The sequence below is a fragment of the Hyperolius riggenbachi genome, chromosome 4 (assembly GCF_040937935.1).
Source record: "Hyperolius riggenbachi isolate aHypRig1 chromosome 4, aHypRig1.pri, whole genome shotgun sequence".
Taxonomy (NCBI): Eukaryota; Metazoa; Chordata; class Amphibia; order Anura; family Hyperoliidae; genus Hyperolius; species Hyperolius riggenbachi.
The window spans coordinates 444,893,154-445,181,511 of NC_090649.1; the positions used below are offsets into that span (position 1 = coordinate 444,893,154).

At 47.2% G+C, this 288,358-nt stretch overlaps 3 protein-coding genes, 1 long non-coding RNA gene and 2 other non-coding genes across 6 annotated transcripts in view; 3 read left to right on the top strand and 3 right to left on the bottom strand.

The window, feature by feature from the left end:
• CMTR1 (cap methyltransferase 1) overlaps positions 1 to 35,288 on the top strand; it is a 96,220-nt gene extending 60,932 nt beyond the window's left edge. The window contains exons 17-25 of the mRNA XM_068232681.1: positions 1,495 to 1,563; positions 2,877 to 3,008; positions 4,628 to 4,750; positions 4,839 to 4,930; positions 10,621 to 10,689; positions 12,110 to 12,157; positions 15,114 to 15,226; positions 16,886 to 16,994; positions 33,878 to 35,288. Coding sequence (XP_068088782.1) covers positions 1,495 to 1,563; positions 2,877 to 3,008; positions 4,628 to 4,750; positions 4,839 to 4,930; positions 10,621 to 10,689; positions 12,110 to 12,157; positions 15,114 to 15,226; positions 16,886 to 16,994; positions 33,878 to 34,040 — 918 coding nt within the window. The 3' untranslated portion in view covers positions 34,041 to 35,288. The remainder of the gene's footprint in view (positions 1 to 1,494; positions 1,564 to 2,876; positions 3,009 to 4,627; positions 4,751 to 4,838; positions 4,931 to 10,620; positions 10,690 to 12,109; positions 12,158 to 15,113; positions 15,227 to 16,885; positions 16,995 to 33,877) is intronic.
• Positions 35,289 to 63,833: 28,545 nt separating this feature from the next.
• On the bottom strand, positions 63,834 to 69,478 carry LOC137504366 (alpha-1,6-mannosyl-glycoprotein 2-beta-N-acetylglucosaminyltransferase-like). The gene has a single exon (XM_068232691.1). The coding sequence runs from the start codon at positions 68,900 to 68,902 to the stop codon at positions 67,625 to 67,627; it is 1,278 nt and encodes a 425-aa protein (XP_068088792.1). The 5' UTR covers positions 68,903 to 69,478; the 3' UTR covers positions 63,834 to 67,624.
• Positions 69,479 to 69,634: 156 nt separating this feature from the next.
• CCDC167 (coiled-coil domain containing 167) lies at positions 69,635 to 83,572 on the top strand. The gene is made up of 4 exons (XM_068279641.1): positions 69,635 to 69,902; positions 80,416 to 80,510; positions 81,481 to 81,533; positions 81,805 to 83,572. Exons 1-4 carry the CDS (start codon positions 69,861 to 69,863, stop codon positions 81,906 to 81,908), a joined length of 294 nt encoding a protein of 97 aa, XP_068135742.1. The 5' UTR covers positions 69,635 to 69,860; the 3' UTR covers positions 81,909 to 83,572.
• Positions 83,573 to 97,807: 14,235 nt separating this feature from the next.
• On the bottom strand, positions 97,808 to 97,879 carry TRNAH-GUG (transfer RNA histidin (anticodon GUG)). Its single transcript has one exon. It is a non-coding gene; the product is annotated as a tRNA-His (tRNA).
• Positions 97,880 to 107,539: 9,660 nt separating this feature from the next.
• TRNAH-GUG (transfer RNA histidin (anticodon GUG)) lies at positions 107,540 to 107,611 on the bottom strand. Its single transcript has one exon. It is a non-coding gene; the product is annotated as a tRNA-His (tRNA).
• A 3,240-nt stretch (positions 107,612 to 110,851) lies between these two features.
• Positions 110,852 to 234,396, top strand: LOC137570954 (uncharacterized). The gene is made up of 4 exons (XR_011031253.1): positions 110,852 to 111,013; positions 125,354 to 125,449; positions 215,356 to 215,474; positions 234,216 to 234,396. It is a non-coding gene; the product is annotated as an uncharacterized lncRNA (long non-coding RNA).
• The last annotated feature ends 53,962 nt before the right edge of the window (positions 234,397 to 288,358 follow it).

Below are 288,358 nucleotides of genomic sequence, written 5' to 3' on the forward strand. Positions count from 1 at the left end.
ATATTTTACTGTTGTTATGATGTTCTTTTGCTGAAATGCTGTGTTACTTCTACGCCAGATGTAACGGGACACGCACCTTCCAAAAAGTTCAACTTTTGTCTCATCGGTCCACAAGGTGTTTTCCCAAAAGTCTTGGCAATCATTGAGATGTTTTTTTAGCAAAATTGAGACGAGCCTTAATGTTCTTTTTGCTTAACCTTCCTGGCGGTAACCCCGAACATAGTTCGGGGTAAGCCGCGCAGGACGTTTTCTCAGGCCCTGCTGGGCCGATTTGTGCAAATTTTTTTTTTTTTTGCTGCACACAGCTAGCACTTTGCTAGCTGCGTGAGCACACCGATCGCCGCCGCCCCGCGCCGATTCGCCGCTACCCGTGTTCTCATTTGTTCCTGAATTTCTTTGGATCTTGGCATGATGTCTAGCTTTTGAGGTGCTTTTGGTCTACTTCTCTGTGTCAGATAGCTCCTATTTAAGTGATTTCTTGATTGAAACAGTTGTGGCAGTAATCAGGCCTGGGGGTGACTACAGACATTGAACTCAGGTGTGATAAACCACAGTTAAGTTATTTTTTAACAAGGGGGGCAATCACTTTTTTTTTACACAGGGCCATGTAGATTTTTAGTTTTTTTTTTCTCACTAAATAATAAAAACCATCATTTAAAACTGCATTTTATGTTCAATTATGTTATATTTGACTAATAGTTAACGGTTTTTGATGAGCAGAAACATTTAAGTGTGACAAACATGCAAAAGAATAAGAAATCAGGAAGGGGGCAAATAGTTTTTCACATCACTGTATCTGTACGCCATATCAACTAGTGTATGGCCAACGTTAGAGTTCAGTCAGAAGCACCTGATCTGCATGTTGTTTTCAGGGTCTATGGCTAAAAGCAGGGCTTTGGAGTCAGTACAAAAATCATCCAACTCCTCAGTTTATGAACTCCAGGTACCCTGCATTGCTCCGTCTAATTCTTATCAGGGCTGTGGAATTAGAACACAAATCATCCAACTCTGACTCCTCACCACTGACTCTTGGTACCCAAAATTGCTTTGTCTCTTCGACTCCACAGCCCTGGCTAAAAGTATTGGAGGCAGAGGATCAGCAGGACACCCAGACAACTGGTTTTATTTAAATGTTAATAAATATAGCAGCCTCCGTATCCCTCTCAGCTGTCCTTTAAATTTTTTCTGTACAGCTCAAAGTGTTGCTAAATTATCTTCTAACAGCAATGCTAACTTGGTAATAGAGCAGGAGAGGCAGCTGCAGACCTGTCTGCCCTGGTCTCTTGCTTTACCCCTCTCAGATATCCCACCCTATCACAGAGCAGAAGCTGAATGGGGGGGGGTGTCTGGGACTGAGATCCTGCAAGCCCTGGACCCTGTCTAATGACACAAGACTGGTGGACATCACTTCCTTTATTATTCATGTGATAAACAATCGTGGTTGATGTGTGGCAGATGCTTTTATTTCTGTAACCGATTTTGTTGTTGTTGCAGATTCCTGACCAGGCTCGAGTGGCTCCAACGAATACGGACCCAAAGTTCAAGTTCTCCCAGCTCACCCAGGTACCGGCCTATAGTGCCCACTGTGTCTTCTATGTCTCTGCATTGTCAGGTGATTCTGGTTCTGAGCTCAGTCCAGTCGCTGGCTTCTTACTGATGCGGACACAGAACAAGACAAGACCCTCGTCAGAGGTAGAATGGCCGACACTTCCTCAATTGGGAGATTGGATGGATAGCCATCACTGCCAGTGCTGCCTCCTAGTGTCAATTCTACCTCCAGATTGTATCACTCTGATTTAATCTGTAGCTGTGCCTGGAACAAATGTGCAGCCAGCAGAGTCTGATCTGTAGAATTTTTCCAGGTCAGTAATTAGGAAAAGAATGTTGTGTACACACCGCCAGACAAAATCGTGTAAAACGGCCAATGATCGGTCTTTCCACTATGAATTACAGACGATATTAAGCGATTTTATGTAAACGATAGCTGAAGACTGCAAATGATTGTTAACCAACAGGATCGTTATTCGATGCAGGATCTAGGTGAGGTGCCGTAGATTTTGTGGACACATTGTTTAAAAATTGTTTGTAGCTCTGTACACAGCGCTGAGAATAAGCGATTATCTGCCGAAGTGATCCGTCATGTCGGTGGTTCAGAATGCCCGATCACCAACGTGGGTCATTCTTTTATCGTTTTTTTTAAGCTGTTGTTTGTGCTATACATGTTAAAACTGCATTTGAACGATGAGTCATTCATCATTGTATCAAATGATTTTTTTTCTCCCTGTGTGTACAAAGCTTATTAGAGACAGAGGATTAGCGCAGTAGGTAGGTGTTTTGAAATGGTAATCAGTAATAGCAGTCTACATGTTCAGTTGTACTTCAAACGTACTCTGTAATTATTTCTCCAAAAGTCTACCTGAGACGAAAGAAGTCTCAGGTTTTATACTTACCTGGGGCTTCCTTCAGCCCCTTTGAGGCTGCTTGGTCCCTTGCCATCTCCCCGAGCTGCTCCTGTCCCATGCTAGACGGCTTGGTGGTGACCGAATCGCACTCTGTCATGCATGCACAGCCCAGCTGTTCTGCACCTGCACAGTAGTTATGGGAGCTCGGCTAGGGCGTGCGTGCATCTGGGCTGCTTATAAGACGAAGCGCACCTCGTGCAGAGTACTGGACCATCCAGAGGCGGACAGGAGTGGCCCGAGAAGATGGAAAGGGACCAGGCTGCCTCAAGAGGTCTGGAGGAAGCCCCAGGTTAAGTATAAAGCCTGGGGCTTCTTTTGTCTCATGTTCTCTTTAAGTTTGGTTTGCCTGAAGCCAGACTGAGCTGCTGAATGTATTCCCTGCTGACATTTCTCATTCTCCACTGATCTGCACAGAGCCGAGACGCTGAGGTGTACAACTACAAGCCGACACCCCTGACAGCGAAGACCCTGGAGAAGATTAGCCGGGTGTTGGACTACCGCTGCATGGTGTCTGGGAGCGAGCACAAGTTCCTCCTCGGCATGGGGGTGAGTGAGACTCCCTGCACTCGATCTATCGGTATCTGTGAGTTTATGGCTGCGTTCTAGATAGAAAATAAATATTACGTGCAGAGAGAAAATAGTATGTTCAACTCGCTCATAAAGCCAAGCTATCACCACCACTTATACGGTGTCTAAAATGAGCACCCTGCACTCCCTCGAGTAAAATGCATAGCGCTGGAAAGTTATGTTTGGTTTGAAGTTCAACGGCATTCCTTTTGTCCAAGGCTGTGGTCACGTAATTATGCCTGTGTTAGATGCATGCTGGAAGAGAACTGCACCATCTGACAATAGTGAAAATGTCTCCCAGCATGCATCAGAGGCAGTAGCTTCCTGTAGGCATAGTCATGTGACCACAGCTTAGAGAAAGCTTCAAAACTAAAATGCCCTTAGCAGTGTATTATGGTACAGAATGTGCAGGGTAAAGACACAGCACGTATGGCGATTGTAGTTGCACGCTGAATCGCTCGACAGTCTCTGATCCTCCTCTTCTGTTATCTGTGCCGGAGGCAGCTATGGAGGTAAAAGTGTAGCCATCCTGTGATTAAAAGCTGCTCTTATTACAATTGGTATTGTAATACTTATACAGTAAAGGATTAAAAACACTTTCTTCCCCTCCGGATTGGGGGGACTTTTTGGATCTGAGATTACTTGCAAGAGTGGATACCCGGTGGGATCTCTACCTCCACGCACTCGTGTAAGAAGGCGACCTGGCCATCAATGGGGGAGGGGGCTTTATCTCTAACCCCCATTGCATGTGCACAAGTGCAGTCGTGCAGTGTTGTGCCAAACAGGATCAAAGTTTCTGCACGATAGCAGTAAAGCATTTAGCGTTGTCTAAACGAGTCGCTGAGCAGAAGCCCGTGAGAACTGGTACTTAAGGATGACGGATCTACAGCTTGTTCTGTGGGCAGGACAGGGGCCAGGCACCCAATAGCAGCAGACGTTCGTGTCAGATGTTTGCGGGACGCATTGCCAGGGAACATCAGGGAATCTCTGTACTGATGGCAGATTTCCACCGCAAAGGAATAAGGAAAGTGCAAAGACTGAGTTTTTCTGGTTGGCGTTTGGGAATACAGCTGTAAGCTGCAGATGATTTAAAGGATCCCTGACGTTAAAGGCATGTGGAGGCTGCCATTTTTATTACCTTTTTAAAAAATACCAGTTGCCTGGCAGCCCTACTGATCTCTTTGACTACAATAGTATCTAAAACACATGCCTGAAACGAGCATGCTGCTAATCCAGTCAGACTTCAGTCAGAGCACCTGATCTGCATGCCTGTTCTATGGCTAAATGTATAATGCAGAGGATCAGCAGGAGAGCCAGGCCATGTGCATTGTTTAAAAAAAAAAAAAAAAGAAATATGGCAGCCTCCATCTCCCTCTCACCTTAGGTGTGTCTAAACTGATCTACAAAGGAATGTATTTCTAGAGAAGTGAGACTGTAACCATGGCATTTCCATCAGACAGAGGGAGTCACTCGCTAGGGTTGGAGCATTACCATAAATTCATGTGGATGAGGTTTAGACTCCAGCAGTCTTGTAAACACATTCATCTGTTATATAGTCAGGTGGTGGCTGATATCAGTATAATGTTCTGTTCCCCCAGAGATCGCAGATCTACACGTGGGGGGGACGCCCCGCAGACCGCTGGATGAAACTAGATCTGAAGACTGAGCTCCCGCGAGACACCCTCCTGTCTGTGGAGCTTGTGAATGAGCTGAAGGGAGAGGTAGGTGCCTCTGAGATCCATGACTGACCATTGGTGGTTCAGCTTCCATATCTCTGTAATCTGTGTCCTCAATGTCCATGTTCACCAGGGCAAGGCTCAGAGGAAGAACATCGCCATCCACATCCTTGACGCCTTATTCCTCAACGGCATGGATGTCCGGTCACACCACTTCAACCAGAGGCACGTGACTTTTCTGCCATTTCTCTTTCCTCCACCATTGTCTTCTGAGGGATATGAAATTCACTGCAGGAATGCGGGGTGATTGAAGCATCTCCGCCTTAACGTGGTCATACAATGGTCGATTATTTTTTTATTTTTTTTTATATCTGGCCGATTCGATCATTTAATTAAATCTGCTAGAAATGGGTGCCAAAAACAATACCCGATCAATCTTTGGTTGAAATCAAATCAGTCAGTGGCAGGTTGGGATTGCGTTGCTCGATTTTGGACCAACGCAGCAACAGAGTTACTTTCACCTGTCCGCCAGCACTTTCTCCTATGTCTTCTCTACACTCAAGTAGAGGCCTCTAGTGGTCACGTAAGGTATGTGCCACTAGTATTTTGCCTCTAGTGTTCAGTTACCTGACGCGGGCTCCCTGGGAGCGAAGAAACAGGAAGAAGCCCAGGTGGCGAGAGGACAGGTGAGTGCAAGCTCTGCTGCCCCTACAGTCTGCATGGTCTACAGTCTTTTTGTTAGTCGATGCGTTTAGAGGTTTGGAGAGGTGGTGGTGGTCTGCAGAGGGATTAACATTCATTATTAGTCAGAGCATGTTATGGACAGCATGCTTTACTGAGGAGGGGGGGGGGGGGGGGTTGACAGTGTATGTGTGGTGGCGATTAGTGACATGTCAATAGTCCAATTTAAGGGGAATCTTAAGTCAAAATTTTAACTTTCCTGAGGCTTTTTCCAGCAGTATGTGTAATTCGTTACTGTGCATGTGCAGAACGCTCCCAGTGCCAGGAACCCGCGACCAGGGTGTGCACAGCTTGGCCCTGTGCATGCGCATTAGCTGCCGACCGGCATTGACAGCCCAGCTTTGTGGGGGTCGCCGCTGCTGCCCAGAGGGGATCAGGAGGACGTTGTGCGCAAAGGAATCCAGAGGGCTGGAAGAAGCCCCAAGTAAGTTAAAATCTTTTTTTAATTTGACTTAAAGGACAACTGAAGCAAGAGTGATATTGAGGCTGCCATATTTATTTCCATTTAAGCAATACCACTGCCTGGCTAGCCTGCTGATTCTCTGCCTCTAATACATTTAGCCACAGACCCTGAACAAGCATGCATTAGATCAGGTGTTTCTGACATTATTGGCAGATCTGACCAGATTAGCTGCATGCTTGTTCCTGGTGTTATTCAGACACTACTGCAGCAAAATAGATCAGCAGGGCTGCCAGGCAACTGGTATTGTTTAAAGGGAAATAAATATGGCAGCCTCCGCATACCTCTCACTACAGTTGTCCTTTTAAAGAGAACCCGAAGTGGGTTTTAAGAATGCTATTAGGACACAGAGGCTGGTTCTGCATACTATCCCCAGCCTCTGTGTCTGTACTGTGCCCCCCCTCCCCCCCTGTGCTCTGCTGTCCCCCCCTACGTCCCTTCCCTCCCCGCCTCCGTAAGCTGATTGGATGGATGGGACGCAGGCAGGGAGTGGCAATATGCAGGAGGCGGGGGAGCGGCGGTGACAGGCAGCACAAAGGTAAACAGCCTGCTAGTGACAAGGTGCATGTCGCTAGCACAGCGTTTTTCTTTTCTGGGGGACAGCAGAGCGCAGGGGGAAGGGGACACAGTACAGACACAGGCTGATGATAGTATGCAGAACCAGCCTCTGTGTCCTAATAGCATTCTTAAAACCCACCTCGGGTTCTCTTTAAGGTTCCCTTTAAAGTGTACCCGAGGTGAACCTTGGGTCAAAGAACTCATACTTGCTTAAGAAGAGGGAAGCCTCTGGATCCATATAGGCTTCATATGCTGTCTTCCAGACCTCCGTGGCTGCACACAGATTGAAGATGTGGGCCATGTACCTCTTCATGCACGAGCATACACCTCCACGCTTATGACTGCACTCGTGTGCGTGAAGAGGAACAAGGCCCAGATCTCCTGGAGGGTCCAGGCAAAGAGGACACAGGAAGCCTCTAAAGGATACAGAGGCTTCCGTCTTTTTGGGCAAGTATTTTTATTAACCCAAGGTTTACCTCGGGTTCACTGTTAAAGCAAGCCTAGGCGGATGCTAACACAAAAGATACTTACCTATGAAGAGTAAAGCCTCTGGATCCTCCAGCTGCTTACCGTGGCCTCCTCAAAACCGCCGTCGCTGTCCAGAACCCTCTGGAAGTTTGTGCCCGTGCTCCTCTACGCATGAGCTGGGCCACCCTGTACCTGCATGAGTATGGCTGCACCTGCGCAGTAGCACTGAGCCACTCGTGGCCTCATGCCACCATAATATATCTGGCAGGCTCCTGCTCTGATGTTGTCGCACGACTCTGGAGGATCCATCTTCCTTCTTCGTAGTTAAAGGATACCCGAAGTGAACATAATGAGATAGACATGGATATGTACAGTGCCGCCTAGCACACAAATAACTATGCTGTGTTCCTTTTTTTTCTTTCTCTGCCTGAAAGAGTTAAATATCAGGTATGTAAGTGGCTGACTCAGTCACAACTCAGAAAGAAAGTGACTACAGTGTGACCCTCACTGATAAGAAATTCCAACTATAAAACACTTTCCTAGCAGAAAATGGATTCTGAGAGCAGGAAAGAGATAAAAAGGGTCAATAGTTCATAGATTTTTAGCTCTTGTATACTTCATGGAATGTATCATTGAGCAAAAACAATAAAACAGTTAAAACTTAAAAAGTAGATTTAAACATAAAACTGGAATATTTTAAAATTAATTTTTTAGGAGACGGAAAATAGATACAATCGTTCGTTTCATTTATTTTCGCCTCGGGTGTCCTTTAAGTATGTTTCTTGGCTCAATACGCTTCAGGTACAAATTGTATACAGCTTGAAATGGAGCCAGTCAGATTGGCCAGAGTTGCAATTTCATTAGCCCAATTTCTAACTTTATAACACTTGGATGCTGGCCAGAATTTTTAACATCACATTTACAATCTGATGATCCGCAGAAAATCTGACTAATCTTAAATAGGAGCAGATCACAGCTTCTGACAGCTGATCCAGGTAAGCAGCTGCTGATTGGAGTCAGTTTCCCCAACCGAGGTGACGCTAATCTCATCTACATGGTACAATTTTCCGTCAGATCGGATCTATTAGACGGATCTATTAGATAATTTTCAACCGGTCCAATCGGATTGCGTTAGATTTTGCAATAGATTTTGGGTACTTATCAAATCAAAATCTATCGCAAAATTGATCTGAAACAATTTGGACATCTACAAACGATTCAATTTCTTATTGGCTCTATCTAATAGATCCATCTATTTGATGGAAAATGGTACAGAGTAGATGAGGCTTTACACAGATGTAACCAAATGACCGCATGCAATTTTAAAAAAATTAATAAGATGCATTTTTTATGTAAATTACCTTAATTGGTATTCACAAAAAATCCCACTGCGAATTTTCTCATACAATCGCTTAAAAAAATCGCAAAAAACGAGCACAAACGTTAATTCAAAAGAGAATACAAAACTCGCAAATGCAGACTCAGGCATGCAGGAAATCGCATGTGAAAATAGCTCGGACAGGTTTGACTGGCCCCTCAGGTCTGGGTACACAGCACAATATAATCCTATCAGAATCTGATAATTCCCAAAGCTCCCAACTTAACGAGTACCTAAAGTAAAATAGACAGAACCTGTTATATTGATACACGACTTGAAGGGTTATGCTGGGAAAACACAATGAGATTTTTCAGTCTATTTACTTTTCTGATCGATCCCCTTATCTTTTCTTATCAATTTCAATCCACTTCTATAAGAAATCGATCGGAAAAAAACGATCGAAAATAGGATCGGACATGTCAGAAATTATCTATGGAACCGTCTATCTGCTGAAAAAACGTATGATGTATTCCCAGCATTAGGGTTGAATTCTTACCAGATTAGCCCTAAATCATCCAGGCAGATGATTGCTCTGCCTTCCTTGGAATTATGGCAGTGGCGTGTTTTTTTTTTTTTTTTCCCCCCTTCTAATCTCTGTGGCCTAATTGGTGGCTGCCAAGCTGGGGGCGGAGCTCAGCAATGCAGATGGAGGTTTCTGAAAAGCCTCAGCAGACTTCATAAACATATTGACCAGTGTATGACCCCGCCACCCAATCCTGTATCATTAAGACAGAACCTGACAGCCAGGCTCTCTCTTATTATACGGGAGGTTCTCTTTAAAGATTGTTGAGGGTGACGGTGATCTATATCTTCAGCTTCCTGCTAGGGCCACGTCTGGTCATTTGGTGCCCTGAGGAAGATGCCCATTTTTCAGCCCCCTCACTTCCTGTAACAACAGTGCACAAATATGCTGCAATAATCTGTCACGAGGAGAGAGAGTTGTCTGGATTTTGGAAAGCGATGGGCGGGGGAGGTTTAGGGACACGTTGGTTTGGACTTTGTGTTCTTGTACTGTGTGCTCTGTGCATGTTTGCTGGACACGTCAGATAAGAGTAAGCCTAAACCCATTATGTAACAGACGCCACCACACCATTGTTCTGTGACTAAGGTCACTATTGTCAGATGTCCACAGGTCACTGGGCTGGCTTCAGGCCATCCCTGCCCCAATGTCACCATCTGCTGCCTATAATAACTCCAGGTACAGTGGTGTGCTTGGCATGGCTGTTCGGGGGCCACACAACCAGCCTTTTCCAGCAGGTGCTGCCTTGGTTGCTATTCTCTAAATTGACCCTGGTTACTGCTGTCTGTCACGGTGTCCTGAGTGGTCCATTACTAGTTGGTACACCCCATTCCCTCTATCCCCAATCTTCGTCTTACCTGTCTGCCCAGCAGATGTGAGAGAGGCACTTTAGTGACAGATAGTAGAATGCAGCAAGTTATGCAGGATACCAACTTTATGGTCATTTTCCTCATTTTAGCAACAGAAACGTTTCCTATATCTATATACTGGTGTGTAGCCCCGCCCTCCCACTGAGGTTTAGCCTAGGCTGTTTATTATGTGGAATTCTCCCTCCACCCAAAGTATTCTGGGAGCCCAGCTATATTTTCTACTGACCTTAGAACTCTCAGTAAAGGAACATTCTGCAGTGATCACCTGCCAGTACTAAAGATGACGTCACCTGTGATACATTTCAGAATCTGTTTCAGGGAGAGGAAAGAGTTTTACAATGGGCAAACACTGGCTAATTTATTAATATTGTAAAAAAAAAACCAAAAACGCTTTATTCATTACGTTAATTTCAGTGCAGCTTCTTTAATGAAAAAGAAAGGATTCCTGTTATACTCTCCGCTGTCTGGATCTTGTCATGTGACGCTGCAGGGAAAGAACCTTCTCAACTGCTCATTACAATGTCTTCCCAGAAAGCATATACTTTGCTTATTTGGCTCTTTTTGTTCTATCGCGCTTCATAGTCATAGTCAGGTGTCACAGTAATGTAGTATTTGAATGCAGAATATCCATGTTTCAGCAGCAATCCAGCCAGAACTGATATGTCTCCACCATGAGATCTCTGCATACCTGAGCTCCCAGCTCTGCACACTCGTTACCCCTTTTACCAGTTACCCCGCTCCCCCTGCTGGGGTTATCTGACAGTCAGTATGTAGTAGGAGTAACGCCCCAGGGTAGGCTGGGTACCCAAGAAACTCCATGGAACTTTGCAGAGGAGGTGCTAAGAATGAAATCCTCATGTATGAAGCCTGCGCCAGTCTCCCCTCATAACGGACATATGACAGCTGTTTCTTGTTTCTCAGGATACAGCTGGCAGAGAAGTTTGTCAAGGCCGTTTCTAAGCCAAGTCGCCCTGATATGAGCCCCATACGGTAAGTCTACATATTATTAATGTATAAAGCGCCAACGTATCAGACTGTGGCTGCCAGACTTCTATGCAAGCAGCTGAGGCAATGACAGGATAGGTTGGTTGCCATGGGTAAACCATTAATAAAATCCTAATTGTTATTAGAATCCAGCCTAAAGGGAATGTAAGTGAAGTGAAATAAGTGAAAAAAAAATCATTGCCTGTTACTTACCTGGGGCTTCTTTCAGAGCCCCCTGGTCCCTCGCCATCACTTCACGCTGCTCTGATCCCCAGGTGGCGTCTCCCCATAACCCCCACCCCCATTTGTGGCATAGCTGGGTAAATTGATGAGTCCCAAACCCCATCCCGCCCCCCCCTGCGGATGCAATGATCCGGCCATGCAACCTCTTCGATTCGATCACGGCCCTTTGGACGGGAGCATTCAGTAGCACAGAACGTTCCCAGCAACCACCTTCACATGTGTCTTGCCGTAACCTTTCCAATCCTCCTGACCTGTATAACCCCACTAAATCCAACCGATCTGCTAGCGCAGTGTTCAAACCTGCAGTGTCCAAGGTCACTTGCCTATTCAATCACATAAAGCACACGTTAAAAGAAACGCATCATAGTGCAAACTGTGTGTATCACTTTAAATCTCCGCCTGTGTATTTTCAACATGCACCCAAAACATCCACGGGCAGGCCCGGATTTACATCACATTAGCCTATAGGCACAGATGTCCTGGCACCCTACACTTTGCCCTCCATGAACTTACAAACACCCACCGAACTGCTCCCCAAGTGTGCTGGCTGCCCCAGCTGTCACTTCTCCCTTACTTACCTTACTCGTCATAGGTAGTTACAGGAGCCCCTAAGTATTAGGTAGCCAGAGCTATCCCCAGCATTAAGTAGCTAGAGGTGCCCCTGACTGAAGGGAGATTTGTGGAATGCCGATAGCTGGATGAGTAACCTCTCATTACACTCTGCTCAGGCCTCTACATGGGTAAGGAGGGAGGGAGGCACTCAGGGAGAGGGTAGTGAGCAGCCTTTCCATCATCAGGCACTTGTAGGCATGTGCCTTATGGTAAATCTGATCCTGTCCACGGGTCGTGATAACCATCACCAGGGTATCGGGGTCACGCCCCCCCCCCCTTCAAGTCCCTGCTCACCAGAGCGTTTCTTGTATGATAGCAGATCAATTGCTGTTGCTCCCTTTGAATGAAATCCAGTAACACCTCAGGATAAGTAGCATGTGAGCTGATCTTGGAGCCAGAGTGGATGTTATATAAGGGGTTCCGTTCCCAGACTCTCCCCCTATGGTTCTGTCCTTTCTATTCCCCACTGAATGGCTAGAATGCCCTGTGTACATCAGAGCTGGAATGTGTATTGTATTTGTGTGTGTCATTATTATTGTCACTGGTATATTATGACGTGTTTTCCCTGCAGGGTGAAGGAGGTTTACAGACTAGAGGAAATACAGAAGATCTTTTTGAGGTGAGTGTTGTGAAGTATTCAATACTTCAACCTTTAACCTAAATCTACAGCCTGCTTCTGCTATAGTTTCATGAGGTTATTTATTTTATTTTTATGTATAATTCATTAATGATGCTGATCAACAATGAACATCAATCTGAATTTGGGAATGATTCTTTTAGTCTGATCGTATTGCTTATCATTTTTCCTTCTATTAGTGGGCCTGAACTATAGTTTCCTACCGATCTTACCGATCATTCCCTCCATGCAGTGTGAGAGCTTTACCTGCACATTCTATTCATTGTATTCAAAGCCTGTTAACCCCCCTCCTACAAGGAGGTGGTAAAAATTGGCCAATTAAGATTGGATGTGTGTACCAGAGTTTAGACTAAAGCCTTGTGCAGACTGCAGTCTGTGGACTGTTGTGAGCTGGGCAGTAGTGGTTCTGTGCGCTCATAGTTAAAATCCCCAGTACAAGCAGTGCTCTTGAGAAAAAGCCCTGTGCCAATCAGATTCTCCTGCACTGAGGTTTGTTACAGAAACAGGCCATTCTATTGCAGGAAAGGCTGGCTTTATTTAAAGTGAAACCGAGACGAAGCACCCTCATGTATTTCACCATATACAGTATATCAGTGGCAACATTAGAGAAAACACCTACCTTGCTCTTTGTTTCACCCTTCACTGCTCAGCCTGCTTGTTAACAGCCCTGATAAAATCCCTGACTGAGCATTGTCTGGCTTTGCTCAGGAATCGTTATAGCGGAGTCTGTCTTCTCTTCTTTTCAAGCCCAATCCTGCCCCCTTCTGGCTCTGCTTTCCTGTTCTGTATACTTGCAGCATCACAGAGAGCTGTGGTGAGATGGGAGGAGCTGCTAATGTAAGGGTATATTGGAAAAATGTTTTTTTTTTTTAATCTATATTTGTTAGTCATAAGAGGTTTTTAGAAATGGTGATTTCATTTTGCACACAGCTACCTAAATAATATGCTTTTCTGATGAACTGTGTTTTGCATGGAGTTTTAAGGGGCCCATACACTCAGCCGATTTTTGGCCGATCGATCGATTGGTAGATTGCAAACCGGTTGACCAATCGACCGATTTGCAGCCGATTTTGATCGATTTCAATCGATCTGGCAGGCTGGAAAATCTAGGTCGATCTGTTGAGATTGCTTATCATTTTGCATTGGCCCTAATGGAAATCTGATGGCAAAAAAATGCCATCAGATCGATTTTCAATAGATTTCATACTGAAATCTGCTCCTTGTAAAAAAATGTTCCTAAACACATTAGATAGATCAGAGATCTATCTGATGATCTATCTGCTGCTAATCTAATGAGTGTATGGCCACCTTTAATAATTAAAAAATGGCACACCAGAGCGGGCGAAAATACCAGGTATAGTATTTATTTTGTAAAATCTATCGGGATATGTTTATTTTGTGCCAAAGCGTTCATCTCTGGTTTCCTTTAACAAAAACACTGGGATCTAGTTGGGTGCCAAGGTGTGAGCAAACAGTTAGGCCCAGTGCACACCAAACACCTTTAGCAGATCTGCAAAACGCTGGAAGTTATTGAAGCAGATTTCAGAGCGATTCTAGGCATGTATAGAGAGGTTTTCTAAACATGCCTAGCGTTTTCTGGAGCGTTTTTGTGTAGCACATTTTAAATATTTTTACAGTAAAAGCTGTTACTGAACAGCTTCTGTAACAATAACGCGTGGAAAACAGCTCTGATCTAGCGTCTTTCAGAGCGGTTTTCCACTTTCCTATACTTGAACATTAAGGCAGAAACGCCTTAGAGATCTAAAAAATGCTGCAGCCCCTGAGTTTGCGTTTGTGAAAAACGCCCCGCTCTGGTGTACACCATCCCATTCACTTTCATTAGCCAAGCGGTTTCCCCCCTGCAAGGGTTTTAAAAACCGCTCCAGAACTGCTCCGGTGTGCACCAGCCCTATGATGCCATCACCTCACTTGGAGGAAACTTAAAGTGAACTCAAGGGAAGAGACATATGGAGGCTGACATATTTAATTCCTTTTAAACAATACCAGTTGCATGGCTGTCCAGCTGATCTTTGGCTGTAGTAGTGCCTGAATCACCCACCTGAAACAAGCATGCAGCTAATCCAGTCAGACTTCAGTCAGAGCACCTGATTTACATAGGCTTATTTAGGGTCTATGGCTAAAAGTATTAAGGTGGGTACACACGTCAGATAAAAGTCTTTGGAAAATGAAAGATCACAGACCAATTTTACCCCCTTTTTATGTAGTATGAGAGCCATACCTACACAGTCTATTCTATGGAGCTGAACTCCCCATCAGATAAAAATCTTTGCAAGATGCTGCACACACAGATGCTGTACACATGCAACAGATCAGTATCTGCAAAAGATCAGTTCCTGCAAAAGATCCATTCCTGCAAAACGCATTCATAGTCTATGATATCTGCAGATCTCATACACACCTTGTTTAACGGACAATTATCTGTAGATCAGATCCACCAGGTTGGATCTTCAGATCGGCAGTTAATTGTCTGATCTGCAGATGAATGTCCATTAAACAAGGTGTGTATGGGATCTGCAGATATCATAGACTATGAATGCATTTTGCAGGAATGGATCTTTTGCAGGAACAGATCTTTTGCAGATACTGATCTGTTGCATGTGTACAGTATCTTTGTGTGCAGCATCTTGCAATGATTTTTATCTGATGGGGAGTTCAGCTCCATAGAATAGACTGTGTAGAGTATGGCTCTCATACTACAGGGAAGAGTGGTAAAATTGGTCTGTGATCTTTCATTTTCCAAAGACTTTTATCTGACGTGTGTACGCACCTTTAAAGGTTGAGGATTAGCAGGATTTCCAGGCAATCTGCATTGTTTAAAATGAAAATAAACATGTCGGCCTCCATAACCCTTTTTTTTACGTCAGATGCCAAATAACACCCAATCTCTGCGGAGGTGTAATTTCTGCTGTTGTTTCAGGTTAGAGATGAAAATCATTAAGAGTTCAGGCGGGATCCCGCGGCTGTCCTACACCGGCAGAGATGACCGCCACTTTGTGCCCTCCGGCCTCTACCTAGTGAAGACTGTGAATGGTGAGTGGCGCGCCTCAGCCCCCTGCAGCTGGTCACTCAGGTCCTCATAGACTAGGGGGCTTCTCCTGTCATTTCCGGGGGTCTCCAGGCATCGTATTCAGGATAATCCCGTTTAACGGCTAACTTAAAAAAAGAGTAAAAAAGCTGTAGTGAAAATTAGTGATGCTCAGTAAGATGCAAATAATTTTGAGTTAATGCAGCATTATGCAAATGTATGCAGTTTTAAGTGTACCAGAGACGAAGAATAATACAAGTTTCCTTAATAGGTTTGCTTTGAGCATAAATATGCATTGAGAACTTTGTGTTCTTAATCATTTCCTGCAGCTGTCACAGCCAAGCAAAAGCCCTTTGAAAATGTAATTTAGGCAATTATGGCTACAGCACTGATCCCATACTGCGATGCGTAAAGGGCCAGCTCTGTAGACGGAAGTATGTATAGCAGTATGTTAAAAGAATTGCAGCAGAGTAGTGTAAATACTGTACAGCCCTGTTTAGGAAGCCAAGGCTGTGGAGTCGGAGCCATTTTGGGTACCTGGAGTCGGTGATCTCATAAACTGAGGAGTCGGGAGTGGGAGTCCGATGATTTTTGTACAAAATCCACAGCCCTGGTAAGTATTAGACTAAGGAGTCTGAGTCGAGGAGTTGGAGTCTGAGCTAATTTGGGTACCTGGAGTCGGTGGTTTCATAAACTGAGGAGATGGAGTCGGAAGATTTTTGTACCGACTTCACAGCCCTGTAGGAAGCATCTGTCATTCTTGTGTATAGCACAGTATATGCAACGCTGTATGCCGTATGTGAATATGGTACATGAATAAGCCCTCCCTGCTTAGTTGTTGTACTGGCTGCAGCCAGCAGGAGTTCCTGACAGAGCTGTGACCTCATCAGAGCACTATGTCAATGGCCATGTAACCTGAGCGCTATGCAGAAGTAGGGAAATGTCTCCATAAATAGAACCAGTCACCGGCTAGGGTAATAAAATGATTTGCATGCACACATTTGTTAATAAGCACCATAATAAAAAAGTTCAGTTGAATTTGTCCCGTGGTGGGGTGTCACTAGTGGGAGAAGATTTCTCCAGACTGGAGGACTGGTAGCGATAGGAATGTGGGGTGTGTAATGTCATTGGGGGTTGGAGCACTGGTCGCTATGGGAATGTGTGGGGTGTGATTCTACTGGTGGGAGGAGATTTCTCCTAACCGGAGCACTGGTAGCTATGGGGATGTGTGTGGTCTGATGTCACTGGTGGGAGGAGATTTCTCTGGCCGGAAGCACTGGTCGCTATGGGAATGTGTGGGGTGTGATGTCACTAATGGGAGGAGATTCCTCCAGACCAGAGCACTGGTAGCTATGGGAATGTGTGGGGTGTGATGTCACTGATGGGAGGAGATTTCTCCAGACCAGAGCACTGGTAGCTATGGGAATGTGTGGGGTGTAATGTCACTGATGGGAGGAGATTTCTCCAAACCAGAGCACTGGTAGGCATGGGAATGTGTGGGGTGTGATGTCACTGATGGGAGATTTCTCCAGACCAGAGCACTGGTAGCTATGGGAATGTGTGGGGTGTAATGTCACTGATGGGAGGAGATTTCTCCAAACCAGAGCACTGGTAGCTATGGGAATGTGTGGGGTGTGATATAACTTTCTGTCACATGTCCTCAGATCCCTGGACAATGGCCTTCAGCAAGAGTCACAATCGCAAATATTTCTTCAACATGAAGACGCACGCAGCCATCTATGAGGTCCCACCAGAATCCATTTCCTCGTTCCAGTAAGTTTGTGTGTTCAGGTGTCATGCTCATGTGATGAGTGTGCAGGCGGGTCGTGCCATGTTGAGACAGCATGTGCCGTATGTGCAGGTGGGTCATATTACGTATAGGGGCATCATGTGACGTGCAGGTGGGTCATGTGACATAGGGGGAACCATGTGGAATGTGCAGGTGAGTTATATGACGTATGGGGTATAAATTGTACAGAGCCGCTAAAAGGACAAAATATACTAAAAATCTTAAAATTGCTACAGAGGCAGTGGTGGACTTAACTCCCAGAAGCAGACACAAAAACTGTCAATTTCAAAACAGTCGTAAATTTACCATACTCCAAAAAACAGTTGCAACGCGTTTCGCAGATTTAACCCTGCTTCATCAGGCAATAAACAAGGAGTATATGGCTAAAAATCACACAGACCAGGCTAAATAAGACCTGTGCATTCACAAAGGGTATACAAGACATATATAAAAAAAATTGGTATTGATAACTATGGTATAAGCAAAAAATGCTTTGGTGGTGTATTACTATGATAATAGGTATAGACCCTGTGACGCCGGGCGACGCCCAGTCGGCCAAAACGCGATTGCGGTCGCTTTGCGACACAAATCGTTAAACCAAGATCTGATGTGCAGTATCCCTCTGCTTAGGAACAGCTGGGAAATCTGTCTTAGCTGAAATGACAGCCTGGGGGGAAGGGGTTAATTGGCTTGGACATATTCCCTGTGGAAGGCACAATTTCCCTTTTGGCTCTGGGAACCAGGTGACACTTAGCTGATCTCATGGAGATGTTAATTAACAAACCAGGAGTCTTTTCAGAGCCAAGGAAGCTAATCCCAGCAGGGGGCAGACTTAGCGGAACCATTCAGCCAGGATAGGGAAACATAGAGTTATGATCTTTATGCATGTTTTAGAAGTACCATACATCGGAGAAATGTGAAAGTTATATCATTCTGCTGGTCCGGAGCTTGTGAGTGTTTTGATATTAAATTTGGGCCCCTAGCCTAACCAGAACGCTGGGAATTCCACCGTTTTGTAACCGGGCATGCAAACATGCCCAAGTTTGATATCATATTAATCGGTAGGTTCTGGGGATCGAGAATATGTAATTATTATCTGTGTGCCGGCCGCGCAGGTCGGCCTAGGGAACCTGTCAGGATTATGAGTTTGCTAAAGCCCCTGCCCAGGTGTGATTACCATAGTCCGGCCTAGGGGGCCGACTCTGGAAGCCCGCCTCTGAGCTCATCTCCATTAAAAGTGAATGAGCTGCCTGAGAAGATCTTCCTCCCTTTACCATCTTCATGACAATCTGCTGCCAGCCAGAGGACATAGGGCTGGTGGCCATTTTGCTGACCCATCTGAACAAAGAACTCTAAGAACTTGAAACCGTTTGCTTGAACTTGATTGGAAACCAGAACTCTGATTTTTCCCACAAACAGGACATCTTTCCAGGAACTAAGTATTTTTCTCCCTTCTTTTATTTTTCATACTGGCTATTACTGTTTTCATAATTGTTGATTTTCATAATTGTCTGTGTATATTAATTATTTATATTGCGTGAATAAACGACTTTCCCCAAGTCATTCACTGTTTCGCTACCCTGCTTATCAGCACACACAGAACTGATCCCGGGTCTCTGAAGATACGCTACTGTTTGTTTGTTGTTGGCTAGACAGAATATCGTGTGTTTAACCGTTTTATTCGCAGGATTAGTCAGTCAGTTAGTGGGCCCCACGGTCCCATAGTAACCGCGGTGGTGGCAGTTTACTCTGAACCAGTAGGTGACGTTGTAATTACCCGTGTCTCACAGGCTCCCTTCTGAGTTGTCTGCGGCTAATTCTTAACGGTTCCTGCGCATTGACTGCGGCCAGAGTTCGCACGATCTGTGCGCTGGCACCGTTTAGAAGGCTAAGTGCGGTCAGCCACTAGGGCTCCTGTGACAGTGGTGGCAGCGGTGGGATCTGTGTTGTGCTGAAAGTATTTGCGATAGCGCTAGCGCTATCGAGAAACTAACTAATTCGTTGGTGTAGCTGGAAGGCAATATATTTTTTATATATACAGAGAGACTGTGTAGCCAGTACCCCTCCCTAAAAGTTTTATTTGGCATGGAAATGTCCGGGAACTACCAGAACATGTGCCTAGCAGACCTGGAAAATCTTTGCGAAGAGAGGGGCATTGGCATCCTCCGCAAGACAAAACGGGACCTGATAGCCGACTTGTCCAGATGGGATACCCAGCAACTGCGGGAGCCGGGAGTGTCCGCTGAGGTGGATACCAGCCCATCTGACAATCGAGGGGAACCAGAGACTGAGACTCCTGACCGTACAGAGGTTGTGCATCCTGAGGGCCCTGCATCAACAGTTACGCCGGAGAATGTCAGTGTGGACCCCAATCCCAGAGTTTCTGACAGTACTCGCCCGGAACTGGCCAGTACTGGACTGTCCATGGGTGCTGACCCGGTAATGCAGCAGGCATTACAAAAGCTGATGGAGACTGACCTGGACAAGTACATGCAGTACATGGAAGCACGAGAGGAACGGGAGCGCCAATCTGCAGAACGCAAAGCTGCTGCTGCTGCTGCTGCTGCTGAACGCCACGCGGAGAGGGATGCCGCAGAGGCGCGGGAGAGACGACAGCATGAGCTCAACATGGCAAAGGTGCAACAGGCCAGCCGGAGTTCACCGCCCAGCCTCCCTGCTGAAGGAGCTGCAGCACCCGTAAGTGCAAAATTTAAATTTGCTAATATTGAAAAAGACACTGACATTGACTTGTTTTTGCGGTCTTTTGAAAAAGCATGCCGTCAGTATCGTCTGTCCCAAGACCAGTGGGCCAGACATCTGACACCTTTGCTGCGCTACAAAGCGCTTGATGCTTTCGCAGAATTGCCTGCGGAAAAGGATAATGATTATGATGCTATAAAAGACGCTATCATTACTAAGTACCAGCTGACGCCAGAAGCCTATCGCAAAAAGTTCAGGGCCTGGCAGAAAAAGTCTTCTGATTCGTACCGAGATGTGGTCAGCAGCTTGCTCACCACACTCCGCCAGTGGACACTCGGCCTCACCAAAGGGTCTTATGGCGTCCTGGAGGACTTGATAGTCCTGGAACAATTTCTGAACATTTGCCCTGCTGATGTACGACAATTTGTGCTAGAACGCAAGCCGGCTTCAGCAACTGTCGCTGCCGACCTTGCTGAGACTTTTGCAACTACCCGGGTGGCTGATACCCGCAGGACTGTCCCATCCAGCTGGAGGGGAGGTCAGCCCAATACCTCGGCAGACTCTCCTGCCCCTGTGAGCCGTCCGCCACAGAGGCCACCCAGAACAGCTTCTGCACCCAGGCCTGCAGCGCCTGGAGAGGTCACCTGTCACTACTGCCACAAGACGGGACACATGAAGTTCACCTGTCCGGAGCGGAGGCAGGCCACCCCAGCACCTGGACCACCCGCACCTCGCCCGCGGCAGACACCACCCGCCAGCGTACCCCAACCAGGAGCCGCATCCAACCTGATGTTTGCAAAGGGGACAGGGAACTCCCCCATCACAAGCAATCACCAGCTGGTTACTGTGAATGACCAGCTTGTCACTGGTTTCCGTGACACCGGAGCAGATGTCACTCTGGTGCGTGCACACCTTGTCCCCGCAGAGGCCATCATCCCTGACCAGTACCTCACCCTCACTGGAGTGGGGGGCACTCTTTCTCACATTCCCCAAGCCCGGGTGTCCATCGACTGGGGGGTGGGGGTCCACGAGAAGGTTGTTGGGATCCTGGACCAACTGCCGGTCCCTGTTTTGCTGGGGACCGACTTGGGCACGCTGGTGTCGTACTATGAACCTGCACCAAGCCCTGTGGAATGCCAGAACGGAGACGGACTCTCTGCCCACACCCAGGTACTTTGCACCCAGGGGCAAGAACAGGGGGGAGGTGGGTTGAACGTGCCCAGTTCAAGGGAACCTGTGGTTGATGTACAAACTGTCTGTGATGAAAATGTTCCTGTTACTGTTATTAATGCTTGTAACAATGATGTAGGTGATGCCAATATGTGCCATTCTGAAGGTATACCTGTGCTAGCAGTAACACGCAGCCGTACTGCTCAGAACCTGGGCTCAGAACAGGTGGAGGAGGTTCCGGCCTCCTCCCCCTCCTCTGACCACAGGGATGGTACCCTTCAGCCACTAACCTCATATGCCACGGGCCAGCTGGCTGAGAGTGAGAGTGCTGCATTTGTGCAAGCACTCCAGACTGACCCTAGCCTCGAGGCCCTCAGAAAACAGGCTTCTGAGCCCCTCACAGACGAGGCTACCTTCAAGGTATACTGGGAAGGTGGGAAGTTGTACAGTGAGCCTGTACACCCCACCGAAGGTGAAATGGGGATGGGTACCAAGTTGCTTGTGGTACCTAGTGCCTTCCGGGGGCATGTGCTGAAGTCCGCACATGACATTCCCCTGGCCGGGCACTTGGGGATCCACAGGACACTTGATCGTATCCGGGGACATTTCTACTGGCCTCAAATGCGGATAGATGTGACGAACTACTGCCGCTCATGTACCATTTGCCAAAAGGTAAAAAGGGCTGGGAATCCCCGCAAAGCTCCCTTGTGTCCACTGCCAATCATAGGTGAGCCCTTTCACAGAGTGGCGGTCGACATAATTGGACCATTGCCCACTCCCAGCAGCAGTGGCAAAAGGTACATCCTGACGGTGGTGGATTACGCCACCCGCTATCCTGAGGCCATGGCACTTTCCTCCCTGAGGGCGGACAAGGTAGCCGATGCGCTACTTAACATTTTCTCCCGAGTCGGGTTCCCTGCGGAGATGCTCTCTGATCAGGGAACCCAGTTTATGTCCGGACTCATGGAGGCCCTGTGCAAAAAGATACAGATGACGCACATTGTCTCCAGTCCCTACCACCCGCAGACCAATGGACTGTGTGAAAGGTTCAACAGGTCGCTGAAGCAAATGCTGACCACGTTTGTCGAGTCGCAAGGTGGGGACTGGGAACGATACCTGCCTCATCTGTTGTTTGCATACAGGGAGGTGCCGCAGGAATCTACCGGGTTCTCCCCGTTCGAGCTCCTGTATGGTAGGAATGTCCGAGGACCACTACAATTGATGCGGGAGACGTGGGAGGGCAAGGGGGACCCCACAGATGTCTCTGTAGTTGATTACGTCCTCAGGTTCAGGGACAAGATGGAGTCCCTCACAGAAATGGTAACGGAAAACATGGCCCAGGCTCAGGCCAAACAAAAACTCTGGTATGACCGCACTGCTGGAGAGAGGTCATTTGAAGTAGGTGACAAAGTGTATGCCCTTCTTCCAGTGAGGTAGAACAAGCTGCAAGCGGCCTGGGAGGGACCCTACACTATAGTGCAACGGTTAAACCCTCTGACATATCTGGTGAACATGGGAGGCAGGAAACAGAAAAGCTTTCATGTCAACATGCTGAAGGCCCACCATGACAGGACCAAGTATGTGCTGCCAGTGTGCAGCCGGTTAGAGCAGGGAGAGGCAGACCCCCTGTTAGACCTGCTGGCTGACATACGAGATGTGGACAGCGACCTAAGCGTCAACCCACAACTCTCCTCGTCCCAGCAAGAGCAGTTGCAGGAGGTGCTGGGTCCGTACCAGCACACCTTCTCCGGTGTCCCGGGGCGGACCAGTCTGGCAGTGCATAGGGTAGATACGGGCACCCATCCCCCCATCAGGCAATCCGCTTACCGCGTCTCCCCTGAGGTGCAAGCGGACATGCAGAAAGAGGTGAGGGAGATGCTGGAGCTAGGGGTGGTTCAAAAGTCCTGTAGTGCCTGGGCAGCCCCTGTTGTCCTGGTCCCCAAGAAGGACCAGACAACTCGGTTCTGCGTGGACTACAGGAAGTTGAACGCCATCACCACTACAGACGCCTACCCCATGCCTCGCATCGATGAGTTGTTGGATACGCTGGCGTCCGCCAGGTACCTATCAATCATGGATCTGAGCCGGGGGTACTGGCAGATACCACTTGCACCTGACGCGAGGCAGAAGTCGGCCTTCATCACCCCTTTTGGCCTCTTCGAGTTCACGATGATGCCCTTTGGGATGAAGAACGCTCCTGCCACGTTTCAGCGGGCCGTAAACGACCTGCTGGAGGGACTGCAAGGGTTCGCTGTAGCGTACTTGGATGACATTGCGGTGTTCAGCCCCACCTGGGAGGAACACCTCAAACACCTGTCCCAGGTACTAGAGAGGCTGGCTGCAGCCAATCTGACAGTTAAGCCGAGTAAGTGTCAGATTGGTATGACCGAGGTGCAGTACTTAGGTCACCGGGTGGGGGGTAGCACCCTGAAACCTGACACGGGAAAGGTTGACGCCATCCTGGCATGGCCTCGGCCTATCACGAAAAAGCAGGTCCAGGCGTTCCTCGGGACCGCCGGTTACTATAGGAAATTTGTTCCAGCCTATAGTACCCTGGCGAAGCCCCTGACCGATGCCACTAGCAAGAAACACCCCAAGGTTGTTAGCTGGACCCCCGCTTGCGAGAACGCCGTCCAAGCGTTGAAGCAGGCACTCGCGAGTGCCCCTGTGCTTCAAGCCCCGGATTTCAGTCGTCGGTTTGTTGTGCAAACCGATGCCTCTGACTACGGTCTCGGCGCAGTCCTCAGCCAGGTGGATGGAAGGGGAGATGAACACCCTATCCTCTACCTGAGCCGGAAGCTCCTGCCCCGAGAGGTAGCCTACTCCACCACTGAAAAGGAGTGCCTAGCGATCGTGTGGGCCCTACAGAAACTACAATCGTATCTGTATGGCCGCTCTTTCACGATCGTTACCGACCATAACCCCCTCAGTTGGCTAAACCGTACTGCTGGGACCAATGGCAAGCTCCTACGGTGGAGCCTGTCATTGCAACAGTACGACTTTACGATCCAACACAAAGCGGGCAGCCGGCACCAAAACGCCGATGGGCTGTCCCGGTGTCAGGGGGAACTAGAACAGCAGCGCCAATGGCTGCTACGGCGGATGTCTTGCTGACAACCCCCTACACAGCGTCAGGAAGGGGAGGTGTGACGCCGGGCGACGCCCAGTCGGCCAAAACGCGATTGCGGTCGCTTTGCGACACAAATCGTTAAACCAAGATCTGATGTGCAGTATCCCTCTGCTTAGGAACAGCTGGGAAATCTGTCTTAGCTGAAATGACATATACTAAACAATTGAATTGGTCACACAGCCTCATAAAGTATACCAAGTACGTTTATTATATCAAAATCATTAAAAGACACCAATCCTCAGACATGTTAGCCATAGGTCAGTATATCCCCCAAATAATCCCCATAAAAACATTTGTTGCGGATGACATATGCAACGCTGACTGCGTATTAATGATTTATCAAGTATTTTAAGTATAAAGGCAAAGCTGTGTCTGGCCAAAGACAACAAACCTGCTGCACTTAAACACGTCCGCGCACTCACTCACCACACATACATGTGCCTTAATATTTGATATGGGGGGCCCCCTTAGGATTGACTTGGATCCCAGCAAAATGGTTCAGTTCACCAAAGTTCCATCAGAACTTGAATATTCACCACTTGGTCAAAGCAAGAAGGGGTAGATCTCACCCATGTCAGATGTAGGTGTCGCATCCTGGAAGCTTCCGTTGGTTCGTCAGGCAGAGTCCTATCAAATGGCCTGGGAGCGTCATACCGCTGGCTCCACCATGCCGCAACTCTCCTCTACGGAAGACGCCAGCCCGGAGTTCCGTGCCTCACGTGTGTGGATGATGCTGCGGTGTACGCAGTCGCGTCAACTCCGCCCACCGACGCGTTTCACGTCCCAATTGGACGTTTCATCAGGGTGTGGTTTGTCTAGCAAGCGTCACCACCTATGTAGTGGCTCAGGCTCCGCCCACCGCATCTCCGTTGTCATGCTTACCATTTGTTTGTATACTGCATAGCGTGTATGCGGTGCGGCCTGTATATAGGATGTTCAGTAAGTCAGCTTCTATAAGCCTGTAAGTCAGCTTTGTCCTGCTAACTAACATGCAAAACATGGCTATGTTTGATCTTATGGTCCATGCGTGTACCACTCTTGAAAACTTTTCACATATACCGGTTGAATTTAGTGGAGATACCACAGCAGCACATCAAATGTCCACTTCAAGTAGGATCCCAAACAAGGAAAGTCCATCAATAGACCATAACACACATCATAATCCAGAGAGGTTGTTCTTTAACAGATAGATCATCCCACGCTGCATATTTACATGGCAATTCCCGCCTAATTACTTATTATTAAGGCACATATTGTCTTAAAGGCACAGTTTGTCATTCATTGCGGATCCATTCATACACATACTTTACCCATTTTTCCTTAGAGTTATTCAAAGCGTGTACATGCCGATCACAAAAACATCTGCAATGAGCGCTGATTTTACTCCCAATAACATTATTAGATCAATATCAATATCTATTAGCTCTAAGAAAGGGAGATAGATCTAGTTCAGCATTTAACCCCTCAGGTACTACCGTGCCAAGTTTAAAAATCCACATTGCCTCCTTGCAATAGAGTATGTTATCAAAGTCACCGCGTCTATTTGATATCTTTAAATTATAGATCCCTTTCACTGTAGTTCCCCTCAGATTATTCTGATGGCATTCCTTATAGTGGTCATAAATGACCCCTGTCGATTTCCCTTTGGTTATCTTTCCAAAATGCTCAAGGACCCTCTCTTTTAGTGCCCTTTTGGTCTTGCCAATGTACTTTAATCCACACGGACACTGTATCATATATACTACCTTTTTAGTGTCACAATTTATAAATGATCTGATGGCAAACTCTTTGTTGCCACTACTGTCAAAAAATACATTGGCGTGATCAACATAGGGACAAAGCTTACACTTGGAACATTTAAACATCCCTGTAGGCTTCCTACTATCAAGCCATGTCAAGGGGTTCTTTAGCAATTCACTATGTACCAATCTGTCTTTCAAATTTGGCGCTCTTCTAGCAGTCAAAAGTGGTCTTGGACCAACTATTCTCTCGATTTCTTTATCAGAGGTAAGTATTGGCCAAAATCTACTCAGTAGCTCCCGTAAATTGTTCCAGTGGGCCCCAAAGCCGGTTACAAGGCGCATATGTCCATCTCCCTCCGTACTATGCGGCATCCCCCTGGGGGCCAGCAATTTTTGCCGATCCAGATCCCAAGCCCGCCGCAGAGCATTACGCAATACCGAATGCGGGTATCCGCGCTCGCGAAATCGCCGGTACATACTGCGTGCTTCATTTCTGAAGTCTTCATCCTTGCAACAATTCCTCCTCAAACGGAGGAACTGCCCATATGGGATTCCCTTCTTTAAAGAGGACGGGTGGTGACTGGTTGCATGTAATACCGTATTGCCGGCCGTAGGCTTGCGATACGATGTTGTTACAATCGCCTGACCCTCCACCTTCAACAAAAGGTCCAGAAATGGAATTTCCCTTCCAGAGGAGAAGGTCAAACGAATGTTCTTAGTATTGATATTCAATTTGCATATAAATTGTTCCAGTTCATCAGTAGTACCTCTCCATACCATTAACACATCGTCTATAAATCTAATCCAGAGGGCGACGTGTGCACCAAACTCCGGACTGGGATACACCTGTTCCCGTTCCCAGAGTCCCAAGTGCAGACACGCATAGGCTGGTGCACACGACGCCCCCATCGATGTTCCGCGTAATTGTTGATAGAATTGGCCTTCAAACGTGAAACAATTCCTGGTCAGAACTAGCTTCATAGCCTCTACGATAAACGCATTGTGGGCCACTGCAGAGGGATGCCGCTCACGGAGAAAGAAGGACATTGCCCGGAGCCCCTCCTCGTGCGGGATCGACGTGTAGAGAGACTCCACGTCGATCCCAACAAGGACGGACCCCGGGGGTGCCTCGAAACCGGCCAAAACACTCAGGACATCACGTGTGTCCTGTATATAAGAAGGTAGCGCCTGGACCAGCGAACAGACCTTTCTGTCTATGTACTGTCCCAGACGCTGTGTGGGACTTCCAATCGCGGACACGATTGGTCGTCCTGGAGGATTTTCCATGGATTTATGCACCTTGGGGATAATATATATAGTTGGCACATTGAAAGTAGTCACAGTCAGATAGTCAAATTCTTTTTTGGTCAATATTTCTTCACATAAACCTTCATCAATAAGGCTATTGACCTGTTCCTTAATTAACGGAAAGGGATTTTCACGCAGTTTCCGATATGTATTCGTGTCATTTAATTGTCTCTGGATCTCCTGCACATATCTTTCCTCGTCCATGAGGACAACATTTCCCCCTTTGTCACTGGGTTTAATCACTAAATGGGGGGCCTTTTGGAGTTCCTCCAAGGCTAATTGTTCTTGTGATGTTAGATTCTTTTCATTTTTAGCGGGAAATAACTTTAAATTCCATAATTCTTGTTCAATCGTGTTCAAAAATACTTGGACACTTTTGTTTTGGGATAGGGGGGGCATAAAAATAGATTTAAGTCGTAGGGCAGTTGTGGGTGGTGGGGTCAGGGGTGTGATGGGGGAGTTAGAAATCAGCTCAGGGGAAATATTGTCTATGTCAGAGGACCCAAAGACATCATGGATATCCTGTTCATCAAGGAGGGAATGTAGTGCCACAATGGCTTCCCTTTCATCTTGTGCCAAACACACATAACCTGGAGCTACATCATCATTTGATTGTGGGTTTTGTCCCATTGTGAGTTTCAGAATTACTTTTCTTAAGAACAAATAGATATCTTTATATATCTGGAATATATCACCTGGTATAGTTGGTGAAAAAGATAAGCCTTTTTTGAGCAGTGAAATGTGTCTTTCCTCCAATTTAAAATTTGACAAGTTTATAACATTCCTACTGGCTTCTCCATTGTCTAAGTTCCCATTTGTGTCTAGTTCTTCTGGCTCACACTTCTCGTTACCCTGCCTGGGTTGTCTGTCCCTTCTGGTTCTCTCAGAGTCCTTCCTTCTCTTTGCTCTTTTCCCCTGCCTCTGCCTCTTCCCCTCCCCCTCCCCCCTCCCCTCCTGCCCCTGCCTCGCCCCCTGCGTTGTGGTATTTCGTCCTCTAAAAAAGTGACAGATCTTCTACTATTACCTGACATATCAGTATCTATACTCGAAGGTTCCAGACTTTCCAGTCCCGCGGATCCCTTTCTTCCCTTCTTTTTAGTTTTCTTTTGATCAATTCTATTAATGGGATTTAGGGCCTCATCAGAGTCCCATCTAGTTAGATCCTTTTGAAATTTTTGTTGCTTCTGTTTTTTAATTGCTGCCTGAGTTTTCTCAATCTGTTTCTTAAGATTATCATTAAAGGAGTTAAACTCAGCATGAGAGCTATATGCATTCAACTCCTCTACACTCTCAGCTATTTCCTCTGTGATCTCATTAAGTTGTTCTCTTTCCTCATCTGCCATCATTTTTAATATTTCCAGTCCTCGTTCTAGTGCCTTTTCTTTCCATTTTTCTACAAATCGTGTTGTTAATAGATTACCAGCAGGAATAATTCGTTCAAGAAGGCCATCAGGTATGACACCTGCCTTCACATATGATTCGAGTAATGACGCATTCCACTTGCGTTTAAGTTGCTTAATAAGCAGACTTTTATGTGCAAAAAATAATTGTTTCAATTCCGATATATCATTTTCACCTTCAACCATATCAGTTGAGAAACTAGCGGCTATTTCACCATCCAGTTCATCGCTGATCGTATAGGCCATTTCAGACAATATAATGCCCACCACCAAGGGGTTTAGAGATTTGCTAGACACTTAAAAATAATCACTAAGGAGGGCTATATAAACCTGTTCCTATGGTTAAAAAATTGAGGTTTTGCCAAGATTGGCAATGGCTTATATGTTTATCTAAACATTCTTGAACTAAACTAATAAATTTGTGCATAAGCAGTGTCATTAATTACTTGGGACTTGTCACTCCGTCAGGTATGGAGATGAGGCCAACCTGGGCTATAAACATATACTAAACAATTGAATTGGTCACACAGCCTCATAAAGTATACCAAGTACGTTTATTATATCAAAATCATTAAAAGACACCAATCCTCAGACATGTTAGCCATAGGTCAGTATATCCCCCAAATAATCCCCATAAAAACATTTGTTGCGGATGACATATGCAACGCTGACTGCGTATTAATGATTTATCAAGTATTTTAAGTATAAAGGCAAAGCTGTGTCTGGCCAAAGACAACAAACCTGCTGCACTTAAACACGTCCGCGCACTCACTCACCACACATACATGTGCCTTAATATTTGATATGGGGGGCCCCCTTAGGATTGACTTGGATCCCAGCAAAATGGTTCAGTTCACCAAAGTTCCATCAGAACTTGAATATTCACCACTTGGTCAAAGCAAGAAGGGGTAGATCTCACCCATGTCAGATGTAGGTGTCGCATCCTGGAAGCTTCCGTTGGTTCGTCAGGCAGAGTCCTATCAAATGGCCTGGGAGCGTCATACCGCTGGCTCCACCATGCCGCAACTCTCCTCTACGGAAGACGCCAGCCCGGAGTTCCGTGCCTCACGTGTGTGGATGATGCTGCGGTGTACGCAGTCGCGTCAACTCCGCCCACCGACGCGTTTCACGTCCCAATTGGACGTTTCATCAGGGTGTGGTTTGTCTAGCAAGCGTCACCACCTATGTAGTGGCTCAGGCTCCGCCCACCGCATCTCCGTTGTCATGCTTACCATTTGTTTGTATACTGCATAGCGTGTATGCGGTGCGGCCTGTATATAGGATGTTCAGTAAGTCAGCTTCTATAAGCCTGTAAGTCAGCTTTGTCCTGCTAACTAACATGCAAAACATGGCTATGTTTGATCTTATGGTCCATGCGTGTACCACTCTTGAAAACTTTTCACATATACCGGTTGAATTTAGTGGAGATACCACAGCAGCACATCAAATGTCCACTTCAAGTAGGATCCCAAACAAGGAAAGTCCATCAATAGACCATAACACACATCATAATCCAGAGAGGTTGTTCTTTAACAGATAGATCATCCCACGCTGCATATTTACATGGCAATTCCCGCCTAATTACTTATTATTAAGGCACATATTGTCTTAAAGGCACAGTTTGTCATTCATTGCGGATCCATTCATACACATACTTTACCCATTTTTCCTTAGAGTTATTCAAAGCGTGTACATGCCGATCACAAAAACATCTGCAATGAGCGCTGATTTTACTCCCAATAACATTATTAGATCAATATCAATATCTATTAGCTCTAAGAAAGGGAGATAGATCTAGTTCAGCATTTAACCCCTCAGGTACTACCGTGCCAAGTTTAAAAATCCACATTGCCTCCTTGCAATAGAGTATGTTATCAAAGTCACCGCGTCTATTTGATATCTTTAAATTATAGATCCCTTTCACTGTAGTTCCCCTCAGATTATTCTGATGGCATTCCTTATAGTGGTCATAAATGACCCCTGTCGATTTCCCTTTGGTTATCTTTCCAAAATGCTCAAGGACCCTCTCTTTTAGTGCCCTTTTGGTCTTGCCAATGTACTTTAATCCACACGGACACTGTATCATATATACTACCTTTTTAGTGTCACAATTTATAAATGATCTGATGGCAAACTCTTTGTTGCCACTACTGTCAAAAAATACATTGGCGTGATCAACATAGGGACAAAGCTTACACTTGGAACATTTAAACATCCCTGTAGGCTTCCTACTATCAAGCCATGTCAAGGGGTTCTTTAGCAATTCACTATGTACCAATCTGTCTTAGCTGAAATGACAGCCTGGGGGGAAGGGGTTAATTGGCTTGGACATATTCCCTGTGGAAGGCACAATATCCCTTTTGGCTCTGGGAACCAGGTGACACTTAGCTGATCTCATGGAGATGTTAATTAACAAACCAGGAGTCTTTTCAGAGCCAAGGAAGCTAATCCCAGCAGGGGGCAGACTTAGCGGAACCATTCAGCCAGGATAGGGAAACATAGAGTTATGATCTTTATGCATGTTTTAGAAGTACCATACATCGGAGAAATGTGAAAGTTATATCATTCTGCTGGTCCGGAGCTTGTGAGTGTTTTGATATTAAATTTGGGCCCCTAGCCTAACCAGAACGCTGGGAATTCCACCGTTTTGTAACCGGGCATGCAAACATGCCCAAGTTTGATATCATATTAATCGGTAGGTTCTGGGGATCGAGAATATGTAATTATTATCTGTGTGCCGGCCGCGCAGGTCGGCCTAGGGAACCTGTCAGGATTATGAGTTTGCTAAAGCCCCTGCCCAGGTGTGATTACCATAGTCCGGCCTAGGGGGCCGACTCTGGAAGCCCGCCTCTGAGCTCATCTCCATTAAAAGTGAATGAGCTGCCTGAGAAGATCTTCCTCCCTTTACCATCTTCATGACAATCTGCTGCCAGCCAGAGGACATAGGGCTGGTGGCCATTTTGCTGACCCATCTGAACAAAGAACTCTAAGAACTTGAAACCGTTTGCTTGAACTTGATTGGAAACCAGAACTCTGATTTTTCCCACAAACAGGACATCTTTCCAGGAACTAAGTATTTTTCTCCCTTCTTTTATTTTTCATACTGGCTATTACTGTTTTCATAATTGTTGATTTTCATAATTGTCTGTGTATATTAATTATTTATATTGCGTGAATAAACGACTTTCCCCAAGTCATTCACTGTTTCGCTACCCTGCTTATCAGCACACACAGAACTGATCCCGGGTCTCTGAAGATACGCTACTGTTTGTTTGTTGTTGGCTAGACAGAATATCGTGTGTTTAACCGTTTTATTCGCAGGATTAGTCAGTCAGTTAGTGGGCCCCACGGTCCCATAGTAACCGCGGTGGTGGCAGTTTACTCTGAACCAGTAGGTGACGTTGTAATTACCCGTGTCTCACAGGCTCCCTTCTGAGTTGTCTGCGGCTAATTCTTAACGGTTCCTGCGCATTGACTGCGGCCAGAGTTCGCACGATCTGTGCGCTGGCACCGTTTAGAAGGCTAAGTGCGGTCAGCCACTAGGGCTCCTGTGACAGACCCGTGTGTAGGGAGATGCTGGTGAATAGGGCTGGGTATTTGACCAATAGGTGGGCAGAAATATAATGATATACAGTATAGTGATTAATAGGCACAGTTATAGGTGTTGGAGTTAAAAAGATAAGGTGACCAAATGCTAAACATATAAAAATGGCTGAAAATATCAACTGATCCTCAACCACTCTTGTTTTCTGTCATTTTTATATGTCTAGCACTTGGTCACCTTATCTTTTTAACTCCCAACACCTATAACTGTGCCTATTAGTCACTATACTGTATATCGTTATTTCTGCCCACCTATTGATTAAATACCCAGCCCTATTCACCAGCATCTCCCTACACACGGGTCTATACCTATTACCATAGTAATACACCCCCACAGAATGTTTTGCTTATACCATAGTTATCAATACCAATTTTCTATATATGTCTCGTGTATACCCTTTGTGAATGCACAGGTCTGATTTAGATTTTCAGCCATATACCGTATATACTCGCAAGCAAGCCGAATTTTTCACCCCCCAAAAGTGGCCCAAAAGTTGGGGGGTCGGCTTGCTTGCGAGTCATGTGCCAGTATGGGTAGGTGGGTGGGTAGGTAGTGCCCCTCCCCGCTCCCCCCGCGGCCGCCGCTGCTGCTATTACCTTAGGCGGTGCCGCGTCCTCTATCCCCGTCCTGCTCCGGTAACTAATTCACAGCAGCGCGCCCCTCGGCGGCTGCTGTGATGACGGAGGAAACCATAGAGAGCGGTTCCCATAGTAACGGCGATACACATCGCCACTACAGGAAGCCGCTCTCTATGGTTTCCTCCGTCATCACAGCAGCCGCCGAGGGGCGCGCTGCTGTGAATTAGTTACCGGAGCAGGACGGGGATAGAGGACGCGGCACCGCCTAAGGTGATAGGAGCGGCGGCCATGGGGGGAGCGGGGAGGGGCACTACCTACCCACCCACCTACCAATACTGGGACTATGCTAGCCATACTGGGACACTATACTAGCTATACTGGGCACTTTACTAGCTATACTGGGGGACTACCTACCCATACTGGGCACTTTACTAGCTATACTGGGCACTATACTGGGTTGCTACCTACCCATACTGTGCACTATACTAGCTATACTGGGATACTATACTGGCTATACTGGGCACTATACTAGCTATACTGGGACACACTGGGGGAGATCATGCGGCCAGCATTTCCTACCCCCGGCTTATATGGGGGTCAATCATTTTTTCCTGGTTTTTCAGGTAAAAGTTGGGGGGTCGGCTTACATGCGGGCCGGCTTGCTTGCGAGTATATACGGTACTCCTTGTTTATTGCCTGATGATGCAGGGTTAAACCTGCGAAATGCGTTGCAACTTTGTTTTTGGAGTTTGTCAAATTTACAACTGTTATGAAATTGACAGTTTTGTGTCTGCTTCTGGGAGTTAAATCCACCACTACCTCTGTAGCAATTTTAAGATTTTTTAGTATATTTTATCCTTTTGGCACCTCTGTTTACTTTATACCTCAATTGAGTCCACCCCTGGTGGAGGGGTGACCTACTACCTTCTTTCTCCGATCTACAGAGAGCGACTTCTTAATCCTGAGTGGGGACAGGTCTAATCTCCCCACCTGCATTTACAATGGTTACCTTGGAGGTAACCCCGGTTTGTGAGTATATTTCTACTTACTTTCAGAATTCCCTTTACCAATACATATTACACTATATTGGGCTCTCTGTGTCCCTCTATATATGACGTATGGGGGCATCATGTGACATGTAGAGGTGGGTCATGTGATTTATGGAGACATAGGGATCTCTATCCTCTTACAAGAAATCCAGAGGAGCATCCTCTCACTTGTCTGTTTCATTTCAGAGTTTGCTTCTCGGAACGGCTCTTCTGGGAGTGGGGGGACGGCGTCCAGATCCACGACTCCCAGAAACAAGACCCCAACACTGACAAGCTCTCCCGAGACACCGTCCTGCACTTCATCCGCTCCCACCAGCCGGGCTCCTCGACAAGCAGAGAGGAGAGGTAGTCCTGACTCAGGGCTGTCTGTCTCTCTCCTGGACTCAGAAATCCTCATCATTGTAAGAGACTTGAAGCGCGAGCCAGGAGACTGCGGAGCGCTCGCCCCTCCATAGCGAGCACCGCCCCGCAGAGAGGGATCTGTTTTATGTTTTCCTCCCTCTCCTGATTTGTTTCTATTCTAGTTTTGAAGATATTTTGCTTTATTTTTGGCTCATTAAGAGTTTCCTTTCCTCATCTCGCGCTCTGGGTGTCTGTTGGTAGCGGTGATGTTTGGACTCGTGTACGTTTCTGGTGTATTTCCAGAGATTCGAGGGGAGGACAGCAGCCTGCAGAACCCACAGAAACGTCACAAACCGCTGGAACAACTGCGTGCTAATCCAGAACGAAGTTATGTGGATAGGGCAAATCTGCGGATTACAAATAGTTAATGAGATGCTCATAATCATGCAAATTGTATGCTACTTGGCACTGGGCCAATTTAGTGCATTTCTTGTTTATCTGAATTGGGCAATTCCAAGCTGCGTGCAAACAGGAATCATTGGCATCTCGCTGAACCACCTCTACTGCGGATGTGTGTGGGGACAATCGGCAACGGCTGCTGATAGAGATATTGGGGAATATGATGTGGCACCACAACAAGAACAGCAGAGTGATTGGCACCGACACTCGCTCGGACAGAAACTGGGGGATCCAGTGTGTGGCTGTGTCTCTGACAGTTCACAGACCTTTTAATCGGGTAAAAAAAGAAAGGTCCAGCTACCAGACCAGCTTCAAAAACAAAACACCACTTAATTATTCCCCAGTACTTTAGACAGAGAGGTCAGTAGACTGACGGCCGTTTTGCTGGCATGGCCTCTGACGAAGCAGTTGTTGCCTGTGAAACGTCTGTCAGGCTGTCCACACTGACCTGGTACTGGGGAAGGATTGAAGAGGTGTTTTGCTTTTGAAGCTGCTCTGGTGCTGGAACCTTTTCTTTACCTGATTCTATTGGAATATGGGTGACCTACAGTGGGTGTCCCATGGAACTGAAAACTCACCAGCTCATGGGAGGTGGGGGAGCGCTTTTTATCCAGGAATATTTCATCGGAGAACATCGGTCGATGGATCCAAATGTTGGCAATGCTTTGTGGGAGGAATTTTAATCTCTGAAATGGAATCTTAGCTCAGAGGAGAATCATAAGAGCTATTATCTTGTCCCCCACCCTGTAGGCATTCATGCAATGTATTCAAAAATAAAGAATTGCCTCCCCTACTGCCATCACAACAAAGTTCATTGCTGGCGGACTGATCCCCATCCTTGCCAGATCTCTCAGATGTTGTAGGGGGAGGTCATGTTTGCAGGTATGCATCTCTCTAAGGGTGCCAATCAACAGTACAATCTCCTGATATGCAATCCAATCAGTCTTAAAATTGATCTGAAATTTGGATCGACAGCATGATCGATAGAACGGTGTCGTTTGGCACCATAAATAGTACCCAATTGATTGTTTTTAAAGTCGTACGGTTAATGGCCACCTGTAAATCTACCTGCAGATAAATAAATCCCAGGCATTTGCCATCACAGGTTTGGCCACCGCATATATGGATGACCCGTTTCCTTGCCTCAGCGCCTCTGAAAGGTGTGGGAAGGGGGGTGATGCCTCTACACAACTCGCAGACTTATGTGTTGGGTGAGTGGGGAATAAAGCCTACTGAGCCCAGCTAAACCCAAAACTGAACACAGAAATTCCCATAACAATCCTATTGATTAGTGTGACCTATATAAGCATTACCTTTCGGAAGAGAACTTTTCAAATTGAACATTCCATAGTGTAGATGTGCTTGACTGCAGCTATGCACCTATCCATACAGGCTTAAAGGACACCTGAAGTGAGAGGGATGTGGAGGCTGCCATATTTATTTTCTTTCAAACAATATGAGTTGCCTGGCTAGCCTGCTGATCCTCTGCTTCTAAAGCCTGGTACAAACCATGCAATTTCCCATTAGATGGATGGGTCAAATAGATAATTTCCGACTGGTCCAATCTGATTTCTGATAATTTTTTTAATCAATTTGCATAGGAGTGATCAGAAAAACGATTGGATCTGTCAGAAATTATTGACCCATCTATCTGATGGGGAATTGCATGGTGTGTACCAGGCATAATACTTTTAGCCCCAGACCCAGAACAATCATGCAGATCAGATGTTTTTGATTGAAGTGTGACTAGATTGGCCCCATGCTTGTTTCAGGTGCATGATGCCAGAAAGAGCATCAGGATGCCAGGCAACTGGTATTGTTCAAGAAGAAAAACAATACACATCCTTCTCACTTTAGGTGTCCTTTAAACCACAACTGAAGCGAGAAGTATATGGAGGCTGCCATATTTATTTCTTTTTAAAGAGAGTCTGAAGCCTCTTAAAATTCATTTTTTTATTTAACAATCCCCTTCTTCACTATCACCTCATCTAAAACGCAGCTATTCCGTGGCAGGACGCTGTGTTTACCCCAACCGGGGCAATGTTGGGGGAGCGCTTCCTGTTAGAGCCAGAGCTTTGGGCTGTAGTTCTGCCTCTACTCCTGTCAATTGGCGCTGATCGCCGCCTCTCCCCCGGCCATTTGTCTTTTTTTTTTTTCACAGAGTGGGGCGTGGGAGAGGCGGAGATACGTGTGGATTGATGTAGATGGAGGCAGAGCAACAGCTCCAAGCTCCGCCTCCCCGGGCAGCAAAATCCACGACCAAGAAAGTCGTGGAATTTTGTCCCAGTGTTTGGGGGTTAAACACAGCTTTCTGACACGGGATAGTGTCTTTTTAGATGGAGTGATAGTGTAGAAGGGGATTGTTAAATATAAAAATGAATTTTAAGAGGCTTCAAAGTCTCTTTAAGCAATGCCAGTTGCCTGGTAGACCTGCTGATCTGTTTGGCTGCAGTAGTGTCTGAATCACACCAGAAACCAACATGCAGCTAATTTTGTCAGATCTGACAATTTCAGAAATACCTGATCTGCTGCATGCTTGTTCAGGGTCTATGGCTAAAAGTGTGAGGCAGAGGATCATCATGACTGCCAAGCAACTGGTATAGCTTAAAAGGAAATAAATGTGGCAGCCTCCATGTACCTCTCACTTCAGTTGTCCTTTAAGACCTATATTGCCTGGGTAAGTTTTTTTCGGAGGTCTTAGAATTACTCACCATCTACTTCTTGTTTACTACAGGCCCTGCCTCCTCATGTACACACATGGTTTCTATGGTAATACAGGGAGGCTGGGAATTGAAGTTTGATACCGGTTCTTCCTACTTTGTATGGCACATGGTCACACCTGACTGACCTACCCACCAGCTGAATTCAGAGAGGAGAGGAAACAATCTGTAATGCAGTGACCAAGTGCGTCTGACCCATGAAATGTGAATTATGTTCAGCACTTCATTTTTAAAAAGACACTGAAGCGGAAAAAAATTATGATATAATGAATTGGTTGTGTAGTATGGATAATTACTAGAACATCAGCAGCAAAGAAAATATTCTCATATTTTTATTTTCAGTTATATCAGGGTTTTTTTTTTATAACATTGCATAATTCTATATTTGCAGTTTACACACTACACTCAGCATTCTAAATGATTTCACAGAGCAGGCTCGTAAACTTTTGAACTTTCCTCTGCAGGAAAAAAAAATACACTAACTGACACTTGAGATAATAAGCTTCAGAAGACGGAGCTCTGACTTTGAAAGTTGTAGAGATCAGTACCTCTTTTGCATAGATAACGACTGGAGTCTTCCTGTACTGGAAACAAAATTAGACTCCTATCTCTGCTGCTAATGTTTTATTTATGAGATGTACTACACATACAGTACAAATCATTATATCATAAATTTATTCTCACTTCAGATTTCCTTTAACCTCTTGAGGACTGCAGGGCTAAACACCCCTAGTGACCAGGACATTTTTTAGTAAAAAAAGGCCACTGTAGCTTTAAGGCCAAGCTGCAGGGCTGCACAACATAGCACACAAGTGATTCCCCCCCCCCCTTTTCTCCCCACCAACAGAGCTCTCTGTTGGTGGGGTCTGATCGCTCCCCCCGTATATTTTTTTTTTTATAAATATTTTTGTTCGTGTTTAAAAAAAAAAAAAAAAAACTGTTCCTTTAAACCCCTTCCCTCCCTCCCCCCAGCCAGCCAATCATGGCGATCAGCTCTCATAGGCATCACCCTATGAGAGCCGATCGCTCTCTTGTCCCCAGTGCAGCGCTGCTGCTGATCGCAGCGCTGCACCATGTAAATAGACGGCGATCACGCCATCTAACAATCTCCCGAACGGCAATAGCAGCCTGCGTGCGATCTCCTGCAAAACAGAGCCCCAGGACTTTACGCCAATCGGCGTTAGGCGGTCCTGGGGCTGCGGCCACGCCCATCGGCGTGATGCGGTCGGCAAGAGGTTAAGAAAAAATTGTTCTCTTGACTCTTAGTAAAATTCGCCTTTTTCATTTTTAGATTCAGTTGTGCTTTAAAAGACTACCGCACTTATAAAGTACAGTTATCCAAAATATTATAAGTGTTTTGTTCCTTGGCTGGCTGGCTGGGCAGGTCTTTTAGGGCTCGTTTCCACTATTGCGGTGCGGAATCGCCTGGATTCCACCGCTTAAGAAATCGCATGCGGATGCGATTCCCCATGCGGTTTTTGCCGCGAATTCGCATAGGTGAGAGTATATGCGATTTTAACATGTCATTGCCTGTGTGAATTTACATTGGTACCTATGCGAATTCGCGGCAAAAAACGCATGGGGAAACCGCATGCGATTTCCCTATTAAATACATTGCATGCGATTCGCATGCATTCTACTCGCAGGCGAATTCTGCGGCTCTTTTGTGCGTTTTTTCACCGCTGAAAAAAACACACCTCAACAACGCTACAGTGGAAACAGGCCCATCCACCTGCATTACATGTGCGAATCCGCATACGTTGGACGCATGTGGATTCGCGATAGTGGAAACTAGCCCTTATACAATTCACATAAGTGGGATTGGCCTGAACTAGACAGGCCCAACTGTACTCCAAAAAAAAAAGATAATTGATTTCAGTAATTTAATTCAGAAAGTGAAACTCACATATTCACTAAACTTTCATTACACACAGTGTTATATTTCAGATATGCCTTTTCTCATTTTGCTTATTATGGTATACAGATATTGAAAACCCATAACTCAATATCTCGAAAAATTAGAACTTTACACAAGACCAATTTTTAAAAAAATCCCTTTTAATGCAACCTAAAAAATACTAGAGCCTTCCAGACCCCCTCTCCATTACCTCGTTCCACCGCTGGCCTGGGCCCCCATTTAAATTCGCCACCTTCGGGACTCCTTGGAAGACTTCAGATTTATATGCACCCTCGAGTGCTTTCGAAGAAAGGATGGATCCAAAGTCGACCGTGTGCAGTAGGGAAGTACTTGTGGACATGAGTTAAAGGGACCCCGAGCAGTAAAAATAAATGGAATCTCTACTTACCTGGGGCTTTCTCCAGCCCACTGTAGGTTGGGAGGTCCCCCGGCGTCCTCCACCGCATAAAGCACCGGCGACACCCGGGACGGGTGTTGGGCTGCCGCTTCCGTATATCGGTCGCTTTGCGTCATCACGGCGGCCGGCGTGACAGCACTGCGCATGCGTGGTGAAACTGCGCATGTGCAGTACTGCCACGCTGGCTGCCGTGATGACGCGGGGTGACCGAGATAAGGAAGTGACAGCCTGACACCCGTCCCGGGTGTCGCCGGTGCTTTATGCGGTGGAGGGACTGGGAGAGGAGCCAGGAGGACACCGGGGGACCTCCCGACCTACAGTGGGCTGGAGAAAGCCCCAGGTAAGTAGCGATTTCATTTATTTTTACTGCTCGGGGTCCCTTAACCACTTGCCGACCGCACACTCATAACGTGCGTCGGCAAAGTGGCAGCTGCAGGACCAGCGACGCAGTACTGCGTCGCCAGCTGCAGCCTAATTAATCAGGAAGCAGCCGCTCGTACGAGCGGCTGCTTCCTGTCAAATCACGGCGGGGGGCTCCGTGAATAGCCTGCGGGCCGCCGATGGCGTCCTGTGCAGCCCGGATCTCAGGGGGGGGAGCAGGTAGGAGAGGGAGGGGGGAATTTCGCCGCGGAGGGGGGCTTTGAGGTGCCCCCCCCCCCCCCCGCCACCCACAGCAGGCAGGAGAGATCAGACCCCCCCAGCACATCATCCCCATAGGGGGGAAAAAGGGGGGCAATCTGATCTCCCTGCCTGCACCCTGATCTGTGCTGGGGGCTGCAGAGCCCACCCAGCACAGATCAATCAAACCAGCGCTGGTCCTTAAGGGGGGGTAAAGGGTGGGTCCTCAAGTGGTTACTTCTGAGAAAGGTGAAGATGTATTTGATATGCAGGTAAAAAAAACTAATGGGATACAGTGGTGGGATGGAGAGAAGACCGGGAAGGCTTAATGGGATCCAGAGCCTTCACTTTACATAGGTATGTTTTTTTTTTTTTTTTGCTATGTTGCATGGATGTGACCAGCATGAGGCAATGCTGAGGTGTTATGGAAGCCCAGAATGTGTGGTGTGGCATGGATGTGACCAGCCTGTGGCAATGCTGAGGTGTTATGGAAGCCCAGAATGTGTGGTGTGGCATGGATGTGACCAGCCTGTGGCAATGCTGAGGTGTTATGGAAGCCCAGAATGTGTGGCATGGATGTTGGATGGATGGTATGTTCACATTGGCATTTGTGTAGTGGGTTCCATTGGAATATGTTCTGTTAGCTGATGATGTGAGTGTTTACAGTAGCAGTGAAACCTACATTCCATGTACTTGGATACATCACAATGCACCTTAGAACTGCTATGCTACATGCATAATGTGAAAGTAGCCTGAGTGCTTTAGGTCAGGTGAGCAGGAGTTCCGCATGGTGGCTTGATGAGAGACAGGTCTCTCACCAGTATGGGAGCCAGAGTTCATGTGGGCAGTGGCCAAGTGGGGGGAGGGGGGGCTTAGGGAGGAAGTTCAGGGGAAAAATGTGGGGGGAAGAAATGAAAGCTGGAGTAATGTGACTGTGGCTGCCATTATGGCCCCATCTTTACAAAGTGGACCAACACCAGCAGATGACACAGCTCCTCAAATCATCACTGTCTGGAAACCACAATGGACCTATAGCAACTTGTATTATTTGCCTGTCCAAACTTCCTGTAGACTCTGGCACCAAATGAAATGCTAAGTTTACTGTTCCTTGAAAAGGGGACTTCGGACCACTGAGCAGAAGTCCAGTCCATTCTCTCCTTAGCCCAGGTAAGACGCTTCTGGCATTGTCTCTGCTTCTGGAGTGGCACAAGGAGTGTGACAAATGTAGCCCATGTCCAGAATATGTCTGTGTGGTGGCTCTTGAAGCACTGACTCCAGCCACTGTCCACTCGTGAATCTCCAAATGGCTTGTGCTTCACAATCATCTCAATTTAATTGTTTTTCCTATTGCACCTGTGTGATATTTTCCATTCAACCTTCCATTAATATGCTTGAATACAACACTTCTCGTGCTGTCAAGGTGGTAATCTCCCCCATTACTGAGACCTCATCTCCCTGTGCGCTGCTATAGCTGTAATTCCTATTACGGCCTATGGTGGCGCTGGCTGTGCCCTAGTCTCCTGCGCTGGATTAACTGTTTGATTTTAGGTTAATAAGGCTGAGAGGAAAGAGACTTCATGTATCTAAAATATTGAAGTTTCTCACAATATTACATTTTCTGAGATACTGAATTTTGGGTTTTCATTAGCTACTGTATGAGCCATAATCAGCAAATAGAAGAGAAACACTTGAAATACATAACTGTGTGTAATTATTCGGAGTGTCACTTTTTGAATTGAGTTACTGAAATAAATCAATGCATTGAAATTCCACCTGTGGTTAGTAGGGATGATCAATAGGATGCAACTTGTTCTGAAATTATGCAAATATATGCAGTTTGTAAATAGATCAATTAATTTAAACCCAAGTTTAAATTAATTGGTCCATTTTCAAGCTGCATATATTTGCATCAACTTGGAACAATTTGCATATCTGATCAACCCTAGTGGTTAGCAAATACTACCATCAGGCGTTGATCCAGCCCCTGGGAAGACTAACAAGGCAGACTCCTCCCCCTGGTCTGTAGAGCCTGTAATGCACAATATAAAGTGAGGCCTGGTGCACACCAGAGGAGTTTGTCTGAGCGTTTTGAGTTTTTGAAACCTGCTAATGTTATCCTATGTGTCTATGCACACTGGAGCAATGAGGTTTTGTAAAAAAAAACGCATAGCATTACATTGAGAAGAGCTATTGAAACCTCTAGTGTTTGGGGAGCTTTTTTGGTGTGTCTCAGCCCTGACTGCTGGGTGATTTAGGCTGCTTTCAGAGTGGGAGGTTACAGGCGCACGTTAGAGCAGCCTGTAACGCAGCCCAACTCTCAGTAATGAAAAATAAATGGGCTGTTCACAGTGCCCACGTTGCGTTACAGTGTAACGCTGGACGTTATTGTAAAGTGCAGCATGCTGTTGCGTTAGACTGCACATGCTCAGTAATTTGTTTTTTTTTAATATTTTTGTCGAGGAGGGCAGAGTCTGTTATTGTCGGCAGCCACATGGCTAATTAATATTCACTGCACTGCAGTGTTTTCGTCCTGGCGCGGCCGCTTATTGGCTGGCGGGACCACGTAATGCGGAGTGTTCCGATCACGTGGTCTCCGCAGTCTATACTGTGCACCAAGAGCTGCATAACGCGGTTCACTCTGGCGTCCTCCTTCAACACCACCAAGCGTTGCGTTAGCGGTACGTTAATTCGACCTTAACGTCCCCTAAAACGCAACGTCTTGGTGTGAAAGAGGCCTAAAAAAGTGCATAAATCTATTACATGTTTATATACACCATTGTCTTCTACTGCTTTTATCTCCATATCATGGCCCTGTGATGCTTGCTGAGGTCTTCTCATAAGAGGCTTCATTTAATTTACCTGTCTTTCTGATCCTGACTGCGCCTGTAAGGCCTCTTTTCCATGGATTGTTGAGCTGTGTGCTCAGCAAGCAGTTACCAGGCAGCAGTGAGCAGTTATGAGTTTAAGAGGCATTTCACTGCCTAGCAACAGTCTGTGGAAAAGCGGCCTAAATGAGCAGGTCAGGTGGACATGCCTCTACAACGAGTACATTTGAAATCGGCGCCAGTAGACTTGGGCGCAGGATCCAGCTGTTATACGGCTGATCCTGCTTCTGCACAAGTCTGGGCCGTTTTAATTACTATTCCCCCTCCAGGCCGCCATGAATAGTGGGGGAATGAAGTAATTCGGCTTCCAGCGATTGCTGGAGGCTGAATTATTGTGTTTTTAAGCAACCTCGGCTCCGTCTTTTGATGGAGCCGACGTTACTCACTGAGCGCTGCAATAGGAATGATTCCTATTGTAGCCTATGGAAGCGCCGGCTGCGCCCAAATCTAGCAGCGCTGAAAAGCACTGCTCCGTCTACAACCGCTGGCAAAAAAAAAAAAATGGAATCAGCTCTTGCACACTCTTAAGTTACAGTACTTGCTTTCCTGCTTTGTAGTAGAAAAAAAATCAAATCATAGATATGCACAAAACTAATTTATCTAACAGCTAAACATTCTGACTTTGTAAATTATACCTTAAAAAAAATCAAATCCCTTTTTTTTTCCAGATTAAGTAGAGGAAACATTTTTAGAATTGTCGGTAATTTGTTTTCTGTTTCGGAAAGACTGTAAAGGGGAAACATACAGGTAAACGGAGGAAGACATCAGAGCATCAGGACAGAAAAATCAAAGAAATAAGTCTTGAAAATGGAAAATGCACATCAACAGCAATGAAAGGCAAATAGGCAAAACCAGGAATCCATGTTTGTGTTCGTAGTGAAAGGCCCATACAGATGCCTATGGCGGCCAATAATGACCATCTCAGCCAATAGGTGTGTGTACAGCAGCCCTCAACCCGAAAGCCCCATCTACACGATACGATTCTTTATACGATTCAATTACGATTCTATTTATGATCCGATTAAATCCAACATGTCCGATCGGGATTCGATTCAATTCGATTTACCATTGCAAAACAATGGCAAATCAAATTGAATCTAATCGAATTCCAATCGGACATGTTGGATTTAATCGGATCGTAATTGAACCGTATAAAGAATCGTATCGTGTAGATGGGGCTGAAAGCTATCTACCTGGTGGATCAACTCAACCCTGTGATGGGCGATCGCATTGTTTGTGACGGTCATGCATGCGCTGTTCTGTCATCTCTCCAACCCCCGCATAGCTACCGAATGCATTCTCAGCTACACAGTTAACATGCATCCGTACAGGGTGACCAGCGATGTTACCCAAGGGGATTGGGTTCTGATCCCAGACGGGCTACATAAGTCAAGAGGTATGAAGGAAATGGAATTTAGCTTCAGAAAAAACTAACATTATGACCAAAATGGAAGAAAGCAAGCAGTCATGGAATGTAAATGATTAAATTACGTGATATAAAGTGTACCTTAGATAAGCACTGAATCTTACCTGGGGCTTCCTCGACGCTCCCAGGGCCACTCTGCTCTACAACTAGTGGGCCCTGTAACTTTGTCCTGTCCCGCATGCGCGGTCAGGCCAGCTGCAGAACACAACAGGGACGCACACATGGCTAGGGATGCATAACTTGATACAGTTACTGGGCCGAGTAGCAGAGAATCGGAGTTACCCGGGGGAATGGTGAGGAAGTGACGTCCATGGCCTGAAGAGGGCTGGATGAAGTCCCTGGCCCATCCAGCTGTTCCAGTGCTGTCCCCTTTGAAATTGTGCAACCGGCTGTGTTTTCGGCACTCTGCAGCCTACGGAAGTACTCGCGTCCTCCTTGCAGTATTGATGCATTTGTCTTCAGAAGTACTCAGGGATGCGAGTATTTCCGAAGATTGTCCGAGGAGTGCAGAAGACACAGATGGACACATAACGTCAGTTAAGGATGGCGCTGGAACTACATAGGTAAATATTTTGGATGAGCAAAAATGATTTCATGAAAAACAGTCGTTCCAGCTGTGTACACAAGAATTAAACTCATCTTGGCCACCTCCTCCCTTCTGATGCATTCCACGCTGCTGTCCAGCTTCTCATACTTCTGCCTTCACAGTGGAAGCTCTGGTTTAGAGGGCAGAGATGTAAGAAGCTGGAGAGCAGCGTGGAACGCATTGGAAGGGTGGCGGCAGCCAAGGTGATTTAAAGTGACTCTGTAACAAAAATTACAACGTTTTTTTCTACCATCCTACAAGTTCCTAAACCTATTCTAATCTGTTCTGGCTCACTGCAGCACTTTGTACTATCACGGTCTCTGTAATAAATCAATGTATCTTTCCCCTGTCAGACTTGTCGGCCTGTGTCTGGAAGGCTGCCAACTCTTCTGTGCTGGTCTGTTCCTCTATGCACACTCCAGTGTGTGTTTTATTTACATAAGCCAGCAGCTTCTCTGCTATCTTATCAGTGATAGAAGAGAGCTGGATAAAAATCCTCCTCTGTTAGGCTGTGAAAGTAGCTGGCTGACACATACTGAGGAATTACAAACACAGGCAGAGCTGTCTGCAGGAAGCCTGTAATGTTCAGTGCATGAGAGAAGAAGGGGACAGAAGGTAAACACACAAATGATCTTTTGAGATTCAAAAGGAAAGCTGTATACAGCCTGCTTGTGTATGGATGTATTTTCTATGTGTGGACATATTGTACATCAATCTACTTCCTGTTTTGGTGGCCATTTTGTTTGTTTATAAACAAACTTTTTAAAACTGTTTTTGACTACTTTTAATGCGGCGGGGAGCGGCGAAATTGTGACAGAGGGTAATAGGAGATGTCCCCTAACACACTGGTATGTTTACTTTTGTGCGATTTTAACAATACAGATTCTCTTTAACCCTTGTTTACACAGCCTGAACCTTCACACACTCTGGGACGACTTTGCCTTTCATGAAATAGTTTATTCAGAATACTTACCAATACAGACAGAACATTTTGGATACTATAGCCTTCCCTGTCATCAGTCCATCCTGTCGTACCAGCCCAAACCCCACACACTCTAGGATGATTCTACTTCTCACTCATCCCTAGTAAGTTAGTAAAGGCATATGGAATGGTTGCGGTCAACGCAATACCATGGCCAGCAAAAATTCCAGATCTTAACCCAACTGAAAATTTATGGTGTAAATTGAAAGAAATGGTGTGAATGACAGGAATGCAGCCTGCAATGCCGATCTGTTACCTGCCCTATGGGAACGTCAGAACTTGATTGATGAAGAAATTGTTTTTCATCAGTGAAGGCCACACCTCAAGAATTCATGCTGTTATAAAAGGCAAAGGAGATGCAACAAAATTGCATTTTGGGGGGTTCTTGATTCCATACTTTTCCCCTCTGCTTGATCCATAACAAGATGTGCCAATCAGAGCCGGGACAAGGTCCTCCAGCACCCAAGGCTGAGACACCAAAGTGCGCCCCTCCATCCCTCCCACCCCAGCTGTCACACACTGATTGCTATTAGACTAAGAGGTGCCTCAGAGCCCCCAACACCTTAATCTCTAGTGTGGCTTGCAAGCACTGCCATGTATCCCCTTTTCTGATTTCTCTCTCCTTCAAAAACAATAGGGGACTGATAGCTGAGTGAGTTGTGCACCCCCCCCCCTACACTGCGCCCTGAGGCTGGAGCCTCTCTCGCCTCTGCCTCGGCCCTGATGCCATTAATTACAATAATTTCATTACATTTTTTGGAGATTGTATGGCTTACAAAACCAAAGCTGATTTTTTCCCCCTAAAGTCTTCTGAAGCTGTGGCCGCTCCCACCTGCTTGCTGCAGCCCGTCCCTAGATTGGCAGACATAGCCTAATTGGTGGCTGCTGAGCTGTGGTGGGTGCCGCAGCAACGCAGGTAGGGGTGGCTACAGAGCTTCAGTGAAATGGCCACGGCTGTCTTGCGGGATGGGGCGGGGATGTGGCATTTCTGACATTAATGAATTACAGGCGAGCGGATGAGTTATTAACCTCATCACCCACCGATCCCGGCAGCAGTAATCGAGAGCGTGGCTACATGGGTGCAGAATGAACATATGGACATGCTGTACATACTGTCACAGTATATCCGGATCTTAGGTTATGTGAGTCGCCCGGGTTGGCCTGTCAGAACGGGGCTTCAATCTAGACAACGGCGAGTGACGGAGGGGATCAGAAGGCGTGGTATCTTCTACTAATACCGCACATGTGACATATGGCCATTTCACCAGAATCCTCGAGCTCTGGTATCCTTTAACCAGTTATTGTATTATGTTTAGTATATCTATGCCCCCGGAGATTTCATCTTAGCTCCAGGGGAGTAGATATACGTATCTCGCTGCATCCGTCACTGAGCACTACCACTTGCTCGTGCATGTGCTCCTGCGATCCTTCTCATCACCACCCATTATTAGGGAGATCAGTGAATGGGAACACTGTTCCCATTCATTGATCTAAGTTCCGTGTCAGTGATCGCCGGCATCAATGGGATGCCTGCCGTCATTGTAATAACGAAAGCAATACATACACACATTACTTCCACTTAGCGTACTAATAGTATGCTCAGGAAGCTAAGTGAAGACATCTTGTGGCCTAATAGTAAGAATACATCTACATACATTTTTTTCAATAAAAAGACCAACACATACCGTACTATTAAAAGTAACCTCTTACCTCCACACTCTCCCATAGCTACCTACATAAAACATTTGCATAAAAAATAAAAATTGACAATTAAAAAAAAACAAAAAACATAGTTACCTTAGGGACTGGACTTTTTTTTAATATGTATGTCAAGAGGGTTTATTACGGTTATTTGTGCCCTATACTGGTTTGTAATTAGTGAAGAACGCAAAACTGAAAAAATGCACCTTTATTTCCAAATAAAATATTGGCTCCATACATTGTACTAGGAAACTATTTTAAACGTTTCAATAACTGGGACAAATGGGCAAATACAATATGTGAGTTTTATGCACAGTAAAACGTTTTATTTTTAAACTAAATTGGCTGAAAACTGAGAAATAATAATGCGGCGAAAAAAACTAATATATAGATAATTTTGTTGTGATAAATAGTGATAAAGTTCTTGGCAAATGAAAGGGAGGAGCTCTGAAAGGTGAAAATTGCTCTTGTCCATAAGGGGAAAGCCCCTCAGTGGTGAACTTGTTAAACAACCTGCTTATCTCCTCTGATTGTGTTTACCTCTTCTGTAGGTAACCTCTCAGGACAGCTGTGGGGAACTCTGGTCTACAATTCCATGCTACGGTTAAAGTGACATTGAACAGAAAGTGTTAACGCTTTTCTCAGGCATCTGTAAATATTTCATTTACATTTACAGTAGAATCCCTTTATACATTAAAACCCCCATTATCCAGAACTGAGGCATCCAGCAATCTCAACTAACCAGAGTGGGAAAACGGGGCAGAACTTCGGTGCTTGCAGTTTTTGCATTTTTCTGCATTGGGTCACATGCACACTTTGGGAGCCATAGCTGTTAAGTGTTAATTTAGCACCAGTTGCTTGATTTCTCAAGTAACCGGCAAGCCCACATATCTGGCATCAGGCAATCTCTGGATACTGGGGGTCTTACTATAGTAAACTTGAAGGGACCTGGCATGGTCGGGACCTGGGACTGGGTTTACTATTGCCAGAGGTTCACTAGATCATAATCTAATAACAATGTTGCTGTGGTAGGGCTTGATTCATGAAAAGTTAACGCGCTCATCAACGCAGGGTAATGAGGATCGAGGGTTAAAACTTACGTGCACACACTACACGCTGTCCTCTCTGTGTAGCGTGCGCTGTTAAGGTACACTGGTTTATTGTCATTTACTCGCTATAGTGCAATACCACAACCTCAATACTTGACTAGTGCAGCCATTAAAGCGGAATATAACCCTGCATTTCACCTTTGCTCTAAAACATTTACAGCATATATGCAAAAAGCATTTTTTTTACTAGACCAGCATTGGAAGGGTTAAACACAGAGGTTTAAAGTTCTGTGGAGAGATATGCAAAAGTTCAGATTGTTACATTCTATTTAGTTATATGTATCTATTGAGAAATGTTACACACTCTTTGGCTGTCCTCCAACTCCTTCTCAGTCAGAGAGATGAGTCACATTCAACACTTAACCTTCCTGGCGGTAAGCCCGAACTGAGTTCGGGCTATGCCGCCGGAAGGCACCGCTCAGGCCCCGCTGGGCCGATTTGCATAATTTTTTTTTTGCTGCACGCAGCTAGCACTTTGCTAGCTGCGTGCAGTGCCCGATCGCCGCCGCTACCCGCCGATCCGCCGCAATTCCTCTCGCCGCGGCCGCCCCCCCCCCCCAGACCCCGTGCGCTGCCTGGCCAATCAGTGCCAGGCAGCGCTATGGGGCAGATCGGAGTCCCCTCTGACGTCACGACGTCGATGACGTCGGTGACGTCATCCCGCCCGTCGCCATGGCGACGGGGGAAGCCCTCCAGGAGATCCCGTTCTTTGAACGGGATCTCCGGATCTCCGATCGCCGGCGGCGATCGGAGGGGCTGGGGGGATGCCGCTGAGCAGCGGCTATCATGTAGCGAGACTTTGTCTCGCTACATGAAAAAAAAAAAAAAAAAATTTTAAAAAAAAGATTTGCTGCCCCCTGGCGATTTTTTTGCAAACCGCCAGGAGGGTTAAGGTGGGTACACACGTCAGATAAAAGTGAAAGATCACAGACCAATCTTACCCCCTTCCATGTAGTATGAGAGCCATACCTACACAGTCTATTCTATGGAGCTGAACTCCCCATTAGAGTTGGGCCGAACCTCCGATTTTAGGTTCGCGAACCGGGTTCGCGAACTTTCGCGGAAGGTTCGGTTCGCGTTAAAGTTCGCGAACCGCAATAGACTTCAATGGGGATGCGAACTTTGAAAAAAAAAAAAAATTATGCTGGCCACAAAAGTGATGGAAAAGATGTTTCAAGGGGTCTAACACCTGGAGGGGGGCATGGCGGAGTGGGATACACGCCAAAAGTCACCGGGAAAAATCTGGATTTGACGCAAAGCAGCGTTTTAAGGGCAGAAATCACATTGAATGCTAAATGACAGGCCTAAAGTGCTTTAAAACATCTTGCATGTGTATACATCAATCAGGGAGTGTAATTAAGGTACTGCTTCACACTGACACACCAAACTCCACTGAACAGAACAGGTATGCAGTGGCGGGTTCACTGAACAGAACAGGTATGCAGTGGCGGGTCCACTGAACAGGTATACAGTGGCGGGTCCACTGAACAGAACAGGTATGCAGTGGCGGGTTCACTAAACAGGTATACAGTGGCGGGTCCACTGAACAGAACAGGTATGCAGTGGTGGGTTCACAGAACAGGTATGCAGTGGCAGGATCAATGAACAGGTATGCAGTGGCAGGATCACTGAACAGGTATGCAGTGGCAGGATCAATGAACAGGTATGCAGTGGCAGGATCAATGAACAGGTATGCAGTGGCAGGATCAATGAACAGGTATGCAGTGGCAGGATCAATGAACAGGTATGCAGTGGCAGGATCAATGAACAGGTATGCAGCCAGGGACAAGCTAAGGCTAACTAATCTTTCCCTATGAGAGACTGCAGTAGCTCGCCCTACTCTAACTAATGCAGGCACACGAGTGGCCACGGCCGCCGCTGCCTGCCTATATAAGGGGGGGTGGGGCTCCAGGGGCTAGTGTAGCCTAATTGGCTACACTGGGCCTGCTGACTGTGATGTAGAGGGTCAAAGTTGACCCTCAGTGCATTATGGGGCGAACCGCAATGGGGCGAACTTTTCCGCAATAAAGTTCGCGTGCGGTACCCGCACGCGAACCACCTAGGTTCGCGCGAACCAGGTTCGCCGGCGAACCGTTCGGCCCAACTCTACTCCCCATCAGATAAAAATCTTTGCAAGATGCTGCACACAAAGATGCTGTAGACATTCAACAGATCAGTATCTGCAAAAGATCAGTTCCTGCAAAAGATCAGTTCCTGCAAAATTCATTCATAGTCTATGAGATCTGTAGATCTCATACACACCTTGTTTAACGGACCATCATCTGCAGATCAGACAATTATCTGCAGTTCTGAAGATCCAACCTGGTGGATCTGATCTGCAGATAATTGTCCGTTAAACAAGGTGTGTATGAGATCTACAGATATCATAGACTTTGAATGCATTTTGCAGGAACTGATCTTTTGCAGATACTGATCTGTTGAATGTGTACAGCATCTTTGTGTGCAGCATCTTGCAAAGATTTTTATCTGATGGGGAGTTCAGCTCCATAGAATAGACTGTGTAGGTATGGCTCTCATACTACACGGAAGGGGGTAAAATTGGTCTGTGATCTTTCACTTTTATCTGACGTGTGTACGCACCTTTAGATACATTTATGTAAACAAAATGTATCTATGTCAGCTTCCGATGTGTCTGCAGAAATCTCCAGGAACTTTAAAGCACTGTGTAACCCTTCCAATGCTGGTCTAGTAAAAAAAAAAATGCTGGTTGCATATAATATACTGTAAATAATGTTTTCGAGCAAAGTTGAAATGCAGGGGTTATATTCCGCTTTAAGGTAGTAGAGGCTGCACTAATTAAGTATCGTGGTCCTGGTATTGCACTCTCGAATTGACAACTAATGCACGTACCTTACAAGCACATGCTAAGCAGAGAGGACCCCGCATAGCGTGCGCATGTAAGTTTTAACCCACGATCCTCTTATCTTGCGTTGATGGGCACGTTAACTTTTCATGAATTAAGCCCATAATTCCATCCTCTAGGCCCAATTCAGCTCAATTGTCCTGTGGGTCACCAATCCACCACTTAATGTAACAAATAAATTAGAAGGAGGCTCTCAATTGGCCAATAAACTTGCATTGATCAAATCTCAGCAGTTACACTACATGATTCAGCATCTCACCTGAGGAAGGGGGTAACCCTGAAACATGTAGTGTAACTGCTGAGAGTTCACAAACACAAGTTTAAATCAGCGGTACTGGGCTCCAGGAGCATAACAATCCTGTGTGAGCCTCGCGCAGGCGCAGTAGCGGCTCAGGCAGAAATAGCCGAGCCCAATTGGATCTGCTGTACTGCGCAGAGTCTGCGCCTGCGCATATGATTGGGCTTGGCTATTTCTGCATACTACTGCGTGAGACTCGCACAGGATTGTTATGATCTTGGCGCCCAGCACTCATCGGCGGATTTTCGGCAGCTGACAGGGTTGGGACGGAGGAGGAGGCTTCCCCCCTCCTGAGGCCTCGTTCACATCAGGGCCGTTTCTGTGCGCTTTTTACAGCGCACTGCCCTGTGCGATCAGCAAGGTATTTACTTTCCCATGTAACTAAATGTAGCTGGTTCACATCTATGCGCTGCGCTGAGCAGCGTTACAGAAACGTAGGGTTGCATGCATTTCTGTGCGTTGAGCTGGAAAGCGCACATCAATGCAAGTGAATGGGTGCGCTTTTTTAGCGCATAGAAGCGCATGCGTTTTTTACCCCTAATTGGAGAAAAAAATACATTTACATAGAAAACCAAAGTTTTATTGACAACTGCTGCTGGTACAACAAGCAAAACGTGCTTTAAAGAAGCGCAGCGCAATGCACAGAAACGCACACTAAAGCGCGCAAAAGCGCATGCGTTTTTACCACGCGCTTCTACACGTTTTTCAGCGCAGCAGATGTGAACGAGGCCTGAGGTAAGTACCCCCAGGGGCTCTTTTTTATTCTTCCAAATCCTCTTTAAATTGAATGGCACACAAGGAGGTCTAAAGCTGGCCATACACAATACAATATTTTTGCCCAATTAGACATTTGATTAAAAAAAACAAAACATCTGACTGGTCAAGAATTGTGGTTAACCACAGCACTGTGATCATCCCATGGATCAGTGTTTTCCAACTCTGTCCTCAAGGCCCACCAACACTACGGTATGTTTTGTATAAATCCACAGAGGTAGTAATCGGCTCTGCTGCAACTCTAATTAAAACACCTGCGATTGTGTGGTTTCCTGTGAAACATGCACTGTTGGTGGGTGGAGGAACTCTGCCATGGATGACATTATGGGATCGGAAATGGAGGTTCTTTGCCGATGTCGTGGGACGGTCAGTGGTGCAGTTGTACTGAGTAATGTATGGCTAGCCTTACACTCAGCCAGTTCTGTCTGTAGGTTCTACAGCTTTCCTGTAGCTGAGAGAGTTGGCACGCTAGTGACTGATCACACTGCCTTAGAAACATGGCCAAGATGGCCATCTAGACTTCTCCAATCTGACCACTTCTGTACAGTGTGAGAACTGACATATCTAATATACATTTTCACTGCATCTGCTCCAAGGGTGTGTTACCACCATGACTTCAATTCACTAAAGGCCCTGGGGAGGGGGGGGGGTTGGTTTGTGCTGTTTCCAGCCGGTCACAAGCAGCAATTCCTGCCTGTGCTGGATACAGGGGGGACTTTGCTTTGCTGTATTGTGAAATGAGGGAATTTTTTATCAACTTTCTTATTTTCCTGAATAGTTTGAAAGAGGATCTGTAAGAAAAATAACCCTTCCTGGGGGATACTTACCTCAGGACCGAGGGGAAGCCGCTAGCTCCCCCAAAACCACAACCCACAAGGCTGTGGCACAGTAGTAGTGCCTGCAATATTTACCTTTCCCGACTCCAGCGCAGGCGCAGTACTATAGAGCAGGCCCGATCGAAATTAGTTTTCCCCTTTGCTGTTTTCTCTCTTCTATAACCTTCTGAATGGCTATTTGTTAGTTACCAACAGCTCCAGGCTGGAGATACTAACTGAACTTGTTTTACCTCATGCTCTAGTGTTTGTGAATTGACATTTATTGAGGTATTTAAAGAGGAACTCCAGTGAAAATAATGTAATAAAAGTGCGTAATTTTTACAATAATTATGTATAAATGATTGTCAGTGTTTGCTCATTGTAAAATCTTTCCTCTCCCTGATTTATATTCTGACATTTATCACATGGTGACATTTTTACTGCTGGTAGGTGATGTCACTGGAAGGAGATGCTGCTTGCTTTTTTTTGGCAGTTGGAAACAGCTGTTATTTCCCACAATGCAAAAAGGTTCCCACAGTGCCGATGTCAGGACCTCCGGGCTGTGAGGCACTGACATCACACTGTGGAAGGGCTTTCACCACAAAATCAGCCATACAGAGCCCCCTGATGATTCGTTTGTGAAACGGAATATATTTCTCATGGGAAAGGGGGCATCAGCTACTGATTGGGATGAAGTTCAATACTTGGTTACGTTTTTTCTTTAACTCACAACAAGTCAGTCATTTCAGTTTTCCATGTGGTAACAGCCTTAGTGAATCGGCATTTTACAAAATGTTTGGTAAAATCAGCTGTTTTCTGCTTTACCTCCTGCCGTAATGGTTTGTGAAATTAAGTATATGTGCGTTGCTGCATCTCATACAATTTTGTAGTAATGTTCACATCTCTGCGTTGTAAAGGCTCCAGTTATCCTAATGCACTTTCTACAGAGCGTTTCTGGATAACGTGTGAAAAGTGCACATTACATAGCAATTGTTCATACTACGAAAATAGCGTGGATGACACAACACACACTGGGGTTGATTCACTAAACAGCACGGGTTAATAAATGTAAGTGCACGTTAGGCGCGGTCCTGTTAGCGTAGCTTTGCGCTCTTAGCACACAATTGGTCCAACTTCTCCGCAATGTGATGAAGCGCGATCAGGATACTTCACTGGCGCGACCACTACCACGTTAATGTAGTACTGGCTGCACTAGTGAAGTATTGCGGATCCGCTACATCACATTGCGCGGAAGTAGGAACATCTACTAGACCAGTGTTTCTCAACATTTTATTGCTAAGTACCCCTTTTAAAACCTTGTGCTCACCAAGTACCCCCTAGCATAGTACACATTATTACAAGTACCCCTTGACAAATATATATTTAATCGTAGTACATGATAATTGGTTGTAAACTATTTCCAAGCATTTATTATTGCTTTTAATTAGCTAAAATACTAATTTGGTGCAGTTTAAATAAGATTTATCATTTTCTAAAACTCTAAATTTGTTATTCTTGGTTAAGTATATCAAGTCAGAGTACCCCCAGGAACCATCAGAAGTACCCCCTGGGGTACGTGTACCGCACGTTGAGAACCTAGGTACTAGACGAATGCAACTGCACCTGCACGGCTATTGCAGTGCACGTCTTAGCTCCCACTCGTGTCTCCGGGAGCTTCCTGCGCAGGCGCAGTAAGAGAAAACTTTGTACTGAGCAGGAAGCTCCAGAGATGCAAGTGGGAGTGAGGACGTGCGAAGACGCAGTTGCATTCTAGTTAGACAAATAATTGACGGTGACCAGCAGTGGGGAATGTAGGACTGTAGAGGATGGCGCGGGACAGGACAGCTGCAGGGGGCCGGTGGAAGCCCCATGTAAGTGTATGTTTTTAAAATACCATACCGAACCCCCTTAAATACTGCTTCCGAGTACCTACGTACTCAAAGCTACTCTGTATGCACAAACCTACACACGATCTCTTTAATCTGTGAGTGAAAAATTTTTTGGGGCCAACCACAGCAGCACCAATACAGATGCAATAAATACTGTGGATCCTAAGCAACCTCTCCCTACCTTCAGACTCCTGTTCCTCCACACCCCCCCCCCCTCCCACCCACACACATACAGTCTGAAGTCCCACCTCCTTATTTGAGACTGGCAGCCATAGGAAGGAGGGGCTTCAGCTGACAAAGCAGTAACTCCCACCCCCCTCTCCATGAAACCGGGACTGTGGAGTCGGAATTGAGGAGTCGGAGTAATTTTAGAAAGTATTAGACTAAAGAGTCAGAACAATTTTGGGTACCTTGAGTCGGAGGTTTTATAAACTGAGTAGTCAAAGTTGGAAGATTTTTGTACCGACTCCACAGCCCAGCATGAAACTAAAGTGGGAGTATCAAGGACACCCACTCCGCCGTCAGATACTTGCCCAATATAATAGAATGGCAACTTTGGGACAAGATTTAGAATGTGGGTTTTGTGTCTGAAACATTGTGCATTTCCTGTATGTAGGGGGGAGCAGCAGTGGTGGACAAATTCTGTGTAATTGCATAAATTAATAACACAAATCAACACATGGTCTTTAGAATTTTCTTTTAATTTAAAATTTTACAGTTTCATAATAAAATATAACTTTTGTAAACTGGATAAATTCTTGGTTGCGTAAGAAGGCACTTCTGGTATGAGGGACACTTTTCAGAAGAAGACAAGGACAATGACACAGCAAAGATAGCATATTTTTAGAAGCATTTCTGCTCACACACAAGTTGTGGGTGCGACCGGCCTCTTCTGGGATTGTGTGTCAGCTAATAACTCGAGGCGTGACACCCAAGATGAAGGGACGGTAATGGAGCTTAAAGAGACACTGAAGCGAAAAAAAAATTATGATATTATGATTTGTATGTGTAGCACAGCTAAGAAATAAAACATTAAGATCAGATACATCAGTGTAATTGTTTCCAGTACAGGAAGAGTTAAGAAACTCCAGTTGTTATCTCTATGCAAAAAAGCCATTAATCTCTACGACTTTCAAAGTCGTGGAGAGGGCTGTCTTCTGACTTTTATTATCTCAACTGTAAGTGAACAGTTTTCTTTTTATCTGCCAGAGGAGAGGTCATTAGTTCACAGACTGCTCTGAAAGAATCATTTTGAATGCAGAGTGTTGTGTAATCTGCAGATATTAGAGAATGATGCAATGTTAGAAAACACACTATATACCTGAAAATAAAAATATGAGAATATTTTCTTTGCTGCTAATCGTCTAGTAATTATTCATAGTACACAACCAATTCATTATATCATATTTTTTTTCGCTTCAGTGTCTCCTTAACAATACCCAAGATGCACATTATATATCCATCCTGGGAGGAGAGATCAGGCTGTCTATTGCGGACAATTACACCAGGCCTATATCGTGGTTTCACCTGCCTCGATTTACTTGTTAAACTCCTTCCACTCTACGTCTGCTGCGTTGCAGCGCAATGGACAATATAAATCACAGCCCAATGCAAATATATTTCAATGGAGGCTTTCACACTATAACTATTGTGGTGCAGTATAAGGATTTCCAATGGGATGATGGTGCTTGCAAGTTTATGCAGCGATGCAACTTTACATCACCGCTGCATTCCTATTTTTCCTGATGCACAATGCAACATATACAGGAGTTGAGGCACAACATCGCGGTAATACTGCCATGCACAGACAGAGCATGGCAATATTACCCTTATTTCCAGCACTAAGTATTGCAAGTTATGCTATTAGCTCGAGGCACGGTACCTGAGTAGCACGATTGCTGCTACGGTAACGCGCTTTACTAACGAGTTTTACTATGACAACGGTCGGAATACTTAAGTACAGCTGGTCGTGCTGTCTGTGCACGGTAGTATTACTACGATATTGTGTATCAACCCCCCCCCCCCATGTGAAAAGTGTAACAAAACGGAGCTTGTCTAGTTGAGGGGACCCAGCGGGAAACCTCATAGACAACAGCGGCCACCTGCTTGTGGCAAACTCACTAATTTGTTTGTGACCACTAATTTGTAAGATATAAGCTGTAGAATTTCACGAAACGACCCTTGTCTGCCGTCTTCGGGCACGGTGCTTGCTTCAGCTGCTGAGCAACATTTCTACATCAATTCGATTGGTGGCGTGGATAGTGTTTCCTGCCAGGCCCTCCCATTTCTTAAAATTAGTGATCGTGACCATTTGTTTATGAGGTTTCCCGCTGGGTCCCTCAGCTAGACTAGCTCCCAGACAAAGTTGTGCGATAGCCTGTTAACTGTCACAGAAAAAGTGGCATCAGGCTAGGTGGCACGCCCGGTAGGTCCAGGACACACACTTCCCATTAAACACAAGAAAGGTGTGTCCTTCACTCTGGACAAAGGGCCCTCCTGCTACGAGATGGGCGGAGGGGAGAGAAAAGCCGTCATAATCTCTTTCTGTGAGGATGAACAGCTATTTATACACATTTTCTATGAATAAAAAGGTTACCGTTTGCGGTACGGGTGGGGAAGTTTCAAAGTACGTTCTTCAAGTTCCAGGAAATCAGCATTGTGTCTACATCACAGCAACAGATGTGCTAACAGATTACATCCCACAGATGGCTCAAAAGCAAATTACCCTTATTATTCATCTCGGGATGGCCACAGAACCGATTCCACAAATGATCAGGTCTTCACGTCAGCCTGGGTTCACTGCAAAAATTCAGATTAAAGGACAACTGAAGGTATATGAAGGCTGCCATATGTATTTATTTTTAAGCAATACCAGTTGCCTGGCTGTCCTGCTGATCTTCTGCCTCTAATAATTTTAGCCATAGACCGTGAACAGGAATATGCAGATCAGGTGTTTCTGACATTGTCAGATCTGACAAGATTAGCTGCATGCTTGTTTCTGGTGTTATTCAGCAACTACTGCAGCCAAATAGATCAGCAGGACTGCCAGGCAACTGGTATTGTTTAGAAGGAAATAAATATGGCAGCCTCCATATCCCTCTCACTTCAGGTTTCCTCTAAAAGAGTAATTATAAAATGAATACAGGCCAGAACGAAAACTACTCAACTAAAATACCTCAAAATCATGTCCACTGTTTTTTTTTCAGTTTTGGATAGTGTGAGGGAAGGAATCCAGCCTTTGACAGGTTATTATTGCTGTCTGTCTCTATTTACTTCCTGTGGCAAGACAGGAAGTCTGCATGAGGTAAAGAGGAAATCAGATATCTGCCAGTATCTCAAGAACCCAATGTTCAGATTTCTCCCCAGTTCCTGTTCCACTGACAGCTGTAAACTGATTTCTGCTTTCTTCCTCTCCTGGTACAGTCTATGGCTCGGACAGGATGTCCACTTTTACAGGGTCACAATAATAAATACTTCGCAGAGGTTTTATCACGTCACAAAATCCCCTCATCCATACAGAGCGTGTAAAACATGGACCGATCATACAAACTGGCCAGGCCTGTCGCAGCCAACACTGCTTTATTGGCACAAACAACCATCTAATAACAATGACATTAACATACTGAGCTGGACCAACACGTGTGGTCTATCAGAGGGGCGGAGCCAACAAACATCACAAACCTATCTGACATCCAACTCTCTGGCCAGAGGAAGACCTCCAACCTCTTATGGTGACCTTACTGTACATTTGTCAACAGTTTATCCATTCTAATGTACATAAACCTGACAAATGGGGAATATAGTTCAATTAGTAGTAAAATAATAATAAAAATTATTTAGCCTCATGGCTCCATCAGACAGATTTGCCTTCATTTTAAAGAAGGCTGAAGGACAGGAAGTTCCATAAAGGTGACCATAAACTGGCACATGGCTAGCAGATTTGAACATCCGTTAGATCCCTCTCTGAGCAGAGAAGGTTCTATTTCTGGCAGTGCAGTGCGCACAGTTTTCCAATAGAGTTCAGCATAAAATCTGTGCAGCCTCCTCCTTGTGAACCTCCCTCGTGTACCACACTGGGCCTGTGGTGAGTGTTGCAGAGCTCGCCTGTCCGCTGACGCACCTCCTCCTGTGTCTTCTCTCCATTGCAACCAGGACACCTGTACCTGTTACATGTACTGATGTCACATGGTACAGTGGCTACCAGCAGCCATGGAGAAAGACTCGGGACACAGGAGGGTGGCGCTGGTGGACAAGTGAGCCTTTGGTGGTGGGGGTGGGGGGAATAGACCGGCCAAAGGTCAGCCGGTCGTCAATCTTTGCCAGATTCAATCATTGAACCATGATCAAATTGACCAGATATCGATGTTGCAAAATGCGTAATGTGTGGGCCCCTTTAGACACTCAAATTGCTCACAAGTCAGGACACATCTATATTTGGAAAATATAAATATATAATTTGGGCTGTTTGCCCTTCGTCATGGCGATGATGTCTACCTATCGCCTGAAGCTCAAACTATAATAACCCATGTAGCCAAGTGATGTAGCTACGCAATCTTCCTGTAAACATTGGGTTGCCCACAGACAGGCAGATCCCCAAATGTATTATGCGCACCACTCGCTAGCGGCGTGGTTCCCGGAGATTAGAGGTAGTGCGCAGCTTGGGATTGGCGAATAAAAAAAAATAGCAGGAAGTGCGTTTGACCAGCCCGATTCTAAGCAGCCTACAGCCTGCATGCCAGCCGGAAAAATCTCACGAATGATCTCTAGAGATGATCAGCGAGGTGCAGTTTCTGAATTTGCACGCGTGTACTTTGCAGCTTGAAATGGAGACAAGCATAGTAGCTGCTGAGTATACTTGGCTCAGTGTCAGGTTAAAATTGCTTGGAAAATGTGCAGCTAATGGATCCCCACCATATCTGGCTCTCATAACACAAATCTCATGGATCTTACGCCTGCACAACGTAAATTAGATGTATTTATTCTAGTGAGGAAAGCGGCAGGTGTACTGTATAGTGCCTGTGCTGCGATCGTTTATAACGGGCGGAGACTCTGCTGGTAAATGTCGCCCATAAACGCTCCCCTTAATAGGTCAGCAGCACTTATTATAATCATACAGCAATAAAGCATAAGATAATTGACGATCGTTACGGCGATGAGCAGCAGGTTAGGTGGAGACTTGAGTCAGTGAGAAGCCGACCTACTCTTTATGTCCGCTGTGTCATCAGAATAAAAAGTAATGAATGTATCTTTATAGTGGCTCTACAGGTGATTCACCATGAAAGCCGAATATTACCCGGCCAAACCCAGCCGTAAAGCTGAGGTGCGATGGTACGGGGTGCCTCATATCGTAGCGTGCGATTACGTCACGTGTGTCCTGCTGATCATCTCCCTCTACTACGTTCAGCCACAGCCCCTGAACAAGCATGCAGATCAGATGTTCTGACTGAAGTCAAACCGGATTGGCTGCATGCTTGTTTCAGGTGAGTGATTCAGACACTACTGATGCTAAAAAGATCAGCAGGACTGCCAGGCAACTGGTGTTGTTTAAAAGGAAATAAATATGGCAGCCTCCGTATCCCTCTCACTTCAGGTGCCCTTTTAATGCTCTTACAGAGCCCCACTACATCCAAAAATGTTTCAAGACAAAGTCAACCAGGAATCAAGCTGATAAATAGTGTATAGAAAGAAAATGCTGGATTATCATCTGCTACTTAAAGGACCACTATCGCGAAAAAAGTAGGCAGTTACAAATTGTGACAGATGACAGGTTTTGGGCCAGTCCATCTTTTTAAGGGGGATTCTCAGGTCTTTCTTTGTTTTCAACAGCATTTCCTGAACAACAGTTGCAAAATCTAACTGACATAATAGTGTGCAAGTGATTAGGGAGGCCGGCTGGTATCTTGCTATTTTGGCAGTTAAACTGCTGTTCAGGAAATGCTGTTGAAAACTAAAGCTGGCCACTAACGGTCCAATTTCTAGCGAAAAATCGTTCGAGCAATCAGAAATTCTGATCGGATTGGTTGTAAATAATCTCCATTGGTGGACACAATCGATTATGAATGAGTGAAAAAAATGTCGCCCGAATGAATTTTCGCCGGACGAAAATTTGGATTTTCTTGGTGGTCGTGATAGATAGGAAGCAATGATTGGTTAGTTGATGGTGTAGTGAACGATTTTTCGTACAATCAGAATTTCTGATCGCTCGAACGATTTTTTGCTAGAAATTGGACCATTAGTGGCCAGCTTTAGAAAGAACCTGAGAATCCCCCTTAAAAAGATGGACTGGCCCAAAACCTGTCATCTGTCACATTTTTTAACTGCCTACTTTTTTCGCGATAGTGGTCCTTTAAAGAGCAACTCCAGTGAACATTTTAGTGTTGGCAGGTGATGTAGCTGCTGCATGGTTTTTGGCAGTTGGAAACAGCTGTAACAGATATTTTCCACAATGCAACAAGGTTCACAGACAAGAAACTGCCCAAAAAAAAGTATGTACTTTTATTGTGGGAGGGGTTTCTTGTGGGAGGGGTTTCACCACAATATCAGTCATACAGCGCCCCCTGATGGTCTGTTTGGACTGCTGACATTCAAATCCCTGCACAATCTGGGCCCTGGATACATGAAGGACTTGCTGAAGCTGCACCACACCTCTCACAACCTCAGATCAGCAAGTTCTATAAACTTGGTCACTCCCAGAGTGCACCTCAAAAAATCTGGAGACAGAGCCTTCTGTCATGCTGCCCCTACTCTTTGGAACTCCCTACCACACCCAGTAAAGACAGCACCATCCCTGGAGCTATTCAAATCCAGACTGAAAAGCCACCTGTTTAGCCTGGCATTTCCAGATTTATAAAATTCTTCCTCTGTACCACGATGGTCGGAGCCATGCTTATGCGCTTTGAGTCCCACGGGAGAAAAGCGCTTTACAAATGTTATTTGTTGTTGTTGTTGTTGTTTGGGAAAAGGAATAGATTTCTCATGTAAAAGGGGGTATCAGCTACTGATTGGGATAAAAGTTACATTTTTGGTCGGAGTTTCTCTTTAAGGTGCCTATACACTGAGCCGATTAACAGCTGCAGGCGGAAGAGGTGTAAGCCTGTATGGAGAGGTGGACAGCTGCAGGCAAGCACAGCTAACAAGGGAATGTTAGAACTTGCGTCAGTCACTTTACACTAATCAAGTCGATTCTGTGAGAATGTGCCTTGTTCACTTCTGGGTTTAGCTGGGCGTTACACACTAACTGTTCCGCTTGCTAGCCGTGTTATGCAAGCGTTTCGCTTGGTGGTACACCTGCTCGACAGGAAATGAAACCATAGAAGAGTCAGGTCTGCAGGAGCAGAAATTAGCATCACAAACCAGCTGGAACCACAAGTGAAGAGATCATTATCCAAGCAAAGAAAACCAAAATCAAAACCCTCTCTTTGTCCTCTCCTGAGTGCTGCTCTTCATTACACAGATAATAGAGGAGACACAGGATAGACCTGCCGACCCCCCCCCCCCCCCACCACAATAACAGGAAGTGGTCTACCAGCCAGGATCCTGCTCTTATCTCATCGGAGCCACTGAACTCTTCCACCCAGTCCTCTACAGAATCCCTTTCCTGCACCAGCTAACCCAGCCCCACTGAACAAAGGCCATTTCTACCAAAACTAAAAAAAGTTGACAACTTTTCTCACCACATTTTTAGTTATTTTCTGCTTGCACTGTACTCTGCAGCTCTCGAGCTGTGCAGCCAGGGGGTGTTAGGGCACTCGAGTACAGCATGCTTGTTCCAGGTCTGTGACCCGCTAACCCCTTGTACACATGCTCAACAAAAGTCGTTTGAAACATCCGAACAACAGTTTGTGCCGTATCAGACAACAATTATGTAAAAAAAATGTATCCAACCACTATTGACCAAAATCAGGCATTTTGCCCAATCTGTCTGGCGGATCAACTCGACGAATGTCGGGCAGATATCTTGCAGTTGGCCACGTGGGCTACTGAATGCGCACAGGTCGTGCGTAGTGTCATTACCACTTGCATACATGGTATTTAAATAAGTTGTTCGTTTGCAATATTGGTGTGCGGAAAGTAAAAAAAGACAAGTCTTTGTAAAGTCAATTTTAACTATCTGGTTTCAGCGACTTTTGTTGAGCTTGTGTATGGACCTGAAGTCGTAAATTAAATAGCCTGTGATCCCAGAACTGGTATCTTTGCAAACAAATAAAACACATTAGCTTTCACGTGTCCACCCTGACAGTTTCCTGTTGCGTCATATCATGCCAGAAACTCACAGATGTTGACGTTTATATAACGGCCCCCCCACCCACCTGCTCAGACTGTCACTGGTGCCCCCATAAACCCCCCCAAGCCGGCTGAATCCAGATTTCATACACACAGGCACTAATATGAAGCACTGAACTCATAACTCGGGAGCCAAGCACGTAAGAAGGCAATTATCGGTGACAACATCAATGTGAGGAGCTCCGAGCGGCGTCTGAGATATCATACACAGGAGCTAACGGGAACACCTGATGGACATTACATCCATCTGAACCTCGGGTGTGAAGGGTTATAACTTCTGTCAGATTGTTACTTCTGTTTGTGCCCCCCAAGACCTCCCTGGCTTCCATTAGACTTCTAGGGGCCTCAGTGACAGGAAATGACAGCAGGACAAACCTGACAAAAGACGGGACTCTTCACTACTCAATAAAATAATAGTTTCTCTAGTTGTTGCCTTTGACCCCAAAGGTGAGATCTACCCAATTCCTTTTCATTACAGGAAGTGAGGGGAAATGCCAGATGGGGACACAGACATCAATAATAAAATCCAATCCCTTTTCCACACCACCAAAACTAAAGCAAATATTTCTGGCAGGAGCTGATCTTTAGGTCTTTCACTCCTGAAAGATTTTTTTTTTAAACTATCATAGAAGTTTTGAAGGGGTTTGTCTCCTGTTATAAACTTTTTCCGGCGACACACAGCTCCTCCCCCTCAGATGAGGTGTTCCAGACACTGATCAGCCTTCGCTGGAGAATCTTCCCAACATGCAAATCTCCGCTCATCAGGAAGAGGAAGCTGCGGTAATGAATGCCACCAATGAATAATATAGCAGTGGGCTCACTTACACCACTGATCGCTGGAAGACCCTGTGTGCACCTGCCGCAGCTTCCACTGCCTACTGAGATTTGCATATAAGGGTAATGCTTTACACTTCTATTGATTAGCCGCAGCTTCCTCATCCTGCTGAGCTGAGGTTTGCATATAAGGGTAATTCTCTAAACTATAAAAAATTAGCAAGTTCCATCTCTGGGGCCTCAATAATCATTCCCCAACACATTTCTTGTGCTCTGTAAATGCTTAAAGGACAACTGAAGTGAGAGGTATATGGAGGTTGACATATTTATTTCCTTTAAACAACACAGATTGCTTGGCTGTCCTGCTGATCCTCTGCCTCTAATACTTTCAGCCATAGACCCGGAACAAGCATGCAGCAGATCAGGTGTTCCTGACAGTATTGTCAGATCTGACATTATTAGCTGCATGCTTGTTTCTGGCTGGTGTTATTCAAACACTACTGCAGCCAAACAGATTAGCAGGGCTGCCAGGCAACTGGTATTGTTTAAAAGGAAATAAATATGGTAGCCTCCATATCCCTCTCACTTCAGTTGTCCTTTAAAACACACCTGAACTGAGAGGGATATGAAGGCGGACATATGCATTTCCTTTTAAACCATACAGATTGCCCGTCTGTCCTGCTGCTTGCTCCTCGGTCTCTAATACTTTTAGCCATACACACTGAACAAGCATTCAGATCAGGAGTTTCTGACTGAAATCTGACTGTATTAGTTGCACGCTTGTTTCAGGGTTGGGATTTAGACACTATTGATGACTGAAAGATCAGCAAGACTGTCGGGCAACTGGTGTTGTTTACAAGGAAATAAATATGGCAGCCTCCATATCGCTCTCACCTCAGGTGAATCCTTACTTGCTGGCCGGTCGGATAAAAATTGGTGACGGTTTGATAAAATGACACCCAAATTGGTTAAAGTTACACCCCAATTAGTGACAGTTTGGAAAGTTACAGTTAAATTAGTGACAGGTTGCTAAAAGTTACACCCAATTTAGTGACAGTTTGGTAAAGTTACACTCAGTGCATAGAAACCGCAGAAAACTGACTGCAGGGATGATAAAAATAACATTTGTATAATGAAGTCACTATTGCACAAAACAAACATGACTGAGAGGTACTCAGTGTCCTCCAGTGACATTATACTGGCAGCTGGCTGTTATAAGTCCTCTCTGTACACATGAGTGACTAGGATACACTCTGATTTGGCTAGCTAAACAATTGCTATGGGTCGGCTCAGGTGTAGAAACGCCCTGACTCCAGGCACAAACTGTACCTTGTCACAGCTATAACATCCACAGAACTCATTCAATGACTGGTACAGCAGCTATAGGAGACCTTATTACAGAACAAGAATGACCAGTCTCTTTATCCCTCAGGGTCCTTTCGTACTGTATCCATTGCATTCCGTCACAACAGACAATACCATGGCGACGCAATGCAGTGATATTCACATTGAGTGTGGTGCGACAGGACACGTGTGCGTTTACAGTGGCGACACCTACTTTCATTGTACGCCTCACTGTGTGGTCGCACTGCACCTCGAGCGCAATGGTCGCAACCTGCATAATGCGAAAGGACCCCAAATCTGTCACAGATATGCGCAGACACAATTTTCAAACGTTATAAGGCACAGACGGCAATTGTCAAAAACAATTCAAAGCATGAAATAACACAAGGGGGTATATTCAACAAGGCAGCTAAGAGAGTCTAAAGGCTTATACGCACCATGCAATTTTCCCGCCAGATCGAATGATAGTTTCGAGCATGTCCAATTTGCTTTCGATCTAAGGCATGGATCGATTTTGAGATCAGGACTGCAAAAAAAAAAAAAAAAAGACCCCTTTCTCGATTGGACATGCCAGAAATTATCGACCGATCTGTCAGGAAAAGCGCATGGTGTGTACAAGCCTTAAAATGTGGCCATTCACCATACAAACGTGATTGTACAATCCTATCCACAATAATAGCGATCAAACGATTACTCTCAACAGATTTCTGGAATAAGCTCCTTCGCTACCTGGAATGGTAAGATTGACTGTACAATATTGTAAAGTGTAGGACCAGTTCAAAGTGCGCTGAACCCACAGCAGACAAATTTCACCTTTGGTCATAGAGAAAAAAAAAATCGAGCACCGATAGGCTGCTGAGGATTACACCGCTCCCTACGTCAAAAACTGCCCACAATTCCCACAAGGCTACATTATAAAATGTTTTTACATATCATGGGGCCATGTAACTACTAAAGTGCGCCCCAGCATGTCAACTTTAAAAAATATGACATCCTATTTGCATAGATCCCCAACAAATAGCATAGATTGCAGCAGCGCCATGGTAAAGATTGGCAATAAGTGCCAGTAGAGGCCTCCCGAGCAGAAGGCACAGATTACAGACACAGTTACATGTGCGAGAACGGGAAATAACGTGAAAAAAACTCTTTGGTTGAGCAAAGGAGGATACTTGACAGCGGGTTGTCATAAAGTCACGTCAAAAATCTTCAATGAGTAACTCCATGAATCACTCAGCAAAAGACTTTGAACTTATAACTGTACTTTCCTCGCAGCAATTGGCAAGCAGAAAACCTGGTATTTCCAGAAATAATGAAGCTCTTGAAAACAAAAATAAAAAAACAAACAAAACAAAAAACACTTGTCTCTGTGTTGCAGGCACCTTGTGAGGGTAAATAGCTGTATCTGCAAAGGGCACCTTGGTTTGGGTAGATAAGTATTGGCAGAAGGCTCCTTGGTGATAGTAAATAGTATTGGCGGAAGGCTCCTCTGTGACAGTAAACAGTCATATTGGCAGAAGGCACCTTGGTGAAGGTATCGACAAAAGGCCCCAGGTGACAGTAAATTGAATTGACTGATGGCACCAGGGGAAGAGCAGCACTTTGGCAGAGTCTGTTGGGTTTCTTCTTTCAGAACATGTAAAACGAACGTCATAAAAATTCCTGAGTAATTTTTTTTCTAGCTTTGGTCGAAGTTTTAGTTATTTGGTCACCAGAAAAGGGAAGTTGGCACTCACAGCCTGGCATAATTCTGGCACAGAGCGTGGTCTCTGATGTCCCCCCAGCCTCCGTTTTTCATAGGTGGAGGGTTCCGCACATCCTGCACCCGAGAAGACACGGTGAGAGTTTTCGGGAAGAGGCGGCCGCTCAGCTCCCTCACCTTCTCCCGGAGGGCTTGTGAGGCTGCGTCGATGTCGGGGCAGGGTCCGGTGCGTGCACACATGCCTCGATCGTTCCCCTGGGCGGGGAGGTTGATGATCCGGGGGAGGCGGGTGGACAGAACTTTTAATGGGTGAGCCAAGCATGTGGCGGAGATGTACTGGAGGCTCCAGTCCCAGTTATAGTCATCATAGCTGCAGAATTCCTCCAAGCAGCCCATCAGCTGGAAATACACTGCCCTTGGCATGGCTATGGCAGAACGATGCCTAGGTGCTACAAACCCACCCTCCTCCAGCTGCTGGGGGTCCGCCGTTTGGTCGGGATCTGATGTACCACCCAGACTGAGCAAGTGGCACCCATCTTCTTTGCATTGCTTTTGCATCAGTCTTAGAACATGGAGCCAGTCTGGCAGCAGGTAGCTTCCTTCATCCAAAAACAGGACATGCCCAGTGAACCCGATCACTTCTCGCAGAGTCTGCCACGTATAATGCAGCTTCCACCACCAATGGTGTTTCTCCTGAGTGAAGGCTGCCTCACGGTAGTGCCCATGGCTGTCGGGGTATTCTGCATTGTTGCACCCTTTCAATATGGCAGATTCCTTGGGATAGTCCCTTGGGCAGTCAGCTGGGTCAGAGCCAGGAAACTCACCCGGGTAGAAGCTCAGGCTGTATGGGAAGTAGACTGGCATGACCTGGCAGAAGTCTATGTCTTGCATGGCTTTGGCAGCTTCAGGGCATGGGTTCTCCATGCTCAGCACCAGCAGTAAACGTCCTGTGGCCCCTGGTCCAGCGGTCTGCAGGGACTCCGCCAGCAGCCTCAGCCGGGAGCCGCTTCCTAGACCCCCACGCACTTGTACCACCACCACCAGCTCTGGGCGATCTGGGAAACGATCAGTGTTGAAGATGGGCTGCCGGAAGTTATTGCGGTAGGCGTGCAGCCTCATCTGCAAAGGTGAGCCGCGGGGCAGCTGGAAGCCGGAGGGGTGTTTGACCTCGATGGGCAGTGATGGCCCTGGGAAGGGCTCAGACGACCCTCCATCTCTGCTGGGGGAGGCAAGCATCAGCCAGGCGAAGCCCATTCCCAGGAGTAGGAGCAAGGTGGCGATCTTCTTCTTGTGCAACGTCAGCCGCATGGTGAGGAGGAGGCCGGGGGAGGTGGGGGGATTCCTTAATACCCTCTGCTAACACCTGACCCAACTCACTCCATGTTACCCCCTCATGTCTAGAATGCCCCTCTGACCTCCAACCTGCCCCATCTCCATACTAATTATCCCCAATTCTGACACCTTATCCCAAATGTCCCAGCTAATGCTGAATATACTAACAACTCAGGGACCCCCACCTGAGACTATTGCCCTTCTTTGACCCTAGATATCCCCCGCCTCAGGTGGCTTGCCTTCCTATCTGCTATATACCCCAGCCTAAGATTATTGTGCCTCTTGAACTCTAAATACCTCCTTTCTCACTTCACCTGAACTATCCCTCTACTATAATATATATCCCCTGAGGTTATTGCCTCTCCTGTACTCCAGCTACCCCCTGTTTCACCTGACCTACCCCTGTATTATATATCCCCCTGCCTGAGCTTACCACTCCTCCTGCACACTGTTGCTGGACCCCCGCGCCTCCCCCGTTGCCAAGCAGCCCACAGAGTCGCCCGTCTCGCGCTCCTCTCAGCAGCTCTGACTGAACTTCAGCCAGCCACGGACTCCGTGACGTCATACATTCCCCTTGCCAATGGCTGAGCGCTGACGGGGCAGACAAACAACAGAACCCGCCCACCGGGGGCGTGTCCGCTGTAGACTACGCCAATATCGAGGCGAGGCATATTCCGCCATCTTTAATGTGGGCAGATGTGCCAGTAAGCGGCGCTTGCGAAACCTCGGTGCCCGTTAAAGCACGCCCGGAGTCCTTCCGTAGATGCCCCCTTGCTATCGGCAGGAGTTGAATGTCGGAGCCGCCCGCTGGTGTAATCAGGCGCGACTAGTTCTGCCCACAGCAAAGATGGCGGGCCGGGCCTCAGCCGCCCATGTGCAGGAAGGAGACGTGTCTGTCTATCTCTGACAGCCCGGTCCGGGATAGGAGCGGAGGATGGCGAGGAAGAAGCGGGAGAAGATCAGTGTGGCCAGAGAGGTAACCCCCCCCCCCCCCACCTTCCTCTGCTCACATGACAGGAGGAATCTGGTTGGCTGGTCAGGATTTAGCCACACTTAATAGAGGTTAACGGAAAGCTGTGCTGTTGCCCGTAGCAACCCTTTTATTTCCAGGTCCCCAAAGATGAAAATCGAGCCCTGGTTGGCTAGTGTGGGTGGCATGGAGAATCCTCCCGCTATGCCTGCATTGTGGGAATGGGCATTAGAGGGTGGTCATTGGATTAATGTTGTGTGCCCATGCCCAAACGGTTGGTCATACACCCACCAATCCTATCACTTCATGGAAAGGTCAGTAGATTGGTCATACACTGGCCAGTCTGGTCACTCAATTAGCTATCAGTGGCTGGCCATACACCAACCTGTCAGTTGCTGGCCATACATCTTCCAATCCAGTTGTTCCATGAAGCGATCATTTCAGTCTAAATCTGGCCATACACCGACCAACCCGCACATTCCATGAAGCGATCAGTTCAGTCATAGGCCATACTCAACCAATTTGGTCATTCCATGGAGCGATCAGTAAGTTGCCCATACACCAACCGATCTAGTCATTCCATGAGGCTATCAGCTATATATGACCACTGTAGTCATTCCATGGAGCGATCAGTATGCTGGCCATATGTAGAGTGACCATATTTTTGTGGGTCCAACCTGGGACGGGGGGGGGGGGGGGGGGGGGCGGCGCGCGCAGCGCGCCGCGGCGAAAAGTGGGAAGGAGTGAGGAGCACGCAGCGGCGAAGACTGGGGGAGGGGCCCGAAAAAATGGGCGTGGTCATGACATTGTATGGGCGGAGCTAACGTAATGATGTAACAGCGAGGCATAAGAAAGCAGTGTTTACGCCATGATGTGGACAAACGAGACTTTGTATCATGGGTGTGCAGAAACTGTGTGATGCTAATAGTATACCGTAACCACAAAGCAGCAAACATAGCCATCTATGACCATTAAATAATAAATGCAGTAACAGTTACCCCGGACACCAGAAAATAAACGCAATAGGCAACATGTCAGTATAAAATAAATGCAATGCGGGCAAACATGTCAGTACAAAATAAACGCAATGCGGGCAACATGTTAGTACAAAATAAACGCAATGCGGGCAAACATTTCACCAGACAATAAACGCAATGCGGGCAAACATGTCAGTACAAAATAAACGCAATGCGGGCAACATGTCAGTACAAAATAAACGCACTGCGGGCAAACATTTCACCAGAAAAGAAACGCACTGCGGGCAAACATTTCACCAGAAAAGAAACGCACTGCGGCCAAACATTTCACCAGAAAAGAAACGCACTGCGGGCAAACATTTCACCAGAAAAGAAACGCACTGCGGCCAAACATTTCACCAGAAAAGAAACGCAATGCGGGCAAACATTTCACCAGAAAAGAAACGCAATGCGGGCAAACATTTCGCCAGAAAAGAAACGCACTGCGGGCAAACATTTCACCAGAAAAGAAACGCACTGCGGGCAAACATTTCACCAGAAAAGAAACGCACTGCGGCCAAACATTTCACCAGAAAAGAAACGCAATGCGGCAAACATTTCGCCAGAAAAGAAACGCACTGCGGGCAAACATTTCGCCAGAAAAGAAACGCACTGCAGGCAAACATTTCGCCAGAAAAGAAACAATGCGGGCAAACAATAACATTTCACTAGAAAAGAAACAATGCGGGCAAACATTTCACCAGAAAAGAAACAATGCGGGCAAACATTTCACCAGAAAAGAAACAATGCGGGCAAACATTTCACCGGAAAAGAAACAATGCGGGCAAACATTTCACCTGGAAAAGAAACAATGCGGGCAAACATTTCACCTGGAAAAGAAACAATGCGGGCAAACATTTCACCTGGAAAAGAAACAATGCGGGCAAACATTTCACCTGGAAAAGAAACAATGCGGGCAAACATTTCACCAGAAAAGAAAACAATGCGGGCAAACATTTCACCTGGAAAAGAAACAATGCGGGCAAACATTTCACCTGGAAAAGAAACAATGCGGGCAAACATTTCACCTGGAAAAGAAACAATGCGGGCAAACATTTCACCTGGAAAAAAAACAATGCGGGCAAACATTTCACCAGAAAAGAAACAATGCGGGCAAACATTTCACCTGGAAAAGAAAGCATTTACTCACCTGGCAGAAGTGTCCGGCCTCTGGCGCGCTGCTCCGTCCCGGGACCGTCTTGTTCCTCCTGCTCTGGTCTCCCGCGCTGACAGGGCTACGGCAAGATGGCGCCCGAAGCCCTGTACTAGTGACACAAATAGGTCTCCAGTACAGGGCTCCGGCTAGGGTTGCCACCCAGCCGGTATCTGGGCGGCCCTACCGGAAATTTCACTAAAAAGCCGGGGGCCGGAATAAAAGTTTCACCGGCACGTTATCTGCCGGAAAATTAGCCCAGGCTCCTTGCTGCTGAGCAACTTGGAGCCAGCTCTCCCTCCTCTGTTGTTGGATTGGCTGGCCAGGCACTGCCAGCCAATCACCAGTGAGGATTCTCGGGGAAGGAGGAGCCGAGCAGACAGTCTGTGTGAGCCTTCCCTGAGCAGCGTGCAATGTGTCCTGTGATGTGTGATTTGTCCTCCTGGTCGGATTGTTTGCAGTGAGCTGCTCAGCTAGTCACCGGCTCACAGTCTGTGTGGAGGGAAAGAAATGACAGAGGTACAGAGACGTGTGTCTTCAGCAGAGCCAGGCCAGCACATAATTACTGTGCTTCTGTGTGAGCTGGAATGTGTCTGCCATTATTTCTGTGTGATACGTGCAGTGCAATGAGCCAGCCCAGCCCCCCAGGCAGCAGAATCAGAACAGTCTGTGGTCACATTGGAAACATCAAGCATGCTGTCAGCCATTGGATTTGAATAAGTCCAGTGAATGATTAACCCTGATAAGCAGCAGTGATAAGAGTGGAGAGAGGTCCCCCAGTCCACTTGTCACAGCTGAAGTGCTGTGTTACAGCAAGGAAGCAGGTACCAGAGTCACAGTGACACAGCTTCACACACAGTGTGCCTCTCTCTCCCCCCCCCCCCCCTCTCTCTCCCAACCCCATCCCCCCAACCCTCCATCAGCCCATATCCTTCCTTCCAGACTCTTAAGGTGGCCATACTTCAGGCGACTTGGTGGCCAATTGACAAATCCAATTCGATTATTATAATTGAATTGAATGAAAATCTGTCCCAACAAGTGCATGCCTGACCGACAAATCGACCAATTTGGGGGCTAAAATTGGTCGTATCGATGATCGCGCAAGATGTCGGGCCGAAATTGGTTTGTCAAGTGTGCAGTGGTATGGCGGCTGATTTCAGAATGAACGACGAAACCCCCGCCGCTGCCAGCGTAATGTAGTGTGTGCATTTATACAATCCTGTAGCAACCTTCCGCGTGGTGTCCGTCCATCTCTCCGGGTTCTAACAGCTACATACACACTGGCGGTGCATAGCGTCTGACATCACACGCCATGCACTGCCAGTGTGTATGCGGCTGATAGACTCCAGAGAGATGGACAGAGGCTGCTACAGGATAGGTAATATAAATACACACACTCACACTCACATTTATACACTGGGGGAGGGGGGGGGCGCAGGGCAGACTCGGCAGCTCAGCCGATTCCCTGATGATTTCATGCGGAAATCAGACGGGAATCGGCCTGTAGTGTATGGGCAGCTACAACTAGAGAGAAAGTTATCTCTAATCACATTCGAATAGAGATACATTTGTCTGTCGAATCTGCCCATAATCTGCTGATGTATAGCTACCTTTAAGGTGCCCATTAATGATACAATTCTGCGACTGATCATTTCTGTGTTAATCAGGCAGAAACGATCAGTCATACCGATTAATGGCCCAATTCCTGCTAGCCAATTTGATGGGATTGATACGAAATATAGGTCAATTCCGGTAATCTGATCGACTTGGCTACCAGTTATTCGGTCATTAATGGGGCAGGATCGTTTGCATCCGATCGATTACCGCAGTGATTGGAAATTATCGATCGTGGAATTGTATCATTAATGAATAATAGGAAAGAAGTGCCCCTAGGGGGAACTTACCTTGGGAGGGAAAAGCCTCTGGATGTTAAAGAGACTCCCCCCCCCCCCCATCTTCAGCAGTAGAGGGGATCCAGCACTGGGACCCCCCAATATCTCCTTGTGGCTGCTTGTTGGCATGTGCACTAGTGGCTTCCTGCTCAGGTTCTGCCAGAAATAGCTGTGCCCGATTGGGTCTGACCTACTTTGCAGGCGCCTGCGCAGTAGAGCAGACCTGATCGGGCTCGGCTATTTTCGCCAGAAAGTGGAAAGCTGCTACTGCGCGCAGCGACAACGGGGGTCCCAGCATAGTATCGGGCTTACCAAGAGGATGGAGGAAGCCTCATTAGGAGTCAGAGGCTTCCCCTTCCCCAGGTAAGTACCAACCAGGGGCGATTTTTTTTCCTTAACGGTGTTCTTTAAACTATTTAGCATTAATGTTTATTTTTGTAATTTTCTGGTTTACTTTTTAAAAAAGGGCCGTAACAAATCCCTCCCACTTTTAAGCCACACCCTCCAGGCCACACCCCAAAGCCGGTATTTTCTCATTCAAAAGGTGGCAACCCTAGCTCCGGCAGCCATCTTGCCGTAGCCCTGCTCGCCTGCTGGTGTCGGAAACAGACACCGGAAGAGGAGGCTGGAGCGGGGCTGCGGGCAATGAACTGGCACGGCGTCTATAGACGCCGCTGCCAGTTCATTGAGGAGAGAGTGGCCAGAGTCCCGAGGCCGGGACGTCCCGCTGCTGAAAGCGGGACGTTTCCCGGGACCTCATTAAGCCTGGGACAGCGGACCCCGAATCCGGGATGTGTCCCGGGCAATCCGGGACGTCTGGTCACTCTAGCCATATGCCAACCAATATGGTAATTCTGTGTAGAGCAATCAGTTCAGTCATAGTATAAACAGTGGCATAGCTTAGAAGCTGTGGGCCCCGATGCAAGTTTTACATGGGGCCCCCCAAGCACTCTGTACATAACAAATGATATGGCGCGCCAAAACCTGCCAATGGCAACTACAGTGTCAGAGGTGCAATAAGGGGATGGGGAACAGTTTGTTAATGATTACCATTATTCGAAGTATCTATAGAACTGATTATTATGAGCACAGGACCAATAGAGAGCTAATGCTGAAGTTCAGGGAGGGCCCTACGGGGCCCCTCTGGCCCAAGGGCCCCGATGCGGTCGCTACCTCTGCACCCCCTATTGCTACGCAACTGAGTATAAAGTCCATCATAAAACTGAAACTAACCGGCAGTCTAAACCAACTAGCACAAATTGCCGGTAGCATTCACAGTGGTGGAAGCCAACTTCTTAGAATGTTTGCGGGTTCGGACTGGGACACCAAGGGCCCACCAAGAAAGTTTCAGCCTGCCTATCCCCCGATCACCCCAACCCCTTCATTTTGGGCTCACATACACATGTACTCTAGAAATTTTGTATGATTATGGTAGGGAATAGATTGTGAGCACTTCTGAGGACAGTCTCCAATAAGGACATGTCCACAGGGGTCGAGTCCTGCGTGGACGCGGGTGAACGGCGTCCACCCACTTTTTCTTCAGAGTGAACGCCGTTCACCCTGGCTTGTGTGGAGGGGAGCAGCGCAGAGAAGGCGAGCTATGGGGACAGTGGGGATGGGCGGACATCTCCCCCATCCCTCACCTTTGTGCTCCCCTTCCTGCCTCTACCCTCCAGCGTTGTTAAGTGTCGGGCCTGGCGGCGAAAGTGGGCGGAGACTTTCCGCCTTCTTCCAGCCGCAAGGGACGCTCCGCTCTGTGTGCGGCTAGAAGACCAGACTAGCCGCACACAGAGCGGAGCGTCCCTTGCGGCTGGAACGAGGTAAGTCTCCGCCCACTTTCGCCGCCGGGCCCGACACTTAACAACGCTGGAGGGGAGAGGCAGGAAGGGGAGCACAAAGTTGAGGGATGGGGGGGGGGGGGGGGAGATGTCCGCCCATCCCCACTGTCCCCATAGCTCGCCTTCTCTGCTCTGCTCCCTCCGGGTGGGGGCACACCTGGGTAACCTGGGCACATATATCCCTGCCTACATATACTGGGGACATATACCCCTGCCTACATATACTGGGGACATATATCCCTGCCTACATATACTGGGGACATATACCCCTGCCTACATATACTGGGGACATATACCCCTGCCTAAGTATACTGGGGACATATACCCCTGCCTACATATACTGGGGACATATACCCCTGCCTACATATACTGGGGACATATACCCCTGCCTACATATACTGGGGACATATACCCCTGCCTACATATACTGGGGACATATACCCCTGCCTACATATACTGGGGACATATACCCCTGCCTACATATACTGGGGACATATACCCCTGCCTACATATACTGGGGACATATACCCCTGCCTACATATACTGGGGACATATACCCCTGCCTACATATACTGGGGACATATACCCCTGCCTACATATACTGGGGACATATACCCCTGCCTACATATACTGGGGACATATACCCCTGCCTACATATACTGGGGACATATACCCCTGCCTACATATACTGGGGACATATACCCCTGCCTACATATACTGGGGACATATACCCCTGCCTACATATACTGGGGACATATACCCCTGCCTACATATACTGGGGACATATACACCTGCCTACATATACTGGGGACATATACACCTGCCTACATATACTGTGGACATATACACCTGCCTACATATACTGGGGACATATACCCCTGCCTACATATACTGGGGACATATACCCCTGCCTACATATACTGGGGACATATACACCTGCCTACATATACTGGGGACATATACACCTGCCTACATATACTGTGGACATATACACCTGCCTACATATACTGGGGACATATACCCCTGGCTACCTGGGCACATATACCCCTGCCTACATATACTGGGCATATATACCCCTGGTGACATATACTGGGCACATATACCCCTGCCTACATATACTGTGCATATATACGCCTGGCTACATATACTGGGCACATATACCCCTGACTACATATACTGGGGACATATCCCACTGGCTCATATACTGGGCACATATACCCCTGGCTACATATACTAGGCAACTATACCTCTGGCTACATATACTGGGGACTACTATACTCATGGCTACTTATACTGGGGACACCTATAGACCTGGCTACCTTGGGGTACCTATTTTGGGGGAACTGCTGTCAGATTATCTGCATTTTTGTGGAACCGCTGTTATGTATTTTGGGGAACAGCTGCCAAATTATGTGTATGTTAGGGGACCGGCTGCTGCCAGATTACGTGTATTTTGGGGAACTGCTGCCAGATTGTGTATGTTTGGGGGACCACTACTGCCAGATTATATGTCCTTTGGGTGTTACGTGTATTTTGGGTGATCCGCTGCCAGGTTTCGCGTATTTTGGGGAACTGCTTCCAAATTATGTGTATGTTGGTGGAACTGCTGCTGCCACATTGTCTATTTTGGGTGAACCACTTCCATATTATCTGTATTTTGGAGGAACTTCTACCAGATTATGTGTCTTTTTGGTGAAATGCTGTCAGATTACATCTATTTTTGGGGGATACACTATGGCAGAGCTCAAACTTCCTCGGCAGACCTTTTACATCACTGCTAAGGTCATGTATATTTGGCCCCACCCATGACCACGCCCACGGTGTGCTTGACCACGCCCATGTTTGGCGCTACGCGCGGCACAGGAATTTTCCGAGTGAGTCCACTCACTTCTTTTCCCAGGACTAGACCCCTGCATGTCCACATGGCACACCGTGGCAAAAACAGATGGGTGTCATCACGTACTGGAACATGGGCGTAGTCATGATGGGTCATGGGCAGTAGCTGTGTTATTCACAGAGATTAGGTCTGACCAGACACATTTTAGATAAAATGCCTCATGATAATTCATCAAGTAGTCAAATGGCAGCAGATTTCCCGACAAAATGCAATCAGATTGGCGGCAGATTTCCCAACAAAATACAATCAGATTGGCGGCAGATATCCCCACAAAATGCAATCAGATTGGCGGCAGATTTTCCAACAAAATACAATCAGATTGGCGGCAGATTTCCCAACAAAATACAATCAGATTGGCGGCAGATATCCCCACAAAATACTATCAGATTGGCGGCAGATATCCCCACAAAATGCTATCAGATTGGCGGCAGATATCCCCACAAACGCAGGTCCCCAGTTAGTGGGGGCCCCCATGCTGGAAGGAGGGCAGTGGGCACAGAGCATCAAGGAGGGGGGGAAGCCTCCCCCCCCCTCACCTAGAGCCCCCCTTCCGCGCTCCCCCCCCAATTAGGTAGGCTAGGCAGGTCTCAGTGCCCCCATGCTGGAAGGGGGGGGGGGCAGTGGGCACAGAGTGGCGTGGAGGGGGGGAAGCCTCCCCCCTCCCTCACCTAGGGCCCCCCTTTCTGCGCTCCCCCCCGTTAGGTAGGCATGTCAAAGATGCCCCCATGCTGTAAGGGGGGCAGGGCAGTGGGCACAGAGCGGCAGGGAGGGGGGGAAGCCTCCCCCCCTTCCATGCTTCCCCCTCCAAAATTGCAGCCAGCAGTGGCAGCGAACGGGAATCACTTACCGAGAGAAGAGCTCTGCGTGCCGCTGCTGGTCTGGTCTCCTGCACTGCACTGTCCAATCACGCTCTCACTGGAAGTAATGCGAGAGCGTGTTTGGACAGTGTCAGTGCAGAAGACCAGACCAGCTGCACGCTGCAAGCCGTTCCGCTGGCTGGCTGCAATTCTAGAAGGGTGGGGAGCGCGTAAGGGGGGCCCTAGGTGAGGGAGGGGGGGAGGCTCCCCCCCCCCCCTCCCCGCCACTCTGTGCCCACTTCCCCCCTTCCTGCGCTGTGCCCCCCTCCTCAGCTCTGGGGCCCACAAGAGGCGGGGCGGTCGGGGCCCACCGATGGAAAAATCGGCAGTTCGGTGGCTCAGTCCGAGCCTGCTGGGTTTCACAACTCCCCCAAGGTTAATATACTTTACATTACTGTATTAACATTTAATAGAGTTCATGGTATGTACATGAACATTTCCATTATCTGGAAACTCAGACACCCGGAAGCCTCAGCTAACCATCATGTCTGAGGAGGGCAACAGGGGCAGTACTTCTGTAATGTGCAGAGTTGCGGAAGGAACTTACAGATCCCCCAGGGCAGGTGCCGTCTTTTACACTTCTGCAGCTCCCAGCCGCGTCTCTGCATCCATATACGGGTCATGGCATGTCAAACGACCCAACATGCCGGGACCCGTACTCAGAGGACACAGGAAAGAAGCTGGGAGCTACAGGAAGTGTAGAGGACGGTGCCCGGATAATTAGTAAGCTGCTTCTGCTGCACAGGGGAGAGGTTAGTGCTATTTTCTTGCTCAAGCAACCGACAAGCACACATATCCAGCATCAGGCAGTCCTCACCTGTGCAGGATATTGGGGGTCTTGCTGTGGGGTATAGTACTGTATTAGTGAGGCCTATTTTTAATATTGAGTCCCAAGCAACCAGAAAGCACAATTATCTGGTAATAGCCCATCTCCATCGGTGCCGGATAACCGAGACTGTATTGTAGAAGAAAATTCTTCACAAACACCTTGAAAGAGAATCTGAACTGAAAATAAAAAGTCAAAATAACCATACACAGATCATACTTGCCTCCTGTGTAGTCTACTCCTCAATCTCTTTCTCCTCTCATTTGTCCACTGTGATCAATGGATTTCTCCGTCCTCCATTTTAAAAATGTCCATTACCCCATAGCAGCTTCCTGGTCAGCACACTGTTAAACTGTAACATCACCCACTTGAGCCATAGGGAAACATGGACATTACCTTGTAAAAAGTAAACAAACAAATTCACCAAACAATCATAGTATTGGAGATTCTGGAGATCAACATTGGGCCGGCAAGACAACGTCACAAGGCCAATTCTGGATCGATTTCAGCATGAAATTGATCAGGATTCGATCTGCAGTGTATGGGCAGCTGATAGATCCCTTTCTAATCAGATTTCATTAGGGAGAGATTTGTCTCTTGGTCGAATCTGCCCATCATCGCTAGATGTATGGCTACCTTCAAGTACAGTACACAGAATCATTACATCCAAAAAACATTACCACCCAGTGTGTTCAGCAGGAGAGACCTCTGGCATAGCAGGAACTGCAGACCCTCTATGGATGGGGATCGCTGTATGTTGATTGTGTGGCCTCGATTTAAGCCACTTATTTCTCTAACAGGACATCCAATTGTTTGGCGAATTCAGTTCCTGTCTATAGTCATATATTCTAGTGAGGTATAGTGGGTAGATATAAGGGCTGTTCCTGCAGTTTGTGGAGTATAACTCATGTGTTTCCCATACAAGTATAATAAATAAATGTACCATCTGAGGCACATGATTCGGCCTCCTTACCCCAGAGGGCGGAGCTAGTCACAGCTGTGATGTTTGTTCTGTGAGTAATTGTGGTTTGTCTCCACAGATTGATGGGCTGGAGGAGAGGCTAGCTTCCTGCAGGAGCAGCGTGGAGGATATAGACTACAAGCTACGCAAGCTGGAGATGACTAATGAGGGGAGGTAAGTGATTGTGAGTGAAGGGGAGGGGTAAAGTAAGTGATGGTTGGGAGTGGAGGAAGGGACGTCAGTAAATGTTGGAAGGAGGGGGGTAAGTGATGGGTGAATCGGGAGGGGAAGTAAGTGATGGTTGGGAGTGGAGGAAGGGACTTCAGTGATGGTTGGGAGGAGAGGGGGTAAGTGATGGATAAAGGGGGAGGGGCAGGTTAGTGATGTTTGGGAGTGGAAGAGGGAAGGTAAGTGATGGTTGGGATCAGAGGGGGACGGGGGAGGCAAGTGATATTTGGGAGCGGCGGTTAGAGGCGTTTGGGAGCGGAGGTGATGTTTGAGAGTGAAGGTAGGAAGGTGACTGATGGTTGGGATCGGAGGGGGGCAGGGAAGGTAAGTGAAGATTTGAAATGGAAGGAGGGATGATTGGGAGTGGTGGAGGGGAGTAAGCAATGGTTGAGAGTGAAGGTAGTGAGGTAAGTAATGGATGGGAGTAGAGGAAGGACGGTAAGTGCTGGATGGGGGGGTGGTTGTGTAAGTGATGGATGGGGGGGGGGGGGGTAATTTATGGTTGGGAACAGTGGGGAAGAAAGTGGTGGTGAGGAGGGGAGGTAAGAGATTGTTTGGAGCGGAGGGAAGGAGGTAAGTGATGTTTGGGAGCAGACGTAAGTGATGGATGGGAGTGGAGGAATGGAGGTAAGTGATAAAAGGATAGTTGGGAACAGAGGTATGGGGGGGGGGGGTGCAAATAAAGGCTGGGGGTGCAAATAAAATAAGTGGTTGGGAGTGGAGTGGAGGGGGAGGAAAGTGATAGTTGGGAGCGGAGGGCAGTGGGGAAGGTAAGTGATGGTTGGGAGCGGAGGGCGGTGGGGAGTGGGGAAGGTAAGTGATGGTTGGGAGGGGAGGAAATTGATGGTTGTTCATGCTCCATTGTAAAACTGCTTTGCTGGAGTAATAAAAACTCTGGATTCTGTTTCATCTGCAGGAAATCTTTAGAGAAAGAGAAGAATTCTCTGACCAACAAGATGTCTCATTACGGTGAGTCTGACTAAAAGGAAATTAATATGGCAGCCTCCATATCCCTCTCACTTTAGTGTGCTTTAATACAAGGAAAATAGTTTATTTATATTTTTATAGACCTTTACGGTAGGGGAAAATGTTTATAAAAGAGAGATTTTACAGATGAGGAAACTGCGGTGACTGTAGCTGCAGTTTCCCCATCTAGACTGTGGATCTGATCTGATATTCGCCTGTGTATAGACAGGCCTCTGTGTTTTCTCTGTCTAACCACTATTCTGGTAATTCACAGAGAGAGAGCTGAAGACTCTGCGCCACGAGAACCGCAAAAATATGCTGGTGTCTGTTGCCATTTTCCTGCTCCTAGCAATGGTGTATTACTGCTGGACCATGTGATCGGGGAACACCAATCTACAGAGGACACACCTCCCCTGCATCTTCCTCCTCAAAACCTCATTACATTACTGCTGGACCATGTGACTGGGCAAGACCAATCCACAGAGGACACACCTCCCCACTATCTTCCTGCTCATCACCCTGTTATATTACTGCTGGACCATGTGATCGGGGAACACCAATCTACCTAGGACACACCACCCCTCCATCTTTCTCCTCAAAACCCCAATATATAACTGCTCGGCCATGTGATTGGGGAAAGACCAATCAACAGAGGAAACCCTCCTCATCACCACATTATATAACTGCTGGACCATGTGACTGGGCAACAACAATCCACTGAGGACACACCTCCCCGCTATCTTCCTGTTTATCACCCTATTATATTACTGCTGGACCATGTGATCGGGGAACACCAATATACAGAGGACACACCACCCCTCCATCTTCCTCCTCAAAACCCCATTATATACCTGCTCGGCCATGTGATTGGGGGAAGACCAATCCACAGAGGACACGCCTCCCCACTATCTTCCTGCTCATCACCCTGTTATATTACTGCTGGACCATGTGACTGGGCAACACTGATCCGCAGAGGACACGCCTCCCCACTATCTTCCTGCTCATCACCCTGTTATATTACTGCTGGACCATGTGACTGGGCAACACTGATCCGCAGAGGACACGCCTCCCCACTATCTTCCTGCTCATCACCCTGTTATATTACTGCTGGACCATGTGCCTGGGCAACACCATTCCACAGAGGACACACCTCCATACTTGTCACCCTGTTATACTACTGCTGGACCGATCAGGGAACACCAATCCACACAGGACACATCTCCCGCCATCTACCTTATTACCCCGTAATATTACTGCTGGACAACATTTTTTTTTCCTGGGAGATAATGTTTTATCTTCTCGTTAAAATAACTTTTGCACTCTGGCATTGAAAAGTACCAAAAAGTAGGCGAAAAAGTACTGTGAAAATTATCAATAGTATTTTCTTGCTTGCTGGTGGCCTGAGAAGCATTTTATAGATAAGGTGTGACAGTATCACCTAGGAGAAATCTTAGGAGAAAAAGTGAATTGAATAAGGGTCTAGGAGCTCTGGCAAGATCTACCATGTTCCAGCAGCACATACAGCTTAGCCATGGCCAGTGGTGACTGGTGTGCGTGGTATTTCTTCAGAGCTATCGAGAGTGAGTTCCAGGGGTAGCGGGATTAGCGTCCCATTGCGGGTCAATGGATCTGCATTCCTGTTGTGTTTTTTCACTAAAAGCCTAGTGTAACAGAAAGCGATGTCTCCTCTGCAACCATGCCTACCATAGCATAAGGTTAGGTTGCACTAACTTTCTAATGTGCTATATAAGCCAATGAGGTTCTGCCTGAGGACCAGTCGGAGATAAGAGGTCTCACGCCCACTGCTGGGGGGAGAATCAAACATACCTTTGTAAACACTACTGTGTGTGTGTGCATGGGGGGAGGGGAGGAGTCTCAGAGTGCTGAACTAGTCGGCACTCGGCCAGCTGGGTGCTTTTAGCTTTATCAATGGAGATGGTGATATCCAGTCAATACTTGACCACCAGTAACGATTTTTAGGATTTTGTTAATTTAAGGAGATATTGTAACTTTTTACTTGATAAGAATTAATTTTGTGTTGGGATTGTCTTGAAATGTACGCGAGGCGAACCTCTGGTCAAAAAATGGATACTTACCTAAGAAGAAAACCTCTGGATCCTGTAGTGCCTCCCCACGCCATCCTCCCGAGCACCGTTGCAGACCCCCTGAAAGAAATCCAACAAGAGTTTTGTTGGATTTCAGATTTGCGCCGCTCCCCTCTTCACACATGAGTGCAGCTCGGATCTTCCAGAGGGTCCCAGCGAGCAGCGATGTGGGCGAGGAGGATACGGGAAGACTCCAGAGGACTTCCAATTCTTAGGTAAGTATCTGATTTTCAAACCCAATGTTAGCCGCGGGTTCACTTTTAAAGAGAGTCTGAAGCCAATTTTTTTTACCTGCTATTTATCTTAAGCAATATGAGTAGTGCTAAAACGCTGCATTCCCGCGGCAGAACAAGGTCTTTATTACCCCCAAATCCCCAGGGCAAAAACCAGGGATCACTTCCTGGTAGAGGCAGAGCTTTGCGTTGTAGCTCTGCCTCCCCCGGGCAGCACAATCCATGACCTGGAAAGTAGTGGATTTTTGCCCCGGGGATTTGGGTGGTATACAGACCTCATTTTGCCGCAGGAATGCAGCGTTTCAGCACTGCTCATATTGCTTAAAGAGGAACTCCAGTGAAAATAATGTAATACAAAAAGTGCTTGATTTTTGCAATAATTATTTATAAATGAATTAGTCAGTGTTTGCCCATTATAACATTTTTTAAATCCCTGATTTACATTCTGACATGTATCACATGGTGACATTTTTACTGCTGGCAGGTGATGTAGCTGCTGCTTGCTTTTTTGGCAGTTGGAAACAGCTGTAAACAGCTATTTCCCACAATGCAACAAGGTTCACAGACAGAAAACTGCCAGGAGTACCACGGTCCACAGAGTTTCTTGTGGGAGGGGTTTCACCACAATATCAGTCATACAGCGCCCCCTGATGATCAGTTTGTGAAAAGGAGTAGATTTCTCATGTAAAAGGGGGTATCAGCTACTGATTGGGATGAAGTTCAATTCTCGGTCACGGTTTCTCTTTAAGATAATTAGCAGGTACAAAGAAGTATTTAATTTGGCTTCAGACTCTCTTAAAAAATATACTGTTTATCCTATTTTATATACCAATAATATTTCATATGGTTTGTAGACAAAAAAAAGTGCGTTATTTTTGAAAATATAAAATCATGTAGTTCATATTTTTAAACCAAACATAAACTGATGATTGCATATGATGTCACTTTATTTTACTGGACTTGTTTATTTAACTCCTTTGGGAGGTAAATTTGTAAAATATTTTGTCTCTCTAAATATCTTTTTTTTCTATTCTTTGATGTCTTTATGGTTCATGTTGTTGTTTTTTTTTTTTTAAATAATAAATATCACAAATGAGACTGTGACGTGTACTTAGAGTGCCACCTGCTGACCTGACTGGCAAATTGTAAGCACAAGGCAGCAGTGCAGTAAATAGACAACACACATTTATATTGTGCTTTTATCCTGGCGGATTCATAGCACTTCAAGGCTGCAGCCACTTAAAAGGGATCTGAACTCAGAACTTCCTCTCTGCTCTAAAAGATAAGTAACAGCATAATAAAGGTTAAAGAAACAGCAGACTTATTGTTAACCTCCTGTGTTTAACAATTAGCTCTCTGCCATGGCAACCAGCTGACACAGCTGAGGGATCAAATTACAACTTGTGCTTAGTCACAGATGAAGGGGAATTCTACAGGCTAAGCTCTCTAAACACATACAGGGTGCATTTCTCTATGGTTTCCTTTTGTCCTGTGCAAGAGTTCAGGTGCACTTTAATGTTTTTAACCTTAAAGGGGTTCTGTGGGGGTTTCTAAAGAGAAAAACTGCCACTTACCTTGGGCTTCTATGAGCCCCATGCAGCGGTAATGTCCCACGACGTCCTGCTCCCATCCGCCGTTCCCCGCAGCCGGCACCGGGCTATTATTCGTCTGACATACAGACGAATAATGCGCGTTGCCGTGCCTCCGCTCGCGTCATCTGAGGCTTACTGCGCAGACGCAGTACAACGGAGCCTTGTACTGCGCTTGCGCAGTAAGCTTCCGATGACGCAGGCGGAAGCGAGCGGGTGCGCGGCCACTCTAGCGCAGCCGCAGTTGGATCCCATGCCGCTTAGGCCGGGGCTGGCGGCGGAGAACGGCAGATGGGAGGAGGACGGCGTAGGACATTACCGCTGCACCGGGCTGATAGAAGCCCAAGGTAAGTGTCCACTTTTCTCTTCCACAACCCCCCACAGAACCCCTTTAACTGATAGGTACTGTATGCGGATGTTTCCTTTTAAACAATACTAGCTGCTTGACAGTCCTGCTGATCTCTTTGGCTGCAGCAGTGGCTGAATTATACACCTGAAGCAGGCATACAGCTAATCCAGTCTGACTTCAGTCAGAGCACCTGATCTGCATGCTTGTTCAGGGGCTGTGGCTAAAACTGAGAGACAGGATCAGCAGGAGAGGCAGGCAACTGGAATTATTTTAAAAGGAAAAATCCAGATCTTTCTCAGTTTCGGTTCCCTTTAAGCACCTGAACCAAAAATAAAAAGTCAAAATAACCATACACACGTCATACTTACCTCCTGTGTAGTCTACTCTTCAATCTCTTTCTCCTCTCCCGCATTCCGTTTGTCCACTGTGATCGATGGAATTCTCCGTTCTCCATGTTAAAAATGGTCATTACCCCATAACCGCTTCCTGGTCAGCACACTGCTAAACTGTAACTTTGCTCACTTGAGCCATAGGAAAACATGGACATTACCTTGCACATCAGTTGTCCTTTCAGTTATAACTGACAGCAACTGATATATTCCGGTTCTGATAAAATCTTGTCAGAACTGGAAGGGATGGTGAGCTTCTAAGAGGAACTGATGGCGAGGTAAGTATGTAATATTCTTTTGCAGGAACATCATGTGTTTATTTTAAATAACTTTACTGGGTTCTGATCCCTGCCTCACACTTGTTTACTATAGTGACATATAGCGGCATGCAGTAAATTATTCAGAATACCCACTTTTATGATAATTATAACGCTATCTGCATTAGAAACACTTCCTATATCTAGATATTGCTGTATATTAGTATTTAGCCCCGCCCTCCCAGTGATGCTTAACCCAGGCTGTTTAGCTATGTGTAATTCTCCTACCAGAGCATTCTGGGAGACCAGGTATATTTTGTACTGGCTACTGAATTCTCATAAACAAACATTCCGCAGAAATCACCTGACAGGACTAAAGATGTCACCACCAGTGATACATTTCAGAATGTAAATCAGGAAGAGCAAAGATTATACAATGGGCAAACACTGACTAATGTATAAATTAATATTGTGAAAGCATAAGTAATTTTATTTAGGAATGGAGGGTTGTGTGTTTAACCCATTGCTGACCTCGGTGCCGGGATACCCACAACCTCAAACACGACTCAGAGTAGTACATAAAAGTAGATCAAAAAGAAGTCACTCGTGGTAAATAAGTTTAAAAACCTTTAGGGCCCGTTTCCATTTGTGCAGTGGGAATTGCCACGGAAAAAATTTGCATGCGGATGTGAATTTCGCATGCGGTTGTATGCAAATTCGCATAGATGACTGTATGCTATGCTATGGATGACTATGTATGCGAATTTAACCACGGCAATGCCTGTGTGCTTTTCCATTGTTTCTATGCGAAATCGTATGCGAATTTGCATGAAGATTCGCATACCAAAACTGCATGCGAATTTCCTATTAAATTGTATGCGAATCGCATAGCGGTATGCGAATTCTGATGGCTCTTCCATGCAGATTTCGTCTGCACAGAAAAACGCTCAGAAATCCTGACAAGTGGAAACAGTCCCATCCACTTTTATTGTCTATGCGTATCTGCATGCAGTAAACGCATGCAGATTCGCTCTAGTGGAAACGGGCCCTTAAAGAGAGTCTGAAGCGAGAATAGATCTCGCTTCAGACCTCATAGCTAGCAGGGGCATGCGTGCCCCTGCTAAAATGCCGCTATCCCGCGGCTTAACGGGGGTCCCTGTCCCCCCAAATCCCCTCCGTAATGCGGGGGAGCGCTTCCGCATTGGGGCAGGGCTAACCGCCGCAGCCCTGTCAGACGCTAATCTCCGCCTCTCCCCCGCCCCTCTCAGTCTTCCTTCACTGAGAGGGGCGGGGGAGAGGCGGCGATGCGCGTCTGATAGACGCGCTGTGAGGCAGGGCTGCACCCGTTAGCCCTGCCTCTAGGAAGGGCTAATCTGCGACCAAGAAGACGACTAAGGTTTGCGGGGGGTGGGTTGGGGCGTCAGGGACCCTCGTTCAGCCGCGAGATAGCGGCGTTTTAGCAGGGGCACACATGCCCCTGCTATATATGAGAGCTGAAGCGAGATTTAGTCTCGCTTCAGTGTCTCTTTAATGTCTCGATGAATAGATGATAAAAATAAGAATAGATCAATCATTCAATATATAATGCTGACAGTATTAGCTGGTTTAGATCAAGTACTGGTATCACGTGTGCACCAGTAGGACCTAATAGTGAACATCACTAAACCACTGTTGTCACTGGCTTGTTAAAACAAATGCAAAACTAGCAGTATATAAGTACATACCATGAGGACTCAGGTAGGCGGTTTCGTTCTTTTTTTTTTACACGCACGTTTTTTTTAAAATCGCCCACCAAACTCTTGTGCAATGAATGTCTATGAGAAGGTTCATATCAGCGCGGGTCGTGCGCTGTCCGTTCAGTAAAGCGGAGTGTGGACCATTTTTGAGGAGATTCCGCCTTAATGGAAAGCATAGGAGAAACGCAAAACGCTCACAAAATCGCTTTGTGCAGTGATTGCGTTCGCGTTTTTAAGAGTAAATACATTGTATTTATTATTTTCCAGGTCAAAGAGTTCACCTCCTGACTTGCGTCAGGGAGTGAATTACAAAACCGTTCAGAAAAAACACTTAAAAAACCGCTAAGCACAAAAACGAGTCGCCCACCCAAGCGCCGGGAATCGGAAAGAAAAAGATGCCTCAAAAACAGCCCAATGCGGACGGACACGCGAGCTGAACGCAATGTGAACAAGGCCTGAGAGCTTTTATGAGCTGATTGATTTTAAAAGCTCCTGCTAAAGTATTCCTATGTGTGTGTTTTTGATCTATAAGTAATTTTTTATTAATTACCTTATTTTTACTACAGTTCCTTGTTAACTGATGCAGCATTGAGGTACTAACTGTTCTGTGCTCTTCTAGGGGTTAAATCGGCTGACTCTGCAGTTATTACACTGCTGCACAGTTCTGGGAGGTGGACGGGTGTTATCAGCACAGACCAGAGCTCTGGTGGGTGGATGTGGAATGTGCTGATGCCAATCTGCAGTGCTCTCTTCTGTCCTGCTGGGGGGATAAAAGATGCTGGGTCTGCTTTACCTGCTGAGGATTCCTGGGGAGATGCCCTGAAAAAAGGGGGCGTTCAATACTAGTGATTGTCAATGAGATGCAAACAATTCTGAGTTGATGCAGGATCATGCAAATTCTATAAATACGTTTATGTGGCTTGAAAATGGACCAATCAAATAAACCTTGGTGGGATTTGATTGGTCCGTTTTACTGCAAACTAAGTCATGACGCTCCCTTCCTTTTCAGATTCAGCCCTACCTATCAGAACACACTCCGGTATGTAACTACGGATCTGTGAAGAGGTCAAAAACTCCCTATTCCTCATCTTATACCCATTACCACATCTAACCATCCACAGAAGCACCCAAAAAATGACTAGGTATCCCAACTGATAAACCTATCCTTCAACCAACACCCCAGGTAAAAATGGTTATGTAACTTATATTTTAGGAGTAGTCTGCAAATCCTCAGCAAGGCCAACATCCAGGGCTGGTTCAAGTAACAATTGGGCCCTAGGGCAAAATTAGCCTGAGGGCCCCCAACAGACACCCCCGACCAAAAAGCGTCATTAGAGGCCCTTTGTTGCAGCCAAATTTTCCTCCTGGGCCCCTGAGCTGGCTGCTGACCCTCCCCCAATCACCTCCCAACCTAACAGACTCTGCAGAGTCCCTGGGGAGCAACACCTTGGGGGCCCCTTCAGGCTCTGGGGCAATTGCCCATTTTTTCCTATGGTAGCTCCGGCCCTGCCAACATCCCACTAATGATGTCCATACATCATACAATCAAAACGTTTGATTTTCCAGTTTTTTCTATCTAAATGATCGAATCGAATGAATATTTTTTTTTGCGACCAAGAAATTCGAACGATTATCCAGTTTTTTTGAGAAAAATCTAATTGGATATGCTGGAAAAATCTTTATATTCGATCTAACGGAATAATGGAACTACATTATCTAATGGAACAAAAATGAATAATTGTACCATGTATGGGCACCTTTAGATCCTTTGCGACTCCCATGAATCTTGTCCTCCAGCCTAGTCCCCTCCTCTCACATTCAGGACAAGTGTCACCTCTTCTGTGGAACATCGTCCCACAGACTGTCAGTCATGCTTCAAGCCTGGAAACATTCAAATGTACCGTTACAACACAGCTCTTGTATACAAATGTAAGGTTTTTTGCATATCCTGCAATGTTACTTTGGTGTATGTATGCCAGCTTTATTTGTATACTGTTTACATACTGTCTCTCAAATTTGTATACGGTCTTTTTTTTCTGGTACAAATCTAAATAAAATGTATTTGTTTAAAAAAAAAAACAAAAAAAAAAAAAACACCACAGCTCTTCAGTCCAGACTCACTACCTCATCCACTATTCCCCTTCATCTCCAGCTCACTGCCCTCTTGATGGTAAGGTCACAGGGGCAGGCTCCTCCCCTAATGTCTCCACCCACCCCGCTCTAGATTGTAAGCTCACAAGGCCAGGGTCCTCCCCCTAGTGTTTCTAATTTATGCTGTACTTAAAGGACTTACGAGCCCAAATCCTAAAAAAAGGCCAGTACCTGTATGCCGTTTGATGGCACGGAGGACGCCATCCGCGCCCTCCGTGCAGCTCCGTCGGGTCCCCGCTGCCTGTCCTCCCCCCGGCCGGACCCCGACCCCCCAGCCCGGGTCGGGCTCTGCTGCCTCCTCAAATATGGCCGCCGGAGGAGGCCGCGGCTGCACAGTCCGCACCGACGCGAGTGCGGCTGCGCAGCTCTAGGGCCTCCCTCCCCGATCCACGCTACGTAGCCAATGAACATGTATCTGTATGGCTGGATGTTCTTATGCCACGCATGCACTACATATGTAGTTTTGTACACGTAGCTGGATGAACTATGTGCGTATCTATGGCACCCGCTATTGTCTGTTTTGCACAGTATGGTGCCGTGGAAGATGTGAATAAAATTTAAATAAGCAGTTCAGAATTGATATTGATTGGTCCACTCGGATGCACTTCCAGGGCTGGATTTAGGCCAATGCCACCTAGGCCATTGCCTAGGGCACCAAAGCAGCTGGCTGAACTTATGCAGCATTTGCAAACTTGCAAATGCTGCAATGCAGGGAGATCAGGCAAGCGCCTGACCACGGTACTCTGCTTCTAGCCACCTTGCGCTCTGTGCATGTTTGCATTGTGGGGGGCGGCTATGGACTTGGGCAGTATTGGAGACAGAGGGGAAGAGAGGAGAAATGAGTGACACTATCTGGCTACCTATACTGAAAGGGGGGAAGTGGGGAAAGGGATTAAGGGAGTTATCTGGCTAGTGGCTACAAAAACTGGGGGAAAGGAGGGAGGGGTCATCAGGCTACCTATACTGGAGGAAAGGGGGAAGGGTCATCTCGCTACCTATACTGAAGGGGGCGGCTGGTGACAGTAACCTTGGGTGATAAAGAGTACAAATTCGGCTCTGTGCACTTCCTGTCATAAAGGTAGCCAGGTTCAGGTGGGGTCCTCAGTATAGGTAGTGAGCTATACGTGCTGCAGTATATAGGTAGCCAGGTACAGGTGGGGCCCTCAGTATAGGTAGTGAGCTATAGGTGCTGCATATAGGTAGCCAGGTACAGGTGGGGCCCTCAGTATAGGTAGTGAGCTATAGGTACTGCATATAGGTAGTCAGGTACAGGTGGGGCCCTCAGTATAGGTAGTGAGCTATAGGTGCTGCATATATGTAGCCAGGTACAGGTGGGGCCCTCAGTATAGGTAGTGAGCTATAGGTGCTGCATATAGTAGCCAGATAGAGGTGGTGCCCAGCCTCTCAGTGCGCTCTCCCAGCACTCTCCTCCTGCCGCTATCTCGCTGCATCCTATGCCATGGTTACTTCCGGCGGCACCTCTGACGTCATTAGATGCGCCGCTGGGTAACCATGGAAACAGGACGCCAGTGGCGGCAACAGGAGAGAGCGGGTGTCTCGTTGACTTGAGAGTGCGGCGAGAGGAGTATGCGCAGGAGCGAGGTTGCTTAAGTTTCACTGCCCCCAGGGCCACACAGAGCAGGTCGCTAGCAACAGAGTGGGGCCCCCGCCACAGTGAGGCCCAAAGCTGTGGCTTGCCTCGCTTGTACACTGGCGGCACCCCTGCTCAGAAATATGCCACGGTATCAAAGTCTCATTCATAACCACAGGGTCACTCTGACAGGGCATTTCTAGAGCCAAATGAAATAAATTATTAACTGAAGAAAAAAAAGAGATAGAAATATAACTGTTCCAGAAAGAGTATATTAAATTCATTTTAAATGTGCTGTCAGCGTTCATTATGCCTTCACATAATGATCACACCAAGAAGCAGTGGATTCCATATTCCACCCCATTAGTGTTAATGTGAATTCTTCAGTTAATGAAAAAGTTCTCCATTTATCACCTGTGTGTGTTTGTCCGTCTTTGTAAGATGTGTTAAAGGGGCTCTGAGCACCTCTCATGGGCATGCCTTTAAGCCAGACGACTTCCAACAAAGTCGTGCTATGACCTCTCTGGAGAAGCCTCTTGCAATGGCCATGCGTGTCACTTCCTCTTCCTGCTCTATTCAGTGATGCACTTCTCTAACAGAGAAGACAGGGGTGACTTGGAAATTATAACATAGCCAAGATGCCAGCCATGGGCGGGATTGCAGGAAGTCACAGCGAGCAGAGGAAGTAAGGTAAACTTCCCCTCTCGCTCGTTCGCTACACTTTTGTCACAAATAGCTGGAGGGGGGAGCGGGGACCCAGGTGAGGGAGGGGGGGCCACCCCCCTCCCCACCGCTGTGCCCGCTACCCCACATCCTGGCTGCTACCCCCTCAGGCTACCTGGGGTACACCTATTGGGGTCCTGGCTGCAGCCATCCGTTTTTGGGGGAGGGGAAAAAAAACCACAAACGGATCAAAATGTTTGCTACAAAAGGGCAGCACGGATCTGTTGGTGTTCAGGTTTAGCAGAATCACAGGCCTAGTGTGAACCTAACCTAAGGCCACATCTGGAATATGGAATCTTGTTCTGACACCGCATTACAGGAAAGATATTGCAGTTTTAGAGCAGGTGCAGAGACGAGCAACAAAATTGATACGAGGGATGGAAGGTCTCACTTACCAGGAAAGGTTAAATAAACTGGGTTTATTTAGTTTGGAGAAAAGACGCCTAATGCTGGGTACACACGATGAGACTTCCCACTCGATTATTTCTGACATGTCCGATTGGGTCTCGATCGATACAGCCGTCGATTTTCTAATGCCAAGTGTGCAAAATCGACCGCAGTATCGATCGAGACCCAATCGGACATGTCAGAAATAATCGATCGATCCTGCCGATCGAGCGGGAAATCACATCGTGTGTACCCAGCATTAGAGGGGATTTAATTAACATGTATAAATACGTCAGAGGGCAATATAATAGCTTGGCGGATGAGCTTTTTGTCCCTAGGCCTTCTCAAAGGACTAGAGGACATGATCTGCGCATGGAGGAAAAATGCCATTTATTTAGTAAGGGCCCATTTCCACTTGTGCGGTGGGAATGGCCGCGGTAAAAATTTGCATGCGGATGCGAAATTTCATGCGAATTCGCATATGATTTCTTATGGATGACGATGTATGCGAATTTAACCATGGCAGTGCCTGTTTGCTTTTCCATTGATTCCATGCGAAATCGTATGCGAATTTTCATGAAAATTCGCATACCAATACCGCATGCGAATTCCCTATTAAATACATTGGCCTCAATTCACTAAGCTTTATCAAACACTTTATCAAACCTTTGATAATTTATCTCCTGGGTAAAATCTAATTTTGAATTCACTAAAGTGTTATAGATTTATTGAACGTTTTATCAATAAAACATTCGATAAATATATAACACCTTAGTGAATTCAAAATTAGATTTTACCCATGAGGTAAATTATCAAACGTTTGATAAAGTGTTTGATAAAGCTTAGTGAGTTGAGGCCATGTATGCGATTCGCATAGCGGGATGTGGTATGCGAATTCTGATGGCGCTGCCGTGCAGGTTTTTTCTGCACAGAAAAACGCAAAGGAATCCTAACAAGTGGAAACAGTCCCAATCACTTGAATTGGCTATGCGAATTCGCATGCAGCAAACGCATGTGAATTCGTGATAGTGGAAACGGGCCCTAACGGTGATTAAAATGTGGAATTTATCACACAGAAACTAGTTTTGGCAAATTCTATATCTGCGTTTAAGGGGGGCTTAGATGCATTTCCTTGCATTGAAAGAGATCCATGGCTATAATTACTAGGTCATTCCCGGTCGTCTTGATGCAGGGATTTTATCTGATTGCCATCTGGAGTCATGAAGGATTTTTTGCCCCTATTGGGGCTAACTGGACCATGTAAGGGGGTTTTCAGTAGCCCATTATTATTATTATTATGATGTATGATTTAAATACAAACCTGCAGACGTACCTCACAAACCAATGTCTAAATGGCACAATGTTGAAGTGAACCTCAACTCTTCCATAGGACAGAAGGAAAACCTAGAGAAATGCACTCTGAATGCATTTAGAGTTTAGCCTGTCTAATTCCCCCTCATCTGTGACTAATCACAACTGTAATTTGATATATCAGCTGTCAGCCTCGGTAGAGCAGCTCATTTTTAAACACGGGATGTTAATCCTATGTCTACTTCCATGAAAGCAGGAAGTAGGCACACTGCAGATTTATTGCAGGATTTGTATAAGCTGTAACAAGAACTAAATAAATGTTTTTCTTTAAAAAGGGACCCTGAACAGGGTATAAAATAAGAATTTACACTTATCTGGGGCTTCCTTTAGCCCAATGTAGCCCGCGAGGTCCCCCGGCGTCTTCCTGGCTCCTTCCCTGGTCCCGGCTCCGTTACATGGTAACTTCGGCCCGAAGTCGTCAGGGCCGCTTCCCACCTAGGACGATACGTGTCATCAAGCCGGCCAGTGTGAGAGTCCTGTGCATGCGTGGTTTAATCAAACCACGCATGTGCACGACTGTCGCCGGCCGGCGAAATGACACGTATCGTCTGCAACGGGAAGCAGCCCTGACCACTTAAGTGCGCTCCTGGCGAGGGGAACACAAACGCATGTGGCCAGGGGCAGTGGATTGTGACTAGCGGTAATGAAACTGAGCTGCAGCGGGGGACTGGAGGATCGTTCAGAGATGCTAAAGGGCACATGGAGGCTGCAGGAGGCAGCAGAAGCCCCAGGTAAGAGTAACTCTTTTTTTTGGGGGGGGGGACATTACAGGCTTCCTTTAACCACTTAAAGGACTTACGAGCCCAAATTTAAAAAAAAAGTTGTGTACCTGTATGATGTTTGAAGGCACAGAGGACGCCATCCGCGCCCTCCATGCAGTTCCGCCAGGTCCCCGCTGCTTAATTCCCCCCCCCCCCCCCCCCGGATCCCAACCCCACAGCCTGGGCTCTCTTGCCGCCTCAAAAATGGCCGCCGGAGTCTGCACAGACGCGAGTGCAGCCTCCTGTAGAGTGGATCAGGGGGGGGGGGATCCTAGAGCTGCGCAGCCACACTCAAGTCTGTGCGGACTGCGCAGCCGCGGCCTCCTCCAGCGGCCATTTTTGAGGAGGCACAACAGCCCGACCCGGGCTGTGGGGTGGGGATCCGGCCGGGGGGGGGGGGGGGGGGAGATTAAGCAGCGGGGACCCGGCGGAACTGCACGCGGGGCACGGATGGCGTCCTCCGTGCCTTCAAAAATCATACAGGTACACAACTTTTTTTTTTTTTTTCAATTTGGGCTCGTAAGTCCCTTAACCACTTTTTCCTCTGCTACAGTATATCTACGTCATCTGTGGCACCCTCCAAGCCACCATGACGTAGATATACTGACTTGCTTGCTTCAAAGAGCACCCCCGGCACTGTCAGCTGCCTTACTAATTGGTGAAAGGGAACATGTAGCTAATTAGTGCCCTCCCCCCCCCCCCCCCCCCCGCAGATGAACGATCACCACTCTAGCAAACAGCGGTGATCCTTCATCTAAATGCATAGAATTTTTTTTTTCTTGGGTCAAAATACTCTCCCTATGAAAGTCCAGTATGTCCTTAAAAAAAACGATACCTAGATCATTTAGGTGTCATGAGTAGGGATAAAGTTATGACTGTTTAAATAGGGACATGGCTAATGCGTCAAAACTGCTCTGGTCCATAAGGGAAAAGAAGGTCTGGATGCGAAGTGGTTAAGGAGCACGGGCTTAAACCCCCCTGAAGACCAGGCCATTTTTTACAAAGGCACTGCAGCTTTAAGGCCTTGCTGCAGGGCTGCACAACTCAGCACACAAGTGACCCCCCCCCCTTTTTTTTGTCACTCCCAGGATGTTTATATTTATTTTTTTAATATTTATATCTTTATTTTTACAATAAAAACACTTTTTTTGTTTTTAATAAATATATATATACCCCCCTCCCCCCAATCACTGTGATCGGGTGTCATAGCTTCAGCCTATGACAGCGGATCACCCCTGAGCCTGCCAGGGGGACAGCCGTGTCACAGTGGAGCTCCGTCATTCAAGCAGGGGTGCACGCGCATCTGCCTGCGCTATCCCCTGCAATCTCCGCCCCCAGGACTGCACATCGATCTGTGTTAGGGCTCTTTTCCACTATAAAATGTGAATTCCGATCGCAATCGCGTTTCAATTTCCACCATGCGATTGAGCTACTATACTCATAGTCCAGCTCAATCGCATACAAAACGCGGCAGGACAGCGATTGCGCTTTGACCAAAATCGCATCGCAATCGGGTTGCACAAATGGAAATTGCTGCTGCAGTTTCCATTAGTTTAATGTACCTTGCGATTTGCGATCAGAAGCAAATCGCAAATCGCAGGCTAGTGGAAAAAGGCCCTAAGGCGGTCCTGGGGCTGCCGCGGCGTCCATGCCAATTGGCGTGGAGCGGACATAAGGAGGTTAAGTCCCGTAGTGCAGGAGTGTCTCATGACAGGGTGCCCTGCCCTGTGTTATTACTAGATGTGGTGGGGTGGAAAGGGGTGGGAGCGGCAGCTGCCCCTGTGTTGGGGCTTGCTATACTTCAAGTATAGCAAGTCCAAAGCATCTTTAACCCTGTGTCTCTTATTGGTTCTTTAGCAGACCAATGGGATTTTCTCAAAAACTACAGTCTTTTTGAAAAACAAATTGTTCTCTGTTCTCCTTAACATACCCTGCAAATTTGATAATTCTAGCATGTACAAAGGCTTTGCTATAAACTGCAAATTATAGTCAATGGCCATTAACTTCAATGATAAACACGAGTGCAAACTTTTGGGCGCAAAAATTTACAGTAAAATACAGTTTTAAGCATAGAAAAATTAAAAGAAAAAAATAAAGAAATATAACAATAAACACTGATGATTTTAATAAATGAATGAAATGACTGTCATGTAATAACTTTAGACAAAGGTAACATATTATTGGGAAAAAAGGCAAATGTAATCTATATAAAATGTAAGGATTATATTTGAGCCCACATGCCATGTCATTGCTTTTACACCCATTTTACAAGTTTCTAAATAATAATAATAAATAGTTTTGAAAATATAGTTTTAGAAAACAGATTTTACTGTAATACAGTACTGGTAAAATACAGTTTTAAGCATATAAAAAGAAATTAAAGAAAACAAACACTTATGATTTAAATAAATAAATGAAATGACTGTCATGTAATGACACAATAATCCAACATGCATACTGGTTTCTGATTGGTTAATCCTCATCAGTGCATGGCATGGATAATCATGTAATGACTAAAGACAAAGTTAACATTTTACTGGGGGAAAAAAAAGGTAAAAAGACAAAATGTAATGGATATAAAATTTAAGGATTCAAAAACTTTGAGCCCACATGCCGTGCCATTGCTTTTCCGCAATGCCGTGACTCGGATTCGAACCGAGGTTGCTGCGGCCACAACGCAGAGTACTAACCACTATACGATCACGGCGAGCTACTCGGGCTCTTGCATGCAGCAGCTGCTTCTACTGGTCTTCAGTGTGCTGCCTATTGTGATGTCACCATCACTCTAACTGAGCATGTGCGTAGCTTTGCTTAATGAGGGTGTGTCATGGGGGAGGGGAGTGTACTGTAGGGCTGTACTGCTTGTAAGCTGTAGGAAGGATTCCTTCCTCAGTAGGTTAACTCTGTCATGGCCACAGGTTCTCTAGCATTTTTACGATGCCAGCAATTAAACCAGCACTGCAAATGTAAAAGTTCACAAAACACTCCCATATACAGTCAAATCTTGTTATAGTAAACTCAGTCCTCAGCATATGCATCGTATAAATATACAATGTATGAGCAATTCTGATACAGTAAACTTCCGATGTAGGCTGGGAACACACTTCCGGAAAAGCTAGCGTTGCGGAAAACACAGCGTTTTTGCCTGCAATGCTAGTCAATGGGCTGCATCAAAAAACGCATGTAAAAAAAACGCTTATGAGTTTTATAATATGCGCTTTTAAAAACAATGGTTTTGTTGCATATTTTTCAAAAACGCACATAATGAAAGTCAATGGTGACGTAATGTAGTGCATTTTGTATACGTTTTTACAAGCGTTTTTCATTAAAAAAATGTTTTCTGATGTATTTCCGCTTCCTGTTGTCTTCCATGTGATTTGCATAAAACGCAATAGAAAAAAAAGCATGGAAAACACATACGCGTTTCATATATGTGAACCACAAACGCGTTAAACCGCACTGCAAATGCAAAACCACACATGACCTCTCACGCAATGACAAGTGTGCACCCAGCCATAGTGAACTACTAAACTAGCATTGGCACAGATGCTCATATTCTCCACATATTGTTACTTTTAGCCAGAGCCGGGACAAGGTCCTCCAGCACCCAAGGCTGAGACACCAAAGTGCGCCCCTCCATCCCTCCCACCCCAGCTGTCACACACTGATTGCTATTAGACTAAGAGGCGCCACAGGGCCCACAACCTCCCCAACACCTTAATATCTAGTTATCTGGCTTGCAGTCACTGCTATGTATCCCTTTTTCTTATTTCTTTCTGCTTCATACACAATTAGGAATGACAGCTGAATGAATTGTGCGCCCCCTCCTACACTGCGCCCTGAGGCTGGAGCCTCTCCAGCCTATGCCTCGGCCCGGCCCTGCTTTTAGCAGGTAGATCATTGATATTTTTGTATGCTTTTAAAAAAAAACACAAAAAAATTAACTTAGAAAAATGAACACATCTAGACTTAGAATTGTGGATTTTTAGCAATTGAGAAAGCCAGAGATGCACAGAAATATATGTAAGCAGCTGAGCCTTTATGGCTTTTCCACTGAGAGCTTAAATATAGTAATAATAACAAAAATATATATTTGAAAAAAAATTGATGTAAAATTGTGTAAGTCTAGAAACTGTGAAAGTCGCAGAAATATAACTTAGCGGCTGATCCTTTATGACTTTCTCTAAAACTATTCTGAAATAGATCACATTTGTGTTCATCTCTAATAATGTTTTATGTTAGTTCAGATGTCTTAATTGACTCCAGGCCCTTATTCCATTCACTTTTCCCCCTGAGTTTTCTCCGAGGAGATAATTTCTATCTTCTGTTTAAAACAACTTTTCAGCAATTGAAAAAGTACCTAACAGTAAGTGAAAAAGCAATGTCAAAATTATTCGGAGTATTTTCTTGCTTGCTAATGGCTTAAAGGACAACTGTAGTGAGAGGTATACGGAGATTGCCAAATGTATTTCCTTTTAAGCAGTACCAGTTCCCTGGCAGCCCTGCTGGTCTATTTGGCTGCAGTAGTGTCTGAATCACAACAGAAATAAGCATGTAGCTAATCTTGTCAGTTCTGACAATGTCAGAAAACACCTGATCTGCTGCATTCAGGGTCTATAGCCAGGGACGGATCAAGACCAAGTTGCACCTGGGGCAAGGTCAGGTTTTGGCGCCTAAAGGTCAGGTTTCGGCGCCTAAACTGCCATTCATTTTGCCGCCTTTTTAAGAATTCAACAAACTGCGCCTGGGGCAAGATACCCGCTTGCCCCCCCCCCCCCCCCTCTAGATCCGTCCCTGTCTATAGCTAAAAGTATTAGAGGTAGAGGATCAGCAGGACTACCAGGCAACTAGTATTGCTTAAAGGGAAATAAATATACCAGCCTCCATATCCCTCTCACTACAGTTGTCCTTTAAAAAGCATTTTATTGATGAGATGTGCAAATATTACCTAGGAGAATATTGGGGGGGGGGGGTGGGGGGTAGTAGTAATTTGAAGTGGTGAAAATAGTCAATGATTGGCCAACCAAAGCTGGATGTGTATACCAGGCTTAAGAAGGGACCCTACCCATCATTAGGAATTGGAATATGAGGAACATGAGGGCGGTTTTTTAGGGGAAGCTATACAGGATAAAGATAAATCACAGTTCACGCCGAACCAGAGTGTCTTCTGCCATGCCCCAGGCATTGTACAGGTGAGGTAACAACCAGAGCTGCAGCCACCTGATGAGAAGGGCAACACTTTTATGAGGATATATTTTATGTCTGTTCACATGTTGCATCCACAGAGACCCCAATATTTGCGGCATCAAAAAGCAAGATGCCTATTGGCTGGCCAACCTCCACTACAAAGTCCTGTAGTCCTGTGCATGTGCGGTTCTCTAAAGACTGAAGCACGCATGTGCAGGATGGGTGTGAAGCGGTGAACATCTGTGTATGTATTTACCCAAACCTCAATCTATAGAGGGATGTCAGGCAGTCAACACCTCCTCTTCTAACAGCTCTACTAGCCAGGGCTTGGAGTTGGAGTCATTTTGGATACCTGGAGTCGGTGATTTTATAAGCTGAGGAGTCGGATGATTTTTGTACCAAATCCATCGCCCTGGTAAGTATTAGACTAAGGAGTCGGAGTCGAGGAGTCTGAGCCATTTTGGGTACCTGGAGTCGGAGGTTTCATAAACTGAGGAGTCGGAGTCGGATGATTTTTGTACCAACTCCACAGCCCTGCTACTAGCACCAGGTCATGCACATTTATTTATTTATTTATTGTATTTATAAAGCGCCAAAATATTACGCAGCGCTGGACAATAAATAGGGATACATACAATACTTAGGGGTGACATACAGCAAAATGACAATACCTGAATACAAGAAAGATCAGATCATGCAGCACAGTATGAGTACAAGGTAATGCTTAGTCAGTCAGTGGATGGGAGCATGGAGATTAGGCAAGTTAGGTTCACTCAAGAGGCCTAGCATGGGTTCACAGTAACGGAGGTGCATGATCAGGTTGGACACAAAAGGAGGAGGGACCCTGCCCAAAGGCTTACAATCTAAAGGGAGAGGTAGGGACACGAGAGGTAGGAGACCAGAGTTCAGCTGTGGGTTTAGAGCACTTGTGAGGGGTGGTAGGCCAGAGTGAAAAGGTGAGTTTTGAGGGCTTTATTGAAGATGTTGAAGGAGGAATCTGCCCTAATGGGTGGAGGTAGGGAGTTCCATAGTGTTGGAGCAGCTCTTGAGAAGTCCTGGAGGCGTGCATGGGACTGGGTGATGCGGGGGGCGTTTAGGCGAAGTTCATTGGAAGAGCGGAGTGAGCGGCTAGGTGTGTACCTCTGAGTAAGATCGGAAATGTAGGTTGGACAGGTTTTGTGGACAGATTTGTAGGTCAGACACAGTATCTTGAATCTGATTCTGGACTGGATAGGAAGCCAGTGGAGGGATTCAAGGAGGGGATCCGCCATGGTGGAGCGATGGGAGCAGTGGATAATTCTGGCTGCTGCATTCATGATGGACTGCAGTGGGGCTGTTCGGGTCATAGGGAGACCAGACAGCAGGGCATTGCAGTAGTCAAGGTGGGAAATTATGAGGGCATGGATGAGGAGTTTGGTGGTGGCAGAGGTCAGGAAAGGGCGAATCTTACAGATGTTACGAAGGTGGAAGTTGCAGGACTTTGTGAGGTTTTGGATGTGGGGAGTGAAGGAGAGTGCGGAGTCCAGGGTGACACCCAGACAGCGGGCTTGAGAGGTAGGGTGAATGGTAGTGTGGTTAACAGTGACATGCACATCTGGGAGGTTTATGGATGTCCGGGGTGGGAAGATCATAAATTCCGTTTTGTCTAGGTTTAGTTTCAGGAACCTATCGGACATCCAGGAGGAGATGGCTGATAGACAGGAGGAGACCTTGTCCATGGTAGTGGTGGATATGTCAGGTGTGTGGAGGTAGATCTGGGTGTCATCTGCATACAGATGATAGTTAAAACCCATGGAGGAGATAACCTTGCCAATGGAGGATGTGTATAGGGTGAACAGTAGGGGGCCAAGGACCAAACCTTGGGGGACTCCCACTGAGAGGTGGTTGGGGGTGGATGAGGACTCATTGAAGGCAGTCGTGAAGGAGCGGTTGGAGAGGTAGGATGAAAGCCAGGACAGGGCAAGATCGTGAATGCCCAGGGACTGGAGGAGTAGGGGAGGACCTACTGTGTCAAAAGCTGCTGAAAGGTCAAGAAGGAGGAGAATGGAGTATTTACCTTCAGCTTTAGCTAAGGCAAGGTCATTGACCACTTTGGTGAGAGCATTTTCGGTTGAGTGGGCAGGCCGAAATCCAGATTGCAGTGGGTCTAGCAGTGAGTTGGCATTGAGGAACTGGGTCAGGCGTTTGTGAACCAGACGCTCAAGGAGTTTTGAGGCAAAGGGGAGGAGGGAGATAGGACGGTAGTTGGAGGGTAGCGAGGGGTCAAGGGAGGGTTTCTTGAGCAGGGGTAGTACAGTGGCCTGCTTGAAGTCTTAGGGGAAGGTGCCTGTGGATAGGGAGAGGTTGAACAGGGTAGTAAGGACTGGGGCCAATTCCGTGAAGTGAGGCTGGAGTAAATCAGAAGGGATGGGGTCAAGGGGGGGAAGTAGTGGTATGGGAAGTCTGCAGTAGGTGGATGACTTCCTCGGTGGTAGTAGGAGTGAAGGATGTGAGGGGAGGATAGGGTGGAGGAGGAGCTGGTTGGGAGGGGGTGGGAGGTGAAGATTTGAGATTGGATATTTCCTGGCAGATGGAGACAATTTTGTTGGTGAAGTCTGACGAAGGCATGGAACGCCGAAACGCGTCATGACGTAACAGGCGTAAGGCAGCTGCCATTAGCGTCTCCGTGTTCCCTGATCCGCCGCTGCTAGAAACCGATCGGTTCCCCCGCTACTGGCCATAGTGAGGAGAAGCATTGGACGGATGCAACATCCAGAGGACGTGGGGATGTGCTCCTTAGTGTGATAAGTGCACTTTTTAACTTTAACATTGTACGTGTGATTTTACTTGCTTATAGGAAGCATATTAAAAAGGTAATGCACCAGAGAGCGCTTCTTTTGTCCTCCCCTTTTTTCATTGTTGGTGAAGTGGGTGGCTAAATCTGTGGCAGAGAGGGAGGAAACGGAGGGTGGGTTTAAGCAGGGAGTTGAAAGTGGCAAAGAGACGCCGGGGGTTGGAAGCTTGTACTCCGATGCAGGGATGAGCAGAAACTACGCCAGTGCGAATTTACGCATCGTAGTTCGCATCTACGCATCGTAGGCAAAGTCTCAAAACTACGCGTACGATTTTACGCGTAGCGAAGTACCGTTACGCGTAGTTTACGCCCATACGTGTAGTTCTCATGTGTATTGCGAAGTAAACTACAAATGCGTTATTTGCATCGATTTTTCCGCATACGATTGTATGCATACAAAATTACGCATTGGAAAGGGGAATGTACGCATAGAAGAGTTACTGGAACATGCATTTTGAGGAGGAATACATGCGTACATTTTTATGCATAATGGCATAAGCGTCCGCATGTACTACGCACTACGCGTAAAATGCATACGAAGCAATTATTTGGTTTTGGAGCCGTAGTTTGGCGAAGCGTAATTGCGTAAAACTACGCGTAGTTCCAGCGTAGCGAAGTTGGCTGACTACGACCATCCCTGCTCCGATGAGCTTGGTAAAGTATTCCTGCTTCGCATGAGCAAGGGCAGTGTGGAACTGCAGCAGGTTGGTCTTGTACTGTAGGAAATCCTGGTTAAGTCTAGTTTTCCTCCATTTCCGTTCAGTGGCGCGTGTTTCCCTCTGGAGGTTGCGAGTATGGGTAGTGCGCCAGGGCTGGGGGTTAGGGGGTCGGTTGCGGCGAAATATTGGTGGAGCAGCTTTCTCTAGGGCTGATGAGAGAGTTTGGCGATACTGAGCTGCAGCAAGATTAGGACAGGTTAGGGTGGGGAGAGTGAAGGAGAGGGCATAGAGGGGGTCAGCAAGGATGCTAGGGTTGAGCTTGCGTAGGTCTCGCTGCCATCGGCCAGGTGGGTGGGCGGGTAGTTTGGAGGTGCCTTCCGTGAGGAGGTTGAAGGTGAGAAGGTGATGGTCTGAGGGTGGAAAGGGTGCGATGTCAAGGTCTGCAATAGCGGTGGATTTAGTGAATATAAGGTCGAGAGTGTGACGTGCAGTGTGAGTGGGGGCGTTGGTGTGTTGTACTAGTCCAAGTGAGTTGGCAATGGTGAGTAGCCGGGTCACAGTGGAGTTCTGGGCTTCATCGATGGGAATATTGAAATCCCCAAGGATGATGGTGGGGAGGTCAGAGGTGTGGGGGATTTTATGCATATCTGGATCGATCTATGGCGACAAACTCAATCCCAGAGCTATAGCCACTAACAATGGCTGAAAAGAACGGCACACGATTCTGCAGGTTCATTTGTTGGTGGTCATGAGGATGAGGCCTGTCTGGACAGTGGTGATTTTATAGAGTTTTGGGTGAACTAGTTATGGTCAGAATTTTTGGTATCATCCAAGTCATCGTGCTAGAAACTAGCAATCACATGTAAAGGTTTATATTATTTGGAAGCGTGGAAAATCAAAGCTCTGCTCCTTGGACACAGTCCGCATGGAGTTTGTATGTTTGTGTTAGTTTCCTCTGGTAGCAAGCTTAACGCTCTGTGCTTGGAGTAGGGGAAAAGCAGCAGGCCTGATGCATGTTTACCTGGACCAGGTGGAGAATGAGAACAAGATCAGCTTACAGTGGATGGATTGATTATTACAGACTAGCCCATGTTTATCTATTCTTCTTTACCTAATAAGCAGATATGAGCTGCACAGCAACCCAAAACGGGGGATCTCTGGCTACAAAAACGGTGGTGGTGGGGGGGATTGCTCTCTGGCTACCTATACTGGAGGGAGCTGCATGTGGCTACCTATACTGGGGCTCTTCTGGCTACCTACACAGGGGTCTATGTCTGGCTGACTAATACTGGGGTCCTCTGGCTAGCTATACTGGGGTCTAATACAGGAAGGCACCTCTGGCTATTGCATCATTATAGTGTGCCATAGTCTATTGGTAAGGGTGGGGGGCACAATTTATACACCCTTGACCTGGCAGCTCTTCCTCTATGACCCTAGAAACTGCCCAAGCCCCACATACCATAAACATACACGAATAGGTTAATTGTCGGTTGCGCCCCCCCCCCCCCCCCGCAAAATAGCCTTGGACTACAATAGGAACACTACATACATGTATATACATTATGTAAAAGTACTGCACAGGATGTGAGTGCTATATAACACAATAATAAGAATAAAGTTATTTTACACACAGCACACTCAGCTAGCACTACTCAAACAATGTAAATGCATTGGAGCCATGCCCTCGTGACATAACTTTTCAAATGAAGTAAGGGCTCTGAAAGTGTCCATACTTCGGGCGACTTGGCAGCCGATCGACCATCCGATTCAATAATCATAGTCGGATGAAAACTGGTGCCGCCAAGTGCAAGCCCGGCCAACAACGCAACCAATTTCGGGCCAAAATTGGTTGCATTAATCGGTCGGACATGCTGCAAGATGTAAGGTTGACTTGGTCAATTGGGTGCGCGATGGTAACAGCGAGCGATATCGGACAGACAACAAACATGACAAAACCCCCGATGCTGTTCCCCCTAATATTTAAAGTGCCCCATTGTCCAGTGCACTCTATACATTACCTGTCTGGAGCCGCCGCTTGCTCTGGGTTCCCTCCGCTGTCCATACACGTGGTTGCCCAGTAACGTGCTCATACTTGGCATCCACATGGGGCGCGTGTATGGAAAGCGGAGGAAGCCCGGAGCAAGCGGCTGCGGACAGGTAATGTATAGAGTGCACTGGGCACATTAAATATAGAAAAAAATAAAGAAATATTGTAATAAACACTTATGATTTTAAGAAAATATTGTAATGACTTTGTCCTGTAATGTCTAAAGACAGATTATTGGTAAAAAAATACAAATTTAGGCTGGTTTCACAGTGGGACGTTACAGGCGCAGAGTTAGTTAGAGAAGCCTGTAACGCACCCCAACGCACAGCAATGAAAAATCAATGGGCTGTTCACAGTGCCCACGTTGTGTTACATTGTAACGCAGCACGTCTACATACCGTACTGCATGCAGTACTATACACGCGGCTAAGCCGCGTTAGACTGTTTGCACATGCTCAGTAGGGTTTTTTTTTTTCATTTTATGGGCGGGGAGAGGCCGCTACGTAGCCAGGCACATGGCTACTTGTTATTCACTGCACTTGCAGTGTTTACATCCTGGAGCGGCCGCGGATTGGCTGGCGGGACCACGTGATGCGGAGAGCTCCGCTCACGTGGTCTCCGCAGTGCCTCCGACAGAGCAGGCGCACCAAGAGCTGCTTGTAACGCCGCTCTTGGTAGCGTCCTGCTCCAACACCACCAGGCGTTGCGTTAGGGGCACGCTATGTGCCCTATAACGTCCCCTAAACGCAACGTCCTGGTGTGTAAGTAGCCTTAAAGGAATACTTAAGCCAAAAAAAAGATATTTACTCACCCGTGGCATCCCTCAGCCCCCTGAAGCTGGATGGTGCCCTCGCAGCCCCACTCCGATCGTCCTGTCCCCGCCGGCGGCTACTTCCAGGTTCGACGACAGCCGCCGACAGGCTGGGAACGTGGCTGATTCTCCCCGTTCCCAGCCGCTATATCACCCTCTATGCTGCTATAGCGTATATATATAGCAGCATAGAGGGTGATATAGCGGCTGGGAACGCGGAGAATCAGCCGCGTTCCCAGCCTGTCAGCGACTGTTGCCGAACCCGGAAGTAGCCGCCGGCGGGGACAGGACGATCAGAGCAGGGCTGCGAGGGCACCATCCAGCTTCAGGGGGCTAAGGGATGCCCCGGGTGAGTAAATATCTTTTTTTTTTTTGGCTTAAGTATTCCTTTAATGTACTGGTATATAAAATTTAAGGATTCAAAATATTTGAGCCCACATGCCAGATCATTGTTTTTACACTCCATTTTACAAGTTTTTAATAATAATAGTTTTGAAAATGTGAAAATATATTTAAAAAAAATGATTTTACTGTAATACAGTACTGGTAAAATACAGTTTTAAGCATAGAAAAATAAAATAAAGAAAAGAAGTATAACAATAAACACTTATGAATTTTATAAATTATTGAAATGACCATACTGCATACTGGTTTCTGATTGGTGAATCCTCATCAGTGCATGGCATGGATAATCCATGCCATGTAATGACTAAAGACAAAGTTAACATTTTATTGGGGGAAAAAAAAAGGTAAAAGACAAATGTAATTGATATAAAATTGAAGGATTCAAAAACTTTGAGCCCACATGCCGTGTCATTGCTTTTCCGCAATGCCGTGACTCGGATTCGAACCGAGGTTGCTGCGGCCACAACGCAGAGTACTAACCACTATACGATCACGGCGAGCTACTCGGGCTCTTGCATGCAGCTGCTGCTCCTACTGGTCTTCAGTGTGCTGCCTATTGTGATGTCACCATCACTCTAACTGAGCATGTGCGTAGCTTTGCTTAATGGGGGTGTGTCATGGAGGAGGGGAGTGTACTAGAGGGCTGTGCTGCTTGTAAAGTAGGAAGGATTCCTTCCTCAGTTAACTCTGTCATGGCCACAGGTTCTCTAGCATTTTTACACAATTACAGCAATTAAACCTGCATTGCAAATGTGAAAGCTCGCAAAACACACCAATATATTATATTTTTACACAAGAAGTTCTATACAATTAAAATTTTGCATTAGGGATTTCATGTGTGTCTCAGTATTTGCATAGATGCTCATAAAAATTATAGTTAGTAAAAATATCATACAATTGTTATTAATACACATAAATACAGCATAATCATTAAAAAAAAAAAAAAACAGAAAAAAAAAGGAAAAACAACACGGGGCAAACCAAGGATTTTCAAGGGGGATTCCTGAAAAGTCTCTCGGCAAGTTGGGCACTACTGTGCTTGCGCTGCAGCACGCATCCTCTTGCTTCCAATGCTCTGTGCATGTGCACTATGTTACTACTCGTAGCCACACATGCACAGAACCCTCCCAGCTATGGGAACACAATAAATGATGCATGCTGCTGGGCCAGTGCATGCGCAGTACTGCATGACTTGAATTCTTTTTCTTTTTCAATATTTTTTATTGGAATTTCCAAAAAATTTTAACAATATGCCAAGACATATTAAAACAATATAAAAATAAACTTACTTTTTACATTACAGCAGTCCAATGAGAAATATACTGTTGATTTTTCAAATATACATTCAGTTTCAGTTATACATAAACAGTGTATAATAACTTTCCCTTATAAATCAATGGCTAGTATCTCTTAAGATGATTGCTGAGTTTAGTATACTTGTTGCTATTCTTAAAAGGTTAAATATGTGCATCTCTACACGCAAGAATACGCATAAAAATACACATGAGTGCAACCCAATGAGGTTTTACGCATAATAATGACTTGGATTCTGTGCTCGGGGACATTAGTGCTTCTGAGGGCTTGAATACAGGAATTGGAATGGGGGACAGTGCAGGAACAATTCCACCCGAGGACAGTGAAGGTTCTACAGGGGGACAGCATTTGAAGGCATCACTAGGCCGATTCCAGATCGATTTTAGCATGAAATTGATCAGGAATCAGCCTACGGTGTAATGCTGGGGATACACGGTACGTTTCTGTACCGTGTATCGAGCTGCTGATGCTCCCAGCTGATAATTTCCGACAGGTCCGATGACCCACCAGGTCGATACCCTACTTGATCCCTGCGGGCGGACAATAGCGGGGAGTCGAGTGGAAGATGAGGGAGCAGAAATCAATCCGGACGGCGGCGGGAGTCGATCCGGCGGCTAATCGAGCCGCCGGGTCGACCAATGTATGCCCAGCATAAGAGTTTAAGGTACTTATCCGTTAGCCGGGCGCATCCTCTAGGTGGCGCTAATTACTATTCCTCCTCCAGGCCGACATGGATAGTAGGGAAAGATGTAACTCTGGTGGAGTTTTGTCGCCACCTAGAGGATGCGCCCGGCTAACGGATAAGTACCGAGTTTAACTTACCCGGGGCTTCTACTGGCCCCTTGCAGACGTTCTGTAGCCGTGTCTGCTCCCCCAGCTCACTTTTGTTACCGCAGACTTACACTGCGCGTCGTTGCTTTCATCGCAGCGAGCATCCTGCACAGGTGCAAGTGAGGAAAACCTCATACTGCGCCTGCGCTGGACGCTCCTGGCAACATAAGCTGGGACCCGCAGGCACCACCGACAGGGACACGAATAAGCTACGGCGAGGGAGCAGAGGATCATTTTGTCCTGGCACAGGATGTTTGCAGGGGGCTGCTAGAAGCCCCAGGTAAGTTAAACTTTTTAGGTACACACTGAGGTTTTCTGGCAGATTTACTGTCAGATCAATTATTTCCAACATGTCCCATCTGATTTCTGACTGTTTTCTGTTCACTTCTATCAGAAATCGATCAAAAATCAGATCAGACATGTTGGAAATAATCGATCTGACAGTAAATCTTTCAGATAATCTCGTAGTGTGTACCCAGAATTATTAGACTGACTGACTCATTTGCTGACTGTGAGACTAGCATGCACCGCCCAGTGGTGTAGCAATAAGGGGTGCAGAGGTAGCCACCGCATCGGGGCCCCGAAGAGTCCACCCTCTATCACAGTATTAGCTCTGTATTGGTCCTGTGCTTGTAATAATCACTTCTATAGATGCTTTGAATAGTAGTAATCCATTCCTTAACACTGTTTCCCATCCCTTTCTGCAGGTTTTGGTGCGCCCTATCAATTGTTATGTATAGAGTGCTTTGGGGGCCCCAATGTAAAACTTGCACCGGGGCCCACAGCTCCTTAGCTACGCCACTGGCACTACCTGTGTGTGGTCTCACTGCTGCAGAGCAGTCTGTGTCCACCTTCCTGCAGTACGAGACTGCCTAAAAGATGAGGAAGGAGAGCTGGTCTGCCGAAGAAATGTTCACTCGTCCTGCTGCTGCTGCTGCTGGGGCCAGAGCACTCCTGGCTGGCTGTGATCTGCTGAATGCAGACGGAGCTGCACAGTCAGTGCTGCCTTTCTCACTAGTGGCAGAAGAGTCTCGCTCATTGTACAGTAGGAAGACGCTGGAGCACGGCGATTAGCACCATAATGCACAAGCTCCTGCAGCAGCGCCAGCCTACCTGAGGCTTGTACTACCGCGCTGCCGTCACTTAGCGGGTATAAAGTCGCGTGTTACGGGAGTGCACGTTTACAGAAAGCATCCTGAACACGGAGTATATTATTCAGTTATGTATGGGCGTGACCTTAGTCTAGAAGGCGGAGCTTGCAGGAAGGAGGCGTGTCTGTGCCCAGCCCCGTGCTGACAGCGGCCGGGGAGGAGGGGGTTGTATACAGAGGAGTGTGTTAGCTAAGCTCAGCCCTGTGTGTTAGTGATGGGAATTCCGGCTCTTCTCGGAGAATCGGCTCTTCTGAATCGGCTCCCATTAAAGAGCCGGCTCTTACGGCTCTGAATCGGCTCTTCATTAAATCTCACTAGACACCACTCAGAATCGGAGTAAAAGCCCCGCCCCCATCTCCATGACAACTCCAGACGGCTTCTCTGACTGGGCCAATCCCTCCTGCTACTGCTCTGTTCCGCCCCATACACTCCTACAAGCTGCAAGAGGAGGACTACATCTCCCAGCATGCCTCAGCGCCCTTTATTACACAGCAAATCAGAGCTGTGTGGGGCGGCTAAGGCATCTGCTCTTTCAAAACTGGGAACCGGCTCTTGTCGTTCGCAGTAAAGAGCCGGCTCGTTCGCCAACGACCCATCACTACTGTGTGTAGACAGAAGCAATAATAGTTGATGATGGTGCTTATTATTATTATACAAAAACTGCAAGTCACCAATTGTGATATTTGGTGTACAACACTAGTGTTCTGTGTTTTGGGGCGACATCTGCCTAATTGTTGTGTGATGTGTCTGCCTGCTTGGTGGCTAGCGGTTCATCCTTGCACCGCTTGAGCACAGAACGCTCCGGAGACGTGAGAACTGTTCAGATTGCAGGTGTAATGCACTTTGCCATTGTAAGAACCAGAGGGGGCTCAGGATGCTTAGAGACCCCAAGGGCTGGAAGAAGCCCCAGGTAATAAAAGGCAGCCAATTTTCACTATGTTCAGTTAACTATCAAAGTTAACTAAAATGTCACATATTTCCAGAGTTACAGACTACCCAGCAAGCTCATGGTGAACCAGAACTCCTTGGAGTGTGTAAGGGGCAGCGGTGCTCTCACGAGTACTTGTGATTCAAATAAGCTGTAATTGCCGTGGCTGGAAGCAGCGGGACTATTTAACCATAATGCTGCTGTCCACCCTGCGTTTCAAAGAGCTTGCACGCGTCCTATTGGCCGCGTTGCAAGCCTTGCTATGGTGCACTTCCTTTAAGCCGGAAGGAGGAAGTGCGCCATAGCGAGGCTTGAAGCGCGACCAATACGACGCGTGCAAGCTCTTTGAAACGCAGGGCGGACGGCGGCATTATGGGCAATTAACCCCGGCGCATCCAGCCACGCAGCTGCGGCAATTACAGCTCATTTGAATCACAAGTAATCACTCGTGATTACTCGTCGTGAGAGCACCGCTGGTAAGGGGCTACAAAGGACCAAAAAGTACTCTTACTAAAATGAAAAGTTTGCCCTCTTAAAATGTAACTGTCGGGCATAAAATCAAAAATCAATTCTTTATTTTTATCTGGTAAACAAGTAATAAGGATGCTATCCAGGTGTGACGAATGAGTGCCACACCTCAGATGTCTGATTATTGGTGATCTACGGAATCACCAAGAATGCAGAGGCTATACCCGATTATGTGTGATCCGCAGAATCACCAATAATGCCAGTATAGCAAGACTGAGAGCAGAGTGTGTAGAGATTGGTGTAACCGTCACTATAATACTTTAATGAGATCTCACCAGAGGGGCTGGTGAGGTACAAACAGTACACTGAATATGCACTGACGTACTACCTCCAGCAGGCTGGAGAAATATTACTGAAGAGGCTGAATCTCCCGAGGAGCGGGTGATTCAGAATATACTGCAGGCAAATGAACACCCGAGGGGCGGATGAGTCAGACTGACTGCAGCCTACGAAATACAGAAATACCAAAATGACAGGTACCTAAAGAGCAGGTAATTAAGGCTAAACTATAGCCTAGCAAGCTGCTTCACCAGCGGAGCTGGCGTAGTAACACCTCACCAGTGGCGAAGGCCCACCGGTGAGTAGAATGGTCAGGCAGAGAAAGGTTCGGCAACAGAGAGGTAAGTATGAGTACAGAATCGTGAAGCAAGAGAATAAACGGTATTCAGGCAGAGGTTCAATAACCGGTAGGCAGATAGGTGAAAGTACAAAATCAGAAGACAGGATCAGGGTCAGAGTAATAGCTAAGAGTCATACACAGGAGATCAATACAGAAGCAATAACCTAGTCTGGGTGTGAAATCCATAGCGTCAACTCCCGGGAACTAGTCTAAACCAATAGCAATAACAGAGTAGCAATATCCTAAACCTGGGGGTGAGGTCCCCGGTCTCAACCCCCTGGGAACTGATCTAAAGTGTAACAGAGCAATGGCACAACAATCCTGAACTTGGGGGTGAGGTCCTTGGTCTCAACCCCCTGGGAACTGATCTAAAGAGTAACAGAGCAATGGCACAACAATCCTGAACTTGGGGGTGAGGTCCTTGGTCTCAACCCCCTGGGAACTGATCTAAAGAGTAACAGAGCAATGGCACAACAATCCTGAACTTGGGGGTGAGGTCCTTGGTCTCAACCCCCTGGGAACTGATCGAAAGTGTAACAGAGCAATGGCACAACAATCCTGAACCTGGGGTGAGGTCCTTGGTCTCAACCCCCTGGGAACTGATCTAAAGTGTAACAGAGCAATGATACAGAATAGCAATATCCTAATCTAGGTGCGACATCCTTGCGTCACACCTGGGATCTAAGCTAAGAGGTGTGAGCGCTGACACACGCATTCACGACAACAGACAGCGCTACAATGGAGCCCGCAGGCTTAAAGGGAAGGTTCAGGAAGAGTGGGTAAAAAATAAAAATCAATTTCCACTTACCTGGGGCTTCCTCCAGCCCGTGGCAGGCAGGAGGTGCCCTCGCCGCCGCTCCGCAGGCTCCCGGTGGTCTCCGGTGGCCGACCCGACCTGGCCAGGCCGGCTGCCAGGTCTGGCTCTTCTGCGCTCCAAGGCCCGGAACTTCTGCGTCCCACGCCGGCGCTCTGACGTCATCGGACGTCCTCCGGGCTCTACTGCGCAGGCGCAGAACTACTGCGCATGCGCAGTAGAGCCCGAGGACGTCCGATGATGTCAGCGCGCCGGCGTGGGACGCAGAAGTTCCGGGCCTTGGAGCGCAGAAGAGCCCGACCTGGCAGCCGGCCTGGCCAGGTCGGGTCGGCCACCGAAGACCACCGGGAGCCTGCGGAGCGGCGGCGAGGGCACCTCCTGCCTGCCACGGGCTGGAGGAAGCCCCAGGTAAGTGGAAATTGATTTTTATTTTTTACCCACCCTCCCTGAACCTTTCCTTTAAGAAGCAGAGGAGACCTCACCGGCACACCCCCTGCTGCAGCCAATCTGGGGCGCCGTGAGTCTCCTCTGATGTCAGCTGACCAGCAGGTCAGCTGACTAGCCACGTCCCCGAATAAAGACAACTCCGTCCCTGGCGTCCAAGATGTCGGAGAGGTGGAGAGGCGCTCAGAGGCAGCCGTGGTGGTGATGCAGTCTGCCGCGGCTGCGCCTGTCACAGTGAACTCCGTCCCCGGTGTCCTAGACGCCGGAGAGGTGGAGAGGGGCGCAGAGGCAGCCGCGGTGGCGATGCAGTCTGCCGCGGCTGCGCTTATTACACCAGGCAATCCAAAAGTTAAAATCTCTATTACTTTTCTTGTTGATAAATGATCATTCCCCAGTTTACCTGACTCCTATTGGGTACACGTGACCGGAGCTGTGCGGGAAGGCTGCGCCGATCGCTGGATAAAGGCTGGGTAATGTATAAATGGCTGGATCGGAGGAAATCGGGGGTGCTGGAAACCTATACTAGCTAGCCTAGTGCTAGCTAAACCTTGTGGAAACATTAAATCTATTAGATTTAAACTGGGGACTTTGAGGCTGCAAAACCTCCAGAGCGGCGTAACGCTCAGGACGTTAAAGAGGAACTGTAACGGCAAAACGTCCCCTGGGGGGTACTACTACTCACCTCGGGTGGGGGAAGCCTCAGGATCCTGATGAGGCTTCCCACGCCGTCCTCTGTCCCACGAGGGTCTCGCTGCAGCCCGTGGCGTAGCCAGGGGCGGCGCCAGGGGGGTGCAAGGGGGTGCTCGAGCACCCCCTAGAATTGTCCAAGCACCCCCAAAGCACCCCCTGGAGTGAACTGACTTCAGGCGTCTAAAAGACGCCAAGTCAGTTCACAGCGGCAGCCCGAAGCAGCAGAGCAGGGCTACGGTAAGATGGCCGCCCGGAGCCCTGTTCTGCAGACTTCGAGTCTGCAGTGCATGGCTTCGGGCGGCCATTTTCCCGTAGCCCTGCTCTCTGCATGCAGGCAGGAAGTCTCGTCGTGACGTCGGGAAGGAAGAGGATCGTGGGCGCGCGGGCGCTGCGCGCCACAATGAGGTCGGGACTCGGGACAGGAGGTCGGGAAAGAAGGTCTTCTGGCTGTAGGTGAGTAAATGGGTTTTTCTTTTCTTTTTCAGGTGATGCTGATTGTGCATATTGGGGTCATATCTGCTACGGATTGTGCATATTGGGGTCATATCTGCTACGGATTGTGCATATTGGGGTCATATCTGCTACGGATTGTGCATATTGGGGTCATATCTGCTACGGATTGTGCATATTGGGGTCATATCTGCTACGGATTGTGCATATTGGGGTCATATCTGCTACGGATTGTGCATATTGGGGTCATTTCTGCTACCGATTGTGCATATTGGGGTCATTTCTGCTACCGATTGTGCATATTGGGGTCATTTCTGCTACCGATTGTGCATATTGGGGTCATTTCTGCTACCGATTGTGCATATTGGGGTCATTTCTGCTACCGATTGTGCATATTGGGGTCATATCTGCTACCGATTGTGCATATTGGGGTCATATCTGCTACCGATTGTGCATATTGGGGTCATATCTGCTACCGATTGTGCATATTGGGGTCATATCTGCTACCGATTGTGCATATTGGGGTCATATCTGCTACCGATTGTGCATATTGGGGTCATATCTGCTACCGATTGTGCATATTGGGGTCATATCTGCTACCGATTGTGCATATTGGGGTCATATCTGCTACCGATTGTGCATATTGGGGTCATATCTGCTACCGATTGTGCATATTGGGGTCATATCTGCTACCGATTGTGCATATTGGGGTCATATCTGATAACGATTGTGCATATTGGGGTCATATCTGCTACCGATTGTGCATATTGGAGCCATATCTGATAACGATTGTGCATATTGGGGTCATATCTGCTACCGATTGTGCATATTGGAGCCATATCTGATAACGATTGTGCATATTGGGGTCATTGGACGTGTTTTTTGTTAAAATCTGCTCACATTACGTGTATTTTCTTGAGAAAACCTGCACAATTATGTGAATTTTCTGGGAAAAGGGTCACCAAAACTTGGGCCCTCTGTCTTTGCGTTGCACTTTTAAAGGGAACCCGAGGTGAGAATAATATTGAGGCTGCCATATTTATCTCCCTTTAAGCAATACCAGTTGCCTGGCTGCCGTGCTGGTCCTCTGCCTCTTATTCTTTCAACCATAGACCCTGAACAAGCATGCAGCAGGTCAGGGGTTTCTGACAATATTGTCAGAACTGACAAGATTAGCTGCATGGCTTGTTTCTGGTGTAATTCAGTTCACTACTACAGCCAAATAGATCAGCAGGGCTGCCAGGCAACTAGTATTGTTTAAAAGGAAATAAATATGGCAGCCACCATATCACTCTCACCCTGGGTTCACTTTAAATTACAGTTAGCCCCGCCCTCATCCGGTCATGACCACGCCCTCCGGCGCCTGCGCAGTAGAGCGGACCCGACGGAGATCGGGTATTTCCATCTATTTCCGAGCCTAAAGCAGCCACAGCGCCGCCGCTGGAGCCAGCAAAGGTAAATATTGAAATTACAGTCGGGCCTGTCGCCTGCTGTTCAGAGGGCTGCAGCGAGACCCCCGTGGGACGCAGGACGGCGTGGGAAGCCTCATTAGGATCCGGAGGCTTCCCCCACCCGAGGTGAGTACCCCCCAGGGGATCTTTTCAAAGTTACAGAGTCTCTTTAAGGCCGTTGAGCTGGGTGGTCCTTGGTCCTCTCTCTTGCCCATTAGAGGTGTACCGAACGGTTCGCCGGCGAACGGTTCCAGGCGAACATTGGGGGTTTGCGTTCGCCTGCGCCAGGCGAACTTTTCCGGAAGTTCGATTCGCCCCATAATGCACTATGAGGGTCAACTTTGACCCTCTGCATCACAGTCAGCAGGCACATTGTAGCCATTCAGGCTACAGTAAGCCCTGGAGCCCCACCCCCCCTTATATAAGGCAGCCTCCGGCGGCCATTACAGTCACTCGTGTGCCTGCTAGAGAGAGGAAAGGGACAGCTGCTGCAGACTTTTTCTCTTAGGGACAGATTAGTTAGGTTCTAGGCTGCTTTGCTTGTTCCTGACTGATTAATATTGCTTTTAAAGCACCCAGCAACAGCTCTTTTCAGAGCTCAACCTGTACATTTTTTTTTTCTGACACTTTTGTTGCATGCACAGCCTTGCTAATTGATAGTGTGTGTGCCACTGCCAGCAGCCCAGCACATTCAGTGACTGACTGCCTGTGTGTGTGACAGGGAGCTGCACATTGTACTACCCAGTACTGCATATACCCCAGTACCTGTTGTGTTTACTTAACCCACCTCATCACTGCATATACCTAGCTTTGTGTTGAGTGAACCCAGCTCACTGCATCTAACTACCCAGTACCTGTTGTGTTTACTTAACCCACCTCATCACTGCATATACCTAGCGTTGTGTTGAGTGAACCCAGCTTACTGCATCTAAGTCTAACTACCTGTTGTGTTGAGGGAGAAGCCACCTCACTGCATCTTAAGTACCTTTACTGTATACTGTTCAGTGAACCCAGCTCACTGCATCTAACTACCCAGTACCTGTTGTGTTTACTTAACCCACATCATCACTGCATATACCTAGCGTGGTGTTGAGTGAACCCAGCTCACTGCATCTAACTACCTGTTGTGTTAAGTGTGAACCCACCTGGCCACCTCACTGCATCTAACTACCTGTTGTGTTGAGTGAGAACCCACCTCACTGCATCTTAAGTACCTTTACTGTTGAGTGAACCCAGCTCACTGCATCTAACTACCCAGTACCTGTTGTGTTTACTTAACCCACCTCATCACTGCATATACCTAGCCTTGTGTTGAGTGAACCCACCTCACTGCATCTAATTACCTGTTGTGTTGAGTGTGAACCCACCTGGCCACCTCACTGCATCTAACTACCTGTTGTGTTGAGTGAGAACCCACCTCACTGCATCTTAAGTACCTTTACTGTTGAGTGAACCCAGCTCACTGCATCTAACTACCTGTTGTGTTGAGTGTGAACCCACCTGGCCACCTCACTGCATCTAACTACCTCTTGTGTTGAGTGAGAACCCACCTCACTGCATCTTAAGTACCTTTACTGTTGAGTGAACCCAGCTCACTGCATCTAACTACCCAGTACCTGTTGTGTTTACTTAACCCACCTCATCACTGCATATACCTAGCCTTGTGTTGAGTGAACCCAGCTCACTGCATCTAATTACCTGTTGTGTTGAGTGTGAACCCACCTGGCCACCTCACTGCATCTAACTACCTGTTGTGTTGAGTGAGAACCCACCTCACTGCATATAGCTAGCATACCCCCGAGATGGACAAAATGGACAAACCAGGTAGAGGAAGAGGTAGAGGCAGACCCAGAGGAAGGCCACCAGGCACCGGCAGGTCTGTGGCTGTGCGAGGTGGTGTTGCTGTGAATTCATGCGGACCTGCCCCAAAATACAGTGCTCAGAAGAAGGCACGTGCCATCACTTCCCAAAATCGTGAGGAGGTGATTGAGTATTTAACACAGAACACCTCATCTCCCGCAGCCACCAGCGCTACAACAAGCACCACATCCGCTGCATTTGACACTTCGCAGGAGTTATTTGGTGGTGGTGGTGAAATCACTGATTCCCAGCCACTACTGCAACAACAACAAGAAGGCGCAGGTACACCACCTCATACGTCTGAGTTAGGTGGCGATAGTATGGACGTAACGTGTGTGGATGGGGATGATGGTGGACCACCTGAAGTTGGTGCACTTGAGGAGGTGTCTGAGGAAAGCGCAGCTGGCCAGGAGGATTATGATGACGATTATACGGATACCACATATGTTCCCGGTAGAGGAGATGACCAGGGGGACAGTTCAGAAGAGGAGTCAGAGAGGAGTAGGAGGAGACGACTCCATGATAGAAGCAGAGGGAGCTCGTCCTCAGAAACAGCTGGGGGCAGTGTCCGGTGCCATGTATCGCCAGCTATGGCCAGGGAGCACACATGCCCTTCAACGTCAGCTGCTGCTGATGCCACCGTAGCGCCATCACCCCAGGGGGCCTCAGCGGTTTGGAAATTTTTTCACGTGTGTGTCTCAGATCGGAGCAAAGCCATCTGTTGTCTCTGCCAGCAAAAATTGAGCCGTGGAAAGGCCAACTGTCACGTAGGGACAAGTGCTTTACGAAGGCACCTGGAGAGAAGGCACAAACAGCTATGGCAAGAACACCTGAGGAAAAGAAGCACCCCTCAAAAGACAAGCAGCGGAGAACAACCGTGGCAGCCGTCACAGGGGGCTTCTGCTGCTCCACGTTCCCATGGTATTGTTCGTGGCTGGGGGGGGGGGGGAGGAAGAATGGATACACTTTTAAACAATTTAAAAATACAACCATCTAAACTTTCAAACAATTTAAAAATACAACCATCTAAACTTTCAAACAATTTAAAAATACAACCATCTATCATTTTCAAAAAATTTAAAAAAAGGGCAAAAAAACTTGCCCTCCGTAAAACATTCTTGGCAAATGCCTGGTCTGCAAAGCACGGTCAGGGCAGCTACAGCATGGGTCTCAGCAGGCTCCCACTTCGGGCCGCAATCCAACCTTCATTCCCCGCGGTGACAATGGCAGACTTGCCCTCCATAACGGATTCCCGTTAAAGGATTTAAAGTTAATTCATTTCAAATACACAGCAGGGCCTCGAAAGTCCGCCTCCTGTATTGTTATTTTTGATCACTACCTCGGGGCGGGCGTGCATGCCTACCTGCTGCCCTCCTTGGATGTGTTGTGGTAGCCGTTTCTCAGGCTCCACACCGGATTCCATCCCTCATTTCCCGGCCATTACCCGGGGTCACAAATGACAGACTTGCCCGCCTCCATATGATTCTCGTGAAAGGAATGTGGTGTCATCTTTGCCCGCCATAACTGGTTCTCGTTAAAGGATTTAAAGTACATTCATTTCAAATACACAGCAGGGCCTCGAAAGTCCTCCTCCTGTATTGTTATTTTTGGTCACTACCTCGGGGCGGGCGGGCGTGCATGCCTGCCCGCTGCCCTCCTTGGATGTGTAGTGGTAGCCGTTGCTCAGGCTCCACACCGGATTCAAACCTCTCATTCCCCGGCCATTACCCGGGGTCACAATGGCAGACTTGCCTGCCTCCACAGGATTCTCATTGTAGCGGTACTGAACAAGTACACAGCAAGTAGAAAATGTAAATTAAAAACAAAACGTAAGCTTTTTAACAATGCCATGGAAAGTTGAGAAGGAAGTCACACATTACCTGACATCACTGAGTGAGGAAGAGCAATCACGCCATGTTGCGCAGTAGTCCAGCATGGCCGTCACTACACAAACAGCTGTTTGCGGTGCGTTACACAGTGAGTTTGGTGTGTCAGTGTGAAGCAGTACTCTAATTACACTCCCTGTTTGATGTATACACATGCAAGATGTTTGAAAGCACGTTAGGCCTGCAATTTAGCATTCAATGTGATTTCTGCCCTTAAAACGCTGCTTTGCGTCACATCCAGATTTTTCACCGGGACTTTTGTCATGTATCCCACTCCGCCATGCCCCCCTCCAGGTGTTAGACCCCTTGAAACATCTTTTCCATCACTTTTGTGGCCAGCATAATTTTTTCTATTTTTCAAAGTTCGCCTCCCCATTGAAGTCTATTGCGGTTCGCGAATTTTTCCGCGAACCGAACCTTCTGCGGAAGTTCGCGAACCGAAAATCGGAGGTTCGCGACATCTCTATTGCCCATACGTAAGCACTTTTTTCTGCACTTGGTACCTATATCTTTGCACTGTTCAGGCCTGTTGTGACATTTTGGCTTGTCCTATACTATACTTTATAATTCTCTTGAACTTTGGTCTATTGAATTGAATGCACTTTACTGTCTATATACCAGTTTACTGGACATATTGGCATATCTGCTTTGTACACAGTGTATGTAATTATTTATGGTTCTAATTATGTATTATTCATTTATTTATATTTGGGCATTATGAGAGGGAGGCATTTATAATTTTTGTATCTTTGACTAAGCATTATTTATCATGGTACCACAATCCACATTACCTTTTGGTGAATTCTAACTGTTTTTATTTGTTGAATTATGGATTCTCAATAAAATTATTGTCAGTTTTCCATATTGTGTCAGGTTGGTGCTGTGTATTGGGATCTTTTTTTCTGTGTTTATTGGTTTACTCTAATATTCCATTAGCACATCCTGCTGGTCAATCTAGCAGACAATCTTTAAAGGATACCCAAGGTGACATGTGACATGATGAGATAGACATGTGTATGTACAGCCCTTAGCACACAAATAACTATGCTGTGTTCCTTTTTTTACTTTCTCTGCCTGAAAGAGTTAAACATCAGGTATGTAAGTGGCAGTTCCTGTCTGAGTCAGGACTGGGTCAGACTACAGTGTGACCCTAACTGATAAGAAATTATGGCTATAAAACACTTTCCTAGCAGAAAATGGCTTCTAAAAGCAGGAAAGAGATAAAAATGGTCAATAGTTCATATTATTTAGCTCTGACATACTTTAATAAATGTGTCATTGAGCAAAAATAAAACAGTAAAAACTTAAAGTAGATTTAAATATAAAATGTAACTGTGGAATATCTTACAAAACATTTTTTAGGAGAAGGAGGATAGATACAATTGTTTATTTCACTTGTTTATTTTCACCTCAGGTGTCCTTTAATTGGAATTGGTCTGTCTTGATTATAATTCATTTTGCATTACATATTATATGGTGCTTGTCCACTTTTTTTTTCGAAAGAAATCTGGTTGGAGTGAGCACTGCTGAATATACAAACTCCAACCTGAATTATCACCAATTCCTTTTGTTTTAAGGAGACACTGAAGCCAGCTTAAAAACTAGTTTTTACCCTTTATTTAACTTAATCATGGTCCCTACTAAAAATGCCGCTATCCAGCGGCAAAACAACGTTTTTTTACCCCCCAAATCCTAGGGCAAAAATCCACGACTTTCTTGGTCATGGATTTTGCTGCCCGGGGAGGCAGAACTTAGGGCTGTTCGCGTCAATCTGCCCGCGGATCTCTGCCTCTCCCGCCCCCCGCCCCTCTCAGTGAAAGAAGACAGGGGGCTGGGAGAGGTGGCGATCAGCGGGGATTGATGTGATGAGAGGCAGAGCTACAGCCCTAAGCTTTGCCTCAATCAGGAAGCGCTCCCCGGTATTTGCCCCAGGGATTTGGGGGGTAAAAAACCCCCGTTCGCTCGCAGGAATGTGGCAGTTTAGCAGGGACCATGATCCTTCAGCAGAATAAAAGGTAAAAACGAATTTTTAAACTGACTTCAGACTCTCTTTAACCTACCTGGCGTTCTGGGTAATGTGTACATAAGTACGCATTACCCATTTTGTTAAATATTTTTTTCCCGCATGCTGTAGCTAGCGGATTGCTATCTACAGCAGTATGCCATGCCCTACGCGTCCGAATCCACCCACCCAATCCCCGCCGGCCATACTTACGTGTCCGCGATCCTGCGAGAAGCGCGACTTCGTATCGTCGCGTCTCCCGTCGCCATGGTGATGATCGGACATGCTGTTATGGACGTCATGAGGAGCTCCGATCCTTCCCATTGCGCAGCCTGACGGTGATTCGCCAGGCTGCGCTAGGCATTTTGGGGGGGGCGACAGCCCCTTTAGGGGCGGATCGCTGGGTAGCGTCAGCGATCGGACAGAACATGTAGCTAGCAAAGTGCTAGCTACATGTTCTGAAAAAAAAAGTAAGTAAAAAGACCCCCCAGGGGCTGAGCAATCCTCCTTGGCGTACATGGACAAGCTGAGCTCGTCCATACCGCCAAGGATGATAAGAAGGCAAACTTTTGTTTTGCTTAAAGAGAACTTGTAACTTCAAAAAGTTCCACGGGGGGGTTGGGTGGGGGGGGGGGGGTACTTACCTCGGGAGGGGAAAGCCTCTGGATCCTATCGAGGCTTCCCAGATCCTCCTCCATCCCACGGTGGCAGCGCTAGAGGTCCCTGAACAATGTTTTACATATATTTCCAGTAATTACTAGCAAATAGCAATACAACGGCTTTTTTTCATCTTTTCATGTTTTGTATGAAGAAATTACATTTACAGAGAACAGTTCTCACTATGGGTATTACTATGGCTCTAATACTGTGACTGGAATCTGTCGCGAATGATAGAATGCAGAAATATAGCTTCAAATGTGTGTAAATAATCATTAGCTGTAGCTTTGTCTGTGTGTTCCTGTGTCAATCTCTCTCTCTGCCTCGCAGTGTAAACAGTTTACAGACAGGTTACAGTTCAACTTTGATTTTTCGGATGAGGCAGAATTGTCTGATCAGTTTTTTGCAAGATCGTATGGTGTGTGGTTGATTGACAGTTCCATAATGTAGAGACGCAAGTATTTTTTTCAAGGTTTTCAATCATTTTTTTTCATAATCGTGGAAAAATATAACACACTTCTGTAGTAGGTTGGTCAGATTTTTCAAATGTTTCAATCAATCAATCAGAAAAATTGGTTGTAAATCTTGAATTGAAATGTAAAAAAATTGTATGGTGTGTGGCTATCTTAAAGGGAACCTGAGGTGAAAGGGATATGGAGGCCACCATATTTATTTCCTTTTAGGCTACTTTCACATCAAGACGTTGCGTTTTAGGGGACGTTAAGGTCGCATAACGTGCCCCTAACGCAACCCGTGGTGGTGTTGAAGTTGAACGTCAGATTGAGCCGCATTATGCAGCTCTGAAAGCAGGAGCTCCAGGATAGTGATGGGAAGTCCGGATCTTTTTAAGGATTCGGATCATTCGAATCGGATCATTGAAAAGATCCGGATCTTTGAACAAAATTATTTGAATCATTTTACTAGGGAAGCAGACTGGGTGAAATGACTAGCAGGACAGGACTTTCCCTGCACTGTACATTCTGTATTTTCTTGTTTCTTCCAGACAGACATCCACTGTGAATCGAATCTTTCATTGTGATGATCCGGATGATTCGACTCACAAAAAAGATCCGGATCAAATGAATGATTCGTTCATGATCCGTACAACACTACAGTCCCACCAGGAGTCACCACAGTGCAGTGAATATTAATTAGCCATGTGGCTAGTCACTGAGCATGTGCAATCAATCTAACGCAGCTCTATAGGGGTATAACGTACACCATGCTGCACTTTCATTTAACGTGCAGCATTATACTCTAACGCAACGTGTGCACTGTGAACAGCACATTGATTTTAAAGTGCTGTGAGTTAGGCTGCGTTACTGGCTGCTGTAACGTGAGACTTTAACGTCCCTCTGTGAAACCAGCCTTAAACAATACTAGTTGCATGGCTGTCCTTCTGATCCTATGTTTCTAATAATTTTAGCCATAGACCCTGAACAAGCATGCAGCAGATCAGGTACTCTGACTCAGCTGACTCAGGTTTTACTGGTTTAGCCATATGCTTGTTCCAGGGCTTTCAGACACTACACTGCGTTCCAAATTATTATGCAAATTGTAGTTAAGTGTCATAAAGATTAATTATTTTGTTTTTCGATTAAACTCATGGATGGACCCTAAAGGGGCCGACCAGATCTCTCCCCAGGATTTCGGGCTAAACCATCATTCTGCCATCTTCTTGCTGATGTCCCAGCCATGCTGTGACATGGTGGCCCTCCACCAACCAGCCACCAAGGAAAATGCTATCTCTGACACAAACCCAACACATCCCATCACCCCAAGAACACCATCGCCACTGTGAGACCTGGTGGTGGCTGCATCATGCATTGGGGATGTTTTCTAGCAGCGGGGACTGGGAGACTAGTCCGAGTTGTGGGAAAGATGAATGGTGCTAAATACAGAGATATTCTTGTGCAAAACTTGTGTCTGTCTGCCAGTGATTTGAGTGGCTCACCATCCAGCAGGACAGTGCCCCAAAACATACTGCTAAAGCAACACTCGAGTGGCTTAAAGTGTACCTGAGATAATTGAATGCAAAAGTTTTATACATACCCTCCGGCCCCCTTTGGCCTGATCGCTCCCTCGCCACAGTCCGCCTCCTGCATCCTCCACTATGGTCCCGGTAACTTCAGCCAGTTGGCGCAGTAGTATGCTCCCGGCATCAGGAGCACAGTAAGCCCTGGCTCCCAAAGTTACCCATAGTGGAGGAATGAGGCAATGGAGGAGGACGGCGAGGCACTGATTCGAGGAGGCTGGAGGAAGTCCCAGGTATGTATAAAACTTTTGCTTCTGAATCTGTGGTCAGGCTTGAAGATTGCTGTTGACAAACAAAAAACATCCAACAGGAGGGAGGTGGAGCAGTTTTGCCTTGAGGAATGTGGAAAAATCCCAATGGCAAGAGGTGGCCAAAGCGACTTGCAGCTGTAATTGCTGCAAGAGGTGGCTCCACAATGTACTGACTTTAGATGGGTAAATAGTTATGGAGATTTCAGTTATTTTGTCCTATTTGTTCTTTGCTTCATAATGAACCAAATAATACATCTTCAAAGTTGTAGGCATGTTTTGTCAATGAAATGGTCCCATCTAGTCTGATTTTTTTTGTTATTTATTCTAGGCTCTTTCTTATCCAACTCGGCAGCGGTGACTGGTGACTGACCTCAAAGCAGACGGGACCTGCTAAGATAAAATAGGAAGGTTTAGAGGGAGGCAGGTGAGTATCTGCTATGGTCCCTATTGGTGTTTTTCTGTGGCAGTGTTTATCTTTATAGAATGGAAAGAGATACACAGCAGCCTTATTTCGAGACCACATATCATACTTGAGCTCCAATCACTGGATTGAGTGATAAGGCACCTCAGATATCACTCCACATCATTTGAACTTGCCAATATAGACCAGGATCTCTGCCGCTTGCAGCACATATAGGAGGTGGACTATTAAGTCCCAATTGTAAGCCTGGTTTCAGGAGCATAAAGAGATCTTTTGCATATTTAAAAGTGATGCATTGTGGAAGTTTTGGGCAGAGGCGTAGCTAAGGAGCCCCCCCCCCCCCCCCCCTCCCAGTACTCTACACATAACAATAGATGTGGCGCACCAAAACCTGCCAAGGACAACCACAGTGTCAGAGTTGCAAGAAGAGGATGGGGAACAGCTTGTTAATGATTACTACTATTCAAAGCATCTATAGAAGTGATCATTACAAGCACGGTGTAAGAATCTATACGTTGGTTGCTATTGGCAACAACACTACACCTTCGTTCGGCACCATATCACAGGAAGTGTGATAACTTGACTCTCATCACAGCATACAGCATAGGAGATAGGACTTCGTAGACATCGTCAAAGTTCAAGAGTTTATTTGTAAAACAAATATACAGATATGTTCAGTAGCAATATCTAACCTCGGCAAAGCAAATCGTCTGTAGAATCTTATGCGTTCCTTGCATCACTTGATCTATCCCTAATAGATAGATCAGGCCTCTCTTAGTTACATCTATGCTTCTATGCTAGGCATATATACAGCATACAGATCATGTAGAATGAAAGTAGGAAAAGGAGTGAATAAAGTCCTCAGTCAGAAGCAGCCCCCTCAGGAGCCCACGTTGGCTCTTATACTAATTTCTAAAGAATTAAATGTGATATCATCTGAGCAGGATCGGATCAATAACTCATCGCCTGCTATTGGCTGATAAGAACCCGTGATATCATGACAAGCACAGTCTTTACTGCGCATGCCCTGGAAAATTCCCTGTTCCAGTGCCCTGTCCCTTAATCTGAGAAGGACAGTTGTTTACCTTTAGGAAATATGAAAACACTCAATGTTTACTGAAAAGACTGCCTCTTTGTCTGCACATCAGAGGACAGATAAACCCTCTGGCCTTGTATAAGCAGAAACACACTGTTCTGAAGTGATTCTAGAAATCCTCCTTAAAGGGAGATTCTGCACATCAAGTCTTTTAACTAAACTCAGTTAAAGTAACTGAGGCCTACAAATTCAAGCATATAATACTTAAATTCTAACACACAGGACCAATAGAGAGCTAATACTGTGATAGAGGGTGGACCCTTCAGGGCCCCTCTGGTCCAAAGGCCCCGATGCGGTGGTTACCTCTGCACCCCCTATTGCTACGCCCCTGGTTTTGGGTCACCCTGAGCGGCTTAGGTATTCTGTTGTACTCAAAAAGAAAGAAGGCTCTGGTTACTATAGAGCCTTCCAGGTCCTCTCTCAGTCCCACTGAAGTTTTTCAGCCTGAACATTAAAGAGTAAAGGCAGCCATACACTGGTCGATGTGCCATCAGATCGACCAGCTGACAGATCCCTATCTGATCGAATCTGATCAGATAGGGATCGTATGGCTGCCTTTACTGCAAACAGATTGTGAATCGATTTCAGCCTGAAACCGATCACAATCTGTTCAGCTGCTCCTGCCGCCTGTCCTCCCCCCGCGCATACATTACCTGAGGCTGGCTCCCGGGCATCTTCTCCACGCTGCACCGCTCTGTTCTTGCTCCATCTCGGCGCTTCCTGTGTCACTCCGTGACCAGGAAGTTCAAATAGAGCGCCCTCTATTTGAACTTCCTGGGTCACTGCAGTGACCCAGGAAGCGCCGGGATGGAGCGGGTGCAGCGCTGAGAAGATGCGGAGAAGACGCCCGGGAGCGCGCATCAGGTAATGTATTTTTCATCGGATCGGCCGCCGCTAGCGACGCGCACTTTACCCGCGGGCGATCGAGGGTAATTTCCCGCACGGCGCGATCGACGGACCGATCCGATTTCGGGAGGAAATCGGATCGTCGGCGGCGTTTACCGCGAACGATTGGCAGCAGATTCGATCCCAGGATCGAATCTGCTGTCGAAACGGCCAGGAATCGGGCCAGTGTATGGCCACCTTAAACTGTCAGGCTGCAAAAGCTAATTTAATCCTCTATTCTCCTGTGTTAAACAGTTTAGAAGGAAGCCAAAAAGGCAATACTGAAGTTAAAAATCACTCTTACTTTTGATGTGTGCTGAACAGCAAGGCTGTTATTCCCAAGCTCTTAAGAGGCAGAGAGGCCGCATACCATACTGCAAAGCATTCTGGGGCTGCTTCTTCCCACCTTGGGTCCTCCCCTCTGCTGCTAGTGAGAAGTTACAGGCTCATGTTACAACAGCTTGTAACGCAGTCCAGCTCACAGCACTGAAAAATCTCCGGGCAGAGTATACTGCATGAGTCCGCTATTGTTTCTAGCCACATGGCTAATTAATATTCACTGCACAGTAGTGTTGTCTTTTTTCTGAGTCGAATCATCAGGAAGCAGGGAGGACATGACGACACATTTGGCTTCATAGGAGACAGACAAACATGGAAGCTGCCATGAGCTGTCAGGAGCATCATTCTCTGTAAATACTATATAAAAATTCTGTGAAATCCAAACGTGGACAGTGAAATGCATATGTAATGTAAGTACAGCCAATCTTTAGCTACTGATATATATGTTTTTTTTCTCTGAGACCTTATACCTAACAGCTCCTCTTTAAATACTTCTTTGGGACTCCTTGTGCAAGCTTTGGAAGTAGTTGCGTCCCCAAGTCTTCCACAGACCAACTGATCTTTAAAGGAATACTTAAGTCAAAAAAAAAAAATGACATTTACTCACCTGGGGCATCCCTCAGCACCCCGAAGCTGGATGGTGCCCTCGCAGCCCCGCTCCGATCGTCCTGTCCCCGCCGGCGGCTACTTCCGGTTCGGCGACAGCCGCCGACAGGCTGGGAACGCGGCTGATTTTCCGCGTTCCCAGCCGCTGCTATCACTCTCTATGCTGCTATAGCGTATATATATACGCTATAGCAGCATAGAGAGTGATAGCAGCGGCTGGGAACGCGGAAAATCAGCCGCGTTCCCAGCCTGTCGGCGGCTGTCGCCGAACCGGAAGTAGCCGCCGGCGGGGACAGGATGATCGGAGCGGGGCTGCGAGGGCACCATCCAGCTTCGGGGTGCTGAGGGATGCCCCAGGTGAGTAAATGTCATTTTTTTTTTTTGACTTAAGTATTCCTTTAATGCACAGTATTGATGCACCTGTCTTCGAAAGCACTCAGGAAAATCAGAGAACGTAGAATTGTTTCCGGGAAAATTTTAACTTTAGAGCAATCACAAGACTGATTTCGGTGTTTCCGATTTCTGTTTATTTTTTATTTTTGCATTCTCTGATGCAAAAAATCCTATATAATAAAACCTGACTGTCCCTGCGTCATCCTCCTGTCTGTGTGTCCGTGTGGTTTTGTGCTACTGCGCATGTGTAGCACGCGGGGACAGGAGGAGGACTGAGCCAATGAGCCGGGAGGGTGTGTGCGCGCACGGCGGATGGGTGCACACACATGCGTAGTGACATGTGGTGGTGTAACAGAGACCTGGAGCCCATTTTTAAACGGTATTAGGTCCACTAGTGACTAATAAAACACTCTTTAAAAATAGGAAAAAATGGAAATTCGGAAATTGTGAAAAAAGAAAATCAAAAATTGGATTTTCTGCGGAATCTGAAATCGGCATTTCCGACCATCCCTACTAGAAAGGCTCTATAGTGTCCAGCGCCTTCCCTCTACATAAGTAAGTATCTAAAGGTTTACTTTATTTATTATTTTCTAAAGGTCACTTTAAAGCGGACCCCAACTCTTGCACAGGAGACAAGGAAAACACAGAGAAATCCACCCTGTGTGTGTTTATAGAGGACAGCCTGTCTAATTCCCCCTCATCTGCAAGTAATGAGCTAGGGTAATTTGAGCTGTCAGCTCTCTGCTGCGTTCCAAGCTAATATGTAAAACACAGGGGGTTAACCCTTTCTGTGCTCCCAAGATACCAGGAGGTAACCACACGGCAGCATCTCTGTAGAAGCTCTATAAGCTGTAAGAAGGAACACACTAGGCAGGTTACATTTTCCTGCATATGCGTTTGTGTGTTTTTTGTCATCATGAAGTGCATTTTGAGTGTGTTTGCATGCATTTTGCTTGCCTTTTACTGCATTTGCGTTTTGCACATATGAAACGCAAGTGCAGTTTTGTGCGTTTTGTATGCGTTTCTGATATGTATTTTATGCAATTTTTTGGGAATGTGGTCAGTATTAAAACACATTTTCGATGTCCTCTCTAGCTCATCACTAGGAAGTCATCAGGAAGCGGAAATACGTCATCAAACTTGTTTTTATATAAAAACGCAATAAAACGCTATACCTTTAAAACGCTATACCTTTGCGTCACGCTTGACATACATTATGTGCATTTTAGATGCTTTTCGGAAAAATATGCCAGTATTGCGTTTCAAAAACGCATGTTGCAGAACGCAAACAAATGTGTTTTTTCATGCAGCCCATTGACTTATAATATGTATGTTAACACTAGGATTTTACGCAACGCTAGCGTTTCTGCCTAGTGTGTTCCTACCCTTAAGGTTATTATGCTGTTGCTTATCTTTTAGAGCAGAGAGGAAGTTCTGAGTTCAGGTCCACTTTAGGCCGGTTTCACACTGCATATTGGCAGTAGCGGTGCAGTCCAGGGACCACACCGCAAAAAAACAGGCCTTCGGGGATTACTGCGTCAGTACGTGGTATTCCCCATCTGGCAGCAGGCCAAGCAGGAAGCGATGCTTACTTCCTGTGGCTGAATCGATGACGTGTGCGGTAGCATATTGCTAAAATATGAATGGGCGATGCGTAAAACTTTCTGCGGTCATTATAAAAACCTGCGTCTTCATAGACTTACATGACTTCCAGTCTGCTGCACTTTGCAGCAGGAGCCGCACAGGAATGTAGGTATGCGCTCGTGTTAGTTAGGGTACTTATGGCGCACCGCATGCCATGTGAACTACCCCATAGACTTTCATTGCCCTAGCATTAGGTTGCAGCAAAATGCTGCACTGAGCCAGTGTGAAAAGGCTCTCAAGCTATTAGGCAGTGTGGGGACCATTTTGTTCCTTGACATTTTTGTTTACTGAAATTGCCAACAATGCTACTGTCCAGGAGTATTACTAGGGTCCTAAGAGATCCGGGGCACTTTTGGGCACTCCAGGCAAAAAACTGCCCAGCGGCATCCCCCCAGCCCCTCCAATCGCCTCTGGCGATCGGAGATCAGGAAATCCTGTGCAAAGAATGTGATCTCCTGGAGGGCTTCCCCCGTCGCCATGGTGACGGGCGGGATGACGTTACCGACGTTGTGACGTCAAAGGGGACTCCGATCCATCCCACAGCGCTGCCTAGCACTGATTGGCCAGGCAGCGTACGGGGTCCGGGGGAGGGGGCGGCCGCGGCGCGACGAATAGCGGCGGATCGGCGGGGATCGCATTGCACACGCAGCTAGCAAAGTGCTAGCTGCGCGTAGCAAAAACAAAATTATGCAAATCGGCCCAGTGGGGCCTGAGCGGTGCCTTCCGGCGGCATAGCCTGAGCTCAGCTCGGGCTTACCGCCAGGAAGGTTAATACAAAAAAAACAAAAAACAAACTAGGGGGAGAAGCCTAGAAGAGAAGATGTTGCAGAATCTGGAGACCAAGTGGCCAGAGGTGAGTAGAGCCTGACTCTCCCTGGAGGACATCCGGGGCACCCCAGAATAGATCCGTGGCACATGCCACTGATCTTTGAGGCTAGCAACGTCCCTGCTACTGTCACATACCAAACCTAAATTGTGTACAATGCATGCATTTGCTGAAAACATGCTCAACCGCTCATTTTTTTTTTTTGCTCTTTTCAGCATATTTGCAGAAATTTCTTTCTCATGAAAAGCAGGCAAAGGCATTTCGAAAACTGAAAAGCACACAAGAAAATGCGTTTTTGCACAGCTTAGGCGTGCTCTTAGCTCCAGTCTTTAGTACTGAAGAAATCAGGACAATAAGTGGAACATTTAAATAGAGGCGACTGTTTATTGTTCAGAATTTAAAGGAAACTTGCAGTAAGAGTGATATGGAGGCTGCCATATTTACTTCCTTTTAAGCAATACCAGTTGCCTGGTAGTCCAGATGATCCTCTGCCTCTAATGCTAGGTACACACGATGCGTTTTTTTGGTCAATATTCCGTTCAATCGATTTTCGATTCGTTTTTCCGCTCGATTTCCCACTCGATTCTCTTCGCTTATCAATTTCCATTCACTTCTATGAGAAATCAAGTGGTAAAACTATCGAAAGTAATAACGGACATGTCGGAAATTATCAAACGCATCTATCGAACGCAAAAACGTATCGTGTGTACCTAGCATAATACGTTTTGCCATAGTCCCAGAACTAGCATGCAGCAGTTGTTTCTGACATTATTGTTAGATCTGACAAGATTAGCTGCTTGCTTGTTTCTGGTGTGATGCAGACACAACTGCAGCCAAAAAGGATTGCCAGGCAACTGGTATTGTTTAAAAGGAAATAAATATGGCAGCCTCCATATTCTTCTCACTTCAGTTGTCCTTTAAAATGAAAACAATCACTTCGCATTTTCATGCTAAAAATCCAAGCACAGCGCCACAAACGTATCGTACTTCATCGCAAGGACTCGTTCATTACTATTGATGTCTGTGTGGGCGCAGAGGAGCTTGCGATCACCAGCCATGGAATATTAAAGAACAGTGAATGGGGAAATAATGGACTTTCATCTCTTGTGCCTCCCCCAGCCACAGGGAGGTAAAAGGGGTAGAGCAGGACTCAGGAGATGATAGTCACTCCAGACGGAAGCAGGAAATTTGGGCGCATGAGGCAGGTGGACAAAAAGGGCGCCGCCATTCACTAGCATAACAAATATCGTTTAATGGGCGCCCAACAGGAAAAAACGGCGCCGGAGAAAAATAACGTTTTAAAAGCGGCGCCCGGAGACTTTTAATGTTTTATAACTGCTTCTCATGATTACCCATTATTTAATGATTTATAATTTTTTAAACATTATTTTTAAACGAAAAACAGTACAATATTTTTAAAACATTACTTTTAAACGAAAAACCGTACCAAATTTTTTTTAAACATTTTTAAACGAAAAACCGCACCATATATTTTTTAAAATGTTATTAATGCTTATCACTGGGGGGTCTTAGGTTTAGGCATCACAAGGAGGGTCTTAGGTTTAGGCACCACCAGGGGGGTCTTAGGTTTAGGCACCAACAGGGGTGTCTTAGGTTTAGGTACCAACAGGGGGGTCTTAGGTTTAGGCACCACCAGGGGGGTCTTAGGTTTAGGCACCAACAGGGGGGGTCTTAGGTTTAGGCACCAACATGGGGGTCTTAGATTTAGGCACCAACAGGGGGGTCTAGGGGTTAGGGATAGGTACAGGGAGGGTTCTGTGTGAGAGTAGGGTTAGGTATAGCTTTAGTAAAATTCTTATTAATGTTTTATAAAACGTTATTATAAATTTCACTTTTTAAACAGGGAAGATTAACGTTTTTAAAATTGCCGATTTCATACACATTATTTAATGATTTATAACTTTATAAAACATTATTTTTAAACGAAATATAGCACAAATTTTTTTTAAACGTTATTCATGATTATCGTTTAAAACCCTGCGACCTTTTTTTCCGGCGCCCTTTTTTAACGTACGCCTCCAGACCACCGAATCTGTGCTGAGCAGCCGTAATACAACATTCAGCCACTGGGTGGCACTGTTCATCTTCCGTAAATTATTATTGCTATTTCCAAAGCGACTGCCAGGCCTGGCAATGCAGATCAGCAAAACCTTCATTCAATACTTTTTTTTACTGTGTGCCTCGCTGACCACTGTGAGACTACAAGTCCCAGCATGCTTTCACATGAACATCCATTGTACCCCCTGAAAAAGCTGCACACTGTGAGAACATAAGTGATCAGAAAACCTGGAATAGATTTTTTTTAAAGGAAACCTGAAGTGAGAGAGATATGGAGGCTGACACATTTATTTCCTTTTAAACAATGCCAGTTGCCTGGCAGTCCTGCTTATCTCTTTGGCTGCAGTAGTGTCTAAATCACACACCTGCAATAAGCGTGCAGCTTATCCAGTCACACTTCAGTCAGAAACATTTGTCACCTGCCTAAACTTACTGTATTTTTTGGACTATAGGACTCACTTTTTCTCCCCCAAAAGTAGGGTAAAAAAGTCACTGCGCCTTATAGTCCAAATGCAGGGAGTTCCTGACTTGTGAACGCTGCCAATACAAACCTCCAACCCGCTGCAATGTCGGGGACTCCCTGTACAGTGCCCATGCATAGGAGGACACGGGGGACAAATGGAGGACACGGGGGGACACAAAGGGGCATAGAGGAGGACACAGGGGGACAGAGGAGGACACGGAGACACAAGAGGTACAAGGGGGCATGCAGGGTCGGACTGGGACACTGGGGGCCCACCAACAAAATTTAAACCTGGGGCCCACACATCCCATGATTGCAGTGAAAAAAGGGCGTGACCATGCACCGGAAGGTGGGCGTGGTCATGATGTATTAGGGACAGGGCCAAATGACATGATTTTCGCAGCATTGTAATTCAGAGACACTGCTGCCCAGCAAAACTTTGCATAGAGTCCCCTCCTTCAATATAAAGTAATGTCCTACTTTGCAGAGGTTGCGACCACAGAGTTTGCAAAGGTTGCGACCGCATTGGGACCCTTGGGCCAAAGGGGCCCCGAAGGGCCCTCTCTCAACTACAGTATCACCTCTCTATTGGTCCTGTGCTCATAATAATCACTTCTATAAATACTTTGAACAGTGGTAATCATTAACAAGCTGTTCCCCATCCCCTTCTTGCACCTCTGACACTGTAGTTGCCATTGGCAGGTTTTGGTGCGCCGTATCAATTGTTATGTATAGAGTGCTTGGGGGGCCCCATTGTTAAAATTTGCATCGAGGCCTACAGCTCCTTAGCTACGCCACTGCTCTCAGCATGAGTGATTACAGCACTGAGAAGATAATTTTTGTGCTGCAGGCAGCAATTGGAGCTCTGTCAGACAAGGAGGGGGGGGGCACCAGAGGCCTGGAGGCGGGGCCCACCGAGGGAAAAAACTGTACTACTGTGGCCCAGTCCAGTCCAACCCAGGGGGCATGAGGTACAAAGGGGGCATATTCCACAAGATGCCCCTTTACCATTGATGCAACAGGTTTAGTATATATATTTTCCCCCTGGTTTTTGCCCTCCAAACCTAGGTGCCTCTTATGGTCAGGAGCGTCTTATAGTCCGAAAAATATGGGTACCTCTTATGCATCTAATTTTACTGAGAAGATGTGGCCAGTGGGGGGGGGGGGGGGGAGATGGAAATGCACTGAACCACAGACGAATGGAGGAGCGCACCAGGAGGGATTGCAGACTAACTGAGTGCCCTGGAAGCACAGCGGGGTAGGCAACACTGTACATGGGGCTAGAGGAAGCCCCAGGAAAGTATCAATTCTTTTTCTTAATTTGTCTCAGGAACCCTTTAACCACTTAAGGACTGCAGTCATAAAACCCCTTAAGGACCAGAGCCTTTTTTTCCATTCGGACCACTGCAGCTTTCACGGTTTATTGCTCAGTCATACAACCTACCACCTAAATGAATTTTACCTCCTTTTCTTGTCACTAATACAGCTTTCTTTCGGTGCTATTTGATTGCTGCTGCGAGTTTTACTTTTTATTATATTCATCAAAAAAGACATGAATTTTGTCAAAAAAATGACTTTTTTAACTTTCTGTGCTGACATTTTTCAAATAAAGTAAAATTTCCTATACATTTGAGCAGGGCCGGGCCGAGGCATAGGCTGGAGAGGCTCCAGCCTCAGGGCGCAGTGTAGGAGGGAGCGCAGAATTCATTCAGCTGTCATTCCTAATTGTGTTTGAAGCAGAAAGATATAAGAAAAGGGGATACATGGCAGTGACTGCAAGCCAGATAACTAGATATTAAGGTGTTGGGGAGGTTGTGGGCCCATGGGGGCCTCTTAGTCTAATAGCAATCAGTGTGTGACGGCTGGGGGGGGTGGCAGGGATGGAGGGGCGCACTTTGCTGTCTCAGCCTTGGGTGCTGGAGGACCTTGTCCCGGCTCTGCATTTGAGCGCGAAAGTTATTCTGCTACATGTCTTTGATAAAAAAAAAAACATTCAGTGTATATTTATTGGATTGGGTAAAAGTTAGAGAGTTTACAAACTATGGTGCCAAAAGTGAATTTTCCCATTTTCAAGCATCTCTGACTTTTCTGCGCACCTGTCAGGTTTCATGAGGGGCTAAAATTCCAGGATAGTACAAATCCCCCCCAAATGACCCCATTTTGGAAAGAAGACATCCCAAAGTATTCAGTGAGAGGCATGGTGAGTTCATAGAAGATTTTATTTTTTGTCACAAGTTAGCGGAAAATGACACTTTGTAACAAAAAAAAAAAAAAAAAAGTTTCCATTTCTTCTAACTTGCGACAAAAAAAAAATGAAATCTGCCACGGACTCACTATGCTACTCTCTGAATACCTTGAAGTGTCTACTTTCCAAAATGGGGTCATTTGTGGGGTGTGTTCACTGTCCTGGCATTTTGGGGGGTGCCTAATTGTAAGCACCCCTGTAAAGCCTAAAGATGCTCATTGGACTTTGGGCCCCTTAGCGCAGTTAGGCTGCAAAAAAGTGCCACACATGTGGTATTGCCGTACTCAGGAGAAGTAGTATAATGTGTTTTGGGGTGTATTTTTACACATACCCATGCTGGGTGGGAGAAATATCTCCGTAAATGACAATTGTTTTATTTTTTTTACACACAATTGTCAATTTATAGAGATATTTCTCCCACTCAGCATGGGTATGTGGAAAAATACACCACAAAACACATTATACTACTTCTCCTGAGTACGGCGATACCACATGTGTGGCACTTTTTTGCACCCTAACTGCGCTAAGGGGCCCAAAGTCCAATGAGTACCTTTAGGATTTCACAGGTCATTTTGAGAAATTTCGTTTCAAGACTGCTCCTCACGGTTTAGGGCCCCTAAAATGCCAGGACAGTATAGGAATCCCACAAATTACCCCATTTTAGAAAGAAGACACCCCAAGGTATTCCATTAGGAGGATGGTGAGTTCATAGAAGATTTTTTTTTTTTGTCACAAGTTAGCGGAAATTGATTTTAATTGTTTTTTTTCACAAAGTGTCATTTTCTGCTAACTTGTGACAAAAATAAAATCTTCTATGAACTCACCATACTCCTAACGGAATACCTTGGGGTGTCTTCTTTCTAAAATGGGGTCATTTGTGGGGTTCCTATACTGCCCTGGCATTTTAGGGGCCCTAAACCGTGAGGAGTAGTCTTGAAACCAAATGTCGCAAAATGACCTGTGAAATCCTAAAGGTACTCATTGGACTTTGGGCCCCTTAGCGCACTTAGGGTGCAAAAAAGTGCCACACATGTGGTACCGCCGTACTCAGGAGAAGTAGTATAATGTGTTTTGGGGTGTATTTTTACACATACAGATGCTAGGTGGGAGAAATATCTCTGTAAATGACAATTATTTGATTTTTTTTACACACAATTGTCCATTTACAGAGAGATTTCTCCCACCCAGCATGGGTATGTATAAAAATACACCTCAAAACACATTATACTACTTCTTCTGAGTACGGCGATACCACATGTGTGACACTTTTTTGCAACCTAGGTGCGCTAAGGGGCCTAACGTCCTATTCACAGGTCATTTTGAGGCATTTGGATTCTAGACTACTCCTCACGGTTTAGGGCCCCTAAAATGCCAGGGCAGTATAGGAACCCCACAAGTGACCCCATTTTAGAATGAAGACACCCCAAGGTATTCCGTTAGGGGTATGGTGAGTTCATAGAAGATTTTTTTTTTTTGTCACAAGTTAGCGGAAAATGACACTTTGTGAAAAAAAAAACAATACATATCAATTTCCGCTAACTTGTGACAAAAAATAAAATCTTCTATGAACTCACCATACTCCTAACGGAATACCTTGGGGTGTCTTCTTTCTAGAATGGGGTCATTTGTGGGGTTCCAATACTGCCCTGGCATTTTAGGGGCCCTAAACCGTGAGTAGTCGTCTTGAACCCAAATGTCTCAAAATGACCTGTGAAATCCTAAAGGTACTCATTGGACTTTGGGCCCCTTAGCACAGTTAGGCTGCAAAAAAGTGTCACACATGTGGTATCGCCGTAGGCATTTGGATTCTAGACTACTCCTCACGGTTTAGGGCCCCTAAAATGCCAGGGCAGTATAGGAACCCCACAAGTGACCCCATTTTAGAAAGACGACACCCCAAGGTATTCCGTTAGGGGTATGGTGAGTTCATAGAAGATTTTATTTTTTGTCACAAGTTAGTGAAAAATGACACTTTGTGAAAAAAAACAATAAAAATCCAATTTCCGCTAACTTTTGACAAAAAATAAAATCTTCTATGAACTCATCATACACCTAACAGAATACCTTGGGGTGTCTTCTTTCTAAAATGGGGTCACTTGTGGGGTTCCTATACTGCCCTGGCATTTTACGGGCCCAAAACTGTGAGTAGTCTGGAAACCAAATTTCTCAAAATGACTGTTCAGGGGTATAAGCATCTGCAAATTTTGATGACAGGTGGTCTATGAGGGGGCAAATTTTGTGGAAACGGTCATAAGCAGGGTGGCCTCTTAGATGACAGGATGTATTGGGCCTGATCTGATGGATAGGAGTGCTAGGGGGGTGACAGGAGGTGATTGATGGGTGTCTCAGGGGGCGGTTAGAGGGGAAAATAGATGCAATCAATGCACTGGGGAGGTGATCGGAAGGGGGTCTGAGGGGGATCTGAGGGTTTGGCCGAGTGATCAGGAGCCCACACGGGGCAAATTAGGGCCTGATCTGATGGGTAGGTGTGCTAGGGGGTGACAGGAGGTGATTTATGGGTGTCTCAAGGTGTGATTAGAGGGGGGAAATAGATGCAAGCAATGCACTAGCGAGGTGATCAGGGCTGGGGTCTGAGGGCGTTCTGAGGTGTGGGCAGGTGATTGGGTGCCCGCAAGGGGCAGATTAGGGTCTAATCTGATGGGTAACAGTGACAGGTGGTGATAGGGGGTGATTGATGGGTAATTAGTGGGTGTTTAGAGGAGAGAAGAGATGTAAACACTGCACTTGGGAGGTGATCTGATGTCGGATCTGCGGGCGATCTATTGGTGTGGGTGGGTGATCAGATTGCCCGCAAGGGGCAGGTTAGGGGCTGATTGATGGGTGGCAGTGACAGGGGGTGATTGATGGGTGGCAGTGACAGGGGTGATTGATGGGTGATTGACAGGTGATCAGTGGGTTATTACAGGGAATAACAGATGTAAATATTGCACTGGCGAATTGATAAGGGGGGGGTCTGAGGGCAATCTGAGCGTGTGGGCGGGTGATTGGGTGCCCGCAAGGGGCAGATTAGGGTCTAATCTGATGGGTAACAGTGACAGGTGGTGATAGGGGGTGATTGATGGGTAATTAGTGGGTGTTTAGAGGAGAGAATAGATGTAAACACTGCGCTTGGGAGGTGATCTGATGTCGGATCTGCGGGCGATCTATTGGTGTGGGTGGGTGATCAGATTGCCCGCAAGGGGCAGGTTAGGGGCTGATTGATGGGTGGCAGTGACAGGGGGTGATTGATGGGTGGCAGTGACAGGGGGTGATTGACAGGTGATCAGTGGGTTATTACAGGGAAGAACGGATGTAAATAATGCACTGGCGAATCGATAAGGGGGGGGTTTGAGGGCAATCTGAGCGTGTGGGCGGGCGATTGGGTGCCCGCAAGGGTCTAATCTGATGGGTAACAGTGACAGGTGGTGATAGGGGGTGATTGATGGGTGATTGATGGGTAATTAGTGGGTGTTTAGAGGAGAGAATAGATGTAAACACTGCGCTTGGGAGGTGATCTGATGTCGGATCTGCGGGCGATCTATTGGTGTGGGTGGGTGATCAGATTGCCCGCAAGGGGCAGGTTAGGGGCTGATTGATGGGTGGCAGTGACAGGGGGTGATTGATGGGTGGCAGTGACAGGGGGTGATTGACAGGTGATCAGTGGGTTATTACAGGGAAGAACGGATGTAAATAATGCACTGGCGAATCGATAAGGGGGGGGTTTGAGGGCAATCTGAGCGTGTGGGCGGGCGATTGGGTGCCCGCAAGGGTCTAATCTGATGGGTAACAGTGACAGGTGGTGATAGGGGGTGATTGATGGGTGATTGATGGGTAATTAGTGGGTGTTTAGAGGAGAGAATAGATGTAAACGATGGATTTGGGAGGTGATCTGATGTCGGATCTGCGGGCGATCTATTGGTGTGGGTGGGTGATCAGATTGCCCGCAAGGGGCAGGTTAGGGGCTGATTGATGGGTGGCAGTGACAGGGGGTGATTGACAGGTGATTGACAGGTGATTGACAGTTGATCAGGGGGGATAGATGCATACAGTACACAGGGGGGGGAGGGTCTGGGGGGGGTCTGGGGAGAATCTGAGGGGTGGGGGGTGATCAGGAGGGAGCAGGGGGCAGTTTAGGGACTAAAAAAAAAAATAGCGTTGACAGATAGTGACAGGGAGTGATTGATGGGTGATTAGGGGGGTGATTGTGTGCAAATGGTGGTCTGGGGGGTGGGCAGGGGGGGGTCTGAGGGGTACTGTGGGCGATCAGGGGGCAGGGGGGGGCAGATCAGTGTGTTTGGGTGCAGACTAGGGTGGCTGCAGCCTGCCCTGGTGGTCCCTCGGACACTGGGACCACCAGGGCAGGAGGCAGCCTGTATAATACACTTTGTAAACATTACAAAGCGTATTATACGCTTCCTATCCGGCGATCGTCGGGTTAACAACCCGCCGGCGCTTCCGATTGGCCGGCGGGTTGACGTCGCGGGTGGGCGGAGCCTATTGCCAGTGGATGGGCGCGCATCCCAGCGAGCGCGATCCCCGGCCAGAGAGTGCCCCAGGACCTGACGCCAATCTGCGTTACGCGGTCCTGGGGCTGCCACTTTGCCGCCGCCAATATGAAGTAGGCGGTCGGCAAGTGGTTAAGTCAGTAATGGGGAGACAAAAACAGCATCACACTGACTCTTTGCAATACCTTCCACCGGCACTGAATCCACTAATGCCACATTCAAACATACCCCGCCCATGACTGTCCATGAGCTCAAAGAGATCTTTGGTGGATCTAGGACAATAATAAAAACTTGCTGGGATTTAAAGTGGTATTGTCTTCAAAAACTATTTTTTTCTCTAGACAGTGTACTGTATACACATCCAGCTAAATCTGATAATTCTGTCTGGCAAAGGATGGTTATCAATTAGCAGCTAAATTAGGATTAAGTGTAAAGCATGAGTTTTAATCCTTGAAAACCAGTCAGATGGTTTTAGCTGTAAATGTTATGCTGTTTTTAATGCTTTAGACTATAGATGAAATTTGATGACAATACCACTTTAAAGTGGACCTGAACTCTTACACAGTACAGATAGAGAAATGCACCCTGTATGTATTTAGAGAGTTTAGCCCAGGCATGGGCAAACTTGGCCTACAGCTGTTAAGAAACTACAAGTCCCACAATGCATTGCAGGAGTCTGACAGTCATGACTCATAAAGGCAAATGCATTGTGGGATTTGTAGTTCCCTAACAGCTGGAGGGCCAAGTTTGCCAATGCCTGGTTTAGCCTAACCCCCCCTCATCTGTATCTAATCACATGTTGATCTCTGAGAGCTCGTTTCCACTATCGCGAATCCGCATGCGTCTTGTGTATCCGGATTCGCATAGACAATATAAGTGAATGGGCCTGTTTCCACTTATGCGTCTGCGGGAGCGTTTTATTGTGTGGAGAAAATCTGCACAGAACACCCTGCAGAATTCGCCTGCGTGTGAAATGCAGGCGAATCGCACACAATGTATTTAATAGGGAAATCGCATGCGTTTTCCCCATGCGTTTTTTGCCGCGAATTTGCATGCAAATTCGCATAGGTACCAATGTAAATTCACACAGGCAGTGACATGGTTAAAATCGCATATACCCTCACCTATGCGAATTCGCGGCAAAAAACGCATGGGGAATCGCATCCGCATGCGATTTCATCAGTGGTGGAATCCAGGCGATTCCGCACCGCAATAGTGGAAACGAGCCCTGACCTGTGTCAGCTGACTGTCACGGTAGATAAGCTAATTGGTTAAAGAGAATCTGTATTGTTAAAATCGCACAAAAGTAAACATACCAGTGCGTTAGGGGACATCTCCTATTACCCTCTGTCACAATTTCGCCGCTCCTCGCCGCATTAAAAGTGGTTAAAAACAGTTTTAAAAAGTTTGTTTATAAACAAACAAAATGGCCACCAAAACAGGAAGTAGGTTGATGTACAGTATGTCCACACATAGAAAATACAACCATACACAAGCAGGCTGTATACAGCCTTCCTTTTGAATCTCAAGAGATCATTTGTGTGTTTCTTTCTCCCTGCAGTTCTCATGCACTGAAGTTTCAGGCTGCTCTTTTTTCTCCTGCAAACAGCTTTGCCCTTGTCTGTAATTCTTCAGTAAGTGAAAGCCCAGCCAGCTCAGAGGACGATTTATCCAGCTTGTAAAAGATAAGAGAGAAGAGAGAAGCTGCTCTAATCTAAATAATACACAGGCAGTGTGCATAGAGGGGCATGGAATGGGGAATTCATAGCAGAACCACAACACTGAAGAACTTGGCAGCCTTCCAGACACAGGCTGACAAGTCTGACAAGGGAAAGATACATTGATTTATTACAGAGACTGTGATAGCAGAAAGTGCTGCAGTAAGCCAGAACACATTAGAATAGCTTTTGGAACTTGTAGGATGATAAAAAACAGGATGCAATTTTTGTTACGGAGTCTCTTTAAAGGACAACTGTAGTGATAGGGATATGGAGGCTGCCATATTTATTTCCTTTTAAGCAATACCAGTTGCCTGGCAACCCTACTGATCTATTTGACTGCAGTAGTGTCTGAATCACACCAGGAACAAGCATACAGCTAATCTTGTCAGATCTGCCAATAATGTCAGAAACACCTGATCTGCTGCATGCTTGTTCAGGGTCTGTGGCTAAAAGTATTAGAGGCAGAGGATCAGCGGGACAGCCAAGGAACTGGTATTGCTTAAAGGATTTACGAGCCCCCCCCCCCCAAAAAAGGTCTGTACCTGCATGAATTTTGAAGGCACGGAGGATGCCCTCCGTGCAGTTCCGCCGGGTCCCCGCTGCTTAATCTCCCTCCGGGCCAGCTCCCGACCCCACAGCCTGGGTCTGGCTCTCCTGCCACCTCAAAAATGGCCGCCGGAGGTTGCCGCGGCTGCGCAGTCCGCACAGAGGCGAGTCTGGCTGCGTAGCTCTCGGGCCAACCCCTGATCCACGCTACAGGAAGATCCACGCTACAGGAGACAGCCTGTAGCGTGGATTGGGGAGGGAGGCCCTAGAGCTGCGCAGCCGGACTCGCGTCTGTGCGGACTGCGCAGGCGCGGCAACCTCCGGTGGCCATTTTTGAGGAGGCAGGAGAGCCCGACCCGGCTGTGAGGTCGGGAGCCGGCCCGGAGGGAGATTAAGCAGCGGGGATCCGGGGGAGCTGCGCGGATGGTGTCCTCAGTGCCGTCAAAATTCAAGCAGGTACAGAACTTTTTTGATTTGGGCTCGTAAGATCCCCCTCGCTCGTAAGCGAGCGAGGGGGGATCTGGCTGGCGGCAGCCATATGATTTGGATCAAAAAGGGGACACTTTGGGGCCCCTAGGGATGCGGGGGCCCTGGGGCAATTGCCTCCTTTGCCTCTATGGAAGCACCGGCCCTGACTTTAAGACTTTTCAATTCTACAAAATAGAGGGTTTATTGGCAATACTACAAAATAGAATGTTTATTGGTTGCTGATGTCCCTGTTGGAGGGATTTGTTTTCTTACTGTCAGAAGAGGAACTCTCCTAGATGGGGACAGAGACAGAAATAAAAACTAAAAAAAAATCCTAATCCTCAACACTGTCCGAAAGTGATTTAGTTGTGTATTTTAGCCCTGGATTTTGGCAGGACTGTTGTAGTAGGAACACCACTGTCAGGCTACCTGTGATATTAATGAGACGGTCAGATGGAAGCGACACTCCTGATGGTTCTCGGGGGGCCTGAGCAGTGAAGAGAGATGTTCTGTCTCCGCTCACAGCTGTCGGCCCGGATTCCTCCCCGATTGTCACCCGCTCGGCACCGCGCAGACAGCCTGCAAATCCTCAGCAAGGTTATCCAAGGAGAGGCATTAATCACTGAGTACGGGCGTTACCCCCGCCAACTGTGCCCATCGTCTGTTACATTATCTCTGCAGAGCTGCTAATTACCTGCTAACTTCCACATGGCGAACGCCAGAGCTGTGCGAGGGGCCGCTGCCCGGGCCAGGAGCGTGTCTGCACGATAAGCTTTGTGATGTTCATGCTGAGGGCCAAGGGGGTGTACGTATTGTATGGCCGCCGGTGAGGTGGGCGCAGGAAAAGCCGAATGATGCTGAGCGCCGTGCGCCAAAGTAACCTGCTTTGCCGAGGGGGAACCACATGGACTATTAACAGCTCTGTGTCATCATAAACCAGGGGCAAATCCAGAATTTTGAAGGGGGGTATTCCTGAAAGGTCTCTCTCAGCCACGTACAATACAGTATAATAATATGGTAGGACATCATGCTGAGTACACATAATGCAATTTCCCTTCTGACCGACCGACAACGGGATTGATCAGGAGCAGTTTGAATACAGATAATAATGAGGACAGCCGACATTGGTAATGAAAGGGAAAATGAAGCATTCACACAGCAAGGGACAAGGCTGTGCTTATACCTGACTCTGTTATGTTCCCCAGAGCTGCTCCATGCTCTGTACACACACTGCTGCTCCATGCTCTGTACACACGCTGCTGCTCCATGCTCAGTACACACGCTGCTGCTCCATGCTCTGTACACACGCTGCTGCTCCATGCTCTGTACACACGCTGCTGCTCCATGCTCTGTACACACGCTGCTGCTCCATGCTCTGTACACATGCTGCTGCTCCATGCTGTGTTCACACGCTGCTGCTCCATGCTCTGTACACACGCTGCTGCTCCATGCTCTGTACAAACGCTGCTGCTCCATGCTCTGTACACACGCTGCTGCTTCATGCTCTGTACACACGCTGCTGCTTCATGCTCTATACACACGCTGCTGCTCCATGCTCTGTACAAACACTGCTGCTTCATGCTCTATACACACGCTGCTGCTCCATGCTCTGTACAAACGCTGCTGCTCCATGCTCTGTACAAACGCTGCTGCTCCATGCTCTGTACAAACACTGCTGCTCCATACTCTATACACACGCTGCTGCTCCATGCTCTGTACAAACACTGCTGCTCCATGCTCTATACACACGCTGCTGCTCCATGCTCTATACACACGCTGCTGCTTCATGCTCTGTACACACGCTGCTGCTCCATGCTCTGTACAAACACTGCTGCTCCATGCTCTGTACACACGCTGCTGCTCCATGCTCTGTACAAACACTGCTGCTCCATGCTCTGTACACATGCTGCTTCTCAATCCAAAGTCAACTACAGCAAGGAAAGAAAGGGGGCGGGGCTGTGAGCTGCCGGATACCTTCAGATATTCTGGTGTCTCAACTTGTGCCTGTCCCCAGATACTGCACCAGCCCTGGTCTGAGGGGGGATTCTGGGCAGCTGTAATCCCCCCCTGCGTTTGCCTATCATAAACTAGATTCCTCTAGACTAGACTCAGACCCGAAATCCAAGTCGAGAGCAGAATACTCAGAGGAAATTCAATATGTGAAATTTTTTATCTATCAAAGATTTGTCATTCTGTCCTGTGATACAAAGACCTCGGCCTCACTGCACAGCCAGCGTAATCTGCTCTGTAGCCTCAGCTTTCTCCGCTCTGCTGTTGAGCAGACAGTTTGGCTGAAGTCCCTCCCCTCGCCTACTGATTGGACAGCATGGAAGAGCAGCACACTAATGAAATCATCAGTCATCAATGCAGCAGAGCCTGATTGGCCTACAGAGTAGCCTGCCCCCGATCCCATTGTGAGCGCAAAATGTGCTGCAGATTACACAAGCAGAATGAATCCTCATAGGGGCTGTATAGGAAAATGCTTTCACTATTATTACTGGACAGGAAAGGCTAAGGAAATGCTAATCACTCTCTGGCTTGCGTGCAAATTGTATGCAGATTGGATTTGGGCCAGTCAGAATAGACAGGAAGGGCTGGTGCACACCAGAGCGGTTCTGGAGCGTTTTTAAAAATGCTTGCCAGCTGAAAACCGCTTGGGTAATGTAATGTCAATGGGATGGTGCACACCAGAGCGGTTTGTTTTTTCCACAAACACAAACTCTGGGGCTTTTAGATTTCTGAGGCGTTTCTGCCTCAATGTACAAGTATAGGAAAGTGGAAAACCGCTCTGAAAAACGCCAGATCAGAGCAGGTTTCCAGGCATTTTCATTACAGAAGCTGTTCAGTAACAGCTTTACTGTAACAATATTTGTAATCTGCTACACAAAAACGCTCCAAAAAGCTCTAGGCATGTTTAGAAAACCTCTCTATACATGCCTAGAATCGCTCTGAAAATCTGCTTCAAAAACCTCTAGCGTATTGCGGATCTGCTAGAGGTTTTTGGTGTGCACTGGCCAAAGAGCATTTCACTGGCTCAATCCCAAGATGTGTAAAATGTGATGTAATCTGGATTTATTAGCATCTTATGCCTGGTACACACCATGTCATTCCCCGTCAGATTGACGGTCGAATATATAATAAATCATTTCCAAAAGGTCTGATTTCATTTTCGATCGTTTTTCTGATCAATTTTCCGATCACTTATATAAAAAAAAATTGATCTTTGAAATGATCGGAAATCAGGTCGGACCTGTCGTAAATTATTTATTGTACCCATCTATCTGACGGGATATTGCATGGTGTGTACCAGGCTTTATAGATTATCTCCATTCTTGGACAAAATAAGGAAAACTGTAACATTTTTATTTTAATTTCATCTACAGTATTAACGTTTACAACTTGGATGTTTCCCAAGATCTTTTAATGATGTGTAATAAAAACGTTATTTTCTGATAAATATTTCATTCGGTTGTGGTCGGTGTTCTGCGTTATTCTGAAGTATATAAAAGAATCAGCAATCGATTCCCTGGCTTCCAGAACATTGTCACTGCGTACTAGAGGAGATCACTAGAACTTTTACAGGTTGTCACTGGAATCCTCTTCCTTTCCTCTATGATGAATTTGAGGATGCTTTACAGATGCCCAATAGGCTTTAGGTCTGGAGACATGCTCTGCCAGTCCATCGACTTTACAGTCAGTTTATTTAGCAAGGCAGTGGTCATCTTGGAGGTGTGTTTGGAGCTATGTTGGCATTCATGGTTCCCTCCATGAAATGTAGCTCCCCAGTGCCAGCAGCACTCATGCAGCCCCAAACCATGACACTTCCACCACCATGCTTCACTGTAGGCAAGACACATTTGTCTTTGTCCTCCTCACCTGGTTGCCGCAACACATGCTTGACACCATCTAAATCAAATAAATTTATCTTCGTCTCATCAGGCCACAGGAGATGGTTCCAGTAATCCATGTCCATAGTCTGCTGGTCTTCGGCAAACTGTTTGCAGGCTTTCTTGTGCATCATCTTTAGAACAGGCTTCCTTCTGGGATGACAGCCATGTGGACCAATTTGATGCCCTGTGCGGTGTGTGGTCTGAACACTGACAGCTCGCATGTGGTCTGAGCACCGATACTGGCGTAGCTCCCTGTGGGTGGCCGTCATGCGGAGCAATGAAGACGTATGTGCTGACATCTGACTACTCTGTCGCTCTCCTCTGTCAGATTCTGCTGCTCTGAGCAGCAATAGATTCACTGAAGCTTTTTTCTTATACTGCGTAAAATATGCAGCCACTTCTCTCAAAATTTTAATGCTTTCTGTCACGGCGGGAGTGTTTCCGTATAACCGAATCTGGGAGATAATTCTCAATATCCACATCCTGAGTCCCTCTCCAGACATCAAACATCCAATAATCTCTGGGCTCTGGATAGTGTTATACGGAGATTCATCATAATGTTTGCTCTGCCAGCTCTTTCCAGGCTCAGGTCATGTGACTGTCTGGGCATTTTGGGGCGACAGAGTGACTCTGTGATGGTGGTTAAGGCCTCTCCAGGCTGTAGAGGAATTCTCAGCTTCCTGTTAAAGAGAATTTAAAGAGGAAATACAGTGAAAACAACATACAGCCAAGTCCCTGTTATATGGAAATCAGGCAACTGGAAGTCTATGCTAACCGGCATTCCTGAGGGGATAACAGGGACTATGATTTGGGGGTTTTACAGGGATTTTGCTGGCCATTATATATTTCCTAAGTATCCAGCGCTGTCTTCTAACCATCCTGTTCCTCCTAGCGGCATTCCGGCTTCCGTGCACGGCTCCCGGCAATGCAGGTCAGGTGACACGCCAGGAGCCGTGTATGGAGGATGCCACTAGGAGCTACAGGGTGGTTAGAGGACAGTGCTGGACACTCAGTAAGTAATTAATGCTGCATAGGGGGAGGTTTGTGCTTTTCAGGTCGGTTTCTTACGCAACTGGCAAGCACATGTATCCTTGCATCAGGCAACCCTGGTAGTTGCTGCTGGATACTGGGGACTTTGCTGTCATTAATCAAATTGCTTATTTTATTTTTCTTACAATATTAATGTATAAATTATTTAGTCAGTGTTTGCCCATTGTAAAATCTTTCTTCTCTCTGGTTTACATTCTGAAATTGATAAAGGCGACGACATCTTTAGTCCTGTTAGGTGATCCCTGCGGAATGTTTGGTTACTGAGTGTACTGCAGCCAGTAGAAAATGTACTCTCCCAGAATGCTTGGGGGGGGGGTTGGATTCCACACAACTAAACACCCTAAGCTAAGCATCACTGGGAGGGTGGGGCTACATTCCAGTATGCATTAATATATGGATACAGGAAGTGTTTCTGATACTGAAACAGGGGCATAGCAATAGGGGTTGCAGAGGTTGCGACCACATCGGGGCCCTTGGGCCAGAGGGGCCCCGGAGGGCCCTCCCTCAAATACAGTATTAGCTCTATATTGGTCCTGTGCTCATAATAATCACTTCTATAGATACTTTGAATAGTGGTAACCATTAACAAACTGTCCCCATCCCCTTCTTGCACCTCTGACACTGTAGTTGCCAATGGCAGGTTTTGGTGCACCGTATCAGTTGTTAAGTATAGAGTGCTTGAGGGGCCCCATTGTAAAACTTGCATCGGGGCCCACAGCTCCTTAGCTACGCCACTGTACTGAAACCAGGACAATTACCATAAAAGTGAATCATTTACTGCATTCTACTATATGTCACTACAGGGCCTCTTTAAAACAAGGGAAGCCTCACAGATGATGTTTAGCAATTCGGTGCCCTTAGCAAAACACCCCCAGCACTCCCAAAAATGTCCCTGGCATGGTGATGACCAATTCCTTCCCTCCCACCTGCTTGGATCCCTGGCTATGCTCTTGACGTAGAAATTATGTCCTTCCTATAAAAAGTGCAGTCACGATATCCCTGTATAATAAGTGCAGACATTCTGTTCCCTATAGGAAAGGTACCTGTCATGTGTCCCAGATAGCAAGTACAGCAGTCGCGTTCACTTCTAAGTACCCCCATAAAGGAAGTGCAGCCCATCATGTCTCACTTGTAACAAATGCAGCCACAACATCCACTTTATAACAACACAATAAAACATTTGTAAAGCACTTTTCTCCCGTAGGGCCCAAAGCGCATAAGATTGTCTCAGATCACTACATAGTTGCGATTTGTGATGTTTTACAGAGGAAAAAGTTATGTGGTCATAAATGTCTGACTAAACAGGTGACTTCTCAGTTTTGATTTAAAAGCCTTCAGGGTTGGAGCTGTCTTGATTGGGTGTGGCGAGGAATTCCAAAGGGTAGGGGCAGCATGACAGAAGGCTATGGCTTCACACTTCGAAGGTCTTTAGTTAGACTCTAGGGGGTGGTTGAGCAAAGGATTGGTGTTATGTGGCAATGACGGAGTTGTCATGAACGTGGACATATTCCCCACATACAGTATAATAATTGCAGATATGTATTGAGGTGTCGGATTGTAGAGTGCTTTGTGATACAAATTTGAATCCTAATTTATCAAAATTACTTTTAAACAGTCATCATCTGTTCCTGAAAGTGGTACTACCGCTAACTGCCAGTGCGTAGACTAGTGAAGTTTAGAATCTGTTAAACAACTTCCTCTCTGCTCCAAAAGATAAGAAACAGCATTATAACCTTTAAAGAAAAAAAACATTTCTTTGTTACAGCTGATACAAATCCTGCAATAAATCTACAATGTATCTTCTTCCTGCTTTCATGGAAGCAGACATATTCTTAACATCCTGTGGTTACAAATTAGCAGCTCTGCCGTGGCAGAGGGGAATCCTAAGCTGACACTGCTGAAGAGATCAAATTACAGTTGTGATTAGTCACAGATGAGGGGGAATTGGATAGGCTAAACTCTCTAAATACATACAGAGTACATCCTCTATAATAAATACCATGTGTCCGTGCGCTGTCCCTGTGTAGCGTTGTCCGTGCTGAACCGTTGTGTGCAGGGGCGTCTCTAGCAATTTTGTCACTCCAGGCGAGAAATCCTGTGGCACCCCCCCCCCCCCCCCGTGATTGCCCCCAGTCCCATACCCCGCACCCCTCATGGTGAACACCACTGCTGTGGTGAAGACCACCCCCAAGACCCCCGAAAATCATAATGCAGCAGCGTTTCACCAGAAAATATACTTATTGCGGCATGGGTTCACCAGAAAATAGTTGTTATGCAGCAGAGCGTTTCACCATAAAATATACTTATTGTGGCATGCACTCACACACACCACACACAGTACACACACACACACTATACACACTATACACACAGTGTACACACACACACACAGTACACACACTGCACACAACATACACAGTACACACACACTTTAGACACGCACAGCACAGTACACACACTATACACACACACACACACACACACACACACACACACACAGAGCATACTATACACAGCACACAGTAGACATACACTATACACATACAGAGATAGGAGGAGTGGAGTGAGCAGGGGCGTAGCAATAGGGGGTGCAGCGGTAGCGACCGCATCGGGGCCCTTGGGCCAGAAGGGCCCCATAGAGCCCTCCCTCAACTACAGTATTAGCTATCTATTGGTCCTGTGCTCATAATAATCACTTCTATAGATACTTTGAATAGTAGTAATCATTAACAAGCTATTTCCCATCCCTTTCTTGCACCTCTGACACTGTAGTTGGCATTGGCAGGTTTTGGGGCGGTGTATCAGTTGTTATGTATAGAGTGCTTGGGGGGCCCCATTGTAAAACTTGCATCGGGGCCCACAGCTCCTTAGCTACGCCACTGGGAGTGAGACTGAGAATAGCCTGAGATGGAGCAGTTTATCTGTATTGCAGTCCCACATTACAGAGACTAGTTGCTGGTAATAGGACTGCTGTCCCTGCCAGTCTCTTACACAAGTCAGCAAGCAGCCCTCCTGGAGTCTAGGGACTGTCAAAACTTTTCAACCTGTTTAAGACCTTATCTGCACTTGCAGTCATTATAACAATGGGGAGAGACCAGACAGATTTTTTCCCACTGACCCTCCAGACGAGTTCTACATCATGCTGTGTATATTTACCAGCTTGCCTGCCCTCTAATTGCACTTTTATCAGCTAGCCTAGTGTTTTACATTGCCTTACATCAACAAACCTGAATACAGCAGACACAGGACCAACCCTAAATCATTGAATGAAAGGCGGCCTGGGGGGAAGTCAATGCCTGGCTGCTACACAGTCTCTACATCCACGCAGTTACCAGTAGCAGATAGAGAGGGACTGAATTCTCAGGATTCGGACTCAGGAGCTGATGATGCTCTAATCCTTGGATCCCTGACTAGGATGAGTGCCTTCTCTCACTGACTCATTCATTACTGTGGTTCTTTGAATCATTGAGCTGAAGTCCAGTCAGCCCTGCTGCTGCTGCTGCTGTGTAAACTGACACCTGAGTCAGCTGAGAGGCATTTCTTCTCTCACTACTCAGTGCAGAAGCGCCCTTGCCTCTTCCTGTCGCCTTAGGCGAAAATTTATAGCTGCCTAATGGCTCGGACGCCTCTGGTTGTGTGCATGTGCGCACTGCGCAGCACGGACAACGCTACACAGGGATAGCGTGGGACCAGGGAGCCGAGCGGCCGGCGGGTCAGCGTGCGGCGGGTCAGCGTGCGACCGGGTTTGCGGCGGGTCAGCGGGTGGCGTGCGCGCATGCGCTGTGACACTGCGGCACAACGTGGGAGGGGAGTGGAGGAGAAGGGAGGTGGGAGGAGAGGAGAGGGGGGAGGGGAGGAGAGGGGAGGTGGGAGGGGAGTGGAGGAGAAGGGAGGTGGGAGGAGAAGGGAGGTGGGAGGAGAGGGGAGGTGGGAGGGGAGTGGAGGAGAGGGGATGGGGATTTGACACAGACCTAGAGTCCGTGTTTAAACGGGCTTAGGTCACCTAGTTTCTCTGTTTTCCTTCTGTCCTGTGCAAGAGTGAGCTTTTATTGTTGTCTGTCCTTGTTGAAGATGTGCCCCTCCACTTAGGCCCTCTAGTGTTGGCTTTTCATAAGTCTGTGTTCTCCTCTCTTGGGACCTCCTTGTCCATCTCTCTGGTCTGCAGGCAGTGGAGGCCACCAAGGTTTCGGGAGGGTGGAGGGTCTGATCTGCGGGATTGTGACGGGCAGGAATAGAGGAGAGGGCAATGACAATAAAGCATCTTTATTTACGCAGTGCCAAAATCCCGAGCATCTGCTGTCACCGGGGAAGCAGAAGTCACAGAGTTATTCATCAAACAGAGCCGGAGTTGCTGCCATTTGTCACAAGAGGAAACCAGCGTCTCTTTTCCATCATGAAAAATGGCTCTTCAGATCTGAAGCCTTCAGAGTGAGTGAATGTAAAGAGCTACTCCGCAAATGTGCTATTGCTACGTAGCTGGAGTTTCAGTAAAATACCATAACTTGTAAGGCACGGTCAGGGCAGTCATTGGGGTGGGGGGGGGGGAGGCGGACAACTGACACTGCAGTGAGTGAGGGGCCCAGGGCTTCTGGCCCCCTCCCCCCAAAGCGCTGTGCTGGCTGCAGGCCTGTGGCTCACTAACCAGCACAACGCCTTCCAGCATGGAGAGAAGAGAGACACCAGCGCTTGAACGTCGGTAGCAGATGAGTGAGCCCGCAACAGCGGACTTTCTATACTGGGGCACCACCTATATCTGGCTACAGGCTACCTATACTGGGCCACCACCTATACCTACACCTATACCCAGCGCTGCGTAATATGTTGGCGCTTTATACATACAAAAAATAAATACCTGGCTACCTATACTGGGACTGGAACCACTTATACCTAGCTACCTATACTAGGCCACCACCTATACCTGGATACCTATACTGGGCCACCACCTAAACCTGGCTACCTATACTGGGGCTGATAAAGACAAAAGAAATACAGAGAGCCCAATATAGTGTAGTATGCAAAACAAGGGGTTGGATATGAAAAAGTATATAATATATATACTCACAAACGTGGTTTACCGCCTAGGTAACCTCTGCATAGGCAGGTGAGGAGATTAGACCTGTCCTCACTCAGGATTAAAAGTCGCTCTCTGTAGATAAGGAAAAATGGGGATCAACCCCTCCACCAGGGGTGGATATTGATAATGTAAGAGTGAACAGAGGCGCCAGCAGGATAAAAGGTTCTAAAAGGCTTCAAATCCCTCAGGAGGTGGTGGTGGACTCGCCTCCCCGAAGCAGACAAGATACCGTCAGTTTTATGACAACAGGTTTATTAATATACTCCAAAACAAACAGTGCAACGCGTTTCACGGGTATGTTCCCGCTTCCTCAGGCAATAAACAAATAGGAGTACACAGTATAGTCTCAAGGTCACGAATAGCGCCTCTCAGAAAAAAATCATTTTCCCACTATATCTGATGAAGGACGGACATCCGGCACGCGTTAGATAGACACAGAGCCGGGCCTCGCTGTGTGTACAGCATCACTTTCAGGGTAAGCATGCATTGGATAGCTGCAGCTATTTAGACTTGGATACTATCAGTCAGGCTGTGATGTACATTAATTGCATTATGCTATTTCTTTTTGTTGCAGCTCATGGCTATATTACTGAGTGTATTTCACATTAGGAGGGATTGTCCCCCCAACCCTGTGTTATTTACTATGTTTCCATACTAGTTATATTGGCTGCACTTTGCAGGTCCCGACTGTTTTTTTTTTTTATTGTTTTTATTTGCTCATTCCTTAATAAAGTTTTGCTGGTCTTGATTTTGGTATGTCGTGGACGTCTGTATACAGTATATTTTCTAGTTTGTCTTCCGTCCACGGACATGGATTGTGGTTTGTTTACCACTGTGCTCATTTTTTGTTGTTTTAACCAATGGATCTCTTCACATCCGTCCGTTCAGAAGGATCCATTCTGCACGATTCACTGAATGGACTGCAAGTTTCCTGCTGCACCTATGAGCCCAGCAGAACGGAAATGGAGCCTGAAACGCTGCATTGGGGGCTGTCAGTTTTCTGATGCGGTAAAGTGTACAGAAAATGTCAGTTTTCTGATATAGCGGGAACCCAGCCTTAGAGGCAGTGGATCAGCAGGACAGCCAGGCAATGTGCATTGTTTAAAAATAAATAAATATGTCAGAATCCATTTGTCTCTCACATAGCTGGAAATAAGACAAAGCCATAAAGGCCATGGCCTAGGGCAGCAGGAAGCGAGGGGCGGGCACCTTAAGGCAGTTAAACTGCCAAACATAACCCAGCCGCAGCAGTCACAAATTCAGTACGCAGCCGCCCTGCACTGGTCCTGTGCTCCCCCCATCCCGTGCTGTGCCCCCCGCCCCAAGCACAGCGTAGAATGGGGGAGGGGAGTACAGGACCAGGAAAGTACACAGGATGGTGGGAGCACAAGATGAGAGCACAGGACCAGGGGAACAAGCGGGACAGGGGGAGCACATAGGACGGGTGGTGCACAGGTTGGTGGTCGGGGGGGTGGCTTCAGTGACTGTGGGCCTTGGGTGGTAAAATATCCAATTCCGGCCCTAGTCTCTCACCTTGGGTTCCCTTTGATGATGACCTCGCTGAAGTTGTTGGCCACTTTCCACAATCCACCGGAGAACCAACAGCAATTTACGGGATCCATCGCTTATCCGACACATATGTAGACAGCAGCAGTTGGACGGAATCCTGGCACACTCTGTGCCACGTTAGCAAAAGCCTCTCCATGCCTCTAATACCAATGACTTCCGGAGTCTGGCCTGTGCTGGCCGCTCAGGTATATGTCAAAGTCTCATTCATAATCTTAACGTGCTTCAGCCAAGGGCATTTTCCTCTGCAAATTAATTAAATCATTAATGAGAGAAATATGAATCGAAGGGGGAAAAAAAAGTTTTTCATTAACTTCCTTTCCGAAAAAGATGAATATATTGAATTATTTTAAAAAAGCGCCGTCATCATTCACCGCGACCGGCACGCTAACCGTCTGCGGCTGATTCAATATTCAATCCCATTAGTATTAAGCCTGAGTTGAGACAAGAAAAAAGAAAAAGTTCATATCCTCAGCAAATTAATGTCGTGTCCAAAGGCGATGGGATCTCTACGCCGGTGAACTCCTGCCAGAGGAGATGATTGCATGAAAGAGGAAGTGCACAACAGAACTGCTGAGAAATCAGACGCCATCTATTGCAAGCTGAGATAAGCTGTGGCCCTAGGGCCGGATTGTGGCGACCATGGCTCAACGCAATGATCACAAAAATACATAGCCCTTTTCTAAGCCTGCTGGTGATGAATGCTGAGGGAGTTGCCCAGACAAGAAGCACTGACATCTTCGGCAGCGCTGTACAGAGTATATTGTCTTGTCTCTAACTGTCCCTCAGAGGAGCTCAAAATCTAATCCCTACCATAGTCATGTGTCTATGTATGTATCGTGTAGTGTATGTGTCGTAGTCTAGGGCCAATTTAGGGGGAAGCCAATTAACTTATCTGTATGTTTTAGGGATGTGGGATGAAACCGGAGTGCCTGGAGGAAACCCACGCAGGTACAGGGAGAACATACAAACTCCATGCAGAAAGTTCCCAGTCTTGGATTCGAACCGGGAACCCAACGCAGGAAAGCAAGAGCGCTAACCTGTATGCCACCATACTGCCCATAATATCTGTAGACCCCAGCACGTCTGCGACTGTCTAATTACCATTAGCGGTATACACGCCGGCGTGGCACCTGTGTGACGTTATGCTATGTGCCGGTAGTGTGTATACCGCTAATGGAAGAGTGGCGAATTCGGAAGATGGACGGGCACCACAACACAAGACAGGTAATGTATAAATGCACATTTTGAACAGCGCCGGGGGTTTTGGCGCGTTCGTCCCAATATCGCTCGCCGCTATCACTGTGCACCCCGATCGACCACAACGGCCTTTCATCTTGCAGCATGAGGTGGAGAGGGGTCAGAGAGTTTAACATCTGGGCCCTTTGACACCCACTAGCCCCCAGGCATCTGCCTAAGTTGCCTTGTGGATGATCTGCTCTGATAAGATCACTGTTCAGTCTCAGCGTGAAGAATCTACCGTATGTTAATATGTTAATGACCGGTTCTCTTTAATCCTTACTTCACACACATATTTTTCCTGTTCCTGTTTTGGGTAGGGTGGGGGAGAGTCAGGCTGTTATTACTGTAATTATTATTTTGGCACAGTACTGAGGATCGTTAACATTTTGCATCTCCTGTTCCTGGGATAGAAACGAGTCTGTATGAGAATTTACCGTAAGACAAGGATATAATGGCGGCGCGGGAGTCATCGCCGGTGAAGTTTGCCGCGCCGGTGATGTACGGCGTCTGGAAATGAGAGAAATCAGCTGACTCTGGAATTATTTTCAGCGTGTTGGTTTTTATGATACGCTCGGTAGCGCAGTCACAGCGGCACGCCTCGCAGCAATTACACTCCAGTCCCAGAACTCCAGACAAAGTTGGGAAATCTTTCACATCACAACTAAAACAGAAACATAGAGGGGAGGATTCAGCAGGATTCAACGCTGCAAAATAATCCCTGTTTTGATTTAGATATCTGAATAGTAGAAATGGGATGACAAATCCTTCAGAGCCTCGAATCCCCTGAATCTATATGAGATACAGTAGGGGCGTAACTAGAAATCATTGGCCCCCCTGCAAAACTTTGGATGCCCCCCCCTCCCTTTTTTCACTGGAAACTGAGAACCAGTGTTAATCAATTGGCTAGTGCATACTTGAATGGGGTTTTCCCCTGTAGGTAAAAAAACAGACAGCAGTGCAGCACTGCAAGCATTTCCTCTATCGATTACGTTAGCTTTTGTGATAAAACGTGCATGTTTTCACACTGATACAGACGACGCATACAGAAACAGAAGTGTGATCCCAGGCTCAGCTTATTACACTCACTCTGTTCATCTCTGCTGGAGCAGAACTGGTTTTTCAGACTTCTCCAGCATCACTACAGTACAGAGCACTTGGGAGGGGTAGAAAGGTTTGGGGCAGGGCACTGTACACAAGACCCTGCTGCACACTGAATAGGGACTATCTACACATTTTTGTCTATGAAACTTTGTATGATTCCTTATCAGTGGCTGAGCAGATGCAGTCATTAGAACAATCGTGCAGAGAATAGACAGCTTTTTCTCTCCGTGCCCTTAATTGTCAGTCTCTCAGGATAGGGAAAAGAAACTTTTCCCCCCTTGGGGCCCCCTGCAGTTTCTGGGTCCATTTCAACAATTTGTGTCCGTGTCGCTGGAGGTAACGAGCGACACCCCCCCAGCAGTATGGTCTTGACGTCCGATCAGTTAGGCGCAGGGTGAGCCGATTGACGATTCCCTCTGCCTCCACTGAAATTCCAGGCGGCATCAGATACTATTCCCCTTCAGAGTCTTAGCAACTCAGAGGGAAAAGTAAGTCGGGGTCAGGCTATTGCCGGCACCCAAATTGCATTAAAAATCCTGCTGCACCGCTATAGACTTTATAACATTACATCTATAGCGGCACCCAGGTCAAGCACTATGCAGCTGCGAGCGCATGCCCAATCAACCTGTCTCAGCTGAGGTAACTCACCTATCCGGGACCCACACGTCGTCCATCTTCTTCCTTCTTGGCATCCTACTGAACTCCGTTCAGTGAGCTCACCCACCACATTGCTCACTAACAAGTACAGCCATAATGTCCTGTACGTAACAAGAGCAGCAGATAGTTATTTCTGTGGACAATGTGACACATTCAAGAACTATCCAGATAGCTCATGGTGACCCAGAACCACTAGGAAAGTACAGTGGGATGCGAAAGTTTGAGCAACCTTGTTAATTGTTATGATTTTCCTGTATAAATCGTTGGTTGTTATGATAAAAATGTCAGTTAAATATATCATATAGGAGACACACACAGCCAACACGTCCTCCACTCAGAGGAAAGCCCAGCAGAGGATATTTTTTTCCTACGCCAACTGAAGAAGTTTGGGATGGCCCAGGAGCTTCTGACAAGCTTCTACACCGCCACAAATGAATCTGTCCTCTCCTCCATCCTGGTCTGGTACGCTGGCTCCTCCGCCAGCAACAGACACAATCTACAGAGGGTCATAAGATCAGCAGAGAAAATCATCGGGAAATCACTCCCCTCACTGGATCAACTCTACAACTCCAGATTGTGCTCCAGAGCTCTGAGGCTCGTCAATGACCAGTCTCACCCAGGCTTCCACTTCTTCCAGCAGCTCCCCTTGGGCCAGAGATTCCGGTCTATCTACACCAGGACCGAAAGACATAGGAACAGCTTCTTTCCCTCAGCTGTCAACTCTTTGAACTCTATGAGCTCCCTTATCCGCCCCCTTCAAGTAGCATTCGGTAGCACATGATTGCACTGCTGCACATTTTACATAATTGAGCTCAAACTCTGTGTAAATGTTTATGGTTAAGCTGCTGTATTTGTACTCTTATTGTATTGTATGTCTTGCTCCACACCTAGCCCTGTACATGCCAAAACCAATTCCAGGCATGACCCAGTCGTGCTTGGCGAAATAAAAGATTCTGATTTTGATATTTGAGAAGGGAAATCAAGTTTATTGGATTTACAGAAAGTGTGCAATAATTGTTTAAACTAAATTAGGCAGGTGCACAAATTAAGAGATCCTCCTTTTGCAGAAATGACAGTCTCTAAACGCTTCCTGTAGGTTCCAATGAGAGTCTGGATTCTGGTTAAAGGTATTTTGGACCATTCCTCTTCTGTGTTCTCCCCAGGCTCTTTTAGCCGGGTGGTCCACCCAGCTAGTTTTGGTGAGCACCCGGCTGTCATCGGCTCACTTGCTCCTCTGCTGTAAGCAGAGTTGTGCAGAGAAGCACCGGCCCTGCGTTCTTTCATCTCGCCCCACCCAGCTACTTTTTCATGCCACTCGGCTGGAAAAAAATTCTGTGTTGAACACTGCTCTTTACAAAACATCTGTAGTTCATTCAGGTTTGATGGCTTCTGAGCATGGACAGCTCCCTTTAACTCATACCACTGATTTTCAATTATATTCAAGTCTGGGGACTGAGATGGCCATTCCAGAACGTTGTACTTGTTCCTCTGCATGAATGCCTTAGTGGATTTTGAGCAGTGTTTAGGGTTGTTATCTTGTTGAAAGACCCAGCCCTGGCGCAGCTTCAGCTTTGTCACTGATTCCTGGACATTGGTCTCCAGAATCTGCTGATACTGAGTGGAATCTATGTGTCTCTCAACTTTGACAAGATTCCCAGTCCCAGCACTGGTCACACAGCCCCACAGCATGATAGAACCACCACCATATTTTACTGTAGGTAGCAGGTGTTTTTCTTGGAATGCTGTGTTATTTTTCCTCCATGCATGCCCCTTGTTATGCCCAAATAACTCAATTTTAGTCCACAGCACCCTATCCCAACATGAAGCTGGCTTGTCCAAATGTGCTTTAGCATACCTCAAGCAGCTCTGTTTTTGCTGTGGGTGGAAAAAAGGCTTCCTCTGCATCACTATTGCATACAGCATCTCCTTGTGTAAAGTGTCTATTGACTATTCTCACCATTCATCGCTTCTGTTTATCCGAGATTTTTCTTGGTCTGCCACTTCGAACTGAGCCTGTGGTCTTCCATTTCCTCAATATGTTTCTAACTGTGGAAACAGACAGCTGAAATCTCTGAGACAGCTTTCTGTATCTTTCCCCTAAACCATCATGTGTCAGGCAGGGAGTGTTTTAACGCCAGTTCTAACATGCTTGGAACAAGTGGGTTGGGTTTAAACAAAAAATGGAAGGGCTTAGAATTAATGAGGTTTTGACACATTTACAGTATAAATTATGTCTGGAGTTATTTCCTGATCGGCACACTCCCTACCCCAATATATAATTTATTTTTTATTGAATTCTTTTTTAAATGTTTTTATTATGGAGAGTAGAATAGGAGAAGAGAAAATGTCAACGTGATTGGGGACTCACCACAAGGTGGACAGACACAGATTTAAGGACTTTAGTGCTAACATCCCATCAACAGATTCCTATAGAAATATAGAAAGCCAGAGGGTGACTCAGGCCAATTTACTCCATCTACAACTGAAATATATTTTATGTGTGGACTGGCCCTTTAAATACATAAGATCTGGGCGTTTGGGCTTATATGGTGCTGGGAGAGAAGTATGGCTGCACACAGAGTTCATTTACTGCACAGTAACTAATGAGCACTCATCGGCCGAGCGGGCAACCTCTAACAGCAGGAAGTGTTTTCTCAGAGTCCCAGCGATAGACTGAGCTTAATAACGTCCAATGCAGTAATAAACTGTATATACTCTGTGTAGTACTGATGATAAATAAAGCTTCCTATTGACCCCTTATTTATATGATGGCTTCTCCCGTGTTGACAAGACTCGAAGTTTTAACATATTGATGGAAAGATATGGATTTTTATGCGCTGCCTGAACTTTACATTTCTCGCCAAGGCGCATGGGCTGCCATGCAGGAAATTGCTCCACGCCAAACACGGCCTCAGCGTCGGGGGAGGACGCCGGGGAGAGAACGTGCAACACATGACAGGTTCTCACCAGGGTCCTCTCTTGTGTAGCCTTGTACGTAAAACTGAATCCTGTATCTACTGGTGGGTAAAACCCAACCGAGCGGCTGCAGAGTCCACCTCTGACAGCTCAGTAAGCAGAGCAACTAAAGGTCACCTGTTTTTTTTTTTCTAAATCAAACAAATTATTTGCAGTGAAAAATCTTGCTTGAAAAATGTGGTCAGATTACCTTAAAAGGGAACTACAGCAAAAACTCTGCTGCTCCAAAAACTCTACATATAATAGCAGCAGAATCAGTATCTTTTGTTTACATTCCTCAGTTCCTTCATTGTGTGTAACAACTGAAAAGGAGCTCTCTGTGCTTTAACCACTTCACCACTGAGGGGTTTTACCCCCTGAGCACCAGAGCAATTTTCACCTTTCAGCGCTCCTTCCATTCATTCGTCTATAACTTTATTATTACTTATCGCAATGAAATGAACTATATCTTGTTTTTTTCGCCACCAATTAGGCTTTCTTTAGGTGGGACATTATGCCAAGAATTATTTTTTTCTAAATGTGTTTTAATGGGAAAATAGGAAAAATGTGGGGAAAAAAATAATTATTTTTCAGTTTTCGGCCATTATAGTTTTTAAATAATGCATGCTACTGTAATTAAAACCCATGAAACGTATTTGCCCTTTTGTCCCGGTTATAAAACCATTTAAATTATGTCCCTATCACAATGTTTGGCGCCAATATTTTATTTGGAAATAAAGGTGCATTTTTTTCAGTTTTGCGTCCATCCCTAATTACAAGCCCATAGTTTATAAAGTAACAGTGTTATACCCTCTTGACATAAATATTTAAAAAGTTCAGTCCCTAAGGTAACTATTTATGTATTTTTTTTAATTGTAAATTTTTTATTTTTTTTTTAATTACAAAAAAAAAAAAATGGGGAGTGTGGGAGGTAATGAGTTAATTTTATGTGTAAAAGTCATTTATTTGTATGTGAAAAATGTGTAGGGTGTAGTTTACTATTTGGCCACAAGATGGCCACAGTAACTTTTTGTTTTAATGCGACCTCCAAGCTTCCTTCCGGAAGCTTGGAGGAAGTATAATGAGCATGGACACGTGAGTTTTTTCTCACAATGATCGCGCTGCCCATAGGAGAGCAGCTGATCATTGCGGGGCTTAGATCAACGAACGGGAATGGATTTTCCCGTTCATTGATCTCTGGGCGAGCGGGCGGCGGCGGTTTTACTAGCGGCGGGCGGCGTGTTTACGAGCGGGAGCCCGGGCAGCGTTGGGAACGCGGAAAGTACGTGTTTCTCCGTCCCTGGTTTTTAAAGGATGGAAAAAGGGGCGGAGAAATACGTACGCGCGGGGGTAAAGTGGTTAAGCATAAACAAGGTTCAGAAGAGCTCACTAGAAAATTTTAATATATAATAAAAGAAGCTTGAATAAAATGCAATGGCAGCTTTCAGAGCAGATATACTGTACTTTGGGAACGTCTCATTTGCAAACAGACAATATTACTTGTACTCAAAAGCAAATATAATAACGGTATGAGTAATAAAAAGTAGGTTAACACATATTTATTGAATGTTATGTCAGAGTTTCAGACCACTCTAACCTTCTGCCGACTGCGTCACGCCGATGGGCGTGGCCGCGGCGGCAGCCCCAGGACCACCTATCGCCAATCGGTGTAAAGTCCTGGGGCTCTGTTTTGCAGGAGATCGCGTGCAGGCTGCGTGCGCATCTCCTGCTTGGGGGGCGGAGCTCCGCCCCCTCTTCAGTCTCCGAGTGGCGACTGCCGCTCGGGAGACTGTTAGACAGCGACCACGCCATCTATTTACTCTGTGAAGCGCTGTGATCAGCAGCAGCGCTGCACTGGGGACAGCCGTGTGATACGGCTGTCCCCCTGGGGGACAAGAGAGCGATCGGCTCTCATAGGCAGAAGCCTATGACAGCCGATCGCCATAATTGGCTGGCTGTGGGGAAGGAGGGAGGGATGATAATTAAAGAAACAGGTTGTTTTTTTTTTTATAAAAACAACAACATTTCTTTAAAAAAAATTAAACATGGGGGGAGCGATCAGACCCCACCAACAGTGAGCTCTGTTGGTGGGGAGAAAAGGGGGGGGGGAATCACTTGTGTGGTGTGTTGTTTGGATCTGCAGCTTAGTCTTAAAGGGGGAACTGAAGAGAGAGGTATATGGAGGCTGTCATGTTTATTTCCTTTTAATCAATACCAGTTGCCTGGCAGCCCTGCTGGTCTATTTCTCTGCAGTAGTATCTGATTAAAACCAGAAACAAGCATGCAGCTAGTCTTGTCAGATCAGACTTATAAGTCTGAACCACTGAAACACCTGATCTGCTGCATGCTTGTTCAGGGGCTATGGCTAATAGTATTAGAGGCAGAGGATCAGCAGGGCTGCCAGGCAACTGGTATTGTCTAAAAGGAAATAAACATGATAGCCTCTATATACCATTCTCTTCAGTTCCCCTTTAAAGCTGCAGTGGCCTATTTTAAAAAAAATGGCCTGGTCACTAGGGGGGTTTAGCACTGCAGTCCTCAAGTGGTTAAAGGACAACTGAAGTGAGAGGGATACCATATTTATTTCCTTTTAAACAATACCATTTGCCAGGGAGCCCTGCTAATCTATATGGCTGCAGTAGTGTCTGAATCACACCAGAAACAAGCATACAGCTAATCTTGTCAGATCTGACAATAATGTCAGAAACACCTGATCTGCTGCATGCTTGTTCAGGGTCTATGGCTAAAAGTATTAGAGGCAGAGGATCAGCAGGACAGCCAGGCAACTGGTATTGCTTAAAAGGAAATAAATATGGCAGCCTCCATATACATCTTACTTCAGTTTTCCTTTAAAGGAAAACTGAAGTGAGATGTATATGGAGGCTGCAATATTTATTTCCTTTTAAGCAATACCAGTTGCCTGGCAGCCCTGCTGGTCTATTTCTCTGCAGTAGTATCTGAATAACACCAGAAACAAGCATGCAGCTAGTCTTGTCAGATCTGACTTTAAAGTCTGAAACACCTGATCTGCTGCATGCTTGTTCAGGGGCTATAGCTAATAGTATTAGAGGCAGAGGATCAGCAGGGCTGCCAGGCAACTGGTATTGCTTAAAAGGAAATAAACATGGCAGCCTCCATATAACTTTCTCTTCAGTTCCCCTTTAAATAATTTATACCTGCTGTTGATTGTGGCGGGGAGCAGCTCATAAAGTGCACAACAGAAAACAAGCGTCAGAAAGTGACATGTCCCTCTCAGCGGAGTACCGCAGCAATCATCTCGTCTTCTTTCCAGGCCTGGAACCCATCCAGGAAAACCTGGAGAAAACTCTTCTTCTTGATTAAGACAAGAAACACGGTTTTCTGTAAACCTCCCGTGTGAGCGCGCCAACCGCCTCCCGCTGATCCGCAATAATATCTTTCATTAAATACGGGGGGGGGGGGGGGGGGGGGGGAATCAGCCCCAACAACGTACGGAAGACGCTTTATCATTCCTGCAGGATCTGCGCTTCGGGGTGGAATTATCATTTGCAGCTTTTTCGTTCCTTTCTCGTACTTTACAAATCTCTCTCCTGCGCACGTTCCAATCCGAGGCGCTGCGCTAATCGACTTCCTAAAGATTCTCATTTGGGCTTGAGCAATCTCCTGGTAAATATTTGCATTGTTTTCTTATTTAGATGATTGCATTTTCTCTTCCTCGCGCAACGAGAACAGAGGCGACAAAGACGCGTGGCGTTCCGCCCGCCAAGTTTATTAAACTTATTTTCATGGCTGGGGTTTGCGGCGGTTTTTCCGTAAAAAAAAAAAATCATGTTGATGCCGAACATATTACACCTATAAAGCATCTCCCTTTATCTTTCATTTCCGACGCCGCGCACGTGACGGGGCCCGCGGGCGCCTGAGGTGAGGCCGCGCTGCAAATCACTTGCGAGGATGCAAGTACAATAAAATGTGTTTTGTCATTAAATTTTTTATGAAACAATCGAAGGGGTTTAGAAGACGACCCGCAGCTCCGAGCGCCTGCAACGCTGAACCTCGCTGATAAGATTTTCTTCCGTTCCCCCCGCTAACGACTTAAAAGTGTCTCGTCGCCTGACAGGCGGCGCTGAGGATATACGAGGCAGAATATCGCCTGACAGGACCGGTCCCCGGACTCGCGAGTCATGAAACAGACTCCAGTACCTTCCTGTCCGCCGTTTCCACCTCTCAGCACTTTTCCCAGACTCTCCTGGCAAAAATCTTCGCTGAATTATCAGTTTGCGAGGGAAGGCAGAAATATAGATCAAGGTTATGGCGCACAGGCGGCCCATCATCCGAGAGTATTTTTAGACAGAACTGACAGATAACACAAAGCCGCGCATTTTACGCCAAACAAAGCCTGGGCGAGGAGGGAGCCACGCAGTGCACCGCCCGAGGTGGTTGCAAGCGAGAATGACGCGGGTGACGTGACGTTCCAATAATGAGGAGTAATCCCTGACGCAGCCAGATTCTCAGGGGCTTATTTATAAAGCTTCTGTTTCTGTTGGAAATTAGCTGCTCAAATTAGCTGCTCCAATTTTGAAGTTCAGCATATTTAAAGTGAGTCTGAAACCAAAAAGAAAGCAAAAAAAACCCACAGATACTTACCTAAGGAGGGGGAAGGCTCTGGGTCCTATAGAACTTTCCTTTTTCTCTCCTCTTCCCGTCGTTCCTGCGCTGACTCTATCATTAGCAGTGCCCCGGCCAATCGGTCAGAGACTGCTCTCTTTCGCTGCGGGTGGACTTTGGAAGTCTTCACAAGCACTCGGGCTCCCGAAGATGGGTGGCTCCATACTGCGTGAGTGCTCTCTTGCACGCTCATCATGCAGGCGCAGTACGGAGCCACCCATCTTCATGAGCACTCGGCTCCCAAAGACTTCCGAAGTTTCCCACAGCGGGAAATTTAAATGGAAGAGCCTGCGTGGGAATGAGAGGATGAGGAAAGGAGAGGGAAGGCTCTACAGGACCCACAGCCTTCCCTCTCCTTAAAGGATACCCGAAGTGACATGTGACATGATGAGATAGACATGTGTATGTAGAGTGCCTAGCACACAAATAACTATGCTGTGTTCCTTTTTCTGCCTGAAAGAGTTAAATATCAGGTATGTAAGTGACTGACTCAGTCCTGACTCAGACAGGAAGTGACTACAGTGTGACCCTCACTGATAGAAAATTCAAACTATAAAACACTTTCCTAGCAGAAAATGGCTTCTGAGAGCAATAAAGAGGTAAAAAGGGGAATTTCTTATCAGTGAGGGTCACACTGTAGTCACTTCCTGTCTGAGTCAGGACTGAGTCAGCCACTTACATACCTGATATTTAACTCTTTCAGGCAGAGAAAGAAAAAAAAGGAACACAGCATAGTTATTTGTGTGCTAGGCACTGTACATACACATGTCTATCTCATCATGTCACATGTCACTTCGGGTATCCTTTAAGTATCTTTTTTTTTTAGCTTCAGATTCACTTTAAAGTTATTGGTACAATAGGCATTTGTAAGCAGGGCCGGCGCTACCATAGAGGCAAAGGAGGCAGCTGCCCCAGGGCCCCAGAGCTTGTAGGGGCCCCCAGTGGCTACAAGAGGAAAAAAAATTTTTTTAAATCGGCCTCATAGTTTTTGAGAAAACGATTTTAAAGTTTCAAAGGAAAAAAAATACACATTTAAAAACCTGCCGACTTTAATGGTTAATAGCAAATCCACCTTAAATGCTAGAAACCATAGATTTGCAGGATATGTTAAGGAGATCATTAGGAATAAGAGGAAAATTTTATTTTTCAAAAAGACCTTATAGTTTTTGAGAAAATCGATTTTAAAGTTTCGAAGGAAAAAAGTATACTTTTAAATGCGGTAAATGTCACTTTTAGTAGCAAATCTAACGGTAGTGTAATTTTACATGCATCAAACTAAAGCGCAATACATTTCCTGACGGGGGTTCCAGGGGGTCCATACGCAGCCGCAGCGCTTTGGCCAGGGATCGCTATACAGCCGTAATATGGCTGTATGAAGATCCCTGGCATTTTTTCCTATTTTCCCAAATTTTTTTTATGTTTAGAGTGTGGGAATTTTTTTTTTTTTTTAAATTATGTGGGGTCCCCCCTACTGAAACTTTTTAACCTCTTGTCCCCCATGCAGGTTGGGGTAGCCAGAATGTGGAGCTCCGAGCGATTGGGGCTTCACACCCTGACTATACCAGCTGCAAAAAAGGTCCCTTAATGCCGATTTTTGCTCCGGGGTATATGTTGGGGGGGCCCCCCTGGTTTATTTTGCCCTGGGGCCCCATTGTTGCTTAAACCGGCCCTGTTTGTAAGCCTGAATGGATAAGATTTGTTTAAAGCACAGTGAGAGGGATATGGAGGCTGCCATTTTTATTTCCTTTTAAACAATGCAGATTGCCTGGCTGTCCTGCTGATCCTCTGCCTCTAATACTTATTTCGTTAGCTTTTCATTGGTGTTATGCCGGTAATGAACACCTCTATATGTGCATTGTCTAGTAGTAACCCCTAAAGCAGACCTGAACTCAGAACTTCCTCTCTGCTCTAAAAGATAAGCAACAGCATAATAACCTTGAAAGAAAAACATGTCTTTGTTACGGCTGATACAAATCCTGCAATACATCTGCAGTGTGTCTACTTCCTGCTTTCATGGCAGCAGGCATAGGGTTAACATCCTGCGTTTACAAATTAGCTGCTCTGCCGAGGCAGCCAGCTGAGAGATCAAATTACTGTTGCTATTAGTCACAGATGAGGGGGGATTAGACAGGCTAAACTCTCTAAATACATACAGAGTGCATTTCTCTATGTTTTCCTTCTTACCTGTGAAAGAGTTCAGGTCCACTTTAACAAACTGTTTCCTTACTCTAACTACACCTCTCAGCCACTGCAGCTGTCCTTGGTAGGTTTTGGGGCTCCATATTAATAGAGTGCTTGGGGCCCTGTGTAATACTCACACCGGGGCCCCAAGCTGCTTAGTTATGCCACTGATTAACATGTTGTCTGTCTCTGGAATGTCACCTTGTCTGTTCTTTGCAAATTATTCTTTATGGAGAAACAAGGGAGTCCTTCATAAACAGCTGCAAATTAATGTCCACCGCCGGGCCGATTACCGGGCCGATTCGTGAACGGATGTCTTCTGTTCTCAGGGAACCCCGTGTTATTCCACAGCTTCTCAACAAAAAAAGCTATAAGTGAGGTAAAAATGTGGTAAAAACAGCCAAATAAAAAAAACATTACGAAGGACAAAAAAAATTGTAATTAAAAAAAAAATCCCTTTTGCAGCCATGGTGTTGCGATGGGGTGAATTGTGCCAAAGGAAAACATTTAGAAGAGTCAGGTTACTTTCTGGTTTGTTATTTCCTACATTTCTGTAGGATGAATTGAGCGGGAGCCAGGAGAGTCTCCGAACAACTTTACAAGATTTGTTTCCGTGAGAAATATTACAGCTGCAGCTCTAACTTCACAACTAAACCCGCTGGGATGGGTGTAATTCTCCTAATTGCCTGAGAATGAGACACTATTAGGCAAAGATTTCAGCTCCTTCACGCAGTACAACGGCTGGCAGGTAGCAGAACCAGTGCCGGAACAAGCTTCTCCAACACCAGAGGCAGAGATTCCAAACTGCGCCCCTTCCTCCCACCACAGTATTCCCTGGTGGTCTAGTTGTCCTATCTCCCCAGAGTATTCCCTGATAGTCTAGTAAAGGAAACCGCAGGTTATCATATTGTAAATAGATTGTGTGTGTATGCAGGGCCAGATTTGTACTCTTTACCGCCCAAGGCCACTGCCACCAGCCGCCCCCCCTTTGGTATAGGTAGCGAAATGACCCCTACCCTGCAGTATAGGTAGCCAGATGACTACCTTAATCACTTCTTTTCCCACACCCCCACCTTTTAGTATAGGTAGCCAGCTTGCCTTCACACGCAGCAGCCATCGGTGTCACTCATTTCTCCGCTCGTCTCCAGTGCAGAAGCTTCCTCTTACTTTCCGTCTCCAATGCAGCCCAAGTCCATAGCCGCCGGCCACAATGCAAATGTGCACAGAGAGCAAGGTGGCTGCTGCACAGGTGGCTAGCAGCAGAGTACGGCGGTCAGGCGCTCGCCTGATCTGAGTGATCTCCCTGTATTGCAGCATTTGCAAGCTTGCACCTGTTTAGCCTGCTGCTTTGGTGCCCTTGCTCCTGTGGTGGCCTAGGCCATGGCCTAGGAGGCCTTGGCCTAAATCCGGCCCTGTGTGTATGTAAAGAATGTCAGTAAATATGCCTGGAAAATGGACCAGAAAGCCTCCAATCTCCCCTTTTCTTCACCCCCTCCATACCTATCAACTCCTTTTAGGGCCTATTCCAAATTATGTGCGCTGAAATACGCGTACAGTTCAATGTGCCATGCAAGACACCTGCCATGTTAGACGCATCCAAATCAAGCTAGAGGGCTTCGAATACCAAGCAAGGTCAACATCTGCAAGGAGTTTGTATGTTCTCCCCATGTCTGTGTGGGTTTCCTCCGGGCACTCAGTTTTCCTCCCACGTCCCCGAAACATACAGATAAGTTAATTGGCTTCCCACTTAACCACTTGAGGACCTAGGGCTTTCTACCCCTTAAGGACCGGCCACTTTTTTTCCATTCAGACCACTGCAGCTTTCACGGTTTATTGCTCGCTCATACAACCTACCACCTAAATGAATTTTGGCTCCTTTTCTTGTCACTAATAAAGCTTTCTTTTGCTGCTATTTGATTGCTCCTGCGATTTTTAGTTTTTATTATATTCATCAAAAAAGACATGAATTTTGGCAAAAAAATGATTTTTTTAACTTTCTGTGCTGACATTTTTCAAATAAAGTAAAATTTCTGTATACATGCAGCGCGAAAAATGTGGACAAACATGTTTTTGATTAAAAAAAACCCATTCAGTGTATATTTATTGGTTTGGGTAAAAGTTATAGCGTTTACAAACTCTGGTGCAAAAAGTGAATTTTCCCATTTTCAAGCATCTCTGACTTTTCTGACCCCATGTCATGTTTCATGAGGGGCTAGAATTCCAGGATAGTATAAATACCCCCCAAATGACCCCATTTTGGAAAGAAGACATCCCAAAGTATTCACTGAGAGGCATAGTGAGTTCATAGAAGATATTATTTTTTGTCACAAGTAAGCGGAAAATGACACTTTGTGAGAAAAAAAAAAAAAGTTTTCATTTCTTCTAACTTGCGACATAAAAAAATGAAATCTGCCACGGACTCACCATGCCCCTCTCTGAATACCTTGAAGGGTCTACTTTCCAAAATGGGGTCATTTGTGGGGTGTGTTTACTGTCCTGACATTTTGGGGGGTGCTAAATTGTAAGCACCCCTGTAAAGCCTAAAGGTGCTCATTGGACTTTGGACCCCTTAGCGCAGTTAGGCTGCAAAAAAGTGCCACACATGTGGTATTGCCGTACTCAGGAGAAGTAGTATAATGTGTTTTGGGGTGTATTTTTACACATACCCATGCTGGGTGGGAGAAATATCTCTGTAAATGACAATTTGTTAATTTTTTTTACACACAATTGTCCATTTACAGAGATCTTTCTCCCACTCAGCATGGGTATGTGTAAAAATACACCACAAAACACATTATACTACTTCTCCTGAGTACGGCGATACCACATGTGTGGCACTTTTTTGCACCCTAACTGCGCTAAAGGGTCCAAAGTCCAATGAGTACCTTTAGGATTTCACAGGTCATTTTGAGAAATTTCGTTTCAAGACTACTCCTCACGGTTTAGGGCCCCTAAAATGCCAGGGCAGTATAGGAACCCCACAAATGACCCTATTTTAGAAAGAAGACACCCCAAGGTATTCCGTTAGGAGTATGGTGAGTTCATAGAAGATTTAATTTTTTGTCAAAAGTTAGCGGAAAATGACACTTTGTGAAAAAACACAATTAAAATCAATTTCCGCTAACTTGTGACAAAAAATAAAATCTTCTATGAACTCGCCATACTACTAACGGAATACCTTGGGGTGTCTTCTTTCTAAAATGGGGTCATTTGTGGGGTTCCTATACTGCCCTGGCATTTTAGGGGCCCTAAACCGTGAGGAGTAGTCTTGAAACGAAATTTCTCAAAAATGACCTGTGAAATCCTAAAGGTACTCATTGGACTTTGGGCCCTTTAGCGCAGTTAGGGTGCAAAAAAGTGCCACACATGTGGTATCGCCATACTCGGGAGAAGTAGTACAATGTGTTTTGGGGTGTATTTTTACACATACCCATGCTGGGTGGGAGAAATACCTCTGTAAATGGACAATTGTGTGTAAAAAAAATCAAAAGATTGTCATTTACAGAGGTATTTCTCCCACCCAGCATGGGTATGTGTAAAAATACACCCCAAAACACATTATACTACTTCTCCCGAGTACGGCGATACCACATGTGTGGCACTGTTTTGCACCCTAACTGCACTAAGGGGCCCAAAGTCCAATGAGTACCTTTAGGATTTCACAGGTCATTTTTGTTTCAAGACTACTCCTCGCGGTTTAGGGCCCCTAAAATGCCAGGGCAGTATAGGAACCCCACTAATGACCCCATTTTAGAAGGAAGACACCCCAATGTATTCCGTTAGGAGTATGGTGAGTTCATAGAAGTTTTTATTTTTTTGTCACAAGTTAGTGGAAATTGATTTTAATAGTTTTTTTTCACAAAGTGTCATTTTCCGCTAACTTGTGACAAAAAATAAAATCTTCTATGAACTCACCATACTCCGTACGGAATACCTTTGGGTGTCTTCTTTCTAGAATGGGGTCATTTGTGGGGTTCCTATACTGCCCTGGCATTTTAGGGGCCCTAAACCGTGAGGAGTAGTCTTGAAACCAAATGTCGCAAAATGACCTGTGAAATCCTAAAGGTACTCATTGGACTTTGGGCCCCTTAGCGTACTTAGGGTGTAAAAAAGTGCCACACATGTGGTACCGCCGTACTCAGGAGAAGTAGTATAATGCGTTTTGGGGTGTATTTTTACACATACCCATGCTAAGTGGGAGAAATATCTCTGTAAATGACAATTGTTTGGTTTTTTTTACACACAATTGTCCATTTACATAGAAATTTCTCCCACCCAGCATGGGTATGTGTAAAAATACACCCCAAAACACATTATACTACTTTTCCTGAGTACGGCGGTACCACATGTGTGACACTTTTTTGCAGCCTAGGTGCGCTAAGGGGCCCAACGTCCTATTCACAGGTCATTTTGAGGCATTTGTTTTCAAGACTACTCCTCGCGGTTTAGGGCCCCTAAAATGCCAGGGCAGTATAGGAACCCCACAAGTGACCCCATATTAGAAAGAAGACACCCCAAGGTATTCTGTTAGGTGTATGACGAGTTCATAGAAGATTTTATTTTTTTTTCAAAAGTTAGCGGAAAGTGACACTTTGTGGAAAAAAAACAATAAATATCAATTTCCGCTAACTTTTGACAAAAAATAAAATCTTCTATGAACTCGTCATACACCTAACAGAATACCTTGGGGTGTCTTTTTTTCTAAAATGGGGACACTTGTGGGGTTCCTATACCGCCCTGGCATTTTACGGGCCCAAAACCGTGAGTAGTCTGGAAACCAAATGTCTCAAAATGACTGTTCAGGGGTATAAGCATCTGCAAATTTTGATGACAGGTGGTCTATGAGGGGGCGAATTTTGTGGAACCGGTCATAAGCAGGGTGACCTTTTAGATGACAGGTTGTATTGGGCCTGATCTGATGGATAGGAGTGCTAGGGGGGTGACAGGAGGTGATTGATGGGTGTCTCAGGGGGTGGTTAGAGGGGAAAATAGATGCAATCAATGCACTGGGGAGGTGATCGGAAGGGGGTCTGAGGGGGATCTGAGGGTTTGGCCGAGTGATCAGGAGCCCACAAGGGGCAAATTAGGGCCTGATCTGATGGGTAGGTGTGCTAGGGGGTGACAGGAGGTGATTGATGGGTGTCTCAAGGTGTGATTAGAGGGGGGAATAGATGCAAGCAATGCACTGGCGAGGTGATCAGGGCTGGGGTCTGAGGGCATTCTGAGGGTGTGGGCGGGTGATTGAGTGCCCTAGGGGCAGATAGGGGTCTAATCTGATAGGTAGCAGTGACAGGGGGTGATTGATGGGTAATTAGTGGGTGTTTAGGGTAGAGAACAGATGTAAACACTGCACTTGGGAGGTGATCGGACGTCGGATCTGCGAGCGATCTATTGGTGTGGGTGGGTGATCAGATTGCCCGCAAGGGGCAGGTTAGGGGCTGATTGATGGGTGGCAGTGACAGCGGGTGATTGATGGGTGGCAGTGACAGGGGGTGATTGATGGGTGGCAGTGACAGGGGGTGATTGATGGGTGATTGATAGGTGATTGACAGGTGATTGACAGGTAATCAGTGGGTTATTACAGGGGAGAACAGATGTAAATATTGCACTGGCGAATTGATAAGGGGGGGTCTGAGGGTAATCTGAGCGTGTAGGCGGGTGATTGGGTGCCCGCAAGGGGCAGATTAGGGTCTGATCTGATGGGTAACAGTGACAGGTGGTGATAGGGGGTGATTGATGGGTGATTGATGGGTAATTAGTGGGTGTTTAGAGGAGAGTAAACGCTGCGCTTGGGTGGTGATCTGATGTCGGATCTGCGGGCGATCCAGGGGCGTAGCAATAGGGGGTGCAGAGGTTGCGACCGCATCGGGGCCCTTGGGCCAGAGGGGCCCCGGAGGACCCTCCCTCAACCACAGTATTAGCTCTCTATTGGTCCTGTGCTCATAATAATCACTTCTATAGATACTATAAATAGTGGTAATTATTAACAAGCTATTTCCCATCCCCTTCTTGCACCTCTGACACTGTAATTGCCATTGGCAGGTTTTGGTGCGCCGTATTAATTGTTATGTATAGAGTGCTTGGGGGGGCCCCATTGTAAAACTCGCATCGGGGCCCACAGCGCCTTAGCTACGCCTCTGGGGCGATCTATTGGTGTGGGTGGGTAATCAGATTGCCCGCAAGGGGCAGGTTAGGGGCTGATTGTTGGGTGGCAGTGACAGGGGATGATTGATGGGTGATAGGTGATTGGCAGGTGATTGACAGGTGATCAGTGGGTTATTACAGGGAAGGATAGATGTAAATAATGCCCTGGCGAATTGATAAGGGGGGGGTCTGAGGGTAATCTGAGCGTGTAGGCGGGTGATTGGGTGCCCACAAGGGGCAGATTAGGGTCTGATCTGATAGGTAACAGTGATAGGGGGTGATTGATGGGTGATTGATGGGTAATTAGTGGGTGTTTAGAGAAGATAACAGATGTAAACAATACATTTGGGAGGTAATCTGACGGCGGGTTTGCGGGCGATCTAATGGTGTGGGTGGGTGATCAGATTGCCCGCAAGGGGCAGGTTAGGGGCTGATTGATGGGTGGCAGTGACAGGGGGTGATTGATGGGTGATAGGTGATTGACAGGTGATCAGTGGGTTATTACAGGGAAGAACAGATGTAATGAATGCACTGGTGAATTGATAAGGGGGGGTCTGAGGGCAATCTGAGCGTGTGGGTGGGTGATTGGGTGCCCGCAAGGGGCAGATTAGGGTCTGATCTGATAGGTAAAAGTGACAGGTGGTGATAGGGGGTGATTGATGGGTGATTGATGGGTAATTAGTGTGTGTTTAGAGGAGAGAATAGATGTAAACAATGGATTTGGGAGGTGATCTGATGTCGGATCTGCGGGCGATCTATTGGTGTGGGGGGGTGATCAGATTGCCCGCAAGGGGCAGGTTAGGGGCTGATTGATGGGTGGCAGTGACAGGGGGTGATTGATGGGTGATTGACGGGTGATTGACAGGTGATTGACAGGTGATCAGGGGGGATAGATGCATACAGTGCATGGGGGGGGGGGGGGGGGTCTGGGGGCGGTCTGGGGAGAATCTGGGGGGTGGGGGGGTGATCAGGAGGGAGCAGGGGGCAGGGGGGGGGTATAAAAAAAAATAGCGTTGACAGATAGTGACAGGGAGTGATTGATGGGTGATTAGGGGGGTGATTGGGTGCAAACAGGGGTCTGGGGGGTGGGCAGGGGGGGGGGGTCTGATGGGTGCTGTGGGCGATCTGGGGCGGGGGGGGGGAGAAAATCAGTGTGCTTGGTGCAGACTAGGGTGGCTGCAGCCTGCCCTGGTGGTCCCTCAGACATTGGGACCACCAGGGCAGGAGGCAGCCTGTATAATACACTTTGTAAACATTACAAAGTGTATTATACACTTTGTATGCGGCGATCGTCGGGTTAACATCCCGCCGGCGCTTCCGTATGGCCGGCGGGATGTTGCGGCGAGTGAGCGGCGACAGGCGGAGGATCGCGTCATCCATGCCCAAACAAGGACCGCCGCCATTTGTCAATACGGCGGTCCTTGCGGCGTCTGCTTCCCGGCCGCCATTTGTCTATACGGCGGTCGGGAAGTAGTTAAATTGGCCCTAGACTACGATACATACACTACATGATACATACATAGACATATGACATGGTAGGGTTTAGATTGGGAGCCCCTCTGAGGGACAGTTGATGGACAAGACAAAATACTCTGTACAGCGCTGCGTAATATGTCAGCACTAAAAAAAATACTAAATACATGAATAAAATAAATGCTAAAAAAAAAAATTAAAAAATGGGACAGATGGAAACAGGCCCTTGACAATTATCTTGACTTCTGAGGGTGATAAGACATAATTATTGACTGGCATTGGGAGGGTGCCGGGTCTCATCCAGGAAGCAGCCCCTGCATCCGCCGGGGGGCCCAGAACTGTGAGGGGTCCTCAGCAGTGGCGTAGCTAAGGAGCTGTGGGCCCCGATGCAAGTTTTACAACGCTTCCAGCTCAGGGTAGGCTTCTTCCAGCTCAGGGTAGGCGGCGAGGTCCCGCGGCATCCTCCTGGCTCGTCTCCTTTGGCCTCTGCCGGCCCCCAGTTTTCGGCATCACCCGGCGACACCCGGGCCTGGTGTCGGCTGGCTCTTATTGATTAATGACGCAATGCGTCATCAAGCTGGCCGGCGTGACAGGTCTGCGCATAGGCGGAAAACCCGCCAGGCCCGGGTGTCACCAAAAACGGGGGGGGGGGGGGGGGTGCTGGGGGTGTGGAAGGTGGAGGCTGAAGGAGACGAGCCAGGAGGATGCCGCGGGACCTCGCCGCCTACCATGAGCTGGAAGAAGCCCCAGGTAAGTGTATTCTTTTAAATTTGGGCACTCCTCGGAGTCCCTTTAATGATTACCATCAGCTACTAACCTTCCCTTCCTCCAATAAAGAAGTCCAACCTTCAGATCAGGTGTTTCTGTGGCTACACTTGTTATGGGTGTGAAGAATATCCTGATGTCCACACTTGTTTTATGACACTGGCAAGATGGGCACCCAGGCTGTGAGGGTCATTAAGGGGAATCAAGGGAAAGGGTGTGATCATTAGGGGGCCCCATGAATTGTAGTTACGCCCCTTGTCCCATCACCCACCCCCTGCTCTGAGTCCGTCTCATTTTCAGCTGCTCGTCTTCGATGGGTTTGGCTGAGCCGTAAACCGAAACATGACACAATAGTGCCTATAGCAGCCGCCGCAGCCTACTATGGCCAGCTGTAAAACGCTTACTGTGGAAGACGAGGAGGGGAGAAAATCGCCCGGCGGTGACCTCTGGGCCTTCTTAGATGCGGCTAATAAAACATATGTTTTAATCGGCGAGCCCAGACTGCAAATCACCTGACGGTTTAATAGCTACAAACTCTCCAAAGATTAAATTAGTGTGAATAATTAGCAGCCAATGTGTTAGTGAAATTCACTTAGCGTGTAATTATATATCCCTGCCGGAGGAACAATTATATGTTAGATTTTATATACGGACAAGCTCATCGGCCGCGGCTGAGGAAATGCGAATCGTTCTCCTCGTCCGATATCGCCCATAGACTTTACATATTGTCCTGCTGCGGCGCTTGCCTGGTTTTATGGGATCAGCGTCCGGTGTTACCAGATTGGAAGAAGGGAGAGGTGAAGGACGCCGGGGGAGGTAACGGCACGTCTGATTGGATGCTCAGGGTATCCACAAACTGGCGTTTATCAGGAGACCTCAGATTGCTGCACAAGAAAACACAGGACAACCCAGTTACACAAATAAGTTAAATAAATGTCGGAAAGGGAAGATGAGGGAGTGATGGCAGCAGCAATAGTGAGAAAACAGTACAGGTAGTGCCCACCTTATGAATGGCCCGCTGATATGAATGGAAAAATCAAAAAGACCTTGTCATTTTTGAGAAAATCAATTTAACCACTTGAGGACCAGAGTACAACTTAGCACCCAAATTAATTTTACTCCCTTTTCTTCTCACAAATAGAGCTTTCTTTGGGTGGTCTCTGATTGCTGCTGTGTTTTTTCTTTTTATTAATAAAAAAAGACCTTATTTAAAAAAACAAAACAAAACAAAAAACATGTATTTCCCTCCTTCCCCCTAAATTGGCCCTAGACTACATTACATACCCCACATGATACATACGTCTATGGCAGGGATTAGATTGTGAGCCGTTCCATGGGACACTTAAGTGACAAGGCTGTCCTTTGTGCAGAGCTGCGGGAGATCGCAGCACTATACAAATGATTTTCCCCCTGTATATGATAAAAATCAGCCTGTCAGCTCCGATCGTGGGCTGGCAGGCTGATCACTGGTGCCGGCTCTGTTTACTAACTGGCTCCCGTCTAATCTCGCTCCTCGCGAGATCATGCCATATGATCGAGGAACGAGGAAGCCATTCTGCGGCTGCCATCCTGCGTTAGGCGGTCGCAGAGTGGTTAACCTATTAGCAGCCCTGCATGCATCATCTGGAGACAATGCATGCCAGGGTGTCCTCCAAAAGCATTTGCCATTTAGCTGCCTAATGCAGATATGCAGAGCACCGCAGGGAGCTTCTTTATATTTACCTGTTCCAAACAGCTGGATTGACTTCTCCTCTTCATCTACCCGTGGCGCTGCACTCCCGACATCCTCTTCTGAGTTTCGATCACATGACGTGATCGTAACCCAGACTCTTCCATCACTCTTCTTCCAGCACCGGGCGGCGCTGCAGCACTGACACCATCCCCTGGGTTACGATCACGTCATATTATGTGATCAGAACTCAGAAGAGGAGGTCGGGAGTGCAGCACTGCCAGTGGAAGAGAGGAGAAGCCAATCCAGTCAAGCAGGTAAGTATTACAGCTCCCTGCATGCTCTGCATACCCTGTCAAGCTGGGGAAGGCACACTTCCCCAGAGGCAGAAAAAAAAATCGGCCCTGCAGTGCACATATAGCTTTGAAATGATTTCAATTTCAAAATCGTAATAATTGTTTTATGTGAAATTTTGTGTAAGCAAAATTTTGACATTACGATCATCACTGGGACAGAAGGAGGCACAGAGGGGGACAGAAGGAGGCACAGAGGGGGACAGAAGGAGGCACAAAGGAGGACAGAAGGAAGCACGGGGGGATAGAAGGAGGCACAAAGGGGGCACAAAGGAGGACAGAAGGAGGCACAGCGGGGGACAGAAGGAGGCACAGAGGGGGACAGAAGGAGGCACAGAGGGGGACAGAAGGAGGCACAGAGGGGGACAGAAGGGGGCACAAAGGAGGACAGAAGGAAGCACAGTGGGAGGGCAGAGGTGACACAGTGGGAGGGCAGAGGTGACACAGAGAGGGACACTAAAGGCACAGGGGGGCACAGAGGAGGTACAGGGGACAGTGATGGTACAGTGTTCTGACTGAAAAAACGGATTCAGGTTAAGAACAAACCTACAGTCCAGTCCCCATCGCGTTCAGCCTAAACAAACATACTGACATTAAGTTACATTAGCTATGTTACTTAAACTACATAGGTAATATAATCTCTTACCCACCCTGTTTTAAAAGAACAGGCAAATGTTTGATTTCATGAGGGCAGCCATCTTTTTGGTTGAAAGGAGGTGACAGGGAGCATGAGACACACTTCCAACTGTCATGTGTGCTGATCGCCCCTCCCAGTTGCTAGGCAACGTGAATAACAACATAGGAAATCCCATCATGCTTTGCACAGCATCAGGGAAAAAAAGCCAGGGCAGTTTTCTTTGATGGGGCAGAGCTTAACTAAAATGCAGCTAAAAATGATGCTTTAGTAAGAAAAAGTTCTGATGCTGTGAAACTGCTAAAGAAACACCAAGGGCTTGATTCACAAAGCTGTGCTAACTGTTTGCACACCTGTGAAAACCCCCTTAGCACGCCTAAACTAGCTTTTCGCGTGATAATTTGCGCCCGAACCGCATCGCGCGCAAAGTTATGCGCGCAAAACTTTACGCGCGCACTGCACAGAGCACAGGGCGCTCTGCGCGAAGTGCCCATTACAGCCTATGGGACTTAGCACACGCATAGGACTAAACTTTGCGCGATTTGCGCGATCTGATTGAGAAAACCGGTGCTAACCTACTTAGCACCCTGGTTAGCGCACCTAAAGACTTTAGACATGCTAAGTAGGTTAGCACTGCATAGTGAATCAAGCCCCAAGCCTTTTCAGTTCTGCTGAGTAGATTTTTAGTCCGGATGTTCACTTTAACTGGGGACTACCTGTAATTGCAGAAATTAAGAGTATAGTGGCAATAGCTGTATAGAGAATAATATTGAGTTGAATAACCTCTTAAATTTTATAAATACACATCTGAAATTCTTAGTGTCACTGGATCATTATCAGAAGCGTATTGGCAAAAATTAAACCCCACCCCTCAAAAAAAGCCCAAACCACGATTACACCCTTCAATGTAAAAGAGCCCTCCCCTGAGGCAGAGTTACAGTCAGCAGCCCAGATGGTGATAGCTGCTACAACTGTAAACAGTGGCAATAGTGTGGGGGCTGGTGGCAAGAGTGGCCCCTCCAGGCTTGCACAGAATATTAAGCCATCCCAAAAACAAATGACAAAACTCATTAAGTGGTATTTTTACACATCCCCTACCTATAAATCCATTTCGGATGAGGCCCAACATACGGAATCATTTCCTCTGCTTTCCTCTGGGACCGCAGAATTCCCCGTTAAGCAGGCGATGTTCTTGTTTAGTAGAGCAGGTAAAGGCTGGAGGTGGAATAATGTATGCGGGGATTCAGCGATAATCTTGTTTGTGAGGTCAGGGCACGAGCAGAGAATTGGCCCAAAATCCCCACTGAGCATAAATCTGATTTACTAGTCCATTATAGAAATGGATTTTCCTTATAGAATAATTGCTGATGGCGTCAGGGGACGACACATGGGGTAGCAAAATCCTCATTAACTGCATAACGACTTTTCATCTGAAAAAAGACACCCCCCTCGTGACAGGAGTCAGAGCCCCTCTCACCACACAAGGGATGCCACTAATTAAATAAACAATCCCTATTCTACGTTGGAATGATAGATTTTGCAATATTTTCTGCTCAGTGGGCTCTGCTGGCACTTAAAGTTAATGTTAACCCATTCGCGTTCCGTCGTTTTCACTTGAGAAATGTTCACCTCCCATTCATTCGCCTATAACTTTATCACTACTTATCACAATGAACTGATCTATATCTTGTTTTTTCCGCCACCAATTAAGCTTTCTTTGGAGGGTACATTTTGCTAAGAGCCACTTTACTGTAAATGCATTTTAACAGGAAGAATAAGAAAAAAAAACGAAAAAAATTTATTTTTTTTTATCAGTTTTCAGCCATTATAGTTTTAAAACAATACATGCCTCCATAATTAAAACTCACGTATTGTATTTGCCCATTTGTCCCGGTTATTACACCGTTAAAATTATGTCCCTATCACAATGTATGGCGACAATATTTTATTTGGAAATAAAGGTGCATTTTTTCCGTTTTGCATCCATCACTATTTACAAGTTTAAAATAAAAAAAATATAGAAATATTTCAGCTTTACATTGATATTTAAAAAGTTTAGACCCTTAGGTAAATATGTACATGTTTTTTTTTTCATTGTAATGTTTTTTTGTTTTTTTTATATTAAACATTTTATTTGGGTAGTTTTGGGAGGGTGGGAGGTAAACAGTAGTGTTATAATGTAAATGTGTGTTAATTTTCATTTTTTTTTAACTTTTAGTTGTAGTATTACTTTTTGGCCACAAGATGGCGGCCATGAGTTTGTTTACATGACGTCACTCTAAGCGTAACACACGCTTAGAGCGACGCATGGGGGAGGTAACAGCCAGAAAAGGCGCGGCTTCCAAGAGAAGCTGTCGCTTTTTCAGCAGGGGAGAGGAATCAGTGATCGGGCACCATAGCCCGATACATTGATTCCGTGGCTACCGACTTCGCGGCCGGGAGTGCGATTCACTGATTGCCTGGCTAACGAACCGCGATCGGCCTCGGGAGTGCATGGTAGCGCGCATGGTTCCTGGACGTAGTTTCTACGTCCAGGAACCAAAATATGTTAAGCAAAAAAACAAAAACAAAACCAGACAATCACCTAAGGAGAGGGAATGCTCTGGGTCCTATATAGCCTTCTCACTCCTCTCATGGTCCAGCACTGGCTCTCCCGGTAGCAGTATTCAACCGGAAGAGGAGGCTTCGGAAGTCTTTGGGAGCCCAAGTGCTCCTGAACACAGGCGGCTCCGTACTGCGCATGTGCGAATGCCCTCTCTCGGGCCCTCACGCATGCCCAGTACAGAGCCGCCCGCCTTTAGGAGCACACGGGTTCCTGAAGACTTCCATAGCTTCCTGCGGCGGGGGGATTCAAACGGGGGAGCCAGCACTGGAACACGGGGATATGTAGATTGGATACAATTGAACCGAGGGGTATGAACAGGGAATATGATATGACTCCTTTTTTATGATGTTATATGATCTGTTTTCATTCTAGTATTTTTACATTGGCTATTTTTATGGCATTAACAACAGTTAACTACATTGTCTTATCCATAGGTTATACATTGTAGTTATGAGTGTTATTTGTACCACTAATGTGATTTATGACAGTTCTCCTTGATGTTTATACATGTGTGGTATTGTTTTTTAACACTAGATGTCCCACTTTCTATTGTAGATTGCTGTGCCGCTGAAGCCTGCATATAGCGGGTTCTTGTACCAGACAGCGGGGCGGAAGGCGTACTTCCGTCCATGATGCGTACCTTGACGCGCATGGGGGCGATCCACGCTCAACATGGTAGCGTCATCCTCGGCCTATGGGCGGTCCTTCTGGCCGCTGTGGGAGCCTCTAGTACCCCATCAGGTCCGCCTCGGTTAGGGGCGTGTCCTGATGATTAGGTCATGGCGGGGAGTCTCCCTATAGGTCGGCGGTGCACTGAGTGGGCGTTGGTTGCGCTGTTCCGCCCCGCTGTCTGGCGAGTTTGAAAGTTTGTGCGCACACTGCATGCGCATACATGAGTTCCCCATTAGGTCCGCTAGAGCAAGACATAAGGGGATTGGTCGCCAGAGGTGACTACTTCAGCGTGATTGGCTGATTATCCACAGTAGCTAATATATAAAGAGTTTGTGATGTAATGTTATTTAGACACTGACAGGAACTTGAAAAAGGAGGATTGACCTCCGAAACGTCGTTCACTGTGTCATGATGTCTGTTCAATAAATCCATTGAGCTATATTTACTGGATGGTGCTGGTCTTCATTCCTTATTTACAAGTTGGGTCCTGAGTGCTGTGGGACCTTTTGACCTGGCAAATCGACTTTCACTGGGGAGTGCTGTCTACTACAAAGTTTCAAGTGTGGATCAGCACAGGACTGTGCACCCCCTTTTACCATGGAACCAGCACAGATGGAAGAACTTGTGTTCTCTTATACACCTGAGGATACTGCCAGGATCGTTGCTCAAGTTAAAATTGAAACTGCGTTTCTTAATACAGTGGATGAATAAATGATCAAAAGACAACTGGAAAAGATCTCTAAAACAAAGATATCAGAGCTACATGCCTCTACTTTGGCGGAATATTTAAAAACTGGTCGAATACCACGTGGCATTAGATCACGTTAGCCCACTTATTTTTCCCACAGATGCTAACTTTTGCAATACCTGGATGCTTCTCTGGAACAAAGCTTCGTTTGATTCGATGGCCCTTACAATTGACCGTATTATGGCGGAACTCCCGAAATTAGATACACAAATTGGGAATTTGAAACAAAAGCTTTTTGATAATTCCCCGAGTGATGAATATGCCAGATATGTCGTGGATCTTTCGACACGGCTGGAAACACACAAAAAACAAGTAGAAAGTATCAAGCGGGATAAGTTTCAAAGAGATGCATTGGACTATACTTCAGGTTATGTCTATACATGGCAAAAACCTATGTCTAGGAGGAGACGTCCAGACAAACCAAAACCTAAGGGACCATCTATACCTAAACAGGGTGAATCGACAGATTTTTGGCAACGACTTCCCAGTCATCATCAGACAATGCGTCCAGCGCAGAAGACGCCGCCGTGGAGGCAAGTGGAGGAAACATAAAGGAACGCTTGAGGCAACGACCGAATCAGTCCAAGAACCCGAGCGGGAGTCAGCGGAAACCATAGTCGTTAACATTTCGTCAGTTGTCTTGTCTCCAACACAACAGTCTCTTCTGGAGAAGGGACTCTCATTTGCCCCCACGAACTGGCCCAGTCTAGTGGATTTTGATATAGATCTGCATCGCTTTTTTAGACAGACTAGCCAACTTGTAGCATACGCCACATCTATCTAATAGAGTACGTTCCTCAACCTTGAAGCAAGAAGAAGTAGGCTTTCCATGAGAAAATGTATGCGTGCTCAAACACCAAGTTTAACCCCAGCAAGTCTGGCTTTGCAAATCCGGCCTAATTGGCTATTCATGAGGCAATGCTCATGCAAATATGCATTTGCTTTCGCATGCCAAACTATGCAGGGTCCAAAAAACAATACCGCAAAGCGATCGCCCTGCGGGAATTAGTTCATGCTACATTAGCACTATCCAGGAGCGCCACGGGGAGGCTTCCCAATGCCCCCCATACAACCGGGGGGGACCGCGGTCACAGACTCTCTCACTGCCTGGGAACCACAGCGGCACCCCCAAGGGGGAGGCTGGGTGGCGCAGCCCCCCCCCCCCCCAAATGTGGTCAGCGCTGGGGAGAGCCATCCGCACCCACCTCCCAATATTAAAAACAGGCACTTACCTTAACGTCCATTGCGTTCTGCAAGCAACATGCACATTAACTTGGGGGCACCACATGAGAAAGGAGTGAAGCATGGGTCACCCCGAGCTTTAGAGCTCAGGGCTGGCTCACATACAACACTCCGGGGGGGAGGACAGGCGCAGACAACTCACTTCAGGGCTCACACCACCAGAGCAAGCCATCCACCACCTGCCTCCAAAAGGATACAACTGCAAAAAATGCTTTCCATGAGAAAAATTATGCGTGCTCAAACACCAAGTTTAACCCTAGCAAGTCTGGCTTTCCAAATCTGGCCTAATTGGCTATTCATGAGACAATGCTCTTTGCGCTTTCGCATGCCAAACTATGCAGGGTCAAAAAAACAATACGGCAAAGTGCTCTCTCGCTGCCTGGGAACCACAGCGGCATCCCAGAGTGGGAGGCTGGGTGGCGCAGATGACCCCCCCCCCCAAGCGTGGCCAGTGCTGGGGAGGGCCGTCCGCACCCACCTCCTAATATTAAAAATAGCCACTTACCTTAACTTCCATTGGGTTCTGCTACATGCGCATTAATTTTCTTATGGAAAGCATTTTGTGCAGTTTGTATCCTTTGGAGGCAGGAGGTGGATGGCTTGCTCCGGTCGTGTGAACCCTGGAGTGAGTTGTCTGCGCCTGTTCCCCCCCCCCCCCCCCCCCTCAGGAGTGCTGTATGTGAGCCAGCCCTGAGCTCTAAAGCTCGGGGTGACCCATGCTTCTCTCCTTTCTCATGTGGTGCCCCCAAGTTAATGCGCATGTAGCAGAATGCAATGGACGTTAAGGTAAGTGCCTAGTTTTAATATTGGGAGGTAGGTGCGGACGGCTCTCCCCGGCGCTGGCCACACTTGGGGGGGGGTTGTCTGCGCCACCCAGCCTCCCTCTCCGGGGTGCCGCTGTGGTTTCCAGGCAGTGAGAGAGCCTGGGACCCTGCGGTCGCCCCGGTTGTATAAAAAGGGGGTATTGGGAATCCTCCCCGTGGCGCTCCTGGATAGTGCTAATGTAGCATGTAGCAGGGTGACTGCTTTGCGGTATTGGTTTGTGCATGTATTTGCATAAGCATTGCTTCATGAATAGCCAATTAGGCCAGATTTGCAAAGTCAGACTTGCTAGGGTAAGGCCTCTTTTCCATGGACTGTTAATAGGCAATGAAATGCCTCTCAAACTCTCACAACTGCTCACTGCTGCCTGGTAACTGCTTGCTGCTGCCTGGTAACTGCTTGCTGCTGCCTGGTAACTGCTTGCTGCTGCCTGGTAACTGCTCGCGGCTGCCTGGTAACTGCTCGCGGCTGCCTGGTAACTGCTCGCTGCTGCCTGGTAACTGCTCGCTGCTGCCTGGTAACTGCTTGCTGCTGCCTGGTAACTGCTTGCTGAGCACACAGCTCAACAGTCCGTGGAAAAGAGGCCTTAAACTTGGTGTTTGAGCACGCATAAATTTTCTCATGCAAAGTACTTCTTCTTCTTGTTTGAAGGTTGAGGCACTTAGTCTATTATATATATATAGATAGATTAGGTTAAAATATTTTTTGCTACATCACAGGAGAGACCTTATTTTTGTAGACCAGAGGCTGATGAGGATGCCCTTAGATTACGGGATACTAATTTGAGAATTAAGAGTCGTTTCAATCCCCCCTCTTGCCAGATAATTGATAAGTTTAGCCAGAAAATACAACAGGAGATAGACAAACTATTTAGGAACCCTAGGTTGGGGACCAATTTTACTATACATCATAATTTGCAAGCGGATGAAAGTACAGCCTTACGTGAACTATGTGACAACGATGTGATCTCAATAAAGCAGGCGGATAAGGGAGGAGCAGTAGTTATTATGGACACCACCTATTATAAAGAAGAAATCTATCGTTTATTAGCTGATTCTACTACTTATTGCAAATTACTGAGTGATCCCACTAGAGAGTTCATGACACAGATACAGGAAGTAGTGAACGAGGCATTAAAATACAGGATCATAGATGAAAAGTTACATGATTTTTTGATCCAAAAAGAACTGATTATTCCTGTTTTTATATCTGTCTGAAAATTCACAAAAATCAATCCCGGCCACCGGGGAGGCCCATAGTGGCTGGTATCAATTCAATTTTTTCTCCAATAGCAAAGTATTTAGATTATATTTTGAGACCTTTTGTTGTAGCGGGCAAGTCATATCTGAGAGACACCTCCATGTTTTTAGAGGAGCTTAAAAAATTACCTGACATACGTGAGGGGGCACTCTTGGTCACTTTGGATGTAGAAAGCCTCTACACCTCCATGCTCCATCCCACATGATGGAGGTGTAGAGGCAGTAGAAAATATTTTGTTTTGTGCATCAGATTTTTCACAGGTTCAAATTGGATTTTTTTGTACATTACTTAACCACTTAACATCTCAGTCGTTTTCAGCTTATGCATCCGAGCAATGTTCACCTCCCATTCATTAGCCTATAACTTTATCACTACTTATCACAATGAACTGATCTATATCTTGTTTTTTCCGCCACCAATTAGGCTTTCTTTGGGGGGTACATTTTGCTAAGAGCCACTTTACTGTAAATGCATTTTAACAGGAAGAATAAGAAAAAAAATCAAAAAATTCATTATTTGTCAGTTTTCGGCCATTATAGTTTTAAAATAATACATGCCTCCATAATTAAAACCCACGTATTGTTATTGCCCATTTGTCACGGTTATTTCACCATTTAAATTATGTCCCTATCACAATGTATCGCGACAATATTTTATTTGGAAATAAAAGAGCATTTTTTCCGTTTTGCATACATCACTATTTACAAGCTTATAAAAAAAAAAATAGAGAGAAATATTTCATCTTTACATAGATATTTAAAAAGTTTAGACCCTTAGGTAAATATTTATGTGTTTTTTTTTTTATAGTAATGTTTTTTTTTTTTATTAAACATTTTATGTGGGCATTTTTGGGAGGGTGGGATATAAAAGTGTTTTATTTGGGGAAATATTGGTGCATTGTAATGTTTTTTTGGCATTTACTTGTAGTTTTACTTTTTGGCCACAAGATGGCAATCTCGATTTTGTTTACATGACGTCACTCTAAGCGTACAATGTACGCTTAGAGGGACACAGCTTCAGAAAGAGCAAAGCTTCCGAGAGAAGCTGTCGCTTTTTCAGCGGGGGAGAGAAATCAGTGATCGGGCTCCATAGCCCGATACATTAATTCCGTGGCTACCGACTCCGCGGCCGGGAGTGCGCGTGCACGCGCGCGATCGGCCGCGGGAGCGCGCCTGTCCTCCTTGACGTTTTTATACGTCAAGGAGGACAAAGTGGTTAAGATGCTTTTGACCAACAATTATTTTCTTGTAGAGGAACCGTTCTATTTGCAACTAAGGGGCACGGCGATGGGCTCGAACGTGGCCCCGTCCTACGCAAACGTCTTTATGAATGCATACGAAGAGACTTTCGTTTATACTAATGATATTTTTTACTAAATTTGCATTCTGTTGGATGCGCTATATAGACAATGTTTTTTGCGTGTGGGCGGGACCACGTTCGGGCCTTGAAGAGCTGGTGTGTCAATTACAATCTCAGTGTCCAGCGATTAGGCTGACTATTAACTGTGACCAACGGGAGGTTAGTTCTTTAGACACAATGGTGAAGTTATCCAACGGTAGACTTGGTACACATTTATATATCAAGCCCACTGACACTAATTCTACTCTGTTATATGACAGTTTTCACCCTCCCAACACTATCTTATAGATCCCTGGCAGCCAGTTTGAGAGAGTTAAGCGTATAGTTGACGATGACCCTCTTAGAGACATGAGACTAGATGAAATGACTGATAGATTCAAACGTATACATTATCCTAGATCATTGTTGGAGAAAGCAAGACAGGGTCTAAATGAGGATAGATCAGGCAGGACTAATAGAAGACGAGGACACAATAAAAGAATCCCATTTGTTAGCCAATATAACGTTTATAGTGATCGTATAGCTAAAATTATACGTACCAATTGGTCTCTGTTAAAAGAGAATTTCCCTGATATACCAGAATTTCAGGCCCCTCCCCTTATGTCATACAAACGAGCACCCACACTTCATGATAAATTAGTACATGCTGACCTAGGGTCCCAGAAAAGATTGATTACTTCTAGAAGACCCAATGGTACATATCCATGTTTGGGATGTGTACACTGTAATAGTGTGATTAAAGGCAATAACTTTATACACCCACACAATGGTACAAGTTTTAAAATTAAAGGCCAATTTGACTTCAATTCCAAATTTGTGATATATTTATTAAAATGTCCCTGTGGCCTATTATATATAGGCCAGACTACACAGAGAATAAAAGATAGATTAACTGCCCATAAAAGTACCATTAGGACTAAAAAAGTAGAGTTACCGGTACCATCCCATTTTTGTTACTGCAGGACATACCACAAGCTAATTGAGAGTCCAAATTATTGAACAGGTTAAATGTGGGAGGAGAGGTGGCAATAGAATCCAAAAATTACTTTATCGTGAGGCATATTGGATACGTAGATTGGATACAATTGAACCAAGGGGTATGAACAGGGAATATGATATGACTCCTTTTTTATGATGTTGTATGATCTGTTTTCATTCTAGGATTTTTACATTGGCTATTTTTATGGCATTAACAACAGTTAACTACATTGTCTTATCCATAGGTTATACGTTGTAGTTATGAGTGTTATTTGTACCACTAATGTGATTTATGACAGTTCTCCTTGATGTTTATACATGTGTGGTATTGTTTTTTAACACTAGGGGCTTGATTCACAAAGCGGTGCTAACCTACTTAGCACGTCTAAAGTCTTTAGATGCGCTAACCAGGGTGCTAAGTAGGTTAGCACCGGATTTCTCAATCAGATCGCGCGCTAAGTTTGCGCGCATAAAGTTTTACGCGCGCAAAGTTTTACGCGCGCTAAGTCCCATAGGGTTTAATGGGCACTTCACGCGGTGCGCCCTGCGCTCTGTGCAGTACGCGCGTAAAGTTTTATGCGCATAAAGTTTTGCGCGCGTAAAGTTTTATGCGCGAAAAGCTTGTTTAGACGTGCTAAGGGGTTTTCACAGGCGTGCTATCAGTTAGCACCGCTTTGTGAATCAAGCCCAAGATGTCCCACTTTCTATTGTAGATTGCTGTGCCGCTGAAACCTGCATATAGCGGGTTCTTGTACCAGACCGCGGGGCGGAAGGCGTACTTCCGTCCATGATGCGTACCTTGACGCGCATGAGGGCGATCCACGCCCAACATGGTAGCGTCATCCTCGGCCTATGGGCGGTCCTTCTGGCCGCTGTGGGAGCCTCTAGTTCCCCATCAGGTCCGCCTCGGTTAGGGGCGTGTCCTGATGATTAGGTCATCGCGGGGAGTCTCCCTATAGGTCGGCGGTGCACTGAGTGGGCGTTGGTTGCGCTGTTCCGCCCCGCTGTCTGGCGAGTTTGAACGTTTGTGCGCACGCTGCATGTGCATACATGAGTTCCCCATTAGGTCCGCTAGAGCGAGACATAAGGGGATTGGTCGCCAGAGGTGACTACTTCAGCGTGATTGGCTGATTATCCATGGTAGCTAATATATAAAGAGTTTGTGATGTAACGTTATTTAGACACTGACAGGAACTTGAAAAAGGAGGATTGACCTCTGAAACGTCGTTCACTGTGTCATGATGTCTGTTCAATAAATCCATTGAGCTATATTTACTGGATGGTGCCGGTCTTCATTCCTTCTAACCTAAAGAGGTTATCTTCTGGGTAGAAGTAATGATAAGAAGCCTTCTTTAACAAATGTGGCGTTATTTTTTTCTGCAGAAATAATGCTTTACAAACCGCCATATTTATAAACAGGCCCCACAAATGGGCTTTACGACTTCAGGCACCAAACGCGTTGGCTATACCAGGTTGGTACACGCCACGCAATTTTTGCTTCAGACCCGATTCGGGTGAGTGATCAGAATGATATTCCGATCTGACATCGATTAGATTGCTAGCATACACACGTGTGATTTTTTTTTTCTTCAGATTTCAGAGATCAAGGACGTACACACGGACAATAACCAGTATTTTAATAATTTTCAGCACGTCCAATCTGCTTGCGAATGAGAAAGAGATTGATTTTGAGATTGGATCAGTTGCTTACAATCAGTAGGCTGTATTTTTTTTTTTTTTTTGCCTTATCTGATCATTTTCTCAATCAGAAATAGAATCTGACCTAAAAATTGCATGATGTCTACCATTTTTAAAGAAAACTGGAGGCAACGTTTGGGTCAAAAAACACATACTTACCAAAGGATCCTGTGGAGACTTCTCGTGTCTTCCACGCCGTTACACGCCGGAATCCCCCCCCAAAGAACCGCACCACACTCCCCTCCATGCACCAGAACGGCCCAACTGCACCCATACTCCGCAGGCGTGGCTATACTTGCACAGACGTAGTATGGCTGCTCTTGTTTCTGCAGAGAAGCACAGCTTTCTTCAATCCAACAAGCCATTGTCAAATTACTTCAGGGGGTCCGCGTACGGCAACGGGGGACTGGAGGACTGTGAAGGAAGCCTCTACAGTAGGGGTGGGCAAACATTTTTTAGATCATTCCCACACTTGAGTTTGTGTCCCTCTCCCATTCTCCCTCCGGAAAACGTGCGGATGGAAGATTGAGTGGTTACTCACCCAATCTCACTTTCCAGTGGCAATCTCCAGGGCAACAGCAGTGTCATGTGACACGCTGGTACGTTCTGAGGGCAGGTCAAATGATGCAGCCTTTGCCATGAAGACCAGCGCTGAAGAGTACGATTGGGTGAGTAAAGGACAGTGGGAGGGAGAGTGCAACCGCGTCCTCTATTGGCGGGCTGCCTTAATAGCGACCGCTGGCTTGCCTTTTCTTAGGCAAGTATCTGTTGCTTAAGCCGGGGTTTGCCTCTTGTACACTTTAAGAAGAGCGACACAACATTAGTTTTGTTGTGACTGCATTACGCTTATCTTATAAGACAAATAACCAGTGGACATATTCTAATGTTGCACATGATATTAGTCCTGACACACGTCGACATATAATCAGAAAATCTAATGGCCATAATGGATGAAGGGTTCTCACGCTGTTTGCCGCACTCAGTGTATCATCAGCAAAATTACGGGCTGTCGGCAAAGGCGCGGCGGGCCGCTCGCAATACATCCATTTCCCAGGCAGGAAAAATGTGGCCAATAATTTATGCCTCTGTAACCGAATCTTTATACACTTCTGATGAAATGAATATTTAAATTGAGTAATTATTCATTTTAATTGACTTTCCTGCTGACTAAAGTGGTTTCGCTTTCATTATTGATAACGTACGGCCAAAAAGTAGCGGCGGAAGAATCAGTCATGCATTTGCTAGCGAGGAGATTTCCCACCGGCAACGATTAATGATGGAAGCCGGGGTGCGATGCTGAAAAACAACTGCCGCTGCTTGGCGGCCATTTTGGTTGTTAAAGGAAATACAGGGAGGCAGGAGGGGGCCGAGAAACTAACAGCAGCGAAATGTCTAGATTATGGTATTTCATACGAGACTCTGGAGTGGTGGGAAGGGAGGGAACCATACGGTTTCTGTGTTTCACCCGTCAATCACCAAACTTAAACTATTAATATTATATATTTATATAGCACTGACATTTTCTGCAGCACATTACACAGTACATAGTCATGTCACTGACTGTCCTCCGAGGAGCTCACAATCTAATACTACCATAGTCATAGTGTAATGTCCTACCATATTATTATTATTTATATAGCACTGACATCTCAAGCACTTCACAGAGTACCTAGACATGTCACTGACTGTCCTCAGAGGAGCTCACAATCTAATCCTACCATAGTCATAGCATAATGTCAAACCATATTATTATTATGTATTTATATAGTAGTGACATCTTCTGCAGCACTTTACAGAGTACCTAGTCATGCTACGGTACTGACTGTCCTCAGCGGAGCTCACAATCCAATCCTACCATAGTCGTACTCTAATGTCCTACCATATTATTCTTAAGTATTTATATAGCACTGACATCTTCTGCATCACTTTACAGAGTACCTAGTCATGTCATGTCACTGACTGTCCTCAGAGGAGCTCACTCCTACTATAGTCAGTCAATTTTGGGGGGGACCCAATTAACTTATCAGTAGTGATGGGCATTCACCCTTTCTTGTTGTGAGAGACTAGGCTAGGGGCACCTCTTTAGCAGATATTAATGCAGCTAAGCAAGAAAGGAGGTGTGGTCCATTGTATTGGTTTCTTGTGGCAAAACCCTACGACAGACTAGTGGTTCCTTTAAACACCAGTAAAGTAGCTATGCATCAACTTATTACCAGCAAATTAAAAGTTAGGAGATGCATGGCCTTAAGGGTTCTCATGGGACTTTGTGCAAACCCAGCACCTGATCAAAATCTATGGGCCACAGACTAAGCAGGGCCGGATATTTTCATGAGATTTAAGCCATTTCCTTTAGCTTTCAGGCTGATGGTAGTGTTGGGCGAACAGTGTTCGCCACTGTTCGGGTTCTGCAGAACATCACCCTGTTCGGGTGATGTTCGAGTTCGGCCGAACACCTGATGGTGTTCGGCCAAACTGTTCGGCCATATGGCCGAACTAAGAGCGCATGGCCGAACGTTACCCGAACGTTCGGCTAGCGCTGTGATTGGCCGACAGAGTCACGTGTAGTGTTGGGCGAACATCAAGTCTAACAATATGTCTTCTACCTGCATGAGACATTTCGTGAGATTCAGACGTTGCTAACGGCCATGGCTGAGATTTATGTACGTCACCATCACTACCATTGAAATTGCCCAAATAAACAGGTTAATGTGACCCTAGGCTATGACCTCTTCGGCCTAGGGGCCCGAAACTCACCAGTCATGTTCCCCCTAAGGGCACTACAATGCTAGAAAATTTGCCACTGCTGAGCAATTGCCCTTTGAAAAGATGTGAGATTTTGGAAAGTGAAATAGGGAGGCAATGAAAGCCTATGGGGGATTTTACGAATTTTGGACCCCTGTAACTCTGGTTTGCAGAGATGTAGGGAACCCATCTTTGGAGCCCAAGTCTAACAATATGTCTTCTACCTGCATGAGACATTTCGTGAGATTCAGACGTTGCTAACGGCCATGGCTGCGATTTATGTACGTCAGACTCGCCACCATTGAAATTGCCCAAATAAACAGGTTTTTGTGACCCTAGGCTATGACCTCTTCGGCCTAGGGGCCCGAAACTCACCACTCATGTTCCCCCTAAGGGTCCCTACAATGCTAGAAAATTTGCCACTGCTGAGCAATTGCCCTTTGAAAAGATGTGAGATTTTGGAAAGTGAAATAGGGAGGCAATGAAAGCCTATGGGGGATTTTACCAATTTTGGACCCCTGTAACTCTGGTTTGCAGAGATGTAGGGACCCCATCTTTGGAATCCAAGTCTAACAATATGTCTTCTACCTGCATGAGACATTTCGTGAGATTCAGACGTTGCTAACGGCCATGGCTGAGATTTATGTACGTCACCATCACTACCATTGAAATTGCCCAAATAAACAGGTTAATGTGACCCTAGGCTATGACCTCTTCGGCCTAGGGGCCCGAAACTCACCAGTCATGTTCCCCCTAAGGGCACTACAATGCTAGAAAATTTGCCACTGCTGAGCAATTGCCCTTTGAAAAGATGTGAGATTTTGGAAAGTGAAATAGGGAGGCAATGAAAGCCTATGGGGGATTTTACCAATTTTGGACCCCTGTAACTCTGGTTTGCAGAGATGTAGGGAACCCATCTTTGGAGCCCAAGTCTAACAATATGTCTTCTACCTGCATGAGACATTTCGTGAGATTCAGACGTTGCTAACGGCCATGGCTGCGATTTATGTACGTCAGACTCGCCAACATTGAAATTGCCCAAATAAACAGGTTTTTGTGACCCTAGGCTATGACCTCTTCGGCCTAGGGGCCCGAAACTCACCAGTCATGTTCCCCCTAAGGGTCCCTACAATGCTAGAAAATTTGCCACTGCTGAGCAATTGCCCTTTGAAAAGATGTGAGATTTTGGAAAGTGAAATAGGGAGGCAATGAAAGCCTATGGGGGATTTTACCAATTTTGGACCCCTGTAACTCTGGTTTGCAGAGATGTAGGGACCCCATCTTTGGAATCCAAGTCTAACAATATGTCTTCTACCTGCATGAGACATTTCGTGAAATTCAGACGTTGCTAACGGCCATGGCTGAGATTTATGTACGTCAGCATCACTAACATTGAAATTGCCCAAAAAAACAGGTTTTTGTAACCCTAGGCTGTGACCTCTTCGGCCTAGGACTGCATTGAACACGACCTACGTATTGTGCGCATTCTGGACAACACCAATTACTGGGGTTATACCCTTCTGGATCCACGGTACAAACACAATGTTCCAAAACTGCTTGAAGAAAGAGTCAGACAGGTCAAAATGGAAGAATACCAGCAGGCCCTTGTGGAGACTTTAGAGAGGAGATTGACATCCTCCCCCTCCTCTAGCCAGTTGTACGCCGACAGACTGACTTCCGCTAACCCAGGACGACCAGGAGGGCAGCAAACAACACAAGCCGCAGCTAGTGCCCAAAAGGGAATGGTATCGGCAGTGTCCTTGGAGTGGGAACATTTTCTGACACCCATGCAGCAGCACACAGAACAGCAAGCGTGCAGATCCACCTCCAACACCGATCGCCTGGAGAAGATGGTCAAGGACTACATGTCAGATGGCATAGCTGTGTTGAACAATCCATCTGCACCCTTCAACTATTGGGTATCGAAGCTAGACACCTGGCACAAACTGGCAATGTACGCAATAGAGGTGCTGGCTTGCCCGGCAGCCAGCGTTATGTCGGAACGCTGTTTCAGTGCTGCCGGAGGCATCATCACAGATCGGCGTATCCGCCTCTCCACAGAAAATGCAGACCCTCTGACTCAAATTAAAATGAATCAATCCTGGATTGGAAACGACTACGCAACACTCCCGGACCCCAACCAAGTAACATGAACAATGAACATCTGTGATGGGTTAGCGTTTCCGGTCCCTGTTTATTGAACCTCTCATCTGTATTACATTTATGACTGCATGGCGACAAAATGCAAATTGCTATCTGCACGCTTCTTGTCCTCATGCAAGGCCTGGGTTGTTGTGTCTCAAAGCGTGGCCTTCTCCTCCTGCGCCACCCTCCTCCTGTTCCATCACGTGTGCTGCTGCTGGGTTAGCGTTACCGGTCCCTTTTCCTGGAACCTCTTATATGTATTACATTTATGACTGCATGGCGACAAAAAGCATGTTACCTGTGCAAAGAAACATGACATTTCCCACATTTAAAAGACAGTTTTCCCTTTGAAACTTTAAAATCGATTTTCTCAAAAACTATAAGCTCTTTTTGCTAATTTTTTTTCCTCTTGTACCCACTCCCAATGTGCACATACCCTGTAAATTTGGGGTATGTAGCATGTAAGGAGGCTTTACAAAGCTCGAAAGTTCGGGTCCCCATTGACTTCCATTATGTTCGGAGTTCGGCGCGAACACCCGAACATCGTGGCGATGTTCGGCGAACGTTCGCGAACCCGAACATCTAGGTGTTCGCCCAACACTAGCTGATGGCCTTTGCAGGTGATTAACCACTTCCCGACCGCCTAACGCACAGAGGCGGCCGGGAAGTGGAGCCCTTAAGGACCGGCTCACCCACAGAGGCGGCGGTCCATTTAAGGGCATGGGCTGAGCGATCGCGTCATCCGTGACGCGATCCTCCGCCGGCGCCTGTCACCGCTCACTCGCCGCAACATCCCGCCGGCTATACGGAAGCGCCGGCGGGATGTTAACCCCGCGATCGCCGCATACAAAGTGTATAATACACTTTGTAATGTTTACAAAGTGTATTATACAGGCTGCCTCCTGCCCTGGTGGTCCCAGTGTCCGAGGGACCACCAAAGCAGGCTGCAGCCACCCTAGTCTGCACCCAAGCACACTGATTTCTCCCCCCCCTGCCTCAGATCGCCCACAGCACCCATCAGACCCCCCCCCTGCCCACCCCCCAGACCCCTGTTTGCACCCAATCACCCCCCTAATCACCCATCAATCACTCCCTGTCACTATCTGTCAACGCTATTTTTTTTTTATCCCCCCCCCCTGCTCCCTGCCCCCTCCTGATCACCCCCACCCCTCAGATTCTCCCCAGACCCCCCCCCCCAGACCACCCCCCCCTGTTTACTGTATGCATCTATCCCCCTGATCACCTGTCAATCACCTGTCAATCACCTGTCAATCACCCGTCAATCACCCATCAATCACCCGTCAATCACCCCCTGTCACTGCCACCCATCAATCAGCCCCTAACCTGCCCCTTGCGGGCAATCTGATCACCCCCCCACACCAATAGATCGCCCACACATCCGACATCAGATCACCTCCCAAATCCATTGTTTACATCTATTCTCTCCTCTAAACACCCACTAATTACCCATCAATCACCCATCAATCACCCCCTATCACCACCTGTCACTTTTACCTATCAGATCAGACCCTAATCTGCCCCTTGCGGGCACCCAATCACCCGCCCACACACTCAGATTGCCCTCTGACCCCCCCTTATCAATTCACCAGTGCATTAATTACATCTGTTCTTCCCTGTAATAACCCACTGATCACCTGTCAATCACCTGCCAATCACCTATCACCCATCAATCACCCCCTGTCACTGCCACCCATCAATCAGCCCCTAACCTGCCCCTTGCGGGCAATCTGATCACCCACCCACACCATTAGATCGCCCGCAAACCCGCCGTCAGATTACCTCCCAAATGTATCGTTTACATCTGTTATCTTCTCTAAACACCCACTAATTACCCATCAATCACCCATCAATCACCCCCTATCACCACCTGTCACTGTTACCTATCAGATCAGACCCTAATCTGCCCCTTGCGGGCACCCAATCACCCGCCCACACGCTCAGATTGCCCTCAGACCCCCCCCCCCCTTATCAATTCGCCAGTGCATTAATTACATCTGTCCTTCCCTGTAATAACCCACTGATCACCTGTCAATCACCTGCCAATCACCTATCACCCATCAATCACCCCCTGTCACTGCCATCCAACAATCAGCCCCTAACCTGCCCCTTGCGGGCAATCTGATCACCCACCCACACCAATAGATCGCCCGCAGATCCGACATCAGATCACCACCCAAGCGCAGTGTTTCCATCTATTCTCTCCTCTAAACACCCACTAATTACCCATCAATCACTCCCTATCACCACCTGTCACTGTTACCTATCAGATCAGACCCTAATCTGCCCCTTGCGGGCACCCAGTCGCCCGCCTACACGCTCAGATTGCCCTCAGACCCCCCCTTATCAATTCGCCAGTGCAATATTTACATCTGTTCTCCCCTGTAATAACCCACTGATTACCTGTCAATCACCTATCAATCACCCATCAATCACCCCCTGTCACTGCCACCCATCAATCACCCCCTGTCACTGCCACCCATCAATCACCCGCTGTCACTGCCACCCATCAATCAGCCCCTAACCTGCCCCTTGCGGGCAAACTGATCACCCACCCACACCAATAGATCGCCCGCAGATCCGACATCAGATCACCACCTAAGCGCAGTTTTCCATCTATTCTCTACCCTAAACACCCACTAATTACCCATCAATCACCCCCTGTCACTGCTACCTATCAGATTAGACCCCTATCTGCCCCTAGGGCACTCAATCACCCGCCCACACCCTCAGAATGCCCTCAGACCCCAGCCCTGATCACCTCGCCAGTGCATTGCTTGCATCTATTCCCCCCTCTAATCACACCTTGAGACACCCATCAATCACCTCCTGTCACCCCCTAGCACACCTACCCATCAGATCAGGCCCCAATTTGCCCCGTGTGGGCTCCTGATCACTCGGCCAAACCCTCAGACCCCCTTCCGATCACCTCCCCAGTGCATGGATTGCATCTATTTTCCCCTCTAACCACCCCCTGAGACACCCATCAATCACCTCCTGTCACCCCCCTAGCACTCCTATCCATCAGATCAGGCCCAATACAACCTGTCATCTAAAAGGCCACCCTGCTTATGACCGGTTCCACAAAATTCGCCCCCTCATAGACCACCTGTCATCAAAATTTGCAGATGCTTATACCCCTGAACAGTCATTTTGAGACATTTGGTTTCCAGACTACTCACGGTTTTGGGCCTGTAAAATGCCAGGGCGGTATAGGAACCCCACAAGTGACCCCATTTTAGAAAAAAAAGACACCCCAAGGTATTATGTTAGGTGTATGACGAGTTCATAGAAGATTTTATTTTTTGTCAAAAGTTAGCGGAAATTAATTTTTATTGGTTTTTTTTCACAAAGTGTCATTTTTCACTAACTTGTGACAAAAAATAAAATCTTCTATGAACTCGCCATACACCTAACGGAATACCTTGGGGTGTCTTCTTTCTAAAATGGGGTCACTTGTGGGGTTCCTATACTGCCCTGGCATTTTAGGGGCCCTAAACCGCGAGGAGTAGTCTAGAAAACAAATGCTTCAAAATGACCTGTGAATAGGACGTTGGGCCCCTTAGCGCACCTAGGCTGCAAAAAAGTGTCACACATGTGGTACCGCCGTACTCAGGAAAAGTAGTATAATGTGTTTTGGGGTGTATTTTTACACATACCCATGCTGGGTGGGAGAAATTTCTATGTAAATGGACAATTGTGTGTAAAAAAATCAAACAATTGTCATTTACAGAGATATTTCTCCCACTTAGCATGGGTATGTGTAAAAATACACCCCAAAACGCATTATACTACTTCTCCTGAGTACAGCGGTACCACATGTGTGGCACTTTTTTACACCCTAAGTACGCTAAGGGGCCCAAAGTCCAATGAGTACCTTTAGGATTTCACAGGTCATTTTGCGACATTTGGTTTCAAGACTACTCCTCACGGTTTAGGGCCCCTAAAATGCCAGGGCAGTATAGGAACCCCACAAATGACCCCATTCTAGAAAGAAGACACCCAAAGGTATTCCGTACGGAGTATGGTGAGTTCATAGAAGATTTTATTTTTTGTCACAAGTTAGCGGAAAATGACACTTTGTGAAAAAAAACTATTAAAATCAATTTCCGCTAACTTGTGACAAAAAAATCAAAACTTCTATGAACTCACCATACTCCTAACGGAATACCTTGGGGTGTCTTCTTTCTAAAATGGGGTCATTAGTGGGGTTCCTATACTGCCCTGGCATTTTAGGGGCCCTAAACCGTGAGGAGTAGTCTTGAAACAAAAATGACCTGTAAAATCCTAAAGGTACTCATTGGACTTTGGGCCCCTTAGTGCAGTTAGGGTGCAAAAAAGTGCCACACATGTGGTATCGCCGTACTCGGGAGAAGTAGTACAATGTGTTTTGGGGTGTATTTTTACACATACCCATGCTGGGTGGGAGAAATACCTCTGTAAATGACAATCTTTTGATTTTTTTTACACACAATTGTCCATTTACAGAGGTATTTCTCCCACCCAGCATGGGTATGTGTAAAAATACACCCCAAAACACATTGTACTACTTCTCCCGAGTATGGCGATACCACATGTGTGGCACTTTTTTGCACCCTAACTGCGCTAAAGGGCCCAAAGTCCAATGAGTACCTTTAGGATTTCACAGGTCATTTTGAGAAATTTCGTTTCAAGACTACTCCTCACGGTTTAGGGCCCCTAAAATGCCAGGGCAGTATAGGAACCCCACAAATGACCCCATTTTAGAAAGAAGACACCCCAAGGTATTCCGTTAGGAGTATGGTGAGTTCATAGAAGATTTTATTTTTTGTCAAAAGTTAGCGGAAATTGATTTTAATTGTGTTTTTTCACAAAGTGTCATTTTCCGCTAACTTGTGACAAAAAATAAAATCTTCTATGAACTCGCCATACTACTAACGGAATACCTTGGGGTGTCTTCTTTCTAAAATGGGGTCATTTGTGGGGTTCCTATACTGCCCTGGCATTTTAGGGGCCCTAAACCGTGAGGAGTAGTCTTGAAACGAAATTTCTCAAAATGACCTGTGAAATCCTAAAGGTACTCATTGGACTTTGGGCCCTTTAGCGCAGTTAGGGTGCAAAAAAGTGCCACACATGTGGTATCGCCGTACTCAGGAGAAGTAGTATAATGTGTTTTGTGGTGTATTTTTACACATACCCATGCTGAGTGGGAGAAATATCTCTGTAAATGGACAATTGTGTGTAAAAAAAATTAACAAATTGTCATTTACAGAGATATTTCTCCCACCCAGCATGAGTATGTGTAAAAATACACCCCAAAACACATTATACTACTTCTCCTGAGTACGGCAATACCACATGTGTGGCACTTTTTTGCAGCCTAACTGCGCTAAGGGGTCCAAAGTCCAATGAGCACCTTTAGGCTTTACAGGGGTGCTTACAATTTAGCACCCCCCAAAATGTCAGGACAGTAAACACACCCCACAAATGATCCCATTTTGGAAAGAATACCCTTCAAGGTATTCAGAGAGGGGCATGGTGAGTCCGTGGCAGATTTCATTTTTTTTTTGTCGCAAGTTAGAAGAAATGGAAACTTTTTTTTTTTCTCACAAAGTGTCATTTTCCGCTTACTTGTGACAAAAAATAATATCTTCTATGAACTCACTATGCCTCTCAGTGAATACTTTGGGATGTCTTCTTTCCAAAATGAGGTCATTTGGGGGGTATTTATACTATCCTGGAATTCTAGCCCCTCATGAAACATGACAGGGGGTCAGAAAAGTCAGAGATGCTTGAAAATGGGAAAATTCACTTTTTGCACCATAGTTTGTAAACGCTATAACTTTTACCCAAACCAATAAATATACACTGAATGGGTTTTTTTTTATCAAAAACATGTTTGTCCACATTTTTCGCGCTGCATGTATACAGGCATGGTCGGAATAGCCGATTTCCGTTTCCTGCACAATTCCGCATTCCGACATATAGAAATTCCGTTACCGTTCCATTCCGACGGTATACCGGGTCAGTTCCGCGGAATTCCGATTTACACGGAGTTCCGTCGGAAAAATCTCTCTCTCTCTCTCTCTCTCTCTCTCTCTCTCTCTCTTCCTCCTCCATCCATCCATCTCATGCAGTAGGGAATTGCAGATTTTCAAAACAGCTTATATACCATAGCTGGGATTTGAACCCAGAACCTAGTGTGTAGTAGGTATCTGTCTTACCCTCTAGACCATGACCCACACTACATGCTAAAGCTGCCGGTAGCATAAACCATACTTCCATTATGATCAATTCGATAGAAAAAGTAGCATGATTAAGGATTTGTACTTTTTGAAAAGCATGCTTATTTATATACCATAGCTGGGATTTGAACCCAGAATCTAGTGTGTAGTAGGTGTTCCGGTCATTATCGGAATTGACCTAATTCCGGCCGGAATCACGGAATTTATAATTCCGCGGAATTTTCCGAGCATCCCTACTGATGTATACAGAAATTTTACTTTATTTGAAAAATGTCAGCACAGAAAGTTAAAAAAATCATTTTTTTGCCAAAATTCATGTCTTTTTTGATGAATATAATAAAAAGTAAAAATCGCAGGAGCAATCAAATAGCACCAAAAGAAAGCTTTATTAGTGACAAGAAAAGGAGCCAAAATTCATTTAGGTGGTAGGTTGTATGAGCGAGCAATAAACCGTGAAAGCTGCAGTGGTCTGAATGGAAAAAAAGTGGCCGGTCCTTAAGGGGTAGAAAGCCCTAGGTCCTCAAGTGGTTAAACACCATGACTAAGCCTACTAATAGGAGAGATTTCAGAGACAGACTGGCTTTTTTCACAATTAGAGTTAGGGATTCTTGGCTTAAGCACTTCCGAGATGATACAGGGTTCAACTTTCAATGAGGTAGTAGTATTCAGGGTAGCACAGACTTGCTTTTTTCTGAAGAACAGAAGTCTACTCCCTCATGCCTGTGGTAAAGTGGGTGAAGTCCTCCATCCATTGTGTGCTATTTGGGGGCTTGAATTCTTTGGACATGCTCCGGGGTCAAGGGCAATAGTGATGGTCACGTCTACGAGAACTCATGAAGAAGGATGTGATCAGTTTAGTCAGTTGATAGCGGGGGAATTTCTAACCTTTTTGTCACAGTGGGACACACATAGAGCCGGATCATCCACAAGGCAACTTAGGCAGGTGCCTAGGGCTTGGAGACAATCTGGGGCCTGGTTTAAGCTAGCCCACAACAAATCTTGCCAAAAAAAGCTAGATGGCCATCAAGGGTGGGTCCAAAGTCGTTGCTTGAATAGGGCACTATTTCACCTTAATCCATCTCCAGATGCACAGGAGGGCAGAGGTGGCACAGGAGGACTGAAAGTGGCACAAGAAGACAGAAGAAGGCACAAGGGCACAGAGGAAGGCAGAAAAGGGGAAAGGAGGAGGCACAAACACCAGTGGGAGCGTGGCTTTGTTCAGGAGGTGTGGTTTAGTTCGGGGTGGGGCTTAGTTTGGGGCAGGCTTAATCAGGGCCATGGTGCCCCCCAGGACCAATGGCACTCCAGGCAGTGGCCTGGAATGCCTATACCTACAAATGCACCTGGATGATAGATATGTAAGTCTCTGATATGTCATGATCATGTGCTAAAGCAGGGTGAGATCCCAGCAAATCAGACCTTTGCAAATCTATCAGCTGAACAAACAAATCACATACTTCTCTGAGTTCTCCTACACACAGGGATGTAACTAGACTTAATAGGGCCGTCCTGCAAAAATGATAGCATGGGGCCCCCTTTGTCCCGGGACCCCATGGGATTGGGAGCCGGTGAATGGCAGTAGAGAGTGTTCTGTTGTGAAGCAGCCTCTGGAAGCAGGAAAAAATTACACACTCCCTTAAGGGGCACACGGTTTTTGTGAGTGAATGTGGAGGTTTCTTTGCTAATTGGCTGCGCTTGAGGTTAGGGAGAGGGAGAAGGAGGGCCCCCAAAGCCTCTGGGCTCTGCAATGGCAGGGGTCCCAGCGGTGCTTGCTACCCCCATGCCTACACATGACCATCACTAAAGGTCAACTGTGGAGAATTTGTTTATTCATTTCTTGATCTTGGAGGAAGAAAGGGTAAGACTGTCCTTAGAGTAAATTTGTTTATTCATTTCTTGATCTTGGAGGAAGAAAGGGTAAGTAAATTTCTGAGGCACAAGTTGCCACGGACATTTGTAACAATAAACCTGAGTGGTTGGAGCAGGCCAAAATCAGGATCACTTGATTCTTCTGATGCTTAATCAGCAGAAGACAGTTTGATAAATATGTGTCCTTCCAGCATCTGAGGAGCTTCACTGTTTTGTCTCATGGCCACAAGATCTGAAGGTTACCTGTGTGGCAAACCTCCTCTTATGGACGTGTTGATATAATCAGCACCCTTGTGGAAAGGAACTGTGGCGGGTAGTATAACTCAGAAGACCCTATCCAGCAGAACTAAAAACAAGATGAAAGAGCTAGGTTGTTCTTTGGCCTTAAAGATAGCACAGGTTCTTTGAAGAAGTCAAGATCAGGGATCTTACAGGTCTTGAGGTTTTTTTCATGCTGACTTTGTAAGGAAGTCGCTTCACCAGGAGAAGATGAACATTTTCTGGACTGTACTCCAGGCCCGGAAGATGCAAATCTTCTCTTGATAAATTTCACAGAGGATATTACAGTAGAAAAAGTGACAGCGGCAATCAGCCAGTTTTCCATCAAGATGTCACCTGGGCCAGACGGTTTTACAACTGAATTTTACAAGGTCTTAAAATCGATTCTCGGCCTTGCATTTGGCTGAGGTCTCTAATAGCTTTTTTTCTCTGAGGGGATGCTTCCTCTTTCCACAAGGAGCTAAGCTGTGATGCTTTTGTCAAAGTGTGAAGATCCCTCAATGATTAGGAACTACAGCTATGTTAGCCTCCTCAGCGTTGGAGGGAAAGTGTGGGTAAGGATATTTTTCTGACGACATTGTCAGACTCCTTGGTTTTTCACCATCAGCCCAGTTCAGTCCAGGGTAGGAGTGAAGCAGGTAATTTGGGTGTGATATGCAGCAAGTAGAGGCTATGGTCGGTTTTTGGGCATCGGAGGCGCCAGATTTCCTCTATCTATATAGTATAACCAAACGCCGGCTTGTGGCGGCAAAAGCTCTGGAGATTGGCTTCATACAGGATCGGTTAAAGCCAGACTTGGGCAGCTCAGCTGTCACATCCCTCCCCCCTCCAGGTCTCCGCCTGCTTCAAGCATGTCGTCCCCTGAACATTTTTAGAGTAATATCAACTAACCTGTCCTGGGGCCAGGTCACTGAGAAGCGGCAGCCAGCGAGAATGGGTGGATGACGATGGGAGCATGGACAGATCATACACTGAAACAGGTTAGTTGATTTTACTTACAAAACTTTGTATAGCTCCCTAACCGGTGGCACAACTATATACTGTATATGCCTGGCTACATCATAGATGAACTTTGGGTGGGTGTGATGACTGCAGCGGTGACTCAAGGTAGCGGCGGTGGAGTTCAGTTGGGTAGTAGTGGTTAGTGGCATTGGATAGCGGCAAGGGTAGGTTAGTGTTCGGTGTAGGTAAGGGGTAGGTTAATGTTAGGTATAGATATGGGCAGGGGCGCCTCTAGCTATTTTGTCACTCCAGGCGAGAAAATCTGTGTCGCCCCCACCCCCATGGCGTCCTTCCATGAAAATAATCATAATGCGGCAGCGTTTAGACCAGGAAATAATCCTAATGCGGCAGCGTTTTTCATCAGAAAGTTCGCAATGCGTGCAGTGTATCACCAAAAAATACACGTAATGTAAGGCTGCAGAAGTGAGCTTACGGGCTGCAGGCCAGTGAACTGACGCGGCGTCTATTAGATACTGCAAGCCTGTTCACCACCTGGGGACACAACATCTGGTGGGGGGAGGGGTGACCACGGCCCCCCTGCACAGCACTCATGACCGCCCGGTCAGCCTGACACCCTCTACAATGGGTCAGAAGGAGGCACAAAAGGGGACAGAAGGAGTCACAGGGGGACTAAAGGGAGCACACGGGGACAGAAGGAGGCACAAAGGGGCACAGAAGGAGGCACAGGGGGACAGAGGAAGGCGCAGGGGACAGAGGAAGGCGCAGGGGACAGAGGAAGGCGCAGGGGACAGAGGTGGCACATGGGGACTGAGGAGGCACATGGAGACAGAAGGAGGCACAAAGGGATACAGAAGGAGGCACAGGAGGACAGAAGGAGGCAGAGTGGGACTGAAGGAGGAACAGGAGGGCAGAGGTAGCACAAGGGCACAAATAAAGGCAAAGGAGACATAAGCAGTGCTGCTCAACAGGATACCGGATATCCGAATAGACTCGGATATCCGAACTTTTTAGGCCTATCCGATCGGATCCGGATTCCGGATAGCTGGATGGGAATCCGGATAGCTCTATGCGGATAGTTGGTCTCATAACCCGGATACCCGCGGATACCGGTCGGATATCCGAATCCGGGTGCTGTAACCATGGACATTATGTCCATGACGTCATTCAGCCAATCAGAGCGCTCCCAGCCTAAGCCCAAGCACCCAATCACAGAGGAGAACCTTGGCCAGTCCCTCCTGTATATAAGGAGGGGGCCATGTTAAGAATCTCGTCCTTGCTTTGTGACTGCCACTGTGATAGGTTGTCCAGTGTGTTTGGCTGAAGCAAGTACATTATCCAAGTGATAACCCAGCGTTTTAACACTAAAACACCTTCTGGTTTTACTGTTGTACTGTGTTGTAGTTAGCTTAGCTAGTCTGTGTAATTTGTTAGTGTCAGTCAGTCTTGTCAGTCAGTCTTTCAGCTGCAGCAGCTGCGCTGCCTGTGCCTGCTACTAGGTCCTGTGTCTTTGTGTGTGCTGTGTCTGTGTGCACACACTCCAGGCTCCTTGCTGCTGGCTGGGCTGCTATTACTACTGCTACTGTGGTTTTGTATTGTGTAGTTGCAGACAGTGCTAGTACTACAGATTATTGCTGCTGTGCTGCTGCTGACTGAGTGAGCAGTGTCAGTGTGTTTAGTTGTTGTACTCCTGTCTGTCAATCTGCTGATCATTTCCAAGCCCGCCGCCAATAATAAAAGTGCACCAAGTACCCCACACACATCATCTGTGACGTCGACTCATCAGTGACAGTGAGTCTTGTACAGTACTATGTCTGGCACTGGCAGTGTGAGACGGGGGAGGGGAAAGGCCGGAAGGAGAGTGAGCAACATTACGGCCTCTGGCAGCAGTTCTGCCGCATCAGGCATTCCGCCGCTACCCACTGGCAGTCACGCTGCAGAGACGCAGCACCGTGTTGCGTCCATTTTCAAGCAGGGTCAGCGGCGCAGATTGGAGGAGAAGGACGCCGCGTCTGTGATGCAGCAGATGGCGCATGACGAGGAGCAAGCCAGTGACAGTGAGGCCACCACCACCACCAGCCCTAGCCCTAGAGAAAATATTCTCTGCAAAATTGGCTTTTCAGAAGAGTCTGAGATGCTGACAGTAATTGTTGGGGGGGAGCCCGTCCATGATGTGTCAGCAGAAGAGGAATTTGATGCGGGCTCATCATCCCAGCAGTTTGATGAAGGGGAGTTTGATGATGAGGTGAAGGACCCGGACTACCAGCGACCGGAGGGGCATGTCAGCTCTGACTCTGAGGAGGAGGAGTCAGTGGGTCTGGCACGCAGGTTGAGCATTTCAGGGATTGGCAGGAGCAGCAGTGGGCATGGAATACGTGACCCGCAGGCTGCTGCTCCATCTGTCAGTGGCACGACTACCACCAGCCGCACCACTCAACCCCAGGCCCTAACCACCACCGGCAGAAAATCCACAGCAGCATCCCGTTCTGAGCCACGTAAGGGAAAACACCAATCCCCAATATGGCAGTTTTTCCATCTGCCCTCACTGGATAGCAAGTATGTTACGTGCAAATTATGCCATGTGAAGCTGAGCAGAGGGTCTCACCCCTCCACTTATGGCACCTCCAGCTTCATAAATCATCTGGGCAATAAGCACAAACCTGAGCATCAGGAATTCAAGAGGCTGAAGGAAGCTGGCGCTGGCCCTTGCAGAGGTCAGAGCACTATAACAACCTTTGCCACTCCTGCTGACACTGAGGCCTCTTCAGGCAGCCAGTCCTCCTCAGTGGTCTCCTCTGTTCCCTCCTCAGCTTCCCGTGCAAGCCTAAAACGCCCCCACCACCAGACCCTGCTGAGTGACTCTTTTGTGGTCAGGGCTCAGCCTCCCGGCAGCCGTCGCATACGCCAGCTGAACGGCTTGCTGACACAGGCCATGTCCTCCCAGCTCCTCCCGTACTCGTTTGTGCAGGAGGGGAGCCGGATGCGTGCGCTCCTGCAGTGCGCAGCGCCGGATTGGCCAATCCCCAGCCGGCACTACTTTGCACGCAAGGCCATCCCAGCACTGCACCGCTTTGTAAAGGCCAACGTGGAGCGTGGGCTGGATCATGCGCTTGGTGCGCGCGTCCATGTGACAATGGACTCATGGAGCAGCCGCTTCGGGACAGGCCGCTATTTGTCCTTCACCGCGCACTGGGTCAGTTTGGTGGAAGGGGGTGAAGAGGAGACAGCAGCATCATCACCCCGGTGGGTGGTGCCACCCCGCAGCAGGGTCAGGGGAAGTGCAGCAGCTTCCAGCTCTGATCCGGTTCCATCCGCCGCCAAACAACCCCGCCTCAGCAGCAGCGTGAAGGCCCACCACTGCCAAGCGCTGCTGCAGATGGTCACGGTGGGCAAGAACAAGCTGACGGCAGACCACGTCTTGGCCAAGCTCCGAGAGCAAGAGAGCAGTTGGCTGACCCCCAGAGGCCTCAGAGTCGGAGAGGTGGTGGCCGACAATGGGGCAAACTTGGTTGCCGCCATCCAGCGGGGAAACCTCACCCACATCCCCTGTCTGGCCCACGTCCTGAACCTAGTGGTGCAGAAATTCCTGCACACCTACCAGGGGATGAACACTCTTTTGGGAGCGGCAAGGAAAACGGTGGGTCATTTTCGCCGCTCGGGTGGTGCCACAGCGACCCTTACAGCCGTGCAGCTGGAGCTGAACCTCCCACAGCACCGCCTCATTATAGACGTTCCAACACGCTGGAATTCCACCCTGGCGATGTTGGAACGTCTGGTTGAACAGAGGCGGGCTGTCAACCTGTACCTGGCCAGAGCCACCATGGATGCCAACTTGTTGGGGACCGGCACCACCCACCTCCCAGACATCATCCGCCCTGCTGAGTGGGGAAAAATGCAGCTGGTGTGCTTTGTGCTGGCACCCTTCCTGGAGGCCACCAACATGGTCAGCCGGGACCATGCGTCGCTGTGTGAGTGGGTGACCATTGTGTGCATGCTGGACAAGGCCCTCGATGCTCTGCTGGAAGTGGGAGAGGAAGCCTTGATCCAGCAGGAGCAGCAGCAGCACACTTCACAGTCCACCTCTGTGCAGCAGGAGGAGGATTCGGAGGAGTTGGAGGAGGACTTGGAGGAGTTGGAGGTCCCTGACCTTGAAGAGGAGGGGGCACAGCGGAGTGCAGCTGCAGTAGTGCGGGGGTGGAGAGAGCAAGATGAGGCTCCGGAATCAGAGGAGGACGACAGCACTGTCAGCGGTGCAGAATATCATAGGTCAGCAGAGATGGCAGCCCTCTTCCCTATGGCAGCGCACATGCTGCAGTGCCTGCGCAAAGACCCAAGGGTGAAGGAGATGAGTGCTCGGGAGGACATCTTGATCACCCTGATGCTGGACCCACGGCTGAAGGGGAAGCTGGCTCAGTTCCTGCCTGTAGGAGGAGACCCTGTGCGCCGAATCAGGGACTTGCAGCGGATTCTGGTTCGGCGCTTGGAGGAAGCCTTCCCCCGGACTCCCACCCCCCCTGCTGTCTCAGTCCAGCCAGCACAGCAGCAGGTGCCTGCATCCAGCATCAGCAGGCGCCCAACAAACCTGCTGTCTCTGACAAAGGCGCTCTATGCCACACCAGTACCGCTGCCTACAGAGGAGGTGCCTGCAGCAGCATCCGGCTCTCAAAGCCAGAACCAGCACCTGACCCGGATGGTGGCCGATTATATGGGGTCCTATAGCGGGCTTGACACCGACACCCCTGTGGACCCCTTGGAGTACTGGGTGAAGCACCTGGATATCTGGGGCGAGCTGGCGCAATACGCCCTGGAAGTGCTGTCCTGCCCGCCTTCCAGCGTTATGTCGGAAAGGTGCTTCAGTGCGGCCGGTGGCGTGGTCACTGAGAAGCGCTCTTGTCTGTCAGGCCAGTCTGTGGACAGACTGACTTTTTTAAAGATGAACGAGGCTTGGGCAGTTGGTGAGTTCCTGGCCCCTGTTGTTGGCAAGAGGGGGAAATGAAGTGGCTGAGTGGTAATCACTATGCCTGGCCTGCTTAACCACCCTTTACCACCACAACCTCCTGACTCCATCTTCATGAAGCCAGGTTCTTATTTTTTGAACTGTGCCGTGGTACCTGCCATGGTCAGCTGTGTAATTTTTTTGGAGGTGTCTGTGCTGTGCGAGTTGTGGGGCCCCAACTGCGGCAGTACGACCGACCGCTTCCTGGAACCTCTCCTAATTTTTTACTGTGCCGTGGTACCTACAACAGTGCCATGGTCAACTATGTAAACACAATAGCTGTGTAATTTTTTTTGGAGGTGTCTGCTGTCCGAGTTGTGGGGAGGCCCCAACTGCGTCAGTACGACCGCTTCCTGGAACCTCTCCTAATTTTTTACTGTGCCGTGGTACCTACAACAGTGCCATGGTCAACTATGTAAACACAATAGCTGTGTAATTTTTTTTGGAGGTGTCTGCTGTCCGAGTTGTGGGGAGGCCCCAACTGCGTCAGTACGACCGCTTCCTGGAACCTCTCCTAATTTTTTACTGTGCCGTGGTACCTACAACAGTGCCATGGTCAACTATGTAAACACAATAGCTGTGTAATTTTTTTTGGAGGTGTCTGCTGTCCGAGTTGTGGGGAGGCCCCAACTGCGTCAGTACGACCGCTTCCTGGAACCTCTCCTAATTTTTTACTGTGCCGTGGTACCTACAACAGTGCCATGGTCAACTATGTAAACACAATAGCTGTGTAATTTTTTTTGGAGGTGTCTGCTGTCCGAGTTGTGGGGAGGCCCCAACTGCGTCAGTTTGACCGCTTCCTGGAACCTCTCCTAATTTTTTACTGTGCCGTGGTACCTACAACAGTGCCGTGGTCAACTATGTAAACACAATAGCTGTGTAATTTTTTTTGGAGGTGTCTGCTGTCCGAGTTGTGGGGAGGCCCCAACTGCGTCAGTACGACTGCTTCCTGATATACCACTCTGATGTTGATTGACAGCCATTTTTTTTTTTGGGGGGGGGATTTTAAGTCCACTCCCCACATCATCAGTGTTTCCCTTTTCACAATTATGATGCTACATGCCTCATATACCCTAAAAAACCTTTTTAAAGCAATTTAAAGGCCACTTCCGGGATTAAACACGGATATCCGAATCCGATCGGATACTAGGGTCGGATATCCGAATCGGATTCGGATCGGAAAATTTTGAATTCGGATATCCGATCCGGATCGGATAGCGGGGTATCCGGATCCGAATCGGATCCGGATTTTGAAAAGGGGTATCCGAGCAGCACTGGACATAAGGAGGCACAGGGGGACAGAAGGAAGCACAAGGGGCACAGAAGGAGGCAGAGATGGCACAAAGGATGAAAGAAGGATGCACAAGGCACAGAAGTGTCAGCTGCCTGCAACTTATGCTAAGTAGATGCAGCAGAAGCAAGTAATAGAACACCCACATGGGTGTGGCTTAATTTTGGGTGGGGCTTAATTTAGGGGTGTGGCTTAATTCAGCAACATGGCGCCCCCCAAGGACCAATGGCACTCCAGGCAATGGCCTGTACTGCCTATGCCTAGAGGTGCCCCTGGATATGGGGGAGGTTAGTGTAAGGATAGGATAAGGTAAGGTGATAGTAGAATATCGGTGATACTACTATAGGCAACATCTCGAAAACAATTCAACTTGGCTTTTAAATGCACTTACTTTGACAGTGCAGTTAGTTTCCAGAAGACTTGCATGGCTGTGGCCTGGGGAAATTATTTGCCGACACGGGATCAAGCAAATACTTTTGATTGGGTCAATTTTGATTATTTCAGTTTACGTCTTATCTAGTAGGATGTACTGGGATGGTTGACTGTTTAAAGAGAGCTTCTCTCTTCTAAGAGCCGGTTACCACTGGGAGCCGTCGACGTTTCCGATTTGGCCTGGCTCCCGTGCCGGGCACTGCAGGCACGGCTTTAGTGATTTGGCTGCGTGCTGCAGAAATCTGTCCAGATTCGCCAGGCTTCTCCACTGAGTGAGTCCTTTACTGTACATGTTGGTGATGAGTCTGCTGAGTCTGTTTATTATGAAGGTTGACTTGTCAACAGCATAGTGTGGGTGTGTGTGTGTGTGTGTGTGTGTAGTGGGGGGGCAGGAGGGCAAAATTGGTAAGCCTCCTCTGAGAATTCTGTCCTATGCAGATGTTTGACTCGCACATGCACATTATGGAGCCTTTTGAGGGCTTCTGGAGGCTGCAAAATTACAGAGAGGACAGCAGTGGAACGAGGACACCAAGAGAGGATCGAGAAGGTTGTATGAGATCCAGGCTATCTGACTTTTTTTTTTTTTTTTTTACAGACCACTGACTTCAGTGTTACTTTAAGCTAAGGAGGGATGGAAGTAGTATCTTAGAGAAAGACAAAGCAAGAAGTTTTAAATCAGGATGATACCATTTATTGGTTAACTAAAAAGAATAAGAATAAGCAAGCTTTCGGCTTTGCAGCCTTCGTCGGGTTTTGTTGGGCTTTGGCTAACACGGTACAATACCCTACTGCTACTACTAAAGAAAGACAAAAGAATTGTGGGTAACATTATTTCAAACATCCTTTGTTTAGAGTACTTCATTATCGTGGACGAATACTTTCTAAACATTTGACTGTACTTTTAATTAGTGCTGATTTATTTATATAGTTTTTATCATTTTTAATCTGAAAACATTCCAAAAAGAGGGGACTGCAGCAGGTTCAAATTCACCCTGACCCCGACATATATCCACATTGTTCGAGTAAAGGTAGAACAGGGCTTTTCAACCTGTGGTATGCGTACCACCAGTGGTACTTTGCTGTTGGCCAGGTGGTACACTCCAAGTTTTGCCGACCGCACGCTTATACCGTGCGTCGGCAAAGTGGCAGCTGCAGGACCAGCGACGCAGTATTGCGTCGCCAGCTGCAGGCTGATTAATCAGGAAGCAGCCGCTCGCGCCAGCGGCTGCTTCCTGTCAAATCACGGCGGGGGGCTCCGTGAATAGCCTGCGGGCCGCCGATGGCGGCTCGCAGGCTAAATGTAAACACAAGCGGAAATAATCCGCTTTGTTTACATTGTACGGGGCTGCTGCGCAGCAGCGCCGTAAGGCAGATCGGCGATCCCCGGCCAATCAGCGGCCGGAGATCGCCGCCATGTGACAGGGGACGTCCTGTCACAGGCTGCACAGGACGGATAGCGTCCTGTGCAGCCCCGATCACCGGGGGGACAGGTAGGAGAGGGAGGGGGGTGAATGTCGCCGCGGAGGGGGGCTTTGAGGTGCCCCCCCGCCAGCCACACGCAGGCAGGAGAGATCGGACCCCCCCAGCACATCATCCCCCTAGTGGGGAAAAAAGGGGGGTGATCTGATCTCTCTGCCTGCACCCTGATCTGTGCTGGGGGCTGTAGAGCCCACCCAGCACAGATCACATATTTCAATGCTGGTCCTTAAGGGGGGGTAAAGGGTGGGTCCTCAAGTGGTTAATTGCCAGCCTACTGCTTGTCCTCGTCCTGTCCTGTCTCCACAAAGTTCGGCTTCCCCTTCACTCGCTCCTCGCTGTGCTGCCCTGCGGCATACTTCAGACCTCAGATCAGCAGACAGCCAGGTGAACAGTGCACAGTGATGGTGGGCATACTTCAAATACAGGAAGTGACATCACTGCTCACTTCCTGTATTTGAAGTATATGTGCCGTCACTGTGCACCGTTCACCTGGCTGTCTCTTCACTGCATCCGGGTTACCACTGATTTGAGGTCTGAACTATGCTGCAGGGCAGCACAGCGAGGGGCGAGTGAGGGGTAGCCAAACTTTGTGGTGGGTCACTGCCCAGCTCTGTGGTAGTGGGAGGCTACCTATATTGAAATAGGGAAGAGAAAGAGGAACTGGAAAGGCTACCTATATTGGCAATCTACCTACAGATTGCTAATAATGGCTATCTGTAGGCTAGCAATCTAATCTTAATCCTTTTCCCCACCAATACCTCCTACTATTCCCTTCCCATATGCACCCCTTTTCTTAAAGTAGAAGCTGTAAAAAAACCAAAAGTGCCCCTGGGGGGTACTTACCTCAGGAGAGGGAAGCCTCTGGATCCTATAGAGGCTTCCCCCTTCCTCCTCAGTAGAGGGGATCCAGTGCTGGGACCCCTAGAAGATCTTCTTGTCAGCGCATGCGCAATAGCTGCTCTCCGCTCGGGCTCTGGCAGAAACAGCCAAGCCTGACCGGGTCAGATCTACTACGCAGGAACACTGGTGGTACTTGAAAATTTTCAAACAATAAAAGTGGTACAATCAGGGCCGGGCCGAGGCATAGGCTGGAGAGGCTCCAGCCTCAGGGCGCAGTGTAGGAGGGGGCGCAGAATTCATTCAGCTGTCATTCCTAATTGTGTTTGAAGCAGAAAGAAATAATACAAGGGGATACATGGCAGTGACTGCAAGCCAGATAACTAGATATTAAGGTGTTGGGGAGGTTGTGGGCCCTGTGGCGCCTCTTAGTCAATAGCAATCAGTGTGTGATGGCTGGGGTGGGAGGGATGGAGGGGCGCACTTTGGTGTCTCAGCCTTGGGTGCTGCCGGAGGACCTTGTCCCGGCATTGGGTACAATCAGTGAAAAGGTTGAAAAGCCCTGAGGTAGAACGTGTTGAGAACACATCTAAAGGTGGCCATACATCTAGCGTTTTGGCTGCATGGTCGACCATTTGATTTGAACGTTCTGTCGAATTCAAGGAGTCGAGAAATCAAAGAGTCTGTTCAAGTATGCCTGATCAATGAAAAGTGGCTGATATCATGCTGAATCGACCAGCTTCGTCGATTGAGCAGGATGGAAGACATTGGTCGATCTAACAGGAATCGGCTCCTGTTCAAATATCAATCAATCAACACTGAATCGATTTTTGCATTCAGAGCATGGAGGCACAACATCGCTCAGATCGATTAGTGAAGGTGAACCGCATAGCATATTGCTTGTAGTGTGTAGGCCACTAGCCAATCGACTTTCGATCAACCACACTGAAATTGATCGCCCCATAAAGTCGATGGAAACAAAATCACTAGATGTATGGCAACCTTTATAGGCAGGTTGGACCTGAAATGACTGCCGGCAGCGTAGCGTACGCTTGTTGTAAATTACGCGCACTTGTGCAGCACCACGACCATGGTACTTGACTAGCAGCACAGCCGCTAGCATGTTAATTTATATAGTAGAGGTTGAGCTAGTCAAGTACCGCAGTCGCCGTGCTGTACTAGCGTGTGCACCTTCAAGGGACCCTAAACACTCACTAAAAATGAAATAGTGACTTACCTCCCCAGGTAAGTCACTATTTCATTTTTAGTGAGTGCTTAAGGCCCCTTTAAGAGCACACACACTACAGTGCTGGCAATGCGCATAGCGTGCAAGCGTTACATTTAGCTCAACAATTTTCCTCGCATATAGATTAATGAATCAACCCAATTGTGAGATGGGCTCCAAGGCCGCGAAGGGCACCAAGGGGAGGGAAGGGAACGTTGCGGGGGGAAGGCCCATCAAAGTTTAGCTGGGGGCCCCCATGAATTGTAGTTACGCCACTGACATGCAGACAGGAGGGAAAGTGCGCTTCTGCCATCTAACGCTCCTCTTTTCTGGCCAGTAATGTGCTGCACTAATTTGCATCCTCTGAGGAGTGCTGATCGGTCAGGGGGGGTCAGTAGCCGTGATGAACGAATACCATCCCCCCAATAAGTGAGATTTATAGAGCCAGACACTCCAATATATCCTAATATCCAGAATGAGGCCTGGGAGCCCCCCAGGACGCAGCAATTAAGAGCTGATTGTGCAGAAGAGCAGGGGTCCGGGGGGCTCTGTACACTATAAACAGGCGAGAGGCATTGATTTTATTCCGCCATTCCCTCCCTCATATTGTCCGCTCTGAAAATAGGGAATTGTGGAGAGGATAAAACAATCGATTGAATAAATCACCGCACTTCTTCCTCCGTTACCCGTCGTATTTCTGTATGGGGAAACGCTGCGTATTTTATCATTTTTATTATGATGAGCCAACAATAATCATAAAGAAGATGGCCGAATATAGAGCTGTTTTTTATAGTTACTGTTTATGTCATTTAAGGGGCACTCCACTCAAACAGAGGAAAGACGGAACCATTGCCAGCTTTATACCTACAGGCATCGTGCTGATCCATGTCAGATGAGGGAAGGATTGGCTGTTCTGGTACTGATAAGTATTAGGTAAGGAGGGCTGGGGGCGATCAGGTGCAATAATTGTGCTACTGCTAGGGTCAGGTTAGGATAAATATATGGATATTGGTTTAGAAGAGAATTCCCTGTGTGGCATCCGGCCAAGAAGGAAATAACGCTTACTTCCTGGTGGCCAAGTGATCACGTGTGCTGAAGTGTACTGCAAAAAATATGCTTTTGAGTATGCGCAACACATAAAAACCTGCGGCGGGTGTTTACACTTACACGCTTTGCGACGCAAGTATACGTGGTACTGTAGTTTTGGAAGCGTGTCAGATTGATTGTGATTTCTTCCCCCATAGGTTTTTATTCGAGTGGGGTAGCAGTGCGTAATTTGCACACCGCACCGCCTCAGTATGATAGGACCCTGAAACGAGAGGGATATGGAGGCTGCCATATTTACTTCCTTTCAAACAATACCAGTTGCCTGGCAGTTCTGCTGATCTTTCCTGCATCAGTAATGTCTGAATCACATACCTGAAACAAACATGTGGAAAATCCAGTCAGACTTAGTCTGTATTAGAGGCAGAAGATCAGCAGGGCAGCCAGTTAATCTGCAAAGGAAATAAAAATGGCAGCCTCGATATCCCTCTCCCTGCAGGGCCGGCGCTCCCATAGAGGTAAAGGGGGAAATTGCCCCAGAGCCTGTGGAGACTTCCCCACGGTGCCCCTCCAGCTATGGTGAACCATGAGAGCAGGAGTGCTGTGTGTTTGCTCTGAACAGGAAAAAGAGTAGGGGAATAATGGGAGCCCCAAAAATGCTTTTTTGGAGACATATGATGGACACTTAATGATCTTGTGAGATCATTAAGCGTCCGCCTCAGCATCTGCCTCACGAGCCCTGGGGGTGATTTGGTTGAGAGGGGCATCAGGGGGGCCCCAAGTTACTTTTGCCCCAGTGCCCCATTTTAGCTAGAACCGGCCCTGGCAGGCGGGGCCGGTTCTAGACAGGCACATATGAGGAGCAGTCAGAAATGTGAAGGGGGCATTACAATCAATTAGAAATAATTGTTCGTATGAACGATCAAATTGATTGTTTGGGACCACTAATAGACTAAACTCTCCTAACCAATCCAATCAGATAATAATGAAATTGATTACAAAATCGGATTGATTTCATTAATCTAATCGGATTGGTTAGGAGAGATTTGCCCATTAGGCACAGGGGGGTCTGTATGCCACCATCCTACCCCTAGAGCAGAGCGGTATGTGTTAACTTGTAATGTGCACCTGATGGGCAGATAGCAGCATGTACTGAGTGAGGTGAGGCCTAGCTGCATTGCTCTCACCTGTTAACTGCTGCTGCCCGGGACTCATACTGTATGTGGCTTTTCCCTTCATCTCTTCCTCCTCTGCACCCCTGCTGGCTGCCCGGACCTCAGGTCACTGTGCATCGCCGGGCATCCTTGCAAGTTGCAAACTGTCAAAGTATCCGCTGACCCCCTCGCGCCGCTCTCCTCCGCTCTGTCTGCTGCTCGGATGTGGGAGGGATCGGCCCGGCATGGAGGATGTGTGTCTAGAATTATCCAGTTGTTCCAAGTGGTGAAGGGGACGCGTTTCCATGGTAACTGGCAGAGCTGGCCCATCGGGAGGAGGTGTAGCGCTGACAGCCAATGAGAGCGTGAAGGGCATCCTCTCAACACAAGGGACATGCGGGTAACTCCTAATCACTTGCATGCACGTCATCCGCCCTGCTGGGTCTTTCCCCCCATGTCCGGCCAACAGACAGAGCGGGGAAGAGCGGCGTGAGGGGGAACCCTACCCCTTTGAAATTTTGATTTGAGGGGGCAAGACATTTATTTGATGGGGCTCTGCCCCCTCTTGCCCCTGCCTAGAACCGGCCCTGCCTGCAGGTGTCCTTTAACCACTTGAGGACCACAGGCTTTACCCCCCTAAAGACCAGGTAATTTATCACAAAAATGGCCACTGCAGCTTTAAGGGCTCGCTGCAGGGCCTCAAAACTCCCCCCCCCCCTTTTCTGCCCACCAACAGAGCTCTCTGTTGGTGGGGTCAGATCGCCCCCCCAGATGTTTGTTTATATATATATATATATATATATATATATATATATATATATATATATATATATATATAATTTTTTTTTTTTTTTTTTTTTTTAAATCCCTCCCTCCCCCCAGCCAGCCAAGAATGGCGATCAGCTGTCATAGGCTTCAGCCTATGAGAGCCGATCACTCTCTTGTGTCCCCAGTACAGCGCTGCTGTAGATCGCATCGCTGTACATGCTAATTAGACGGCCGTTTCGCTGTCTAACAATCTCAGAGCGGCGATTGCCGCTGGGAGACTGAAAGTGGAGCGGAGCTGCCTACCAAGCAGGAAAGCGTGCGCGATCCCCTGCAAAAGCCAGCCCCAGGACTTTACAGTCCTGGGGCTGCCACGTCCATCGGCGTGATGCAATCGTTAGGATTCTGTCCCAAGGCCCAGTTCACGACCAGAGGTTTCCATGCATAATCCATCCATCTCAGTATCATCTTCCCTCTGGGTACCATGCCTTTACCTGTCCACTTCTGTTGCTTTAAACTATTTTTAAGGTCATCTGTGTCCTCCTTTCCTCATCGGATGGCATATCACTCCCCATCTGTTCCTCCCCTAATTGATGACACGCAGGACTCAACTTCAGTCTGAAATGTTTGGTTCTGAAATCTGTCTCTTCTTGTTTTTTCAATGAGTGTTCTAAGATTAGAGTGGGGCCGAACCTCCGATTTTAGGTTCGCGAACCGGGTTCGCGAACTTCCACGTAAGGTTCGGTTCGCGTAAAAGTTTGCGAACCGCAATAGACTTCAATGGGGATGCCAACTTTGAAAAAAAAAAATTATGCTGGCCACAAAAGTGATGGAAAAGATGTTTCAAGGGGTCTAACACCTGGACCCCCAGGTGGAGGAGTGGGATACATGCCAAAAGTCCCCGGGAAAAATCTGGATTTGACACAAAGCAGCGTTTTAAGGGCAGAAATCACATTGGGCTTGATTCACAAAGCGGTGATAACTCAGTTATCACGCCTAAAAGACTTTAGGCGTGATAACCTGTGCACCACTGAGTTATCACCGATTTGTGCTGCTCTGCGCGCGAAGCACGGTACACTGCACGCGCAGCGCAGTGCGCTACGCGCGCAAAACTTTGAGATTGCGCGAGTTTCTTCTTATCACGCCTAAACTGAGTTTAGGCGTGATAAAGGGCTTTTCACAGGCGTGCAAACACTTTGCACCGCTTTGTGAATCAAGCCCATTCAATGCTAAATGACAGGCCTAAAGTGCTTTAAAACATCTTTCATGTGTATACATCAATCAGGTAGTGTAATTAAGATACTGCTTCACACTGACACACCAAACTCACCGTGTAATGCACCGCAAACAGCTGTTTTTGTAGTGACGGCCGTGCTAGACTGGTGCGCACCATGGCGAGAGTGCAGGTTTTGATGGCTTTACAGCCCATATGGTCGCCTGGCTGATGTAGCTGAATGACAGAACAGTGACTGTCCAGCTGATCAAATTTGGTCTGACCACAATGAGGCAACGACCTTATTATCGTGGGTGTGCCCCCCGAGACACTCATCTAGGCACCGGTCATTGCTTCATTGTGATACGCAAGCCCCTTCACCACGACAAGGTAATGATCACGAAGGGGAATGGGCGCATGTACATGCCTTTTCTTTTGTTGTTGCAGCTGCCCGCAGTGCAGCCAGAAAAATTAGGCAGTCATGTACACGCACCAGAAAAATTATTACAGCGGCCGCTGCTAGCAGCTAGCAATCCGCCTGGAGTCCCGGACCCTGTTGGTGGTGGCGGAGAAGGTAGTCAAGCGGCCTGCAGGCAGACATGCTGTGTGGAGGGACTGGGAGCGACTTAGTCTTCTTGGGGCAGGCCAGGCAGCCAGTCACACGGCGTGCAGGCAGAGATGCTGTGTGTGCGGGGACTGACTTAGTCTTGGGGCGGGCAGCAGCCCTCCGGGATCCATGCCTCATTCATTTTGATAAAGGTGAGGTACTTAACAGTTTTGTGACTTAGGCGACTTCTCTTCTCAGTGACAATGCCTCCAGCTGCGCTGAAGGTCCTTTCTGACAGGACGCTTGCGGCAGGACAGGAGAGAAGTTGCATGGCAAATTGGGACAGCTCTGGCCACAGGTCAAGCCTGCGCACCCAGTAGTTCAAGGGTTCCTCATCGCTGTTCACAGCAGTGTCTACATTCACACTTAAGGCCAGGTAGTCGGCTACCTGCCGTTCCAGGCGTTGGTGGAGGGTGAATCCGGAAGGGCTACGGCGAGGCGTTGGACTAAAGAACGTCCGCATGTCCGACATCACCATGAGATCGCTGGAGCGTCCTGTCTTTGACTGCGTGGACACAGGAGGAGGATTAGTGGCAGTGGTACCTTGCTGGCGTTGTGCTGTCACATCACCCTTAACCTGCTGAGCGGTCTGGACGAGCTCAGCTCGTCCAACACCGGCAGAGGCTGCCGCTCAGGCCCTGCTGGGCCGATTTTAATGAAATAAAAAGCAGCACACGCAGCCGGCACTTTGCCAGCCGCGTGTGCTGCCTGATCGCCGCTGCAGCGCGGCGATCCGCCGCATGCAGCGGCGAAAGAGGGTCCCCCAGCCGCCCGAGCCCAGCGTAGCCGGAACAAAAAGTTCCGGCCAGCACTAAGGGCTGGATCGGAGGCGGCAGACGTCAGGACGTCGGCTGACGTCCATGACGTCACTCCGCTCGTCGCTATGGCGACGATGTAAGCAAAACAAGGAAGGCCGCTCATTGCGGCCTTCCTTGTTTATTCTGGGCGCCGGAGGCGATCGGAAGAACGCCTCCGGAGCGCCCTCTAGTGGGCTTTCATGCAGCCAACTTTCAGTTGGCTGCATGAAATAGTTTTTTTTTTTATTTAAAAAAAACCCTCCCGCAGCCACCCTGGCGATTTAATCAGAACGCCAGGGTGGTTAAAGGCATTGTAAAGCATAGTTGACAGCTTGTTCTGCATGTGCTGCATCCTTTCCACCTTCAGGTGAGTTGGTAACAGGTCCGCCACTTTGTGCCTGTACCGAGGGTCTAGTAGTGTGGGAACCCAGTACAGCTCATTCCCCTTGAGGTTTTTTATACGGGGGTCCCTCAACAGGCAGGACAGCATAAAAGACGACATCTGCACAAAGTCGGATCCAGATGTACCATCCATCTCCTCTTGCTCTTCCTCAGTGACGTCACGTAAGTCAACCTCCTCCCCCCAGCCGCGAACAATACCACGGGAAGGTTGAGCAGCACAAGCCCCCTGCGACGCCTGCTGCGGTTGTTCTCCTGCCGCCGTCCCCTCCTCCTCCTCCCCCAAAGAAACACCTTGCTCATCATCCTCTGAGTCTGACTCGTCTTCTGCACACGACTTCTCTTCTTCCTCCTCCTCCCCCCTCTGTGCTGCCGCAGGTGTTGAGGAAACAGCTGGGTCTGATGAAAATTGGTCCCATGCCTGTTCCTGCCGTAACTGTTCCTGGTCACGCTCATTCACAGCTTCCTCCGCCACTCAACGCACAGCACGCTCCAAGAAGTAAGCGTAGGGAATCAAGTCGCTGATAGTGCCTTCACTGCGGCTCACCAGGTTGGTCACCTCCTCAAACGGCCGCATGAGCCTGCATGCATTTCTCATCAATGTCCAGTTGTCGGGCCAGAACATCCACATCTTCCCAGACTGTTTCGTTCTACTGTAGTTGTAGAGGTAATGGGTGACGGCTTTCTCCTGTTCTAGCAGGCGGGAGAACATGAGCAGGGTCGAATTCCAGCGAATCGGGCTATCGCAAATCAGGCGTCTCACCGGCAAGTTGTTTTTCCGCTGAATTTCCGCAAAGCGTGCCATGGCTGTGTAAGACCGCCTCAAATGCCCACAGAACTTCCTGGCCTGCTTCAGGACATCCGCTAAGCCAGGGTATTTTGACACAAATCTTTGAACAACTAGATTCATGACATGTGCCATGCAGGGTATGTGTGTCAGCTTCCCCATATGCAAAGCGGCAAGGAGATTGCTGCCGTTGTCGCACACCACATTGCCTATCTCCAGGTGGTGCGGGGTCAGCCACTCATCCACCTGTTTCTTAAGAGCAGCCAGGAGAGCTGCTCCAGTGTGACTCTCCGCTTTGAGGCAAGACATGTCTAAGATGGCGTGACACCGTCGTACCTGGCATGCAGCATAGGCCCTGCGGAGCTGGGGCTGTGTAGCTGGAGAGGAGAACTGCCACTCAGCCAAGGAAGAGGAGGACAGCGAAGAGCATGTAGCAGGAGGAGAGGAGGTGGCAGGAGGCCTGCCTGCAAGCCGTGGAGGTGTCACAATTTGGTCCGCTGCGCCCTGCTTGCCATCGTTCACCAGGTTGACCCAATGGGCTGTGTACGTAATGTAGCGGCCCTGCCCGTGCTTGGCAGACCAGGCATCCGTGGTCAGGTGTACCCTTGACCCAACGCTCTTCGCAAGAGATGACACCACTTGCCTCTCAACTTCACGGTGCAGTTGGGGTATGGCCTTTCTAGAAAAATAAGTGCGGCCTGGCATCTTCCACTGCGGTGTCCCGATGGCCACAAATTTACGGAAGGCCTCAGAGTCCACCAGCCGGTATGGTAACAGCTGGCGAGCTAACAGTTCCGCCACGCCAGCTGTCAGACGCCGGGCAAGGGGGTGACTGGCCGAAATTGGCTTCTTCCGCTCAAACATTTCCTTCACGGACACCTGACTGCTGCTGTGGGCAGAGGAGCAGGAACCGCTCAAGGGCAGACGCGGAGCTGAGGATGGTGCCTGTGAAGGTGCAAGGGAGAAAGCGGCAGAAGCAGATGATGCACCTGAAGGAGGAAGAGGAGAAGGAGGGTGACTTTTCTTTTGTGTGCTGCTGCTGCTTTTGCTCAGGTGGCCATCCCATTGCTGTTTGTGCCTTTTCTCCAGGTGCCTTCGTAAGGCACTTGTCCCTACGTGAGTGTTGGCCTTTCCACGGCTCAATTTTTGTTGGCAGAGCGAACAGATGGCTTTGCTCCGATCTGAGGCACACACATTAAAAAATTTCACACCGCTGAGCCACCCTGGGATGTGGGCACTATGGGGACCTCAGCAGCTGATGCTGAAGGGCAAGTTGGCTGGCTGTACATAGGTGGCGATACATGGTGCCGGACACTGCCACCAGCTGTTTCTGACGAAGAGCTGCCCCAGCTTCTTTCAGCAACTTCTCTCCTCCTACTACTCTCTTGACTCCCCCTCTGAACTGACCCCCTTTTCATCTCCTCTATTGGGAACATACAGAGGATCCGTATCATCGTCATCATCGTAATCATCCTGCCCAGCTTCGCTTGCCTCAGAAAAATCCAAACATGCACCATCAGTAGGTCCTTCATCCTCCTCACACGTTACATCCATAGTGTTGTCGAATAACTCAGACATATGAGCTGGTGAAAATTCATCTGGCTGTAACAACAATGGCTGTGCATCAGTGATTTCACCACTAAATAATTCTTGCGAAGTGTCAAATGCAGCGGAAGTGGTGCTAGTAGTAGCGCTGGTGGCTGAGCAAGATGAGGTGTTCTGTGTCGCTAAATACTCAACCACGTCCTGACAATCTTGGGAGGTGATGGGACGTGCCTTCTTCCGAGCACTGTACTGTGGGCCAGGTCCACAGGAAATTACATTTACACGACCTCGCACAGACCTGCCGGGTGGCCCTCCTCTGGCTCTGGCACTACCTCTTCCTCTACCTGTTTTGTCCATATCGGGTATGCACGGAGTGGTATATCACACTGCGTGCACTTGTAACCCTAAGTGGTGTTCTTCTTTACTTTTAAGTCACTTTACTTTTTATAAAAGCCACAATAAAGAAAAAGTCCAGATGACACAGTATGAACTCGTTTTATGCTGAATAAATGTATAACAGGTTTAATCAAGTAGCACCTTATAGGAAATATTCTTCTCGCAGGAAGATCTCGTCTTACAGTAACACCAACTTCAGAGAAAACAGTTCTTCGTTCACTATACTGCAATGTCTCTAACAGGGTTATTTAATCATTAGACAATCTGCCTTCCATGGCATAGCAAGCAATGCAGGATATTCCTATTTATCTCTGATAACTACAATATCCACCAGTGAACTTCTTCCTGTGACTAAACAATGTAGGATATTTTTCATTTTGCAAAAGAACACTGTCGCTTTAAGGATTTCTTTATGAACATAACATGCACAGATTAGGTTTTTTTGTTTGCAACCAAGTAATGATGAGCAGTAGAAATACTTTGTGTTGGTAATATGTAAGATCTCTCTCTGGAGCTACACAGCACAGGTAGTCCGGATGGCTTGAGACACACCTCTTAAGAATGTGGTATTGGTGGGTTATTCCTTCCTTCTTCTCCTCTAATAATGGCTACTGACACTCCCAATTGTTCAATATCTCCCTTCAGTAATCCTGGCATGCAACTTCCAGGGCAAGGTGTAGTTACAGAATAGGAAGTCTTTGGGTCACACTGCAGCAGCAATGATGCACTAGAGTTGCAGGGACAGATGAGTGAGTGGGGAGCTAACAAGGCCCAGGGATGATCTCTCCTTTAGGTGTGAGTGTGACACTTATCTGGAGTGCTGCAGCCACATGCAGCTTAGACTGGAGTCCTGTCTGAGGGTGCTACTGGGGTGTCTGGCTCACTGTTCTCCTGAATCCAGCTTGTCCTGTCCTTTCCTGAAGTATCTCTCTCCTACCCTTGTAGACTCTCCTTTCAGTTTCCTCTCGACCCACCTTATCAGCCTTCTCTCTTCTGCTCTCCCAAAAGGACAACTCCCCTTTCTGCTTTTCTAACTTTATTGTCCTCAAACAAAATAGACACAGACATGCTCTGAGAGCACAGCCAGTGGCTCCCAGGCATGTCCCCTCCCCCCAGAAGGAAGTTAACCCTCAGCCATCCAGACCACTGTGAATTTTAACCCTGCTTGCTTGCTTCCATCAAAAACACATATACATATATAGGCAGCCAAGCACAACACAGTTTGCACTTCACATATGTGGGTAACACACTCACATAGGTAGGTGGGTTCACTTAACTGCACAGGTATGCGCACTGATGCGGTGGGTTCACTGAACAGAACAGGTATGCAATAGCGGGTTCACTGAACAGAACAGGTATACAGTGGCGGGTTCACAGAACAGGTATGCAGTGGCAGGTTCACTGAACAGGTATACAGTGGCGGGTTCACTGAACACAACAGGTATGCAGTGGCGGGTTCACAGAACAGGTATGCAGTGGCGGGTTCACTGAACAGTACAGGTATGCAGTGGCAGGTTCACTGAACAGAACAGGTATACAGTGGCAGGTTCACTGAACAGAACATGTATATAGTGGCGGGTTCACTGAACACAACAGGTATGCAGTGGCGGGTTAACTTAACAGGTATACAGTGGCGGGTTCACTGAACAGAACAGGTATGCAGTGGCGGGTTCACTGAACAGAACAGGTATGCAGTGGTGGGTTCACAGAACAGGTATGCAGTGGCAGATTCACTGAACAGGTATACAGTGGCGGGTTCACTGAACACAACAGGAATGCAGTGGCGGGTTCACTGAACAGGAATACAGTGGCGGGTTCACTGAACAGAACAGGTATGCAGTGGCGGGTTCACTGAACAGAACAGGTATGCAGTGGTGGGTTCACAGAACAGGTATGCAGTGGCAGGTTCACTGAACAGGTATACAGTGGCGGGTTCACTGAACAGAACAGGTATACAGTGGCGGGTTCACTGAACAGAACAGGTATACAGTGGCGGGTTCACTGAACAGAACAGGTATGCAGTGGCGGGTTCACTGAACAGTACAGGTATGCAGTGGCAGGTTCACTGAACAGTTATGCAGTGGTGGGTTCACTGAACAGGTATGCAGTGGTGGGTTCACTGAACAGGTATGCAGTGGTGGGTTCACAGAACAGGTATGCAGTGGTGGGTTCACAGAACAGGTATGCAGTGGCAGGTTCACTGAACAGGTATGCAGTGGTGGGTTCACTGAACAGGTATGCAGTGGTGGGTTCACTGAACAGGTATGCAGTGGTGGGTTCACAGTACAGGTATGCAGTGGTGGGTTCACAGAACAGGTATGCAGTGGCAGGTTCACTGAACAGGTATGCAGGTATCCAGTGGGCTCACTGAACAGAACAGGTATGGTGGGCTCACTGAACAGAACAGGTATGCAGCCAGGAACAAGCTAAGCCTAACTAATCTTTCCCTATGAGAGACAGTCTGCAGCAGCTCGCCCTACTCTCACTAACGCAGGCACATAAGTGAGCGTAATGGCCGCCGCTGCCTGCCTTTTATTAGGGGGGGAGTGGCTCCAGGGGCTAGTGTAGCCTAATTGGCTACACTGGGCCTGCTGACTGTGATGTAGAGGGTCAAAGTTGACCCTCATGGTGCATTATGGGGCGAACCGAACTTCCGCAAAAGTTCGCCTGCGGGACGCGAACGCGAACCACTGAAGTTCGCATGGAACCGTTCGCAGGCGAACCGTTCGGCCCAACTCTATCTAAGATATCTCTAATTCTCCATAGCCGGTACTAACTGAAGTGTGTGCTGATCTCTGCTACCTCCAGTATGTACAGTATAAGCTGTTACTCTGTGCCTGTACTGATAGTAAACTAACTACAGAGTGTGCTGATCTCTGCTACCTCCAGTAAGTACAGTATAAGCTCTTACTCTGTGCCTGTACGGATAATAACCTAGCTGCAGCCTGTGCTGATCCTTACTACCGCCAGTATGTAGAGTATAAGCTGTTACTCTGTGCCTATCTTGATAGTAAACTAACTGCAGTGTGTGCTGAACTTTGCTACCTCCAGTATGTACAGTATAAGTTTTTACTCTGTGCCTGGACTGATAGTAAACTAGTTTAGGTGTGTGCTGATCTCTGCAAACCCAGTATGTACAGTATAAGCTGTTACTCTGTGTCTGTACTGATAGTAACCTAGCTGCAGTGTGTTCTGATCTCTGCTACCTCCAGTTTGTACAGTATAAGCGGTTACTCTGTGCCTGTACTGATAGTAAACTAGCTGCAGCATGTACTGATCTCTGCTACCTCCAGTATGTACAGAATCAGCTGTTATATACTAATAGGAAACTGGCTGCAGCGTGTGCTGGTTTCTGCTACAAGCATGGCTACACAAAGCATTTTAAAAGTTTATTTGCGAAGTTAATAGTTACGATTTGCACTAATGAACATAATTGCTTTCAGAAGTGGTATTGTGTCATGTTGGGGTTCAGAAGACAGACTGGGGGGTGGCTGTTTGACATGTAGATAAGGGAAGGTGGATTATCTGCAGGATGAAGTCCCTGTATAGATTGTACAGATCACTTAGGACATCTGGTGTTACCCCCTTGGGAGATATTACAAACACATCCAGCCACGTATTTCCCTGCCTGTTTGTAGAAACGGTTTCATGCACGATAGATCAGAAAATGGCACATTGCATTTTCCTCATTTGTGTGACGCCGTTTCCTATTAAAAGCCCATTTTCAGCACATTATCTTGTTTTCTTTTCCAATTAAAGACTATTTATGGAGGAAAATGATGCTTTTCCTGCTTATTGCAGCCGGGTCACCGCGATTCCAGCCACAAATCTCTGTTTTACCGCTCTAGGCTGTGACCAGAGAGATCCCGGCCACCAGCACACGCCGGGAACCAGGCGGATGGGGAGGTGCGCAGTAACATGAGGGTTTATAGTCATCAAATCATTCATATAAGTGACAGGAGTTGAAGCAGGTCTTCCCTGTACTGCACCTGACCTGGGCACCGCCATAGACATAATGTTATTATGCCCATGGTCGCGCAGCAGTGCAATCCGGGGGGATAGTATTTAATGCCACATACGTGACAGGAATATAGAGGCTTCCATCAACGCTGGGACCATCCTGTGCAACTGGTAATGTCTGGATCACCGCTACGGTACTCCATCTTCTGCATGCTTGTTCCAGGTGTGACTCCAATCAGAGCAACTAACTGTAGCTCGACAAAAGTGGGTGTGCGCTATACAGTGAATTTTGGTTACCAATTGCAATTGTTTGCCATTGGGGGGGGGGGGGGGGGTTTGAGGGGGGCGGGGGAAGAGAGGTCACAATGAAGTTGTTGAATATCGGTAAATTTACCAATATTCTATAAGGGCCCTTTTCCACTTGCAATCACAATTGCTAAACGCTGCCATTTATTTAAAGCGAAAACGAAACTAGCTGGCAAGGGGGGACAGGAGGCTCCGTGAGTGACTGTGAGGGCACGGGACGGCTGCAGGGGGCTGGTAGAAGCCCTAGGCAAGTAAAACTGATTTTTTATTCCTGGCTTAAGTGTCCAATTAACCAGCAATTCGTGGAGGTAATTGCAAAACCTAATACGGGCAATTCAGAATTTCCCAGAAATACAGCATGCATTGCTTTTGCTAATGGCCAAAAATCGAAGTGCGTCGGTGGAAAAACTGTACAGCAATTACCATGTTATCACGGTGTCCTTGCGCAGCAATCCAAGAATGCGTTTGCAGAAATGGCTGGGGAAAGGGCGCGCTTTGCAACAGGTTTTTTTTTTTTTTCCTATTGAAATTTAATCTGGACATTGCTGCGTGAAGATGTTGTGGCATCCGATGCCCTGGCGTTTCTGTCTCCGTGGCGAGGTCCCTTTAAATGCCATCTGGCCTGCTTTGAGAAATTTCATTTTTTGCTCCTGACTTTAATTCTAGAATTCTAATTTTAACTTTTCACGGTTTTAATCAGGCTGTAATAACCACGGGGCAGGCCGCTGTGCCGCCACTCTGCCATTGGCTGCACACGGCCATAAAAAGCAACATTTTACGAGAGTGAATTCATCAGCCTCTCGGAGGCACTTTGTGTGGAACAATAAATTTGGCAGGCGGTGACGGCGGAGTGGAGTAATTGCAGAAGACAGAGGCGCCGTTCCCTGTGGATCCCGTTCATGGATCTGTCCGCATACGTGCGCACTATTCTCACGCTTCCTGCGGAACATTGCAGCGTGCGTCTCTGAGTCAGCGGCCGGAGGCACCCCTCATATTTCACCTTAATGGGTCCTCAGCCTGTGGCTGCCTTATAAAGAGTGATTAAAGTGACCCTATTTCTATGTCCCCTTCCCCATCCGTCACCTCTGTGACATCAGTGCGTCTTGCCATATGTACTGGCTGCACAGATATTTTCTTTATTTTGTATTTACGGTATATAGCACAGACATCTTCTACACTCTGCAGCACTTTACAGAGTGCATCATCATGTCACTGACTGTCCTCAGAGGAGTTTACACTCTTATCCTACCATAGTCATAGTATAATGTCCTAGTCCTACCATATTATTATTATGCATTAGTGTAGCACTGACCTCTTCTGCAACACTTTACAGAGTACATAGTCATGTCACTGACTGTCCTCAGAGGAGCTTACACTCTTATCCTACCATAGTCATAGTATAATGTCCTAGTCCTACCATATTATTATTATGCATTAGTGTAGTACTGACCTCTTCTGCAGCACTTTACAGAGTACATAGTCATTGACATGCCACCGTTATGTTCTGTTGGTAAGTCCTGCAAAAAGCTCATGAAGAAGTGAGCATTGTATCATGAAACAAAAAGAGCTATGTTCTTATCACCGTGACAACTATTTGTACTTTTCGCGATTTATCTGAAGTGAAATGTTACAGCCCACAAAGCTCCAGGGTCACTGATGTTTACATTGAAAACTATATTATACAACAAATTAGACACAATATTTAATGTTGCAGCAGAAAAACTCCTTAAGATCAGTGCTAGATGGTCATTCTCCAACGCAACACATTTTGTGGTTTGACTCGCTGAGTCAGCAGGACTACTGCTACAATGGTCTTAAAGGGAACCCGAGGTGAGAGCGATATGGAGGCTGCCATATTACTTTACTTTTGAACAACAGCAGTTGCCTGGCTGTCCTTCTGATTCTGTGTCTCTTATACTTTTAACCATGGACCCTGAACAAGCATATGCAGATAAGGTACTCTGACTCAGCTGACTCAGGTTTTACTGGATTAGCCATATGCTTAATCCAGGGTTTTGATTCAGACACTACTTATGCCAGAAGATCAACAGGACTGCCAGGCAACTGGCATTGTTTACAAGGAAATAAATATGGCGGCCTCCATATCACTCTCACCTCAGGTGTCCTTTAATCGCCTGTGGGTCATTCAATGGGCTCCTTTCGCCTATCGGCTATTTACCCCCTCAGTTTCCACTGCTGCTCTTCTCTTGCCAGTATTCTTAAAGGGCAACTGAAGTGATAGAGAGGTGGAGGCTGCCATATTTTACCAGTTGCCTGGCTATCCTTCTGATCCTCTGCCTCTAATACTTTTAGCCATAGCCCCTGAACAAGCATGCAGCAGATCAGGAGTTTCTGACATTATTGTCAGATCTGACAAGATTAGCTGCATGCTTGTTTCTGGCGTGATTCAGACACTACTGCAGCCAAATAGACCAGCAGGGCTGCCAGGCAACTGGTATTGTTTAAAAGGAGATAAATATGGCAGCTACCATATCACTTTCAGTTCAGTTTCCCTTTAAAGACTTTAACCCAGACCAATCAAAACAGTTCATATCAATTTGCTGAAAACACAAATGTATTCATGGATTACACTTACATGGTCTCATATTAAAAATGGCATTGATTTTTTGTCAACAGGCTCTCCCTCTGCGTGGTCACCCAGTCCGGCTGACAAAATAGTGGGAAATCTAAAAATTTAATTTATAGGAGTAGAAGGATATATAGAATTGTTTATCTCATCTGTTTATTTTCACTTAAAGAGACTCTGAAGCGAGTCTAAATTCACTTTTTTAAAGGGAACCAGAGAGGAATGGGGGGTGAAAAAAGGAAAAGACTTTATACATACCTGGGGCTTCTTCCAGCCCCATAAGCCTGAATCGCTCCCACGCCGCCGTCCTCAGCTTCCTGGATCCGCCGGTACCGGGCCCGTCACTTCCGGCGGACGCGGCCAATTGTCCGCATCACAGGGGCTCCCGCCATACAAGTACGCATGCGGCCGCGCAGTAGGCAGCCACATGCGTATGTGTATGAAGAGAGCACCCTGTGATGCGGACAATTGGCCGCGTCCGCCGGCCGACTGGCCGACTCGCGGCAATGACGGGACTCAGTGGCGGCGGATCCAGGCAGCGGAGGACGGCGGTGTGGGAGCGATCTGTGCGTATGGGGCTGGAGGAAGCCCAAGGTATGTACATTTCACCCTCTCTGGTTCCCTTTAAGAACTATAACCCCTACTAAACCGCCGCTATCCCGCGGCAAAACGAGGAGTTTATACCCCCCAAATCCCCTCTCCTACCTCCGGGGAGCGCTTCCTGAGGAGGCAGAGCTTATGGCTGTAGCTCTGTCTCTCAGGGCGTCAATCCCCGCCTCTCCCCGCCCCTTTCAATCTTCCTTCACACAGAGGGGCTGGGGAGAGGAGGAGATCTGCCGGCAGATTGACGCGCATGGAAGCAGAGCTGCAGCTCATAGCTCTGCCTCCATGAGCATCAAAATCCACGACCAATAAAGTCGTGCATTTTGCCCGGGGGCCATAAACCCCTCGTTTTGCCGCGGGATAACAGCGGTTTAGCAGGGGATGACTGCATGTTAAAAAAGTGAATTTAGACTCGCTTCAGAGTCTCTTTAAAGGATACATCCGAGGAGTACAAAAATAAAAAAATCTACTTACCCAGGGCTTCCTCCAGCCCCTGGCATCCATCCTGTGCCCTCGCCGCAGATCCCCTCCCCACCGGTGGCCTGGATTCCCTTCTGGTACCAGAGGCCTACTTGCGTTCCCAGCATGCATCTCTCACCTAGTTGCACTGACATCATCCAAACTGTACTGCGCAGGTGCAGTAGCTCTGATTTGAGATTTTAAGTTTCCTGTAGGCAAGAATGCGGTTGCGTCTCCTCCAGTATGAATGACCCCCATGCAGAGGCTTGCAGAGCATCAGGAAGGAGGCTGTATGTATGGACGACTGTAGATGGTCCTGATATATGGCACTAATAATCCGCAGGCTCGGGGTACAATGTTCGATGTCATAATTGTAATTTGTTGCAGAGGGTCTGGGGTCAGAGGTCAGGAGCAGGAAATAAAATGACATGTTCGATGTGTCTGATTAATGTGGTGGGAAGTCCCTGGCCCCGGTGCGGAGAGGAAATTGTTAGTCCTCGACGGCAGCAGCCATGATGCTATCAGAATTAATAAAAGCTCGGGAGAAATACGATTATCCACGTCTAATTTCCACCAGGATGAAAATATCTGAAGCTCTTTATATATCTTCCCCCTTAAAGTGGCCATACACTTACAGATTTTTTTCATTGATATCCAGCCAATTCGATTATTTGATCGAATCTGCTAGAAGCCGATGCCGCAAACAATTCCTGATCAATCTATAGTTAGTACTCTCGCATCGCTGGGTCTCTGGTTCGAATTGTAGCAAGGGCACTATTTGCACAGAGTTTGTATGGTCTCCCCGTGTTTTGCAAGGGTTTCCTCCCACACTCCAGTTTCCTCCCACATCCCAAAAAACATACAGATAAGTTAATTGACTTCCCCCTAAATTGGCCCTAGACTACAATACATACACTACATGATACATACATAGACATATGACTATGGTAGGGATTAGATTGTTTGCCCCTCTGAGGTACAGCTATACTCTGTACAGTGCTGAGAAAGATGTTGGCGCTATATAAATACTAAATAATAATCGTGCACAACAGAAATTTTTGGTTGAACGGTGGTAGGTCATGAGCACGTTGCGAACGGCGTTCGGCTCACCGACTGACGAAGTTACAGTAACCTGTCCGCAGCACAGTTCTGGTTTCTCACCTCCCCGCTGACTGCTTATTCTTCTCTTCACTTCTGAGTCCCTGGCACCTGTGTGGTGTGATGTCACAAATGCTAGAGGCCAAAAACTAAACGGCTCTAGTGGTCACTTAAAGTGGGATTGTCGGCCATAAAATTAAATTCCATTTACCCACTGCACACTGTTTATTAGGTAGTCTACATGCAGTCTGCATTGCATGCATTCCAATATAATCATAAATGTGTCTGCTGTAATGAATCTTATCTCAGTCTGCATGGCTCCTATCTGGTACATTGTCGGGGAGCGGGAAGCATGTCATCTCCCCTCCCACATTTCTGCTCCTCACTGATTGGCTGAGGACAGTTCAGTGTGACACGAGGCTGAGAAGGGAAATACACCTCACCCCTCTGCAGAAGCTGCTGAAATACGATCTATGCTGTGCTCACGTGTGTTTACTAAGCAAGCTAGATATGACAGTGCAGTTTTTAGTACAGAGCTCAGTGGAGAGGAGGTCTGGCAATGTATACACCATTTCAGATAGGAGAAAAAAAAGTGTAAGGGAGGAAATGACGTCAGAATTGGCTTCAGTCAGATGCAGTAAAGATGGAAAATGCCTGGAACAGTTTTCTCTTTATTTACAATATGAAGTTCACTGAAATCCAAACGTGGATAGTATAATACATATGCTATGCAAGTAGAACAAGTATTTATCTACTTATATATGTGTTTTTTTTTAAATCTTTGGATAGTATGGCTGTCCCTGCTGCTACGTGCCACAGTGCCCCTAGTGTATGTCCTCTGCATCGCATCTCACATGCGTCGGCACTCAAGAGTGAAGGAACAGCAGCCGGCAGGGAGAGCAGAGAACAGCACAGCGCGGCGGACAGGTGGGGGTGCTGACTTCGGCTACACCGGGGGACCTGGAGACCCGATGGGCGTGCACAGATTTTGAAAGATTTCTTGCTGAAATTGATTGAAAATCTGTACTTGGTGTATGGAGGGATTCAGGCAGATAGATCGATTACTGAATCTGATCAGATTTTGGAAGGGATCTATCTGTTGGCCATATCTATCAGTGTATGGCCACCTTAATGCTGGGAACACACGATGCAATATTCTGTCTGATCGACAGGTGATCAGAAGGGAAGCGGTGCATGTCCAAACTGCTCCCGAACGATAAAGGAATTGACTTTCCGATGATAACTTTGTCCAATCTGTTTCCGATCAAGAAAGGAATCGGTTTTGCAATTTGGAAATAATTGCCCGTTTTCCGTCGATCTGATGGGAAATTGCATTGTGTCGTGTTCCCAGCATTAGTTTTCATAAAACAAACCATCTCACTACAGCCCCACCCTACCTCAGATCCAGTCAGGAACATTACCACCTTTCACCTGTCATTGGCAGTATTCCCATGAACTGTGGTGGACTTCCACTGCCTACCAGCAGGTGGCCCTTACCAGCATTTAGACTAGGGCTTGATTCACTAAACCGTGGTAACTCATATCACGGCCGTTTTCGCGCACATTTTCGCATTTGCGCTCGATCGCACATTCTCTAGTTTTCGTGCGCAAACAAGAATTTTCACTTGAAAATATATTGTTTTCACGCGAAAATTCGCGATCACGTGCAAAAGCAAAAAAGCAGGAAAACGGCTGTGATATGAGTTATAACGGTTTAGTGAATCAAGCCCTAAGCCTCTTCCAACTTGCGGGTGGTGTCTATAGCTATATACACATGCTGGATTCAAGTTGTCTGTGGCTGATAAAGACCATGGCCGAGAATTGAACCAACTTGACCCTCCATTTTCTTGAAACTTTTATCTTGAATGTTTGTATGTTCATAAATCGATATTTTAGATAATTATAATATCTGGGTTACAAATAAAAAACCACCCCCGTGTCCCTCGTATTGTAGTATTTATCGTCAGCCTGCGATGAATTGAGACGTTTTTCAGGACAAGACAAGAACATGAAATATTCGGACGTCACCATGCCTCTGTCTGCCCTCGCTGTCCGCTGCCGGTAATTTGCTGAGGTCGGAGGAAGCGATCGCCAGCTGCTGCTACAGACAATAAAGCATGTCTCCAAAATAAAAAGTAAGATTCTTTGGTCAAGTTTTTCCTCCAGTCAGACATGAATATTTTATATTTCATCTGGTAGTGATGATGGACGACAAAGCCTGTCTGCTGAGTGTCTCTGTATTCTAATCGCCATTCACAGTCGCCACCTGCACTCCACACTAAATACATCTTCATGCCCCTGATAACCCCCCTTTCCTAAGGTGTCCTTGTAAAATTACACTGCTGTCCTGCCCCCCTATTAAACCTACTGCAGCCCCTCCCTCTACAGCCTCGCCCCCTTTGCAGCCCCACCCTCTCACTGATCTCACTACAGCCCCACCTTCACTCTGCAGCCTCAAATTCTTTCTGATCTCACAACAGCCACATCCTCTCTCTGATCTCGTTATAGTCCTACCCTCTCTCTGCAACCCCACTTTCTCTTTGATCCCACTATAGCCCCACCCAGAGCAGGATCATCCACCAGGCAACCTAGGCAGGTGCTTGGGGCCTAATGGAGGCCACCTTCTTTAACCTCTCTTCACTTTAGCTTACCCCCCAAAAAAACAAAATCTACTACCTTGCCTAGGGGCCACTACAGCCCTGCCCTCTCTCTGTAAGAAGCCCACTGCAGTCCCACCCTCTCCCTTCTGCCCATTGCAGCCCCACCTTTTCTCTGCAGTCCCACCCTCTCCCTGATCTCACTACTGCCCCACCCTACCTCAGATCCTGTCAGGAACATTACCACCTTTCACCTGCCATTGGAAGTATTCTTATGAGCCAGCTAGGTGCTTTTAATGTAGTCCTAATGAGGAGTTTGCAATTACAGGTATGACTTGGAAATACAGTTGATTTCAACAAATCTATTAATAATTTACTTACCTGGGGTTTCCTCCAGCCCCTTGCAGCCGACATGTTCCTCACAGAAGCTCCACTCCTAGCCACCAGCCCGGGGTCCCCACTGGTGCAGAGGTCAACCTGGCGAGGTCGTCCTCTACTGCCCGTGCGAGCGCCGCTGTCAATCACTCGCACATAGTGTGGAGTTTACTGCGCAGGTGCAGTAGTTCTGCACCACGTGTGAATGACAATGGCACTCGCGAAGGGGACCTGTGGGGAGCCCGGACCAATGGCTGAGCGTGGAGCTGCGGAGTGGGACATGTCGGCAGCAAGGTAAGTAAATGTCATTTTTTTTAATATGCCTCGATATTCCCTTTAAGTGGAATAGTGGGAACAAGTCAAAACATTTTTTTTTTCAATAAGATCTTTTAGTTTTGGAGAAAAAGTCAAAGGTTTAAACTTACCCAGCAGCCTTCTTCTTTAACCCGTCCCACAGCGCCTCCCACGCTGTAGTCACATGACTACAAACACTTCTTCCTTCCGGGTTGAAGGAGGAAGCGTAGTAGTCATGTAATGCCGCCATAGGCACTAATGTAAAGATTGGCAGAAATTCGGTCACCCAATAAATATCATTTTGAGAAATAGAACATTATAATTTTTGAAAAAAAAATTTGTTTTTGAGAAAATTATAACGTTATAGTTTCTGAAATATATATATATATATATATATATATATATATATATATATATATATATACATACATACATACATACATACATACATACATATACATATACACATATATATATATATATATATATATATATTTTTTTTTATGCAAGCAGTTTTAGGGTTAGGGAGAGGATTTTTAGGGTAAGGCGTCAGGAAGGGGGGTTTTAGGGTTAGGTGTTTGATGGGGGAGGGTTCTGTGCGAGAGTAGGGTTAGGTTTAGTTGTAACAAGATACTGGTAAAAATTGACCAATGTTTTACTATCCTCGTTACATTAAAAACGTCTCTAGTGTGAACAAGCCCTCTGTCAACAGTTGTTCAGGACTTTACATTTATAAAGAGATGTACCCCTATAAAACTACATAAGGCACATTGCTGTATGTATAAAAACTATCACCAATCTTATCAAACAATCTGACAAATGTGGGTGATAAGCAATTATAAAGAGCGAGTAAGGGAAGATCACATTCTATGCCACAGAGATAATGACGGATTAAGGAAAGGGAGGATAAATCAGGGATTTTAGGGATCACTGGGGAAATATTTTTGCTTTCTGCTGAGGGGCTGATTTTAGGATTTTATTGCCTAAAGATTAGGATAGAGCCATTATTGAGTTCCTTGTTTATAGTATAGATTTTATGACCATTACTCTCCACCTTTTTGTGTTTATTATGTTGGGCATGCACGGCTCGATGCCCCCTTATCAATCGAGCCGCTGATGGCTCGATTGATAATATCCGACATGTCCGATCACCGCGGGGATCGATTCCGCGCTTGTTTCCCGCAGGCGGACAATAGCGGCGAATCAAGCGGGTGATAAGAAGCGCCGGCGGGGATGAGCTGGAATCGATCCGCGCGGACGAGCGGGGACGTGGCAGCCGGCAGGGGTCAATCTGGCGGCTAATCTGCCGCTGAATCGACCCGTTTATGCCCAGCATAAGATTGACCATATACGCATACATTTCCTTTTTTTTTTTGCTATCAAACATCTTTATTGAAAGTGAAGATAAACAGTACATACTTATTAGAGCTTCGCTACAGTTGTAACAATGGGGAACTAAAGTGAAGAGTTAATATCAATTGAGTAAACAATAGGATGTGCAAAGTAGAATATAGAAAATACAATCCTAAAATGATACCATACAAAATAAACAGAGAAAGTAGTTGAGGTCACAAACATACAAATTATCTAATAATTGTGCAACCAGAAAGAAGAAAAATAAAAAAGAAAGACAAAGATAATGTCTGAAAGAAACAGAGATTGAGTGTCAAATCTGGATACGTAGAACATACATTTCCTTTTTATTTGTAAGGGACACTGACTGATATCGACAACCAAGCAACACTATACACTGCCTGCCATTGCCTATAAAATAAGATTTTGTAAGTGTTGTCTAATAGGTGCTGAAAGAATGACACTTGTTAAATTCACATGCGTTTTCATGCAATGCATAATCGCATTTGGCTGTTTTTTAATGAGCCTGCTGCGATAGGAAAAAAACAAAACACACATTAGGAAATGCCATACCTCCCAACTTTTGGAGCAAGGAAAAATGAACACTAAGCCCCACCTTTGCCACACCAATTTTACATGCAATGCCCCTCCCAGTAAAGTTTCCTGGTGTCTAGCGGTTTCTGCCTTCATCCTCATCAATAAAGCTTCCTTGGTGTCTAGTGGTTTTGTCCATCCCATATAAAACTTCCCTGGTATCTAGTGCTTTCCCCCTCACTCCCTCTCTAATAATGACTCCCTGGTATCTAGTGCTTTCCCCTCTCACTGCCCAGTAAAACTTTTCTAGTGTCTAGTGGTTTCCTTCCTCCAAAATAAAGCTTCCCTTGTGTTTAGTTGGTTTCCCTCCTCCCTACTCAATAAAACTTCCCTTGGTGTCTAGTGGTTTTCTCCCTTCCTAACCAATAGTTTCCCTAGTGGCGTTAGTGGCCCTATCCTGTGCTCCCCCTGTCCTATAATGCACATGTGTGTGAGCAGAAGCCATGCTTATCTCACCTGCTCTACCGGAGTCCAGTGATGTGCATCTTCCAGTGATCGCTCAACTCTCTCCTCCTACGTCATGTGATTACACCTGACATGAGACGGAGATGCTGGGCACTAGAGGGAGCAGATGATATAAGCACGGTTTCCACTTGCACATACTCTGCATTATATGCTGGGGAAGCACAGGATGGGACGCAGGACAGTGGAGGGGAGGGAAGGGGATTACTCTGAGACACAGGCGGAGCTGCTGCGGGACTCACTATCACACCTCCCAACCTGGGTCAGTCTCGGGCAAATCAGGACTGTTGGGAGACATAGCAAATTCTGCACTCCAGTTTTTCAGCATTTAAAGAGGAGATGTCAGCTATACTATCTCAGAACCCCCCCCCCCCCCCCCACATATATAAGTAGATAAATACTTGCTCTGCTTACATAACATACTGTATGTATTGCACTGTCCTGGTTTTGATTTTAGTGATTTTTCTACAGTAAAAAAAAAAGAAAATCCTTCTTAGCATTTCCCATTTTAACTGTGGCTATTTTGAAGCCAATCCTGATGTCATTTTCTCCCTTACTCTCCTCTGCCTGATTGTGTATGCATTGCCCACCCTCCACTATAGAAAGTGCATTCTCTCAGCATGAGAAATATTGGCCAATCAGAGAGGAACAGAGGTGTAGGAGGGGAAAACAGGAGGGAAAGAGACTTCAGCCAATCAGGCTGCATTAGTTAAGTCTGAGGGAAAGTAGAGAAGCAAAAAAAAAGGACAACCCAGCATGCCCTGCAGCTTCCTTTTTGCGTACCAAATTTTGGGCTCTATTCACTAAACTAACTCATAGCATGGCCGCGCTAGCATTTTTGCGTGCGTTTTCGTGCGCAATCGTGCATTGTGCGCAAAAATTTGCGATTGCGCGCAGAAACGCTACCGCGGCTGTGCTGTGAGTTAGCACGGTTCAGTCTCGGGAATGATCATTTATCAACAAGAAAAGTAATAGAGATTTTAACTTTTAGATTGCCTGGTTAGCATCCTTATTACTTGTTTCCCAGATACAAAAAAAATAATTGATATTTGATTTTATGCCCGACAGTTACACTTTAAAAAACTTACATCCTGCACTCATTGGTGTAGCTAAGGAGCTGTGGGCCCGATGCAAGTTTTACAATGGTGCCCCCCCAAGCACTGTATACATAACAATTGATACAGCACACCAAAACCTGCCCATGGCAACTAGTGTCTGAGTTGCAAGAAGGGGATGGGGAGCAGTTTGTTAGTGATTACCACTATTCAAAGTATCTATAGAAGTGATTATTATGAGCTCAGGACCAATAGAGAGCTAATACTGTAGTTGAGGTAGGGCCCCTCAAGGCCCCGATGCGGTCGCAACCTCTGCAACCCCTATTGCTACGCCCCTGCCTGCACTATTTTTTCACATACCGAGTGTGAATCGCACTAAGTGTATTTCATTGGGAACTGGGTTTTTGTTTAAATGTGCTTTTTGCATGCATTTTTATGTAAATCGTTATGCCTGATGTTGTTCTTCCTGTTTCTGTATCCAGTCTTCTGACTGTGGATTAAAAAAAAAAAAAAAACAGAAAAAAAAAGGCAAAAAACCCTTTTAATTAAAACGCACATATGTGAAACACAAACACATTAAAAGAAGCCACACAAATGCATATGTGGAAAAAGTCCAAAAAATTGTAAAATCAGGAAACAGATAATTGACAGCAGTCGGAATGGCGTCTGCAGGATTGACTCCTCCCCCGCAGGATGTGGCTTCACCGTGACACCGATAACTCGCCACCATCACCTTTCACCGGCGTGTCTGCCCGGATCACAGAAGGGGTTAACGCCTGTGACGTCTGGGAGACGGGAGAGCAACCGGTGACAGACGGCTGTTGGAAACGCCTGATAGCTGCGCCGGAGCAGCAGGCGTGAAATGAAGCGCCGCCGCTCCCAGCAGATATTTATTTTCCATCAGAAATTAGCATACCAAATGTAATTAAAAACAACTTTAGCGTTTCCTTTTCTTCTGCCGCTCTGGCCTGTCAGGTCCCGTCTGCAGAGTGCCCCGATCAAGAGCGCGCGGTAATTGGCAGGCGCCGGCTCGGACTCTCTGCGGCTTTGGTAATTACGCCGCAATGAGGCGCAGAAATGAGGACGGGGTCCCGAGCCCTTGCTAATTACACTGTTTGGGTTTTGTCTTAATATCCGAACGGAAGGATCATTAGGAAGCGCTGTAGAGTGACCCGCGGCGCCGGGCGGGATAATGTGCGCCACGTTACCGCAGAGCCCCGACAGTCGGCAGATGCCAACAGAAGCAGATGCCGCTCTCCAGGTTTCCCTATTACGGGAAACATTTGTGCAAATCTGCCCATCTGAAGCCATGAAGCCTAAAAGTTTTAAGGCGTTACTTTCGGCTGGAGATTCAGGGCATACACAGTCTGGAATAATGGTTTGAGACAGGGCAGTTTCTAGGCTAAATTTCACCCAGGGCGAGGGTGTAAAAATCGCCCCGCCCCCCATGGAACCAGGCATAGGTGCCCGCAGTATAGGTTAGCTACGTAGATGCCTCCAGTATAGGGTAGCCCATATAGTTGCCCCCAGTATGGGTAAGATAGGTATGTGCCCGCAGTATAGGTTAGATAGGTAGGTTCCCCCAGTATGATTTAGATAGGTAGGTTCCCCCAGTATGGGTTAGATAGGTAGGTTCCCTCAGTATGGGTTAGATAGATAGGTTCCCCCAGTATGGGTTAGATAGGTAGGTTCCTGCAGTTTAGGTTAGATAGGTAGGTTCCCGCAGTATAGGTTAGTTAGGTAGGTTTCCTGCAGAATAGGTTAGATAGGTAGGTTCCCGCAGTATAGGTTAGTTAGGTAGGTTCCCGCAGTATAGGTTAGTTAGGTAGGTTCCCGCAGTATAGGTTAGTTAGGTAGGTGTCCGCAGTATAGGTTAGTAAGGTAGGTTCCCCCAGTATAGGTTAGTTAGGTAGGTTCCCCCAGTATAGGTTAGTTAGGTAGGTTCCCCCAGTATAGGTTAGTTAGGTAGGTGTCCGCAGTATAGGTTAGTAAGGTAGGTTCCCCCAGTATAGGTTAGTTAGGTAGGTTCCCCCAGTATAGGTTAGTTAGGTAGGTTCCCCCAGTATAGGTTAGTTAGGTAGGTTCCCGCAGTATGGGTTAGATAGGCAGGATCCCGCAATATAGGTTAGTTAGGTAGGTGCCCGCAGTTTAGGTCAGTTAGGTAGGTTCCCGCAGTTTAGGTTAGTTAGGTAGGTTCCCGCAGTTTAGGTCAGTTAGATAGGTTCCCGCAGTTTAGGTCAGTTAGGTAGGTGCCCGCAGTTTAGGTCAGCTAGGTAGGTACCCGCAGTTTAGGTCAGTTAGGTAGGTGCCCGCAGTTTAGGTCAGTTAGGTAGGTGCCCGCAGTTTAGGTCAGTTAGGTAGGTGCCCGCAGTTTAGGTCAGTTAGGTAGGTTCCCGCAGTTTAGGTCAGTTAGGTAGGTTCCCGCAGTTTAGGTCAGTTAGGTAGGTGCCCGCAGTTTAGGTCAGTTAGGTAGGTGCCCGCAGTTTAGGTCAGTTAGGTAGGTGCCCGCAGTTGTGTGGCAGGCTGGGGGAGCGGACATAATAGTTACAACTCACCTGCTTCCGCCGAACTCGCGCTGCTTCAATGTCCTTCCTTTCCCGCCGGCATCTGTCTCAGTAACAGCGCTCCCTGTGATGACACGCGATACGTCATCACAGGGGGCGCTGTTACCAGGCGACGGACGCCGGGAGAGGAAAGACATTGAAGCTGCGGGGGAACGGCTGGAGAAGGTGAGTTGTAACTATTATGTCTGTTCCCCCGGGTCCGGCGCCCCCCTCCTGCCGCAAAATATAGCGCCCCAGGTGATGGCACGTGTCGCACGCCCATAGAAACGGGGCTGGTTTGAGATGGAAAAAGAACAAAAACTAAATATTTTTTTTTGTATTTAAAGAGGCACTGTGGTGACATATAGCAAAATGCAGTTAATTATTCAGAATAGCCACTTTTAGGCTATGTTCACACTATAAATCGCCAACGCTTTTGCAAGCGCTGAGCAATTTTTTGTGATTTTTTTTAAATCGCCTTTTCCTGCGCTGTATAAAGCGCTTTAAGCGCTTTTGCAGAGGGATTTTTTTTTCACTTCCTGACGTCAATCAGAAAGTAAACTCTTTCACTAAGAAAATAATAAATACAAAGTATTTATTCATAAAAGCGCTCGGGAAATCGCTACACAAAGCGTTTTGCGATTTCCCCGTACCTTCCCATTATAGGCAAATCGCCCAAAAAATGGTAAAGGCAGCACTTTTTGGAGTGGATCGGAATCGACCAGCTCACATGTGAACACTCTCATAGGGAATCATTGCACAAGCGCTTTTAGGGGGATTTTTAAAATCACCTGCGCTTAAAAAAAATCCCCAAAACGCTCTAGGTGTGAACAAGCCTTTACGATAATTTTCCTGGTTTCAGTATCAGAAATATTTCCTATATCCATATATTGGTTTGTAGCCCCGCCCTCCCAGTGATGCTTAGCTGTTTAGAGCATTCTGGGAAAGCATTCTGGGAAACCAAGCAATATTTTCACTGGCATCGGAGTTTTAAGAAACAACATTCCATAAAGCTGCACCTGAGAGGACTAACGATGTCCCCACTAGAGATGGCCTGACCCTCCGATTTTCGGTTCGCGAACTCCGCAAAAAGTTTGGTTCGTGCGAACTTCCGCGAACCGCAATAGACTTCAATGGGGAGGCGAACTTGGAAAACTAGAAAAATTTATGCTGGCCACAAAAGTGAAATGAAAAGATGTTTCAAGGGGTCTAACATCTGGAGGGGGGCATGGCGGAGTGGGATACACGCCAAAAGTCCCGGGGAAAAATCTGGATTGGACGCAAAGCAGCGTTTTAAGGGCAGAAATCACATTGCATGCTAAATTGCAGGCCTAAAGTGCTTTAAAACATCTTGCATGTGTATACATCAATCAGGGAGTGTAATTAGAGTTCTGCTTCACACTGACACACCAAACTCACTGTGTAACGCACCGCAAACAGCTGTTTGTGTAGTGACGGCCGTGCTGGACTGGTGCGCACCATGGCAAGATTGCTCTTCCTCACTCAGTGATGTCAGGTAATGTCTGACTGCCTTATTAACTTTCAATGGTTCTTTCTCTAACATAGTTAAAGCTTACAGGCCACAGCCCCAGGACTGCCTAATGCCGATCGGCGTAAGGTCCTGCGGGCCTGTGTTGCAGGAGATTGTGGCGCTGGTGCGTGCATCAGTGCTTGAATGACGGAGCTCCGTTCCTCCATCAGTCTCCCATCGGCGATCACCGCTAGGAGACTGTTAGATGGCGAAACCGCCATCTAATTAGTCTGTACAGCGCTGCGATCCACTGCAGCGCTGTACTGGGGACAGCCGTGTGACACGCCTGTCCCCCTGGGGGGGACAGAAGCAATCCCCTGTCATAGGCTGAAGCCTATGACAGCCGATCGCAGTGATTGGCTGGCTGTGGGAGGGAGGGGTCTGATCGCTCCCAGATGTTTGTTTTATGTTTTGTAAATATTTTTTTTTTATAAAAATGTGTATTTTTTTTTTATGAAAAAGGGGGGGGGGGGGGGGGATCACTTGTGTGCTGAGTTGTGCGGCCCTGCAGTGAGACCTTAAAGCTGCAGTGGCCCAATTAGTGAAAAATGGCCTGGTCTTTAGGGGGGGTTTAACACTGTGGTCCTCATGTGGTTAAATGATGTAATTAATAATTATTATTTTTTCTACAATTTTCATTTTACAGATTATTTAGTCAGGTTTTGCTCATTGAAAAATCTTTCCTCTCCCTGATTTACATTCTGAAATTTATCACAGGTGGCGATATCTTTAATCCTGTCAGTACATCACTGCGGAATGTTTGTTTACGGAGAACTCCCAAGGCAGTACAAATAATGCGCAGTGTCCCAGAATGTTTTGGGAGGATAATAGCCTAGGCTAAGCATCACTGGTAGGGTGGAGCTACATACCAATATACAGCATACATATATATAGGAAGTGTTTCTGAGTCTGCAGTACGGTACTTCTCTACAGGTTCAATACACAATGCCACGATGAACCAAAGGGAAACCATGGCAAATGCTCAGTGGCAGAAAAGCATTTGAGCATGCCGAAATGGGTCACTGGCAGCCAGCAACTGGCCCTTATAGGCAATGTCTCCTCTCCAACTCACTCCCCAGATGTCTACTCCCCTCTGCAGGCAGGATCCTTACTATCAGCAACTGTGACAGGAGGAGGGAGACTTCCCTAAGCAGGGTCGGGTCTAGAAACAATGGGGCCCTGGGCAAAATTATCCCGGGGGCCCTGCCAACAGACACTCCGAACAAAAAGTGGCATTGGGTGCCCTTTGTTGAAGTCAATTATCCCCCCAAGAGCCCCGGGGAGCAACAGTTAACTTGGGGGGGGGGCACATCGGGGGCCCCTACAGGCTCTGGGGCACTGGGCCAACTGCCCCCTTTTCCTCTATGGTTGCACCGGCCCTGTCCCTAAGCTTACTCCTCTGCCAAGCTGCTCCTTCGGGACACAGGAGCTTCCCCGCATCTCTTGAATAAGAGGCTTGACAGCCGCGATACCGGTGGAGCTGTCTGCCGAGGGCTCCCTCCTCCTCTCCAAACGCCTTCCTCCTGTTATTGGCTGCCTCCTCCATGGTCTGGGTACAGTATTGCTTACTTTGTTTGCACCGCCTAGTTTCCTGGGATCATAGTCGCCTATATGCACAGCACTTTTTTCACATATTTTCTATATTTGATGATGATAATTCTGTGTATTTATGCATTGTACTACACATTATCCTTCTAATGACGACACGACAAATGGTGGCGGCAGCCCCAGGACCGCCTAACGTCAATTGGTGTCAAGTCCTGGCGCAGGGTTTTGCAGGAGATTGTGTGCACCGATGCGCGTGCATCTCTGCTCCGTCATCAGTCTTCCAGCAGCGATCGCCACTAGGTGACTGTTAGACAGTGAAACCGCCGTCTATTTACACTGTACAGCGCTGCGAGGGGATCACTTGTGTGCCGAGTTGTACGGCCCTGCAGTGATCCCTTAAAGCTGCAACGGCCTAAATTGTAAAAAACTAGCCTGGTCACTAGGGGGGTGTAAGCCTATGGTCCTCATGGTGCCTTATTGCACTGCACTTATTTGCTTTTTGGTCTGTTGGGCCCTTATATACTTCACTATATTGATCAATACTTGAGAACCCGGGTTCTATACCCCATGATAGTTCAATTTATGAGCACCCTGGGGAATAATTTATTATACATATTCATTGATATAAAGCAGTTACCTAAAGCATGATATTATTATTATTTATATAGCGCTGACATCTTCCACATCACTGTACATAGTACATGTAGTCTTCATTAACTAGTCATATGTCTATGTATGTATGGTGTAGTGTATGTATCGTCGTCTAGGGCCAATTTACGGGGAAGCCACTTAACTTATCTGTATGTTTTTAGGATTTGGGAGTAAACCGGAGTGGCCAGAGGAAACCCACACAGACACGGGGAGAACATACAAACTCCTTGCAGATGTTGACCTGGCTGGGAATTGAACCGGGGACCCAGCGTTGCAAGGCAAGAGCGCTAACCATTATGCCACCGTGCTGTCTATTGCTAGTATTATTTGGTTGTTGAGATACCAATTTATTTTTTTAATGGTATTTTGATAGTGTATTCATAATTGAAATAAAATTTGAATATTCTGCCTAATTATAGTGTAGTGCTGTTCGATGGGCTGATATAGTTTATGCTTCACATGTGTATGCTCCTTTGGGGGGGGGCTAATGTAAACGTGCAGACTGTCACTCACAGGGAACGCACACAGGCTGATAGACTACACGCGATACATGATAGAACAGAAGGGGTAAGGAGAGGAACAATGCCCTCGCCGAAGAGGAGCTGGCAATCCAGCTCTTTTGAGGGGGATGGAGGCACTTAGGCACTTGGCAGCGAACACAAGGAATCCAGCGCAGGAGATTTGGGTGGCTATAGCGGCGCACAGAGTGCAACTTCGGCGCCGTCAGAAGACGGAGCTGAAGTTACATTTAAAACACAAATTTGGCTGCCAGCAATAGCTGGAAGCCAAATTACATTATTCTCCACTATCCACATGGACCTGGAGGGGGAATAGTATTTAACATGGCCGGGACTTGTGCAGCAGCAGGATCAGCCATACTGGCTGTATCCTGCGCCCAAGTCTCCCGGCTGCCACTTATCCCATACGCCTTGGCAGAGTGAGGCAACAGTAAGTCCACAATGAAATGGCTGCAATGCATGCCCTGACCACACGGTGGTGGTCAAGGTACATGCTTAGGTGGCCTATGCTTAGGCATGTCTGTATCACTTAGCTTTGGTGTTTTATGGTGGTAACATTTACCACTGAGTGTGCTTCTTATGGCAGTAATCACTAATTATCCTGACAATAGCATTCTACCACCCGACAAATGACCTGAGAAGGATAAAGAGGCTGGCATATTTCTTTGTTTTTAAACAATACCAATTGCCTGGCTGTTGCCGGTTGCCTGCCTGTTGCTGCTGATCTTCCATAAGCCTGGTACACACCATGCAATTTCTCGTCAGATAGATGGGTCGAAAAGATAATTTCCGACAGGCCCAATCTGATTTCCGATCGTTTTCCTGATCGATTTGCATAGAAGTAATTTGAAAATCGATCAGGAAAATGATTGGGAATCCGATCGGATTTGTTGGAAATTATCTATCGACCCATCTATCTGACGGGAATTGCATGGTGTGTACCAGGCATTACATTAGTAGTGTCTGAATCACAAACCTGTAACAAGCATGCGGCAAATGCAGTAAAACTTAAAATGAACCAGAGGTGTGAAACCTATGAAGCAGCCATATTTCCTTTTAAACAATACTAGTTGCCAGGCGGTCTTGCTGATCTTTCTGGTCAGTAGGGTCTAAATCACATACCTGAAACAAGCATGCCACTAATCTTGTCATAATCTGCATGCTTGTTCAGGATCTATGGCTTAAAGTATTAGAAGCAGAGGATCAGCAGGACAGCCAGGCAATGTGCATTATAATAAATATGGCAGCCTCCATATCCCTCTCAGGTCAGTTGTCCTTTAAAGTGGACCTGAACTCTTGCACAGGACAGAAGGAAAACAGAGGGAAATGCACCCTGTATGTATTTAGAGAATTAAGCCTGTCTAATCCCCCCTCATTTGTGATTGATCACAAGTGTAATTTTGATATCTGTGTCAGCTCAGGAATCTCCTCTGCCACAACAGAGCTGCTAATTTGTAAACACAGGATATTAACCCTATGTCTGCTTCCATGAAAGCAGGAAGTAGACACACTGCAGATTTATTGCAGGATTTGTATCAGCTGTAACAAAGAAATGTTTTTCTGTAAAGGTTATGCTGTGGTGTGAATCTTTTAGAGCAGAGAGGGAGTTCTGAGTTCAGCTCAGTAAGGAAGAGTAAATAAAAAAAGGGTCCCTGGGAGGTACTTAACTCGGGAGGAGGAAGCCTCCGGATCCTAACGAGGCTTCCCCATCCTCCTCCGTCCCTCCGTTGCTTTACCGGGACCTCCCGAATTGCGGCGAGGTAAATATTCTCCTACCGCGATCCTGCGCAGGTGCACTAGCCTCCCTTCATTCGAGGTTAAGGCGGAAATAGCTGAACCTGATCGATCTGCTCTACTGCGCAGGCGCGAGTCTTTTTGTGGCTGCGCAGTAGAGTGGATATGATCGGGCTCCGCTATTTCCGCCTAGCCCATACGAAGAGCCGCTGCTGCGCCTGTGCTGGATCCCGGCAAGGTTAATATACCAAGCCTTGTCAAGCCATCCAGGAGGCGTGGTGGGGTGTGACTGGAGATGTAATGGGGGTGTCACAGGAAGTGTAGTAGGGGTGTCACAGGAAGTGTGGTGGAGGTGGGACTGGAGGTGTAGTGCATGTAAAAGTGTGAGGAATTAGGAAAGTGTCGGAATAGTTGTGTGGTTTTGTTCTGTTCTGTGTCTGGGGGGGCTCAGATCAGGTTGCTGGAGCTCTGCAGTGATTCGGAGATAAATGACATCTCTATGCGAACTCGTCGCTGAGAATAACAAACAGCATAATTATATTTGGGAATACGCCGGGACAGACGCCGCCTCATGCTGTGAAATGTGTAAAGTCAGATGCTGCACAAGAAAACAAACGTGCCGCCTATCGCTGCCTGCATTTATAACGGTTTTAATGCAAATTTGAAAATTGGAAATATTTCCCATAAATCTGATCTTCCTTTTAAAGTAATGATAAGATGAGAGGAATATGGAAACTGCAGCAAATAGACGTAACTAAAAGCCAAATACCCGACTGCCCTGCTGATGTTCTGGCAACAGTAATGTCAGTCCGGGAAGGGGGGTTCACACCTGGGACAAGCATGCAGCCAGTGGAGTCAAACCTGGAACAAGCATGCAGCCAGTGGTGTCACATCTGGAACAAGCATGCAGCCAGTGGTGTCACATCTGGAACAAGCATGCAGCCAGTGGTGTCACATCTGGAACAAGCATGCAGCCAGTGGTGTCACATCTGGAACAAGCATGCAGCCAGTGGTGCCACATCTGGAACAAGCATGCAGCCAGTGGTGCCACATCTGGAACAAGCAAGCAGCCAGGGAAGTCACACCTGGAACAAGCATGCAGCCAGCGGAGTCATACCTGGAACAAGCAGGCAGCCAGCCAGTGGATTCACACCTGGAACAAACATGCAGCCAGTGGAGTCAACCCTGGAACAAGCATGCAACCAGTTTAGTAACACTGTGAACAAGCATGCAGCCTGTAGAGTCACACCGGGAACAGGCATGCAGCTAGTGGGGTCACACTCTGACAAAGCATGCAGCCAGCGGATTCACAACTGGAACAAGCATGCAGCCAGTAGGATCACACCTGGAACAAGCACGCAGCCAGTGGAGTCACACTTGGAACAATCATGCAGTAAGGGGAGTCACCCCTGGAACAAGCATGCAGCCAGTTTAGTAACACCGGGAGCAAGCATGCAGCCTGTAGAGTCACACCGGGAACAGGCATGCAGCTAGTGGGGTCACACTCTGACAAAGCATGCAGCCAGCGGATTCACAACTGGAACAAGCATGCAGCCAGTAGGATCACACCTGGAACAAGCACGCAGCCAGTGGAGTCACACTTGGAACAATCATGCAGTAAGGGGAGTCACCCCTGGAACAAGCATGCAGCCAGTTTAGTAACACCGGGAGCAAGCATGCAGCCTGTAGAGTCACACCGGGAACAGGCATGCAGCTAGTGGGGTCACACTCTGACAAAGCATGCAGCCAGCGGATTCACAACTGGAACAAGCATGCAGCCAGTAGGATCACACCTGGAACAAGCACGCAGCCAGTGGAGTCACACTTGGAACAATCATGCAGTAAGGGGAGTCACCCCTGGAACAAGCATGCAGCCAGTTTAGTAACACCGGGAGCAAGCATGCAGCCTGTAGAGTCACACCGGGAACAGGCATGCAGCTAGTGGGGTCACACTCTGACAAAGCATGCAGCCAGCGGATTCACAACTGGAACAAGCATGCAGCCAGTAGGATCACACCTGGAACAAGCACGCAGCCAGTGGAGTCACACTTGGAACAATCATGCAGTAAGGGGAGTCACCCCTGGAACAAGCATGCAGCCAGTTTAGTAACACCGGGAGCAAGCATGCAGCCTGTAGAGTCACACCGGGAACAGGCATGCAGCTAGTGGGGTCACACTCTGACAAAGCATGCAGCCAGCGGATTCAGAACTGGAAAAAGCATGCAGCCAGTAGGATCACACCTGGAACAAGCACGCAGCCAGTGGAGTCACACTTGGAACTATCATGCAGTAAGGGGAGTCACCCCTGGAACAAGCATGCAGCCAGTTTAGTAACACCGGGAGCAAGCATGCAGCCAGTGGAGTCACACCTGGAACAAACACGCAGCCAGTGGAGTCACACTGGGAACAAGCATGCAGCCAGCTGACTTACACTTGGAACTAGCATGCAGCCAGCTGACTTACACCTGAAACAAGCATACAGCCAGCTGACTTACACCTGCAACAAGCATGCAGCCAGTGGAGTCACACCTGGAACAAACACGCAGCCAGTGGAGTCACACTGGGAACAAGCATGCAGCCAGCTGACTTACACTTGGAACTAGCATGCAGCCAGCTGACTTACACCTGGAACAAGCATACAGCCAGCTGACTTACACCTGCAACAAGCATGCAGCCAGCAGAGTCACACCTGGAACAGGCAGGCAGCCACTGGCCAGAAATTACAGGGATAATTGTGGCGGCTGTCTTACTGACAGGTCCTACTTCAGTGACTGCTGAACTGCCTCCCCACAGATGCAGTGACAGTGCCCCCTCCCCTTCCTTGAAGTGACAGTGTTATGCTGGGTACATGCGTTACGTTTTTTCGTACGATAGATGCATCCGATTGATAAATTCCCTCATGGTTCGATATTACTCCCGATCGATTCTCATAGAAGTGAATGGAAAAAGATAAGAAAAACGAGCGAAGATAAGAGAATCGAGCGCAGAATCGTGCGTAAAAAACGATCAGGTGGGAAAATCAAGCAGAAAAACTTAACATGTGTACCCAGCATTAGGCTGAGCATATAGCGACTTTTTTTTTACCTCTTAAGGTTGAACGCAGTGCTTGTACACTCAATGCATTCTTAAGGTGGCCACACACCATACAATTTTTTAAATATCTGTTCAATTTAAGAATTGCAATCAATTTTTCTGACTGATTGTAACATTTCAAAAATATGACCAATGTACCACACACATATGTTAAATTTTTCCCCAATTATGATAAAAATGATTGGAAACTGAGAAAATTGCTTGGGCGTGTACATTAATAAATTAACAATCTAACACACACCATACAATCTTTAGAGAAATTGAAGAAAAATATCTGGCATTCCGGACAGATAAAAATTGAAAAAAACGGGAAATCCGATCGGATTTTGCAGTCGAATGAAATAAAAACTTTCGATTTTTATCGGAAGATCCGATCGTTTTTATCGAATTGCCGTAAAATCCGATCATTGTATTGTATCATGTGTGGCCACCTTTATGGGTCAAACACAATTCTACAATGTGTTTGTGTTTCACTGCATTTCCGCTTTCACATTTGCATCTCGGGAAAGAAACTTCCCTTCTCTAGTTCCGGCCATGACAGCTCCCCCCCCCCCCCCCCCCAATAATGGCAGCCTAGTGTCCATGCCAGGGGGTGTGAGGGGTACCATAAGAAACAAAACATAAACAGACTCCATCCCCCCTTAGCCTCCAACCTCCCGATCGCCCCCAAATGGCTGAAGCAGGCCCCAGTCTGCCATAGTCATTAAATCCCAGGTATCTTCTTACATGATAAAATTGTAATAGCGGCACTTACAAGTCTCTTGTGTCACCCGTTGTCCTATCACTAGTAGGGTGTGCACTGCAGATAAGTATGCCATGAAATTGCTGTGTGAGTGTCCTTTCTCCTGCAGCCTTTGCTCCTTTAGCGAGGATCAGGTCAGAGGAAGGCAACGCTGTCTCTTGTTTGATATCTTTCTCTTCCTCTGCTTGGCGGAGGCACACTTTAAGATAAGACTGAATAATCTGAATTTCCTCTCATTTCCTGCCGTTACCTCCCATTCTCTACATTCACGAGCTGTCAAATGGTCATTAATCACTTTTTGACTCTTTCCTGACTGGTTCTCTGTAAGGTTTGGGCAAGCGATTTGGTAATGAAAGCGCTGGAAAGCGATTAATATGAGAATGACGCAGACACAAAGCTTTTCATTATGAGCGTCGCAAAAAGGGACGGAGGGAAATGATTTATGTTGTGCTGGCGGAGGGACGGAGAGGTACATAAATTATGGTTGCACAATTCGGGGTGATTCTGCCAGATTAATGAAGATACCGGATATTTCATTAATTACAGCTAATCTGTATTAATAGGTGTGTGCATAGCAGTCTTTGAAGTTAATTCATGGCCGTTATTACATCTATCTGCAAATTTTGCATCTAATTGCTGTAATTCCAAATATCCTCGATTATCAGACGGTCGGCTGGGCAAATAAACGCCTCTGCTAGTCACACATCAGCCCCGCCTAATACATCTTCCTTTCTGAATACACTATAACTATCCTCCCAGCAAAGCAAGCTGGATAAGAGTGTCTCGTTTACTCTTTGTGGCTGAGGGCTTGTTCACATTAAAGGGACACTTAAAGAGACTCCGTAACAAAAATTGCATCCTGTTTTTTATCATCCTACAAGTTCAAAAAGCTATTCTAATGTGTTCTGGCTTACTGCAGCACGTTCTACTATCACCATCTCTGTAATAAATCAACTTATCTCTCTCTTGTCAGACTTGTCAGCCTGTGTCTGGAAGGCTGCCAAGTTCTTCAGTGTTGTGGTTCTGCTATGAACTCCCCCTTCCAGGCCCCTGTATGCACACTGCCTGTGTGTTATTTAGGATTAGAGCAGCTTCTCTCTTCTCTCTTATCTTTTACAAGCTGGATAAATCGTCCTCTGAGCTGGCTGGGCTTTCACATACTTAGGAATTACAGACAAGGGCAAAGCTGTTTGCAGGAAGAAACAAGCAGCCTGAAACTTCAGTGCATGAGAACAGGGGGAAAGAAACACACAAATAATCTCTTGAGATTCAAAAGGAAGGCTGTATACAGCCTGCTTGTGTATGAATGTATTTTCTATGTGTGGACATACTGTACATCAACCTACTTCCTGTTTTGGTGGCCATTTTGTTTGTTTATAAACAAACTTTTTAAAACTGTTTTTAACCACTTTTAATGCGGCGAGGAGCGGCGAAATTGTGTCAGAGGGTAATAGGAGATGTCCCCTAACGCACTGGTATGTTTACTTTTGTGCGATTTTAACAATACAGATTCTCTTTAAGTCAAACAAAAAAAATGAGTTTTACTCACCTAGGGCTTCCAATAGCCCCCTGCAGCTGTCCGGTGCCCTCGCCGTCTCCCTCCGATCCACCTGGCCCCGCCGGCAGCCACTTCCTGTTTCGGTGACAGGAGCTGACAGGCTGGGGACGCGAGTGATTCTTTGCGTTCCCAGATACATTAGCACCCTCTATGCTGCTATATGGAATATGATATATGCTATAGCAGCATAGATGGCGCTATTGTGGCCAGGAACGCGAAGAATCACTCACTTCCCCAGCCTGTCAGTTCCTGTCACCGAAACAGGAAGTGGCTGCCGGCGGGGCCAGGAGGATTGGAGGGAGACGGCGAGGGCACCGGACAGCTGCAGCGGGCTATTGGAAGCCCCAGGTGAGTAAAACTCATTTTTTTGTTTGACTTAAGTGTCCCTTTAAGAGCATTTTTGCTTTTTTTAGCTCTGGCGGTTTTTAAAAGCGCTTCTGCAATGTTGCTCTATGTGAGTGTTCTGAGCGGTGAGATTTCTTTCCAATCGCAAATACGGCTCCTGCACCATTTCCTGAGCGTTTGCGCTTTAATACAAAGTATAGGGAAATCGCAAAGCACTTGAAATAGCGCTTTGAAAAGCGATTTGCCAATCGCTTTCAACAATAAATATATTGTAGTCGCAGTTCCAGGTCAAAGAGTTCACTAACTGTGGTCAGGAAGAAAAAAAAATTGCTGGACAAAAGCGCTTAGAAAAACGCTCAACAAAGAGATGGACTAGTCCAAAACCTGTCACTTCTGTCAGATTTCTACTACCTACTGTAAGTGCCAGCAACATAGGAGAAAAGTAATTTATGGCTCATTTTACTCTGGACAAAACGTACTACTTATTTGTATATGTTTGCACATATTTTACAATTTTTCGCTGTAATGCCCCTTTAATTCTGGTGTATGGAAGGAACACAACTGCCTAATTCTGATGGAATCTGATCAGAGAAGGATCTATTACCTGCCACACAATGCAGGCAGATTTCTAGTCGATTTCAGCATGAAATCTACTGGAAGTCTTTGAAGCCCCCTTCACCTGCCAGACCCCCAGGACTCCCCCTAGCTGTCAGTTGTCCACAGACAATCCTCCTGTGTTCTCTCTCCATCACTGTAGGGGCGCCTGTACCCTGTGACCCAGTGGCATGCACATGTTACTGAGTAACGTGGTACAGGCACCCTTGCGGCGATAGAGAAAATACACAGGAGGAGGAGTGTGAGCTCTGCTGTAACACTCTGAACAGTCGGGAAGGGTACACATTTTAGATGAGGGGAGACAGGCTGGAGGTCCATTGCAAGTCCAGAAATCTAACAACCAGGGACAGATTTCTGCAAACGCCACAAAGACCCAGGACTTGGGCGGCTGCAGGCCAAGGGGGGACCTGGACATGAATTGGGGGTTGCTACATATGAACTAAAAGGCCGCAAATGGGAAGCAACATATAAAAGGGAAGCTGATGTCTATGAGAGCTGTAAATGAAAGAGAGGCGCTGCTGTACATGGATGATACACATGGAAGAGGGGCTGCACATGGAATGGGAGGGGCTGCAGTACAGGGATGATACACATGGAAGAGGGGGCTGCACATGGAATGGGAGGGGCTGCAGTACAGGGATGATACACATGGAAGAGGGGGCTGCACATGGAATGGGAGAGGTGCTGCTGTACATAGATGATACACATGGAAGAGGGGGGCTGTACATGGAATGTGAGGGGGCTGCAGTACATAGATGATACACATGGAATGGGAGGGGGCTGCTGTACATAGATGATACACATGGAAGAGGGGGGCTGTACATGGAATGGGAGGGGGCTGCAGTACATGGATGATACACATGGAAGAGGGGGCTACCAGGGGCGTAGGGCCTGTGGTCGCAACGGTCGCCTCGGCGACCGGGCCCGGCTCCTGAAGAGGCGGGGGAGGGGCCCGGGGGGCCCATGTCCGTTTGGACTCGGAGATGGGATCCCTGCGTGCGTTATTGGGAGGGGGGAGCTGCAGCCGTGGGGAGGGCAGTCCGACCTCTCCCCGGGCCCCCCCCTCCCCCTCAGATGCAGAGTGCGCAGCGCACGGAAGCGCTGTAGGCAGAACTCACCTGCCTGCGTTCCAAGCGCCGCTGGTCTCCTCCCGCTCTGCATAGATCTGCTGTTACACACTGCTTCCGGCTAAACAGGAAGCAGTGTGTAACAACATCTATACAGAGCGGGAGGAGACCAGCGGCGCAGGGACGGAGGTGAGTTCCGCCTACAGCGCTTCCGTGCCTATCCGGGGGGGCAGCTACCTACTCTAACCTATCCTGGGGGGCCAGCTACCTACCTAACCTATCCTGGGGGGCAGCTACCTACTCTAACCTATCCGGGGGGGCAGCTACCTACTCTAACCTATCCTGGGGGCCAGCTACCTACCTAACCTATCCTGGGGGGCCAGCTACCTACCTAACCTATCCTGGGGGGCCAGCTACCTACCTAACCTATCCTGGGGGGCCAGCTACCTACCTAACCTATCCTGGGGGGCCAGCTACCTACCTAACCCATCCTGGGGGGCCAGCTACCTACCTAATCTATCCTGGGGGGCAGCTACCTACCTAAGCTATCCTGGAGGGGCAGCTACCTAACCTATCCTGGGGGGCAGCTACCTAACCTATCCTGGGGGGGCAGCTACCTACTTAACCTATCCTGGGGGGCCAGCTACCTACCTAACCTATCCTGGGGGGGGCCAGCTACCTACCTAACCTATCCTGGGGGGCCAGCTACCTACCTAACCTATCCTGGGGGAAAGCTACCTAATCTATCCTGGGGGGCAGCTACCTAACCTATCCTGGGGGGCACCTACCTCATCTAACCTATACTGGGGGGCAGCTACCTAATCTAACCTATACTGGGGGGCACCTACCTATCTAACCTGGGGGCACTTAATTGTCTAACCTGTATTCGGGGCACCTAGCTAGCCTATACAGGTGGCAACTATACTGGCTACCTATATTGGAGGCACCTACCTAACTAACCTATACTGGGGGCACCTACCTATCTAACCTATGCTGGGGGCAACTATTCTGGCTACCTATATTAGAGGCACCCACCTAGCTAACCTGTACTGGCGGCGCCTGCCTATCTAACCTATACTGGGGGCAACTATACTGGCTACCTATGCTGGAGGCACCTACCTGGCTAACCTATACCGGGGGCAACTATACTGGCGTACCTATGCCTGGCTACCTATACTGGGGGGACCTATAGCTGGCTATAGGGATTCGGATATGTGTGTGCGTCGGGTGTTGCCGGGGGAGGGGGGCTGTTGTTGCCGTGGGGGGGGGGGGGGGCCCACATCCAGATTCCGCATCGGGGCCCAGAGGTTTGTAGCTACGCCACTGGGGGCTACACATGGAATGGGAGGGGGCTGCTGTACATAGATGATACACGTGGAAGAGGGGGCTGCACATGGAATGGGAGAGGTGCTGCTGTACATGGATGATACACATGGATGAGGGGGCTGCACATGGAATGGGAGGGGCGCTGCTGTGCTTGGAAGGGGAGAGAGAGAGAGAGAGAGAGAGAGAGAGAGGAGAGAGAGAAGAGAGTGAGAAAGAGAAGAGAGAGGAGAGAGAGAGAGAAAGAAGAGAAGAGAGAGAGAAAGAAGAGAGAGAAGAGAGAGAGAGTGTGTGTGCAGGGACGGATCTAGACCAAGTTGCCCCAAGTTGCGCCTGGGGCAAGGTCAGGTTTTGGCGCCTAAGCTGCCATTCCTCATCCACATTTTGCCGCCTTTTTAAGAATTCAACAAACTGCGCCTGGGGCAAGAGACCCGCTTGCCCCCCCCCCTAGATCCGTCCCTGTGTGTGTGTGTAGGGTATCAGATTGGGCTCCCCCTGAGTTCCACCTGCCATTTAGGTTAAAGGGTGGACTTTATAAGGGAACTAAGAAGAGACACCTATTTGTCCCTAGGCATCTGCTTAGACTGCCATGTAGAGGTGGTTTTTATGCACATGTATATAGCTTGGAAATGGTCCAAATCCAGCCTGAAACCATTTGTACGTAAATTGGAGTTATCACATCCCACTGATCAACTTGAGGCCTCTCTTACACGGGCAGCTGAAGGCGGGTAATTTGCCGGCCGGCACCTCCTAGCCAGAAACAGATCATCCACAAGGCAATACTAAGCAGTTGCTTAGGTCCTGCATAGAGTGTAGGGGCCCTGTGGATGCTAGCCTCTACCAAATATAACTGAAAAAGCCTGGTAACTATCAGTGGTGGGCAAAAACTGCTAGCCTGCCTATGGCCCCATTTCATCTTAATCTATTTCTGTTCCTAGCTCTCGGCATGGGCAGTGGACAGGTTCAGCCGCCCGCGGAAAAGAGGCCTGACGGACAAGTGAAGTTGGAGGAGGAGTCTTAATTTTCACTAGCAAGTCAGCTGAAGGAGTTAACAGCAGGCCATGGGAGTGGGGCCCTCCCTGCTTCTTGGCTGAACAGTATAATCTTGCTCGTTTGTCTCTTACTCTCTGTTTTTCTATAATTCCCACTCTGTTCATCTCTGTCTCTCTCCATTTCTACCCTCCCCCCATCCTCCGCCTGACATATCACTGTCCCCCTCTCCCCTAAGTGGCAGGCAGCATCCTCCTCACACCTCCCCGCCCTCCGCAGCAGATGTCTGTACTCCGGCACTCAGGACTCCTGTGTATGACACTGCCCCCTCCTGGGACCCCCCGGGACCCTCATCCTCATCCACTCTGACATGTGCTCATCACCAGCTTGTATATATGTCTGTGATGATTACATATCTTGTCTATCAGACATCTCTTCCTCCCTCGGCTCTGATATGTGCAAAGTGCAAGCTCTGGGTCCAGAGACTCTTCTGTAACCACCAGAAATACTCAGAACTGGACTCTGCCTCCAATAAGGCCACCTACAGCGTTTTCTGCTTTCTAGGAATTGCCGATGATTCTAAAAGCGCTGGGGCAATGCAAGCCTATGGGGGTGATTCCACAGAAGTGACTGCAATTTGCAGAAATCGCAATAGTGGAGCAGAAAAGGATCAGTGCACACCAAAATTGCAATTGCAATTGCTAGTGCTTTTTAATATGTAAATGCGATTTTTTTTTAAAAGCGATTTTCAGAGCAATTTTTGAATTAATGTGCATTTTTACACATTCATTCAAGCTGAACTGCTCCCAAATATCTTTGCGATTTAAAAAAAAAAAAAAATCACAATGCTGCTGTGGGAACGCATACCTATGAAAATGCCGCTGGGATATTTAGGACCCACTAGGGCAATTTTGGCAGCATTTTGGGATCACCAACCATCGTCAGCGATTTCCAAAAATGCTTTGCCAATGAAAGTGAGTTGTGAGGAACCTACTAGTGCGATTGCAATTAGGGGTAATCGCTGTTACAGGACAGTCAGCATTTTGAGTGCATTTGCGCTCAGTGCTGTGTATAGTAGCGCTGCAAAATGGCCTTGAAAAGCTTCCGTCCGTAGCCCCGCCCCAGAGCAGAAGAGGTCACAGGCATTTCTGTGATTGGTCCTAGAGAAACACCTATGACCTCTTCCTTTCGGGGGCAGGGCTACGGACGGAAGCTGAACACCTGGTAAGTATAATAAAGTTTGACAGAAAAAAACCCTCACATTTCTAATTGGAAGTAGGTATAGGGAATCGCAAGCGCAATTGCACTAGGAATCACTGCACACAGAGCTGTGGCAATTTTAAAGTGCAGAGACGTCCGCCTGTCCGTGGCCCGCCTGAGACGTCCGCCTGTCCGTGGCCCGCCTGAGACGTCCGCCTGTCCGTGGCCCGCCTGAGACGTCCGCCTGTCCGTGGCCCGCCTGAGACGTCCGCCTGTCCGTGGCCCGCCTGAGACGTCCGCCTGTCCGTGGCCCGCCTGAGACGTCCGCCTGTCCGTGGCCCGCCTGAGACGTCCGCCTGTCCGTGGCCCGCCTGAGACGTCCGCCTGTCCGTGGCCCGCCTGAGACGTCCGCCTGTCCGTGGCCCGCCTGAGACGTCCGCCTGTCCATGGCCCGCCTGAGACGTCCTCCTGTCTGTGGCCAGCCTGAGACGTCCGCCTGTCCGTGGCCAACCTGAGAAGAAGGAATAAACATTGTTAAACGACAACTATCAAAGTTAATTAAAGTTTTAAGTGCCACATATACTGTATTTCCAGTAATTACTAGCAAATAGCAATACAAAGGCTTTTTTTTATCTTTTCTTTTTAATGTGAAGAATTAAAGACACTTACAGAGAAAAGTTTTCACTGTGAGCATTACTATGGAGGACTGTGTCCAGCACATCCAGCATACAGAAACAATCTTCACTGGCTGTAATTCTGTGCCTGGAATCTGTTCAGAATAATAAAAAGCAGAAATATAGCTTAAAATATGTGTAAATAACTCATCAGCTGCAGCTCTGTGTGTACCTTTGTCTCTCTCTCTCTCTGCCTCATGAAGTGTAAACAGAGTTTACAGCCAGGAACAGCTCATTCTGAATGGGGGTGGTGAAGCATCCAAGTAAGGGAAAAAAGTATAGGTCCTTCTCTTCAGATCCTTCTTTGTATCTAAAAAATCCCTCAGCTGATCTCATATGATCTGTGAAAAAGCAGAATGTGTGTGTGTGTGTGTGTGTGTAAACAGGGCAGAAAGAAACAGTAAATCATTCCTCTGTGAATAGTGACAGAGACTTGGAACCTATCTACATGGTACAGCTCTAGCCTTGACAGGACACAAACTGTTACAAAAGCTTATAAACAAAGCATTTTTTTTGCACACAGGCTGCCATCAGAGACTTCTAAAAAGCTTTCTATTGTTGCTGGCTAAAAGCTCTGTATTAATGTGGGGTTTACAGAAGGACAGTTTCTTTAATAGTTCATCTTTAAGTTTAGTAAATGAGGGACAACTAGAAGCTTCTTCAGAGAAAGAGAAGGTCCCTGAAATGTGCGATATGTTGTCACCCCTGCCACGCTCCTGATAATAAGTGTGACCCTTGTTATGTGATGATGAGCAGTGCGTATCTGTACATAACCCGTATTACAGGGGGCGACACTGACCACTTCTCAGCAGCAAGGCCTCTGTGAGATTAATCAGCAGTGACAGCCCCGCTGGGCCCAGCGTGGACGATTCTATTAGTTGTGGCTCCCAGCTGAACTATCTCGCTGATATAATGAAGGATCAGCAGCCACAGGGAGATCTGAGCTCACTGTAATGCGGAGCGACAATAATGTATCAGAGCTATTACACAAGAAGAGAAATCTCTGTTTCCGTTATCCAGAGTTCTGGGAAATCGTGTCAGATGTGAAGGATTAGAGAGGCAGAGGTCTCCTGCCTGGCAGAGGTGAGATCTCCAGAGCTCTGATGGGGAGATCTCTGCAGAGAGAGTGCTGCATGATGGATGGATGGAAGCATAGATGGATGGATAGGTGGATGCAAAGAAGGGTGAATGGAAGGATGGGTGGAAGGACAGTAGGATAGATGGGTGGAAGGATGAATGGAGGAATAGATGGATTGATGAATGAAGGGATGAATCGAAGGAAGAATGGCTGGAAGGATGCGTGGGAGGGTGGAAGGAGGGATAAGTGGATAGATGGAAGGAAAGATGGATGACTGGATAGAAGGAAGAATGGCTGGCTGGAAGGATGGGGGGATGAATGATGGATTGATAGAGGGATTGGCAGATGGATGGAGGGATAGGCGGATGGAGGGAGGGAAGGAAGAAAGTCTGCTGATCAAGCAGGGGGGTTTGAGCATCCTACGTTTTTGGTCCGGCGTTTTGCTCTACCACCTGTTTCTTCTGTGTGGTGGGGGTTGGGCTGGTTCTGATAAAAACAAACAAACACTGCTCAACTGATGCCTAACCCTAATTGCCCCCGCCACCAATGCCTAAAGGTGACCATACACTTATTGATTTGCAGCAGATTCGACTATCAGATTTCTGGCAGATGCCTGTCAGGTCCAATCTGAAAGGAATCTACAATGGCTTGCAAAAGTATTCAGCCCCGTTGAAGTTTTCCACATTTTGTCACATTACTGCCAGAAACATGAATCAATTTTATTGGAATTCCACGTGAAAGACCAATACAAAGTGGTGTACATGTGAGAAGTGGAACGAAAATCATACATCATTCCAAACATTTTTTACAAATCAATAACTGCAAAGTGGGGTGTGCGTAATTATTCAGCCCCCTTTATTCTGAGTGCAGTCAGTTGCCCATAGACATTGCCTGATGAGTGCTAATGACTAAATAGAGTGCACCTGTGTGTAATCTAATGTCAGTACAAATACAGCTGCTCTGTGACGGCTTTAAAGGTTGTCTAAGAGAATATTGGGGGCAACAACACCATGAAGTCCAAAGAACACACCAGACAGGTCAGGAATAAAGTTATTGAGAAATTTAAAGCAGGCTTAGGCTACAAAAAGATTTCCAAAGCCTTTGGACATCCCACGGAGCACTGTTCAAGCGATCATTCAGAAACAGAAGGAGTATGGCATAACTGCAAACCTACCAAGACAAGGCCGTCCACCTAAACTCACAGGCCGAACAAGGAGAACGCTGATCAAAAATGCAGTCAAGAGGCCCATGGTGACTCTGGACGAGCTGCAGAGATCTACAGCTCAGGTGGGGGAATCTGTCCATAGGACAACTATTAGTCGTGCACTGCACAAAGTTGGCCTTTATGGAAGAGTGACAAGAAGAAAGCAATTGTGAACAGAAAAGCATAGGAAATCCTCTTTGCAGTTTGCCACAAGCCATATGGGGGACACAGCAACCATGTGGAAGAAGGTGCTCTGGTCAGATGAGACCAAAATGGAACTTTTTGGCCAAAATGCAAAACGCTATGTGTGGCAGAAAACTAACACTGCACATCCCTCTGAACACACCATCCCCACTGTCAAATATGGTGGTGGCAGCATCATGCTCTGGGGGTGCTTCTCTTCAGCAGGGACAGGGAAGCTGGTCAGAGTTGATGGGAAGATGGATGGAGCCAAATACAGGGCAATCTTGGAAGAAAATCTCTTGGAGATTGCAAAAGACTTGAGACTGGGGCAGAGGTTCACCTTCCAGCAGGACAACGTCCCTAAACATAAAGCCAGGGCAGCAATGGAATGGTTTAAAACAAAAACTTATCCATGTGTTAGAATGGGCCAGTCTAAGTCCAGATCTAAATCCAATCGAGAATCGGTGGCAAGATCTGAAAACTGCTATTCACAAACGCTGTCCATTTAATCTGACTGAGCTGGAGCTGTTTTGCAAAGAAGAATGGGCAAGGATTTCAGTCTCTAGATGTGCAAAGCTGGTAGAGACATACCCTAAAAGACTGGCAGCTGTAATTGCGGCAAAAGGTGGTTCTACAAAGTATTGACTCAGGGGGCCGAATAATTACACACACCGACCCCACTTTGCAGTTATTGATTTGTAAAAAATGTTTGGAATCATGTATGATTTTCGTTCCACTTCTCATGTGTACACCACTTTGTATTGGTCTTTCATGTGGAATTCCAATGAAATTGATTCATGTTTGTGGCAGTAATGTGACAAAATGTGGAAAACTTTAAGGGGGCCGAATACTGTTGCAACCCACTGTATCTGATCTGTGTGCCACACACTAGGAACAGATTTCCAATAGATTTCAGTATGAAATCTATGGGAAATCGATCTAAATGCATTATTGGATCATTAGATCCAATGCAACTCTATGGGCAATCGATCTGCTGCCAGCAGCAAATCGACCTAGATTTTCCATCCTGTCAGATAGATCAAATCGATCGAAATCGGACCGCAAATCGATCAAATGGGGAATTTGATAGAATCGATTTCTGATCGATTATATAGAATCTATTGATCTTCTGGAGTCCCTGTCGCGCTCCCTCATACAGAACAAGATATTTGAGGGTATAGCAGTGGGAAAGAGCCGACTGTATTCAGCATTATTTGCGGACGATATTTTGCTTTTTTTTGGCAGATCCGGAGAGAGATGTAAGTAAAGTAATAGAGCATATTAAGCTTTTTGGAGAATCATCAGGATTTGCTATAAATTTTCATAAAAGCGAGCTTTTATTTCTTTCACAGAGAATGGCTAGTAAACACTTTCAAAATTAAGATGCAAATAAATTATAAGAATTCTTTTAACACCTATTTGGGCATAAAACTGCCCAGACACATTGATCAGCTCTATAACCTGAACTATACCCCTCTGATTCAGAAGATCATTACGAAATGGGAACATCTACCCTTGTCTCTGGCAGTAAGAATACAACTCATAAAGATGTTTAGTGTAGCTAGACTCCTCTATCCACTGCAGACACTTCCCTTGTTATTGAAACATAGATATAAAGACATTGGAGTCTGCATTCACTAGATTTCTCTGGAGGTCTAGGAAGCCCAGAATCTCCCTTACTAAATTAAAGGTTACTATTCCCCAATTGGGATTACACTTCCCAGACATTTAGAAGTTATAATCTCTCTGCTATATTTCGACACATTAGAGATAGGTAGTACACATTTTTATACATCCACACAACTGGATAGAGAAATGGTGGCCCCCTACTCCCTGCAAGGAATTCTCCACACGCCTTGGAAACTGTTACCATCAAATATAACATTTTAACAAGAGATACCATAATCACGTGGAGAGAGGTTAGAAAACGTTATGGCCTACCGGCACACATTTCTACTCTTTGGCCATTTATTAAGAATCCAAGCTTTGGACCGGGGAACATGCATGGGGCCTATGGCCAGTGGGAGGCGATGGGGATAACCAATCTGGGGGATCTGTTGGATCTAGAGGGGAACTTGCCAACATGGGATGTGGTCTTAAATACTAAAGAGGTTCTTTCCAACCATGAGTTTTATTTTGGTCAAGTAAAAAGCTGTGATGAAGATGACGGGAGGGTCAGGAAAGGTGAAGACTCACCAAGATTTTGATGGTATGTTGTCTGGAATAAAGTGTAAACAATCCCTTTCCGGAATCTACACATTCATAAGGTATACACAACCTAAAACGGAAAGACTATTTTTCCCAAATATACAAATGGGCAGATTTATTAGAAATTCCTAGAGATGATTTTATTGAAAATATCAAGAAAGGTTGGGGTGAGTCAGAAAAACAATGATAAATGAGGAATGGAGGTAAATGTTAAAATAACATATAGAGCTTATATTCCCATTAAAAAACCTTATAACCGTCAAGACTTGGAAGGAGGAGTGAAATGCCCCAAATGTGGAAGTCTTGATCCAGATTTGAATCATATGTTATGGTTTTGTGCAAGCATTCAAAACTTCTGGTTGGAAACGCTAGACTTTGCTAAAAGTATTACTGATATTCAGAGGCCTGTTAACCCACTATTTTGCCTGTTTCATAGCCTTGGTCAATTAGAGGATGATGAGGCTCCTCTAACTATAAAATGGGAACATCTATTACTTCTGGCAGCCAAAAAGGCGGTCATGAAAAGATGGTTAAACCCTTCCCCACCTAATGTACAAGATGTGATAGAGCTAATGAACCATATCCTTCATCTAGAACGTCTTTCTCTAGAAAAGAAGAACGTCTTTCTCTAGAAAGGATGAAACCCAAAACTGTATCAACATTTTTTAATACATGGCAGAGATGTATCGAAAAAACTTTCGCCAGATACCAAATTGTTCAACTAATGAAATTCTTCGAAAATACCACATGGTATTTAAAAGGCAAAATAGGGGGTTACCTGGGGTTGCTTGAAATCTAATTATAATTTTTATTATAATTACAATCCTATTGTGTTGTAACAAAGAAAGGGGTAGGGCGGCAATGCACAAGAATATATAAAAAAGAAGAGGGGTGGGGTAGCAGTAAGGCCCCGTTCACACTTGCGGTTTTGCAAAAACCGCACCGGATGTCCGGACCGCACCGGAGCCGGATCGGACCTGACCCGTACGGTTCCAGTCCGGATCCGGTCCGGATCCAGTCCGGTTGCATACGGTTTCCGTGCGGTATGAACACGGTTGCGGTCCGGATCCGGATTCTTAAAGAGATAACAACCTGTATAAATACCTGGGGTTCTGGGAGGTCAGCAGAAGCTCTGGGGTCATTGTTGGAGACAGCTGGACGTGTGGAGACCATCCTTGGATACAGAGACAGCAGTTGGGACCATGGATCCAGTCATTTTTTACGCTTATTACCTGGGAATTCTCTCCTTCCTGTTGTTTACCTACTACTATGTGGGGAGAAGGCGTGCTCCTCGCAGGAGATGGTGGGTGCACCCTCTACTAGCCAGGAGGCAGAGGAAGGGAGAGTTCCAGGCCCTCTACCGGGACCTCAGACGACACCCACAGAAGTTCTACAGCTACACTCGGATGTCTATTCCCCTGTAAGTATCTAGGCCTAAATACACCAACCCCCACCATCCCTAAACACCCCACCCTCACCCCCACAACACCTCATCCCTGTATACCTAGCTAAACACACCACCCTGACCCCCACACCCCTGTATACCTAGCTATACACTACACCCCCACCCTCCACAACACTCCCAAACCTCTGTAAACACACCTCCCCCATCCTCCACCCAACACCTTGTCCCACAACATACTTTACAGCTTCTTCCTTTCCATCTCCTGACAGGTTTGATACCCTTTTGGAGATGGTGAAGGATGACCTTAGGAAGAAGGATACCACGTTCAGGAGAGCAGTCACACCACAAGAACAACTACTCATCACACTGAGGTATGTAAAAACAAATTTTTTTATTGCAAAAACAACATGGAAACATTCTTCCAACATGGAAGACAAAAAATAACATATCTATGGTATAGCCCGGTCAGTTTTAAGGAACACCAACCACCAACTTTGTGCTGGAAGAGTTGCAGGGCATAGCTGCCCAAGTGTCTTTCGGGGACACCAGTCCCTAATATTAAAGTGCTTCAAAAACCTAACCACTGGCACAGGACCCTCTGAGCCATGGATGAAGGACACAGGTCAGTGAAAAGGCTAGGCCTCTCACCGACCAGTGTAGGTGTCCTTCATCCATGGCTCCAAGGGTCTTGTGCAAGTGATTAGGAACAAGAACAAAGTGAGGAGCAAGAGGAACCGATGGCAGAGGAGCAGGACTACAGGTAGTGTCTTTCGGGGACACCAGGCCCTAAATTTTTAGTGCTTCTAAAACCTAACCACTGGCACAGGACCCTCTGAGCCATGGATGAAGGACACAGGTCAGTGAAAAGGCTAGGCCTCTCACCGACCAGTCAAGGTGTCCTTCATCCATGGTTCAAAGGGTCTTGTGCAAGTGGTTAGGAACAAGAACAAAGTGAGGAGCAAGAGGAACCGATGGCAGAGGTGCATGACTACAGGTGCAGTGCAACAGGCACAAGGTTGTGACCCAGGTAGTGTCTTTCGGGGACACCAGGCCCTAAAATTGAAGTGCTTTAAAAACCTAACCACTGGCACATGACCCTCTGAGCCATGGATGAAGGACACAGGTCAGTGAAAAGGCTAGGCCTCTCACCGACCAGTGTAGGTGTCCTTCATCCATGGTTTCAAGGGTCTTGTGCAAGTGATTAGGAACAAGAACAAAGTGAGGAGCAAGAGGAACCGATGGCAGAGGAGCAGGACTACAGGTAGTGTCTTTCGGGGACACCAGGCCCTAAATTTTTAGTGCTTCTAAAACCTAACCACTGGCACAGGACCCTCTGAGCCATGGATGAAGGACACAGGTCAGTGAAAAGGCTAGGCCTCTCACCGACCAGTCAAGGTGTCCTTCATCCATGGTTCAAAGGGTCTTGTGCAAGTGGTTAGGAACAAGAACAAAGTGAGGAGCAAGAGGAACCGATGGCAGAGGTGCATGACTACAGGTGCAGTGCAACAGGCACAAGGTTGTGACCCAGGTAGTGTCTTTCGGGGACACCAGGCCCTAAAATTGAAGTGCTTTAAAAACCTAACCACTGGCACATGACCCTCTGAGCCATGGATGAAGGACACAGGTCAGTGAAAAGGCTAGGCCTCTCACCGACCAGTGAAGGTGTCCTTCACCCATGGCTCCAAGGGTCTTGTGCAAGTGATTAGGAACAACAAAGTAAGGAACAAGAGGAATCAAAGGCACAGGTGCAGGACTACAGGTGCAGTGCAACAGGCACAAGGTTGTGACCCAGGTAGTGTCTTTCGGGGACACCAGGCCCTAAAATTGAAGTGCTTTAAAAACCTAACCACTGGCACATGACCCTCTGAGCCATGGATGAAGGACACAGGTCAGTGAAAAGGCTAGGCCTCTCACCGACCAGTGAAGGTGTCCTTCACCCATGGCTCCAAGGGTCTTGTGCAAGTGATTAGGAACAACAAAGTAAGGAACAAGAGGAATCAAAGGCACAGGTGCAGGACTACAGGTGCAGTGCAACAGGCACAAGGTTGTGACCCAGGTAGTGTCTTTCGGGGACACCAGGCCCTAAAATTGAAGTGCTTTAAAAACCTAACCACTGGCACATGACCCTCTGAGCCATGGATGAAGGACACAGGTCAGTGAAAAGGCTAGGCCTCTCACCGACCAGTGTAGGTGTCCTTCATCCATGGTTTCAAGGGTCTTGTGCAAGTGATTAGGAACAAGAACAAAGTGAGGAGCAAGAGGAACCGATGGCAGAGGAGCAGGACTACAGGTAGTGTCTTTCGGGGACACCAGGCCCTACATTTTTAGTGCTTCTAAAACCTAACCACTGGCACAGGACCCTCTGAGCCATGGATGAAGGACACAGGTCAGTGAAAAGGCTAGGCCTCTCACCGACCAGTCAAGGTGTCCTTCATCCATGGTTCAAAGGGTCTTGTGCAAGTGGTTAGGAACAAGAACAAAGTGAGGAGCAAGAGGAACCGATGGCAGAGGTGCATGACTACAGGTGCAGTGCAACAGGCACAAGGTTGTGACCCAGGTAGTGTCTTTCGGGGACACCAGGCCCTAAAATTGAAGTGCTTTAAAAACCTAACCACTGGCACATGACCCTCTGAGCCATGGATGAAGGACACAGGTCAGTGAAAAGGCTAGGCCTCTCACCGACCAGTGAAGGTGTCCTTCACCCATGGCTCCAAGGGTCTTGTGCAAGTGATTAGGAACAACAAAGTAAGGAACAAGAGGAATCAAAGGCACAGGTGCAGGACTACAGGTGCAGTGCAACAGGCACAAGGTTGTGACCCAGGTAGTGTCTTTCGGGGACACCAGGCCCTAAAATTGAAGTGCTTTAAAAACCTAACCACTGGCACATGACCCTCTGAGCCATGGATGAAGGACACAGGTCAGTGAAAAGGCTAGGCCTCTCACCGACCAGTGAAGGTGTCCTTCACCCATGGCTCCAAGGGTCTTGTGCAAGTGATTAGGAACAACAAAGTAAGGAACAAGAGGAATCAAAGGCACAGGTGCAGGACTACAGGTGCAGTGCAACAGGCACAAGGTTGTGACCCAGGTAGTGTCTTTCGGGGACACCAGGCCCTAAAGTTCAAGTCCAGCAAAAACAAAAGTTCCCTGGCATGGTCATCTGAACACCTCTGAACCTTGGTTGAAGGAGATGGGGCAGGGAAAAGGTTGGGCTAAAAAGCCCTGGGATGGTATCCTTCCTCCGAGGATCGGAGGTATTCAGAGGAGCATGTCCAGGAACAATTTGACTTTTTTTTTCAAATTGGATCGGCACCACTACTAGAAAAGGTGGGAGTTGCTGCCTGGAAATCTGGACTCTCTTGGGTGCTGGTCGTGGATGAGCTGGACCCTGACAGCGGTGGCCCATATTGACTGCCTCTGTAGCCGGTGTACATCTGTGATGATTGCCAGGTGGGCACCGCTGTTGGTTGTGGGGGTCTAAAAATTGGTGGTTGCAATAATGGCGTGTCCATGTGTTGTTTGATCACCTCCAGCAAAGTGGAATGGCACGCCATCATGTTTTGGGAAGGCACCTTTTCCAAATATGGTATTAGAGACATCACAGTGTGAAAACACGGGTGTGCCTGCAATTTCAGTAGTTCCTTGCTTTGTTGATGCATTTGCTGCATCATGTTCTGCAGCTGGCCCACCGACTGATGATGCTGCGCACGCAGTTGGTCGATTTCTCCTCTGTGCATCTCATGCATCATTTTAAGCTCGTCCCTGTAGTGCCCATCTACAGCGTCGAGCTCACATTGCAGTGAAGTGATGTGGGACTTGTACTGCTCCATGATATGGCCCCTGTCCTCATCTTGCAACTGCCGGGTTATGAGAGTTTGGTGGCTCTGAAGAATCCCGAGAAGTCCGGAGACAGCCCCGGACATCTCGGACTCTGTCTCTCTCCTTGTTGGGGGGAGGGTACCTCGACGCCTCACTGGTGGGGTGGTCCTCACTGGTGGTGTGGCAGCATCTTCCCGTCCTCTGGCCTGTGTCGGGGTTGCCCTGCGCGCTGGTTGTGCTGCAGTCTCTCGGTGCTCCTCACTTTGTTCTTGTTCCCCTGGAGCTTCCATAGCGGTCGATTGTGGAGGTGCAGCTTCTTCCACACTCGGTCCTGCAACCTCAACATCCAAGCTCTCTTCTACCAAGTCATCATCAAAGGAGAGAGCTGGGATAGCTAAGGACTCCCTCCTCCTACTCCTCTCCTCGGGGCAATAGGTTACATCGGCGACGTCATCATCCACCAAGCTCTCCTCACTGCTGAACCGTGCCTCCTGGGTCGGTTCCTCTTGCTCCAAATTGTCTTCAGTCCTGTAGATAAAAACAATATTTATTGGTGTGCCAAACAGCATGTGGCGTCAATTCACAGAGCTAGCAAACACTAGCAAACACTTTATCCACCGTTTCTACCAAACATTTGATAAAGCTTGTGAGAAAAGTTCGCTAGCCATGGGAATTGAGGCCAGTTTATAGCAATACATGGCCGAAGTCATGGTAGTTGTCTGCTAAAATGAGCTCTCAGTTCCTGCCCACAGTAGTGGTACTTACAGTCTAGGTTCCAGGCTTGCATTGATGAAAGACAATTGCTTGGCAAATTGGTAGTCTTTTTGTCGCTTTCCCCCGCCACTGCCACTTCGTTCGGCAAGTTTTTTCTTCCGTAGCCATTTCACGTATGCATCACGTATATTGCGCCACCTTGTCTTGAACCTTTCTCCTGTAACGACATGAAAAATTGATTTCGATTATTTCTCTTGTAGGTACATCGCAACTGGACAAACATATACATCGCTACATGTCACATTTCGTATTGGGAAGAGCACGGTGGCAGGCATCGTCGTGAGGACTTCGAGGATCCTTTGGACGCGACTGAGGGCCAGATACATGCCTGTGCCAGACACCACGAAATGGGAGGAGATCGCCCAGGGCTTCTGGACCGAGTGCAAGTTTCCTAATTGTGTTGGCGCACTGGATGGGAAACACATCCGGCTTCAGAAACCCGTTGGGAGTGGCAGCCATTATTTCAACTATAAAAAATACTTTAGCATTGTTCTAATGGCAGTGGCAGATGCGGACTACAAGTTTGTGTACGTGGACGTGGGGTCGTACGGTAGTTCCAATGACTCTGGAATTTTCCAGCGTACGACCCTTTGCCGACCGATGGAGGAAGGCAGACTGCGTCTCCCCCGTGACAGACCCTGGCCTGGGACAAGGGCACCGGCCTACCCCTATGTGTTTGTGGGGGACGAGGCCTTCGCCCTGTCCGACCATGTAATGCGTCCGTACCCAGACAGGGGACTTGATGCCAGCCAGCTACACTTCAATGCTCGGTTGAGCCGTGCAAGGAGAATGGTGGAGTGCACATTTGGGATCCTGGTGTCAAAGTGGAGGGTGTTCCACACGCCCATGCTGCTGAAACCGGGCAACGCAGTTGTCGTGGTGAAGGCAGCATGCATCCTCCACAACTTTGTGCGGCAGGAGGAAAGAGAGACTCCGGAACCCCCGAATGTGCTTCCACTAATGCCCCTGCGGAGGTATGCAACCAGGCCAAGGGTAGTGTCACTGCGGAACAGGGACCAACTGAGACTTTATTTTACCACACCACCAGGACGAGGGTGAATGTTTGGTTTTTAATATGTTTTGCTGAAATGTGTTTATTTTGGAGTTTCAAGTTTTTAAGTGATTTTAAATGTCTTAATTTTTTACAATAAATTGATGTTTAATAATTGGTCATTGTGTATGTTTTATGTGCACAGGTGGGGTACATCGCAGGTGGGTGGGAGACATCACAGGTGGGTGGGAGACATCACAGGTGGGTGGGAGACATCACAGGTGGGGTACAGGTGGGTGGGATACATCACAGGTTAGGTACAGGTGGGTGGGATAAATCACAGGTGGGGTACAGGTGGGTGGGATACATCACAGGTGGGTGGGATACATCACAGGTGGGGTACAGGTGGGTGGGATACATCACAGGTGGGTGGGATACATCACAGGTGGGGTACAGGTGGGTGGGATACATCACAGGTGGGTGGGATACATCACAGGTGGGGTACAGGTGGGTGGGATACATCACAGGTGGGGTACAGGTGGGTGGGATACATCACAGGTGGGTGGGATACATCACAGGTGGGTGGGATACATCACAGGTGGGGTACAGGTGGGTGGGATACACCACAGGTGGGTGGGATACATCACAGGTGGGGTACAGGTGGGTGGGATACATCACAGGTGGGGTACAGGTGGGTGGGATACATCACAGGTGGGTGGGATACATCACAGGTGGGTGGGATACATCACAGGTGGGGTACAGGTGGGTGGGATACATCACAGGTGGGTGGGATACATCACAGGTGGGGTACAGGTGGGTGGGATACATCACAGGTGGGTAGGATACATCACAGGTGGGGTACAGGTGGGTGGGATACATCACAGGTGGGTAGGATATATCACAGGTGGGGTACAGGTGGGTGGGATACATCACAGGTGGGTGGGATACATCACAGGTGGGGTACAGGTGGGTGGGATACATCACAGGTGGGTGGGATACATCACAGGTGGGGTACAGGTGGGTGGGATACATCACAGGTGGGTGGGATACATCACAGGTGGGGTACAGGTGGGTGGGGAACAGGTGGGTGGGCCACGGGTGGGTGGGCAACACGTGGGTGACACAAATCCATAGCAAAAGTGGAATACATCACAAACTAACCACAAGCCCCCCCAAAAACTTCTAGTCAACATACCCTCTGTGCCTTGCTGTCTCTTGCTCAAGTGCTCAAAGTCCTCCACATACAGCTTGGCAATTTTTTTCCACAGGCCTCTGCATTTTTTGATGTTGCTGTGGTCCGCATCCCCCTTGTCCCACAGGGCTGGTACCTGCTGCACCTGTAGGATGAGGTCTTCTGATGTGTAGGGCCTCACCCCCTCGTTATCAGACATATCGTCAGACATGTTGCTGCCAAAGAGCTCCAGCATGAAGTCACAGCTGCTCCACTCTGTGAACGCTGGTGCCATGTGGTCCCCATCCAAAATGGCCACCATACCATAGAGTCAGCATAGGAAGTGTGGTATAACATCCGGTTTTTATAGCCAGTGTGTTGTGCGCTCTCCGGTTCTCATTGGTTTCCATTGGCCGGATGCAACATTCCGGCTCCGGTCCGGATACGTCAGCCGGACCAGCCGGACCAAAAAATAGCGCATGTTGGAACGGACGCCGGAGTCCGGATCCGGTCCGGCTCCGGTCCGGACGAAACGGACGCATGTGAACGGTCGCATAGACTTTCATTGCTATGCCGTGCGTCCGTTTCGTACGGTCCGCATGCGGTCCGGCTCCGGCACGGCTCCGGCACGGCGATTCCGGATAGCAACCGCTAATGTGAACCGGGCCTAAGGGTTATGTTAGATGTTATATATAAGTAAAGAAGTGCACTAGAAGGTTCATCGAGAGATTAGATACGGGGCTTTGAGATAAAATGATATCTAGTAAACTATATTTTGTGATAAGGAATGACACACCATTATTATATCTACTAGAATCAGAATATAATATATTATGCTTATAACCTTGCTCCAGTTGTCGATGAAGCCTTGATGTAATACACATAAGGTTTAGTGTGATCACATGTTGTTAAGTCTTTTGAACTTAAACTACTCAAAATGTATATGTTTTTCATGCTAAACCAATAAAAAAGATATTTAAAGAAAAAAGAAAAAAATAATCTATCGATCGATTGATGGCTGAAATTGACCAGTGTATGGCCTGGTGCACACCAAAAACCGTTAGCAGATCCGCAAAATGCTAGCAGATTTTGAAACGCTTTTTCTTCTTTGTGTGCAGCGTTTCAGCTAGCATTTTGCGGTTTTGTGAAGCGTTTTTGGTGTAGTAGATTTCATGTATTGTTACAGTAAAGCTGTTACTGAACAGCTACTGTAACAAAAAACGCCTGGCAAACCGCTCTGAAGTGCCGTTTTTCAGAGCGGTTTGCGTTTTTCCTATACTTAACATTGAGGCAGAAACGCATCCGCAATCCAAAATCTGCAGCAGCCCGGGAGTATGCGTTTCTGCAAAATGCCTCCCGCTCTGGTGTGCACCAGCCCATTGAAATACATTACCCTAGCGGATCCGCACCCGTAAGCGGATCGCAAACCGCAGCAGAACCGCTCTGGTGTGTACTAGGCCTAAGGGCCCCTTAACACTAACCGACCTCCCCACTGATGCCTTCCTAACCTCCTCCGATGCCTAACCCTAACCGGCCCCCCACCTACAGTCCACCAATATCCATGTCGCATTTATCACAAGTAAAATATTGGGCACTGTAGAACTCTGGGTGCCCCCATATTTGCAGCTATGAGTTGACATTTGGCCGCTCCATGGGGGCTCCCGAACTTCCGTGGTACCTCCAGCATTCAAATTTCCCATTGCTGCTCAAACTGTCACAGCCTGGTCAGAGGGTCTGCCATCAGAGAGAGAACCTGATAAAACAGGAAACAGAATGGGGTATTGCGAGAATATGGTGGCAGGAGCCGTATACCCTGAGCACTAAATCCCTTTTCTGCAAACCATTCTCTCTCCCATTACAATGCTGCACTGTCATTTATACAATATGTATTTACCAGAATATTGTTAACTTATCCTAATAACAAAGACACCACCACTGATTGCTCCTCTAAAATTGGCCACAGCCCTTTACTAGGGTTAAATATAAATAAGTTGGGGAAAAAAGTGGGATAATAATAACCAACAAGTTTAAAGCTATAAAACTTTTATAAACCAGGATAATACGATAATACAACCATCGTTTCAAACATAACCATAAAGTCTTATCATTGCTCAGCCTTCTAGCCTAGATCAACTCCGTCCATCAAATCCAACTGCTTCCAAACCCCACGTGAAGGTGGGTGCCACAAAAGATATGCAAAAAGGGAAGAGAGGGCGGGTTGAAAACAATCGAGCAAGTTACTGACAGCTGACTCCACAGAGAAGTGACAAACCATGTGACCTAGACGCCTATCCATAGGCAAACGCAGGGGGGGGGGAGGATTACAGCTGCCCAGAATCCCCCCTCAGACCAGAGTCGGTGAAGTGTCTGGGGACAGGCACAAGATGAGACACCAGAATATCTGCAGGTATCCTGCATCTCACAGCACTACCCCCTTTCTTTTCCTGCTACAATTGACTTTGGATGTAGCAGGAGCGTGTGTACAGAGCATGGAGCAGCAGCGTGTGTACAGAGAAGGGAGCAGCAGCGTGAGTACAGAGCATGGAGCAGCAGCGTGTGTACAGAGAAGGGAGCAGCAGCGTGAGTACAGAGCATGGAGCAGCAGCGTGAGTACAGAGTAGGGCCAGGGACGGATCTAGGGGGGGGGGGCAGACGGGTCTCTTGCCCCAGGCGCAGTTTGTTGAATTCTTAAAAAGGCGGCAAAATTTGAATGGGGAATGGCAGTTTAGGCACCAAAACCTGATTGTTAGGCGCCAAAACTGGATGGGGAATGGCAGTTTAGGTGCCAAAACCTGACCTTTAGGCACCAAAGCTGGATGAGGAATGGCAGTTTAGACGCCAAAACCTGACCTTTAGGCGTCAAAACCTGACCTTGCCCCAGGCGCAACTTGGTCTAGATCCATCCCTTACAGAGCATGGAGCAGCAGTGTGTGTACAGAGCATGGAGCAGCAGTGTATGTACAGAGCATGGAGCAGCAGCGTGTACAGAGCATGGCGCAGCAGCGTGTGTACAGAGCATGGAGCAGCAGCGTGTGTACAGAGCATGGAGCAGCAGCTTGTGTACAGAGCATGGAGCAGCAGCGTGTCTACAGAGCATGGCGCAGCAGCGTGTGTACAGAGCATGGAGCAGCAGTGTGTGTACAGAGCATGGAGCAGCAGTGTGTGTACAGAGCTTGGAGCAGCAGCGTGAGTACAGAGCATGGAGCAGCAGCGTGTGTACAGAGCATGGAGCAGCAGCGTGTGTACAGAGCATGAAGCAGCAGTGTGAGTACAGAGCATGGAGCAGCAGCGTGTGTACAGAGCATGGAGCAGCAGCGTGTGTACAGAGCATGGAGCAGCAGCGTGTGTACAGAGCATGGAGCAGCAGTGTGTGTACAGAGCATGGAGCAGCAGTGTGTGTACAGAGCATGGAGCAGCTCTGCGGAACAGAGCACACAGCCCTGTGCCCTGCTGTGAATGCTTCACTTTCCCCTTTATTAGCAATATTGGCTGTCCTCATTATTATCAGCATCCAAACTGCTCCTGATCGATCCCATGGTCGATCGGGAGCAGATCGGACATGTCAGAAATAATTGTCAGATCCTGTCAGTCGGATGCGAAATCGCATTGTGTGTACCCAGCATGATGTCCTACCATATTATTATACTGTATTGTGCGTGGCTGAGGGAGACCTTTCAGGAATCCCCCCTTGAAAATCCTGGGTTTGCCCCTGCTATTAACTTCACTCTCCTCTTTTCATAGGTCATCTGGTCATCCAATCGGCCACTTAGAGGGGTTCTGCCTTAAAGGGGCACTATGGCGAAAAATTGTAAAATTTAACATATGTGCAAACAGACAAATAACAAGTACATTTTTTCCAGAGTAAAATGAGCCATAAATTACTTTTCCCCTATGTTGCTGTCACTTACAGTAGGTAGTAGAAATCTGACAGAAGCGACAGGTTTTGGGCTAGTCCATTTCTTCATGGGGGATTCTCAGTGATTTATTTATTTTCAAAAGCACTTAGTGAATGGCAGTTGCTTTGTCCAACTGCCAAAAAACTGTGTAGCGAGCAGGGAAGCTGTCCAGCATCATTGTTTAAATCCTTTTTAGGGAATATCTTTATAAAGAATAAAAGCCTTGCTGAGAATCACCTATGAAGAGATGGACTAGTCCAAAACCTGTCGCTTCTGTCAGATTTATACTACCTACTGTAAGTGACAGCAACATAGGAGAAAAGTCATTTATGGCTCATTTTTCTCTGGAAAAAAAAATGTACTTCTTATTTGTCTATATTTGCACATATGTTAAATTTTACAATTTTTCACCATAGTGCCACTTTACACTTCACACCCTGCAGCTACTGGGCAGAAGAAACTGAGATGTGGGAGGAAACTGGAGTGCCTGGGGGAAACACATGGGGAGAACATACAAATTCCTTGCAGATGTTGACTGAGCTGAGATCCGAACCGTGGACCCCAATGGTGCAAGGTGAGAGCGCTAACCACTATGCCACTGTGCATCAGAAAAAAACGTTCCTTCCTCGTATCTTCCCGCTCTGGTCCATGGTGCAGATGGCACGTATGAGGACCACTTGGCTACACTGTGCACTCTGCGCATCCAGAGGAGGCAGAGAGGTCACCACAACAACGTCCAACCTAATCATGTTTTCCAGGAAGATTCTGCAAACTATGGTGACTCATTGCTTTTATCTAATGAATTCTGCAGAAAACACTTCATTCCCCATCCGCAGGAATTAAGGCAAACTCATCTCCTAATGGCTCCAGATCTGCAAGGCAGCCCGACCCGGCTAATGACCGAGATAGAGGGATAGATACCATTGTGGACAAATCTATTGGTTCCACTCCGGAGAAATGAGTCTGTGTAAGAACTTAAAGATAACAGCAGTAATTGGCAGCATTCATGGTTTACCGTATTCTGTACTTAACAGAAATTAGAATTTGCTTTACAGTTTTGATTCAACGGACCTTAAAGCAAACCTGAACTGAAAATTAAAAGTCAAAATAAAGATACACATGCCATACTTACCTCCCGTGTAGTCTGCTCATCAATCTCTTTCTTCTCTCCCGCGTCCTGTTTGTCCACTGGGATCAATGGAATTCTCTGTCCTCCATTTTAAAAAATGCCGATGACCCCATAACCCACTTGAGCCATAGGGGACATGGAAATTATCTTGCTCATCAGTTGTCCTTTCAGTTATAACTGACAACAATTGATATATAACTGACAGTAACTGATATATTTCAGTTCTGACAAAATGTTGTCAGAACTAGAAAGGAACTATTGCTAGAAGAAAAAGGTGAGCTTCTGAGAGAAACTTACGGTGAGGTTAGTATGTAATATTCATTTGCAGGTACATCGCGTGTTTATTTTATATAATTTTACTTGATTCGGGTTCACTTTAATGTAATACTTTGCAGGGGCGTACCTAGAAAGCCCCGGGCCCCCTGCAAAAAAAATTCCGGGCCCCCCCCCCCCTCCAGGGCCCGTTCGGCGACTTTTGGGGGGGCAGGAGAGGTCGCAGCATAAGAGGAGAGCTGTGGCCGCAGATCGGTGGGGAGGGGGGGAAATTCCCCCCCCCCTCCCCTCACCTCAGGCTCTCCTCTCAGCGCTCCCCTCCTGCAAGCAATCATTGATGGTGCTCGTGGCAGCAGCGGCGGCGGCAGGCAAGCTGAGCACATACCTCCTTCTGGCCGGAGGTCTCAATCACTAAGTGCTTCATAGAACTTCCTGTTTACACAGGAAGTTCCATAAAGCACTTAGTGATCGGAGACCGGCCAGAAGGAGGTATGTGCTCAGCTTGCCTGCCGCCGCCGCTGCTGCCACGAGCACCATCAATGATTACTTGCAGGAGGGGAGCGCTGAGAGGAGAGCCCAAAGTGAGGGAGGGGGGGGGGAGTTTCCCCCCTCCCCACCGATCTGCGGCCACAGCTCTCCTCTTATGCTGCGACCCCTCCTGTCCCCGAGCGGGCCGCGACGGCAGGGGTCGCATCCCCTATTGTTACGCCAGTGATACTTTGGTATACAACCTTTAGAGTCAGTCACTGCAAATCGACCATTCCTGTAGCTCGCGGTGGTGGTGATTCGGTAAGCTTCTCTGATGCCATAAATTCCCAATTTATCTCCTGTTTAAGTGATTTTGCGGCCTTCACTTTATTTCCAAATTTGGGAACAATAAAAAACCCTGAGAAAAGTTTTGTAGTAATTTATCGGCTAATTTTGTACAAAAACACATATTTCCATTAGAAAGTATAAAAAAAATAAAAAAACACACTAACTAGACACCTCGTTAATGCAGCTAGGTCCTTGGTGGCCAGGAACTGGAAGTCTACAGATCCTCCCACTGTTGGAGAATGGCTCAAATTGGTGAGTCAGATACAACAGATGGAAGACCTTACGGCCACTATACAGGATAGACATGAGCAGTTCTGGAAAACCTGGTTTGGGTGGTTCGAATTCCAAGAGACACAGCGTTATCGTACACTTTTAAGTGATTGAGCCTCTGACCATTATTACTGTATCCGGCCAGATTAGCCTTGCTCCTGTCTCTTGCCCCTGGCGTGGGGGGAGTACCTTCTTCCCAACCTTTTCCCTGGGTACACCTCTGGACATCCTTGACCCCTAGCTGTATTCTTTTCTTCTTGTTCCTTTCTCTCTCTTTTCTTTCTATTCTGTCCTTTCCTCTCTTATCTTCTCGTTGGTCACTAAAGGGAAATGACCAATATGGCTTCCTCTCTAACTACAGTGGTGCCTCATGTAACCTGGCTGTAAATACTAACAGGTCTCATGATGCCCCACTGTAGCCATGGATACAGGACGTTTGAGATCCCATCGCTGGAACACTGAGAACAGGTGAGTGATGTGACACTACGTCGCATTCCTGCCGCCCAGGAGGGGGTTGGGGAAATGAAGCACCAATCTTTATTTTCAAAGGAGGAAGTGTGAGGAGGAGGACATTTAGGGAGGGGAGCTGGATATTGCCGTCCTGCTAATTGCTGCTGCCCTGAAGCATGCGATTCACGCTGCACAGGGCTGGATTTACCATAAGGCACTGTAGGCTCATGCCTACAGGCGCCTGATGATAGAAAGGTGGCTTATTCCCCAAGTGCCTCTCTCCCTCCTACCCTATGTTGACAGTGTAAATGAGAGGTTATTGATGCAGGTCTCACATTCCACTAACAGGATCTCCCTTCAGTCAGGGGCACCTCTGGCTACTTAATACTGAGGTTCCTCTAGCTACCTAATACTTGGGGGCACCCCTAGCTACTTAATATTGAGGATAATTCTGCCTACCTAATACTAATGGGCAACTTTAGCTCCTTGATGGGCAAGGGAAGTTAGGGTTAAGCGACAGCTGGGACAGCGAGCACACGTGTGGTGCAGTTTGGCGGGGTTTTTTAGGTTCATGGAGGGCGAAGTCTAAGGTGCCAGGACATCTGTGCCTATAGGCTCCTTTGAGGTTAATCCAGGCCTGACTCTGCTTCATGAAAGAACCCGCCCTGCATACAGTTTGAAATTTGCATCTGGTTGACCATCCCTGGTGCCTTGGCAATCAATTGCTTTTGCTTTTCTAACAAGCAATTAGTATTTGTCGCCGTATAAGACGCACTTTTTCTCCCCCAAAAATGGGGAGAAAAAGTCCCTGCGTCTTATACGGCAAAGGCAGGGAATCCCCAACTTAATAACGCCCGCTGTTCTGAACTGCCGACCCGCCGCCATGTTGGGGATTCCCTGCCTGCCTTCCCCAGAGGAAGGCTGGGGGGGGGGGGGGTTGGGGGGGAGGACACATGGGGGGCAAATGAGGACATATGGGGGGCACAAGAGGACATATGGGCGGCACAGGAGCACACATATGGGGGCACATTAGGGCACACAGGACACATGGGGGGCACAGGAGGACATATAATAGGGGCAAAGGGAGAACACATGAGGACACACAGGAGGACACATGGGGGGGCACAGAAGTACGCATAGGGGGCACATGAGGACACGGGGGCACATGAGAATACACAGGAGGACACATGGAGGGCACAGAAGGACACATGGGGGGCACATTAGGACACACAGGAGGACACATGGGAGGCACAGAAGGGCACATGAGGGCACAGAAGGACACATGGGGGGCACATTAGGACACACAGGAGGACACATGGGAGGCACAGAAGGACACATGGGGGCACAGGAGGACACATGGGGCACAGGAAGACACACAGAAGGACACATGAGGATATGGGGGGCACAGGAGCACACATGAGGACACACAGAAGGACATGTACAAGACGCTCCTGGTAAATGGACGCACCAGGTTTAGTATTTTTTTTCCCCTGGTTTTTGCCCTCTAAACCTGGGTGCGTCTTATATTCCGGAGCGTCTTATACGGCGCGAAATACGGTATCTGTAAAAAATTGTCTGTCTTCTAATTCCGTGACTTCAACAGTTCCTATTATTGTGTGGCTGGATAGTGTACTGGTTAAGGGCTCTACCTTTGACATGGGCGACCAGGGTTCGAATCCTGGCTAGGTCAAGTACGTATTCAGTAAGGAGTTCAAGGCAAGACTCCCTAACACTGCAGGGTGGCCTCTTGAGCGCGTCCCAGTGGTTGCAGCTCTTGAGCGCTTTGAGTCCGACAGGAGAAAAGCGCTATACAAATGTTTGGATTATTATTATTATTATTATTATGTGACATTTCTTGATGACATTACAGAAAGTGGACCAGAAGAGTGTTCCACAATTATTTGTAGGCGCCCCCCCCCCCTCCCCCGCTTTGTAGGCACAGTTGGGCAGCTTCATTTTCAGAGGGAAAAAAAACAAACACACCCAGAGAGAAAACACAAAACTGATGTGCGGCAAATCTTAAAGCTTATAGAAGATACAGGATCTTCGCAAAACATTAGCATATTGTGATAAAGTTCATTATTTTCTGTAATGTACTGATAAACATTAGACTTTCATATATTTTAGATTCATTACACACAACTGAAGTAGTTCAAGCCTTTTACTGTTTTTATTATGGATGATTTTTGCATACAGCTCATGAAAACCCAAAATTCCTATCTCAAAAAATTAGCATATTTCATCCGACCAATAAAAGAAAAGTGTTTTTAAAACAAAAAAAGTCAACCTTCAAATAATTATGTTCAGTTATGCACTCAATACGTGGTTGGGAATCCTTTTGTAGAAATGACTGCTTTAATGCGGCGTGGCATGCAGGCAATCAGCCTGTGGCACTGCTCAGGTGTTATGGAGGCCCAGGATGAAGATTTCATTTTTCAGCATGACCTGGCACCTGCTCACAGTGCCAAAACCACTGGTGAATGTTTTACTGACCATGGTATTACTGTGCTCAATTGGCCTGCCAACTCTCCTAACCTGAACCCCATAGAGAATCTGTGGGATATTGTGAAGAGAAAGTTGAGAGACGCAAGACCCAACACTCTGGATGAGCTTAAGGCCGCTATCGAAGCATCCTGGGCCTCCATAACACCTGAGCAGTGCCACAGGCTGATTGCCTCCATGCCACGCCGCATTGAAGCAGTCATTTCTGCAAAAGGATTCCCGACCAAGTATTGAGTGCATAACTGAACATAATTATTTGAAGATTGACTTTTTTTGTTTTAAAAACACTTTTCTTTTATTGTGGGCATTGGGAAGCCTCCTCGTGGCGCCCCTGGATAGTGCTAATGTAGCATGAACTAATTCCCGCAGGGCGATTGCTTTGCGGTTTTGGTTTTTGACCCTGCAAATTTAGGCATGCGAAAGCAAATGCATATTTGCATGAGCAATGTCTCGTGATTAGCCAATAGGCCAAATTTGCAAAGCCAGATTTGTCAGGTTCACTTGGTTGATGCACACATTTTCTCTCTGGTGTAATTAACTTTTCTTTTATTGGTCGGATGAAATATGCTAATTTTTTGAGATAGGAATTTGGGGTTTTCATGAGCTGTATGCCAAAATCATCAATATTAACCACTTGCCGACCGCACGCTTATACCGTGCGTCGGCAAAGTGGCAGCTGCAGGACCAGCGACGCAGTACTGCGTCGCCAGCTGCAGGCTAATTAATCAGGAAGCAGCCGCTCGCGCGAGCGGCTGCTTCCTGTCAATTCACGGCGGGGGGCTCCGTGAATAGCCTGCGGGCCGCCGATGGCGGCTCGCAGGCTAAATGTAAACACAAGCGGAAATAATCAGCTTTGTTTACATTTGTACGGCGCTGCTGCGCAGCAGCGCCGTAAGGCAGATCGGCGATCCCCGGCCAATCAGCGGCCGGGGATCGCCTCCATGTGACAGGGGACGTCCTGTCACTGGCTGCACAGGACGGATAGCGTCCTGTGCAGCCTCGATCGCCGGGGGGGCAGCAGGTAGGAGAGGGAGGGGGGAATTTCGCCGTGGAGGGAGGCTTTGAGGTGCCCCCCCCCGCATCACCCAGCAGGCAGAAGAGATCAGACCCCCCCAGCACATCATCCCCATAGGGGGGAAAAAAGGGGGGCAATCTGATCTCTCTGCCTGCTACCTGATCTGTGCTGGGGGCTGCAGAGCCCATCCAGCACAGATCAGTAAAAACCACGCTGGTCCTTAAGGGGGGGTAAAGGGTGGGTCATCAAGTGGTTAAAACAATAAAAGGCTTGAACTACTTCAGTTGTGTGTATTTGAATCTAAAATATATGAAAGTCTAATGTTTATCAGTACATTACAAAAAATAATGAACGTTATCACAATATGCTAATTTTTTGAGCAGATCCTGTATAATATCCCACAAAGGGAACATATAGCTTTAACACACCAGAGGTGGTGGGTATCAACCAGACAGAGACAATAATATAAGATTCCAAAGTAACACAGGAGGGAGGTGACCATCAAGTGCAGAAATATCTATTCTAGCAGACAGGACCATGCATCAAATTGACAACCGCTGAAAAGTGGTAAAAAACAAAAAAAGACCACACAGATGTGGCTATATGTATATAATGAGTACACAGAATTGCATAGTCCCAATATCTAGCGTCTTATTATATACCGCAGGTTATTTAGCATGTCAAGTAAATGGCAAACGGGCCTATACAATAACACAGACACTGCGATGTGATGTACAGAGACAAAGATCCCTCCCTTTACAAATAATTCCTGGTGATCCAGTGCTATGGGGGAGTGTGGGGATAGTAGTGCAGAGGCTTATTGTTCCTCCCTTGCCTCTGCATCAGCCTCCGTTTTCCTTCAAACCGGCTCGTTACGAAGTCCTGCTCAGCAGGGTCGGTGCCCTCTGACCCGGACATAGGGCTCGATTCATTAAAGTGTGATAACTGCTATCACAGCAGGTATAAAACAAGCTGCCGCACGCAAAGGTTAGCAGGCGAACAGCGTTACTTCACATGATAAGCGAAGGTTTGCACACAATCACGTTCGCTTTTCACGTGAAAGGCGCACATGATCGCGCACAAACCTTTGCTTATCACGCAAAGTTTGCGCATTTACCTTTGCGCGCGGCAGCCTGCGTGATAACTGCTGTCAAGCCCATACTGTGCTAAGCATGCGCAGTACGTCCACTTGGGCGCCTTGTGACTGTGCTCCCCGCCAGCCTCAAGTCCAGTGCACACGCACCGGGTACGTCTTCCTGCATGAGGGTGCGTACGGTACTCCAAATGGACATACTGTGCATGCGCAAACCCCGCCAATCAAGACTTTGGAATGGGCGCCTTTGTAAGAAAACGGAGGGTAACGCCAGGGCAAAGTAGGTGCTGTAAGCCTCTGCACTTCTCCCCACACACATGTCGCGAACCTCCGATTTTCGGTTCGCAAACCCTGTTCGCGAACTGCTGCGGAAGGTTCGGTTCGCAGGAACTTCTGCGAACCGCAATAGACTTCAATGGGGAGGCGAACTTTGAAAAATAGAAACATTTCTGCTGGCCAGAAAAGTGATGGAAAAGATGTTTCAAGGTGTATAACACCTGAGATCTTTCAGTGACTACAAGAGGGGAATTTTTTATTACAAAAATACCTTATATTTTTTGAGAAAATCATTTTAAAGTAACTCCTTCTGACCGTGGGAAAATTAAACGGCCGCAGACTTTAGCAGTTAATAGCAAAGCCCCTTTAAAAGCTAGAAACACCAAAATTACTGGGAATGTTAAGAAGAACAGTGGGAACAAGAGGAAATTTTTTTTTTCAAAAAGGCCATATAGTTTTGAGAAAATCAATTTTAAAGTTTCAATGTAAATTCTCCTTCTGACCGTGGGAAAATATACCCCCGCCGACTTTAACGGTTAATAGCAAAGCCCCTTTAAAAGCTAGCAACACCAAAATTACTGGGAATGTTAAGAAGAACATTGGGAACAAGACGAAATTTTTTTTTTCAAAAAGACCTTATAGTTTTTGAGAAAATCGATTTTAAAGTAAAAAAAAAAAGTCGATTCATAAAAAAAGAACCTATTCATTAAAAATATCCGACTCATTCATGAGCCGTTAGTATAGCAGAGAATGCGTCCTCGACAGGACGTGAAGCTGCTGGCTCTCGCTGCTGTCTCTCCCCACCTGCCTGCACCTGTCAACCCCCACCTAGGCTGGCACCCAGTGCACCCATGGGTGCACTGGGTGCCAGCAGGGCCGGCCCGCTCATGAGGCGGGGTGAAACTTTTGCCTCTGGCGGCAAATTTCCAGGGGCGGCACCCGCCCGTCCGTGGGTGCGGGGAGCCGGCCGCCGAGCTGGAGGGGTAGCTGGCAGGACGGGGGTATTGGGCCTAGCAGCGGGGAGGGGGGTTGGACCCCCCCTCCCTCGCCTGGGTCCCCGATCTGCGCTCCCCTCCAGCCTTAAATAGAAGCAGCCGCTACTCGTAAGAGGCACGGGCGGGGAGGACTCACCTCTTCCTCGTTCCAGCGTGCGCTCCACTGACGTCACTTCCTGCAATGCTGCAGGAAGTGACTGACGTCAGTGGAGCGCACGCTGGGAAGAGGTGAATCCTCCCCGCCCGTGCCTCTTACAAATAGCGGCTGCTTCTATTTAAGGCTGGAGGGGAGCGCAGATCGGGGGACCCAGGCGAGGGAGGGGGGGGTCCGACCCCCCTCCCCGCCGCTAGGCCCAATACCCCCGTCCTGCCAGCTACTCCTCGGCGGCCCCCCAGAGCTGCCTCAGGCGGCAAAAAGTCTAGGGCCGGCCCTGGGTGCCAGCCTAGGTGGTTGTTGACAGGTGCAGGCAGGCAGGTGGGGAGAGACAGCGAGAGCTAGCAGCTATGCGTCCGAAAGGACGCATTCTCTGCTATGTGGGTGTGGGGCTTCTGAGATCTTCAATCAACTTAATAGAAGATCGCAACATAAGAGGATACAGTTCGTTGGATCATTTACTGTGGATATTGGCATGGGAAAACTTTTTTAAAGGTACAGATAAGTATTTATGGTTAATTTTGAATAATAAAATACTTTTCCCGTGGTTGTGTTTTTACTTCATTTAACCCTTTGTGGAAATGGGTAAGGGGTACCCCTATACTCATTTCTCCTGGGAGGGGGGTGGGCATCTGGGGTCCCCTTCTTAAAGGGGACTCCTAGATGCCACCATGAACCCCCCCCCCCCCAGGGAGTCGTCGTACCCACCTCCTCCTGGGGCACCGGAGGTGGGGAAGAGCCCCTTGTCCATGGATTGGACAAGGGCTCGGGGGGGGGGGGGGGAGGCTTGGCCGCCCCTCCCCCCCCATACCATGGACCATGCGGGCTGATATAGCTCAGGGTGCGTAGCCCCAGTCGGCCGGGGCTCCACATTCTGGCTGTCCCAGCCTGCATGGGGGACAAGGGGGGTTACAGAGGCTCGGGAGAGGGGACCCCACTTCGGTTTTTTTTTCAGATTTCCCACACTCAGCACATAAAAATAATAAAATATATATATATATATATATATTTTTACCACTTAATGACCACGGTCAGCTGATCGGCGGACCTAAGTGTTAAGTGGTTTTACATGGAAACTTTTCTATGTCAGTTCACGGAGGGTGCCTCCGTGAACAACCTGCGAGCCGCCAATCGCGGCTCGCAGGTGAAATGTAAACACGCGGGGAAGAAATCCCCGCTATTTACACCATACGGCGCTGCTGCGCAGCAGCACCGTAAAGGAGATCGTCAATCCCCGGCCTCTGATTAGCCGGGGATCGCCGGCAGCTGATAGGCTGAAGCCTATTAGAGGCGGTGCAGGACGGATCTCCATCCTGCGCCACCCAGGGGAAAGAGGAGAGGGAGGGAAGGGGAAGGAGGCGGAAAATCGCTGCGGAGGGGGGCTTTGAGGAGCCAACCCCCCCCCCCGCTGATTGCAAATAGCCGGCGGTGATCAGAGCCCCCAGCAGGACATCCCCCTAGCAGGGAAAAAAGGGGGGAAGTCTGGTCGCCCTGGCTGTCTGCTGATCTGTGCTGTGGGCTGGAGAGCCCACGCTGCACAGATCAGCGCAAACAAGCTCGGACTTACGAGGCCACAAGTATGAAAAAAGTTAAATACCATTTCATAATCCAGATCCATGGAGGACGCCATCTGCGCCCTCCCGTTGATTCCACCATGGCACCCGCAGTAATAACGGCCCCGGTCGGGTCCCAACCCCTCCAAACGGGTCGGGTTCTTATCCCCCCCTCAATATGGCCGCCACAGATTGCCACGGCTGCGCAGTCCGCATAGACGTAAATGCGGCTGCACAGCTCTAGGGCCTCCTCCCGATGCGTCCGATGTATGCGTGCATATTGATGACGCGGCAGGAGGAGGGCCTAGAGCTGCGCAGCCGCAATTGCGCCTATGCAGACTGCACAGCAGCGGCAATCTGTGGCGGCCATATTGATGGGGGAATGAGAACCCGACCCGTTTGGAAGGATCGGGGCCCGACCGGGGACGGTATTACTGCGGGAGCCATGGGGGAATGAACGAGAGGGCACGGATGGCGTCCTCCATGGATCTGGATTATGAAAAGCTATTTAACTTTTTTCACATTTATGGCCTCGGAAGTCCGTTAAATATTGTTTCCTGCTATCTTTTTAACATATCCTGCAAATTTGGTGTTGCTAGGATGTAAGGGGCCTTTGCTATTAACTGCTAAAGTCGGCGGGTGATGATAACCAACCGGAATTATAGGGGTGCAAAAGTGCTGAATTCTGCCATAGGCTTCCATTAGGCTCCCTATTTCACTTTCCAAAATCGCAAATCTTTTCAAAGGGCAATGGCTCAGCAGTACCAAATTTTGTAGCATTGTAGGGACTCTTAGGGGGATCATGACTGGTGAGTTTCGGGCCCCTAGGCCAAAGAGGTCATAGCCTAGGGTCACAAAAACTTGTTTGTTTGGGCAATGTCAATGGTGGAAATTCTGACGAACATAAATCGCAGCCATGGTCGTTAGCAACGTCTGAATCTCACGACATGTCTCATGCAGGTAGAAGGTATATTGTTATACTTGGAATCCAAAGATGGGTTCCCTACATCTCTGCAAACCAGAGTTACAGGGGTGCAAAAGTGGTAAAATACCCAGTAGGCTTTCATTGGCTCCCTATTTCACTTTCCAAAATCTCAAATCTTTTCAAAGGGCAATGGCTCAGCAGTACCAAATTTTGTAGCATTGTAGGGACTCTTAGGGGGATCATGACTGGTGAGTTTCGGGCCCATAGGCCAAAGAGGTCATAGCCTAGGGTCACAAAAACCTGTCTGCCTTTTATAAGGGGGGGGGGGGGGGGCTCCAGGAGGGAGTGTAGCCTGATTGGCTACAATGTGCCTGCTGACTGTGATGTAGAGGGTCAAAGTTGACCCTAATGATGCACTATGGGGGCGAAATCAAACTTCCGGAAAACTACCGAAGTTCACCAGGAACCGTTCGCCGGCGAACCGTTCGAGCCATCTCTGATTCTTGGTAAAGGTACTGAACAGCCAGCAGAAAAAGTCATTTTAAAAAATAGATGTAAGCTATAACAATGGTAGAGAAAGAACCATCGAAAGTTGATAAGGCAGTCAGACATTACCTGATACCACTGAGGAAGAGCAATCTGGCCATGGTGTTTGCGGTTAGTTACACAGTGAGTCTGGTCTGTCAGTGTGAACCAGTACACTAATTACACTCCCTGATTGATGTATACACACGCAAGATGTTTTAAAGCACTTTAGGCCTCCAATTTAGCATGCAATTTGATTTCTGACCTTAAAGCAGTAGGATCAGCCATATTAGGCCAGGGAAAAAAAACACATATATAATTAGATAAATACTTCTACTTATATAACACATGTATTATACTGTCCACGTTTTGATTTCAGTAAATGTTATATAGTAAATTACGAGAATTCTGTTCCTGGTGGGGGCCATGTCTTTTGCCCACAGTTAAGGCTAACTCGTGATGTCATTTCTGCCCTTTACTTTTTTTCTTGTCTCCTCCAATCGCTGAGTCGCCTCAGCCTTGCTTGTAAACAC

What these genes read in the sequence shown, in the direction of transcription:
- LOC137504366 (XM_068232691.1), bottom strand. Translation starts at nt 68,902, where the DNA reads ATGCGGCTGACGTTGCACAAGAAGAAGATCGCCACCTTGCTCCTACTC.
- CCDC167 (XM_068279641.1), top strand. Translation starts at nt 69,861, where the DNA reads ATGGCGAGGAAGAAGCGGGAGAAGATCAGTGTGGCCAGAGAG. An exon ending in GAGATGACTAATGAGGGGAG is followed by an intron (nt 80,511 to 81,480) that starts GTAAGTGATTGT and finishes TTTCATCTGCAG; the next exon opens with GAAATCTTTAGAGAAAGAGA. An exon ending in CAACAAGATGTCTCATTACG is followed by an intron (nt 81,534 to 81,804) that starts GTGAGTCTGACT and finishes GGTAATTCACAG; the next exon opens with AGAGAGAGCTGAAGACTCTG.